Source organism: Poecile atricapillus, chromosome 7 (genome assembly GCF_030490865.1).
Source record: "Poecile atricapillus isolate bPoeAtr1 chromosome 7, bPoeAtr1.hap1, whole genome shotgun sequence".
NCBI lineage: Eukaryota > Metazoa > Chordata > Aves > Passeriformes > Paridae > Poecile > Poecile atricapillus.
This window is the reverse complement of record NC_081255.1, coordinates 10,665,541-10,953,898: the sequence shown is the minus strand read 5'-3', so window position 1 is coordinate 10,953,898 and position 288,358 is coordinate 10,665,541. Positions and strand designations below refer to the sequence as shown.

Below are 288,358 nucleotides of genomic sequence, written 5' to 3'. Positions count from 1 at the left end.
ATTAAATCTTGATACAATTTTTTACAGATAATAAACATTTAGCCATTTAAGAGCCCTAATATTCCCTATCACTGGAAAAGAATCTCTTTGTCAAAGATCTGGGTGTATTCTAGCTGTCTATAATCTTCTCCTTTGTTACACAACTTCTTTTCTGTTTGCTTTACTCCTTCCTTTTGTACATTATAATAAAAAATTGAAATGAATCATGGACTTGGAAAAGCCATCAACAACTTCAAAAATTTCCCGGGAACTGCCTTACTTTACAGGAATCTTATTTATAAGAGTCTTATTTACAAGAGTCAGCACATTTTCATTTCAAGAGAATGAAACAGGCTAAAGTACATATTTCTAAGCAAAGTATAGCATCCTTTATTCCAAATTAAACCCCCAATGACGCAACTTAAACAGCAGTGATCTCTCATTTATCTATCACATGATTTTATTCCCATAACCTGAATACTTCCAATAGGTGTCTGTACTTCAGACACCTTTCTGTTCTAATTGTCTTCCTCAGTTAATTTCTATCAACCAGCCTCACAGACCAGTGAGCCCCGCAACTGCTACAGTGCAGTGTGCTGGTAAAACTGGATAAATACGTGCTGCTCATTGTGATCATCCCTCAGCACCTGTGGGAGACTTTGATACACCAAAAACAACGTGTATTTGTCTAGAGAGCAAACAACATTATTCCAAGTCATCTGAGAGATTTATGGAAAAAAAGACCTCTCCTCATCTTTTGTCACCTCTCAGCAGTTTACTCAGAGATGATGATCTGTTTGGATTCTGATCTGCTACCAGTTTATATAATAGAGTAAAAATCTGTGAATGCTCAGCTGTTGGGTAAACAGTTCTAGCTCAGCCAGAACACACAGCCCTTGTGAACAAACAGATCTATAGATACAGGAAGATGTTTTAGTTTTGTCTGGACTCTAAAGGGATGGCAGACAAACAGAATAGTCTTTTTAAACAGATCAGAGTCTTTTATCTCAAGGGGGGCTGAAGGTATGCACCATGTAAAAAGTTAGCAAGTTTTAGCTAAAAATTAAGTCCTCAGGCAGGGATTAAACTAATGGTAGATAGAGAAATATTGTCTTACAGCTACTACACATCAGAGAACATCACCATGGCCCCAGGATGGACTTTTGCCCAAAATCTCACTGATTGCTGTGCCCAAATTCACAGTCCACACCTTCAACACAAAATTAATTTTGGAATGATGGTCCTTGAAAGAATGGATAAATGAAAGGAAGACTGTGGGAAATGGAAAAACGGACAATTCCACAGATGCTGAAGGGTTCAATCTGCAGCCTTGGAAGGAGCTTGGGTTAGTGTAATGATAAAGGTACACAAACATTAAATAGAAAAATTATAAACTTATGTTCCTATAGTTATAAGTAAGAATATGTCTAGAGTAAGTAAGAAATTATGTTGGGTAAAATAGTGTGAGGTCTGAGCTGTAATAATGTGACTTATAGAGTAAGCTAAAGATCTAAAAATTAAAATAGATGTGTGTGTATGAGTACGTGACTTGTCAGCTTATTGGCTAAGAGACAGACTCAGTGAGGCAAAATTAAGCAAAGGTGTTAAGTTATTAAGTAGAAACAAGTTTTGTGCCACCTGTCTATTGGACCAAAATGTTATATATTGCTGTGTAGAGAAGAAACCTGTGACTACGTTGAGCTATGGCTGACTTGTTGCTCCTCTCTAAATCTCACACCTTTGAGACTGATATCCTATCTGGCTTACTTGAGCAATAAATCATCTTAAATAGCACGGTGGTCCCATCCCTCATTTTTCATCTCAATAGAAGACAACTATGAGTTGTTCATTACATTCTTTCATACTTTTGTTTTGCATGGAAGAAGCTGTAATCACAGTCAAAGAATGAATAACGTGTAATTATTTTCTGTTCCTGAAACCCAACTCAGGTAGGCTAAACTTGTAGGTGTCAATAGCATGTAGTATCATAATTCATAAAACTTTTAAAATAAATGTATTTATCCAAATTCTGACAGCCTGAAAAGTGAAAAAAAAATTAAAATAATTAGTTTGTTTGCTAAAATGTAAAATCATGTGAGATATTAAGTCCTGCATATAAGTCACAAATCAGATGAAAGTTCATGTTTATATATTCAATTGATATAAACTTCAAAATTTTAGGTACCATTATTCCTTGGTTTATTCAAGACAACTGAGCTCCAATTTTTTCTCTAATGCAAAATCAATTCACATGGTACATGTGAAATATTTCAAATCCCTTTATTCTTGCTAATATACAGAACAATTCCACTGATGAAATCACCATGGCAATGTAGCTGTTAAATTGTAAAAATTAGCCTGGTAATATTAATGAAACTTCAGGAAAGTCTCAGAAGATATCTCCCGAAGATATTTCCCCATTAAAAAATGGGACTACTAAAAAAATTTTCCAGACAAAAATATTTTTTATATACATGTTATATAATGTTATCAAGGTGAAGGTGTGCAGTTCTAGATTTCAGAGAATCAGAAAATTGTTTGGGTTGGAAGGGACCTTAAAACTTGCCTATCTCCAAACCCCTTGCCATGGACAGGGGCACATGTCGTGGTGTCCCTTTCAGAGCGGTCACTCCACCCACCCTGGCTAGCCAGCCACCGCTGGCATGCAGGAGGACACTCCTCTGGATCCCCAGAACTGGGGGAGCAGCTAGGGATTTCTCCCTGGTTGGAAGAGACTGCAGTGACACTGGCAGAGGAAGGAATACAGGCTCTTAAGGAGGGCAGAAATCCAAGGTTTTATTCCGTCCCCACCAGGACTCCAAACCTCAAAGGTACTGCTCCAAAACAGCCCCCGAGGCAGGGGGTGCCATCAGTTTAAATAGTGGGGAGGAAGAAAGGGTGGGGACAGACTGTCAACCAGTAGGGAACAAGGGGGGAAATGTAACAGGGCTTGAGGGACATCTGGGACTTCCCTCTGTCCCTGCCCTATCACTTGAGGACCCTTCTCCGAGCTTTCTAGAAGCTGAGAGGAGTAGCTGGGTGATGGAGAAGGCCCAGAGAAGGGGGCTAGGAGGGACACAGCAGGATTGACAACTGGGACAACACATTGTAACAAAAACAAAGGGGAGAGGGAAGCAAACCATTAAACATCATACAGTGGGGAGCAAAACCAACAACACAATACAACAGGCACCTTCCACTGTTCCAGATTGCTCAGAGCCCCATCCAGTCTGGCCTCGAACACTTCCAGGGATGGGCCAGACAGTTTCTCTGGGCAACCTGTGCCAGGGCCTCATCACCCTCATAAGGAAGAATTTATTTGCAATATCTGCTCTAAACCTCACTTTTGTCAATGGAAAACCATTCCCTTTGTCCTTCCACTCCAAGCTCTTTTCAAAAATCGCTTTTCAGCTCTTACGTAGTTTGTTTCAGTACTGGAAGGTGTTTCAGTCCCCATCTTTTTTTCTCCAGGCTGAAAAACCCCAACTCCATCAGCATGTCTTTTCTGGGGGGAGGTTTCCATACAGAACAAATTTTTTGCACGACATTTTTATACAAAGCCTCATGGAGCAGAAATGATAGATTTCCTTGCTCTTGTTACAGGGTAGAAGTGCAATTGGGCTAAACATCAGAGTTCGGACAGTTGAAAGAAGCAGTCATAAATGCTCTCCTATGTTTACCACAGGGTAGCTGTGAAAGGTGCAAATTTCTGAAGCTTATCACTGTGTGTGAATGTGGATTGTGTTGGATTTGTTTAACAAAACTTAACAGCAAAGCTTTTGTGAAATGCTTATCATATCAAGCATTGCCTGATCTGAAACTTTCATACTATTTTTTCTAAAGGAATCCTTTACATTTCAATTTCTACTTGAATGAGATTCATCCAACCTTGAAAAAGCAAATCAGTTTTTACCAGGTGACAAAAACATCAACAAGTTTAAAAATTAAGAGTGAAAACTTTCATTGCCTACCTTTCTCTCTTTGGAGAAATGAGAATAATGCTGAGGAGTAGCACATGAAAGGGAAGCAAATTAAAAATATGCTAATATATTGTATTTCTTTTATGATATGGCAGGAAGTGTTCAACTTGGATAAATCAAACTATACAATATAATTAAAACCCAAATGTAACATTCAAATGATGACTAATAGAAAATGATATAAAATTCATAAATAGTATGTGTTAAACACAGTAGTTAGTACATCAGAAACTGCAAGTGAGCTGAGTATCTTAAAAGTAAATGCCTGTGCCCCTTCTTCAGTGAGAAAACACTTAAACTAATCAACATAAGCTTACATATGTTGAAAAATAGTTTGTGTTCTTTTAATTGCTAATTGTGGGAAATGGAAAAATAGAAACTTTCACAGATGCTGAAGGGTTCAATCTGCAGCCTTGGAAGGAGCTTGGATTAATGTAATGATAAAGGTACACAAACATTAAATAGAAAAATTATAAACTTATGTTCCTATAGTTATAAGTAAGAATATGTCTAGAGTAGGTAAGAAATTATATTCAGTAAAGTAGTGTGAGGTTTGAGCTGTAATAATGTGACTTATAGAGTAAGCTAAAGATCTAAAAATTAAAATAGATGTGTGTGTATGAGTACGTGACCTGTCAGCTTATTGGCTAAGAGACAGACTCAGTGTGGCAAAATTAAGCAAAGGTGATAAGTTATTAAGTAGAAACAAATTTTGTGCCAACTGTCTATTGGACCAAAATGTTATATATTGCTGTGTAGAGAAGAAACCTGTGACTACGTTGAGCTATGGCTGACTTGTTGCTCCTCTCTAAATCTCACGCCTTTGAGACTAATATCTTATCTGGCTTACTTGAGCAATAAGTCATCTCAAAGCATGGTGGTCCCATCCCTTGTTATCCATCTTGACAGCTAATTAAATAGTTAAACTTAAAAGCTTGAGCAAATTATTAATAATCTATTGTAACCAAACTAACAATTTTTTTCTTGGTTGGTAAGCTGCTGTCAGGAGCTACATTTAAGGTATATCTTTAGATTACTTCTGTATCCAGCCACTCATACATCTTGAGCTTCATTCAGCCATGGTGGTTTCAGGAGAATCTCCACAAAGTCACAAAGCAGTTTGGGTTTATCTGGTTTATTTTCATAAAGGGCTTCAAATGAGTTCAGAGGTGAGGTTCTGGTTAAGGTTTTATTAGCAACAAAACACTTCAGGGTAAAGGGAAGTATTCTTAGAGAAGATGAGAACTTTGGTTAATATTCTCAGAATACTGACAAATTCTTATTATATATATGTTGCTATTTTAAAGTGCAGAAACAAATTATTATCAAATTTATTAATTTAAGTATTTATTCTACAACTATTTTGTAGAACTTGCAGAACATCAAAATGGAAGTGAAAGCAAGAATCTGTGAATCTTTAAATCATTAAAGCACTTTGATATACATTAGAAGCCAAAACAAACAAATTTTTCTGAAGGACAAAAAAGAACCTGAAATAATAATTAGAAACCACAAAATCTGAGCATATATGAAACATCGCAGAAAGAAGCTGAACTGAAACTATCTAAAGATATCCCAAAACTATCTAACGAGAAGCATAGTTTTCATCAATTGAAACAAAAATCAGCTGAAGTTCTAAAACCTCTGATACTTCTATACTGTTCTAAATGCAGCCTTCCCCCATCTCATAAATTGTACTTACGCATAGTGCATACATACACAGAGTTGTTATGGAATTGTTTCTGGAAAGTCAATAGCTCTGCATTTAGGGCTGGAATTGTTTCTGGAAAGCCTGCAGCTCTGTATTTCAGGCTGCAGTCCCATCAGGGGTGATATCCAACACTCAGATTTGTGAATCCAAGTGAACTCTTCTCACCTGTGCCCCAACAGCATTTTCTTACCACAGTCAAGATATTCAAAAACCATGCGCTGAGAAATCACCATACAGAAATATATGGTACAGGGGACAGGAGGAATCAACAGAGTACATATGACATATTAGGAGGAATCCCAAATTAATCCTGATCAAGTCTACTTAAAATGGACAATGTGAGGCCTTTAATATGATCGTGTTCCTAGTTTATATAGTCAGTGTTGCTTTTTCTGGGATAACTCTTGCAATTATTTGAAGATGGGCATACAGAGACAAATGTCTTGTTGAACAATGACTCTGTAGTAGAGCACAAGTATCAGTATGCTAAGTACTCTTGCTGGTTTAAATCTTTCTGACAATTATTTGGGAAGCAAGATAAACACTTGCCCAAATTCATTTAACTCTGCTAAAAACATTTTTCTTTATTCTCCTGTGAGGTGTCTGTAAATACATGGGCTTTTAACTACTGGGGTTTTTTTCATGGATATATCAGGTTTATCTAAAAAGCAGGAGAGATCATGAAAATCCTGACAAAGTACACAACTAAATTGGATTAATGTCATGGACTAGTGCAGTAAGAAATTATGTAATCATAAAACAAATGTCTCCTTGATACTGCATCGACACTCTTTCAAGACAAAGGGCTCTTGCATTTAAAGTACAATTTTAAAAGCAGTCAAGGACACTGAGCTATAAAATAGTTACTGAAAAGGAACTGTACAACTATGTTCATCATTAAAACTAAAATCTTGACCTTTCTGAAGAATATCTGAGAAGGTACTCATTCTCCTGATGACTGATGTGCTGACAGTTATCAACAGAAATTGCTTGTTCACAAAAAAGTCCACTGCTCTACCTGCCTCACAGAAATAAATACAAAGGTAAAACAGCTTTACAAAGGGAACACTTGATCGCTTTGGTCACAACAGCAGGACTTGATTGGTCTTTAAATGTTTCCATTAAAACTGATTCCCTTTTTTACTCAGCAGCTTGCTTGGGCAGCTTGCTTGCTCAAACCCTAGAAGACAAAGTTCTGTTTCCTACCCTCACCCTGTACAGAGCAGGTACTGCCTGTACTGTGCAGCCATAAGACACAGGAGCCTCAACTGGTACCAATTAATTGCTGCATGTGTTCAAGTTAATACAAAACATTTGGCTACTGGTACTGAAATTAAATTCCCCTTGAAATTCCACCTGCAAACAAAAGGTAAACCTTCTCAACTCTCCAGAGCCTCATTACTGTATATCAAAATATTCTGCGTTTGGAAGAATTCAATGCATAAATGAAAAGGCATTACTAAACAAAGTTCCTTTCAATAAAAAAAACCAAACAATTACTTTCTAATGTAGTAACATGAAAATCATTCCTGGTTTTTTGATTGCGATAAACCAGTAAAAACCAGGAATGTGAGAGCTGGCCTTCATATTAGCTGCCTGCCAGTTCTTTGGTTTGAATTGCTCTATGAACACGTCTGACCACAAAGAAATGCTTCAGTCCTACAAACAGCCAAAGTCATCTTCTTTAGATGCCTGAAAACAAGAGCAAACATCCTGGAATGCTAAATATCCAGTGTAATCTTACTATTAATGTCTGAGTCTGCATCCAGAACATGCACGCAATTATAGTTTCCAGTCTGGGAAAAATAATAAGGGTCATCCCTGCTGAATCTGAGGGCATCTCATCTTCAGCAATGTGAAGCAAGGTAAACCCCCCATGAGCAACACATGGCAGGCAGGAAATTAAACTGACTTTCACACAGGTTACACCTTAGGCATTGAACCAAAATCACTATGAAGAAAATTATGAATGAAAATTAACAGCATTAAAACTCTTTTTGTAATTATCACTGAGAGAAGGAAAGGTGAGGGAACAAATACTTCAGCCCACAAAATGTTTTACTAAACACTAATTTGTTGAGGATCACTTTAAAATAACACTGAGTACTCTGGATGTGTGTCCCTCATGGAGATTTCACAGAATCCTGCATGATGCCTATTTCTGTTCTTTAAAGATAATATAATTACATCAGGTATTGACTGCCTGCCCTCCATGGTTGATTCATTTCTAATTAACACTGCTGCAACAATGAAGGACACACTGAGGGGAAAAACAAACAAACCAAAACAAACAAACAAAAAACCCCAAAGAAACCAAAAACACCAGGCAACAAGTTTGCTTAAAAGAACAAGGTCAGGGCCTTAACACTTTCACTTAACACTGAGGCTTCCTCCCACTTCTTAATTTTAGAAAGTTACTTCTGTGAAAGTTTATATTACTATAGCAGTCCCTGTTAATCTACTGCTTATGGACATTTACACAATTAGCCAAGGAACATAATTTACAGATATGTAAATATCTGTCAGATTTGAAATGGTGCTATTTCTATTAAAAACCCAAAGAAAACCCCGAACATGAATTTTGTCAGTTGAAATAACTTGCTTCTGCAGTTTCCATGTGCAATTTCTTGTTTAGGTTCCTGAGAATCGGAAGCACATTGAAAATTTTGTCTAAATATTGCTTTCAGTGTTGGTTTTTTTAGAGCATGGTGCTGGCAACACCAAGGTTGTCGTGGCCTAGACAGTGGTCTGGGTGCCGCGGCCTTCCCAGAGAAGCGTCCTTAGAAGGACATTCTCGGGTGCACAGGCACTTCCTGAGTGATCACTGCCTGAGTGATCTCAGCTCTGAGCCCTGAAAAGGGCATTTGAGTGATTGCAGCTCTTCGGGTGATGTCCAGGTGACACAGAAGGAGGAACATGGGCCTCGTGTGGTGTTCCACCAGAAGCCTTTATTCTCAGTCCAGGGACAAGATGAACTCCAGATACTGCAAAGGGGTCAGGGATAAAAGACTCTGGATAGTCAGAGTGAAACAGGGGTTTATACAGGAGCATCAGGTCTAGTCAGCTGAAGGTTCAGGTGCTGAGCAAAGGGGAAGGACTAATGGTGTTGCTAGGGGACACAAAGTATTTTGAGGGTTCCGAGATACTCATACACACAGCTGCTTTCCATGAGGTGAAAAAAGCCTTTATTGCAGGGTTTTGTCAACCCATATATAAGCAGTTTTGATCAGGTCATCCTGGTTGGTAGAAGGAACAACACCTCCCTCATCCCACTGGTGGGACAAGAGAGACAATACTCTCCGAACATCTGTGTCTTGTTTTGGGAAAGTAATTTCTTATTTACACAAATAATCCTTGAGCGAGAGAAGGTTCCCAAGACTTACCCTTGGGAACAGCCAGTCCCTGAGAGCTTGAAATTCTCTCAGGTTCAGAAATCATGTCCACACAACAGGGTACATACAATTTGCGTGGGGTACATACAATTTGCATGGGCTGCAAGACATGCTGGGTACATCTCCTTTTGTTGCCCCAACAAAGAAGGAACTTGTCTAGGAGCTTTCCCTCCAAGGGAGAATTGTGGATTTGTTGCCCTGAAAACTCAGCTTCTGAGCTTGCTAACATAGTTTTCTAAAGACTTTCCCAGGACAGCAACTGTAAACATAGATATGTGTACATTCTTTCTGTTACACATCTTGTGATGGACATCTCTCATGGCCAGTGCAGTGAGAAATGTTATCCTGGCCATCCAATCCCTGGCTGTGGTCAGGAGCCTATAAATCCTGGGGGGAAAAATAAACTTTCTCTTCTCTTCACCACACCTCGACCTGTGTCCGTGTGATCTATCCATCTTCAGCAGTAACAGTGGATTCTTCGTTAATCAGCCCACCAGCCTCCACAGTAATAGTGCTCTGTTTTTCCACCGATACAATGAGTGCAAGTATTAAAATACATTTGATGGGGAGATACTGTAATTTTAAAGAAGAATCTAATATATTGATTACAATTGTTCTATAAGATTGTTGTGGATTATTATCCTAAGTGGTGCAGATAAGATCCCTGCAACCAGGCGAGGTTGGACCAAAACCTCAGTTTGGTGAAATACTGGAGACACATAATAATTGAAACAAAAGATGGGGTGATCAATATATGCAGCATGAGTGAGGTGGAAAGAGTTCAGACCATTCCAAATAGACCTCATTAAAATATTTCTTTGTGTTTGTTGTGTGCTGTTACTTAAAAAGAATCAAGCAGTGGACATCCTGTTATGAAGATCTAATGATACAGCATGAGGAGAAGAATGTAATTGGCTGCTTTGGTTAGTTGTTACAAGCACAATTGGTTTAGTTGATAATTTTTTGCCATAAGCCTTCTGTTGTAATATTTCTTCTGAGAAATGAAATATCTTTCCTGTAGACATCTGTATGAACTTATCATCAGGGCATGTTGCAGGGACCATCAGCGTAAGGCTATTTCTGTTCCTATATTTATGTGAATGCAATTATGGCATTCGCCCAATACCACACTTGAGCAACTCCAGCTTACAGTTTACAGCAGAGTGTAATAGGTATTTTGAAATTCCTCAATTTCTTTTTAATGAAGATTAAGACTGTATCAGATACTTGGAAGTGCAAGTGAAAGACAGAAATAGAGAAGGAACTTGGTGTTTGTAAAAGATGAGTGGATAAAATTTAATCTGGTAAACTCGTTGCAAACCAGATGCGATTTTATTTTTCACCACTTGTATTCCCAGTGAAGAACTGTAATAATTACAATGTAATAATTAAAGCTTAGCACTTACCCTGGTTTCCTTTTTTAAAAACTCAATTTAGGTTTCATGACCACATGTGTTCTTTTTTTTTCAGAAAGTAGGGCTAGCTTTCTCTGGTATAGGCTTTATTGAGCTGAAAAAAAGACTAATTCTGGGAAGTAAGAAAGTGAAGTGATCCTTTCTGGTTTTGTGGCTTAAAGACGAAGATTTCATTGCAGTTACAAACGTGAGGGGGAGATTATCTTGTATGGATATCCATACTGCATGACTTTGGATAGCAGCAGCTAAATTAAACTATTTTATAATAAATAACTATTTATTTAAATAAATATTTAAATAAATTTAAATTTATTTAAATTAATTAATTTTAATTAAATTAATTAAAATTAAATTAATCTGGTTATCATGTACTAAGTGCACAGTTGGAGTGTTTGTGAGAGGAGTTCTTTGGGAAATCTCTTAAAATCAGGGCTGTATATGCCAATGCCACTGAAAATTACAATTATCTCTATTAAGATGGTGTTGACCCTTGCTGCTCTTTCTAACTTAGGCGACATCAGATGTGCTCTGCTGAGATTCCCTGCAGCACCCAGGGTCTGTCTGCTCATAGCAGCTGCATTGATGACATGAGCAGTAGAAGCTGATCTTCCTCTGAGCATGTTTAATCTAAAATCTCCATCTGTCTTCATTAGCAACATTCACTTGATCCTGTAATTATGGTTACAGTATTGTATTAAATGTAGGAACTAATTTGCTTCAGAAAAACATTCACACTAGTTTATATCATGTTGGAAGGCCCAGTGCATGATAAATTATCCTATATTAAAAACTTCTCCCCTTTTCAAAAAAAGAAAAACTCAGTACAAGCTGTATGGAGGAGTGGTCCCAAATAAATGATTTCAAGGGGAATGTTATTCAAGATAAATTAAAATGTGTGAGTGCTGTGCCTTCGATATGAATAGAAATCGCTTTATAGAGAAAAGACTCAGATTTCCAAGGAAATAATCTCCATGTGTGTCCAGGTTTTAGCTTTGTGGACTAGCTGCCTACAGAGACCTTGTGAGACAGAGGAACACAAGGCCAACAGATGGACTGGAAAAGGGTAAGTTGTGTCTTCTGACTATTGCATTAATCAGTCATCTTCACAGATCTTTTATTGTTTGTTTGAAAGGCACTTCAAGAAGTAATTAATAACTTCAGAGTATTCTTATGTCATAGAAGATAGTAAGAATTTGACACAGTTTCTCTAGTACCCTATTTTTTAAAAGTACATCATCTCCCAATGTCATGACAGAATTATTTACTTAGTAAACATGAATAATTAGCTGAGACCTTCAAACTTTTGAAATATGAAATCTTGATTTCATTACCTTCTATTTTGTATAGGTCAAATGGACTTTTGCATAGAACAAGAGAATAAGTTTAAAGGCATAGGAAATTAAAATTTTATGAATGTCTTCTTACCAGCGTTGATGAATCAGATTGACTTCAAAGAGAAAAGAGATTTTCAAGTCATCTGCTGTTTTGAGTTTTTCTAATGTTTAAAGGGGAGAGGGCGCTTTCATGTATCTCTTTCTCATATGCCACATCTGATCCAGAGCCGATCAAAGTCTTTGAGTTAATTTCAGTAGGTCTTCAGTAGATGTTAAAATCACTTTTACTAATTGCCAGAAGGGAAAATGGGACCTGAAAAGTTTAATTTCCATCAAGGTTTTATGGAAATCAACACTGAGCTATGCAGTTGTACCTCAGTTCCACCAATAGCTAGCAGAGTGAATGACTTGTGAAAGGAGATAGCTGCAGAATGAGTCAATGAGTTACATGCTCGTGTTGCCTGTGTTGTTTAAGGCCACTTTCTATCAGAATCTGTATCTGTCTTCAGTGTGTCTTTTTGGCAAAAAAGACAAATTTTTTGGCAAAAAAGACAAAAGACAAAAAAAATAATCTAATTTTACATCCTTCAACAATGTTTTAAACACTTTTTCCTGTACTAAGTATGCCATTTGGTTTCTTTGCTGAGTCCACATACATGATTTTTAGGTTAGCTCATGACAAATTACTCTATGAACTATAGAAAGTAGAGAAGGCAAGGTATAGAGCTCAGGTTTATAAAAGCTTGTCATTGTGGTAGGAATGAAGTCTTGCAGTTGAAAAGCCAGTTGCAACTCCCTTCAGCACAAATGACCCCTCCAGCCTGTCTCTGCTTGTTTAAGATTAGTCTTTATTTTGCCCAGGGGCGAGACATGATGTGTGTCTTCTAATGCTGCTCCTGTGAATAACACAAGGCATTAAGAAGAAAGGATTTTCTTTGTAGTGATGGATTAAAAAGTTGACCTAGAAAAAGTTCAGTTATTAAAAAAATATTTTGATGGACATTGGTATTAAAGGAAGAAGAATACATCCATATTCTATGTTTTCAGCCACTTGGTAAGGCACCTGGCTGTTACTTTCTGCTACAACTAAATTTACAGCATAACTCATTACTGTCATTTAAATTTTAACCTTTAAATAACTTTAATCTTTAAATAATTAACTTTATTCAGGACCTCTGCAGCCTCTATCCAAAGGGATAATAAATGTACCATCTGTGAGAGTAATTTTTATGATGTATACATATTTGTCCAGAGAACTAGAGCCATAATAATAAGCATGGCTTTTGCATAGGTTCAAGAATATACTTTTGATGGCAGGGTGATTCTCTGCTGATGTCAAATTGAAATTAAGTCAAGTCTGATGTCTGGATGACTTTCTGAGCTGTTAACCTTGAGGTACTGGAACCTGCTCTGGTTTGGAATTTGGAGCAGTTCACAGATGGCTCCACTAGTTTCATGTTAATAATTTTTAGACCCAGGTCTGAATATGGAGATTCAGATAGATTAGATATTGTTGTGATTTGAAACAGGTGGATGGAAGTGCTCCTGAATGACACCGACAGAGTATTTTTCATGGTTTTGAATTACTTGTGTCTGTTTCATTGGATACTAAATTTGTTCTCTCTTAAAAGATGAGTGTAGTGAGTTCCTTCCACTCAAAAATATCACACTGTGGCATCTTTAAAAAAATATGTGTAAACATGCAGTATATCAGAATGTTTCAGAGAACAGGTGAAATATCAAAGTAGAATACAAAAGGAAGTGTGCAGTAGGGATATAGAAATGGAAAATAATATATTTAGGGAAATTATTTTTGATGTTTGGGGTTTGGCTTTTTTATTTGGTTGTTTTTAGAGAAAGGGCTATTACTACTAGTCGCACCGTCAATGTGAAAGTCTGTAGGGTAATAAGCCCAAGTAACCTGAGGATTTTTTTTGCTTTTAGAACAATAAGATTTGTTGTGTATATGAAAAAACGAATCAGAAATTACCAAAGCAATACTGATGCCAACACAGTGTTCATAAAGTCAGGTTATTTCATAAGTGTTCACCTTAGAACGAGACTGGAGATGGAGAAATTTGGACATTTTTAAGTTTGAAATATGTGGCTTGGATTCTCTTGCTTGATTGCAAGTTCTGTGATTCAAACACATTATCTCCACTAGAAATATGATTCCTTCAAGTAACTACAGACCAGTTTTGCTTTTTTTTATAAAACTACATTAACCAACTATATTAATTACTTTTTTGTGGGTGCGGAGGAGCCTGCCGAGCCCGAGATCCTGACAAGATACTTCTCTGTAAGAGAGACACAATGTGTCGCTCCCAGGTATCTTTGAGTTAGATATGTTAAACTGTTGTGCTTCATTGGTGTTCCCCCTTGCTGTCCCACCCCGATACAGGTATCTCGGGCTTCCCCCGCCCCTCTCCTCTCCTATAAATATCCCAGGTTTTCCCCTGTTCAGGAGATTAGCTGTTGCTGGCACCCTTTGCCAAAGCTCTGCCTGAATAAAGGATCGTGCTTAGCGGAATGCTGGACCAGCTTTCTTGTCCCTGCTTCCCATGTCGCCTGCCCGCTGCTGCTGAGCTGAGCTGAAATCACTCGACTTTCCAAAGCTGCTCTCATGCGCTTCAGCCCAGCCCTTCTCAGGGCTGTTTCTACAGAGAAGTCGCGGCGCTCCGGGCTTTCCATCACCGCGGCACTTTTTCACTTCCTGCCAAGTCAAGTAGACTTACACTACATCCAGGTGTATGGAAAACAGGCGGCATTACAAATAGACCTTCATGCCACACTGTTTTAGCCTTAACCATAACAATGTGTCCAAAACCTGGCCGAAATAAAGGCAGGAAGGAATTGATGTACCTCTCTATAAGATCCTGTGCTCTCTGCAGGATCACCACAAAAAGAATTTTTCTCCTCTTTAGATTCTTATCTTTTCCAAAATAAGACACACCCACAAAATTTATGATGAGCAGGCAGAGGACATGTACAGGCTGCTAAAATGATCATGGTCTCTTTCTGTGAACAGTTCTAAAAATAGATTATTTTCTATTAAGTTCACAAATAATCATTTTCCCTCTTTCTGTGGCTGGGATGGAATATTAATCATGCACATGAGCTCAGATTCATGTCTGTTCTCTCTCTGCACAGAGCAGACAGGTGGTACCTCTTCTCTAAGGCATAGGTCTTAATCTCCCCCTGAAGCAGAGATGTTCCCACCATTGTGTGCAGCTTCGCCAGCCTCTCACCTTTTCAGACAGTCAGAGCTTTGTATTTGATCAACCTGGCAATTTCTACACTGATAACTTCCGCATCTGAATTTGTACACAGTAAGTATGTCCGTAGTACAGCTCCCCATTCTCATCCTCTCTGAGGATACAACTACTACTGAGTTATATTCTAACCAGATTAAATTTTGTAGTATCAGTTGAGCACAGTAATCTTATATTCAGTTGGTAAACAAAATCCTTTTAAAATCTTGTTTGAATTTCTGATTTTATGTTAGTGAGAAAAGTGGCATCTAATATGAAAAAAGAAAAGGTAATTGAAGACAACTTCCTCTGCAAAGAAACTGGGGCACTCTAATATGCATGCACTAGTTTTCCTACATGAGAAATGTATAAAGGATTTCCCACTTTCTAAACTGTCAGATCCACACTGGAACATTTTGGCAGCCGCTTCCTGTGCAGTTCATCATATATCTTCTTGATGATTTCTCACTCCGTGGAGGAGGGGGTTGAGTGAGGAGGAGCTAACAAATGATAATCTAAAAAAAAAATTCTCAGTGTATATAATTTAGAAATGTCACATGCACTTTGCAAAGAGTATGAGATCTTTTAAGTAAAGAATCTACAAGGCTGTGTGGGTGGCAGTGGAGATTCTGCCACTGCTATATAAGTGTACTTGCAAGGCAGACTATGGATTGATTGTAATCATTCTCAGGAAAAAAAAAAAAAAAGAAAATAAGGCTGAATATGATTAACAGGAATGCCAGTCTGTTGATGCTTCTGAGTGATACCCCCGAAGGATAAAATAAACAGTGGAAAGGTGCCAGGAGAGGACATCACTGAAGTGGCTTCAGTTGGCAAAGCTTTTCTTCCCCTATGAAACCCTGACAGGGACACCAGAATTTGCAGACTGGTTCCTGTCAGTGTTACTGTGTACTCCTAGTAATTTTAGTTAGTGATGCAGTTTCTGAAAAACCACCTAGGATTGACTGTTTTGTAGAGAAAACTAGAGTTCCCTAGAGGATCTCACCTTTATTTCCATTTCTTACAGACCGTCAAGTGATGGTCACAGAATGGGTCATACCCACTTAAAACTTGCAGCTTCTGCTTTGTGTTAATAGACACAAATCTAATACATTTGTTAGGCTTTTTTTTAATATACATATTACTGCAGAGAATTTGCAATGAGTATGAAGCTGACACAGCAAAGAACTAGCTCAAGATTAATCAATTTTTTTCATTTTTGATAAGTGTATATGCTGAAGAAAACAAATGCAGTAGCACAACTGAAAGGCTTCTCTCTGCAAAAAGTCTTCAAACATCATATAAATATATTTTCAAAATGAAGAATGTATAGATTTCATAGTAATGCTTCCAATCTGCTAATTTTAAGCTGCTTTCCACAAATACCTAAAATGAGGGTGCTTTTTCCCTCCTAAGGGATATCAGAACTTCAGCTCTCAAATTAACTGGACAGACGGAGATAGGAGTAGAAGCAGAAACTTCTGATCTCCAGTCTTACACTTTCTCCAGACCTGTTATGCAATTAAGTAAAAAGAGGGCTGCAATTTCTGCACTGCCTGAGCTCGTGCTGTTTTACAGTCAAAAGTCTGTGTAACTACTTCTAAGGGGCTTTGTCCAGCCTCCCTATATCTGTTCTTATATTGCAGCAATATTCAGCCTCACTGAGCTCTAAAGAGGTTGTGCAACAGAGGAAATCACCACATTTTTAATTAAATCAAATTATTTTTGTAAAATAGCATTGACTTACCAGTCTACCAAGAAATGTGTTTTTAACTTCAGTTTTACTGAAACAATATTTCATTTTCCTACCAATTCCTATATTATACAGTGGCCTTGGAGCCACTTTTTGGAAATGTTATTACATTATTGAACACAATTATATTGTACTTTGACTGAAATGTTGGAAGACAGAGACCTATAAGGTGCAAAACCCAATATGAAAGTTTTAGAACAAAGCAAGGAAAGGGCAGTCCTTTGTTTTTGTCCTGCTTTTGTATAACTGGTGGTTAGTCAAAAGTAGAAATCTGAGCTGAAGCTTTATAATATCACCGGCTTAACAAATATCTCCGTTTGTCACACATCCTGTAAATATAATAAGGATTTAAGCTCCAAGAATGCTCGCTCTGTGTATGAGAAAAAAATGTAACAGAACTACAATTTCCATTCTTTCAAGACATTCTGTCCTCAGTTCTGTATGGATCTTTAGGGATCTTTAGGGATTATATTATTTCAAGTGTAGTTTTATTCAGCACCTCTGAGACCTACTGCTGTGAAATCAAGTACCTGTATGAAGAAATCTGCCTCCTAATAATTTTTCTTGCCTCTGTTAACTTTACAGTTCCTTCATTGAAGAAGGACCTTCATCTGCTGTGAAGCCATCTGCTGTTATGCAGCTCACACAGCCCTCCCCTGCCTATTGAGTTGTGTTATTTTAGCAATGTCATGGTATCTCCAAAGGCCCATTAAAATGTATTGCCTGTTAGGCTGCATTCTCCAGGAAGGCCCAGAATAGGAAGGTGAGAGAGAGGCCTTGGAAATCCCTACCACATTCTGAAGTAATTGCAATACTTTATGATGAAGGTTTGTGCAGCCAAAAGTGAAGGATGGCAGAACGCTTATATCAAACTTCTTCATGTATCTGAAATGTAAACACAATGTGATTCAGATATTTGTTCTCCAGCAGCAGATTATTTGTGTGAAAACAAGGAAACCAACCCAAGATAACAGTCAGTTGTAAAAAAGAACATATAATCTCCAAGAAATGTGTAGTGTGATCTGAAGGGAAGACTTTTATCTTATCATTTGGCATTTTTGCTGCTCTTACTGGAATTCTGATGGTGTTATTAGCAAATTGATAATGATCTGGCATTATCATTTTGGGAGGTTTTTGTTATAATACCAGATACCAATGGTCACAAGAATGGAAAGGAGAATTATTCTTTAAATAGATACTTTGATTTGAAAGTACTTGTAATTTTGTTAAAAGAAGTCTTTTCTTCTACCATCAATTAAAAGTAACTTTGTTCACATTTTACAAATTGGGCCAATTTCACTTTTTAGTCAGGTATGAATCTGAAGATCTTTTCCACTGGATTTTAGGGGATTCCACATTTCCTGATTTTCAGCGGAATGCCTCAAAACTAATTAATTCTTCAGTATTTTTTTTTTCTCTTAAATGGACATTGTGGACTTGCCCCCATTTTGACACGAATTTTGGACTAAACATGTTGATAATGAAAACTTCTTTCTGACTTAATTTCCTCTTGAATTTTCACAATTGCTCAAATGATTTTCCACAAAAATAGGTTTTGTGATTTGTAACCTACCATCTTAATTGTGCATTTTATCTTTGTTTTCTCAGTGTTACCATTCAGGTGAATATATCTTTCACTAGTAGGGAGAACAAATTAAAATAGTGCTTTATAAGAAAATCAAATATCCTAATCTTATGTTTTCTCAGGTGAGAATTGAGATATTTTGAAGCTTATAAATTGAGGGCTTCCATCCCATGTCTAAAATTCATGGGATTATTTTTATTCTTTTTTATTATTTTTAATTCAAGAAGAATTGAAATTTATAATTCTGGTAAACTCAAATGACGATTTTTTTGTACGATTGTTTTAATATTAGACATTTTCAGAGAATCACAGAATATTCTGGGCTGGAAGGGACCCACAAGGACCATCAAGTCCAGTTCTTAAGTGAATGGCCCATTGGAGATCAAATCCATGACCTTATGTGGATGCCAGTGGGCTGATTAACAAAGAACCCACAACTCTCCCCTGGAGGGACTGCTTCTAGACAAGTTCCTTCTTTGTTGGGGCAACAAAAGGAGTCACACCCAGCATGCCTTCCAAGCCCATGCAAATTCTATGTACCCCGTTGGTCCTTCCCCTTTACTCAGCACCTGAACCCTCAGTTGACTAGTCCTGATGCTCCTGTATAAACCCCTGTTTCACTCTGACTGTCCGGAGTCTTTCATCCTTGACTCCTTTGTGGTAGCCAGAGTTTTTCTTGTTCCTGGACTGAGAATAAAGGCTTCTGGTGGAACACCCCATGAGGCTCCTGTCCCTCCAGATGTCACCTGAAGAGCTGCAATCACTCAACAGCTCTTTTCAGGGCCTAGAGCTGAGATCAGCAGGGCAAGGAGTGCCTGTGTGCCCAAGGGTGTCCTTCTAAGGACGCTTCTCTGGGAACATTGCAGCACCCAGACCACTGCCCAGGCCACAACATATTATGAAAAAAATAAAGATCTCACCAGCTTTTCTTTTACTGTAGTGCTTCAGTTTGAAGATTGTAAACTCTGTCTCACACTTTCTTCATTGATTATATAGATGAAATATTTTAATTCAATTTTGCTCTATTATTTGTATGTATTAGGAAAAGTAATTAAAACAGAAAATATATGGCAATAAATGACAGAAAAGGCCCATAATTTTCAGTGTGAACACAGATACTGACCAAAGATGTAATTTCATCAAAGCAATATCTCTGAAAATTAAAACTTTAATGAAAGCAATAACTGAAGCATAAGCAAAACAACATGGAAACTGCCCTATAATTTTTCATTATATTAAAGGTTTAAAATTGTTTTCCTTTCTCAATTCTGCAGTGCACTCAAAGGAACTTATTAGTTTTTAATATTATTATTCAGTTGTACATACTCAGACAAAAATCTACACATATAATGTCACTGGGGAGTAATGCAAGCAACAAACTGTAAAAAATAAAAAATGATCAGTACAGAATGTGCAAGGGTATTTTAATAACTGCAGTGAGGCTTTTTGTTCTTAATGACATGCAACAAAAGCAATGCTGATGATTCCTAGAATTAGAGATTTAAGATTCATTTCAGAACTGTGAGGAAGTCTCTTCTCAATTTTTCAAATTAAAAACTCTTCATTTTTTTTAATGAACAGTAGGACTTTTCAATTATTGCAGTTTTTCAATCTAATATAAAGATGTTCAAGATTCACTTCTGACATACATGTACACCATAATAAATTGGTTATAAAAGAAGAAACAGGAATATACATTACAACTAACATTTTTATTTCCCTTCAATAAAATCCATCATTTAAATTTGTAAAAACATTAGGCTGAATCCCAAAACATAATGATTTAGAGCATTTTGCAAGGTAAATAGAGGTTTTCTTTAATTTGTAGCAAACCTACTGTTCTGAGATTCTTTGTCAAGACAGAATGGTTATTGTGGTAGTTTGACATTTAGGGGAAGAAGTAAGAACCACCCACAGAAGTAATTTCTTTAAAAGCAGCTGCTGGGAGCTTCTTCTGTGCCCGAGATAGGCCAATGGCTGGCCAGTTCTGAGAACTGACATTTTGCACCACTGAAAATTAGATCCACCTCTGTGAATACCACCTTTTAAAAATCACAAGCCCGGGAACTCTCTCTCTTTCTTTACAGCCTTGACAAGTGGCAGAGCCCTAATGAGAACAGCCCTGCTCTCCCATGGCCTGTGTGGCCTTGGGGGGACTGGGCCAGACCCCAGTGGCTCCTGGGAAAGGGATGGAGGTCGAGGAGGAGGCCCCGGCCCCAGCTGGATGGAGCCATGGCCGCTGACATCTCACTGACACCCAAAAACCCCCTCCTGGATGGCTCCAGGCCGAGAACCGTCCACCCCTCCCAGTGGCTGCCACCCTAAGGGAGGCACCAGTGTGGCCTGAAATCCAGTGCCATGACTGCCATGGCCTGGACAAGATTTAACCCTTTCACTACACAGATGAGACCTGCTGACCTAGTTTTGCACCCAGGGAGAGAAAAGAGTGATCAACACAACACATAAAACGACAATGCGAAAACATCAAAGTCAGGAACTAAGTCAAGCCTCAGACAGAAGATGAGGAAATGCCAAATGGGGCTGAAATATTGTTTTGGTAGGGCTATAGAAATAGGCAATGATATACTGAAAATATCTCCTTAATTCATGAAAGAGTATTAAGAGGATGAAGTATTCATTGCTGTAGATATGAACAAAGTTATCCATTGATGAAGCCAAGCAGATATTAAAGTAGCTGTGATCCCATGAGATGCTGGAACAAAAGGAAAAAATACCAGAGTTGATGAAGACCCTTTACCTCCAGGCAGAGAAGAAGAAAACCACTGTTCCCAGAGATGATCACAGAAACAAATGGAGAGAACCTTTGCCTTTGAACAACTCATCCTTAAAATAATACCCCATGAGTTCATGGCCCATGGACATACCTGCAGGGGGGCTGTGAAAATGGGAGGAAATGTTATGATGGCAGAATTTTTGCCCGGGCAGCTGCTATTCATGGAAATGAAAAGCCATGAGAAAACTGTTTCTTGTGGAGAAGTCTCCATGGCATGACAAGAGAAAACTCCTCTCCCTACAAGAACTGATGAAAGACTATTGTACAGTTGGTACTGCTTTAACATCCCAGGTTTTGTCTCTACATTGTCAGTTGGGAAAGGAAAAAGTTAGGCAGGGGGAAGAAAGGTTTCTGGAGGTTTTATTCTGGTTTCTTATTCTTGTAGTCTAGTTAATAAAGTTTCTTTATTCCTTTTAAGTTTTAAGCCTCTTTTGCCTTTCTTCTAGTCCATATCTCACAGCGAGAAATGAGTAAGTGCCCTGGTGATTTTAGCTAGCGCTAAAACCCACCACAGTTATTCTGAGATTTTCCAATCCCCCTTAAAGAAATACCCAAACATGTTTTTTATTTGTATCAAATCAGCAGTAAATTAACAGGTTTGATATGTCAATTTACTTCCAAATAAAATTCTCATTTAATTTTTGTGCCTTATAAAAACAAAATGTACTTGACTTCTGCATATGAGGGAATTTTAATTTTCTGCAGAATATTCTAAAAAACCTATTTTTTTTTTTAATTTAAGCATTTGGGGAAATTAAAATGCATGTTTAGAAAAGTAGAAAAAAAAAGTTCCATCATTTTAACAATTTGCAGGTTGTAAAGAAAATAAGGCTAAACCAAATACCATAAACTCCTGTGAATTACAAATTATCAAGATGTACCTTGTGTCCACAAATTAGCAGTAGAATGTGGCAGTCAGCAGAGAATAGAGGATAATTTAGTGGGAATTATAGTTTACTGATAGTGAGACAAAAATGCTATCAATAACAAATGTAAAAAACTTTAGAAGAATTATTATAAACCAAAAATATTAAATGAGTGCTCAGCAAGAAGAAGAACAATGAAAAACAAGCCCTTGAATTTCTTGTGGGGCTGAAATCTCTCTTCCTTTTCTCTTTCCCACTCATCCCACTGATTTATGTGGCTTAAAGTATCAGTTCATATGGATCAATGAGGGATGCATGCCTCTTACCAGTCAATTTATTTTGATTCCCTCACACAAACTGCACATAACATTTTATACATGTGTACCCTGTGACACTAAGATATTCTGCTTTGGAAAATGACTTTTCCCTCTTTGTAGATGCTGCTCAGACAGGGCTGCTCCAACCTTGCTAAGGCCAGCATTGATCTGACAGGGTTTATATAATTGCTGGTTATATTTGGTTTCTGAGGAAGTTGTGAAAGGATTAATAGCATAGTTTAACAGCATAAGGTGGTTTTTATGAGACAAGTATAACAGACTTAGATTATTTGGTGAGCTTTTTTCTATAGAGTACTCTGCTATCACAATAGTTAAGACATACTCTCAAAATCACAGTTAACTCTGTAATCTTTACATAAACACCCTGAATCTCAAGTATTTGCTTCCCTCAGCAATATTTTATTATTAAAAAACTTCCATCAAGTGCTGAGGATCTCCTATTGTTGAAAGTTAACACTTGGACACCTCTTGCGTCTCTCCACAAGCCTTTGTAAGTCTATAAAAACTAGCAGGACATTTGTTCAGCCATATGAGTTTGATTTTTTGATTGTAAAGGGATATAAAGTGAAACCATTAAGAACTAATGGAAAATTATGCATAATACTTTCTAATCACCATTACAAAGAACTGATGGTAGGCCATTCAGAATATATCATACTACTAATGAAATTGTTAAATGCAATCCATCTGAGAGTTTTTGTTGATAATATTCTCTATCATGCAAGAAGTGCTGCTACCTAGTAAATTTAATGCAAAAAGCCTCAAATTCCATTCTCAAAATCACTCATTATATAATCTCACTTACTGAATATGTCTTAAAGGATTTTATTGTGTTTTAAGGGCAACTATAGTATCTTATATTTCCTCATCAATAATCCAGTTTTCTAGCTGTGCTAAATGATAAAAACAAAGTAGAAATAATTATTCATTTAAGAATAAGATTATCATGAAGGAAAAAGAGAAAATTACATTCTCAAGTAAATTCAGTAGATAAGGTTTTACTTAATGAATTGGATGGTTTCTGCTATCCCTATTTTGGATCAAAGGAATGCACAACATTCTCAAACTATTCAAAAGGAAATCCTGACTTCTTTTTCAAAAGGTGGTGGTAATATAGAGAGATGATAATTTAAACAATAGTATTATATTAAGGCAAGAGCAACGTTTTTACCTTGAAGTAGGTTTAAGAGAGGAGTGGTTTATCATGTTTTCAAGCAGAATTCATTTTATTTTCATCTAGGATATGTAATCAGATTTGGTGATTTTGCAGCCCTAATTTTGCTGGAGGTGCTAATTTAACTTGGAGGGTGTTATCTCAATGCTAAGCCAGGTTCCATGTCTGGACATTTGGATCTATAAATTAACTGCACTCACTTAGCAAAGGCCTGTGCAGGTCCACAATACAGGTCTGCTTAAAGGAGGACATTGAGGTTCAGGAAGTATTTCCAAAAAATTTGATGAGTTTATATTGAAATGGTAATATAATTTTATTGCCTTCCTAAAAGTTTTCCACTTCAAATACAACTATATTTTCATGTCTTTGAAGCAAACAGCCTCAATTTTTGTAATAATATTCCAAATTTACTGTCTCCATCAGTACTATACAAAACGGTGTCTCATAACATTTCAAAACCCATTGGTCATTTCAAGCCTCTAACCCCAAGTTTTGTGGGCTTTGGGCTGCTTTTTAAGCTCTTTCAGTAGCTTTTCTGCCCTAAGTTAATATTCTAGGCTGCATTCAGCTTTAATTGAAAGCAGTCATCTCTGCACATTATTTGATTTTAACTTTACTAGTTTTTCTATTTTTTAAAATAATATATTTTTCTTGGCTACAACCAAAGAAACCATCTCCATGCACGATTTCCTAATGTTTTTATATCTGCTTTGAGAACTAAGTATCAGCTTAACTCTTGGTCTTGAGTCTCAATCAAATTTTCAGTAATTGCAAGTAATTCAGGCATTCTTATGTATCTCTGCAGACCCTGAAAACACTAAGCTGTACCACTGCTAGGAAATTCAGTGAGATGAAGAAATAGCAAATAAATGACAGCATTCTTCTGTTCTTACATGCACTGCATGTGCTCTAACTAGATGGGAAAGTACACAAAAAGCAACCCTAATTTTATGTTCCTTGAACAAAAATCTAAACATTAACAGTCATATTTAATTGTTACTTCCAAACAATTATCCTTAATGTTTAAGTTCTGGAGTTTTGCAGAACAGAATCTGCATACAGGAAGATAATCAGAATAAAAGAGAAGGACACAGCCTGCTGGTCTGAAAATAGCTTCAGTAAAGCTGCATGGATTTGTGCTGATGTTGTGTTCTCTGGCAAAGTCTTTCACGTTTGCTTGGTCAAGTCATATTTCTTCCTTCCCACTTGATTCTTATATTATTGGGGACTGTAAACCCTGAGTTACAGGAATTTAAATGCTATCTAATAGGAACTTTAAAAGCTGTTGAGTGCCATTTAAGTTTTAATCAACATCAACAAAAGAGAAAGGCGGGTTAAAAGGTTTGAATGGATCTGAAGGGATCCTGGGCTGCCATCACTGGGAGCTTCAAAAATCCATCAGAAAATTGTGTGTGGTACTCTGCAACCTCATTTGGATAATGCAAAGTGATATCATTTCCTAGTTTAAATGGTCCTGCAAATTCAAATTGCAACTCCAGCTTCTCAACAGCACAGTCTCACTGCTCTTCCACTGCAAGATGTTTATGCTGTTAATTTGTACAGTAGATTATTGCCTTTGCTCTACAGATCTGGTGAAAAAACTTTGAAGCTAAAACTCAAGTAGGAAATTCATGTCCTTTTCCTTTAAATAAAAAGCTACAACATTTGTATTCTCAAAAAACATGGATCAGAGAAAGCAGTGACTATTGAATTTGTGAGAACTCACTTTGTTACTTTCTGTAAAATCTAGACAGTATTACATTGTAAAATGCCTTGAAAATGTAGTGGGAGTAAATTACATAACTCAAAATATAATAATCCCATATGAAGGCTTTATGCTCACTACATTTAGCATGACATGAACTAACTGTGAAGAAAAAAACTCAAGTGAAAGTAACAGTTCCAAAACTCTGAGATATCACTGGACAAAGCATTCACAGAACAGATGTTTTACACTAAATACCTATATTTTACACTAAATTCTATATTCTGCTGCTTCCAAATCTTTCATTGTGATGTAAAGTTCATGAAAAATAAACCAAACCGTTCTACTGTATCACAACATCACTAACTTCTCTAATGCCAGAGGGACTACTGAGAAAAAGAAAGGGCCCCTGGCTGAAGAAGCAGGTAATTGGACTGAGATTCAGCCTTCACCTACCTTGAGGGGATAATTGAAAAGAACCTGTTTGTAATTTCAGCCTTTCAAAAAAGGTATCATAGCAATCAGTTCCCACCAAGAGGATAAATCCACTCTTCACCCAGCACATTCACTTCACACGCCCTTCCACACTACCTGCATTTCCCTAGAAGGGAGCAGAATTGGGAGGACAAATCCGATCTCTGCGCATCCACATTGTCCAGCCTTCAGTTATCTTCATGCAGAGAGGCAATTTTCCTCTTTCTGGTCCTGCTAGCTCTTTACACACTGGCTGAAGAATCACACACAGTTTATTAACGCTTTCATCTTCAGTACCTTTGAAAACCATCATTTAAATGCATCTTTCAAGGTGGCAAGCAGATAATGCTCATGTATATATGGAACACCCTCCTGGTGCAGGAAATGCCTCCTAGTGTTAGAAAAGCACCTTCCAATGCTGATGTTGCTTAACACTAACCAGTAATGAACATTTTTCACCTTGTACACTCCCAAGGAAATATGTATCTGTCTCAGCTTTGGAAGACAGGTGTCTGCTAGGGAGGGCAGGAGCCTCCCTTGGAATGAAAATATAGATCCCCTCCCTCTGAATTATTATAATTCTAAAATCAAGAGGCTCTCAGGCAGAGATCTGGGGATAGGAATAACAGCTCTTTACTAGTATGTATAACGAGGCACACAACCAACAATAACTACAGCATTAACAACAAAACAGAACCAGGGACCCCGTGACAGCCTTCTCGGCCGAGACAGGAAGGGATGGAGGAGAGGCTTTGCTTCACAAACCCCCTCGGGCAGTCAGTCCCGGTGCTCCTGCAGGGCTCTGAGGAACACTCGGCTGGAACAGCAGGGATGAGCTGAGATCCCGGGATGGTGGAACAGCAGGAATGAGCAGAGATCCCGGGATGGTGGATGAGGTGGATCAGCAGGGATGAGCAGAGATCCTGGGCTGGTGGCTGAGGTGGATCAGAAGCTCAGCGGCAGTGGCTGCCACACGTCCCAGCAGGACAGGGGGTGCGAGGCCACCAACAAAGAGGGAAGAAGGAGAAGAAGAAGCAGCAGCTCCGTCTGGGTGATAGCAAATTCCTTTCTCTCTGCAGCAACAGCTCCCAGCAAAAGTGTGCTTCTCCGAAGCTGAAGAAGCCAGCAAAACTGTCCCCGCCCTCCCTTTTTCCTGGCCCCCTTCCACCCTGGGCCCAGCCAAACTCTTTGTGTTTCTGTAGCACTCAACGAGTACCAGCAGTCAGGTTTTCCCTGCAACTAATGGGTAAAAATTCCACAGGTGAGCCAGAACTGAAACAAAGGCACCTAACCCCCAACAACATTTCATGGAAAAACATAGGTAATTAGGCAGATTGCACTTAATTAAGGTGCAAACCCAGTAACTATATTAGTTCCATGTCTCATAACTGTTTTGGTTTTGTGTTTAATATTACTGCTGATTCAATGCATTTGAGCATGGTAGACGTTTCTGCAACAATCTTCATCTTTGTTTTCTTTCTGACACATTCTACAATTGCTTTCTGTGGAAATACAACACATTTAATGATTAGGAAGAGAAATTACTTCAACAGACAAGTCTTGCAGGAGAAAATATGTCACAGAAAATCAGAGTATGTAAATAGATTGAAAACTCAGAGGTTGTACTGTTTGACTATCCGAAGATACAATATACATAATTAAAATCATGATGGTATCTTTAAAAATAATCTGTCAGTCCTACCACTAAATGTTTATACAGGAAGAAAATTACAGTTTTTCAAGATATAGCAATGATTTTGAAATTGCTCAGGATGATATGGAAGGTAGAAGAGCTTGCTAGGAACAGTATAGCTGTTGCCATTGATGTAATTCTGTTTCTCCACAACTCTCTCTATTCTGAGATCAGCTGCCAATATACCAGGAGTCCTAGGCCAGCCAGCTCTGGTCCACACTACTGACAAAACTGCTAAATTTTGGAACGCACCTATAACAACCATCCATCATTGCTGTAGCTCTGTCTTAAACTGAGAGAATTTTGTTTGATGTTTGGTTCATAAGCTGTATGCGCACACCTTACTACAGATAAGAAACTGATTCCTGACTTGTGGGAATGGTGCAAACACCACCAGCATATGAGAGCATTGTAGCCACTATAAAAAAACAACAAAAATAACCAAAATAAAAATAAAACAAAAAAAAAAACAAAAAAAAAATACCAAAAAAAAAAAAAGAGAGAGAAAAAACTATGGATTCACTTTTGTGTAAAGTAAATACTAAAACCAGCACTCAAAGAAAGTGGTCAGGAGACAAGACTCCTGTTTGATGCCTTCATTCGGATCCAGCTCTCGGGGTGGGGGGCCCAAGGAGTTGCTTGCACCACGGCTGTTCCCACACTGGCAGCTCCAAGCCAGAGGCACAATTCAGCTTTGCAGCACACACTGCAGAGCTGGGGCTTCTGTCCTCCTGAGAATAGCCAGCAGGCATCTTGTTCTGGTTCATTGTCGGGGGGTGGTGGGGGGGTGGAGTCAGTCTTTTCCAGTCCTCTTGCGGTCATGGTGATGCAGGAAGATGGTTACTAAGCAGGCTTAGGTGATGCAGGGAGATGATCTTTCATCATAGCGTGCTAGAATATGTTTCCTTGTCCTTTTATTCCTCTGTTAGCTTGTTTTTTTGGTGTCCTGCATGCCTTAGTTTGCATATTACTCAGTTGCACAGCTTCATGGGACTTTCTTTGTTCTACTGTAGCCCAGCCCCCATGGGAGCAGCTTTGTTACATAGCAGCAGGGAAGTAAGGGAGAGGGATAAAGGAGTGTCTCATAAGAACTTTTAAAACACTTCAGAAACTGGTAAGTAATCAACATTACTAATAACCATCAGAGTAAACCAGGGGTACAAGGCTTACAAATGGGATAAGAACATTAACTGTACATAACTAAACACAGTATTTTAACTGGGGTGGATTTCTTGAGAGATTTTACTCATGACAAGCACCAGCCAGGAGAAACCGAATCAGTGGAAAAGTGCATACAAGTGGGATACTGAGGCTGAAGATTTGCAGTGCAATTGTATAAACATATCCATACAATGAAGAAAAATCATTAAAGAGCAAAATGCTGTAAAAGTAATAGAATGACAGATCCTATTCACTCTCAAAATAAAACAGTGAGTTTTGTGTCCTAAATGAAAGTACTTGCTCCAAAGGAATGTCCCATCCCCTAGCCTGAACAGCATTTACATTTGAGGCTGTGGTGAAAACAGAATTATTTCTCAAATGAGTGTCACAGCTTCTTTATTTCATGTTTTGCAGAATTACAATTTTTGTATTAACCATCCTCATGCCTTCTTCAGCTTTGATTCAGTAACAGAACATTCTGTCTCATAAGTGTATTTGACTCATCACTTGAAGCTCAATATGTTTATTTAAGGATAGTTGTGCTTTAGAGCAAGCTGTTTAACACAGGATGATGGCACCTAACCAGAAAAGACACCAAGAGACCTTCAAGTAGGAACGTAGGAGTTTGAAATAATTATCTATATGAAACCTCACTTTTTAAAAATCTTTATGCAGCTTTAAAACAACTATGAAATATTTCCATCATGATTTCAACAGTTTAATCTAGAAAGTGCATATTGGCTACTGGTGATAAAAAGAGAGATGGAAGATTTAATTTTATTTTCAAATTTGACATGCTCCTCTCCAGACTAGTGGCTTCACTCACTTGAAATTCCAGAGATTTTTTTTTTTTTTTTTTTTTTTCCCCAAAATCCTGGTTAGGATCATCTACTTTTTTTCTATCATCATTTTTTGTCAACCAATGTAATGCAAAGAGGTTTCACTTTTTCTTAAATACATTATACTGCTTTACCAATAAACAAGCCGAGTTACACACAAGTGGGATATGCTAGTGGTTTGAGCAACAGCACAACTTGGTTTTATTTCACTTACAGAAGAGTTCTTTCATCACAAAAACTTCATCAAGATGTCTCCAGAGATGCCAGTAGATAAAGTATTTCTTAATAAGCAGCATTTACTGTTACTGCTTGGCTGGTTTTCATTTACCCCCACCCTACCTCCTGCTTTCCTTGTTATAGATAATAATGGAATTACTAAGGCAAACAAATAACAATTCTAATTACTCTGGAGAATGGATGACAGAAATTTTTGGAATAAGAAGAATCACTTGGCATTTTGAACATAAGGAAAATTTTAACAGTCAATCCCATTACAGAAATTTTTATCTCAAACTCCACCCAGCATTGAACAATGAGCTTAATCCCCCATTCACAGTGGCTGTCACTGCAGTCAATCACTCAGATCAGCAGGGTCTGTATTTTATATTTTTCTCTATTATTCTTCGCATAAGTCCCTGCTGTTTACAACAGTCACCTACATAGTGGTTCCCCAGTCTCAGCCTGCAAGCCTGGCTACAGTGATCTCTACCTCCGTCTCTCATTCATACCCGTGGGAAGTTACATAATTTTTAATTTATTTATACTCTGATCCCAACTCTTAGATATTGCTGTAGAAGGCTCCTATGTCTGCCCTCATCTGCCAAACTGTCCTAACTCCAAATTGTCGGACACCTTCAGTGACTGGCCCTCTCACACACAGCAGAGAAGTTGGTAAGGATAACCACACTGTGCAGAAATGCAACTTCCTCAACAGATGTATGCATTTCTTCTTAGCCCTTATTTCAAAATAGCACTTTGAAAAGACACAGAGAGATATATCAAGTGTTCATTCTGTCATAGGCCATGCATACAATCCTGCTGAAAATTATAGTAGTTGTAAATTATGAAAGACTGCAGTATAGGATCTCATAACTGGATGGCTTAGGTATTAATACAAATATACATACTAATGATGATGAAGCAGTTGTCTGTGGAAAAGCTGATTTGGAGAATATTTAGTTTTATCCTTCTGACAGCTCACATGGGAACACATACAGTATTCATTTATTTTCATTTCACTAAAGTCAAATTAGAATATTGTTTAAAGATAAGAGGCAGTATCACCTCACTTGTGTGACCTACTTATTTTATTTAATGCTTTTCAATCTTTGGCAAGAATTGTTTAGAGACAGGGTAAAATTAAACTCACAGCAATATAGAATTTCAGTAATTCCCTTTGTACAAACAAGATTTATTCCAGTTTTACACCAAAATAACTGAGATCAGATTGTGACCTATAGCAAATGTGTTTCTAGATTTCTCCCTTATCCAAACATGAGAAGAATACGAAGAACAAAGCACTGAATTTACTGCCCGAGTAGCATTCTAGCTGAATAACATTTGTATACTGGGTTATATTAAAGAATTAATACTAATTTATAGCAATATAACTTTACTGCAATATGGATCTGATTTTTCTGAGAGAGTTCCAGCCTGTCAGTGGCTGATCTGTTCTCAAGGGAAAGTCTCTTGAGAACATCTCCCGCTCAAGGACTATTTTTGTAAATAATTTCATTTTCTCAAAACAGTTCTCTACAGATGTGGTTAGTGTGTTTTTCTCTTGTCCCACCAATGGGACGGAGAAGTGGTGTTCCCTTTACCAATCATGTTAAACCTGTATTGCAGTACCCTATAAAAAGCTGAAAAGTTTGGATAGTAAAGTTTTCCTGAGCATCTTGTTCTGACTGCTGTGATTGAATCCACACTTCTACTTTGTGTCCAACAGCAACATTTGGTCCCCCATGTTGGGTGCCAGATGTCGCTAGTGGACACAAAGTAGAGAGCGAGGGTTCTTAGCACACACAGCAGGTGAGGTTTATTTCAGGAGGCAAAAGCCTTTATTTTGGGGTTTTCAACCCTTTTTATAAAGTGTTCCTATACAAGTTAACCTGATTGGTACAAGGAACAACACCTCCCTTATCCCATTGATGGGACAAGAGAAAAACACTCTCAGAACATCTGTCTCATTATTTTGAGAAACCAAAACCTTATTTACACAACAGTCCTTGAGAGAAAAAGTTTCCCAAAAGACTTTCCCTTGGGAACACAAATCAGCCCCTGAGAGCCTGAAACTCTCTTACGTTCAGCAAATCATGTCAACACTGCAATTTGATCATTCATGCCCAAGACAATTTTGGGAACAGAACCCAGACTTCCAACACACAATCCTCACAAAAGCATTATCATGACATACCGTGTTTTTACCTTGAAATGTTTCAGACCACAATATCTTGTGCCCCCCACAACAGCCACCCAAATATTTCTTACTGTTCTGTAGCAGAGATTTAGTCTTTAAAATGTATCAGAAATAACAGTTTTAATTAATTTTGCATAAGCAACTTATTCTTGAGCAGAAGTTTAAGACATTAAAAATCAGAAGCATTTAAGCCCTCACATCGCATCGTCTTCTTGAATTTCTTCTTCATCACCACTGACATACTTGGGCTGATTTCTTATGAGAATAGGTCAAAAAACATTACTGCACCATATGGCACTGAAAACTCAGGAAGAATTTTCTTAAAAGCAGATCTTAAGGCTCAAGAAAGCCTAAGAAGAGTTGAAATAAAGTTTTGTCACTTGAAATATGGAGTGTACGCTTGTAGCTTTTCTGCAACAGACATATACGGATTCAGACTATCGCAAAGTGCTATTTGTGAGAGCAGAAATAACTGCTTAGATAACTGTACTGAACTAGACTTTCTATTGGTGTGCATCTTAACAGCCTAAGGCTCACTCCTCTTAATGACACCAAGATAATAAAGCTGAGACAAAAGAACCTGTGCTCTTATTTAGATCACACTACATCTGGTAGAACCAGACCAACTTCCAGGATGAGATGTTAAAGATATTAATTTATTTTTAGAGTTTGTCACTTGCCCCATCATCATCTCAAGCCATAAACACTATGCATGGATGTAGAAGATTAGATACTTGAAATACAAAATGGTGAGACATCCTCCAGCTCCTCAGAAAACTGATTCACAGCTTGACCAACATGCCACAAATGAATGCTAAGAATATGTCTCAGTCCATTTGCCATCCCTTTGATACAGAGCTTGAACTTCAGTCAGCAACAAGAAATTGATTGCATTTTAAATACCAGAAGGAAGCTTTTTATAAGCAAACTTGCTGATATGTAAAAGCCTTTTATTTTCACTTGGATTTGCATAAATTCATTAAAACTGCTGAGAAATAAATTAAACCTTCTCCAGATTACCTTTTAAAGACCTTGGTTCAATCATGGACTAAAAATATTTCAGTGAGAATACAGCTAGAGTAATACAAGTTAAGAAAATATATATATCAGAAACAGGATACAGAATCACTGGTCTCATTAAAAGTATTTGCTTCTAAAAATTCTAACAAATCCAAGTGCTTGAGGAACAGCTACTGCGGAGACTGACACCTTCCTCTGAGATCAGAATATTACCTGGAAGTTATTTGCCCAACTAATGAAGAAAGGCAAAGCACAGCAGAATGAATAAGTGCAAAAGTATTGTGTGTGTTTATAATAAATGGCTCACCAAATAAAAACCTAGTTGCATAGCCCACAGGTGAAAGTAATGGAGAGAGAATTCCCCATCACCCCCAAGTTTATCATATACTATCCTGTACAGTGTATTTAAAGCAGCATCATTTTATGAAGGAGATGGTAAAAAGATTGAATCAAGGAATCTTTTTTAATATTCCCTTACTAACACCAAAACATCATTAAGTATATTTGTTGATATGTTTCACTTTCAGTAACTGAGGACTGAGTTACCTGAGATTTGGGAACAATTTATCAAAAAAATTACCAACTCAGAGAACTGTTAACAAGTCAGCCTGATTTCTGTCCCTGAAACTACATCTCTGGGCCCACAGCCAGTGTGATGACTAGGAACTGGAATGGACCTCTGAAGGGTAAGTCATGCCTGATCAATCTGGTTTCCTTTTATGATGAAATTACTGATTTTTTGTAGCTACAGAGAGCAGTGAACATAATTTATCCCAAATTTAGCGAGGCTTTCATTTCAGTGACATTGCCCCAGTACCCCAGCCTTTAAGTTAGGCTGCCGTGGTCCACCTGGCTGGGCAGCCAAACAGGTAAAAAGCTGTCAGAAAGATTTGGTTTAGAGGGGAGGGAGATTCAGCGGCTCCTGCTCCACCTGGATGGTGGCACCAAGAGCAAGACCACAGGGCTCAGGCTTTTCCCATGTTTTATCTTTATCTCTTCCACTGTAAGCTGGAAAAAGGCATGGCTACAAGACGGCACCTCCCTGAAGCTTGCAGATGACACCTATGGAACAAAACAAGCAAGAGAAGCTGCTTAAATATATTCTGCAAATCTGAGAAGCTCTGTTTGCCCTCTCATTCCTCTGTACCCTGCCACAAATAAAACTAAAGCTGATGGAAGAATCAAAATTCCAGTATGTGTCCTTTGATATGTTTCTTGGAAAGTGTTTTCCTAAAATCAATCTTTTTTGTTGCTCCTGCTCTTCCCTGGTATACATTTCATTTTCCGGATTCCAGCTAGGAAAGTAGGCAGTATTTCAATTAAGATTCTTTACAGAAAAGACTCCAACTGGTGAATAAATTACTGAAAAAGACCAAAATAATTAAACTCCCTACTGAGTTTAAAATTCAGTTATTATGACCTCTTTTCATGGGTTTAAAAAATAAATTTGCTTAATTAATTAATTAAGCTTGAGTCAAAACAATTATGACCAATTTATATGTTGGTCATAATCAACCAAAAATTACAAAGCAGAATTAAAATCAGAGAATACCAGCACTAATTGTCTGTATGTTTTAAAAAACAGAAGAAAATTGCACTGAACAAGCCTATTGCTCTAATCAGAGGTAGGAGCCAAAAACACGGGAATAAATCAACAACAGATTTTTATCCAGAGCTGTTTTTCACATTAAAAATGTGAGTCTCTAGAAAGACTTGTCATAAAACTTCTATAGGAGAAAATGCCATCTCCTCATACGAATTGAAAAATCCTCATAGGGGTAAATGTATGAGAAAAGTCTCATAACTGCGAACATACAGTGAAAATGGAAATTACATTCAACACACTCAGTTGAAGAAAAGCCTTTACTTGGATAGATTGAAGTGATTAATCCAAGTGATTAAAAAAATGACAACCACAACATCAGGTTCCTCTGAATCCTATACATGCCATACATTATCTGCTCACAGCTATATGGTGCCAACTCAATATATAAAAAAAACAGATGAGATTTTACATCCTCCTACTTTGGTTGCACACAAAGATAATAGTTCACAAAGCTACACACTGTTTTAACAGGTGGATTCTTGCCTGATGAGCCAGAACCTCTCAGCCTCTTTGGCCATACCATAACACACTCCCAGGGGTGTCTGAGGTCTGCATCTTGCCAGCAATCACAGCCACAGAAGGCAATGAGCCGATTGTAGCAAAGTTATGGTTTTCATGCCTGGACCTCATAATTCTGCCAATTTCACAGGCAAAGTGTTGCTTTGACAGACACAGTAATTCTCAAAACAGTGGGCTTTCCTACATACAGCTGCTTGCTGAAATCATTTGGTGGCACTGAAAACTGGGATCCAGATTTCTTCTTCAAAGACCAGAGATTCTGAGAGGTCATATATAGGTGAGAAAAATGATATTGATAGAGGATGTTCAGTAATACCAATGTGATCATTTCTTTCCCAGTGCCTTTTCCTTAAAGCTAGTTAAGTTTCTATGGAAATTATCCTTTATGAAAAAAATTATAAAATGTATGTGTATGCACATAGGGAAGTCCCCCTCATTCTCCCCTTTTATCAAGCGCTATTCAGAATCATCATATTCAGAAAAATACCCCCCAGGAGGAGGTCCACAGTATTGATGCTGCCAGAGAAATGTATCCAAAGTAAGAAACTTATGTTGGATTTTAGGATTATCCAGTTATATTGTATAGTATATATTATTATGGTTATATTGGATACAAACCTCTTAAAATGTAAGATGAGCAGAAGAACCAAATTCATACATATAGAATTTGATCTTCCTCCTTTGTATAATGTTGAAGATAACAGTGGCAACACAAATATAACTTTAAATAACTGATGCCGACTTGGATTTTTCTTAACTCCCAGTTAAATAAATTATGTTAAAGCCCTTCAGTGGATTGAGCCAAGTTTCCCATTTCAGTTTTTAAACAAGTCTGATTTAAACCATTGTCTTGGTTCTAGAAGACAGGTGTCTGCTAGGGAGAGCAGGAGCCTCCCTTGGAATGAAAGAATGTAGACCCCCTCCCTCTGAATTATTATAATTTTGAAATCAAGGGGGCTTTCAGGCAGAGATCTGGGGATAGGAATAACAGTTCTTTACTAGTATAACCAGGTAAACAAACAAACAATAACTACAGCAATAACAAGAACACAGAACCAGGGACCCCGGGACAGCTTTCTCGGCTGAGACGGGATGGAGGAGAGGCTTTGTTTTCACAAACCCCTCGGGCTGTCAGTCCCGGTGCTCCTGCAGGGCTCTGAGGAACAGTCGGCTGGGACAGCAGGGACGAGCTGAGATCCTGGGCTGGTGGATGAGGTGGATCAGCAGGGATGAGCTGAGATCCTGGGCTGGTGGATGAGGTGGATCAGCAGCTCCGCGGCGATGCCTGGCAGGACAGGGGGTGCGAGGACACCAACAAAGAGGGGAGAAGGAGAAGAAGCAGCTCCGCGACCCAGCACACGAACGTCCTTCCCCGAAGCCGAGGAAAAGCCAGCTAAAAACTGTCCCCACCCTCCTTTTCTGCCCCCTTCCCCCCCCACCCTGGGCCCGGCCACTCTTTGTCCTTTGTGAGCACCCCTAAGTACCGGTAGTTAGGTTGTCCCAGCACATAATGGGTAAAAATTCCCTGGGCAGGCCAGAACACAAGATAAAACAAAAAAAAGGACATCTAACCCTCAACAATGATGTGAGGAGAAAATGCCAGAAATGTCTTCCACTTGGAGTATTAGAAAGAAAACCTTGCCTGCTTTAAGATGGAATTGTTTACGTTTCTGAAAAGGAATGTATAATAAGGGGCCTGCAATAGTGTAAGATTTGATACTGTTTGATAGCTGTGTGTTTCAAGGGAAAGAATTTGATGATCCAAAACTGATCTCTATTGTATAGGACTCAGAAGAAAGGCTAAGAGCTGAAAGTCAAATAAAATAAGTTCTACAAGCTCTATTTCATAGGTTCAACAAGTTTAGGCTGTCACTTGGTCCATTTAATTCACTTCACCATTCACATTTTCATGGTCAAATCCATGCCTTTACAGCATAATGATGGTAACTCTGAACATCCCAGGGGAGCTGGAGCTAATAAAAATCTCGTATTTCCCTTTTTCTGGTTCAACACACACTTTATTACAAGATTTGTTGAGTCCTAGAAAGAAAGGGGAGGAACTTTAAAAGAGACAACTGCTGAAGATGTGTTACTGTGTCAATCTCTAGTTCCTAAATCAGCCCAAATGTTGATTGATGACTGGGCACTTTCCTGCATGATGAGGCTGGAAAAAAGCACAGTAGCCAGCCCTTGCAGCCCAAATTGCAGTGCAGTTTCAGTACTGCAGCTCCAGAAAACTCAGCAGCTTGCCAAGTCAGTCTGGTAGAAATAATTTAGGTTGGAAAAGACCTTTAAGATCTTCAAGTCCAATTATTAATCCAGCGCTGACAAGTTCACCACTAACCAATGGCCCCAAGTGCCACATCTCCATATATTTTAAGTATTTCCAGGGCTGGTGACTCAGCCATTTCCCTGGGCAGGTTGTTCTGTTAGAAAACAGATTCCAATGCTTTCCAATGGATGTTTGAATGGCAGTGCAATTCAGTCAGGACTACAGAAAACAGAAAAAATGTTGCCATTTCAGTTAATTTTTTTTTTTTTTTAAGAAACACTGGTCATTCTTGAGTATCTGTATCTTAGTTCAGCTGAACACTAAATTCCTCTAAGAACAGTTTTAAATTCCACAGTAAATGTGACACAAATACTAAGCACAAAAAGACATTTAGAGAATTACCAAGAGGTGTCTGGAATAGAGACTAGTATATATAGCCTCATCTCTAACCCCACTGATGCATCACCCACAATCCCTACAGTCATAGAATCCCTGGTTGGATATTTTTCTGTCCTGTAACCTATACAGGTTTGCTGAGCAATCTTAAGTGAAACTATTACTAATTAAAATAATTGAATTTAATGTGAAATTTGGTACTTCTCTTTAAGTATATTTGGGTTTACTTGGAATAAATTAGTAAAATATTTAAAATTAATAAATTCAGAATAATGTATATATATATGTATAATTGATTATAAGTACAATTACTGCTTCAATTAAAGTACAGGAATGTTATGTGCCAGTAATGGGTTGGGAGACAGAATCCACAACTTGCCTTGGTTTTCTTGGTCATCAGACAAAACAGCCTCATTTTATTGTTCAGAATTTACATAGTCAATTCTAAACTCCCAGGCTTACATATCTCATTGGGATCTCTCTCTGCCCAGATCTCTGGCCAGTGGTGTGCTTGCAGCTAAGCTTGAATGGGAATGGCTGAGGGTCCCCTGTAACTTATCCGGGGACTTGTTATGGCATGAACTAGGGTAGCCAAATTGGATTTATATTATGGCCAGATTTATTTTGTCCAGTCCAGACCAGCTGTACTTTGACAATATTGTGACACAGGAATTTAGTCTAATAAAATTTTTATAAATGCAGATCTTTAACCTCTTCTGATTCTTCTGTCCAAAATGATCATAACTTTCTTTTTGACTTAACCAGAGGTGTGTTTGTTTTTTGTCAATGACCAATATAATATCTCTAATGTAACATGACAAAAGCAAACACATTTCTGAAGATGTAAGGATTTTAAACAACTCTGGCATCTTACTACAATTTAAAGCCCAAATTCTGAAAGAATGCTTAAAGGGAATTCTTCAGTGATTTGCTAAATGAGATTGGAAAAGATACTTGGAACTCTCTTTTGGGATAAAAAGCTTATGGCACAGAGTTATGCTCACACAGAGACACTTCCTGACATCTGGTCCATTCAGGACCAAAGAGTTCTTCCTAACAGTGCCAGCTGTTGCCTGCCAGTCATCCCAGATTTTCAACCAATGTTTCTTAAATCCATAGACATGCTTATTTTCAAAAAAAATCAACAAATAATTTCTCTCAATCTTGAATGTAATGGAACATATGGTAGGATAGTAATATAAGCAATTTTATGGTAAAATTAATTATATACGCAATTAATTGCTGAGGTAGAATAATTCCTTCATTTTCAAAACAGCAGAGAAGTGCTGAGTCAAGTCAGGTACATCCCTGTCAGAATTTTTCTAAGGTTCTGACTGGTGGGAAAATGTTTGATATCTGTTTGATACCTCAGAGGAGAGAATGAGTACAAGATAAGGGACATGGGATGGAAGTATAAGGAGCCACGATAAGGAGGTATAAGGATACCCTGAGACACACAGAATAAGATGGATATACTAGGAAGTATGCCAGCTCAGGACTCTGCAGTGAAGTCATTCATGGCAACTGTGTGTTCGATTTGGGTCAAAACCAACACACCACTCACTTTCCATGGGCTCTTGAAAGCATCTGACCAAGCATCCACAACTGACGCTTGGGCCTCACTCCAGACTTGCACTGAAGGTTGCCTCCAGACAACCACAGGAGCACAACATTAAACAAGGAAAAGACAAAGTCAGAAAGTCTCAATCAAAATCTAGATGAAAATGTCAGAAGACAAGAGAATTCCAGGCAAAAGGTGATGGATATAATAAAGTGAAAATAGGCAGCCTTGGCTGTTGGAGTTCTCTGTTGGGGCCAGAGATGAAAGATATATACTTTTATCTGAGCTCGTATTCTCCATTCCTCCCCCATTTCCTGCTTCTGCCATGTTTGTAGGAGATACCGTTTTTTGTGTGGCTTTTACTGCCGTAATTTCACCCTTTGAAAGGATTTCCAACACTTTGGGTGTTGTCTTCTGAGCCAAAGATGTATCAATCCCCATGGAATTACAGAGAGCAGGGGAAGACCCAGCCTTTTCCAGCATATTCATCAGGGTCTCCCTTCCTGTGTCTGGATCCATAGTGTCCCCTGCCTGGGTTTCAGAGTCCCATTTAGTGAAGATGACTTCATAAATCACTCTGGAAGCCAGCAAAAGTTTAGCCACTGCCTGGTCTTTAAGAGTTGCCTTTTCATATATTCTTATGTTTATCTTACCCCACAGGCTTGGGGTAAAAATTTTCTATGGATTCATGTTAAAGAATTCTGCCTGTATCCAGGATAGAAGGCTTTTAAGCTCATCCACGGAAACAGAGATTGGATGCTCCTTGACCATAGTTTCCAAGATAGCCAAAACATCCCTCTCAGGCTTGGACACAATGTCTCCCATATTTCTGCACTCTTTTGATGGCTTACCTGACCATAGGGTCAGCTTATCTCTCAGCTCCTCTATCTGTGGTCCATCTCGCAGCTCACAGACATCTGGCTCTGGCTTCTCCCGCTCTCACCAGCACACAGGGATGACCAAGGTCTTCTTTCTCCCCTTTCTGAGGAGTTTTCCAGCTTTTTGCTGCCTTTTTTCAAAAGGGGCCTTCAGTCCAAGGTGTCCCAGGTTGGGTGCCACTTTGTCCTGATGACACACTTGTGGTTGGGGTTTTTTTCCCCCTTGGACTGAAGATTGATGAGAGAGAGGCAGTTTTCTCTTGTTCAGACTTGGTTGTTTATTCTTCTTTTATCTACATTACACGTATGCAGGGTACAAGGAGCTACATGCACTAAGATAGAGAGGTGCAAAAAAACAAAGAACTTATTCAAGGTTTTATATATGTTTATTTAACCAATTAACAAATGCCAAGTAAATTATTTTTCTTAGTGACCCAATGACCCAACACTTGTGTGCTGCACTGCAGAATTCTCTATCCAATCACTTACTACTACCCAAAAACCTCTAGAAGAAGATGAAGAAGAAAGAAGAAGGAAAAGAGACAACTCTCTGATTCCTCTATCTTGCCTCTTATTTTCTAAATTAGCTTAAACTTTAAACTTTCTCACCCAGTGACTTAAGAAAACTCTCTAATTTATACACTCACATTTTTAGTTTATCTACTTAACTTTAAAAGTTGTCTCCATAGTGTTACGTGAAATTCAGTGCTTTCTTGGGTGTCAGAGTTAGGCATCACAGATAAAGGTATATATCTTGCATCTCTGACCCCAACAGTTCTCCATACATTAATGTTTTCCCAGTCTTCATGCTATAATTTCTAACGTCCCCTGCCTCTCTGTCAACACTGTCCACCCAGCAGCAGCCAGGGAGACGGGGAGATAGTTTAGCTTATCGAAGAAAAACCTAAAAATGAGGCTCTTTTCCTTTGCTGAGATGGCAGTTAGAGCTTTATTTCTTGGGATCCTACGGAGTGAGGTAGCAGGAAAGAAAGAGGAAGAGGTATCGATAAGCACCCCTTTTTGAAGGCAGGGGAACGGGGTGGGGGTAATTCACACAACCAATAAGGGGAACTGGGGAGAAAAAGATAATGTAAATAAACTTACAATTCTACACTTTCAGGAGTACATTCTTTGGGTTATACCATTTTTCCTAACTGCATTACAACATCTCCATACTTGCTCCCACCAGATACCTATTAAAAGCAAAACAAGAATTTACCCTGGGAGAAAATTCAATGTTCAACTTTTACAGCAGAGGGTTTTCCTCTATCACACTCCTGAGGTATTTTGATTGTAGAGGAGCCAGATTGCCAAAATCCCTTAGCTCTCAGCCCCAGAAACTCTTCCGGCTACCTCCAATCCACCGGGGGTGGGAGGGGTACAGCAAGGACAAAGGTAAAAGACAGGGGAGGCTCTTTTCTCCCGGGACATTGCCCCCAGCTTACTCCAAAATGACTCCAGGGAAAAAAGAGGGTGAGAACAGGGATGGCAGGGATTTTTAAACTGAGGGAAAAGGGGGAGGGGAAGGCAGGTTACAGCCAATGGGGTGAAACCGAAGGGGATGGGTGAGGGGGAAGGAACCAATACACCATGGACCTAGAGGGGGAGCAACAGGGTGAAACCACTTATCGTAACATAGTGCAACACGATACCAGATCAATAACATCAACAGTTTTATTCAAATCAACAGTTTTATTCACTACAAGGCAGCAGGATAAAGCTCAGAGGACAGGGTAGAATTTATGTTACAATGTTAGTAAAGCAGGGAAGTTCTCTACAAACATTTAGCCCAGGAGTAAAAATCAGGATTTGGACTTTCAGTTTTCCTTTTTTTCACACTTGAAAAGAGTAAAAGAATCACTTTTGTATCTGCTAAGTGCTAGCAATGTTTGTCAACAGCAATTCTAAAGCTTGTGGAAAGCTCCTTACTAATGTGCTGCTTCCTAATATTTTTACCCCTCAATTCCCCCTTAGAATTGAGTTAGAACAGTGCAGCCTATGAGCAAATGCAGAGTGGAAAATGTCCTCATTCATTAAGTCACATGAAAAATCACCCATTAGGTAAGTAACCACCACCTTAGCCACAATTTTTAAGGGATGTTAGGATTACCATGTCCAGGGCAAATGTGCTGAATGGAATAGAAGCCAAACTGGTGTTTTTACTGCTCTCTCAGCATTTAATGTCATTCCTACAGATAGTATTAACTATCTTTTTCAAAGGTGAGTTCTTGGGAATAAATAAGATCATTTGGGATTCTATAATATAATTTATATAAGATATATATTTCTTAGAAATGACCGATAATTAGTCAAGAGAAAAGACTCCCATCAGCCTCTCGCAGCTTCAACTTCCTTAGCTCTCAAAGCTATCTTAAAGTCACCCTATGACAGGAGGACAACTTCTTGTCATAGCTGGTGAGCAAGACTACCAGGAGAGGGACTATGCTAGACCTCCTGTTTACAAACAGAGATGGGCTGGTGGGAGATGTGGTGGTCAGAGGCCATCTGTGACACGGTGGTTATGAAATCATAGAGTTTTCAGTATTTGGTGAAACAATGAGAGGCATTAATAGAACTTCTATACTGGACTTTCAGAGGGCAGACTTTGGCCTATTCATGAGATTTATATGGAGAGTTCCTTGGGAAACAGCCCTTGAAAACAATGGAGTCCAGGAAGCATCAGTGTGCTTCAAAACAGAAATCTTGAAGGCACAGGAAAAGGTTGTCCTTATGTACCAAAAGACGAGTGGATGAGGAAAACAACTGGCCTGGATGGGCAAGGAGCTTTTGAAGGAACTGAGGAAAAAAAATAGAGGGTGTATCACCTTTGAAAGGAGGGTCAGGTATCACAGAAAATGTTTAAGGGAGTTGTTAGGTCATGTAGGAAGAAATTAGTGGGGCAAAAGCCCAGTTAGAACTCAACCTGGCCACTTCTGTGAAGGACAATAAAAAATTCTTTTTATAATTACATTAATGGCAAGAACTACCTCCATTCTTTATTAGATGAAGGAAGGAATTTAGTAACTAAAGATGAGGAAGAGGCAGAGGTGCTTAACATCTTTGCCTCAGTTTTCAACAGAAAGATAGGTTTTCCTCAGGACAACAGTACTCCTGGGCTGGTAGATGCTGTCAAACAGCAGTATTAGCCCCCCTATTATGCAGGAGAAAACAGTCAGGGAGCTACTGAGCCACTTAGATGCTCACAAATCTATGGGACCAGATGGGATCCATCTCAGGGTGATGAGGGAACTGGCAGATGAGCTTGTGAAGCAGCTCTCCATCATTTACCAACAGTCCTGGCTCACCAGGGAGGTCCCAGATGACTGGAAGCTGGTCAATGTGATGCCTGTTCACAAAAAGGGTGGGAAGGAGGATCCAGTAAACTACAGGTAAATCATCCTGACCTCAGTGCCAAGCAAGATTATGGAACAGATCCTCTTCAGTGCCATTACACAGCAACTACAGGATGATCAATGTATCACACCTAGCCAGGATGGGTTTAGGAGGGGAAGGTCATGCTTGACCAACCTGATCTCCTTTTATGACCAAGTGACCTGCCTGGTGGATGCAGGAAAGGCTGCGGATGTTGTCTATTTGGACATCAGCAAGGTCTTTGACACTGTCTCCCACAGCATAATCCTAGAAAAGCTGGCAGCCGACGGCTTGGACAGGAGCACTCTGCTGAGTTAAAAACTGGCTGGATGGCTGAGCCCAGAGTGGTGGTGAACAGTGCTGCATCCACTTAGTGGTCTAGTCACTAATGGTGTCCCTCCCCACACAGGGGGGGTCTTTTTAATGAAATCTTTTTCCTTGGGCTTGAACTTTTCAACTGTGTCCTGTTGGTGGTTGTCCTAGTTCTCTTGGACACAGTTCAGATCCCTGATCCTCAGGGATCAGTGCTGTGGCCTGTCCTGTTTAATATCTTCATTAATGACCTTTAATGACCATTAATGATCATTAATTTATCTTTAATATCTTCATTAATTACCTGGACAAGGGGATTGAGTCCACCATCAGTAAATTCGCAGATGACACCAAGCTGGGAGCATGTGTCAATCTGTTGGAGGTTAGGAGGGCTCTGCAAAGGGACTTGGACAGGCTAGATAGATAGGCTGAGTCCAATAACATGAAGTTTAACAAGTCCAAATGCTGAGTCCTGCACTTTGGCCACAACAAGCCCCAGCAGCGTTACAGGCTGGGGACAAAGTGGCTGGACAGTGCATAGGCAGAAAGGGACCTGGGGGTGCTGTTTGACAGCTGACTGAACATGAGGCAGCAGTGTGCCCTGGTGGCCAAGAAGACCAAAGGCATCCTGGCCTGGATTGTTGGGGTACAACATTGCTGGCTTGGTTCTTTTCCCCAGCTCCAAGACTGATGAGAGACCTGTTTTCTTGTATTTGGGCTCAGCCGTTTATTCTTTCTTATCTGTATTACATATTTACAGGGTACAAGGAGCTATATACACTAGGGTAGCAAGGTGTAAAATGGAGGAGGAAGAATCTCTCAAAGGCCTTTTATGTGTCCATTTACTCAATAATCAAATGCCAAGTAACTTATTTTCTTTAGTGACCCAATGACCCAACACCTGTGTGCTGCAATGTGGATTCTTTCATCCAATCACTCATTTTTACCAAAAACCCTTAGAAGAAGAAGATGAAGAAGGAAGAAGAACAAGGAGAAAGAGACAACACCCAAATCCTCCATCTTGTATCTCACATATTAATATAACTAAAACTCCAAACTCTAAGTTTTTCACCCAGTGATTGAATACAATTCTAACTCACACACTCACATTGCTAGTTTCTTTACTTAGCATTAGAAGCTGTCTAAAACTCTACTGAGTTTTAGGCTAAACTTAGTGTTTTCTTGGGTGTCAGAGCCTGCCAGCACAGATAAAGGAATATTTTCTGTGCTTCTGTCTTAAGTGCTGTGTCCAGTTCTGGGCCCTTCAGTTTAGGAAGGATGTTGAGACGCTTGAATGTGTCCAGAGGAGGGCAACAAGGCTGGTGAAGGGCTTGGAACACAAGCCCTATGAAGAATGGCTGAGGGAGCTGGGGTTGTTTAGTCTGGAGAAAAGGAGGCTCTGGGGAGACCTTACCACTCTCTACAACTTCCTGAAAGGTGGTTGTATTCAGGTGAAGGTTAGTCTCTTCTCCCAGATAACCACTGACAAAACGAGAGGACATAGACTTAAGCTGTGCCAAGGGAAGTTTAGTTTAGACATCAGAAAAAAATCCTTCATTAAAGGAGTGGGCAATGGAATTGTCTGCCCAGGGAGATGGAGGAGTCACAGTCCCTCGACATGTTAGAAGAAGACTGGACATGGTACTCATTGATGTGGTTTAGTTGAGGAGGAGGTGTTAGGTTAGGTCATAGGCTGAACTTGTTAAGCTCCTTTTCCAACCTAGTTCATTCTGTGATTCAATCCAAAGCAAGAACAAGGGACTGAATGGGTCATAAATAATTTTATCTGCTCCATATTCCATGAAGTTAAATCTGAGTAGCTCAGAAAGAGCTGGCTTCAGATAACTCCTATCAAACTTCAATATATTCAGTAATTTAGGTGAATAAATTTGGCGATTTTGGATTGAATCCAAACACAGGGATATATATCATTTGTCTTTAATATTTTTTGGGGGGTTAGGTGTCCTTCCTTTTGTTCCTTCTCACCTATAGGATTTTCCCCATTAGTTGCAGGGAAACCTGACTGCTGGTACTTATTGGGTGCTTGAGAAACAAAGAGCTTGGCTGGGACCAGGGGGAAAGGGGGCAGGAAAATGAGAGGGCAGGGGCAGCTGCTCTCAAGCTCACATCTTCGGCTTCAGAGCAGAACACACTCAGAGCTGTTGTGGCTTGGGGAAAGGAATTCACCATAAGCCAGATGGAGCTGCTGCTTCTTCTTCTTCTTCTGTGGGCCTATACAGGTTCCTGTGGTACCCCCTGTCATGCCAGAACGTGCAGCAGTGTCAGCCACCGCTGCGGAGCTTCTGATATACCTCGTCCACTGGTCCAGGATTTCTGCACATTCCTGCTGCTCCAGCTAGGTGTTCCTCAGAGTCCTGCAGGGGTACTGGGATCAACTGGTGGGTTTGTGAAGCAGGGGGTTTGTGAAGCAAAGCTTCTCCTCCATCCTTTCCCATCTTGGCTGAGAAGGCTGTCATGGAGTCCTTGGTTCTGCTTTGTTATTAATGCCATAGTAATGGTTGTTTGTTTGCCTTGTTATACATACTGGTAAAGACCTGTTGTTCCAACCCTCATATCTTTGCCTGAGAGTCCCTTAATTTCAAATCTTAATAATTTCGAGGGAGGGGGTCTACATTTTCCATTACAAGGGAGGCTCCTGCCCTCCCTACCAGACACCTGTCTTCCAAACCAAGACAATATTCCATATTGCTTCTATGCTTCTATATTATTGCACTGAAAGAATTTTGAGCCTGTCTGTATAATACCTGTGAAAGACCTTGAGAAAACCACAATAAGAGGAAATTTTATGACTCAAATTTAAATCAGTGTATAGAAGAGAGAGACATTTTCCAGTATTAAGAAGTGGGCACAGAAGCATGACTTAAGCAGGAACCAAATGAACAGGATGAAAGTTATAATGGTGCTCCATAATCAATACAGCTGTGCAATAATTTGATTTTCATTATAATGGCACTTATTGAGACATGCCCTGCATATTGAAGATTGAGCACAGTACATAATTATTGATTAGTTATAACCCACTTGTATTTTATGTTTATTTCATCTGACAATAATTATTGTACATTTGTACTAATTAATTCATTATCTTTTATTACTGGAGCTGCAAGGTAACTAACAGAAAAAGCAGAAAGGGACCTAAGAAAAGCAGAATGCCCTCTGAAGCAGTAATATTATTTGCAACGTTATACTAGAGTGATGTGGTTTGCTTTTTTATTTTTGTAACACAAATAGGGGCAAATTATTTTCTAGCTAAAATTTACTTGGAATTACTAGTAAATTGCTCTCTAAAGCATGCTGAAGTGAAATTCAGCAAATATACTGATGAGATGAATACTGACCTATCATTAAGTGTTAACATTAAGAGTCTGCAAAATCTCTGGCCTAATAATTTTGGAACATGATTTAGAAACTTTACAGAAGATTGTCTGTCTTTGGAAGTGAGTTAAGAAAATTAGAAAATTAAACTAAAATTTAACTAAAATAGGAGTAGCTTATGAGAAAATTCAAAGTAAAAGAGATGAAAAAAATTAAGACAGAATTAAGACAGAATTTAAGCTAGAAACAATGTAGGACTAAGCATGTTTAGTTAAAGGCAAGCCTATACAGGTCCTGCTTGCAAAGGGAATACAATGTAGCCAACAATTGCCAAGATCCAAGAATGGTCCAAGGATATATATATATATAATTTCTCTTGTCAAGGTTGTGTTTGTAGAAGGAGACATGAAGAATGGACTATTCTGGAAAAGAAAGGAACCGTATCTATACCTGCAGGCAAGGGATCTGAACTGTGTCCAAGAGAACCAGGAGAACTGCAAACAGGACACACTTGAAAAGTTCAAGCCCAAGGAAAAAGATTTCATTAAAAAGACCCCAGACACATTTCAAAAGAGGAACTGAGCATGCCCAGAAGGGCCCAGAGCGCATTGCCATACAAGGCAAGAGTGGGTGGAGTCAGACAATAAATATGTATTAGGTGTGTTGTGTAATCCTATGCATATGTAATACTTTAGGGAATAAATAGAGAATGAGGGGCATGTCTTTGGGAGAGGACTCCAGCGTGCTGCCCAGCCATAACAAAAAAAAAAATACCCTCCCTAACTTTAAATAGTTAGAGTCTTTTGTCTGTGATTTTATTGCTTCAGAAGTACAAGTTCTTACACTAAAGATCTTGTACAACAGTGTGTTGAAAACTGTACGAAATGCAGATGTATAACGTTTTATGAACAGTAGTTTTTTTCCCTATGCAGAAATAAAGAAAGCTTGTGTTTTTCCTGATGGATAGCTTCATCAGCCAATAACACAATTACTGTGCAATACGGATAGGGAAGGCCTGTATATGGTGCAGGCAGCTCTAAGACAGAGTCAGATGAGGCAGAGGCCAGGGAAGCAGACACATGGAACTGCTACTGAGCCTCTGCAAGAGATGTAATGCACTGAACAGAAATACTCATCGCTGCTGTCTGCAAAATCTCAGCTTGTAACTACATGGCACTGCTGTTTTGAGTAACAGTACCCACTGGCCTACAGCTGTGCTGGCTCCATTGTACTGTGGGAATACACCTAAAAGTGATCAAGTAAGGCAGTAATAAAAACATTGGAAGGTGTATATAAGTATTTTAATACATGCATGACATGCTCATTCCTTAGGAGGCATCCCCAGATGACAGTGAATTAGACACTGCTCTCTCTGTTGAGCTCTGAAGGTGTAGGCAAGCAAGGGGAGGCAATAGCAAGGCAAGGAAAGCCAAGTGTGATGCTGGAGGCAAGGTCAGTGTGCTCTGGTGCATCCAGAGCTCCTGCATGGGGTACTGATGGAGATAGAGGTAGCAGAACCTTACCATTATTAATCCCAAGGCCAATGCATATTTAGTCCACATCTTGCTTCTGTGGGTGTGATCAGATTGTTTTCAAAATATGAAACATTCTAAAAACATTCAAAGTTTCAAAGTTCCTGTACATTGCATTCATGTTCCTGGCTGATAACTGAAACAAACTGCAAAATTGTGTTTATTTTGCCAAATACATATTTTGTATATTTTATTAATTAATGTTATATCTTTTAAGAGACTACAGTAAATTGTACCTGTCTTGTTATATAAGAGAGATTCATACTCAGTTGGAAGACTGTGGCTGTTTCAGTTCGTAACCGGGTGGAAACACCAATTTAGTGTAATAGTTTAGGTTCGCTGATTTGAGTTTCCCGGCCAATGCACCAAATAATGTGGTGGGCTTAGTGCTGGCTAAAATCACCAGTGCACATACTCATTTCTTGCTGTGAGATATGGATTAGGAGAAGAGCAAAACAGGCTCAAAACTTAGAAGGTATGAAGAAAACTTTATTAACAGGACTAAAATAATAAGAAGCATGAGAATAAAACCTTCAGAACCCTCTTCTTCTCCCTGCCTGACTTATTTTCTTTCCCAAATGACAATGCAGAGACAAAACCTGGGATTTAAAATCAGTTACCAACACTACAATAGTCTTTCATATGGGGAGAGGAACTTTGTCTTGCCATGTCATGGAGACTTCTCCACAAGAAACAGTTCTCTTGTGGCTTTTCATTTCCATGAATAGCAGTTGTCAAGCAAAAGATTTCCAGTCTTGAAGTTCCTCCCATTTTCACAGCCTTCCCACAGCTGGATAAATGGGCCATGTGTAGCAATGTATCTGAACAGACTGGGCCATGATGTACTCTAGCCAAACCATATTTAGAGTTCATTACCAAACCCTCTGGAATTTCTCAAGGTTGCTGAGACATAAGCTATTCTAAAAATAAGAAGAGGCTGAAAAACCCAAAAACAAGACCACGAGAGCCAGATAACAGAGGGCAGTTGAACACCTGGACTGTAACCAGTCCTGTGCCCCTAGGGGTGCTTGCACAGTGCATGGACAGGATAGGGGCACCAATGAAAAGATGTGTGGTCACATGAGCAATAGTTTGAATGTATAAATAAGTATGTAATGTAAACAATAGATGGCTTCTGCGAAATCATATTGGTTCACGGGTCAGAGGTCCTGAGCTCCTGCAGCCATGTCAACTTATGGGGTATTATTTTGAGTTGTTCAAACACGAAGGTTCTTTTCATCTATCTCTGAGATCATCTTTATCTCTGGGAACAGAGGTTGTCTTCTTCTCTCCTTGCGGACAAAATCTTCATCACTCTCTTTCTCTCTGTTGAAGCTTCTCATGGGATCACAGTCTCTTCAGCATCTATTTTGCTTCATCATGGATACCTCTGCTCACATCCACAGTTTGAACTCTCCATCTGCCCATACTTTATCATGAATTAAAGGGGATATTTTAGTGTATCATAGTCCATGTCCATGGACTTACCAAAAGAACTTTCAGCCTCAATATTTGGGCATCTCCTCATTCTCCTTCCATCTGAGACTTGACTCCTTCTTCACTGACCTTGGTGTCTTCATGTTGTCTTTCTGTGTGTCATCACTCTGTCCTTTTCTCTCCCTTGAGAGAGGATCATGGTCTGCAGGTCTCATCTGTGCAGTGAAAGGGTTAACATCTTGTCCAGGTCTGCAGATGGTCATAGGATCTCTGCCAGGCTGTGCCAAAACTGCTTACAATGAAAGTTCTTCGGGGCTAGTCTGGGGGGGAAGCTAGTATCTCCCGGCAGTTTCTGGTGAAACTCAGCTGTGGCAGGACTTTCAGCTGACCCGCAGGTCGGCCTGGCTGCGCTGGGCTGGGAGAGCCAGCCCGCAGCCGCTCCCGGGGCCCAGTGGAGCCTGGATCAGCTCGGGGCAGGGCTTAGTGCCAGCAGGATGTGAGCGGCCACTGCCCAGCCCAGCTTCGGCCGGGGCCCCGCGGCCTCCTCCCCAACCCGGCCACCGCTGGGCCTGGCCAGGCCCCGCCAGGCTGCACCGGCAACGGTGGAGCAGGGCTGGCCGACCCCACTAGGGAGCTCATTTACCTTTCCAGGCCGGTAGCAAGAGAGAGCTTTTACCAGGCTTGACTGCTTTTAAAATGTGGAATTCACAGAGGCGGACCCAGTTTCTAAATGGTTTAATAGGATGCCAATTCTCAGTGCTAGTCAGCTATTGGTTTTTTCCAGGGACAGAGGAAGCTCTTAGCAGCTTCTCTCAGGAAAATAATTTCCATAGGTGTTTTTTTCCTCTTTACTAAATATTAATTAATGCAAAACCAGCACAAAGATCCTCCTATACTGAAGTGAAAGGGAATTTCAAAGCATTAATCAGGTGGCTTATGAGTGATCAGTAAGAACTTAGGGCAGTAAAAAAAGTGGACAAATAAGTTTCATTTTATCAATCTCCCATAGCCCTAGCAAATATTTTCCTACTTTTATATCAGTTTCATTCTCAGCACATCTGTTAGGCAGATTGTGGTGTACTTAAGCAGAGGAAAGCAAATAAATTACATGAATTTTGTATAAAATCTTAACCCTCCAGAAACAGCAAGCAATTCTTTTCATGCTTAAATTTGATCTTTAGGGAGAAATAGGATAAACTCTCACATAATAGCCTGATAACAACAAACAGAACCCTTGAATAAATGGAATTTTGAAGATAAGACTCATAGAAATCATACAACCAAATGCTACTGAATAAATATCAAAACACTTGATATAGCCTCAGAGCAATATAAATCACAAAAATACACACTTTTCCCCCCCATATTTATTTTGGCAGCTTCAGCTGATATAAACATGTCCCTAAGATTAAGTCCCCAAGTTTGCTTCAACAATTTTGTATTTAGGATATTCAAAAACACAGTTATGGTAACTCATTTATTGTAGCTGATGATATACTGGAATTTATTTAAGCACACAAACAAGGCAGTGATAAAATACATCACTGTATACATCACTGTATACATCAAAACAAGAAATGTGACTTAATAATTTGTTTCAGCTCTTGAGTTATGAATGATGTTACATATCTTTTGCATATATTCACCTCCCTTTTTGCCATTTTTCTCCCTATCAAATGAAGCCTGACAAAAAGCTCCATCACCTGACACTCATTTTCTTGTGCTGATTTCTCACTCTTCTCCCTTGGCAGCTCCCTTTTCACTTTCAGCTCCCCACTAATGATTTCTCCTGTAAATCTGTTGCTGTCCTTGGATTATATCTGGGTATCAGGATATGGGCCACCACTGAAGAAAGCAGCTGTCCTGCACCAATTTCCCAGGTAAGCAAGGAAGGGATACCAAGGCCAGGATGCATTAAATGCTTTTTATTCAGAGTGATTTAGGAGTTTATTGGTATCAAAGACAGTAGCTGGCTTATCACCTGGACCTTATTTGTCACAGTCTTTATCTTCATGTGCAGTACAAGGTTTAGACAATGAGTTAATAACCCTGTGACTGAGGAATAGTCCCAAAATGGAATGCAGATTCTTCCAATAGACTTAGAAACTCTAGTTTAGGAAAATAATTGCTTTTGAAGTCTGCTAAGGACATTGAAGAAATAAAGGTGTTTCCAGTGACTGTTTCTTTTCAATGGAATATAGCTACATTCATGCTTTCAGCCATTCGTTTTTGATTTTCACACAGGGAACTACTGTGGAAACATGAGAAATGCCATTTGCCGCGGGGACGAAGGGGGCCGGAGCACCGAGACTTCCCTGAAGAAACAGCCCTGAGAAGGGCTGGGCCGAAGCGCGTGTGTGCGACTGCAGGCAGGTGAGTGATTCCAGCTCAGCTCTTCCAGCTCGGCTCAGCGGCGGCGGGCAGGCGACACAGAAGAAGGGACAAGAGAGCTGGTCTGGCGTTTCGCTAAGCACAAGCCTTTATTCAGGCAGAGCTTTTAGCGAAGGGAGCCGGCGACAGCTGCTCTCCCGAACAGGGGAAAACCCGGGATATTTATAGGGGAGGAGAAGGGCGGGGGGAGCCCGGGATACCTGAATCGGGGTGGGACGGCAGGGGGGAACACCGATGGAGTGTAACAGTTTAACATATCTAACTCAAAGATCCCTGGGAGTGATACTTTGTCTCTCTCTGACTGAAGGTGCCTTGTCTCCAGGGGAGACCCAGGATCGCTGAGCCAGCAGGTTCCCCGGCCCCCACAGTCATTCACTAAAAGTGAAACTATGGGTACCTTGTGGGTGCGGAGGAGACCACCGAGCCCGAGATCCTGGCTCTCCCCTGGAGACAAGATACTTCTCTGTAAGAGAGAGACAATGTATCGCTCCCAGGAATCTTTGAGTTAGATATGTTAAACTGTTGTGCTTCATTGGTGTTCCCCCTGCTGTCCCACCCCGATACAGGTATCTCGGGCTTCCCCCGCCCCTCTCCTCTCCTATAAATATCCCGGGTTTTCCCCTGTTCGGTAGATGAGCTGTTGCTGGCTCCCTTCGCCAAAGCTCTGCCTGAATAAAGGATCGTGCTTAGCGGAACGCTGGACCAGCTTTCTCATCCCTGCTTCCCGTGTCGCCTGCCCGCTGCTGCTGAGCCGAGCTCGAATCACTCAACTGCCCGAAGCTGCTCTCATGCGCTTCAGCCCAGCCCTTTTCAGGGCTGTTTCTACAGAGAATTTGCGACACTCCGGCTTTTCCATTGCCACGGCAGTACCTAAGCTATTTAAGTATGTAGATTTCTTTGTTAATGATTTTTATATCCCATGGCAAAGACTTGCTCCACCCCATCACAACAACATAAACAGAACATGTAATGCCGAATAACCATGTTAACATCATAATATTTCCTGTGTTTGCTGATAGTCCAATTTTATAGGCAGACTAGATACACAGTATAATATTAAATGCTTTCTTATAGTGTATCTTTGTACTAGAAAATACCAACGCAATTCAGCCAAATGTCTAATAAAAAGCATTTGCATATTCTTCAGAACTGTCATCAGTCCCCTGGAAGCGACATTTTCTGCCTATCATTCTTTCCACCATGCTAGAAAGAGCCAGTGGGTCGCATTCCCCACTATGCAAATACGAGCACCCTGCTGTAGAGGGTTAATGACAATTAACATGCACATTTTAGCATGATTGATAAAAAAAATCTTCCTTCATGTGATTATAGTCAAGAATTTGATCATCAACAGCAAATCGGCCTCTGGAGAATGCTTACCTGGTATTAGCTGGGCAAGGTTAAAATATAGACAACTATTAATGATTATTTTTCATCAGATAGTATGACAGTAGCTAAAAGATAATTAGACCTAAAGGTAATTTTTTTCTGTTTCAGAATGTTGCCCACATGAAATAGAACCATGTTGAGCTAAATGGACATGCAAACTCACACTAGAAAACAACCAGAGGTTTACAACACGACAAAGTAGCACAGTGAGGGAAACCCATCGTATCATCACCTTCATTTTTACTTCTGAACACAAAAGTAAAGAGATTAATTGATTCATGCCTAACCAAACCAGGAGTTTCTGGAAGTCCTGCCCTAAAAGGGAGCTCTCATTGAGCTGTAATTACAAGGCATTTCAGACACAATTGAGAAGTAACATTCATCATTCTCTAAATTAACACTTGTGGCCTAGCACACTATATTAGGAGCAGAAGTTCCTAATTAGAGGCAGTACAACACAGACTCCCTTAGCTTCATTGTCCAAGAGAGCAAAGTTTATTACTCTTAATCTTCTTTTATACATGTTCAAGAAGGTCTGAGAGGTAAAACTCCCATTAGTCATTAAAGCAACACATCACCAGCATTGGTTAAGTGGAACACCACCCCTTGACTGTTTTCCTAAACACCACCTGCAAAGATTGTTGTCCTTTACCAAGGACTGTTTAGATTCTTTCTTATGCTTTCTCAGGCCAGAATGAGAAGCCTGTGTGACTTAGTTTCACACAGGCTCTGTTCCCTGCTTACTTTTTGCATTTAGCATTCACAGTGGCCCTGTCCTGCTCTCTGACAAAACCAAACTGGACTTAGCTGCCTGGACTGGGTATTTCATGTCTTCTGTTGACTGACTCCCTGGCAACTTTGATTTCCCTCAGTAGGCTCTCTGACACAAGAGTTGTGGTGAAAGTGCCATATAGACAAATTTAATAAGTGAAATTTTTAAAACTGGTGATTTGCTTGTTTTATAGTTTACTTATGGAAAATCAAAGGGGAGGCTTTCAACACATTGTAAAATGGGCCACAATTTCCAAAGTCATTACCAAATAATCAACATTAATTAATAAGTTGTTTGATGGTGAAATGTCAAGACGAAAATGCCAATGAGTTTCATATATCATTAATCTATATATACTGGTATAATAGAGTGGTATTAACTACATGAGCAAATATTTTTACTGTTGAAAACTGTAACTACCAAGTAAATAAAACAATAATCTGCTTTTGAAAGAAAAAAATACCACTGGTACCAGTTGACCTGTCTGAGGCAGGAAGTCAATAAATATGTCCAAATTAAACTTAAATTTAAAAACAAAAAAACAAAACAAAAAACAAAACAAAACAAAAAAATCATGATACAATACAGGTAAAAGTTGCTGTGCTACAGTAGAAAATTTCTCTCATATATTTTTTTAAATTAAAAAAACAAAACCCCCAGCAAAATAAACACAAATTTAAATTATCTTTTCATCTTCCTTCCCTTGTTTTATACAATAAATCATTGTTTCTAAACAGTATAACTAACCTCGTACAGACTAACCCATTCCACAGAAAATCTGACAGTAGTTCTTCTTCCACAAGGAATACATTTACCACCAGTACAATTTAGAACAATATTTAAACATTCCAGAATCCTATGAACCCTGGGCTTTGCCATAACTTCTCTGAGTTTCCACACAAAACAAAATATGCTCATTAAGGTGCACTACAAGAGAATAAAGGCACTCCTGACACTGTTTCTTCTGCCATGTGCCAAAAATTGCAAAATCAGTAATTAAAAATGCATAAAGCTAAGGTCATTCAATTTACTGAAACAAATGACCAGATCACAGGAAATATTGACAACAGTTTATCAAACCTTGTTAAGCTTCCAAGTCAGTGCCTAATTCCAGTTCCAACCTCTTTCCACATATACAGCTGATGGGAAACATGGCAGTGCAGCACGCACTGCATAAAGATGAGGCTGGCTCTAGTGTTGCCTTTCATCTGCTTTCCTCACAGCAGTCAACCTCTTTTTTTCCTCTTTTCCCCAAGTAACTAATACCTCAAGGAGCTGGAACAGAGGCTAGACAGTTAAGAGGAATAAAGGATATTTATTGAGGCCTTCAAAGGCCACACCCTGGCAGTACCAGTGCTACAATTGGGGCTCTGCCTGGATGGCTCCAAGATGGAAGCAAAATGAGAGCCTAGTCACAAGATCTCACATTTTTATATGTTTTGGTCCATTTGCATACAGGAGTCCCACTTGCCTGCCCTCCTTTTTCACACTGTTTATACTTTGAGCCTGAAGTTTGGAAAAATTGTCCTTGAGTCCCCAACTGGAGTTGGATTGTTGTGTCTTCAACACCCCGTGGAAAGATCCTAGTAACCCTGAATAAAAAACCGCACACCAAAGAACAGAAAACTTAAAGCATCATAACTCCTGCAAGGATCCTTCGCATGTGTGTTCTCAGAACTTGCCTGTATATCGCATCTCACCAGAGCTTATCTGGCTCTATCACTTCGGCCTGTGACAGGAGTGGGTCACACCCCAGGAGCAGGATGACCCAAGGTGCCACTGGAGCACTTGCTCTACGGCGTTTTGGCTGTCAGTCTGGGCTCTGAGGAGACAAGGATGAGAGGGAGGTCTTTTGCATGGGATAATAGAGGATTTATTGCTCTGGGGAATCTTGGGGGCTAAAGACAGAAAATGCGAGCAACAGGTGAAATAGGGAGGCAGTTCAAAGGGAGTGTACAAAGCATCAGCTAATCAGATATATCCTGGGGAGGGTAAAAAGCAGGGTTCACAAAATCATCCTCCAGTGAGGGAGGTAGGGGGGGAAAGTTGGGTCACATGGACTAATCAAGCGTCAAAGTTTAGGGGATTTCTGAAGTGGAATTCTAAGCATGCGGTGGGCTTAAGACAGATTGACAGGAGACTCAGGGTAGATTGACAACATGGGGTGGGAGGGTCTCATTTAGACCAAACCATCAACTTAGGTAATAACCGAACATACCATTAACAAGAAACACACTGCAACACCTGTACATGGAGGTAATTCAGAGCGATATTGGGGAAAACCATGCGTTCACCATCTCCTCACCCAGGGTCACACAGTAGTTTCTCTCTCTGAGGATTAAACACAAAAGTGTTTCAGAGCAAACTGGTCCCACATTTGTCCTGAGGCACAGAGAAGTGCTGTCCAGCAACATCTCAGGCTACCCTTTTGCTTTCACTGAGACAACTATGGGTTTATTTTACTGCAGCTGCAACCAGTCAGGCCCCCAGGTCTATTAGCAGTTAAGAAACAATTATGTACCCAGCACAAAATTCTTTAAAAATTTGTAATGAGAATACTGGGTTTTTTACTAGAGTTGCAAAGTCAAACCTACTCTAAATACCTCTATCAAAAAAATTTTTATGGGAAAAATACTATGATCCAAGAGGAATTGAATACCAGTTAGCCTGCTTGTAAACCTGAATTTTTAAAATGTAATTAAATGAATCCTCAAAACATTATACAAAATGAGGCTTTATGGAATACAATTTGACTTAAGTGATATTAAGTCAGCAGACTCATGGTGATTGCCTCCATTTGTCATGCCATGTTCTCATCTGACAGTCTGCTGGACTAAATGTAGTCTAAATCATCCAATCTCCAAAGCTATCTTGCTATTACAGAATTAAATAGAATATTCACATTTAATTACACATAAATTTCATCATTCTACACTCCATGACTGACCGTGGATAATCTTCTGTGGCCTTGGGGAGAAAAAAAGAAAATCCACAAAATTTGCAATTTGCCTTTGCCACACATGAGGAATATTCTAACAAGTGTGGAACACTCTCAGACACACAGTACCTGCAGGATGTACACAGAGGGTTGCAGAATCTGGTTTCATAGACAAAAACAGTTGCCACCAGCTTTTCAACTGCCATTTCTGGTCCAGATCTGTGGGGAAAGATCCACAGATTTATTTTAGGGGAAAATACAACTTCAGATTAAGGGGTTTGTGTGTAAATTGTACATAATCAATAATGAATATGAGAACCTGCGCTAACTTGATTAAAAATACTTAATTTTTTAAACAGTTAATTAAAAAGTAGTTGTCCAGTTTTCTAACTTCAGCAAAATGCTCTGGAAAATATTAAAGAAATGCCCAGATTAGCATACTCTAGGAATTAGAAACAGGAGGTTTTAGCTTCCTTAGAGATACCTGGGTTTAGCCATTTTAAATATATGGTTACAAAAAATTGAATTTTTTTACTCTCATACAAAGGTTCTTTTGTTCTTTGACAAGATCATTTTATGAAAATACAAATGGTATTGTAATATCATCTGATCCTGTTTCAACTTAATACTTCAGTGAATTTACTTTATCTAGACATAAATAAAAAAGTGAGTCTTAAATATTTCTATTGTGGCAGAATAAGAGGAGGTTGTTATCCTTTAGAAAAGTATTATTCCAATAACAATTAAATATCTGTTTAAGTAAAGACTTAACCAAATTGAAGTTAAAAACAACTTTCTCATTTAATACTACTTTTGTTGTCACTAGTAGGTTTTACTCTGAGATTTAGCTGGTCATGTACAATAAATGGGTAGAAGATCACTTTTGCAATTCTTACTCACTGAATTTATCCTTAATTCACATAATGCATTGCATACTATGTGAAACTGCAGTATTGACTGTGCCATTGCAAGTTTGTCTTGTTATGCTGTAATTTCTCCTGGGTCATTGCTATTTTAAAATTAATAAAATTTGTAATTTACTGTAGGCAATTCAAAGAACACACTTGGATCTCCAGGATTATGGGAATATGTTTATCAACAAAGTGGACTTGAAAGTATAGAATTATGCAATCTGATAGTCTGGGAGCAAAAATATTTTTGTGCAATAAGACAGCAGAGAAAGTGAATGGGTTTTTCTCATAGGTAGCTCCTAGATTAGATAAAATCAAGAGTGCAAAAAGACATCTTGAGGGCAAGATTTTTTTAAAGATGTTACCAAAGAAAAAGAAAAATGCTAAAAATTAATAAAACTCCATTTTACCATCAGTTTCCTGCTGCCTTTGTCACAGCCCCATTTGGACCCAGTACTGTGAGAGCTGACACTAGAGAAGGAAAGGTTCTCTTTCCACAGTAATAGAACCTCGGCCAATTTGTCAGAATAGACAAAAAAGCAGCACTAATCCCAAGAATGTTGGAGAAGCTTAGTGGTCCTCTTTATGTCTTTACATACAGATTAAACTTGCTAGTCTCATCTCAGTTGCAGGACTACTCCAAATTACTTAGTGAAATATCTCCAGCAAAAATTTATCTAGTCAGATACAGTACACAAATACATCATGAAAAATAAGCATCATCAGAAAAAAATTTATCTCCCTTACAAATACGCCAGTTACTCAAGCAATTGTGTTGTTTTCAGCCTAATTTCTGGTCACACAAGCAGGATATCATACTAAAATTGTCTAAATAAGGAAAAAACCTTGGCAAATTCAACTGAAGTATGCTTGCAAATAGTAAAACATAAAGGCAGACAGGCAGGCAAATGTTTTTTCCAGCAAAAATTCAGCTGCAGTCAAATGCCATTTACAGTTCAGAGAGCTAACTTAAGTGAAAAGTACATACTGTCAGGATGTTACCTTCCTCTCACTAATTTAGGTTCCCATCTTTTTTCCACCCACAGCTCAGACCCAGCAGAACATTTTATTCCACAGATAAGCAGTACAGACTTTCTTCCCTCTTTCCCTAGCTCCTCAAGTGTCCAGGCTCAAGCATCTAGGAAGCTGAAGACTTTCCATCAGCTACCATCTAGATAACCTCATTTTAGGATGCAATACAGATTTGAGACAATGGAATCACTGAAATTAATTCATATTCAGCAGTCTGAATAAGTTTTTCAGAATCTGGACTAAATATTAGGAGATTCACTTAAAAAAAAAGTTCCCTTCAAAACTGACACATTTGTGATGTTTATTGTTGCTTTAAATATTTTTTTTTTTTAAAGTGTGGCTTCTATGGGTGTTTTTACAACAATACAATGATTTTATATCTTCATTTGCCTCTCTAGAGCCAGGCTAAATGAGAGTTCAAAAACAGTAACACAGCTCCCTTTTGCATATTCCTAGCACCAAGAATTAAATTAGCTATAACATTGCTGACATTCGTTAAGTCTATTGCAGGAGGAACAGTTTAAATAACATTGCACAAAAGAGGTTTTTGTTCAGAGTCTTTAACTGCTCCACTTATAGACAGAGGGGCTGGCCCCAGTAAATTAAATGAGTATGTACAGAGATGTAATAAGTGCAAGTGTAGCGTAACACCCCAGCGCACTGCAGGACATCCTTGGAGTTTGTCCTTCCATTGCAGAAGCACATTCCTGACAGATTGCTTCTGGGAAACTCTGGCAATGGGGTCAACCAAGCCTGCTTACTATTCCAAAACAAGTCCTTATATAAATATTTATATATTTATATATAAATATATAAAGTCCTTATCCCAATACACTTACACTGGCAGGTTCAGCCTGGATGATTCCCATGTTTGAATCAAAATAAATCATTTCAGACGTAAGAAGCCATTGTCAGGAGTGTGTCTCCTTTTCGCTCAGTTTAGCCCTATGTTACAGCAGACAGCCAGGTAGCAAGTATTTAATTAAGGAATGCTTATCAGACTGCAGGTTTGTGCTGTTTCCAGGGAAAATATAAAAACAGAAACATACTCTAGCTGTCAATCCAGGTATTTATTTTAATGCTGCTGCTCTCAGTTTAAAGAAGATAGGAGCAGCTGAGATTAAATATCTGCGCTCTGTGCACATTCACTATACTTTGGGACCTTATGAACTCTTTGCATTACACCAAGTTCTTTCTCTTTCTTTCTTTTTTCCGAAGTTTCTAAGCTTCTATACTGTGCAATTTAGCTACATTATACATTGTATTGGCAAAAAACTACAGTGAATTCAGTCATCTTGTCCTTGTAATACTTCACTCTTCTGCTTATTCTTAACAGAGAAAGTTTCAAGTGTTTTGATTTTCCATTTTTGAGAGCATTTCTTAGCAGTAAATGAACCAGAATAGGAATGTCACAGGTCTTACGTAGTAGATCAAGGAATAGGAGCTCTACACTTTGCTTTTTGGCTTTTCATTGCCAGAATTAACAAGCATGAGTTAATAGATTGGACTGAGGGGAAAAAGTAGGAGAAACTCTGGCACAGACAGCCAGGAGACAAGAGGACACAATCCTATTGATATGGAGTAGCTTACTTCCTTTTTTCTGCTTCCCCCATAGAAAGAAACAGGAAAACAGTCCTGACTGAGTCAAAACTTGCTCTGTGGTTTGCACCTGAGTAAATGTAATTACCTGCTGTCACACCTCCCCATCAGGCAGATTGCAAGGTTGCATCTTAAACCCCATGGTGAGATGATCTACATTTCAGTGCATACAGACTCATTGTACCTGAATATTCCTTGTGGCCAATGGTGTGGAAGAACAACCACTGAATCACAGAATTTTGAAAAGGAAGCATAAAGAGATAGAATTTTTTTTTTTTTTTTTTTGAGATAACTAGGCAGGGTGAATTTACACTGTATGCTTAATACAAAGTGACATTTACCATGTGCCAAAACTAATCTCCAAGGACAATAGTGAAGGTCAGCTACTTTTCATTTTTTTTAAAAAAAGAATAAATGAATTCACTTAGTAAATTAAGTTTTGATGATATTTTTACTGAAAATTCTTTCTTGGATCCGGAACAGAATTTCTGGTCAAATAAGAAATGCCAAATAAAAAAGAGGAATTAGATAGATTTTAAAGGGAACCTTAACAGATGGAGAAGGTTTAACATCAGGGCCATGTTCAATGCTGTTTCATCTCAAGATCTGAACTCCAGTTTCTGATAGCAAAGGACTGGAGACAATTAGAGAGAGAAATACTCTGTGCCACAATATCCAGCCAGCTATGAAAGGGCTCTGGCAGGGTAAATGTTACCAGCCTCCCAGAATGAGCAACCTCCTGTCCCCATCTTGGGGTGGGCAGGAGTTTATTGAAAATTTGAAACATAGTCAGGTTCACCCTCATACAGATCAGCAAAATATTTTAAATCTCAAATATGTGCAAATAACAGGAAAATCATTCATCTCTCTCCCTAGCAAAAATATGTGTTTTATCACAACTTATTATAAAAAGCAAATAAAAATATAAATTCCAGTTTTAACACAGGCAAAAGCTGTAACTGGGACCTAAAGTCTTATTTACAGTTCTTTTTGTTTGGGATAAATATATTTTAAATTATAATCTGAAATAGGGATTAGAGGTCAACCAAATATTCCAATAAAAAAAATCTTTGAATTGATCAAAAGTAGCCTAAATAAGCTGTAAAATATTCTAGAGAAAATTATGTAGAACTAGAACCAAAAAAAATTCACGTTTGGTAAATTTCTTGTTTACTCTGATTGACATATTTAAAAGTGCCTCAAGACATGACTTCCAAAACATCCATATATTCATCATATATCAGTGCCAAGAAGATAACAGAAGTACTGTAGGAGCAGTATAATAAACACCTATTTTAATACTTTATTTATCTGCACTTCAATACATCAAACAAATGGTCAAGAGCCTAATAAAAGACAGAGAAGTCACAACACCAGCCAGCATGAAGAGGGTGCAGACAAGTTTCATTCCAGAAAACCAAAAAGAAACAACAGAAGGATACATCTTAATATTTATGCTAAATAAGTGCATGTACTTGAGTTAAATCCACAAGTACTGAATTACTGCACAGTTCAAAACAAAGGATAAAATAGTTTGAAATGATTTGTTGCTCTACTGAAGTTAATAAAGTAGTCTGTCATTCAACATTTCATCATGAAAAATGAAATATGAGCTAAAGTCATCAAAGAGTAAAAATTCATAAACCCTACCTCCTTTTTAAAATGAGAATTGCTGGTGACCAAAGAATTGAGGTTACAAGCAAGTCCTAAAATAAGTCCTTTCTTCTTCATCAGTTAAAGTATATTAGAGTGCAGGCTAAAATGATCTGCAGATCTGAAAGTTCACCAGTTACTTTCTCTTCTGTTGCTGGAAAATCTACTCCTCTAATGGAAAACCGCTCAGACTATTCACTAAGTCCTCATGGAGGTATAGCAAATATCATTTATTTCTATCTTTAGCACACTTTTATAGGGTCCTACAGGGTTCGCAGACTTAGCAAGCTACTATTGGTTAATACATATTGTTTTACATTCTTTTCCAAGTACACAGTGCCATTGTTTTTCTTTATTCTCACTGTTCCAGGAGAGTTTCAAGGACACTGCCCTTAGAATTCTTGCCTGGATTGAGAGCTGGGTTGTGCAGACAGGCTTTTACTAAAATATCATGCTTTTGCTCTGTTAAAATGTTTTCCTACACTCCTCTGTTCTTTCCATTCTGCTCCTTGCTTGTAGAGACATCACTACATCCCATATTCTCATAGCCGTTAATTTCTAATCAGGTGTTCAGCATGTTCAGGTAGGGGCTGAAAAATTATCTGTCAGTTCACTGTGTTCCAGCTAACTGACTAAAAAAGAAAGAACCAAACTTTCTTCAGCAGCAAAATTTCTGAATCTTGGTTTCCCATTATTTTCCTCTTTGAAGATTCTGTGTCTAATCATGTTCTTGAGCTCTTGCTTCTACCTTTCCTTCATGGGAAAAGAGGGGTTAAAAACCCAAAGCTCCCTGATGACAGAAATACAGATTGGCAAATGACCTTGTGATCACCCAGTGAGATACCTGCAGCTGGTACCCACCTCTCAGGTAAACATGGGACACATTGACTTTGCCTGGATCTTGCACTGAAGTAAATTTTCTAGACAAAGACAGTATCTCCATTTATAGCACAACCATTTTATTTTAGCTATAATACTCTAATTTCTCAGCCAGAGAAAATAACTAAATTATATTCCAGCCCTCAGCTGTCCTAACAATCACTACAGAGATACAGCCTGGAAGAAATTGAGCAAGGTATGTGTAAGGAAAGGTAGTAAGAAGGATCCAGCAATAACAGAAAAAGGAAAGAAAACCCAGACCCTCAATATATCAGGGAGTATCAGTCTGTATAATTGCAATGGAATTAAATAATCCACTCTCTCCTTTAAGAAGGATTTCTTCCCCATGTTCCTATTCGTAAATCACAGTCACTCCAGGTCTGCATTTAAAAATCATCAGCTATACAGAAGTTTTTTCTTAGAATAATAAACTCTTGCTTAATCAGACACCCCAAAAGCTTTTTTGTTTTCCCTTACATTAAAAAGTCATTGTGTTTACCAAAAACCTTAAAGTATGTCTAGTAGGGTACGAGGATCAATATATTTCTTAAACATTGTTTTCTCATAAAAGCTTTTTCATTTGCTGCCCTTTCTTTCCAGTACAGATAAGTTGTTTCTAAGCCACAGCAGCTGAGTAGGGATTTACACTTTTCACTCTATAATTTGAACCATACAGGGTTGACTACACGCTGCTCAGAGTCAACATACACTAAATAGGATTATTATAAAATATATGTGTACAGGATAATTGCTAGAGTTTACACAAGGCAACCTTTTCATTATTGAAATTGTAAGCAGGGTAAATGGTGCTGTACTTTCCAATGGCAGGATTTCAGTCCATTTCCAGTTAACCACTATATGTGCTAAAGATTTTTGCCTAGAAATGTATCACAGCTACATTACCTCCATTGGTGTGTCCATCACAGGGGTTCAATAACTAAGCCACTGGCTGTGGAATTTGATTCTAGGCCAAGCCAGCTTCTATCTAAAACTTATGCAAAGTTTCTTGTTGTTACAGCTGTGGGCTAAAAACTTGAATCTATAGCTCAGATGGCAACCCAATAAAAGAGCAGATTAAAGGATAATACTTCTGGTTTCTTTAATTTCATGATGCTTGATTGGCCATGATGCACCCAGGAGGTTTAAGGTTCAAGAATGATGAAAGATCAGTGCAGAAATAACAGGACCTAAATTCAAAATATGTCTGGATCAACAAAAAGAGATACACTGGCAAGGAAACATGAAAAATTAAAAAATAAGCAGAAAAATAAAGTACCAAAAACATGAGAGGCAATTTTATACTGTAAAAATAGAGCACACAATAAGAAACATAAAAGTACTATTTTTCTCTGCATTTTTCCAGTGTGAACAAATGAACTCTGAACTTAATTATATTCTGCATATCTTGCCAGTGCAAAGGAATTGGTAAATCACAGAAGCCAGAGAAAAGCAGCACAATTTATAGATATGCAAGTCAGACTTAATTATAAAGAATAATTAAAAGAAGCAATATGCACACAGGTACAACATGCCAACACACTTACAAGGAGACATGGGAAGTGGGAGGGGAGGTATATTGTTTACTCAGGCTTTCAAGCACCTGGAAAAAAGAGTAATGAGAAGTTATGAGGAATAAAGGAGAATACAGTTGTGGTGAATATAATTAAATATTTGAACATTAATTTTTTTCAGCTTTGAAAAGTTCCCCACTAGACTTCATTGATCATTTTAACAGAAGATACCCTGGATAAATGCTATGAAAATGTACAGTGGAAAACAACCTGTGCTAGTAAGTCGTGCAGGACTACTTCACCTCTACCTCCTGTAAGGACTGGAGCTCCTATGGGTAGAGATTGGCTTGCAAGAAGGGAATGATGATGATGATGATGATGAGGAGGAGGAGGAGGAGGAGGAGGAGGAGGAGGAGGAGGATGAGGATGATGATGATGACGACGATGATGTGTGTGGTGAGGATAACAGGAACAGAGTCATACACACAATGGGGAGAAGAAAAAGGTAATCACCCTTCATACAACCCCTCTTAGGGGAAAGAGATGATCTATTCCAAACGCCAATGAATGAAAAGCATCCTAAAGAAGCAAAAAAAAAAGTATCCCAGCTTCTAGATATACCTGTGCTAAAGGGGATTTCTTGTATTAATCATAGTTTTCCTCCTCTGAGCAAGAATAGCAGCAATTAAGTATCCCATATCAAAATACTACAAAGATAGTAATGATCAGCTTATAAAGAAAACCTCTGTTAATTTCTGCAGAATCCAAATCAGCTGAGAAATAGAATCCAGTTTAATGGTTTGGTGTTTTTCTCCTTTTTTCTTACTGTTATTGTGAGGTGAATTTGTCATAGTTTCTAGAGGAAAGGGAAAAACTACAGGTTTTGGAAAGGGAAAAGAAAAAAGGCACTTTAGCTAAAACTACAAGTAGTTAACTAGCAGATGTACTTTATTTCAGGGTAAATCTGATACTACTTAGTACACAAACTGACTTCAAGCAGGCTTAAGAGTTAAAATAACCAGCTATGAAAATACTGAGGACAGCTACTTTCCTCATCTCTGAGTAATCAGTAAAGTTCAAAAGATGCTAACATTTTTACTTTTAATTAGTTGCCATTTTGATGTCAGCCTATAGATAGAATAAAAAGAGAACAGGGCATTGATGACTTGGTACGACAGAATCCAAGACATCACCTTTCCTTCCAGATTTTCTAATCATCTTTGTTAGTTTCAGAACTCACTCAGTCTGAGACATTTTCCCTCTTTCCAGCTGCAGTGAGGTTGTTAACTAAACAGTGATTCTGGCTCTAAGGAATAAGTACCACACTAAGGCTGCTTGGAAGGGAACACAAACTCCCTAAGGCATGCCCAGAGGCTCAGAGAAGAAACACAAGAATGTAAGCTGCCAGTGTTAAAATTTGAGATTCTGTTGGGGATTTTTTCCCAGGAAATAAGGTAAGCCAAGGAGAAATAACATCTGTCTGAAGAACACACACACATTTAAGTGCTTTTTGAGGGTGGAGAATGAAAGAAAGGGGTTCTTCCCTTTGACTTATATAAGCTCTCTGTGGGTTTGTTTAGTGTTCAGGCTTTTAAAAGAGAGACTGAGAAAAACAGCAATCAATAGTGTCATCTGAAGGTGACAAACAGGGTACAAGGGAGATGCTGGAGGGACACACTGTGAAGACAGTGCCTGGGCAATGATCAATTGCTTTAGGAGATGAATAAAGACAGAAGGAGCAAAAAGAGGAATCGATCCAGTCTACTACATCTGCAGATACAGGCACCTGGAGCAGGAAGCATGTGCCAGACAAAGCTTTAGCCTGTCAATAATTCATACTGCTTCACTGTATAACTTTCAGCGAGAGTCTTCTTGAAAGCAGCAGTATTGACATATGTTATATGGCAGAATTTTACTAAAAGCTGGCATCTCCAGTCAGGAACGATTCAAAACACACTGCTCAGGATCCAGTCACTTTAGTCCTTTCTGCTGAATGACTGCTAGGCCAAAGTAAAAAGATATGTGAAATACTGCTTTTGACAGAAAAAATAATGAAGAAGCACTTTCAAAACTAGACGGGGGGGAAATCAAAGACAATCCTTCTCTTTTACATGCCTCACACAATCCAGCCCTACACTGTTGAAAATGCTATCATTGTATTTGGCCAGCAAGCCTGACACAGTCAGGCATGATAGTCTGATGAATTCAGCCAATTAGAAATGTCTGGAATCTGAGTGGGAATAATGATCTAACACATCTGAAAGCAGAGGCTGCAATTGCAAGATGCTTCCAGGGCCAAGGGAAAGGAAGGATGCTATTCACAGCCTGGGTTGTAAGCAGCAGCTCAGAGAAGCATCCTCTATTACTGAAATGTCAGCAATGGGCTACTCCTTCATGGAGAGGGCTCAGGCTAGTTTAAATTTTCCAATTTCTATACACTCGACTATACCAAGTGTAAAAGTAATATACAAAAAATAGGATTTTAATACTCATCCTCAAAAGACAGAAATAAATCACTTCTCCAAAAGTCTTCCATAGGTGAGTAATAATCAACAGAAGAAAAGGTTGATTCCATTTGTAAAGAGGCAATTCAGCTAATTCTTTAAATAACTGTATTCATGCATTTATTTAAATTTCTGGGTTTATTTGCTAACTTCAGTATTGCCATTCTCAAGAGAAAGGATTGGTCCTTAAAGCAAAATGTTACAATTTTCAACTAATATTCCATTAATTTATATCAAATTCTCTCAGAAACATTTAATTGGTACTTTATTTATTGTGATAGTTAACATTATGCAAGATTAAGCCTTTGATTAATTGCACCTTCACTGATTGAGATAAAAATTGGTGGTGGCTAGTATAAAAAATCCACATAGTTAACTGTAGTGTCTTTAATGTATTACAGAAAAGTAAATGTAGCATTTGCCAAAACTTGGCTCTTCTTAAATCACTTAGAAAGATGCCAAGAGATCCCTTTACATAAATACTCACATATTTAAAGACAACAAGGTGTTTCAAGAGGCACACATATTTTAGCTCTGGTGACACACATTCCTGACTGTATTTTAAGGAATGTCAGTCATTTCTGCAAGAAGCTCTCATTGCTGTGTAAATTGTCTTTCAGGCCATGTAACTAGTTTTGTTCCTGGCTGATGACAAAAGCTCTGGTAAATGTTGTGACCCTAAGCTGAGAAAACTACATGAGGTGCATCTAAATTTGGCTTTTCTATGAAACTATTTTTAACTGTTTTATCAAAGAGTGTTTATATCATTCACCCTCTGTTTTTTTCTCCTCCATAAGTGTGGAACTGCTACACAGTTGTTAATTTAGAACACAGTTCTTAATTTAGGACATGTTTTGTTTCCTGCATTTGTTTTGTCCATATTACACAGCTTCTCCCAGATGAGCATGCTGTGCACAAGACATTAATTTGGTACAGAAGAGTTCATCCTTTGCTGAGGCACAGGTCCCTCCTGTCACAAACCCGGCCACTTGGCTGCTCCAGTGCAGTCTCTAGCAATCTTTCACAGGAAAAGCAGAAATGATTCAGCACTCAGCAGAGCCCTAAATGTTTCAGAAATCTGTTTTCCAAGATTGTTGGTACCCTGACAGCTATATTTAGCCTTTGTATGATGCCTACAGATAGCTACATTTCCAACCTCATTACAGTGCTATCAACAGAAGCCAAGCATTTAAGTGTTTTATGCATTGGCTGAACCATATTTTAGTTTAGGAAGAGCAGGTAAGATTTGTTTCATCCCAAATAGGCCAGACATTAAAGTAAACAAATCAAAATCATTATTCTATGCTGTAAGATCAAAGCAAATATCAATTGCAACATTCCACTGCTGCCTACCAATACTTAGTGAAATTAACTTAGGTTGATTTTCTCACTTTAATTTTTACTGATTATCCAGCATTTTATTAGTTCCAAATGTAAAAACTTGTTTAATCCATTATGTCTGTCAGAACAAGAGATGGGAATAATAAATCCCTACCCTCAGATGAGCACAGCAGGTTTTCAGCTCCTCAAAAATGGAGACAGCTGCAATTAATACTTGTGGTTGTTCGTGTAGTATGGCACATAAATTTAAAAATGTTCCATGTCAAAGAAAATCCAGAATTAATTATGCTGCTTCGTTAAATTCTGATGCACAGTTCCTCTGATAATTTTTTGTGTTCATCTGCAGTTTCCCTAAGGTCAACATAATTTGCTAATTATTTCCCTTCTCCAAGTAAGACCCACCTAAATCATCAGCTTTTCACCTCTGTTAGTTTAGCACAGTCTGGTTTTTGGTAGTGCCAGGGCCACAGGGGTAGCTCGTGTGAGAAGTAGCTATAAGCTTCCACCATGTCCAACAGAGAGCCAATGTCTGATGGCTCTGGAGATGGGCGCACTGCTGGCCCAATCAGAGAGGTTGTTAATGCCTCTGTGATGACATATTTCGTAAGAAACTCAAAAGAGTGCATGCGTAGTTTTTTCTCTGGGGTGAAGTGCAGCTGCCGAGGGCTATCCCCAGTGCAACATGCAGCAATTTTAGTGCAGCCTGCAGCGAGCCTTGCCTGCCTGGCCACCCCTAGCCAAATGCACCAGAGGCAGAAGGGCAGGGGGGATGGCTTCCCCTTCCCAGCTTAATTTACATCTCATTATTCTCCTCTGACTCTATTAATAATACATTTACTTTACGCCATTAAATTTTGAACCTGTTTTGCCCTTAGAATGTTTTTTTCCCAATCCTTATCTCAACTCATGAGCCCTTCATTAATCATTTTTCCCTCTCTTCTGCCCAACTATAACAAGAAAGGATAAGTGAATGACATTCGTGAGTGTCTGGCATTTGGCCAGTGTCAAATCACGACATGACCATTGAGAAACTGAGTCTCTTTTCCAAAATTACTAGTCTTAGGAAGAAAAAGGAAAGAGAGGGAAGGAGAGACAATCAGTACAGAGTCTTTTCAGAGGACCAGATTAGTGGGAACTCCATGATTTAAGCAAAGTCTATTTTAAAAAACCTAAACTGCATAAATTTCTAAAGTGCTCATAAATGAAGAAGCATTAATTATTAAATACTTATAAACTGTAGTATTGTCTCCACTAATATGTTTCTGCACACCTTTTTTTTTCTTTTGGACAGATTTTTTTAAAGAAAATGGCCCTTGCAAAAATCTTCTTTGAACAGAACAAGGTTCCTCCTTAAATAATTTGATGTCTGTGTATGCAAAAATTGAAAAATTGAAGAGGAATCTTGCAAGTTTAAATAAACACCTCTGAACACAAAAATTGTCCTGTCATGTACAGAATTAAATTGTTTAAAATGCATTTTTGCAAGTTGCACTCTGATAAGGGAGACAGGCTTTTAAGGGATGGAATTTGTTCTAATAATCCATCTGGAAAGTATTTTTTAATTCAAAATTAGAACTTTTATAGAGAAGTAATGGAGTATTTCTTTTTGATAAGCCACTTCACAGAACAGGGATCAGAATGCAAATTACAGTTATTTGCTCTAAGTGGTTTCCATTAGAATGGCATTAATATGAAACTTTTTCCATCTCATCAAGACATTTCACAGTATTTCTTCTACCTTTAAAACATGGTGTAGTAATTTAACAAAATTATATATAATTTTGGGTGTATTATGTATGCTTCATTTACCTTTTGCAACATCATTATCTTATTTTTAATGTTTGAACCTGTCAATTGATAACACAGCTACATCTCCTTAGAGAAGATCATATTTCAGATCAGAGAAGCAAGTCTAATTACAAGAGTAAATTGTGAAAAATTGAGGATTTTATTAAATAGAAGGATGACACAAGACCTTTTGTTTAATAGTCTAAATCCTGTAGGTGAAAGCTTTCTTTCTCTCCCTGCTCTTGTGTATTTTAAGCAGTAATGCAATTAACTGATAAATACTTGGGGATTTTTACTCCACTATAAATGAAAGGGGCTGGCACAAAGGTACTGTAGTATGAGTGACCTGTAGCACCAAGAACACAGGTAGAGACTATTCAGTATGTAAAAAAAAGCAACTTTTATCTGTGGCTTTTTCACAACAGCTGTTCAAAACCACTTGACTCTGGGTTCTGGACAATGGACCACCACTCCACCAAAGGAGCCCAAAGGGGCAGGTGCAATTATCAGAATACATACTGTGTCATCCTTTAGTCCTGTCTAAAAATTGCAACTTTACCAGCTTTTGTTTCAGCTGCAGTACCTGTAAATTGTAAACATTATTTCAATCCTCACCCCACAAATCATATTCTTCCTTTCTTCTTACTTGAACAAAACTTTGTGTGGTTGTGCAATGAATACAGATATAGAGCAGATCTGGGATAATATTTTTCTCTGGCTTGTTTAATATCAACCCCAAATTTTTCCCATATCTATGCGTAGACAACTGTACTAGCACAGCTCAGAAGGTCAAACCATGCATGCAGATATAAATTCAGCTTAAGCTGGCACTCCTCTAAAAACATAGGCTCACAAAATGACATGGCCTGGAGAAATGATTGCCATTTAAGACCCATTTATAGGCTTGGTGTTCCAGGCCACCAGAAAGGCCACTGCATAACTTGTCTTGCAAAAGCAGAGTCACTTGCTTCACACCACAGCCTCAAGAAAGCACAAGTGGTCCCCTTACTCCTCTAATCTCTAAAAGCTTCCAAGGATGTGAACCATGAGCACCCTAATACAAAGAAAACCTCAAGAAATTAATTAAAACAATCAGGACGACCTCCAATACCCACTTGGTTCCACCACAGAGGAGGCACAAGTTTTTGTCTTCTACAGTCATCATGCACATGGCTTCCTACATAGGCATCAAAAGCTGGGGGATAGTCACAAACACAAAATACTGAATCAATTCTCTGTTTTGCTATTTATGAAGATATAAAAAGTGAGGAATTTTTTTGTCCTACTTCACCCTGCCATGTGCAATCACTTCCACAGTAATGTGCAGTAGTCTGCACTTGTAAACCTAGCACTGAACTCTTCTGGATTAAAATAGTAAAAAGAACCTTTCCATTTTGTTATCATTTTTATTCCCTTGTCTCAATGTTCTGGCTTTGCAGAGAAGACCAAAAGCAGCCCAGTGGAAATTTTCAACACACAAGCTTTGAATTGCAGTCCTGGAGGTCTGTCATAGGACACAGTAAAATCCACAAATAAAGTATTTTATAATGCAGAACTCTTTGAAACCCATAATGCTGAAAAAAGGAGTTATCCATGACATCTGTGGTAATTACCTGCCAGAAAAAGTAGCAACAACTATCAGTGAATACAAGGAAAAGTCAGCAATAGAAATTGGTCTGCTGGAAGAGACGGACAAGAAAGAGCATCATTATATGGATATAATGACAAACAAAGAGACTAAGAAAACTTGTGCTTTCTATTAAAAATGCAGAAAATGAAAGTGGCAAGTGAGATGAAGGGAAAGCAGGAAGGAAAATATAGCCAGGATTATGAGCAAAGAGCATGCTATTAATAATTAAAGTGGAAATCCCTCCATTAGTGGCCACTATGGACAATTCACTACTAGTTTATTATTTATTTTAATTACCTGACCAGAAGGCAGACCACATTTTAAAAAAAACATTATATATGGTATCATGAGGTTTAAAGAAGAGTAGCTCTTTTATAACCTGTGTTAACTAGTTTACAACAGCCATAATGTGTTTTTAACTATGTTGGTTCTCTGGCTCCTGAAAAATGACTGTCTCTTCACCAGCTGACTACTGATTTCCTATCAATCCAAAGGCTGTACTGTTGCACTATTTCTCTTACATGTCTTCCATTATGTTTTAAGATAACCTGACACATCCAGTATGCAAAAATGGCCTTTGTTTTTTTCATGTGTTCTGTTTTGTTGGGTTTTTTTTTTTCAAATGTAGTGATTAATATTTGAAAGGAAATGTCCCAAATCATTCAGCCCCTGTTCCAGCAAATTTCTTGGCGTTCCATCCTCCAACTCCCTCATGTTTCTCAGGTATCTCATACCACTGTGATCTATATGTCAAACCATTACCAAATCAGCAAATGAAACAGATATTGCCCAGCAAAAAAACCCAGTGTGAGATTGTAGGTTCTGAGCTGAAACACTTTAGATCATATTTGTCTATATCTATGTGTTTTAGTGAATGAAGCAGTAATGCTTTTCATAGCAGTATAATACTCGTAAATATTAAAACATAAACAAATTAGTAAAATACAAACAGTTCAGTCTCTAGCGCAGATAGCAGAACAGGGATCAGTACAAACTGCTGTTGAGGGGACAAGACTGAAAGACCCCATCTCTCCACACTCCCTTTGCATTCACTGCTATCCTGACCTCAGCATTTCATCAAGGCTTCAATGTCTTGATAAACTGTCTACAGTAATGGGCCGGAGGGACCATTACACCATCACCATCTAAATAGGTAGACTGAAAGGACCTCAAATTAGACTCAGGAGACCATTTTTATTTCAACAGCTTATTCCTCCTCTAATAATTTAGTCTAATATCCTCTGTTATTCTAAACCTTCAATGGTGTGCTTCTGTGGTCACCCTTGGACAACATTGAAAAGTATGGTATAAATGAAAGGAAAAATCCATTTTCTTATTCAACATCTGAGAAGAATTTAAAAAAGCTAAGTCAGCAAGCAGTCTCATATAAACAAGTGATGTTCTAGATGAGATCATAAATTATTCTCAAGGTGTTTTGGAAAAAAAGACAAAAATGCAGATGCAAAAGTGCATTTGGAAATGATATGTTGAAAAGAAGGAGTATGACAGAAAGACATACTTTTGCATTAAGACAGAATGATGTGAAACTTCAGAAAGGTAGAATGTTGTGGATTTTGAGAGAAGGAATGAGAAATTGATGCCATTTTATGTACCAGTCTTATTTCACAGGCATTCAGAACCTTTTTATAGGCCAAAATCATTCAAGTACCTCAGAAAAAAAGTATTTTCCTGCACTAAACTGGCCCTGCTACTGGGAGGAAAAGGAAGAATACATCTGAAACACACACAGTTGTTTCTTTTATTGGAACAGAGCCAAGATAATTTAAAAATAGAATAAAAATTAAGCCTATCAATCAGCTTCTCTTATCAAACCTTTTTCAGAGTACTAATTGTTTATTTATATACAATAGGGTCATGCTGAGAGGAGATACTGCATGAAAGTGATTGGCAGATTTTTTTAAGGTATTTCACATTGGGTCCAGTGATTTGCTGATGCAAATACACTGTCCCAATCCTTCCAGGCCTGAATTGCCTCCTTTTCCTTTCCAGCATTTCTGGACTCACCTGGCTTCTCAGTGATCCATTTCAGCTAATTTTTTTTTCATGCCTTTTTCTTCTAGTTTAGGAAGACCAGCATACTCTCCAAGGAATCAGCTGTGCACCAGATCTTACATAACAGATTAGGTTCACAGAAGCAGGACAGAAAAGAAGTCCAGCTCTATCCTCAGCCATGGACTATCAAGCACCTCTTGAAAGTTCACCTTGACTCTAGTGCCTTGAGGAAAAGGCAGTCAGAAATTAACATTGAAGTCTCTATTCTAAATGAGCTAGAATCAGATCCTACTACAGATCCCTTTCACAGGGAATTAGTCTGCCTTTGTGTTATCATTCCTTCCTTCCTGAATTTAAGAAATGTCTCCAGTAAAATATTTATTGAAATAATGCATTTATGCAGAAATCTTACTATATCAGAAAGTTTCACCTCTCAAACGTAGTTCCAAAAGTCATGGTTGGTTGTCTATTAAGACTTTTTATTTCATACTGTGGAATAATTTATAGGGAACAGAGGACAGAAATTAGCTGGAGAACGTCATGCATTACAACCAAAACAGTATTTCTATAGAAAGACACTAAATTTGACACTACTGTTAAATTCTGAAGGCCTACTTGTAGCTGGCAATTGCTCTTTACAGAGAATGTCTGACCACAGTGGGTGAAATTTCCCTATCTTCTACACATAAACTTCCCATCACCACTACACTCTTTTGCTAACTTTGAAATAATTATGGCACATAGGAATGTTGTTTTAGTGCACCATCCTTTTTCTATTTGTCAGTACTTCTCACTAGGCTGCCTCTGGTAGCAACAACTGTATCATATACTCCTGTAAGTCTGCACTTGTCCAAGCAAATTCTCTCTTGCAATTATAGATAAGCAAAGAGGCTCCAATTATCCCTATTGTAACAGCCTTGGGAAGATGCCCTTTTAAGTTGGGAAGCAGCCTAAATTCAGGACAGTGTCATTGTCTGGACTGATCAGCTTGCAGAAGAGGAACATACGGATTTTAGTGGAGCTGAAAATGACAAAAACTAAGTGTTTTGTTGAAGGTTTCTGGAGAGTGACTACAGTCCCATCTAGGCATTAAAAATACATCTATTTCTATGTCTTGTGACAGTATTCCCTATGATAAAGGGGGAATTAAGGCTTAAGCTGGCTGAGGATTTTTTCTTTCCTTGGGTTTAAAAAGAAAAAAAGAGGAACATTTCTTTCTCAGTGTTTAAAATTATTTGATTTATAAGCTTCCTGTAAGGTTCCCAGAAGAAATTACTCCATTTCAGAGTAAGACAATTATCAACACTAACATATAATATATATAAATACACACAACGAATTAGTCTCTTGGTTTTGGAAGATAGGTGCCTGCTAGGGAGGGCGGGGGCCGCCCTTGGAATGAAAATGTAGACCCCGTCCTTCCAAATTATTATAATTCTGAAGTCAAGGGGCTCTTGGGCAGACATCTGGGGATAGGGATAACAGTTCTTTACTAGTATGTATAACAAGGCACACAAACAACAATAATGACAGCATTAACAGCAAAACAGAACCAGGGACCCCATGACAGCCTTCTCGGCTGAGACGGGAAGGGATGGAGGAGAGGTTTTGATTCACAAACCCCTCGGGCAGTCAGTCCTGGTGCTCCTGCAGGGCTCTGAGGAACACTCAGCTGGAACAGCAGGGATGAGCTGAGATCCTGGGCTGGTGGCTGAGGTGGATCAGCAGGGATGAGCTGAGATCCTGGGCCGGTGGCTGAGGTGGATCAGCAGCTCTGCAGTGATGCTTGGCACTGTTGCACATCCCAGCAGGACGTGGGGTGCGAGGCCACCAACGAAGAGGGAAGAAGGAAAAGAAGCAGCAGCTCCGTCTGGGTGATGGCAAATTCCTTTCTCTCTGCAGCAACAACTCCCAGCGAGAGTTCTGCTCTGAAGCTGAGAAAAGCCAGCCAGCACCCAGATGCTCCCACTCTCCATTTTTTCTGCCTCCCTTCCCTCCTGGGCCCAGTCAAACTTTTTGTGTTTTTCAAGCACTTACTAAGTACTAGCAATCAGATTTTCCCTGTCACTGATGAGTAAAAATTCCATGGGTGAGCCAGAACTAAAGGAAGGACACCTAGCCCCCAATATATCTTAAAGCACAATACAATTTATTTTTTTTTTTTTAACATAGCCTTATTATAATTTTTATTTTTCATCCTATTTTTATCCTATGTTTCTTTCATCTGAAAGCCCTGTAGTAGCAGTTCACCTAATATTAGCTATTTATATTAATAAAATTCTATATCATGTATTACAGCACACCATAAAATCATATTGGAATAGGCTTCATGATTACAGGGGTTTGTATTGTGTTTGGGTTGTTCTTAACTTGCCATTGGGCAAATTTACTTACCTTTGCGAGCAACATTTTATATATATTCTTTCTGAAAAACAAGGTATTTTTAAACAGTAATTTACAGTAGCCAGAATTTTTTTCCCCAGTGTCAGCTCATTTGAATCCTTTTCCAAGAGATAGCAAACTTGGAAGGGAACAGAACTGACTATACCAGAAAGAATGTCAACTTTGATTCTTTCCTGATATTTTTAGGCAATAAATAATTTTTTTTTAAAAAAAGTTCATTTCCAAGCTTGGTTTTTTTCTTTCTTTTTTCTTTTCAGTTTTCACAAAAATAGATTTTATCTAAATTATTAATATAACAGTACTGATAATTCTGAAAAGGTTCTATGGAACTTTTTCTAACATCAAAAGTTGTAGTTGGCAAACTTTATGACAGTTTTTGCTATTTTGCTGGCTGATTTTCTTGCAGAATATCAATCATATTCCTACATTTGTAGACTAAAACATGAATAAAATATGAAATTTTGTCATTAATAAATATTAATTTAGAAGTCTTTCTTGAGTTTTAGAACTCAAGTGAGTTCTAAGTACAATGTTAGTAGGCTGACTTCACAAAGCTCCATTGACCTCTACTGATCATGATGGAATTTGCTTTTCATAACATTCCTTCCTGGGCTGTCCACAGCACTTCTGTTGAATAAGGTTACATTTACCATGTGAACCACCTCTATAAGAGCTACATAAAACTGGTATATAAATAAACTTTGTAGGAAAAAAAAATATATGTAGGGCTTTATGGGACCTGAACTGGCTGGAATGGATAGCAGCTTATCAGGTCCTAGCCCTGCCAGACAAACTGGCCACCAAGGACTACAACAGCAAGGTCCTGGTTTGAATACTGCAAATATGGACATTTCAGAAGAGACTGTCCCAGACAAGTGAGGCCCAAGGTTTCAGGTTTTGCAAGGGTTGTTCTCATACCAATCAGTGTCACCCAAAACAGGGGGGTTATGGCAAGCTGACCTTGGGAAACTTCCAGTGCAGAAGTGGGGACAGCCCCATGCTATGACACAAATACCTTAACAACATACGCCCATGACCACTGGAGGCCAGGTAACACAGAACTTCAACACCTCATCTCTGGGCTACCAGTAGCCTTGCCTCCAGGTGCCAGGTTGGAGCTGGCAAATGTCAAGCCATACCATATTTACAGGCCAACTTGGGCCCAAAGATCGGCCCTGTGAACTGTTAGTTTTGGGGAATTGTAGATCAAGAACTGAGGGATTTTTCTGTGTTATTTGTAACATCCCAACAGGAAATTGCTGTATTGACTATGTGTCCTGACCCACCTTGCTTTATCCCTCCGGGACTGGTAATTGCTCAGGCAATTTTACTCCCTGAATAGGACACTAACACATCAAAGTCCTTGATAATGTGGACTACGGTAATAAGTCACAGCCGGCCTCAACTAACCTGCACACTAGAATTTAACTCCAAAAGGATTGTTCTCTCAGGACTCCTTGACACAGGTGCAGAGGTAATGGTCATCTTACATTCCAAGTGGCCTCCCGAATGGACTCTTACACCTGCTCCAGGGACGGTATCGGGAATTGGAGGTAACAGCATCAGCCTGAGGAGTGTGCAGCTCATAAAGTTTGTGAGACCCAATGACCATATCGCCAACACCAGACCATTTCTGAGACAGCACCCCTACTTTGTTTTGCAAATCTGTTCCCACACCTCACTGCTTGGACCTCCGACAGTAGGCAAAGGACCTCGGTGAATATCAGCAAAAAAAATCAAGCCATACCTGCAGCCTCTACAGGAACACCAAGAAGCTCAACAGAAAGAACCCTGGGAAGAACCTGGCGAAAAGACACCTTGAGGCTTGGGGATAGCCCTCTCTTGCCTCCTACCCACTGCTGATAAATACCATCAGTTTCTTAACTTTCTATGCATTATTAAGTCCTATCTGCAGGTTATTCCACCAGACATAATTCCTAAAGAACTCCTGCTCTCTGTACCCATCCTGATCCATGCTATACTCCTTGCTAAAACCTGGAAAGTCCCGCAGCTGAAAAAAAATGTCTGGGCTACCCTAGCTAACATCACCAAGCAGGAAACCCTGTGACTGTCAGTAGCCACCCCTGACAATCCCTCTTCCACTTGTATAGTTGGGTTACCAAAGAATGTGTGGCCACTCACCAAGGATGCCATCCATGTAATGGGTCTCTGCAATAAATGGATTCACAATCCCATTGATAAATTGGATTACTGGGCCAGGAATTTACAACATGCACCACTAGAACCCCAAGAAGTGGAAATTCTGTGCTCTGTAAAAAAGGATTTTTGTGCTCAATTTCATTATATTGAAAAGATTCCCAAATTAATGCAAAGTATCATTGATGTTCAAGCTATAAGGTAGAAACAAAATACATGGTGCGATGTTCCCCCACATAATTTGGTCTATAAAAACAGAAGCATGTGGTGTAACAATTTGCACCCATCTACTCCTGGTCCAGTGATCCCCCATTACAGTTACCATCTGGGACATTTCTCATTTGCGGAGACAGAGCATGGCCCGGCATTTCATCTCACATTAAGGGCGGACCATGTAGCCTGGGGAGGCTTACTGTGCTAGCACCTGAGATTGCCATAATTCATGACTGAAAAACTGTTGCATTTAAGTTGTTCCTTTGTTTTATGGGCTGTCTGTTAAGAGTTTTTCGGAAATCTTTACAGAGGATTTTTATGGTTCAGCAGGAAGGTGCAAATATGGGAACTGAACCGACTGGGATGGGTAGTGGCTTAGGCCAGGTGGCTTCTGCAGAAGGCATAAACCTGAAACCATGGGAGGTGGGATACTGGAAGGATGGAAATTAGGATGCTAATGGGATCATTCCATAATAGGCCATGTTTCTGGTTCTGGTTCTCAGTTGGTTTAGGACCTGTCACATATAAAGTCATGTCCCTGGTCCACATTCGCAATTGGACCCCTGCCCTCAGGTACCCGTCGCTGTCGGACACGAAATGATTCACACAGACACAGCTTGAAGTGTGAAGAAAGAAGAAGAGAAGTTTATTTTGTTCTTTCAGTATTTATAGGTTTTCGACAATGACCAGGGTTTGGATAGTAAGGTTATCACCTTCCCAACCACACTGGCTGTGAGAGACATCCATCAAAAGGCAAATCTTTAATGGAATGTATAAACACCTATGTTTATAGTTACTTTCCTGGGAAAGTAGCTAGAAATTATGAAAACAGCATCGAAAAGCCTGATTCTCAGGGCGACATACCCCCATATATTGTTAAGTTCGCCACGCCCCTTGGTCTTTGGAGCTTGCCCCCAGAACGCGCAGCTTCTACGGTTTGATATTTTACCATCATTAAAGTTATTCAGGCAATTCCATCATTCCTGTCCCTCTATTTTGCCATACTTGCCTGGCCAGACTGGGCTCAGGGTTGTAGTGAACCTAATCTAATACGGGCATCCAATCTAAATCCCTCTCAGTGGTCCTATTTCCTCCCAGGGGAGAGTCTGAAATTTCCTACCAGAACAGGACATGGAGTTTAGAGTAAACAAAGAGCAAAATTTAGCAGGAAAGCAAGGTATGAACAAAGAAAAAGTTCCATTTTACCTCTTTTTCTAATGTTTCTGCACAGAATTTCTAACAACTCTCTCTACATCCTGTTGCATCTTTGTCTCATTTACATTCAGACACAATGTCAATTAGAAATACATTTAATTACATAAACATATATAATCTTGGTTTTTTGCTCCTATACTTTGGACATATTTCAGTAATAAGGGGACCTCCAAATTTGTCTTTTAGATACAAAAACCTCAGAATTTCCTGGAGAAAAAAGAAAACCATTTTTTCCTCAGATCTCTAGATGTATATAGCAAATAGTTTTATCCTAAAATGTCCAGCTGCTTTTACAGATTTTGCCAGTGCACATCTCATTGACTGAGGTAACACAATAAAACTGATGTAACCCAGCAGGAATGATCACAAAACACACCAGTTAGAAAGCCAGTCAAGGAACACTTGCTGTCATGGGTAATAAATACATAAAATGTGTTATGGGATATAGCAGGGATGCAGCCAGTAGTGAGATGATACAAAGAAGGTTCTTTCAGCAAAGAATCACCTTCATCATTTCCTTTCAGACAAGTTTCACTGGAGATTTCACAATGAAAGTAATTTTACTCCAGCATCCAGTATTTTCTGGTGACTTTAAACCTACACAATATTTTCTAATTCTTAATGAATGTATTATTCCTACATCTAAGACATGGTAAAAGTAAATTCAGTCATATCCAACTTAATAGCATCACACACATGTCCCCTCTAAAAGGACAATCTATATGTCTGCTTTACAGAAAATTCAGACACATGAAAGCTTTTCACTAACACTTGTCAATCATGATGTCATATTGATTTACACTATTAGTATAAACAGATTGCTGGAAATTCTTGAATTTGAGTCACCTGAGCAAAAGATCACATCATTATGTAAGAAGTTTGTCAATACCTGATTGCAATGTCTGAAAAGCCCACTCTTAGGTGAACTAATATGATACATAATGAAATTCCACCAAAAGAAAAACAACATAGCAAGGAGTGCAGACCAACAAAAATGTCTCCACCAAAAAAGCTTTGACCATGATCCAGGTTGAGATGCTCATTTTTTTCCCTTTAGTTTGTTACTCATGCAGAAAAGCCTCACTTTAACTTGAAAACAGCAAGGGAAAGAAAACCCAAAGCAAACACAAAAAAAACCCAAACCAAACTTACAAAACCTAAACAGAGTTACAACAACAAATCAACCCACAAAAACAAAACCAGATATAGCTCTTGGAGGGTAGTCCTATATTTTGAAATCTCAAAATGTCTGTGTAGTTCTGTTACAACCAAAAACCTTAGATAATCAATTATAGAGATAGGTGAATAGGAATTAGCCTCCTCCATGTGCTTTAAATCCTGCCCTGGATTAATATATGGAACAAGGCAGTATCACAAAATACAGCATCTATAAACAACCTACAGCTGAGTCACATAAATGCAGACTGCAGAAGCAATCCTCAGTAGCAACCAGCAATCTGATCTAATGGGCAACAAAGCAATCTTAAATGAAACAAAATAAAAGAGCAGTTAATTTTTTTTTTTTTTTTTTTTTTTTTTTTTTTTTTTGCAAAGCCTTAAGACACTGAAAATATTTACAGCCCACATACAGAAACACTGATGGACAAAAATTAATCTGCCAAAATAACTTTCCCCAAAATTGTGGTGGACTTGCCGAAGTGAAGCTTTTATTATTATATGATTAATAATTCTATTGAAAAGTACAGGGTCAAACACTTGCCCAGTGGTAAAGGTGTGGGTAAAATTACCTCTTCAGAGTAAGGAAGCAGATCACTCATTTTTACACAAATGTGAAATCTATACATCATTGCATGTTGCTTTTCAGATTGATTCTTTTTTCTGAAGCAGTGGACACATGAAATACATAAATTATTTTGAATTAAAGACTCTATATGGTACAAATGTCATTGAGCTTACTTAAACTGCAACAGATCCTGTGTTAATTTCCACAGTAGGATGAAGAGAAACTGATTATATCCCGTTACTGTTTTTAATGAACAGTTTTTAATGCTTCAAAGGTCACTTACTTCCAGCTACTAAAATTAATTTTCAAGTATAGTGATTCTTCCCTCCTCATCAACACATTTACAGTTGTCATGCCATAATAGATATTTCAAACTTTCAGAAGAAAGTATAAATTCCTTTTGTCATTTGTTCCTGTTATGTGACCAAGAGTCAATCTTGCATCCATGTACAATTATGTTTATGAAAAGGTTGTCCTAGCAGGTTCCACTTAATGAGGAAGCTTGCTGCAAGCTGTTTATGTGGGCTGTATATGAACAGCTTCCTCTTTTCACATATCATATTCCCTTTACTTACTCTCCTCTATAACTCTCCAGCAACCTGTTTTAGAAACTCTTTCTCAAGTGAGGCTACACTTACAAAAACACAAGGCAAAGTCCTCACCACATGGACTTCAGTCCATTCTCTTCAGAAATCTGTAATTAGCAGAGACAACCTTTTAAGCTGTATGACATTCAAAGTTTGAATTCCTGGGGAAAAATAAAATGCTACAGCATTATGGATGGTAAATATGAGCAAAAGCAGGAACCACAGTGCCTGTGGAAAAGCAGGCTGCATAACTTTCTCAGTCTTGCCTGACAAAGTGGCATGGGAAATCATAAGGAGGAATTGAAACAATCCTCAGAGATAGAAGACAGTCCTGCAGGTGTTTTTTGTCAGTTTCTTGTTTTCTTGCAAGAGAAGGTCGAGGGGTGGTGTACCCCACTGACAAATGATGGTGACGTGTTAGTTCACTGACCAGTAAGAGTTTTACCTTTCTGTACTTTCACGTATCGGTCTATAAAAGAAGATCTGAAGTATTAAACCTCGGTCTCCTGTTCAACTCACAAGAGAGTCCATGTTGAGCTTCTCGCCATTCCAAATAGTGCAACATCTGGTGGCCTCTGACGTTCACTGCAGCCGACTGAAGACATGCCACCTGCTTCCTCCTGAGAGAGGTATGGGAGTATCTCCCGTGCTTTCCTGGAGGGAGCTGATCTTTCGGACCATAGGATAGCGGGACCTGCCCATGAGCGGGCCTGGAACAGCTTATCTTGATGAAGCTAGAGCTTAAAGTCCTGGGTTGAGCCGCTGCGTTTGCGTAATTGCATTCGCGGGACATCAAGATACACAGTTCTCACGATGGCGAACTGAAGTTCAGCTGATGATCAACTTGTCTTCTCTGTGTGGCAGGACACTTTGCCATGCATGGGACTCGATATTTCCAAAGATGCTACGCGTGCTATGTTCCAGTGGGCGAAAGCGCAGGGCTTTTGTGTGACTGTCAATAATGCCTTTGATCTCGACGTTTGGCTGTCGGTGGGAGACCGCATATGGTCTGAGTTAACTGAAGGAGATACCAGTGTGTATAGCCTGGAGACCCCCTGGGCTCTTTAAAGCGTTGGACCGGTGCCAATCTGGGGACGGTGATGCCAGGACAGAAGACTTGGATGCCGGGGGTGCCTCTTTCGCATACGATGAGAGACTGGGGGATGGGACCGACGACGAGCAGCATAGCTCTTCCTCGGCTCTGCCTGGGCCTTTGGGAGACTTTGGCCGTGGGCAGAAACAGTCTGTGCCCCCAAAGTCTCTGTCTCCCCGAGAGTTCAAGTATCCATCACCCACAGAGTTGAGCGCGCAAGCTCCACCAACAGAGAGGCGGTGGGGGAACAGTGACCACCCGCATCCGCCTGCACCCTCCGCGGTGCCTTCACTGGCACTGTGTGCGCTGCCACGAGTGGGCACGGGAGGGCCTTCGCTGTCAATGGTGTCCTTCAGATCCCCCGCACCCCCTGCGCCCGCTCTCCTGCGCCGCAAGGGACAGTACAGCAGTCCCCGCAGCGGATTGCTGGCACAGCGGGGGGAGATGGGTTTCAGCCCCCCCGCATCCATCCGCAGGGCGGGCAGGTGTGCTAGTCTTGCCGGGGCACCTGCTGCTGCAGCCCGCCTCTATGTCACCGCCTCCAGGCCAGCCCTCATCAGAGGTGTTCCCTCCAGCCTCTGCACCACCCGCTGACGGCAGCGGAACCACCCACAACATCAAAGGCAGGCGTGGTCTCTTCCCTCCGTGCCCAGCCCAGTGCAGCGGGGTAGATGGTCAACAAGCAGAGCCGCTGCCCATTCGGGCTGCTGCCACGCTGTTGCCACGGCAACCACCCTGGGAACAGCAACAGCAGCTGAGCAGGAGTTTCAGTAAACAGCAGCAACTGCAACTTTACAACAGAGCCAGCTTTGCTCAAAACCTGAAAACTTCAAACCACTCAGCAACACAGCTGCAGAACCCTAGGAACAACAGCAGCCTGAGGAAGCAACCATCCCTACACCGCAGATAGCTTCACTGACTACAGAGTCAAAAAGCTTTTGACCACAGCCATGCGGACTCTAGAAGTCCCTCAGAAACAATTTTCACAGCAATAGAAATAATAATACACATAATATTTGAAGTGAAAATGCAATGGTCAACAAAAAAAAAAAAAAAAAGATTTTAATTAGGCAATGAAAAAATTAAAAGCATTGTAAGTTCCATTGTTAGCTAATCTGTAAATTGTTGCAGTCACAATTAAGCTTCAGAGAGAAGCCTCTATTAAATTAAGTGCCTTCAAAAATAAATGAAAAAGTTTGTAGATATTGCATAATAGAGTTAAGTAAAGTTTCACTAGGTAAGTCTGAGTGTTCTTAAGTTTGTTATTTCCTTATTTCAAAATTAATCTCTACCAAGTTTGAAATTTGAATTCTCTCACGTTTTGTTAAAAAACACTTGTTCCTACTGCAAAATATACATATAAATATTGCATCTTTGATATCTGCTGGATTTGTTTTATAAATAACATGAAAAATTATGATAGTCATTCATCTCTAAAAAGTTTTTGCTTTGCTTTAGTATTCTCAATGCATAAATATTTTGAAAGTATTAGCAGCTTGGAAAATGAATTATCAAATCTACATTTTGACTAACAACAGTGAAGTTTAATTAATTTATTAATTTAAAAGAAAGTATACTTGTGTTTTATTGTCAGCAGGTCCAAGCAGTCACATTAGACTCCATCACCTTCAAGGAGTGATTCAAAAGACATCTGGTGATGCTGAAGAACGTCTTTAGCTGATGGACTTTTCCCTGAGTTCCATTCAATTGGACTCTAAGCCAAAAATTATTAATTTTCAAAAAATATGTAATTGTAAGCCATTGTTGAACGTGCTCATGGTACTCTAAAGAGTGTTCTGGAGGAATGACTGGAGAAACTTCACACAGTCAGTTGGAGAAAACTCTATATACAATCAATCATCTCACAGTGCAAAAAGATTCTGACAATCCTGTCATTTTGAATAATTTTCTTTTGTTGCAGTCCTCAGGTGAGACACATCTGCCTCGAGCTAAAGTTTGGGTGAGAGACCTAACCACTAACAAGTGGCAAGGCCCGTGCGAGCTCATCACTTGGGGTCATGGGTATGCATGCGTTTCCACAGATGCTGGGGTACAGTGGATACCTGCAAGGTCCACCCTGATCTGTGACACCAAGGGCAGAAAGCAGCCAACAGGCGACCCTCGGGTGATGATCAAGATACCAATCATCATTCAGATGGTCCTTCTACAAGCACAGAGTGAGCATTCTTCCCTGTCAACAAGTTAGACTGTCAGTTTTGAGCAGACTAACCATGTTTTGTTTGCTGTGTGTGTTAACTAGTTGTTAGAGTCAACCATCAGCTCCTTGCAAGGAAAACAATCCTTAGACATCAAGGATTCAGTAACATATGCCAGAAAATCTCCCTGATAATTCTAAATCAGTGTCCTTTCGAGGTTTCATTGATAACTGAAAGGAGACCTCTTGTGCTGTGTTCTCTTTTCTGCAAGGGCCCAGCAGGAGATTACTGTTTTTTATTTTTAAAACAAAAAGGGGGAATTATGGATGCTAAATGTGAGCAAAAGCAGGGACCACAGTGCCTGTGGAAAAGCAGGCTGCATAACTTTCTCAGTCTTGCCTGAGAAAGTGGCCTGGGAAATCATAAGTAGGAATTAAAACAATCCTCGGAGATAGAAGACAGCCTTGCAGGTATTGTCAGTTTCTTGTTTTCTTGCAAGAGAAGGTAAAGGCGTGGTGTACCCCACTGACCAATGATGGTGATGTGTTAGTTCACTGACCAATAAGAGTTTTACCTTTCTGTATTCTCACATATCAGTCTATAAAAGAAGATCTGAAGTATTAAACCACACTCTCCTGTTCAGCTCACAAGAGAGTCCGTATCATGCTTCTCACTGTTCCTAACAATGCGACACAGCATTTTTATTGCCCATCTTAAAGGATGCAGGAATTATTTTTTTTCTGAGTATATTAATGTACTTTGTGGATGCTGTTATTGTTATGGTGATAAAGGATGGCTTTAAAGTGAAAATGAAGCATGACTAGAAACTTCAGAGGAAGATTTCTCTACCAGAGTCAGAGACAGCAAGTGAAATATAGAATTAAATAGCGAGTGTTGTTATAGCCCAGAGATCTCATTTTCTTTCCCCTTCCCTCCTTCATTTTCTTATAAAAATAATAATGCCTTGATGTGGAAACACGTCAGCCTCCCAAGGTTTTCCCTTGGAGCAATGTGCCTTGAGGGAACTGTGCTAAGTGTTGGAGTCTGAGACACAGAGTGTGTGCCCTTGTTTCTGATACTTAGTTTTAAGACCCAGAAAAACACTGAATTTCATATAACATGAAATTCATGAGCATGTTTTCATGGTGATACATGAGAACAAATGTTGAAGTTAGATAGAAAAAGCTAAAAGTGTAACTATCTCTGTAGATTAGAGAGTTTTCTTAAATCACTGAGTGAAAAAGTTAGTTTAGAGAACAGGACACAAGATAGAAGATTTAGGGTGTTGTCACTTGTCCCTTCTTCTTTCTTCTTCATGTTCTTCTCCTAGAAGTTTTTGGGCAATAGTAAGCGATTGGACAGAAAATGCCACAGTGCAGCACATAGGTGAAGGGTCATTGGGTCATTAAGAAAAATAATATACGTGTCTATTGTTAATTGTTATAGGTATAAAGATAAAAGAATTGTGTAGAGCTCACGGTCATTTTGTGCATCAAACAAAGTGCGCCACAAGGCCTTGTTGTACCATCAGAAGAAACAAATGTACCAGATTACAAAGAATTAACCTTGTGCAACCAGCCTAGAAAAACCTGACAAGTTTTGTGATGACCTTTCAATAAACACAAGTGACGCAGAACTGGATTTTTCCCCAGCCAGCTCCCGGCACCGAGCCAAGAGTGGGCTGCTCCTGGAAAGCAGGGCAGCTTAGGGCTTATGCTCTACAGCAGTGGCTGTCCAGCATCGAGGGCAGGAGCAAGGACGAGGGAGAGGTCTTCCATGTGGCTTCCAAGAGGGATTTATTCTCTTGAAGGTTCCAGGGATGAAAGACAAAAGATACAGGGGTACAGCAACTTATGTGTAGGGGAGGAGCAAGGGGAGTATGCAAATAATAACCCAATAAGGAAGACTTAGGGGAGGAGCACAAGGTGGGGTTACATAATACATAAACCAATGGGGAACTCCAGGGGAGGAGAGTGGGGCACATGGTCCAATGGGGCTCCGAGGAATAGGGGAATTCCAAAGGGGGCGGTCCAGGCGGGGGTTGACACAGGGGAGGATTGACAACTTAATGGGTGGGGGAACAGGGAACATTCGGGAACAAGGGGCAGGTATCAGGGTGGATTGGCAACTGGCGTAGGAGGGCACAATTGGGACCAAAGTATTAACATGGGGGGTACAACTTAACAATAAAGAATGTAATTGAATCAAATATAATGAACAACAATGCACCACAACACATGAGAAACAAGATTCTAACAAGCTCAGGAGTTTTCTTCAAATCATAAGAACTGAAATAAGCAGGGCTCCCCACGAGGGAGGATCCCAAAAGAATTCAGTCCAAAGGAGGCTGAGAAATCCAGGGAAAATAAAAGAAAAATAAAGAAGAAATGCAACAGAATCAGAGAAACAAAAAAATGATTTTTTAGTGAAAAATTAAAATAAGCTGACCTCAACCCTCTCCTGGGGAGATGCTCCTTAGATGGGACAATTGTCTCTTGTCCTGGTGAGCTATCCCACCATACTTTGGTGACTATGCTGATCCTTTGTAACCCATTGGTTTCCCCCCTGGTACCACCTTGGCTTTCCCCCATGAAAACCCCAGCTTCTGCCCAGTTCAGGAGGGGGCCCCTGTCGCTGGCTACCCTTCACAGAGCTGCTGAACAATAAAAGCTATCTCTGTGGAATTGCCACACGACACTCCTCTCTATATCTCCGAGTCGTCCCAGGATAATCTCGCAAGCAGAGCTGAAATAACTGAGCTGAAATCACTTGCAGCCACAGGCTGCCCCTTGCTGAGGTTATATGGTGTCCAGGGATCGCCAGAGACCCCCGCTCTGAAGGCTGTCTCTTGCGGGACTGCTCTTTCTGGGGAAGTCGTGGCATCCCGGATCAGACCAACAGACCTGGCCTGGCCACCACACCACACTTGAAATAAAGTGCCAGAGTTCAAATAAAAGTCTAGTGCCAACTTCAACTGTTCAGCAATTTAGGATGCCAAAGTAACCTTGAAATACTTGCTACTACTTTGTTTCTCATTCTCTACTTGTTTTCTTACTTTAGAAAGTGATTTGAGGGAGAAAAAATGGGAGAGGAAGGAAGATTTTATGTCAAATTTTGATGAAGTGACTACCTTTGCAGTGCAAGTGAAGCAACAATATTAAGAAACAGAGGAAGGAACAAACTCATTATGATCTTAATGCTAAATAATGTGCTCAGTGTCTTTACTAAATTTGAATTTCAGGAGGAAAAAAATTACACATTTAAACCACGTACTTCAGTCCTTTTCTGGGTCAGGGAATCTATTTGTAAATTAGACCTTGTCTGTAAGAAGATCTACTACAACAGTTTCTAACACTTATTTTTCCACAGTCTGAAAATAAGCTTTAGAATGCTCAGTCTTGATCTGTGGGCTGTGCAGACACAATGTCGTGTGATTTTATAAGCAACAAGTTGTGCCCAGGTTGGGAAGCACCATCAATAGAGTATCACAGATCTATATCCACTTCTAGTCATATCCTCTTCCTGGTATTTAAAAATTTTTGTCTTTTGCATAGTTTTTCTTATTTAACAGAACTACACTTAGCCCAATCCACAAAGGCTTATACTTTCAGGTAACTCAGAACGTGAAGTCTATAATCCAGTCAGACTCAAAGTTCAAACACATCTTACTACTATTTTGATAATAACCCATACACACCAGTGTGTGTAGATATATACATCAGTATATCAATGATTATCAGTAAATATAAAACAGTAATATAAAACAGATTGTTATCATAAATGTATCTGATTCTCTCTCATGCTTTTTCTTACTTTTCCTGCTATATTCATTTAACAATACCTGCATTTTCTCATTCACACTCTTGATTTATACTTGGCACAAAAAGTTTACCCTGAGATCAAAATTGGTTTCTTTTTAACCATGCAGATTACCATCCTTCTCCACACCTCTACTTTACAAAAAGAAAAAAAAAAAAGAAAATTGTCAGAAAAATTATCTTCCAGGCTTTCTGAATGTTGCTAGTATCATTGTATAATCACTCTGTCTCACATTCTTGTACAAAGCAAGATCCCAATGGACAATCAAACATCAAGTGGAAATGCCTTGTGTTGATTGTGCTTAAAAAATTACTTGACTTAGGCTCTGTCAGAAAAATTTGCCTCTCTCGATGATTTCCTGACTTTTAGAGCTATGAAGATTTACACACATTTTTACTGGGGGGGGCCAGTCTCTTCATTACTCCTGGAGATTCTGACTTTGGAGTTCCTGGGCAGAGATTCTGCACAATAAATAGAGGTTTCTCATGATGAATTTAGGGGAGACTGAACTGATACCAGTAAAAAACTATTTCTAGTTTCTTTCCTACACTCTTTAAGATAATAGACACTGTCACGTGAAAATAAAACAAAGCTACTCCAAAATGTGACAGGCAACTCTGCAATGCTCTGAGTTGTTGTAACTACAGAGAGTAGTCCCAGCAAAGAAGCCTTATAACCCCGAGGTAAAAAATGAGGCTGCAAACAGAATTAATTCCCCCAGAACACAAATAAGACATATAAATACAAATATAAAAACATGTCTTGGTTTAAATAACTGGTGACAAACATGTTTTTCATACATTCTAGAAGTTCCCTGAGCTGTCTTTCCCCTTGTATGTTTAAAACCCATTTTTAGAGTTCTACCCCAATTTCAGGCATTCAGTGGTATGTCATGAAGTCACAGTATTACAGATTACAGCACATTTCAGCAGTAGATTTTACATCATACAGTAATAAATAAAGGTAGTTAATTATTAAAAACCCACTTTTCATAATACTCAGACAATTATAGTCAGAGCAGTCCAACAACCTGAGCAAACAAGGTGCTGCCAGAGACAAGACCAGAATAATATAAGCAGCCTGTTCACAGATGTTTGATCCAAGCCATAAACAGCAGGAACAGGAGTTGATTCTGCCTCCTGCAAAAAGTACAGTGCTTGAATAACCTCCGCTGATGACTTAAAATTGTCTGGCTGAAAGGCTCAGCTCTGTGGTCACACTGACCTAATCCTTTTTTATTTAAACAAAGACTTCTCTTTTTAAATGAAGGATTTTTGGAGGGGTGTTGCTTTTTCAAAACACACACACAAAAAAATAAAATAAGGCTCTAAAGAAGAATTTAGGAAGAACTAGATTAAGAGGATTGCACTGTCTCAAACTCCTCCATGATCCTGGGTGTTCAGTTCCTAAGGGCTGGTATAAGCTGAGTATTTTATCACTTTTCTGCCTCACAGTGGGAGCAGAATATTACAGCACCTATCCCAGAGCCTGAATCCTGACTGGGACCAGAGCAGAAGCAGATGCTTAAGGAACATCTTTCAATGCTGTATTTTGCCAGTTTTCATCAGTCTCCTGCATTTGTTTCATCTTCCTTAGATCTTTTACAGTGAGAAATAGTAAATAATTATTCTCTATTCACTCTCTCTGGGCAGCTCATAACATTGCATTATTTGCCCTCTGGTACATTTTTTTCCCAAGCTAGAAATCCTGCAAATGTTTAATCTCTTTTAGCAGTGGATCAATTCCACATGTTCTTCTGATTTATAGTTCTTTCTGCACTTTACAGCTCTATACTACATGTCAATTTTCTCAGCATTTTGAGCTGGTAATCATGACAAGTATTTTCTGTTTTCCTCTTCATTACTTCCAAGTAATTGTTAACACCCTATTACTTTTGTTGTCTGTATTAGCAAGCAACATCAAAAAAAGATTGATTTTTATTAAATATATCCTCCAATTTTCTATCAAATGTCACTGCTGGCAGAATATATTACTATTCTTGTATTGCATTGTGAATATCCCAGTATGCTGAGAGATTTGAATGATTACATTCAAAAAAGAAGCCTATATGTCTCTGTAAATTAGTTACACTGATATCCTTGGGTTAATTACAGTATTAAAAGTTAGAAATTAAATAAAAAAAGCGAGGGACTGGTTTGAGAGTTAGCAGCACTCTGCAATGCCAAGTGCCAGTTCAGGTCCAGAAATTAAAAATGCTGTGGTCAGCTGAAACAGATAAAGTGGCATAAACAAATGAAGTGTGCTCATAAGTGACTCCTCTGAGGTGCAGTCAGGTGCTATTGACCAATTTCATCTCATCAAAGCCCCATAATTGGAAAAGATTTATGAAAATGTTATCTTTGGGAACATAGATTTCTGACATGAGAGATGTTATGATTCCTGTTTTGTTTTAATCACCCCAAAAAGAAAAACATTGTCTGCTTTCTTTCCATCATAGCCTGGACTTTCCTGCCTATACTTTTCATGCTTGCTACCCCTGCCATTTCTGAGGTCTGGAGAGATCACAGCCTAGAGTAAGACGACAACTCTGGCAGTATCACCAAAGCTTTGCACAGCTCTGGGTTACTGATGTTCTTAATGTGTAGCTACTTACCCACATGGGCAGATGAACATATAGTTATTGCAGAAAATATTCATTAGAAAAAAACAAAATATAGGACAAATATTGAAGAATTTTTACTCCTTGGCATATCCCAAATTGGAAACCAAAGAATATAAACCCACTTCTTCACTCATTCAGAAGACATTCCCCAGAAGACAGTGCGCTACGGAGGCAACATGTTGTGGGTAAAGAGCCATGCTCTGACCCACTATTCCTTCCCAGCACCATGTGCTACAACTGTCATGAGGATAGGAACTATCTCCTGCCATGAACTTCACCTACAAATCAATAAGAAACCGGCATGATTCCTGGAAATGCAAGCCTAAGTGGTATTTTCTGAAGGGAATACACTGGGCACGGAGCTGCTTCAATGTCCAGGCACTGCAGTTTCTAAATAGCTCTCTGGGGCAGCCACTGACAGTGTGAGCAGAGATCCAGAGTGGAGCGGACACAGGGTGAGGGCTAAGCCACGAGCAGCTGATATCCTGCTGGAAACAGGAAAAGTGGAAAGAAAATTGGCAGAAGTTACAAGTAAACACATGGACCAAATAGATATGTGGAGTTATGACACTTTATCATATAAAATTCTGAGGAAAAGAAATCAAACAGCTCCAAATATTTTTTGTAAAAACCTATTAAATGAAAATTATTTCTTCTCTTTTTAATAACAATTTCTTTATCTCTGTGTTAGCTGCTCAAAAAGCAGCTTGAAAAGTGCAACAGTAGTCTGCACATAGCAATAGCCTCTCTGAACTAAAACAGAAGTTCATAAATAGGGGAGGGAGCATCTTGAATACATTAAGATCATATAGACTACAATCAGAAGGAACCACAACTGGTAGTACACTCAAGTCCAGACTATTCATTAAACTCCCTTTGCAGAAAGAGAAGACAACAGCAGCATAAACATGCAATTCAGCAGCATAAACATGCAATTCAGTCCAGATTTTACTACTGAGGACATGATTGCTGGAAGATACCTCTGTGACCCTTCTAAGCAAGGATGGCAATAAATGCTTGATAGAAACTTTGGCAGTACTTTGAATGTCCATGCATGACTACACATGTAACATATAAATTAGTTCTTTTCTGTTTCTTCTTTGTCTTGCAGTTTACTCAAAGAGATACACTAGCACACTTTATGCAGAAAATGAAAAATTAAAATATTATGGACACGTATCTTCTTTTTATAATCAAAAAAAAGTATGTATTAAAAGTATGAATTGCCTGGAATTATCTCCTTTCTGAAATTTAGTTACCACCTGCTACTCTATGCAGAGCTTTTTCTCTGAGACAGCAGATGAAAACACACACTTTGTTTGTAGAAGTTATAAATTGGAGGTAATTAAACAAGCTACATAGTCATTGTGGAATAATAATGCCTTCCTGTATTAACACAGAAAAAAAAATAATAAAGATGATTTCAGCAGTCCTTGGAGTAGTTATCTCTTTTAAGAACTTCGTAATGGTGTAAGACTTTTTTTGCTTTGCAGAAGTCTTGTGCACAAATGAAGAATCAACTTAGTCTAAAATAAGTATGCTTATAACCTAAATTTAGTTTGAAATACTTAACTAAATAATGTTTGAGCAAAGTCTTGAACAAGAAAAGCAAATTATGCCTTCCAGTTTAATTTTGAATATTCATTTCCAATATCAAGTACATCAGTTTTAGAACTTAATTCAGGACCTGAATTAAGATCAAGATCTTACTTGTCAATCACAAGCACACAGGGGCATTTAAAAGCAACAGTCTATTGTGCAATAATAATAATTTTTCATTCGCATTGTAATGATCTTTGTTTTAGCTTAAGGATATTTAACAGTCACCGAAGCTGCTCTGGCACATTTAAAAGGTCCCATCATTGATTTCTTTGAATCAAATTGAGATAGAATATTATGAAAGATTAATTTCCTTTGCAAGCTACTAGTGTACTTTTGAAATAAAAATATATAGCAATAAATGTTAGTGTCCATATCTGAGTACAAAGGAAGCAGATTCCCCAGAAGAGTGAAAGAAAGCTCAAAGTGGCAATTACAGGGTGAGAGAGTTACAAAAGTCTGTTCATAATTTCGCCTAAATAAAGAAAAGGTTATATTACATACTTCTTTTTTTTTTTTACATTTAGGATTGAAAACAAATCTTTCTAAATACTATTAATATAATTATATTTTAGAGTACAGAGTTGTCAGTTCCCCCCTGAAGTCATCATGCAGCTTATTATCACACACTGAAGAGATGCCATTTTGAATGTTTCATGGCATTATGAATGTTTCATGTATTTCACAAAGTTAATTTTAGTAGGATAAACTTTCTAACTCTGAATTTCAGTATTAAAATTACAGTAAACCTTAATAAGCTCTGTCTCTAGAAGTTAAAGAAGAAAAAGTTTTTTAAAAAAGAGATTATTAAATATTAATTTTTTTAAAAAATCTGTTCTTGCTCTATATTTTACCTCAAAATAGGATTTTGCAATGAGGACGAAAAAAGAAAAGTTTATGCAACATCAGCACCTTCTCATTATTTCACCTTTCACTAAAAGGCTCTTCTTTACTTAAAGCATAAGTCTCTGTCTAAAGACAATTTTTGAATGGTTTTACAAATTCAAATGAAAACACTGATTCAAGTGAACTATACCTAATTTATTCTCATTTCTGACTTTAGTAGGAGTGAATGAAAAAGAGGAGGGAATCTTTGTAAGACCTGATAAAAGTTTTTATATATTGTTTTTTATTTATATATTTTTATATATATATTTATATATAAACTCAGAAAACACTGAGTTTTCCTACTGAAAAGGTTTATTTAATCTAACAGACAATATTCAGCATCATTGCAACAATCAGCATGCTCTGATATGGAGTGTTAAAAAGAACTGCAATATGATATTAGCTTTAGCATTTATATATTAGCTTCTGCATTGATCACAAGTATTTAGATATAGTACCATATATACCTTTATTTAGCTGCTTATTAGTATAACGTAATCTACCAGTTTAAGTATGTACTGCTTAGCTTATAGAAATAATAGTGTGGTGAATATATGATATTATAAGCCTTAACTAAATAATGAGTTTAGTTAAGTCAAATGAGTGTTAAAATACCCCTATGTAACCAAAACAGATGGTATAAAGCAATCACGTTACCTCCCCTTCTCCACTGACTGAATTCTCCAATTGATAAGGTAACTGTGTCACAAAGCACAGCAGCAGAACACAATTAGAAAATACCAGTTTAATTTAAAGAAGACATACTAAATCCTTACCAGAGGACGTAAAACAGGATGGAGACACAGGGAGGAGCAAAATATATTAACTTGACACACAGGATGTCATGCAGATAAACCAGAGTATGAGGAAACCAAACAAGAATTCCCGTAACATCAAACAGTTCACAAGAATGTTTGAATAATGTATGAACTTTTATAAATATGCATGTGTAGCCATGATTTCTAAGCCTGAGAGAGTTTCAGCCTGTCAGCAGTTCATCTGTTTCCCAGGGGAAGAGTTCCTGGGAACAGTTTTCTCTCAAATATTGTTTTATTGTAAATAGATTACATTTCACAAAACAATACTGAACAGATGTTCTTAGTGTGTTCTCTCTTTCTCCCACAAATGGGATGAGAGAGGTATTGTTCTTTCTACCAATCGGGGTGACCTGGTTGGAGAAAGAGATAGAAGTTGAGAAAACCCCGCAATGAGGCGGTGCCGGATTTTTCCCCAGCCAGCTCCCAGCACCGGGCCAGGAGTGGGCTGCCCCTGGCAAGCAGGGCAGCTTAGGGCTTATGCTCTACGGCACTTATGCTCTATAACCCAGCATCAAGGGCAGGAGCAAGGACGAGGGAGAGGTCTTCCATGTGGCTTCCAAAAGAGATTTATTCTCTTGAAGGTTCCAGGGATGAAGGACAAAAGATACAGGGGTACAGCAACTTATATACAGAGAAGGAGCAAGGGGAATGTACAAATAATAGATCAATAGGGAAGAATTAGGGGAGGAGCACAAGGCGGAGTTACATAACACATAAACCAATGGGGAATACAAGGGGAGGAGAGTGGGGCACATGGTCCAATGGGGCTCCATGGAATAGGGGAATTCCAAAGGGGGCGGTCCAGGCAGGGGGTTGGCACAAGGGACGATTGACAACTTAATGGGAAGGGGGACAGGGAACATTCAACAGGGCAGGTATCAGGGTGGATTGGCAGCCAGGGTAGGAGGGCACAACCAGAACTAAACTATTTAAAAAAGGGGGGCGGGGACGGGTACAATTTAACAATACAGAAGGTAATTGAATCAAATATAATGAACAAAAATGCACCACAACACTGCAATAAAAGCTTTTGCCTCACAAAGCAGCTAGTGTGTGTGCCCGATTATCTGGAGAACCCTCAATACATCCTGTCCTTCAGTGACATGAATGTACCTCAGTAATGTAACAGTATAAACATGACACTATCGGGGACTACTGGCATGTTCTTTAGCTGTTTGCCAGGAACACCCAAGTGCTAGACTTCCGTCTCTTCTTTTATTCCCTATCAAAATTCTTTAAAAATTCTGAAACATTATTCCATTTTTCACAGGAGCATCAGCAAAATTAATGAAAAGAAGATCATTAAAACTTTATCCCTGAGAAAACAACAGCTGCTGAAACACCTTAGCAAGGTGTGCACGGGCAACTCCATTATTCAGACTTGATAAATCAAGTCTGGGTTTCTTTCTGAAAAATATGTTCCAGTTTATCCCCCAGGTTGGTTGAAGTCTATTACTTATGTTGCCTCATGGATTAGCCTAGATAGCAATGACAGTCTTTATAGGCCTTTAACACCGAAACCAAAATATCTTATTGTTATTAATGATAATAATGTGATCAAACTTCAAGGACAGGGAAGAAAATGTCCTACTTTTCAGCTGAGCTGGAGCCACATTAGTATTTATGAAGTCAGTAAAACATAGGTGGATACACTCTACTGATAGGTACTGATATTTTTATATCAACACCATGTGTACAAATCAATGAAAAAAAATACAGGTCCACAGGTAGCAGTTTTTCTGCACAAGATGCAATAAGACTGGAGTGCTGATCTTTGTTAGATCTTGAAAGATTTTAAATTATACTTTTAGTTATTCAAAGCATATTGTGATCCTGACATGTTAGGGAATACTTAGAAACATGGGTGAGAATTAGAACTGACAAGCCATGCAAAGAATCTAAGTGGACTGTCATTTTTATTTATAATGCCATTCTTATGTTACCAACATCATGATTAGGAAGACTGCATGTCACCACATCTTTTGTGCATTAAACAAGTTGTACTATATCACTGAATGAGCTAAAGTAATGGTTTCATACCTTTTAGGAAGGATGGAGTAATCCTAGCAAAGGTAACAAGGCACTCTTTTGAGTACTAATCAAATAAATTAACATATTATAACATATAACATATTATAAAACTATCAAATATCTCTGTTAATGACTTAGATACATGTATTACTTTAGTAGCAAACTAATGCTACTACAAAAAGCCCATCTTATTAGATATATGGTAATAATGCCTTTATGGTTCATATTCACCCAAAACCCCAAATAAAACTAGCAAATATTAACTTTGCTTCGCATCATCTTCTAGTTCAGTCAAAAGGTTTGTCTTGGTTTGAAAAGACAGGTATCTGCTAAGGAAGGCAGAAACCTCCTTTGAAATGGAAAAATGTAAACAACCCCCACCACCCCAAATTATTATAATCTTGAAATTAAGGGGCTCTTAAACAAAGATATGGGAATAGGAAAAACAGTTTGTTACTAGGAAAAGTAAAATTTAAAAAATTTAGTAGTACAGAAAAGGATACCTACCAAAGAAACCCAGCTTACTGACAGAGTCAGAATACAACCTGACACCCTTTTAGCCAGGGTGTCGCCAGCAGTCCAATTAAATGGCGACTGCAGTTTTCCTGGAGTCACAGGTGTGGTTCTGTTGAAGTAATGGTCCCCTAGAAGGGCGTCGTTTTCCTCTGAAGGTCCAGTGGTGATGTAGATGGGCTCAGTCTCTCTCCTCTGGGAATTCAGTGGAGAAAGGCTGCTGTGGTGTTCCGAGTCTTCAAAGATATACGGGTTTAGATGCTTGGCTCCTCCCCCTGGATGGAACATCCCCAAATGGGATGATTCAATTTTATCAGTCATATAATGAGACTCAATGGCCCATTAACAGAAGACATTCCCCTGAAGGGAGGATGGGTTGTGGAAGAGATAAATAATACTGCCCCACCTGGTTTTAACAGCTAGCCCATTAAAAGAATATATCCCCCACTTATGAGGGATGGGTCATGAAAGAGATAAAGAAAACTGCCCCACCTGATTTCAATAGATAGTAATAGAATACATACTTTTGGTTACATCTTGCATTGCAACCCAAGACAAGGCTTTAGCTAGTAACACATCCATAGGTTTTAAGTCTCAAAATAAGTCAAGAGTAGGTCTTGAATCTGTTGAACCTCCACACTACACAAGAAGCCAAAGACTCTCATTCCTCCAATGAAGATGCTGGGGCACTTCAGAACCCCTCAGTTCTTCATGACATTTCAGAAACAGACAGATCATACAACATCTTCAGGTGAATTAAAGGAAATAAGGTGAGGAAATGCAATTAGTCCAGTAGTCTCAGATCTGAGGTTTAATGTACTTTGCATTTTGAAAAAGTTGCAGACTTTTAAGAAAAAAGCTTGTGAAAAGATCCTTACCATGCAGAAGATAAGTTGAGATTTTTGTTGCTCCAGGTACGTTGACTCACAAAAGAAAATCTTTGACATTGCCAAGATTTCACTACTCTGACTCACCTGCCTTCCAAATCTACATATGCTGTTTTTGCTGGGTTTGTGTGGCATCCTCTCCTAAACTCCTGCATTTTTCCAACCCCACTATCTGTCTTCTGTTGAGAAGAGGTCCTCTTTCTGCTATTGAGAGACCGTCAGCTTTTTCACGACCCTTCACAGAAGTAAATGTGAATGCCGTTTATTTCTATCTTTAGCACACCTTTTATAGGGTTTTACAGGGTCTGTGGGCTAAACGAGTTACTATTGGCTAATACACACAGGTTTACATTCCTTCTCTTAAACACAAGGATATTGTTTTGCTTTACTCTCTCTTCTGCAGGAAGTTGTCAAGGACTTTAGCCTTTAATATCACAACTTATTTCAAAGGCTGGTTTGTGCAGACAGGCCTTTATATATAAAATATACTAATATATAAAATATATCAACATTCTTCCTGTGAATTTCTCACCATAACACATACTTACCTGCCTCCTTAACTCACTTGTGGCAACTGCTAATTCATTCATGAGCTCCTATCACCTGTAGCACACCCAGATGGCTCTGTCAGAGTGTATTTGGGGACAGCACAGACTCGTACCCATACCACAGTGCTGAGAGAGGAGGTCCAGAGGCAATCTGGCTTTAGCAGGAATTCTTTCAAGCTCCTTCTGACTCGTGGTGCAAACAGCAACAGTAAGAGATGAGTCGGCCTGTGGCTGTGTGCCCTGAAGAGCTGAGCTGAGGCTAGTTTGTCACAACTGCAAGAATTTAAGTTCCTGGAAGGGAGGAAAGGAGGGGAGCTATTTCTGTAACATGCCATGGCAATCACTACTGATGCATACAGCAAACAGTCCACAGAGACAGGAAATTTACCTAAAATTAGGTTCTGAATTATGGATGGTTATTCACATTAAATCCTACCCTCTCTGCACACTGTTTGACATTTTCCCTAGTGCAAAGTTAAGGTGAAGCTGGAAGGCGTGGGGATGCAGGGGAGGTGCCCTCCCAGGCTCAGTGTGCTCCCACACAGGGCTGCTCCCAACCCAGTCAGATACAAGGGGGGTCCTGCAGTCCCTTTGCGGGTCAGGCCTGTGTTAAGGGCTTGACCACCAGGGGCACAGATCCATGGTCACAGGGTCAGTTGGGTGCCTACATGAGCCCATTCACACAGAAAACAGGAACAGAGTTTAAAGACTTGGCAACCCGTGGTGTCAACAGGCAGTGCTGACCAGCAGCCTGCTCACCCTTAACCAGCCCTTTTTATCTCCCTGCTCTCTCTTTTTCCATGCTCATTCTTCCCTCATTCATTTGCATCTGCTTTTCTTCCTCCCACCCCCCCCCCCCAAAAACCCACTCCTGCATACTGTTCCCATTTTGTCTATGCCCACATTTGTTGTTCCTGATCCCATTATCTAGGTTATCTAAGCTTTCTACTACATGACAAGGTTACCCATGTTCTGTTGGTATTTTAAGATTTCACTTCCCCAAAGGCTCCCTCCAATTATCTGTGAATTTCACTCTGTCTCCCCTAACTCCCCGTTAATCACCTGTGAAATCTAGCTAAACTCAGGGCACTGTCTGTATCCAAAGTTGGTATTTCTGATCCCATTAGCAAGGTCATCTCAATATTATATAGTATTATTGTTATGGCTATCTAGGTGCTGTTATGGCTATCTAGGCCTTGAGGGATTCCCTTTCCTGAAAGGTCCCCCTTGCAATTATTTGCCTTTCTCATGTAATTCCTCTTTAGCCATCTGTGCAATCTGACCACACCCCACTGCAGCATATACCTTTGCTCCATTCATTTCTGCTGTCATGTCTTCTCACACCTCTCCACACCTTTAGTTTTCCTTTCTGCAACATCTGTCTATCCTTCCAACTGTTTATCCCACTTGCCCTTCCGTTCTGCCTTCAAGTCTGAAGATGAATATTCAGAGAAAAGCTAGATGATTCGTGGAATGTAAGCAGGTCTGACTTTTCCTTGGATAGGGTTGGAACTACCAGGCTTTTCACATATATTTATCCTCCAGCAAAGGAAAAAGAAACATCATCATTTGTATTGTTAGTTTTTCCCCTTCAAGTCCAAAGAGAATAGTGTCTTAATACGGTCTCCCTCCTTTCTTTTCCCCATCAGATTTTTGCCTCTTTTAACAGGAAAACAGTCATCCTTAAGAACTCTCTCCAGCAGATCTCAGTTTCTACTTCTGATAATGAGAATTTTGCAATGAAAACAAGCAGAAAAAAGAGAAAAGGGGGTGATGAAGGAGGACACTTCAGCATCAGGAAGATGAAAAGTTTCTTTTCCCATTTACTGGTGTTGCAACAGCTGAGCTCCCATTAGTTTAACTTATGTACTCGGGATTCATGTCATTGCTCCATTAATCACTTCATTTCTCACTAGGAAAACAGAAAGGCACACAGGAGCTGCTTTTTGTGATCATGACAAGATTCTCCCATGGAATAAATTACATAGAAAAGGATGAATAAAGCATAATTTTAAACTGAAATTTGCATTAAAAGATCCATTAATATTGATACAAATAATTATGCTTTGATGTTTTGGGGTACTTGCATGTGGCTAATGCAGGTACACAGGGCAGAGTCAATTCCAAGACATGTCAGATAAACCCCCTGTGGCCTCTATTACCTATTGCTCTGATTTCCTCAGATCACATACCAGTTGAGTCAATCCTGTTTCCCAGCTCTCCAGTTTCCTGTAACACCAAAACACAATTGTGATACATTGACACTGCAGAACCACCTGTTAGAGACAGGATCCATTCAAACTTCCTCTCACACTAAGAAGAAATAAACAGCAGAGCTCCAGCAGGAACATCAGAGAAAATGAGCATTCTTGAAGGAATCTTTTGGCATGGTGCTACTGTGCCTGACCTTGTCCTGACCAGGAAGCAGCACTGTCTCCTTCTCAAATGATTTGTTGTGGTTCAGTGTTGCAGTGTGTTTCTTGTTAATGGTATGTTCTGTTATTGCCCAAGTTGATGGTTTGGTCCAAATTAGTTCCTCCCACCCCACACTGTTAATCTATCCTGAGTCTCCTGTCAATCCTACCTTAAGCCCACCACATGCTTGGAATTCACTTCAGAAATCCCCTAAATTTCAACATTTGATTAGTCCATGTGACCCAATTTCGCCCCCTACCTCCCTCATTGGATGATGATTTTGTGAACCCTGCCTTTTACCCCTCCCCAGGATATCTCCAATTAGCTGATGTTTTGTACCCTCCCTTTGAAGCACCTCCGTATTTCAGCTGTTGCGCGCTCGCATTTTCTGTCTTTTGCCCCCAAGATTCCCCAGAGCAATAAATCCTCTATTATCCCATGCAAAAGACCTCCCTCTCGTCCTTGTCTCCTCAGAGCCCAGACTGACAGCCAAAAAGCCGTAGAGCAAGTGCTCTAGTGGCACCTTGGGTCATCCTGCTCCTGGCGTGTGACCCACTCCTGGAATGGACTGAAGTAGATAAACTCCAGTCCATGAGTTAGTCCAAGACAGCCTAGCACCAAGAATGGACCACCCTGGTCACCAAGAATTGCTAGCATCCATGCACTGAGTACCTAAACAGACAAGTTACACAGAGCAAATTCCTTCAATTTGTTTGAAATATGTACAGTTCTGTAAGTAAAGAAACAAAAACTCAGTACCATTGGAAAAGGTGTAGCTCAGTGAAGCAAGAAAGAAACTTTGAATTCCTAAAGAGGGAACTGGGGAAAATGAGCAAATAAATTACACCCTACTAAGGAAGCCCTTGAGCCTACTAGGGGAATTTCTGGGCATATGCCCTGGAAGAGTCTGCCACAGGCTTCAAGAAAGCCTTGTGATGAGACAAAATGCTTCCCCCATGGTGCTATGCCACACTAAATAAATTTACCTCGTCCCCTCGTCAGTGACCTTTGCCTTGCCCCTGTGCCAATAGACTATTGGATCCTGAACCTATATTTAACCTGCGATACTGCAGGAAGTCTTAGGCTTTTGCCACTGGATCCCTTCGGTGAGGTTGCAATAAACCTCTCTGGTATACCATACAGGAGACCCATTCCATCTTTCCTTGCTGACCTATCCATGGCATGTGTGTGAGTTTTGGACACAGTGACTGTCTGTGCCAACTGGAGTGGCTTTCTCAAGAGATGCTTTGGACTGGTAGCAGCAACAATATCCATTTTTCACACTGCTACACCCTACTGTGATTGTTATATTTAAGTTAGCAGGAGTTGAAGGTGATTCAATTTTGTAGACCAGGACTTTGCAAAGAGAAATAATTTTCATAGCATTCAATTTTGGGCACATTAAGACCCCAAAAGCTGCTTTCCAAAGAACATTTAATAATCAAAGGTTTCTACTTCTAAATTAGATATCTGAAATTACTTTTTCAAAACCACAGCATTCATTATTAAGGAACAGACTATTCACTATGTCAACTCAAATTCTAAAGAATGTTCATTTATTCAAATTATTTCTTCAGAGTCAAAACTGACACTTAAGCACTCAGTATTTACATATCCTCTCAAGCAATTACTTTCTAATTATTTTTAAAATAACCATAGTAACCAAGTGTAATCATAAAACTCATATTTCAGGGCTGGCCCAGAGTGAGGACTCAGTATTGTAAACACTGTAAGAGATTAGCTCATTACAGCAAAGAGCATGGAGCCTGAGCAGACAAAACAGATAAAATATAGAGAAAAGAATATAAACACAAAGCAGACTGATCAAGGAGTTATTCTTCTTTCTTTGGAAATAATGGAAAAAAAGATCCAGTCAAGCCAGATATACAGATGCTCTTTACAGTAAGTGTTATAAATACTACATTTCTTTGAAATCAAAATTCTTTTGTCTAAGCCTCAAAAAAGCTGGTTTCTCAAAGTTACTGAAATTCCCTGCCTGATTTCTGATGGAAGCTCAGGCAAAACCAAAGCATTCCTAGGGAATGTTACAATTCTAAGGATGCAGTGTTTTCCAGCAGAAAGACATTTTTTCCAGAAATTGTAAGCATTTTAAATATCAATACCAGTGTTGATTCAATTACTTTATATTAACGTTTCATTCAACACTTTTGAATATTGTATAAATTAGTTTTCCTGCTATTCCCACAGCTTTGAGGATTTGAACTTAAAAATTAAATTCTGAATAAAAGTGTTTTAGAATTCCATTTAAAAACCTTGAAGTAGAAGGCAAACAAAGAAACTTCCCTGCTAAGTTTATTGCCTATTTAAAGTCTTGTGGATTGTTGTTTTTTATTCCTTAGTGATGGAAAACGGAAATGGCAATTCATTCGAAGGCCCAGCAGAGAAGCATTGGCTGTATATATATATATGCTGGTATATAGATGTAATAGTAAAGGTTTTATACAGAAACCCTAAAAATAACCAGAAAAATCTCTCCAGCTCCAGTAAGCTTTGTGCCTATGCCTGATTTTATTAAGATAACAGTTTTGTCTTTTTTCTTCTCAGGTTTGATTTTTTATTTTTAATGTACTGCCTTTTTCTTTATGTTTCTTTATGTTTTAGAGAATATTTCCATGTTTGCTATTTTCTGAATACTAGGAATTTTATTATGCCTTAAGGGAGTGTAAATAAAGCTTTATAAGAACATGTATATTTTTCTTCCTAAATCTCAAGGTGAAATTTATTTTCAAACTAGGTTTGCCCTTCATTCCTACTATTGTTTGAATATGCTAATTTTATGCAGATCAAAAGTTTAGCACTTTCTAGCACTTTGAGTTCATAATATAAGAAAAAATATATATTTATAGGTGACTGAAAAGTGATGCTCTCAGTTTTCACTCCATAGGAAAAGAGTATAGGAAAAGCCACAGCTCCAATATACTTGGCAAAAAGACAAGTGAAGGGATTGCAGAATAGAAACTGGATGAGAAAATAATCCTTTTTTTTCCTCCCCAGAGATTGCCGGAGAACTTCAGCTTATGAACATAAACCATATAAATAACCTATTTTCCACTGTTCTGAAACAGTCATGCTTCTCCAACAAGAAAAAAAATTGCTTAACTTCCACAAAGGTTTAGTGGCATTAAATATGGTGTAGCCAATAAAGGTGTTATATTATGTTGAATATAAATTGGCCTCAGTTTGCACAGATAGAGCAGCAGAAAGCACCTTTGGCTGGCCTGCAGGCTGTGATGTCCCAGCTGGACATACCCCACTGCAGAGTTTACTGAGCCAGGCTGAGGAAGGAAAGACATTCAGACAGTGCTGGACCTTACCTCTCCTTCCTGACTTTTGCCTGTCACTGCAAAGGGATTAAAAGCGCATTCTCTAAACATCAAATGGATTCTTTTAAATCTTAATGTCATCTGATAAGTGGATCAGTAGTGTGTTGGGCACACATCCCTGTGCTGCTGCTTGGTCACAACAGTCAGGATGAAAATGGTGTTCTGGATTGCCCTTGGGAATTGCTTTGTCAGACTCCTGATGCTGTCCCAGAAGCCCCACTTCTCCAAACCAATGTTTAGTCTTAGTTCAGTTTGTCTGATTAGAGACCTTGAAATCTTTAGAATTACCTCATTAGACTGGTCAACAAATATGGAAAGTAGTGTTCCCTCCTACCAGTAATTTAGTAAAAATTCCAGGCCCCTTGTGAAATGATTTCTGTATTTTCTCTTGCTTCTCTCTTTTTTTACTCCATAGATTTTTCTATGTCCCTTTTCCTTAATTCCTCATGTTTTGTTTGTGCTTTATCATTTCACTTCAAAATTTAATGGCCTTACAAGTCACCTGTTAATATTTTTGCATATTTTTTCAGACATAGAAAAGCAGAGATACAAGACCTGTTCAGAGTGATTTTTATTTGCCATCATATCTATGTGAAGTAGAAGCATTTGTTCTAATTGAAATAATCAAATTATAAGTGCCTGATAAAATGGGTCATTCTTCTGCTGCCTAAACAGAATTTTCCCATGAGCCTGCCTGTGAGCTGAATCCTTCAGAAGTCAGCTATCACCTCAACATGAATTCATTTATGTAAAAGAGTATGTATTAATGCAAGGCACACAATGTCTTCGTTGAGGAAAGACAGTGGTCAGATGAAGGTGACGACTTGATATTTAAAGGCTGTTGAAGCTAGAAATGAGGGAAACTGTCCTTACAGCACAGAAACAGCTCACAAGTATGGATAGAAACACTTCTGGGTATTTGCAAGTTCTGCAAAGACTTCTAAATTTAAGATGTAAATTGGGACACAGACTGAACCTCAAAGTCCTGAGTCTGGTGGTTTTGTGTGTCTAGGATTTTTTGTTTGTTTTTCAATGTAGTCAGACTGCAGGGACAGCAAAGCTTTGCCAGCCTTTAAATCCACAGAGAAATGCACATGAGATAAACAGCTGTTATTTTAAAAGCTGTTGTTGTATGTCCCTTTTTTCCCCCTTCCCCTGAGAATACAGTGCCAAAGGAAAAGCACTACAGTCCTGGACTGACAACCCAAGGGATCAGCAGTGAAGCTTTCCCAAGCAAGGAAAAACCTGTTCAGACGCAGCAGGACACAACCCCCTCTCCATGCCCCTTCTTCAATTTGAGACCAGCCTGAGATCTCAGTTGAGCTGTTTCCAGCTATCAGGATAGCAAAATATTTATAAAGTTAATTTTGGGCTCTCATGTTAGGATAGCATACAGAGTCTGACACCTCTTGAGAAAACTGAGTCACATTAAATCACTTGTCTCTGGCAGAAATTCTATTTGAAACATGTGCTGCTACCATAAAGTGCTGCTTTTATTTCAGGAAGTGATAAATCTGAATCTACGTTGCACAAAGAACTACCAATTTTGCCATATGCACAGTCTAAAGAAATGGTCTGAAAGCTGTTTTCAACTTGTGCAGGAAAAACTGCTTTTGATCTCCTAAAGTAGGTACAATAGCACCAACTGCTGCTAGCTCCACTGGTGCCTTCTGGATCTTAATTGCTCTAAAGCAGGAATGGCTCCCCAGCACAAAAGCTCATTTACCTCATGGATCAGCTGCAGCCCATCTTTGGCCTTAGCTGCCAAAGAAGCTTTTTCATGTCTGTTCAGCTGAAACCTCCCCTTATCTGACTAATAAGACAGAAACCACGCTAAGGAGGGGGAGACCCAGAGAAGAAAACATCTTCCTGGTTACAAAACAATCACACCTCTCCCCCAGAAAAGTCAGCATAGAAGTATTTCCTCCTTGCAATCAGACTGTATTAAAGAATTCCTGTGTCATTCTTGTACTTTGAAATGGTCTCTCCAGATGTTCTCTATCTCCATCACATATTTCTCTGTCTGTCCTACCCCCTTTGCTTTGCTCAGCAGTCACATGCCAAGCAGAGATGCATGGAAGAACCAAAAGCCAGCTCCAGGCTCTAACAAAAGGATTGTGGTAGCTGAGAGATTTTAGAAGCCACATTTGGTAAATGTTTGGAAGAACTTGACTTTAACTCCTTTTCTAAACTCTCTGTTCTAACAGAATATTTGGGAAAGGAAGAAACATTTTAAAGAGAACAAAGGATTACACTTCTATGCTCTATTCTTATCCGAAGAAACCTTTTTTCACACATGATGTTACAGCATCAATAAAATACAGCAGATTGTGTGGGCAGATCCTTTAATAACTCAAAGGAAAAAATAATGGAACAATTACAACATAACATATACATCTGTAAAGAACCCAAGTGCTCAAATCTTATGTCTAATAATAGTCAACATTGGTAAGAATTTAAGTGCTATTCATAATTTCTGGTTGCCTCTGAAGTGTAGCAGATATGAGGACCATATCACTTTACCTCCAGTTAGAGGGAATTGACCATTTTCTAAGCATGATTATCCTCTAATCTGTGCTACAATTTGATAGTTATTTTGATTATTATTTGATTATTAGCTTGGCTGTTTACCTGCATTCTGACACCTACAGAATTCCAGAGCCCCCAGTCTCTCTTGACTGCTGCTTTTGAACAATTAGAAATATGTAACAAAAGACTTGCACAGAGGTCAGGGAGGACATTTTAAAACATTATATACAAAGACATCAGACTGTTAGTAAATGTAAATATATCGATGACAGCTGTAAACACTGCTTGGAAAGACAACACACCTGCTTTTCATCTCTAACATGTCTATTTCAAAAACTAAGCAAATCATGGTAAGGTAGCAAACCTAACCCAAAATCTAATGCCCAGAATCAAACCCAGCATCCCAAGATAAAGAGTTCTTTAGCTCTGGAAAGCCAGATAAGGGCCCTTCCATTTGCAATGTGCCACCTTCCCACACAGGAATTTGTTTCATTTTAATCGACTGCATTTCCCTATAAAGACTGTCTTAAGTGAGCAAACTCTGGAGCTTCTTCAACATCTTTCAGGGGCAAGACATTTTCAGCAACTGCTATTTTTAACATGTGTGAACCTGCTCTACTAAATTTCCTTTTAGCATTGTCCAAATAAACCTGGTTGAGTATGTAAATGGTTCATATGTTCTGCTTTTTCCTTTTTTTAGCGACTTTGGATAGGAAATGACATTCTTGTGACAGTTACAGCAGATTGTATTTTCTGGTACAGCACAGCAAACTCTCAATTTTTTTTCTGTAGAGTAAAGCAAACCATTTCAAATATTACTGCATTTTAAGGCTAGAAAAGACCGAGATGCTCACCCAGCTTCCCACAGAATAAATCAGAGAATTTCATCCTATGATTCCTATATCTAACTCATCTCTAAAACTCATTATTCTGTTTACACCTTGAAGAACCTCAGTATTTAACAAGCAACATTCTTTTGACTTCAAGAAATAAATTACATATAAATTTATCCTGCGGATCATTGCAAGCAAGAATCCAACTCCCTCATAATTATCAGATAGACCACGTTACTGTAGTTCAGAAAAAACTAGAGTTCTACCAGCATTGAAACAGTCCTTGGTGCCTTAACAGTAGCAAAAAGCCTCATGAAAGTGTTGAGTTTACTTTGAATAGTTCCGTTCATGTTAGGAATGGGGATGATACCCATTGAATTCCCTCCCTAGACAGCCCTGGTAAAGGGCTTTACTGCTAACCTCAGGAACTGTGAAACAGGATGAAAAAACAGATGCTTCCTGAAATTGGTAAACTGATAGGTAAACTGATAAACAGAGCTCAACTACATTTTGCTTAGCATACAAGAGAAAAGTTGGAGCTTGCTAAACTTGATTAATCCAAAACATTCAATACCCAATTCCAGTAAAGAGAAATGCTGAAAACCTGGTTTCACTTGGTGAGGTAAATGCATCTTAGAGGTCTTTTTGCTGTTAGTGAAAAGAACCTTTATGGATGAGGAGCAATAACACTGAGAAGACTGATTCTGTGAGACGTACCCCAGTGAGACCAGATCAGTGAAATTTCAAAAACCTCTGGATTTGGAAGGAAAAAGTAAAATCACTGAAGGTTCCTAAGACATGGATAACATAATTTTACCTTGTATCTCACTGACCCTAACCATCAAAGACACTTTTGGTCCTGTCTCAGTCAATATCTTCAGCTGGAGGGGAAGAAGGAACATATCCTAAATTAAATTACGAAGATAACAGGCAGTGGCTTTTGACTACCAATCTTCATGATTCATAAAAAAAATCAGATCACCCTGTTAACCTGTCAGAGAGAAACAGAAGTCTCTCAGAATAACTTGAAACATAAAAAAAACCTTCTTAAATGGACATAATTAATTCACTGGTGGTCAGAGAATCAAGGAAGAAAACTAAGAAGCAAATTGGCTATTTGATAACAGCAGAGAAAAAAACCGTAGCTAACACTTGAAGAAAGACAGTGATATATTTTTCCACAAAATACCAAAACCAACCCAAAAACTCAAAAAAAACCCCACCAAACAAAGCAAACCACTGTTAAGGGGACAGGCTTGTGTTGAAGGTACATTACGAAAAGTTAACTTTCTCCATCTGGATCTGGAAAAGATAGCAAGCAACTCTTGCTCTTTGCTGCAGAAGCTGAGATAGGTGTGAATAAAGCCACACTGCTAATTGGAAGGGGAAACAATCAGCAAATAAACTTGATTGTTAATATTTACATAATAAAATCATCCTGGCTATTATTAGAAGATTACTCAGAACAATATTTAAATTCCACCACCTTCTGCTGATTACAAACTGACTGATTAAACTGAGGAGACAATTGAAACTAACTGCTTTCCTCTGCCTCCCAGTGCCTCCTGCTCTGTGTCACCTCACCCTCATAGCCACACGGAGAAAAATTACCTGGTTCTTGTTCAAAGATTGGGTGGGGAGCTGCAGGGCTGATGGGGTGTGAATGGGATGAGCCACAGCTCCTGGGGAGAGGCATCCTGAGGCACCTGAGGCAGGGATGGTTCCTAATCTACCTGAGGGTCCCAAGAAACTCAAGGAGCTTTCCTTGGAAAGCACCAGTCTGTTGACATGGAAGCCATTGACATGAATGAACATCAGCATGTGACTAACTTCACACACTTCTGTTTAAAGACAAATATAAGGTTAATTAGGTCCTAATATTGAATGGCACATTGTACATTTCTACCACATAAAGGAATGATCAGTGACCTTGAAACAACGTGAGATAGTAAGGAGATGATGCAGAGGATTTGTGGGCTTATGGAAGACTCCCATGGTCTTCAGAGATCAATGAGTCTAACCTCCTGTTAAAAGCAGGGCAACAGACCAGGTGAACCAGAGCCCATAGAGCCAAGTCTGGAGTACTTCCAGTGAGTGGAGTACTCCATAGTTTTGTGGAAGAGTTAATTGCTTTAATGAAGAATTTTTTTTTTCCCCTTTTCTTCATTCCAGACAGAGCTGTCTCTGAAGAAACTTGTCCTTGTTTACTCTTTTCCTGTCACTGTGCATCCTCGTGAAGAAAGAACCCGTTTTCTCCTCAGGTACCTTTTAAGTACTGGAAAACACAGTAGACCTCCCCTGACCCTTCAAAAATCCCACATTAATTCCTATCCCAGTGATAAAAGGAGTGCCAACACAGGAGAAACATACTATATAAACAAACCAACCCAAACAAATAGCATTTCTCTTAGATAAAACTAATAAAACATGTGTCTCTACCCTGAAAGTGAAAACAGAATAATCTGTTTACATTGAACCATCTAAACAAGCTCCATTTTAAAAATAGTTTTATACAATAGAGAAGTCCCATAAAAGAATTAGTTAACAGGGCTTACATTAGAGGCACAAAGTGGCCCTCCAAAACTCAAGGTGAAGTCTATTAGGTAAATACTAGTTTTAGGCTAAGACTGCAAGACATTGACTTACCCTGATGGCTTAGATCCTTCCACAGCAACTGAACTAGTAAGAGACTAAGTATAATGGATTTTTTTTCCCCAGATATGTATGATTCTTTTTCTTGACCATTTTACCCAGAATCTAGACTGAGCCTCAAAGGATGCACCTACATTAATGCTGCAGTCTGGGTGAAGAACATGTTCCCACAGAAAGCCAGGATGTTCTCTGCTTAATTTGCTTGCACTTTGTTACATGCTATGTAGACATTGCACATCTAATTTGAGAGAAACTTATTTTAATACTGGAAATACTTGATCTAGAATCAATAACTTTCTTTCTCCATGGTCTTTCACAAGCATGATAGTTAAATAGACATTTGCAGAAAATTATAGGAAAATCACACTAGCTCTGCACGACACAGATAATTATATTAGACTTTGCACTTTACTCTGCAAATTTGGTAAATCAGGTTTATCATTCTGTTGAAAGATACACATTTCACTACAAGTAATTAGAATGAAAAGGGGTGCACAGGAAGGTAGAAGTTAATACAACAGAATGTCTTTCCAAAGGGCACAAGGCATGCCATTTACAAGTGTAAGTAAACAGCAGTCATCCACATTCTCCAGCAATCAGGCAGAAATTCTGCCTTCCAGGCACATATGATACAACATTTGGACTTGCTACCTTCACAGGGAAATAAAGTTATCAAACACTAGTGTCATTGGGGAAAAGCACTGAATTTCTAGAAAATTTAAATATTCCAAGTCATCCACCTCAAAAAGAGAGTGCTTTAAAATATCATTTGTATCAGTCAGGCCATGGCATTGCTGAAGCAAAATTAATCTGGTCCCATGCAAGCAGCTGCTTTCTGACACTGCTGAGGACCTGCAGCTTTCTTCTAACATCAAAATACTTAGTTTTTTTAACATTGTGATCAATTTCCAATAATAGAAAAACTGCTGTTGTTAGCAGTTATTAGCTCCATACTCAGCTAATGTAAAAGCTGTGTCAATCTACCTCATGACCTAAATTGTTATGCAGGGTCAGCTAGCTTACCCAGGGAGAAGGATGCAATAGTTAGCTGAGTCAGACAACCATTTCATTAAGATTGTTTCAGCTGCACATTCTAACAAAGGCAATGGCATGATGAAAAAATTATATCATTTTTTTAGCTTGTAAATCTTAACCTTAAAGTTCACATATAGACTTTTTCTGACATATTACAGAGAATCTACTAATGACTTCATTTAACCTCCAGAGCATAAAACCACTGCAAAATCATGACTGCCACGGGCACTGTAGAAATATGACTCCTTTGATAGTCCTGAACCTCCTCACCTTATCATCATTTTATGACACAGCAGAACTCCCATTTCTCTATCTGGATTCTAAAAGCTTCAAGGTTATTGCTGGTTTTAAGGAGTCTTTTAGTCTGCAGACAATGCCATCCACTGCATTGCTAAGTGTGGTGTGAAACATTAAGAGCTGCATTAAAGAAAACCAGACATTTATCTCTCTATTACAGATATAAACTTTATGTCATCTTTTACTACTATAGAAAAATATTTGACATTGATATGAGATAGACCATGACTGTTCATTGTTGTGCTGTGTGCTTATTTTAATAATTTGTTAATTTACAGTTGTATGGTTAATGATTTGTTCTTATGTTTCCCCAGGGCTGGTTTGTCCCTAGGTTGTAGCCTCTCCTATGCTGCCCATCACCGTAACCCAACCCCTTAATTTCCCTATCTGTCATTGTAAACCCTGGCCCTTTTTCTGGATCCTTCCCTGTCAATCTCCTGTTAGCCCAGTCCCTTGCAGTACCCCCCCCCCCCCCCCCCCCCCCCTCGGAAATCCCCGGGGTCAAGGTCCCCATTGGCCCATGTGACCTGCCCTCTCTTCTCCTTTATCTCTATTAGATTCTGAATTCTATTCCCCTCCTCTCACTCCTTCCCCCTGGCTTCCCTATTGGTTAATTGTTTGTACCCACCCCCTGAAACCTTACTGTTTAAATTCCTGTGCACAGAGCTGCTCAGGGGTCTTCTATCTCTGAGCCCTTCAGCACGAGTAAACCCTTCCCTGCTGGAACTTTACATATAGAGAGCCTCCTCCTTTTGCGTTCACCTGATCCAAGATGCTGGTTTCCTTCACTGTAGAGCAAGCAGCTCGAAAGGTTCTGCCTCTGGTGAAACCAATACCAAAGTGGTTCCTCACACCTGGTGTGGTGTGGGTGTGTCCACTGAGCTAGCCTGGGCTCTGGTGAGCTGCATCAGTTTATAAGGCTAGCAATATAGGTTTGGCTAGCTGAGTTATTTTTAGAGAAAGGGGGCAGGTACTCCAATACAGTACAAAGATGGGAGAGGCTGAGAGAACAATGGTAAGTAAATGCTGTGAAATAGAACTGTACAAGAGTTAAGAAAACCTAGCTAATGGGTTGAGACAGTGTGGAAATAATGACTTCTCAAACATTTGGGTTGCTGTGCCCCCTAAATCAAGCAGTGACCACAATCTACTTATTTTCCTGTTTTTCAATTAAGCAACTCTTCCCAGACACACCTGCTCTGGACATAACTCCTGTTTCAAGAGATACTGACTATTTAAGGAGCTAAAAATTAGAAAATATTTACACCTGTCCCCTTCCCTGATGTGACTGGTAACAGACCTGAAGGTATTAATGCCAGAAAACAGTAAAAATCACAATGTTAGGGTACAAGATGAGAAGCATTAGAAAATACATTGTAGGAAGAATTGCTGGGCCAGTAATGATGAATTTATTACCATTCTGCACACTTGATGTGTGACAGATGAGAATGTGTTGAAGACACCTGCTTGGCCTTTCACATCTCATATCAAATGGGTATATCCCTGACATATTCCATGCATTTCAAAGACTTCTGGCAGTTTTTTATTATCCTGAAGTTCTCAAAGGCTATTTATTGCTCTTGGAAATGGCCTTCAGTCTGTATCAGTGTGAAAACACAGTCCTGAGAGGCAAATTACTAAATGCAGAGTTTTCCTTACCTCTGATTTCTTATATAGTTTAGTTAAGGTATTGATTATTGTCTCATGCTGTATGGCTAAGTGTCAACTGTGTTTTGAAAGGAATTAACATATGGAGAACACCACACTTTAATTTTGATACATTACAAAAATCATGATCTAAGAAATGACAATGTACATCATGATGGATTTCTCAGAACAGTAATGTACATAAACACAAATTATGAACATAAGCACAAAATTAATTGTTATTTTTTATTTACTTAATTCTGTACTAACAAGATCATCCAGCTGCCTTGATATTTGGGTGAAAGAAAAGGCAAGATGAACAGACCAGTAGCTACTGACAAAAGCCAGAAAAATCCAGTATTAAGTAAAAATTAAATTCAAGAGGAATTTTACACCAGTGAGTGAATTTGTAGATCAGTCAACTTGACAAAGGTAAAACAAGATTATTTGAAATACAGTTTAGGGCATTAATCCACACAGAATATATTTGTTGTATACAGACTTCACAATGCATTGTTCTGAATGTATTTCAGTTTAGTAATTTCTACGTTGTTTGGGTTTGGTTTGCTGGTGTTTTTGCTAATTTGACGTTGTTGTTGGGTGGGTTTCGCATGTTTTTTTCTTTTTTTGGTTGTTTTGGTTTTAATCTTTAATCCCATTGTTAGCTTCTTAGCAACTTTTCAGCAACCACACTAATTGCTTCCATTGTGCATAAAACACAGGCTCTTTCCTACAAGTTTTATTACAGAATAAAAAGATGTCCTGTCTCCTGTGGAACATGCAATCCAAATATGGACACTTCAGCTGAGGAGGGGTTCAGCCCAGATGTCCCACTACAGACACAGATGGTGAGGTGCCATTCAGCTACACCCTCTTTTTAAGGGCATGCTGCAAAATTTGCTAGCCCTGGCAAACTATGAAATCCACACTTTCTGCTCTTGGGATTAGTATTAGTTGCTGTGGTCATCTGACAATTATTATTCAATTGTAAATCGCTCTATTATAAGAGTTGAATAGCATCTGAAAAACAAGTATCAGAATTTTATTTTTTCGCTGCTCATAATTTTTTTTATTTGCTCTGTCTCACAGAATCAGTAACAAAATTAGTGTGGTGCTTCTCAAACCCTTTGCCAGCTGTGAACAAAGAGGATCAGGTAATTAAGTGTTTAGATTTCACTCAGTCTCAGGGAGAACTCTGCAGTTAAAGGTCCTTGGAGAATAATTAGTGACATACCAGTAATTAAGGAAGTACTAACAACTAGTATGCCTTTGGAACTTTTATGTTCAAAACGTCAAAGCTTCATTGCTACAGGTGAAAACTAAACTAGAAAGAAGCAGGTTGAAATATTCAGTAGGTCATACATATATTTTTACTGGATTTGAGGTTTTTGTTTGTTTGGAGTTTTTTAGCTTGTAAACAGCTTTAAGACACAATAGGGAGAAGTTCATGCTTCCACTGCCCTTTCTGTGCCCTGATAGGGCAGAGGAATAATTCCTAGTGGTGTGCTTACATAAAAAGGCTGTGGGCTAGGGAACAGTCCCAGTTTGGCAGAAACAAGCAGGAAGAACAAGTAAGGGAAGCAGAGTGGTGGCTGGATAAGTCTCTGGAAAGGATTTCAAGAGGGAAGGAAAAAAGGAAACATTATAAGCTGTTTCTTTAAGGTATTTTTTTATATCCTATTTCACCAATACAAATACATTCAGTGTTGTGAAAGTACATATTTGATCTTAACTGATTTTCTTTTCTCCTACTAGTATGTACTCTAGATTTATATATTTTAGAGAAGATTTAAGCTTGTGATACAGATCTGTCAGATATTCTTTGACTTACACATTATTTGACTTTTTCTCATTTAAGAGAGCAATCCATCACAACAATATTTTGACATTAAGAGTGGTGACACCTGCATGTGATCTGGATATGTAGGTTTCACTTACAGTCGAAGTTCTGAGATAGCTCTCCCTGACCTGTTTTAGACATGTAAGCTATAAGGAAATGATAGCTGTCCTACAAGTGCTTATATCTCTCCACTATTTAAAGTACATCTAGAAAAGTCCTTCAATTATAGATGCATATACGACTGAAGTCTGTGTTTGGATGAATCCAGCCCTATATATAAAGTTGTAATACAGTTGCTTGGTATTGCAGTGCACTGAAATGACAAACATGCTTTGTTTCTTCTTTCAGTGCTAAGTTGACTGTGGCAATTAGAAAGACATCCCACTTTTTCCCACAAGATATTTGTCATGGGGTGGCTTTCCCTTTAAGATAGCTTTGGGAGCTAGGGAAGTTGAAACTGCTGGTGGCTGATGGGAGTTTTTCCTCCTGACCAATTATCAGTCATTTCTAAGAATTGACAGCAGTTTTAACCATTAAAAAGTGAAGTCAACTTGTAAACACCTCCTTAAGATGTAAAGTCATGGGACTTTTGTGCTCTTTGTTTTCCTGGCTGTGAAAGGTAACAGAGCTCCAGCTGGCCTCCCGTTCCCTGCCCAGCCCATGTGGCCCGAGCGGGGCTGGGCTGGGCCCAGCGGCTCCCGGCCGGGAGATGGGGCCTGCGGGGCTTGCCCCAGGCTCTGGCCAGGCCAGGCCGGTCCCTGGCTCGGCTGCAGTTTTTGCTGTGACGGAATTCACCAGAGACTGCCGAGTGAAGAAAGGAAAAAAGCTCTGGACCTGCGGCAGGCTGAGACAGCGACCGCACTCTCCAGAGCAGCCATGAAGAATCTTCTATCGCAGACAGCTCCAGCTGCTGCTCCGGCAGAGATCACAGAACCATCTACAAAAGCCTGGGCAAGATTTTAACCTTTTCATTACCCAGATGAGACTTGCAGATTAATCCTTTTATCCACAGAGAGAAAAAGAGAGTAATCAACATGTAAAGAGACTTTATAAAACTATCAGAGACAGTAAAGAAGCTTCAGAAACAGTAGAGAATAAGGAGATGCTTTATAAGCTGAAATATTTTTCTGTTAAAGCTATGGAGATGGACAATAAGGTCTTGAAAAAACTCCTTTAATTCATGATAGAGTATATAGGGAGGAATGGAGTGTTCAAAGTGTGGATTTTGAGTAAAAAGTAGAGTAATTGTGATACAGTGAAGTGCTGGAACAGAGTGAAGCGAAAATTTGAAGCTTTGGGGGGCAATGAGAAAACTGTTTTCCAGTAGAGCTCACAAAGACAGATGAAGAAGACTTTTGCCTTTGAATAACTCATCCTTAAAATGACATCCCTAGACTCATTGGCCCATACACACCTCAGAGTGATGTGAGATGGGAGGAGTGAGCTCTGATGACAGGATTTCTGGGCCACTGACATCAGGGAAATAGAAAACTGTAACAGAAATAGTTTTCTTGTGAGATACTCCATAAATTAACAGAAAGAGACTTCTGTTTCTCTACAAAGACTGATGAAAAGACTGTAGCAGGAATTGGGACTGTTTTAACCACCAAAGTTCCAAAGTTTTTGTCTCTGTTGTCATGTGAACAAGGGAATGGTGGGTAGTAGGGGATAAAAAGGGTTTTCTGGAAGTTTATTCTGGTGTTCTTATTCTTGTAGTTTGTTAATAAACTTTCTTTATTCCTTTTTAAGTTCTAAGCCTGTTTTGCTCTTGCTCTAATCCATATCTCACAGCAGGAAATAAGTAATTTTTTAGTTATTGGTTTAAAACCACGACAATATTTTTCCTAGGAATTTTCAGAAGTTGGACTTCAGCTAATGCTGAACTTTAACTCTAAAAAATGTCATTAATATAGTTCCGATCTTAAATAATGGGTCATGTGACAAGATATTTCCAAAAAATTTAAATTTAACAGTCTATTAAACACAAGTTTATGATAATTATATCATAGTTTAAAGGTTTAGTCTCATGGAAAGTTTGTTTTCTTTGTCATTCAATAGTAGCTGTTCCCATAGGGTTCTTTTGAGATTTCATTTCAATTTCAACCTTCAAAACCACTACTAAAATTTGGCCACTGACACAGGTCAGAACTTAAAACCCACACACTCATAAAATCTACAACTGCAGCTGAAGATTTACCTCTGACAGTTTCCATTGATACACGTAGGAACCTTGTAAAGCAAGTAAACATTTTCGCTGCATTTGAAGTACACCAAAAGAATCTGCACATGGAAATACAAAACAGACACTAAGTTATTTTTCTGTACCGCCCTGTATCTTTCATTTTTACATGTGAACTAGTATCTGCAATAAAGATTGAAATATTTGAGATTGTTCTTTGCATTTGCATTCTTATTTTGAAAATTATAAAATTATAATTTTATAAATTATATATAATAATATACATAATTATATAAGTATATATAATTATATAAATAATTATATATAATTATATAAATATGTAATATTATAAGATTATAAAAATTAATTGTTTAAAGAAAAATTAGCACAGTACAATGTGCTGAATTGGAAGGATCTATGAGGATGATATGTTCTCATATGTCCCATATGAATGGGACTGATGACAGTCCCCATTCAGACACCATCTTTAACCTTGCCAAGTGCCTTAGCTCCACTCCAGCAACTCCATCCTCAGTGATCTGTTTTCTGTCCCTGCCTCAGAACCCTTGTGTTGTGCAAACAATCTCAATGTAAATCCAAACCTAAGACAGGAAACTACACAACTGTGATTGAAGTATGCAATTGTTCAGCAAAGGAAGCAGAACTGCCACCTCTCAAAAAAATCCATTTGGTTACAAATAAACAACTCAGGGTATGACATTTGGAGATTCCAGTTCATGGTACATTTTTTCACACATTAGCTGAACTATAACCTACTTGGCCAGCAGTTTCTTCAGGCAGGGATTTTAATTTTTAATTAACACATAGCACTAATAAAGTACTTGGCTTTAGTTATGGCTTTTGAACTAAAATGCATTCATGACATTAAATTTTAAAACCACTAAGCCATTAATTTTGATCCCTTTTTTTTCCTGGTATAGTGTTTGCAAGAATTAGCAACTAAGTGCATAATTCACCAGCAAAAGAATAAAGGCTGTACTAATAAAACTTACTTTTGCCTGTCCCTGTAGAGAATGGCAATATTTTATACACCGACTGCACAGCAAATGAAAGTCAAAAACAAATTTGCTGTTCCAAATTTGCTGTCAAATATAACAGTTTAATTTATGATGAAAGGCAACTTTGCACACAATTTGCTATCTAAATTTTCTTCTGAATTCAGACATAAAAAGGTTTACAGCATTGCAGAATAGTTCCATAAATTGTCTAGCTCAAGCACTGACTTTAGTACCTATTTGTAAAACCATCTTCCTACAAAATTTTCTAGGTAATAGCTACATAACTGAGCCTACTCAGCTGAGGATGCTGATCTGCAATTTCTTCAGGATCCAAGTCCCTGCAGTTGCCCTACTTTACCTTACAAAAAAATTCCCCTTTTGTCTGCTTTGCTCAGATAGTATAAATCACAGGTATTTTAGTTCTTAATATAAAATAATGACTTCAGGTCCAACTACTGGCCCCACCAATCCTGTTACTAAAAGCAATAATCACCTGCTGACAGGATGTGAGCCCAATAACAGACTTCAAACCAGTTCTCAACTTACCATGCTTCATCTCACTCATCTGGTACTTATGAAACAGTGTAGTTATGATGCTGAAGGTGTATAACAGGAACAGCCAATCTGATACCTGATTCTCATGCTCGTGTCATTCTATTGTTCAATAAACTGCAGTCAGGGGAGTAGCTCAACTATAGTTGTACATTTTAATTGAATACAATTTGCACACTTTATACACCTCAAAGTAGTGTGTAGAATTTGCTTAGCAATAAGAAAGCAGCTTAGTAAAACAGATGTCTGCTCCTCCAGCTTCCCCACTTCTTAGTATCAGTTTTCTTTATTATTCTACATTAACATGTAGATAAATTAAGCATAAGTGTCTAAAATTCCACCTGTGTTGCAAAATGCTGCTGTAAGGCTAAATTTTTAAGTCCAAGTAGTTTCATAATCTATATGCAGTTACTTATAAAGGCAGCAGTAATGCTATTCTAACAACCTAATTAAACTTCCAATAATGTCAGCAGGAATCTGATTGCAAAATGGCTCATTTTATAAACATCACTACTTTTATGACTGCCAGAAATATATACAATCAGGTGCCAGCTCCTTCACAAATACATATTGTATAACTTGGGTCACAAACTGCTTGCCAGGACAAAATTTTAAAATGTTAAAGGTTTGTCCTCAACCCATAAAAACCAACACAGGTCACACAGAGATTTCATAGATGCTGCTTTTCTGTGCATTCCACATCTGTGTAACTTCAGTAGTTTCAGAGGAGTTAACTGGCAATAAATACATAAATCTACATCTAAACCAAGCCATCTTCTTTATACAATACTGGATCTGGGATTACACCTAAAATTGTGTTGAAAACACAAGTAAAGTGCAGGACATGGAAAAGATAACTGACCCCTGCCTATTGCAAACCCACTCTGTGGTCTGTATATCACACTGCATGCCAAGTACACACTTCTCAAAAATTTGCTTTTCAGGTTGACTGCCTAGAAGTCTCTTTAAAACAGCATAGGCCATGATGTACTTATTGAGTCTGAAAAAATTGGAAATGTTGAAGTTTAAAAAAAGTATACATGATATCTCACTAAAAGCAGAAATGAACTGTGAATTGAACCACTTGCTCATGGTAGCAGCTGCTGTATTGGAAGAAGCCATTACAGCTTTGCTCCGTACAGTACAGGTTAAAACCAAGTACTCAGTGTTTCAGCCAGCTCTAGTATGACATGGACACATTTCTAATAAGCTTAAATACAGGGAAAACATGGTAACTACACAACTGCCCACACAAACAGAAGACATCCCAGTAGCTCTGTAGAGCCCACTCTGCCCAGTCACCATGCTGGATTCATTCCAAAATCCAGGGTCAGTTGCTTCTAATCTTTGGATTTATGGGGGGTTGTTTTGGTGGCTTGAGTTTTCACATTTCCATTAAGATAATTTGAAAATACAGTCTCAATATAGAAGGGATGGAAGCAAACAATTAAAAGTCAGGCCTCACAGCCCTCATAAACTTAAGACATAGTTTTAAAAACCTCTTAAGGATATGTGACGTTGGGTTTTATTAAAAATGAAGTAAACATCAAATAAAAACCAAAACAGAATAGGTAGAACACTTTATTTTTTCTCAAACCTTAAATGTAAAGTATATTAAAAAAACATGGTTTTGAATTTTAAGAACAGGAATATAAACATGTATTTCCTATCCAAGAAAAAAAATCATGCAGGTGTTACAGTATTTGATCATTCTCTACATTCACTGGTATGCAACATCAACTTAATGTTATTCCATAGATACAGAGATGCTGTAAATACAGCATTTGGTACAAATACCAGGATCCTCTGGCCTCACACTATAGATGAAGCAAATCTGTTCTTTGGTAATTGGAGAAGGCTGATTTTCCATTCCAATGCAGGACTCTTAGGAGGCCGTATTAGCCACTCTGCTCAGAAAATTACAACTCCTGGAGACACGTATGGGCCACTTTTGTCATGAGAAAATAGTATTAGAGGTATAAATGCAAAGAAGTTAAAATTATTCATTCCTTGTGGTGGCTGTTCCAGGAAAAAAAAATTCCAACTCTCTCCACCTCTATTCATCATTTAATCTAGGTAACATTTAGACTCATATGAAAAGGTATTTGCTAGATGGGAATGTACACATGCATGCTTTCAGTTTAAAGAAAGAGATTTGTGGTGAATGGCAATTTAAAGTTAACATAACTTGAAGGTACGCCTATAATAAAGTTTAAAGATTTAGTAAACTGGGACATTACAAATAAAAAAGAGTGATAATAGATTTTTTGATCTTCCCTTTTTCAACAAAGACTGTCAGAATACACATATACAGGCTGACATTTTGATTTATGGAAAACAACTTTCATTTTCCTCAGTTTGCAAGTCCTATTGACTAAAATGTAGTATCATTCACAACAAAATATTTTCAGTAAGTCAAACATTAAGCAAAGAAACCCCAAACTAAGCTGAGAAGCTAAGTGGTTTAGAAAGCCTGGAAACATCTATGTATCTGTCAGTGTGTCTATAACTTTTTTGTACACTATATCTATAGACACACCCACACATTTATTTACACGCATCCATGCACACACGCACACACACGGGGAACCTGCCGTGGAGATCCAGCTATCATCTATTCAGGAACAAAACACATTATTTAAAAATGTGGCTGATTTAACAAAACAGAGAAGAAACTGCTGCTATCAAAATATACAATTTGGATTGCAGACTAGAAGGCTAACAACATTAAAAAAATAGTTTTAAGCAAAACCCCTTTGCTTCTGATTAACAACAGGTATCAACCTGCCACAGCATGAATCATCCAAATAAGATTTTATAAAAAAGTTTAAACTGTGACCCTTCCTCATTTGTAAAGTTCTTGACATATACAGTGCGAGCTCTGGTCTCCAAAGTGGAGCCCCTTCCATTTTTTTCAATCTGTACTTCAGGAAATGAATGGCAGCTGAAGGATTCAGAATCTCAAGTGAGATTTGTGCTTTACCATATACCTGAAAAAAAATTAACAGAAGACAGCATTACTACCCTTGTGGCATTTATATGAATTTTACTCACAGGAGGAAAATGCACAGGCATTGTTAAAAGAATTCTTAGGGAATTAGAAAGTTGACAAAGAGATACAATGTGTTATGCACAGGATCTGTCCCACGAAGTAACAGCTGGCTACAGCCTTGCCTCAAAAAAACCACGTTTTCCAAGGCATTGCATGACCTCTAACATTGAAAGACTGTTGTAAAGACAGCTAGTTCATTCTGGGAGTTCAGATAGGGTCTGAACCTGGGAGATTGTTCCTCTGAGACTTTTAAATAGAAAGCCATGGAAGTTTGGTGATTGGAATTATTTTGACAATTCCTACAGCATTGTTCTTTTTCATTCAATCATTTAAGCAGTTTGCTGTGAATCAACATGAAAAAATTAAACATTCATGAAATGCATGGGCTTCTCCCCTCCCTCAATATTTCTTGAATTGCTTCATGATAATAGTTTCTTTTTTACAACGTGAACAAGGTATTGCAGTGAACTTACCCTTCAGGAGGGTTGTGTCCCAGAGAATCTGAGTCAGAAGGTGGGGAATCATGAGACTAATAAATGATTAATGGTAACTACACTTCCTTTAAACCCACAGTTTGGAGATTATTACTTACAGTCTGTAAACATATACCACTACATTTTATTAACTGTATCATCAGAGAAAATCAAAACAAGCAGTATTTCCAAGCTAAAACATTGTTCAAATGTCTAAGTTGTAAACAATTCCCTGGTTGATGTAACTTCTAATTCCCACCAAAACCACGCAAGCATGAACATCAAGGACTTTAAGCAGGAAACATACCTGTCCAAAGTTTCCCAGAAGCGTAGGAATACTGGCCTGTCCAAGTGTCTTTTGTGGTAGCTGAGTTCTAACACTGTTACATCCCATTTCTGTACATTGGGATCCAGGCGCACTTCATCATATTTGAGATGAAAAGCTTTAACTACAGCAAACAGGAAAGCATTTGGTACAAACATGAAGACTTCAGTGTTTCTTTATTGGTTATAAAAAATTCCCCCCCCCCCCGCCCCCCCCCCCCTTCCTTTTTCAGAATGAAGCCTGAGAGTAAAATTAACAAGCCCATAACCCAAAGAAGTCAACTGCTCACTAAAGGGCACAGTTAGATACAGAGGTCAATGGCTCTCAGGCTATTCCAGGGTGAAGGGAAAGGGCAGCCTCTACTTTTAGATGCACAGATTCCAAGGGAACAGCAGAAAAGCACTGCCAATTCAAGTACATTCTCTTTGAGAAACAAAGTTCTACCTGAAAATCTCTGAACTGTCAAAGAGCTAAAAATAATAATAAAAAAGGTATTTCTAAGACCTTTGAGTAGGAAGCCTGTCTAAAAGAATCTGAAGAGGATTGATAATAGAATGCCAGTGTAACCCCCAAATGCTACCTAAAGCATTCTGAGGAATCTAGTAACTGCCAATTTCCATTGATCTAATACTCAGGTAAAAATGGTAAAATATTAATGGTTATTTTTCTCTTGGGAACTATTGCCACATATGAATTAGGTAAAGCCTAAGCATTTACACAGTGAACATTAAAACCAACATATTTAAGCCTTGTACAATTCCTATCTCGTAACCCAATCTGATGATTTTAGTATTGGAAAAGTAAAAAAAGCCATCAGTCTTGTGGAAACTCGTTATTTTTCATTATATGAGTTGTATCTGCTTCAGATACCACACTCTTAATTTTGTCTTCCACAAAATCAGTTTTCTTTTCCAGATCCATCTGGGAACTTCCTAGAAGGCTAGTATGTGAAATTAGCATTGTTTTTGCTGACAAACTAAAGAAATTATCATCTGACTTGAATCTCTGCCCAATAAATTTCCAAGCTTTGTGATTAAGAATACATATACATTATCTCTGCTATACATTGCTGCATGTATTCATATAACTTCAGAAGAAACAAAGATATACCAGGGCCATGCATTTATAGAAAAGTCCATCAACACCTGACACTCTCTGCATTCAAGTTAAATGTTATTAAGCACAAGAGGATACACTTCTGAGCCTGAAACAAATCACTATTAAAGCTCACTGATGTGCTGTGGGAGGAACACCTTTAAAATGGTAGTCAAAATTAAGTATTTGTTCATGAAACTGACAGCATCCAAAACTTCATTACAAACATTCACTTGTAAATGTGAAATTAGGCTGGTTTGGTACATGAATATGAAACAGTCAGGAGGCCATGCATAAGGAAAACTAAGAAGCACACTTTTAGAGACTCAGCTAAGGAAATGTTCAATGACAAAGCAATTGATCAAATAACACCAGTTTGGCAGGCTCTGGCTCAGTACATATTTTATTGAGGAGTTCCTTCTGGTAAGCTATCTGCTTCTTTGCCAACAGGACAGTGACAAGCCTGGACTACTTGGTAACCACAACAGACCCAGAGACATAGACATTTCTTCTTTCTAAGAATTAATGCAAACTGCAGATGAAACAATAAACAGTTGCAAATCCCAGAAACCACATTTGTGAAGACTACTGAGCACTATAAATATGGCAAAACAATAGCTTCAGATACAGATACATAAAACTGGACTGATACTGTCTGTGCTCCCTTCATTTACATGTTTTCATTTGTGGGGAGAATAAAGTCATTAGGGAAAGTTCTAGAAATACACTTTATCAGGAAAATATTTTAAAAATGCCATGCTTTGAAGGAATGGAATGCATTTCTAAATTGAAGCTCCATTTCAGTGTATGAATTAAGACCAGATATCCCTCTTTCACTTGAAAAACTTACGCCTTCAGCCTGAACTGTGCAGGCTGTGATTGTGATCTTTTGGCATGTAGAGACCAAGAATGTCAAAGCAAGTCAGAACAATTCTTACGGCCCTCCATACATCTATATATAAAAATGATAAAATTAATAGGAAGCAGCATGTAACTGCTAGCTAGACTATCAATATTTAATTTCATTTTTCTTGGCTTTGCTTTTCACAACTGCCGTTTTCTCAGTATCTTTATCTTGAAGTTCTATTTCCTTCTTTCATAAGTCTCTTTTGTTCAACTCTCCTGTGGCATAGTTTTACTTTCACAATGACTTTCAGGCTCTTTCTCTCTTTCCCTGCTCATTCTCAATCCCCCCCTTTAAGTAATTCATTCTATTTTCTTGTTCACAGACCCATCCTTAGCTTTTCTGTCCCACCCTTGAGTTTCTTCCTTGAGTTCACCAAAGTAGCCTTTTCTTTCCAGATTCTATGTCATATACCAAACAGGGGGATACACAAAACCTGATCAAACCTGTTTCCTCATCACATTGAGTGCATGATGACAGAACTGAACTAAGGTGGGTTTGGGTCTGTTGCCTTTTTTTTTTTTGGGGGTGGGTGTGTGTGTTGGTTTGGTGTTTCTTAAAACAGTCTGAAACCATAGGAATCCATCAAAAGGCCTGTTTTCTAAGGTGACTCCAAACTGAAGCAACTGAGAAGCTGATGGATTCCTTAGGTATTATGATTCACCCCTCTGTCAGAGGGGTGAACTGTGCCAGAGAAGTGCCTCAAAGCACCACAGTTGTGGTGATTCAAAAAACCTATTCAGATATATACAATACTAACATCTAGCTCACTTGAAACTAAACTTTTTAAAACTCAAAAGTTTTTGTGAAAACATGTTTTCAACGCTTTCTTCGTGGCACACTAGGTGATTAATCCTCTCTTCAAAATACCACTGGAATGTGAAGACAGCCTGTGAACCTGCTATCTATGAATTGCTGGAATACGCATTGTCTGTTCACCCTTTTTTTAGAAGACTGGAAAGCAGATTTGTACACCAGCTATTTGTGACTCTTGCAGCTGACAGCTCTGAGAAGATTTCCATGAGCTTTCACAGATGAGAGCAGAACAACCACAAAGGGCATGGGAATATTTGCCATTGTGAGGAGACTAAAGCCCAAAGTCTTCTCAGCCACCCATGCCCAACAGCACTTTGGCAGCATTGTCATGAAGATAAGAAACCCCAAACGCAACAGTGAACCCCAAACCAAGGAACAAAATAAATGCCTTACTTTTAGCAAAGATGTCAACAGGAGATCCATCAGGCAGGAGCCAAGGCCAGCCCTTGAACTGCCAGGCAGGCCCTTGGACAAACACGGCCACCACACGGTCCCTGGAACACACAAGAGTGATGACATGGGCATGGCCTGGAACATTTCAATGACCTGCTGTCCTAAACAGGCAGTCTGCCTTATCCTAGCTGTTTCTTTTATAGAGCAGGATAGCACATTTAACAACCACACCTCCAGCACAATTGCTTTTCCTCTTGAAACAGAAAAAAAAACCATTCCTGTGATTCCTCTGGGCTTTCAGCCCTGTCCCTTTGCAGAAGGCAGCTCAGTTTCTCAGGTTACAATTTTATAAGTCAGGGTTTATTTGTGGTCATCATTACTTTGCTTTTGAAAAGTGCTCCAACATTTTCAGAGACAATCTTCTGCAAATGGCACTTGAAACTGAGATGTGCAGATTTAAAAGCCTTTATTCTCAACACTGCTGACTTCCAGGCTGAAAATTAATGAGAAGTAACAGCTACTAAATTTCTGCAAAGTGAAATTTCAGATATTTCAGCTATTTTAAGAGTACACAACCATTACCTGTGGTCTAAGAAAATAAATTTGTGATTAAAATTTGCATTTGTAAAATTCTAAAAATCCCACCTTTGAGAATAAATGACCTCCCCACATACAGTCTATATTTCTCTTAAACATTTACATCATCCAACCACAGTTCCTACCTACCACAACAAATAATTACCTCTCTAATCTAATCCCCAAATTTAATTTATCATTAAATCCACTAAATCCCAAATGAAAAAGAATAATTAAGGTGAAGTTCTGTGGCCTAGTTTTTGGGGTTTTTTTTCAGGTTTTATAATGGCTTCCTTGGGTAAAACCAAGATGGAAAAACACACACCACTTCATGTCTTCAGTCAGAAGTACTTTAGAAAGTAGTTTAGATGGTTCTTAAAGGTTTGATCATTCAACATTTTAAGTGGTATTTAATATTCAGAATTTAAATCCACTGATTTCTGATTAGTTCAAGTTCTAAATACAGAGAATAACTGATTTAGGAACAGAACCTTTTTAAAGTATTCCTCTCCATTAAAATCTAATTTGGAAATTACAAAATCACCAAATAACCAACTAACAAATATGTCATTGTCCATGTGCCAGATCTCACTTGTGAGGAAGAAGTAGAAATGCTGCATAATGCACATCATCAAATTTAAAAAAAATGTTGAACAGCAATAAAAATGCTTCTCCAAAGTTTTTCTGTTCAAAGAGAGCTATTTTTTATAGCCTTGAAGAACGGGCTACAGACCAAATAATCCACTTCCAGCTTTCTCATAAAAGTGAAAACTATCTATGATTCCCTTTCTGCAACTAGGGCTCTTCCTTCAGAAGTAAAATTCTAATAGTTCCAATACTGGAATCACAGTTCAGTCTTTACTGTCTGATGAGTCTTTACTGTCTGATGTGTTCTCTTTCTTTAACTATTAAAAAAAGTTGGAATGTCAGATGCTGATGGCCTGATAGAAGAACGTATCTTCCCAACAGACTGTCCCTCAGAAAGCAGACAGGAGAGGAGGGGTTTTCTTGCAGATCACAGTTCAGTGACTTGCATGTTACACTACCACAAACCAGATCAGTAATACAAACATTTCCATTGGAATTTCTGGAACATTTCTGGCAAACCAAGTATTAACTGTGCTGCTCACACTGTTAAAATATAAAGTGTTGCAAGCTTTAAAGATCTTCTAGATTAATTTAGTTTCATATTATTTTCAGCTGAAGACACCTATACAGTTAATAAAATCCATCCTTATAACTGTATTTTCACTTTTCAGTAGATTTCAGAGCATTTTGTTCCCTTCCAAATTCTGCATTGTCCTGGGTAAGAAATTGTGTAAAGGAGAAGAGTTCTTACCAGTCTTGTGGCATAAGTTTCAGAGGTTGGTCTACAACTCGGTAAGGGACAGTGACGCTGACTGTGGTTCCCCCTGGCTGCATCTGGTCCTTCCTCCTCTGTATTAGAGTCTCATTCTCTCGTTGACAACCCTGCTTCTTCTTCTCATCTGATGGTACAAACCTTAGGGAATAACAAACCCCTCAGTAGACAAGGGCAATTTACGTGATGGAATCAGCAGGAAAAGTAACAGCTTTACCAGAACTTGGCATTATTGATAGCAGTCACTGAAGCCACCTCATTCTCACAATGCCAAGTCTCCATCACTACTCATTCAGAACACCAACACTTACAAAAAAATATAAGAATAATATTCCAGAAGCCCTCTTGATAAAAACAGTCACACTAAAAGGTCTTCTGTGCCTCAAAAATACAGCCTGACCTCTTTTTAGACATTTGGGGCCTTACACAATACATTTGCAGATAAGGAGCCAGACCAAAACCTGCAAAGTGACCACAACTCTTCTTTTTAGTGACCAAGGGTAACCTGGGCATTAAAGCAATTGCTTTCTGAAGCAAATTTTAAGACCTCTTAGAGCCGTTAGAATTATGACTAATTAGAATTTTCTCAAGAATGCTGGGATTTTTGGTCAAAAATGGTTTTGATTAAGGTTTTATTGTTTTGGAGGATGGTGATTTTACATTATCAGTGATTCATGTGATTACTATGATGCATGACACTACAGTTTTTTTGTGTTTTTTCCTAAATAGATTCTGTGATGGAATAAGTACTTGTAAAATCCAGATAATGTGGTCCTCATGTCATATATAACCTCCATATGACAAAAATAAATGCTAAGGTGTGACACAGCTTTCCTCCCTTCAATTAATTACAGATCCTTAATCTTTCAGCCCCATCACCTTAAAAAACAAATGCAATTGCATTTCAAGGTTCTCTTCTTTATGGTGATAATAAAATACCCAGAACATGTCTCAAAATTGGAATCATAAATGTGAGAGTGGTGTGGGCCTTTTTACTGATAAATCTCAGTGGATTTTGAGATAGATAAAAGAAAGGTAACAGAGTCATGGCTTTCACAGAACTAGAAGTGGGTCATGGAAAGGGAAGTTGATATGACCAGCAGCACCTTCCAGGCCAGCACAAGAACAGAGTTCAGGCCTGTGTTCTCCTCATATTCTATTCAGAACCACCCAGCTGCACTACAACCCTATCTGCTGCTGACATTTCATTGCCAAAACTTCTGATAAATATAAAACTGTTCCCCTTAACTGCAGTAGTTAGCAGGAGGATTTGTGGTACATTTTAAAAGCACAGTACATAGTTGGTAACATTTCTCTCCATTACACTGCACATGGTGCTTTTGAGCAGTTTACTACATTTTTTTCGATTGCACCATTTCTATTTGTTCTCTTCAATTTATTTCTATTTGAATACTAAAAACCAAATTTGAATGTGCTTTAAGAGGCAGACTGCACTTCCTATTGTTGGATAAACAGGAAAAAAGATTGCAAGATTGAGTATGAAGAAAAGTTTATTATTCAGTCAACTTAAAAACACTAGTTTTCACTACATATCCAATGAGAAAATGGCATTTTTTGGGGGGAAAAAACCCAACAAAAAGCAAGCAAGCAGCAGGTGAAAATTGTCAATAAACCTCTGAAACTGTTTACTTTCCCAATGTCAATTAAGAGATGATCTCCCCTCAGACTCCTCATGATTTAACAGTGTTTCAGAAACAGAAAGTCACACACAATTTCTGAAATGTGTGTCCAAATGCATTCAATTGATAAAACTGCACTGGGAAATTTATGAAAGTCCAACACCTGCAAATAACTATGAATGGTCCATTTAAGCTGACTAGTACTGCAAACACAGAAAAAGCATCACAGTTGTTAAATGAGGAGCTATAAATTAAATTATGCTTGTCTGTCTAGTACATGTGAAACACCATCACATTCTAAAAGAAATACAGACAAAAAAGCTGTACAGGACACTGGGAGAAAAGTACACATTGGCCACCTTGAATATATTTTTTTCGAAGTTAAGATAATATTTTCCCTAAAAATTAAAGAAATTAGCAAACAGTTAATATTTAGATACATTTTATCTATCACAACAGACTGACACATACAATTGCATGCTACACAGAGGCATTCATCTGAGTTCTGCACTGGAAAAAGCCACCCAATGTGACACCAGAATTTAAGTATTTCTCATCAAATTGCTAATTTAATCCAAAGTGAGGCACACTTATCATGAGCACTCCTGTCCTGCCAAATTGTCAAAGGTTTTGCTTTGCCAATAATTACTGATAGAAAACTCTAACCTAAAATGAGGATTTGCTTGGTGGTCCTTCAGCTTTTAAGAAAACTACTAATGAGTCTCTCATCACCCATTGGAACTAAAGGAATCTGGGCTATAAAGAATGAAGATAAATTTTAAAAAAATAAAAATTAGATAAACAAGCCCTCAAACAGCTTTTATCCAACTGGCAGGGTTTATAGGAAAAGCCAGGGTCACCCAAAATGGTGGGCAGCTTGAGAAGAATTTTGTTATTCTTTGTTCCCTACACTAAACAAGAATAAACTCTTACGGAATATGTAAATAAAAACACATTACAGTGATAATCAAGTATCATCTGAACAGGGATCTAAAAGGTCACATTTTAAATTTAATTTGTAAATGTGAGGAAGCAAACACATTTTATATGGAAACAGGAAAGCAAAGCAGCCCTGCCAGATGAGAGTACAGGCAATATTGCTGTGCTACAGAGCAACAACTTCACTCTGAGACTTCTCACATTCTCTGCTTTAAATGTTTCTGTGTTTAAGAATTTATTTCAACACCAATTTTTGGCAGTTTCTGCCCATTTTGGCTAGAAACTGTGTTACAGCCATTGAGGCACCATTTACTTGTGCCTCAGTTATGTTCCTTCTAGACAATGGCCTCAGTTTATTTCCTGGAAAAAAAATCTGAGTTTCTGAGTGCAATTCTCTAGGACACAACACAAAGATACCTTGTTAAGGAAAAACTATCAATGACCAGATTCAAATGGCACAGCAGAGAAGACAAAGCAAGCATTGAAACAAGAACTTACATACACACAGATGCACTGGAATGTTACAGATAAACACACAGAGTACAGGAATAAAGGACAGCTTACAAAAAGTTTATGGAATGTATGCCTGCATTTATGGGAATCATTGACTCAGTAAGCACAGTAAAAGTCATATGCTCAAGAACTGAGAATCAATAGAAATTACTGTAGGATTATAAATATATATGGCCAGCGTCTTTATTACTCAGACATAAGACAGAAGCATAAGAAAACTGAGTATTAAACACCAAAAATCCCATCTCCTCTTGAAGATTATTTATAATATTACTGTATAATACTATAGCCAGTGGCTTAACTACACATTTGTACTTGACAGCCTTTTATACACCAGAAATGGGTTCTGAAACCTTAGTGTGCAGGACCTTACAGTTTCTTGCTGATTCTTGAGATCACTATTCCCTATTTTAAAACACAAAACAAACAAACAAAAACGAACAAAAATCACCAAAAAACCCATATCTACTTAGAACACGCTTTTATACCCCTAGTAGGGGTAAGAAATTATTAGCCCTCACTGTTAATTGCCAAAATCATTATCCACATGAAAAATGGTGTGTTCTTACTTTGCAAATGCAGCAGGTCCCTTCCTAAGGTAACAAGCAAGCAACTGAACACCAGATTGTGGAAGGTAACTGGTAAGACACCGTCCACTGAACTGCCTGAGCTACTCCTGCCTCAGCTCTAAACTCATATCCACTGGCAGCAGTGCCTTTAAAACCCTTTCACTGAGGTCAGATCAGCACTTTCTGGCCCCCAGCTCAGGCACACTGAAAAAGGCATGAAAGGAGAATAAGGCAACTTACCAGCAACTGAGATTGTCACAATACACATTTGATTGTGTTCAGAACTGGAGACTTATTTTTACCACCCTCTCAGTATTTCTGTTAAATTATAGTCCCAAAAGCTTTAGACACATTTTTCCAAGAGAAGAAAGAGTTTTAGGACTACATCATGCCTGAATCTATCCCAGATACTTTAGTCAGTATCAGAGCTGGATAAATCTCCAGTGAGTTGCCTGGCCACATATGGTTAAATGTATCACAAACAAGAGCATCTTCATAAAAAAAAATAAATCATCACCATTTAATCATTCTCATTCTGCCTGACAGAATTCCTCCTTTGCTTTGGCTCCATGTAAAGCAGAAGCCTTGCCTCTGAAAAGCCTGACTTCAGGTATTCTCAAATACCGAGTCACAATATCATATAGTAATTGTGATATCCAATGTTACATTCAGATAGTAAGAATAAAATGTATTCTATAAAATACTTTAAAGAAGCATCACAACATACCAGAACGTTCTGCAGTTCTGATTATAAATTACATTTTATGTTTTTACTGTTTTAGAAACTCTTCACTTTATGTTGTACTTGGCTCCTTAGAAAAGTAACTTTTCAAAAAAACTTAGCATGAATATTTGCATATTATTTAGCAGGTGAATTGTATATATCACAATCACATACAGAAATGGCTTCCTTCAAAATCTAAGTTGCAACAAATACATAGAAGAGAAAAATTAGATATCTTAAAAATAAAATCTGAAACCAGTGCCATGCTTTGGGTTTGTCGTATGTATTTCCTTCTACACATGATAGTTTTCCTGCTTTCCATACTCTCTACCTTTAAAAGAGAGCCTTACATAAGTGATAAAGTAAGATGCTAAGCATCTTAAAAATGTCAGCCAAGCTTGGTATGAAAACTAATATACTACAGAGCTATAAAAAGGCTTAATAAAAATATTGGTATAATTAATAGGTTTCTCTCAGTTCTTGGGAATTCAATTAAGTTCTACCACAGAACTGAATGAAAAATCTCCTGTTTATTTTACAACCACCAACCTAAAATATCTGTCAATGATACCACAAATAACTTTTCTCATATCCAAAGTGACAATGCATTTCAGTCCAGTTCCTTAAAAAAAAAAATTAAAAAAAAAATCCAGGATTGTAGACAAAAACTATCCTAAAAGCCAGATTCCCAGCTATGATCCTAAGTTTTCATCTCTGGTTTTGATCTCTATTTTTGATCTTTAATTTCAACTAAAATTTTTATTTTGTTTTAAGAAACATTTAAATGAACAGAATCACAAAAGTTGATTTATGAAACCCAAATTCTCATTCTTTATGATCACACACTTCACAGATTCAGGGATATCCATATCCCAACCACCACGGGGGCATCATCCTCTGAGGCTTTTCCTACATTTCTTCACAGTCTCTCCTACAATGGCTCTTAACCCTTACAGCTCAAAAAATGTCTCCTGCTGTATCACCAATCCCCTCTGATGGCAAATACAAGCAGGCTATCTCTAGAAATACAAAAAATGCAAATCTACCTCCATCTTGCAAGGGTAAGGGAAGGAAGATTAATTTAGGTGTGTCTTTTCTACCTGGACAAAATTTCTTTATCCCAAAACTTGTGGCAATGAAAGAAGGCTCCGAAATCTCTGCTCTTCTGTCAAATTTAGCTGCAAGTGGGGAGTGAGTTAAAGAAGGTGCTGACTTAGAGGCAGAAATTAGCTAAGTCTTCTTTCCTTGGAAAATCATCACATATCTATCAATCACACTTTACATCAAGGCTAGTCCTACACTCTGCATACCTTAATAGTAAAAACAAACCCTGAAGCCATTCCTAAACAAAGTACTGCCATAAATCTGAATGCAAATACAAGCCAGGTGGCATATTTTCAAGAAGAGTGCTAGACCTGTCATGGTTAAATTAATATTTCACTCTTCTGAATTCTGCTATTGCACTTCTGATTCATTAACATACCTTGCTTCTCCCCTTTCTTTTCCAAGTAGGCTAACCATAAAGTATCATCGTTTGAACCCTTAAGCTTCCTTTCAGTTTGTTCTGGATCATGTTCATTGCACTCTAAATAGGAGCATCCTCTTGGGACAGGCCTTGTCAAGTTGACTGTGACTCTGCCCCAGTGAAGCTGAGAACAGCTGAAAACTCTGACTCCTGACACAGATGCACTTAGACATGACAGACCGACTGTCCCGGATTTGCCTTAATGGAATTTTTGGTGAGGAGGAAAAAGGGTCAGCCACAGAATTTCCCCTATGACAAACTTACAGCTTCCTTTGTAGCTGACAGAACCAATAGCTATCTGGCTCTGAAAACTGATACACTGCTAAGCCAATTAGAGAAGCAGGACACCCCTCTATAAATCATATTTAAGAATGAAAAAACGGCGGAAAGCTCTGTCTTGCTTCCTGCTTTCTACAGAAAAGAAAGCCCCACCCCCGGCGCGGCTGCAGGGCTGGAGGAGGGGAAGCCACTGGGCCCAGCGCGGCTCTGGCGCGGCCCCCAGCGCGGCCGGTGAGATTTCTGCTCCCGGAAAACCATCCTGGCGCCGCAGGACACCATGCAGCGAGGAGCGGGAGCTGCCCTGCAGCACAGCCGGCAGGGTGCCGACGGACACCACATGATTAGCAGCGAGAAGCACAGTGAACTATTTCCCCGATGCAGGGCCCGCACGAGATTAACCCTTTCAGCGCTGCCACGAGTAATAATGCGACCAAGATCAACACTAAGAGTAGCTCCTCGTAACCAACAGCGAGAGGAAATTCCCTGATGCAGGGCCCGGGCGAGATTAACCTTTTCAGCGCTGAAAAATTCCATTTGAGAACAAATAAATCTCTGGACACCAGTCTTCTCCCAAGTCAGAGAAAAGGAAAGATGAAGGCAGGTGAAGAAAACAACAGCGTGACACCAAGGTCAGTGAAGGAGGGGCTGAAGCCCAGAAGAAAGAAGGAGAGGAGATGCTCAGGTTTCAGAGCTGAAAACCTTTTGCAAGCCAAGGTGAGAATATAATACACCAAACTATTTCCCTGCAATTCATAAAGTGCATGGGAGGATGCAGCGTTCATCCACAGCTCAGACGAGAACTGGGGAATATAGGATGTTGAACAAAGCTTTGATCTGACTTGAACAGAGAGAGCCTTTGCTTCCAGAGACAGAACCTTTGCTTCTATACTAGAACAGCTCATCCTTAAAAAATTGCACTCCATAAGCCAATGACCCATGGAGGCAGTTGTGAGAAGACTGCCAAAACGTGGGAGGGACTTCACGGTTTCAGATTTCTGGGCAGGCTGCTGTTCCTGAAAATTAAAACCACGAGAAAATGTTTCCTGTGGCATGGCAGGAGAGACTCCTCTCCCTAAGCAAACTGAAGAAACATTTATTTTCAGCAGTGCTAAACTGACTCAGAATCCCAGGTTTTGTCTCTTTACATTGTTGGTGAGAAATAGGAAGAATCTTCTAAAAAGAAGGGGGGATAAAAGGTGTTCTAAAGGTTTATTTTAGTTCTTATAATTTCCCTTTTAATTCTGTTAATAAAGTTATCTTTACACCCTTTAAAGTTTTGAGCCTGTTTTGCCCCTAAAGAAGTTTAACTTAATCCTTTTCTCAACCCCAGGAGCTTTAGTTTACCTGGCTATTTTCACCTCTGTTCCAATTATAGCAGAGGAAGATGAGTAGATGATTTTTTGTGAGCGTACTGGCGTTTGGCCAGCAACCCACTGCACAGATGCTTCATTCCTTTCTGGATACACCTGTGCCAGGAAGTCACAAATTACACAGCTGTAAAAGCCAGGGCTTGTTGTGAGGTTCTTTTCTAAATATAAAAACCCACATAAACAAACAACATCCTCTGTCAACCCAATCAGATCAGTGCTCTAATGGCTTGCATATTTAGTAATGTTAAAAACCTGCCTTCTCTCAAAGTATTTCAGAAGAGACACCAAGAGTCCAGTACACTCACTGCATCTTTGATGGCCTGTGGCAGTAAGATAGGAACTGGAACTAGCTGCAGATCAGAAGGCACCTGGTATCTCAGAGCACAGTTTTAAACAGTTCTAGGGCAACTCCGGCAGAAGCTATACCACCACAACAACCTGGTTTGGACAAAAAGCAGTGTAACAGTGTCACAAAAGATGAGTACTGGAGGTGATAAAAAGATGACCCCCTCCATTTTTTGGACATACCATTGTAGACAACCTACAACAGTGTATTTCTCTGTGAAAATGACTGTTTCAAAAAAATTACCTGATATTTACTGATATGCAAGTCTAAAAAGCATGATCTGTGGGACAAGCAGAAAGATTCATTCACCCATAATGAATTAAACCTTAGAATGAGATGTGTGATGTGATGAACAAATTTTAGCAACTCACTGAAATTTCCCCGGATGCATTTGCATCAATACTTAATGACAATATGTGAACTTAAGAAAAAATTCTTTATTTGCACAACCAGCTGAGATGCTTGGCTGATAGAGTGCAGTACAACCCATTTGGTCACCTTTTCCTTTATAGTAATTGTGGTCCTTTCCCAAAATCTTTTCTGAGCTCCATGAGCTCCCTTGGTCGGCTTATGTCAGCCTTCTTCCATGGGAAGGGTTCACTTGCACATGACTGCACAGATGTTACATCAAAGAAAAGCACTGCACAAATTCCAGCTGCTACTGCAAGAGTTTCCTAAATCTGCCCACATGTCACAATTGAGCCAAAACTGTGAATTAGGTTTTTGCTTTTTTCCTACTAGTCAAAAAGAATTAATTTTATATTCTGGTCTGTAAAACTAGCTTGTCACAAGATGGTAAATGAACCCACTTGCTTAATTACTAATTAGGTGGTAGTCTAACTTTATGTCTGAAAACAATTTGTTATACAGTATGTTTTAATCAGCTACTTACTTCAGATCTTGCAAAAGGTCCTTTGCATTAAGCATTGTTATTAAAGAGGTCGTGGCTGCTGGAATAATGATTATGGGAGTTCGAGATCCTGTAGAGATAATAAAGTTAGACTTGCCTGGAGGGGTTTTTTGGTTGTGTTCTGGTTGTTGTTTCCTCCCCTCCCCCCTTTTTACATTAAAGGAACTGTACATAACAAAATTCTTGCTTACAAGGTCCCAATCATGAAAAAATAGTCAAGGAAAATAGTAGTAAAGCTTTTTTAAAGTCAAGGTTTTCATTTACCAAAAAAGCAGATCTCTATGAGTCTCCCAACATGTGGAGGACCCATACTTAGCAAAATAGAATGCTGTTATGCTATACAGAATACATGCTATATATTCCACTGCTTGTTTATATTGTTGCTTGTAGTGTCAGAAAAAAATAAAAAAAGGAAAAGTGGGCACAAGTCACACAAAAATGATCATGTAACTAAACTTGACTCACCTTTTTTCTGGTTTGGAGGTGGTCTTGCTTGAGAAACTGAGAAAAAAAACCAAAAAAATAAAGCAGAATGACTAGGACATATATCCAAATGTCATTGCAAGGCATCAGTTTAACTGCAGGAGTGAATAGGGAAGAGTTACACTACAGTCATTAGATAATTTTTACAGATGCAAGATGAAGATGAAGAAGGATTTATAAGATGAAGAAGGGATTTATAATTCAGGTTTGAGTATTCAGAAAACAAACAGCTTTTGACCAGCTTGAAGCAGATGTTAGGAGAGCTGAGTCAATCTCTCCCAGTTTTACTGAAGCTACTTATCTCCCCTCCATCCTCCAAAAAAGGGCAGGACACAACATCATGGAAAAAAATTCCCAACAATCTTGAAAAAAGCTGCTTGTACATCTTCAGTAGTGCTGAACCAACAGGAAAACCTTCACAACAAACTGATCTCTACATCTCATCTTTTCATTAGTAGTTATTATTGCACCTGACATCCATGAGAATCAGCTATTCTGAACATATATAGAACTTTCAACAAAACCTGAATTTCAGGCTTACTCAAGTTAATTGTGGATTGGATTGCAGTTTGAGTTACATGAGGTCTTCAGGAGCCAGAAACAGTCAAGCTTGACACTCAAGGGGAAAACCACCCAAGCAGCCAAAAAACAAAACAAACAAACAAAAAAAAACCAACAAAAAAAATTTTCAATAAACCAACCCACACTCAACCACCAAAGAAACCTGCAAAACCAGTGCTGGACTGATAGCAACCAAAGAACTGCCCCCCACCTCTCCAGTAATGTTTCACCTTCAGTCTTCCAAGTTGAGACCACCTCAGTACGGGAGACACTGCATTCCAAGAGTGGAAAAGCACCTTTGTTTTCTTCACTTTGGTGCTTTTACTCACCTACCTGGCATCCCCAAATCAACATTTTATAATTCAGTTTTCAGGAGCCCTAACTTTAGGAGAGAAGTGTAGCATTTGATAATCATCATCATCCATGTTTATCCTAATTCAGAAAATGGTGAGCAGTAGACAGATTGATGCAGACTAACTCAAGTGTCAACTGCTACTGTGCAGGACAAATTTCATTAATTGACTACCAATTGCTTAGCACCAACTTGCTCTTGTTTATTTATGACCAACTGTTTCAGAAACTTCCTTGAAAAGTATAAATATTCACAGCATATACTTGCCAGTATTGAAATATTGAGACCATTTCCTTAATTATCTTTTCCTGACACTGTGAAATGCAGATATAATTGGCAATACTATATTGAACTACATGAATTTTACCTACCTATGTTTTTAATTTATTTTTTTTTTAATCTAGGTATGTCCTTGAAGTAAAAATATTCTTGACATTATGGGCAGAGCCAGCTGTCTTAAGGCAAAAAACAACAAAACAAAAAGGGGAGGGAGAATAAGCATCTGTAAGAAATTTAATAGCTGTACAAACACAGGTTAGGAGAAAAGTTGGCAATGCAAAATGGTGCCAAAAACAAAATTTAAGAGCACATCTCAATTATTTTCTTCAAATCACTACTGTACAACAGTTTAGCCTAATTTATCTAATGATTCCTATGTGCAAAGCAGCATCCTCCTGGAAACAGCAGGGTTTAGTTGCTTTCACTGCTAAGAATAGAACATCAGAATTCATAAAATATCCAAATATCAAAATAGAAAAATATCCTAGAACAAACAGAAAAAGAAATCTCTTCTGACTACATCTATCTTCTTTATTCTCTCTTCAATTTCCAATATAGAGGCAAGATAATGGAGGGCTGGCCTTAGAGCAGGGTAGTATCAGTATCACCTGTACAAATGCCACACTGCTGGCAGGAAATGCCCAGGAAGTCACAGCCAGTCGCAGGGACTGTGACAACTCAGTCACATTTCCATTCTTGCCACTTCTACCCTTTTCATACTGCTGTCTGTCAACTCCATTTGCATTAGGATGCTTAACAGGGCTAGTGAGATAAGTATGACAGGCAGCATGACCTTTCCAGTTCAAAAATAACCAGCAGAAGAATCTGTGCACAACAGCATTTAGGCATGCTGAGAACATTCAATATTAGAATGGATTCTGGGGGAAGAAGCAGCTTTACAATATTAAGTCTTAGCATTAAATCCTGCAAACAAATCTCAAGGAATTAGCAAGGCACACATTAAAAGCATTTAGAGTCTCAACAAGGATACACAGTATTCCAGCAGTACTTCTAGAAAAAGTGTATTCATTTTAACTGGTAGCTTTGCTTCCAAGCCCCCCAAAATGTCCCCATGACCTTCATAACATCATCTTGTCCTGAAATAGCACCTTTCACTTGAGACCTTCTTCCACCAAACCACTAAACTCTCAAAGGATGTAAACCAGAGACAAATCTGCACATCAGTTTGCAAACACTGTCCCTCTCATGTACTGGTATTACGTACTTCTAAAAATTGATCCTAAGGGTTTCTTATTTAAACAAAGTATATTTATCATACATCATTGATTCAAAACTCAAGATTCAATCTGACAAACAAATGGACTTGGTAGCCAAAATCTACTAAACAGGAATTAAAAGCCCAGTTGAGGATTTTGGCCCCATTACAAATACCTTATGTGCTAAGAAGTGTAAATAATGATATCACAGTCAGAGAACTACTTATTTCTGGTATATTAACCCTAGAAGTAATATGTCTCTTTTTGAGATTAGCTATTCTGTTTAAGTTGTTTATCCTTGGAGTATGAACCAGCTCTTGTTAGATATCTGAGTGGGAATTTTATGAAATTTTAATTGGTGACATACCAAGAAGTCTGTGACTTTAATTTCAGCCGTGCATCCTTTCCATAGGCTAATTGGGCAACACACTGAAGAGAATGTGCCCAAGTCCCATGATACAGCATTAAACAAAACGCTGGTTTTTTCCAATATATGCACAGTTAAAGGCCAAATATAAATGACCCATACTTCATTCTTGAGCTATCTACAGTTTTAAATAGAACTTGTTTGAAACTCATGCATATGTGGGACAGGAGCACATGTGACAGTGGGCCACCTTACCTGGTCGTGGCACAGGCTGTGCTGCTGGAGTTTGTGTTTTTCGAGCAGATGCACCTTCCTTGGAAAAGATAGAAGAAGCAACATTATCAGCTGACCTTTGTGTCAGGTACACGAGTTTTTCAAATGAACACAGAGGTACAGAAAATATCATGATAGGAACAGCAGTATGTTTCCACTAAAGAGATGGAAGAAAATACAGAAAATATTCTAAACTCTTTATAGATCCTGCTTTAGGTTTAGGGAAGACAGACAACCTCAAACTTTTAAAGTCTTACATTTTAACCAATCATACATTTTTTTTACATATACATTCAAAGAAACCTTTCCTATTTATAGTATTGTTTAATTTTACCTACAATCACTTTAGCTGAGGGTTAGTAATGTAAATGTAAACAATTTGCTGTAGAAATTTCCAAACAAGATCTGCTTATGCTTTAGATGGAAAACCAGAACCAAGAAATTGCAATGCATTCCTGACTTGACGAGTTTTAGTGCCCAGAAATAGCACTCTTAGGATAATTAGTTCTGCTCATGCCTTATCTAATTACCTTAATGTAACACAAAAAAGACCCGCACTACTGTTTATTCTTTTTAACTCCCCAGAGTCAACACAGCACCAAAGAAAACAGTGAGGTCACACATCTGCTTCCAAAGCAAAACAATTCCTGCAAGAACAAATCCTGCTCTCAATTACTGCTGTGAAACCTCACTGAACATAACACATAGCACCAACATGCTAAAAAGCTGCAGTATATTCCAGCCATTTTTATTTGCAGAGCTGACAGGAAAAAACCTTTTTAACATGAAACCATGGATTTTATCTGAAAATTACTTAAACACTATGTAAGGCATCCTAGAAGCATGAGACACTGAGAAAGGTCAGAGATCCCACTCAGAGAAAAACCTGTTGGAAAGGACTCCAATATGGCATTAACAGATTCCTATGTCCATGCATAAATAACAGTGTGTTTTGTAATGCAAAATAAATGAAAGCTAATGAGAAGGCTCACATTCCATGATTTAAATAACACTTAGAGGAACTGCTTTTACTTTTTCATTATGAAAGTTAGAACTCTTTATCTCATGATCTCTGAAGTACAAATAGAAGCTCCCACATAAGCCCATAGAAAACACAAATTTACTCAAAGCCACTCTTCCCTGATCATTAGTGAAGCCACCCATGATTAGTTACAATAAACTGGAGCTGTTATGTGGTGCAGTGAGCAGCTTTTGTAACTTTTACGAAGTTACAGTTAATGCAATGTAATGTAATGTAAGCAACCTCACATTCCTCTTTAGTACAAGGATTTAACCATGCACTGGGTCAACGTAATGGGTCTATCCCAAATTTTGCTGTACTCTTTTCTGGTTATTAAAACACCAAAATTTATGTAAGAGCAGTTGAGTCAGTACCTGTTATTTTAAGACTTATTTTTACAGCAGCAGAGAAAAGGTATTTTTGCCAATGTCCTTTCACAATTACTCAGAAAATTATAAAAATGAAAATACCATTACACTCTAGAGGAAGAACAGCAGGAAAGGCTGACTACCTTTGAGACAAGCCTTGCAACTGAGAAATAGCATCTTTCTTTTTATTTCCAGTTTCCAAGAAAGCAAAAATAAAACATTTTGCACCTCTTTCCATAGAAAGGTACCATGTTCTGTGTCAAAAGAATGATCCTGTGCTGCACTAGTTACTCATTTTGAAGAAATCAAGAATTCCCTCATAACGCTTCCTTAAATTCATAGTACTTGATAAAATGTGAAGAAAATTATCAAGCTAAAGAAACATCAACTCCTGCAATGCCAAGTTTCAAGTTTCCAAATCCAGTTCAGATGCATAACCATTACTGTGTGCTGTCCCACACCTTCATTCCTCCTTCCACCCCTACAGAATCAGCAGTACAGCATTTCTGCCTCCTCTGCCACTCATCCAGTGCTTCCCATGTCTCAAATATGTCCTACAGTGAAGGGAGGCAACCAGGAGCTGCTGCAGAGAAACTCGTGAAGAATTATAACCAAATAAGAACCAAAGCCAAACCAGTTGTCATTAATAAAATCTCTCAAGAAATCCACCCCGGTTAAAATACTGTGTTTAGTTGTGTACAGTTAATGTTCTTGTCCCATTTGTAAACCTTGTTTGTTGTACCCCTTGTTTACTTGTTTACTCCAATAGTTGTTAGTAATGTTAATTACTTACCAGTTGTTGAAGTGTTCTAAGAGTTCTTAAAAGACATACCTCTACTCCTTTCCCTTGCTTCCCTGTTACTATGTAACAAAGCTGCTCTCATGGGGCTGCACCACGATGTAACAAAGCTACTCCCAGGGAGCTGTGCGCTGGAGAAATATGCAAACTAAGGCATGCAAGACACCAAAACAACGAGCTAACAAAAGACTAAAAGGACAAAGAAACATATTCTTGCAAGCTATGATGAAAGATTGTCTTCCTGCATCACGTAAGCCTGCTTAAAAAAAAAAAACAAAAAAAAAACCAAAAAAAAAAACCAAAAAAAACAACCATCCTCCTAAATCACCATGACCTAAGAGGACTGGAAAGGACGAACCCCCACCCCCGATAATGATCCAGAAGATGAGGAAAAGAAGTACAGAGCTGTGATGGTTGATAAGACCTGCAAGTGGAGAGGAAAACCTGGTGTCAGTAAGGAAGTCATTATCAGGATAATTTTGTTAGTATTTTCCTTCATCCTGCTAAGTTGGGATTTAAAATGAATGCTTTTCAAAAGCATTCAGATAGAGATATAAGCTTTTCCTATGACAACACACTGATTTAAGACAAGCTCTATTCTTAAGGCAGGTATAACCACAGAGACCTCCATTCTAGGATTTCTCCCAGAGAAAAAGAGCATTTATCTGACAAAGTAACCTCTGTAGTTGCTTCATCCAGCTACACAAAGGAGATGCTGCTGGTGATTTGTGGCCTCTCAGCTACTCAGAGTCAACTCCTTGTTTGCACACTCACTTCCTGCAAAGGCCAGTTATTTCTCACTGAGAACAAAGGAAGATATTCCAAATCTTCTCATGAAATTTTTAATCTAAAAGTTACTCTTAAGTAACCAGCACACTGCAAATTTGAACTGCATCTAAGGGAGCTTTTGTTCATGCAGCTGTACCCTAAGCATCACAAGCAGCAGAAATCACTGTCTAGCTATTTAAAGAACATTCATTTCCTCAAAATTTCTGAATACTTAGACAGTTTTGCTCAAAAATGACATACCTAATTCATATGCATAAGCTGTTTGACACTGTTAAGGAGCATATTATGAATATTCATAAACTGAAACTAATCTAGTAACAAAACCATATAATTTGAAAAATACAAACCTTCTTTAAGACAACCACTTAACATTATTTTTTAATCAAAAACATATTACTTGGTTTACTTCTGCCAATTTACCATAAAAAGTTATATATATATATATATATATATATATATATATATGTATATGTATAGTTTACTTATGATTTACATTTTAACCATTCAGAAGCAATAACCTGACACAGAATGTGATTGGCTCCATACTTTCCTGAGCCTCACTGCCTCATTTCCCTATAGTGCTGGATCTGCATCTCTGTGGGACTCATTTTAGTGCTTATGTTCCCTATCATTTTAGACATTTAAAATATCTCTGCTCAACAATGTGTTTGTGTTTAGTGTATTCCTTTGTTGTAGTGCATCTAAAAATCATGGTATGTCCCAAGGGAAGAATTCACCCTCAGTTAATCCCTACCTGAAAACCCTTTCCCCTTTCCCTGTCCCATTGGCTGTAACACCCCTGTATCTTTGACCACCCCCCTCCCCCTAATATAAGAGATAAGGCCCAGAGCATTTTGGCATCTTTCTTGCCCCGGATGGACCACCTACAATAAACCTGGGAATACTCCAAGCAGGTCTGAGCCTCCTGTGTCTAAGATACTTCTAGTCCATGTTGTATCCACTCCAGGACCCCTTCCCCGACCGTGCTCTGTGAGGGCTGGCTCTTCTCCACGGGGGGGGGTAAGAACGGAGGGGGTCTCCCGCAGGGATTACAACATTCCTTCTGCTAATTAGCATTGTTGTACTGTCCTGAGGTGACTTTATGATGCTGAATTGTATCCCCATTCATCTGTTTAGCCTAGAAGTAAGTTCTGCACCTTTAAGTTTGGTTCTGAGAGCAAAGGCGGGGGGAGAAGAAGCGCACGTTTTTTCCTCTGCATTCCTCTCACAGACTGTGTTGTCTGCAGCATGGATGGACAGCAAGACAGAGTTCTCCTTTACTTTTAGTTAGTTCTTAGCTAGCTGAAGCAGAGAAGTTCCCTGGACTGTGTTTTTCCTTTTTTCTTTGAACTGTTCGAGTCTGCTCTGGACTGAAAAGCCAGAAATACACCAGGAGGTCACAACCTGGGGCCCACTGGGGCTCGGGATGCGGTATTTTCCAGCACAGGAGTGACTGATAAGAGACTGAGTGAGCTGAGCTACAATCCACAACAAAGACTTTCTAAATTTGCCATCTCTTCAGAACAGCAAGACATTCCATTGTTTAATATTATTCATTTTTCATGATTGAGAATACCTTGCTGGTTAAATAAACAGGTTTTTTCTACTTTTCTCCAAGGAAATCTTTTCCTGAACCAGTAGAGGGAGGGGCCACTTGAACCTGCTCTCTAGAGGGACCCCTTTTAGAGGTCTCCTCCCATAATCTGCCCTAAACTAGGACACGTACCTAAACACCTAAAAATACTGGGTTCACAAACCAATGCATGAGAAAAAAACCCAGATCTTTATATGTGGTTGGTACAGCTATGGTTGCGTTTAAGTTTCTTAAGAGTGAGTGTTGGGGGGTTTGTTTGGTTGGTTTTTTTACACACCTTTTAAAATCTTTCGGAGTGTTTTTTGACCTTTCTAGAAAAAAACAATTTTTTAAAACAGCAATTATGCATACTAATTAACAAAAATGACCCATTACCAATATTTTTACCTGACACATGCATCAGGACCCAACTATTATATTCCTGAATTTTAGAAAAATGTCTGTGTTTTAGATACTTAGTGTTTTTCTTAGGTCTAAATGAGAATTAACATCCAGTTAGATTACCTTCAGCTCCAAACTGGAATGAAAAACAGCCTGAACAGTAATTCCTGCTACATTTTAGAAAATAAACCCTCCTATTTAAAACCAAATTATTAATAGTATCTTATGGCAGCTTCACAGGTTAAAATAGTGGAAGGAAAAGCTATTTCATTGCATAATCCCTTTCTCATCTGGTTTCTAGGTAGAGATCGATAGAGCCTCTAGTATTTTGACTTTTAAAAAAACCCAAACCATTAAGAGCAAAGGACAGAGTTGATAATTTGATGCCATCTTGTGGCTTTAATTTGGTAAATTTAATTACTATCCTTTTCCTTAATAGTCCCACAATTTCACCCAAAAATCTGAAAAATTTTGGGTAGCTTGCATGCTCCTGCCCAGAATCAGTAGAAGCAAAAAGTAACATTTGATTCTGCAAGCAGTGTTAGCAACTGCTTGCATGTGTAACAGAGCAGCTTCTAGCTTCACCAGCCATTGTGAGAGATCAGGTTGTGATTCGTGTCAATCGAATAGCACCCACCTGTATATGTGTGTCTGCGGGCAATGTGGCCAGAGACCATGGGATTATCAGAAAGAAGAGTTTCAAGAATCATCTAAAGTAAGGCATGGAAGTAGGGTTTAACAAGGTAACTATAGAACAGGAAACTTTTAGCTAACAGTTTGTTTCAACAACAAAATAATAATTACTGGCAAGTAATTAATATAAGCTTTAAACTACCTTGTAGTATAAGTTTCAAACTATCCTTTGTATATGCTATAAATTGCGGGTTTTTTGAGTATGGAAGAATTTGTAATCACTTAAAAAGGGGAAGTAGGACTAACATGAGCTGAGAGGCTCTACAAAGACAGTTTGAAACATGCTGACTTTGAGTTTTGTAATAACTGAGGAAGAGGCCCTATGAAGACAGTTTTTAGACATGCTAGTTTTAGGTTGTGAAATGACTGAAAGAAGGCTTGCAAAATGTATGCTGACTAACAGAATATATATGCTTGCTTAGACAAACTGTATAAGCAAAAATAATGCCAGTGGAAAAAGATACTTTAAAAGAAGAATAGGAGGCTGGAGAGACATCAGAAGACCATCTCGGACCATCTCCCTAAGAGATTTTCAAAGACCACAACTGCTGATTATGAAGAAAATCAAGTAGAAAATAACTGAAAATCAGAGGAAGTGAAGTGCCTAGAATGGTATGAGAGACTACCATTCGAGACCTGAATTTGTGCGTTGATTGGGGTGGAGACCCCTGCGCACCCAGCACTGTCATTGCTCACCCTTTTATCGAACAAATTAATAAATTGGCTATATTGCTTGATGTATTGGCAAGTCTACCTTTTCATTTATAAAACCATGACAGAATTCACCCAAAGACAGCTCAGTTTGTGAAGAGGAACACAGTAAAACTTTGATTCAAAAGAGAAGGAAAATAAGCACATGTGGGTGGAAAACTTGTAAAATTTATCTTTAAGAAGAGACTTCAATGTATCTATTCAATTTAGAGTACAAGAGACTGTAGACTCACTTTAATTACCCACAACTCTATTATAATTTCCTGACTTAAAGTAGTGAACCTTTGAAAATTTTAGTAAAGCCAGCCTAAAGAACTATGAAAAAACCTGAAACAACTGCACAATTAAAAAGAATACAACTTTTCTATAAATTAAATATTGCATATACCAATGTATGAACAAACAGCCAAAACAAAGGGTTGACTTCAAAGAAGGTATCTAAAAACTGGTCCAAATGCCCTACTTGAAGTCTGATAGAAATACCTATTTCATATAAATTGGATTCTGAAAACATAGAGCTTTGTTCAAAAACTGTCCCTAGAAGCCTGGGAAAAAAATCCAAGCCTTTCAAAGAGTCATGCAAAATAATCTAACTCAGTGGCTCTGCCTCTGCAGCCTTCCCAATAATTCTCTGGCTTCTGTTTGCATCCAGAAAATTTTTGTGATAATTTAACTAGTGTTTCACATCATAATTTTATTTATAGATCAAACTGGTATAGTTTATTTTCATACCTCTATGTACACAGAAATCTACATGCAGTCCCGCAAGGCATACTTAAATAATGAATTGCAAGCTTTTAACTCCCTTCCTAATTTTAAACTATACAGTAAAAAAATAAAATTTGATAACAGCATCTAACTATTGTGCAAATACTTCTAATACTATACATTAATATATATTATATATTATATAATATTATAGTCACTTTCACTTCCATTGTTTGCACTATTAATGAAAAGGTAATTTCTACTGATTATATTGTTTCAACTTCCTTATTTCCTGGAAGGGAGAGTGGGAGTTTAAGCAGAAATAAAGATAGTTTTACAGAACAAATTTTAACTGAAGAAAAGAACTCCTATACCAACTACCTAAAGAAAATAACAGCATAGATTCACTTTTTTGTACTTGGGCAGCTAAAAAAAAATGATGTAACAAGACAAAGAAGAACTGACAAAAAATATATAGAACATGTTTATTTCAAAATGCAAAACTCATCATAGAAGGCTTCCAATCCTGAAATTCAGTTTCATGCCAGAAAATTCAATATCAATCTCACAAAGGTAATAGAAGCCTCATTATAGTTTCTAAATATTGAAGTACATAATAACAAATTTCACAGGTGTAAGGAAATCAGGATGAGCACAGCACTACAGGGATGGAGGAGAGGGGGAAAGGAGAACCAGGGGAGGGTAGCATAAATAAAACTCTGCTGGTGCCACCCAGGGACTACCCTGTGATGGCTACAGCTGGTCTGTAAGCTGCATGGATAAAATTGGCCATAACAGATCCATGCCAGACCAGCACAACCATGCCAGATAAGTACACGCCCTGTCAGCGGCTGATCCTCTGAACTGCGCCAGCTCACTGCAAAGCATGGAATAGGGTCTCCTGCAGTAGCTAGCTTGCTGTGATTTCTAACTGCAGAAGAAGTAACTCCTGATACTAAGCAGCTCTTTAAATTGATACATATCCCAGTCCAATATGTGGTATTTGAGTCCACCTGATGATGCAAAGCAGAGGAGCAAGAACTATGAAACTTAAGACTTTCGCAGCAAGATCCACATATTGGGGCAGGGGTTCCTCAGCTCCTAGGATTGCCACCACTGGGAGGCCCACAACTCCAAGCACTATTACATCCATTGCTGGCACAAGTAAAAGACTGGGGGATGCAGGCCCTGTTCAAAGTGGCAAACATGGCTAACCTGACCCAAAGATATTCAAAGATCAAACAAGGGGTCAAAGAACCATACCTGCAATTTATAGAAAGACTGCAGGATGCCACGGAAAAACAAACTGTAATTATTAAGGCTAGAAATCAATTAATATTACAATTGGCATGGGATAATGCTAATGAAGATCACAGAACTGTTGCCGAATGGAAATCCATCTTCAGATAAAATGATAAATGCCTGTGCTAAAGTTGGATCTGAATCCCATATCATGTCTTTGTTAGCAGATTTTATTGTAGCTGCTGTAAGACTGCCACCACATTGCTACAGGTGTGGACAACAAGGCCACATGAAAGCAAACTGTCCCCACAAACCCATTCTACTGGGAACATTTCAAGGACTGAGGAATGTAAATCTAATAGGGAACTGCAACTGATGTGGGAGACCCGGCCATGTGGCCAGACAATGCAAATCCAGAATTCATGCTAATGGGCAACTTCTTAAGGACCTGGGAAACTGGAGACTGAGTGCAAGAGAGGGATGTGAACTGACACAAGCATCTTTCCGCCTTCCTGTGCAAGCTTATGTGACCAACTCACAGGAAGAAAAAGAGGATCAGCTGGAATGGATGTTTCCACCTCAGTCCCAACTATAAGCACATTAAAGGTACATAAGGCTTCTCTCAAGGCCCAGGGACCCATAGGGAGAGGATTGAGAGCACTGCTGATTGGAAGATCCAGTGCCACTCTACAAGGTATTTTTGTACATCCAGGTATAACAGACTGATTATACAAGACAAATACATGCATTGGTATCAACCCCTACTTCATCCATGACTATCCCTGCTAAAACCCAAATTACTCCACTCATCCCTTTTAATTCTTCTGTCCCCAAAACAGATTCTAGGATGCAAGGTGACTGAAGCTTCGTGTCAGCAGAACCCCAGGTGTACTGGACTCAGGTCGCATGTGATCAAAGACCTAATATGGTTTGTACCATCATGATGCCTCGGGTGAGTCCCTCGCACATAAAGGTCAGTGGAGTAATCGACACTGGGGCAGACGTTACCATCATTTCTGCCAACATCTGGCCTCCACAGTGACCTACCATGGCTGTGGGATCTGCTGTTGCTGGCCTTGGAGGGACCACACAGAGCTGCTTGAGTAGCAGACCTATATTGGTCAATAATCCAGAGGGTCAGACAGCCATGATTAGGCAATACACCCCCATGGCAGCACTTAATCTGTGGGAGAGGGATGTTCTGTCAGCATGGGAAGTCCGGGTGGGGATGGATTTTTAATGGGGGCAAATGTATTGAAGGGCAGAAAACACCCCACAATTGGCACCCTTATTCAACATCCTTAAAGGTGATCCTGAGCTAATTTCTCCCAGAAAATTAACCCCACTGGCAAAAGCCACTCTCAGAATAGTAAAGCAGACCATAACAAATGGACAAGTTCACTGGATATGCCTAGAGGTGTGCATTACTGTATTTATTTTCATTGTTGATTTTCACCCTACCAGTATTATTGGACAGTCTCACCCACTGCACATTTTAGAGTGGATTCTTCTACCTCACCAGCCTAAAGAGACGGCACCTACCGTCTTTGAGTTGATTGCACAATTAATCATCAAATGCCATCAGAGATGTTTACAATTAAATGCAAGAGATACTTCCAAATTTATTATACCTGTGCCACAAGAACACTTTGAATGGTGCTTTGCCAACAGTACAGCTTTACAAAGGGCCTTGCAAAATTTCTCAGGACAAATTACTACCATCTACCAAGCCATAGATCACTGCAGTTGAGCGGGACCACTGCACTATCTCTAAAGCCACTGAATAGTCACACACCCCTAAAAGGCATTACAGTATTCACAATGGTTCTGGGAAAATGGGAAAAACCACTGTAACAAGGAAAGAGGAAAGTGGATGGCAAACTGGAAGGTTGTGAGAATGGATCACCTCAGCTGGTGGAGCTATGTGCTGTAGCTATGGCTTTCCAATGTTTTCCCCATATTCCTATTAACATTGTGACTGACTCTGACTACACTGTTGATATTACACAGAGATTAGACCGAGCATTATTAAGAGAAATTGACAATGCACCACTATTTGACTTACTAAAAACCTTGTGGCACACCATCCAGGCCATAACTTGCCCTTATTACATCTTACACATCACAAGTCATACAAATTTACCAGGTTTCATTGCAGAGGGCAACACTCAAGCAGATTAGCTAGCCAGCCCTGCTTGGACAGCACCACAGCCAGACATGCTTGTACAAACAAAGGTATCACACACCTTTTTCCAATAAGGTGTTTGAGCCCTACAACAACAGTTCCTGCTGTCAAACACAGAGGGTTGTAATATAGTTAATACCTGTGCTGACTGCCAAGGTCACACTGCACCACTGCAGATGGGAGTTAATCCTCGTGGTCTGCAGGCTTTACAGATCTGGCAAACTGAGGTCACACATATCCCTGAATTTGGCCATTTAAACTACGTGCATGTATCGATCAACATCTTTTCATCGGCTATATGGGCTTCAGTACAGACAGGGGAAAGGAGTTCAGATACCACTGCATATTGGTGATCAGCCTTTGCTGCTTTACGTATTCCCCATACCATTAAAACAGACAATGGCCCTGTATACATCTCACAAAATACAAGACAATTCCTACAGCTCTAGGTGTGTTACACCACACTGGTATTCCCCACTCACCAACAGGACAGGCCATCCTGGAACATGCCTATGGCACTTTAAAATGTATTCGTGATAAGCAGAAAAGGGGAATATCTGGTGAGACCCCACAGAGTAAAGTGGCTAAAGCTATCTATACCCTAAACCATTTGACAGTATTAGAAAATTTGCATATATCCCAGTCCAATATATGGTATTTGAGTCCACCTGGCGACACAATGTAGAGGAGCAAGAACTATGAAACTTAAGACTTTCACAAGATCCACATACTGGGGCAGGGAATCCAGTCATTTTAAATCACTTTTTATCATTACAATCATCCAGTGATGCCCAGTTGCCCAAACCCAAGGTACTGGTGCGAGACGTTATCACCAATAAATGGGAAGGTCCTTGGGATCTTATTATTGGGGATGTGGGTACGCTTGTATCTCCACAGCTACCGGAACGCAATGGGTACCTGCCAGGTGAATATGCTGTGCTCTACATCCTGCTCAGGACCACAAGCAACACCTTCCTGCTGGCCCCTCAGCAGTCGTCATAGAGCAGTGACTGAAAACACTTGAGCACCTACTGCATGGAAATCTGAGACTCTTGAGGTGGCAATTTGTTTAAGAATTTTATCTATTTAAATATGTGAAGATTTAAGGATTTTATCCATTTAAGGCCATGAATCACAAACCCGAACGAAGACAAATTGTTTCTTCTGTTCCTTGGTTTTTCTGATGGTTCTAAAGTTGAATTTTTTTCTTGTTTGTGAACAACAACAACAAAGTTGTACAATTGTAACTTCTAAGTAACTAGCCTGTGGCATGCCAGCCTGAAAGACTGTATTACTGGTGATCTCACTTGACAGCTCCTGGATGTGAGTGTTATAACTCTGATAATACATGGGATACATCACTGACTAGGGGGGCTAGCCAGTTGGGCAGAAAGCCTTATTCAAACTAGGCTCATCATTTGTGTCATCATGTCATCCTATTTACAAGGGGCCCTGCAGAAGATGACAAAGAACACTTTGCATTTTTAAAACAGAAAAAGGGGGAACTGTGACAGCTACAGGTGGTCTGTAAGCTGCACAGATAAAATTAGCCATAATGGACCCCAACTCGACCAGCCTAGTTCATTAAAGAGAAGTAAATGAGTCCCTGGGTAAGACAATGGTAGGTTGGATTAGAACTTAAACAGTGGACCCCAGCCAATCCCATTCAAGACTGAAGGCAGACATCTAATTAGCCAGTGAGCTAACCAATCAAATGTTTAAGTGTGGGAATTTTGAAGCCCCTATATAAGAGGGTGTCCATCAATAAACTTTGGCTGTTGTCGCATGAACTCAGTGTGTTCAGTCATGTGTCTGTCTCCAAAACTACGACACTACCCAAACTTTAACACTTGTACCACACCATGTAAATTAAACTTTCACTTAAAAATCTGGTCCTTTATTAATCCATTACAGAACTAAAACTGACCAGATTATTCAAATTTGGATCCCTGACACTGTTAAACATGCCATTAACATAAACAGAACTGATGGGTGTTTTCAGTAGCAGGTTAGACCTGGCAATAAATGTCATTGAATGAAAAATACTCACTGCAATTTCTTGTTCATTACTAGGTCAGAAGAAATTCACTTTAAACTTTACTGAATTAACTGGACTAGTTATTAATATCTTAGGAAATATTCTGGTTCTGCAAAGGAAACAAACCAAACCACAACTGAATCTTAAAAAAAAACAAACTGTAGTGATTAGTGAGGAACTAGGGACAAAAGCATATAAAAAAGCTGCAATATCAGTAACAGAAATCACTGAAGAGGCTTTTGAAAATAACTAATCAAAGACACAAATACTGAGATGCTTTAAAACCATTAGCCCCAAAGTTAAGCTATCCAACCCCTCTGAAGAGTCCTCTCAGAAGTGTGCTAGAGTTCTTCCCACCTTTATCATATATCTGAATATATATGCACCACAGAAAATCTGTAAAATTAAGAACTTTGTCTTGAACTTACATGTCACAGATTCAAACTGTTGCTATAGAAATAACAATGTTTGAGCAGAAGAGGGATGCTGGTGATGAAGATTAAATATGTGAGGACTTCCATTTTCCTGGGGATAAGCTGTTTTCATTGACAACAACTCTAAATCCTGAGAACTCCAGAGGACTTGTTTTTTTGTTTGAAAAATAAAAGCTTGTCTATACCTACCTATGTTTATTTTAATGACTCATTTCCTTGAACTGAGTGGAAAGACAAAGGTAGTTATCACTAAAACATTATTTTTGCTTAGAATTCTTTTTCGTTTGGGTTAGTTATCTAAGCCAGCCTCATACATATTACTTGGCAGCCAGGAAGCGTTTTGAGAAGCACAGTTTGAGTATCAGGGGATTGTTTCATCTTTCTCAAAAGCCAGGTGTGAAGTTTCTACACTACTGGTTTTCTGCATGCCACAGTCAGCCCAGGACACATCAGTTCAACAGAACTGGAATTAGTATCTAATTGTGAATTTACTGCAATTGGCTCAAGTTTGAGTCTCTAACTTAAAACTTCACATATTCTGGACTATCTAGTTCCAATACTGCCTCTAAGGACAGGGACTAGTCCCTCACAGGAAGTGTTTTTTATCAGAAATATCAGAATAAGGGGCTCAAGCAATCCATTTGCACAACAGCACAACTGTCCTGCAAATTCCAAACATATAGAGCAGCACTATTGCTTTTGTGTTCAGATTCAGCTTTGGATATGGGATTCCAGGGAACAGTCACATTTACATTACAGAAAATGCTGCTCAGTACAGAGCAGCAGGAAGACTCCACCTACACCTGCACTCAGTGAGCAATACATGAGCAGAGGTCTAAGTGACCTCAGAAAGGTTCCTTTGCAACTTCTGGAAAAACTCGTGAAATGCTTTGTGTGAGAAGAATATTTTTAAAAGCTCTGCAGGTGCCTACACAAATACAGATGGATCCTTGACTTCTGCATGAAAATTTCTCCCCAAAAAAAAGCCAAAATGAATCAAGACCCAAGTAACTGAATAGCTTTGTGGGATGTTGTCAAACATCTCAATGCAGCAGAAACTGCTGAGGCTCCTTTCAGTCTTCCCCTGCTTATATTGACTCCCATTGCAAGAATACAAGGGATGCTGGATTAGAAGTCTAGCACACAGGCAGCTATTAAAGACCTTGAGCTATTTCATGATTGCTTGTTCAGCAAATTTATCCACCACCAGTTGTTCCCAATTGTACTTCATCCTGATGTGATCTTCTCCTTTCTGTTCACTGAGAAGTAATTTTAATATCATTCTTCTGTACCTCACCAGCTTTAGCAATCTTAGCACTATGCTTATATATTACATTATGTTACAAGAAAACACAATTATCATGGGTGGTCATGGGAAAAGAGATGAAAGACATTTTCCAAGTAATCATCCAGCAAGACTTAAAATATCTGGGGAAAATCCTGAAACTGAATTCCTTGAGGAGCCAATGTGCAAAGCTGAACAGCAGAGCAATGAACTCCAAGTTGTTTGTGATGCCTAGAAAAAAACACTGCTGAGTTCAAACATATGTTTTTCAGGATCAAAAGCTTTAGCTGCTGCTATAAAAAATTCTAACAAACAAGCCAAGAGATGAGGGCTTGAGTGATGACAGCAATGGATGTGAGCATTCAAGGGACTGAAACCACTTAGATATGGAAAGGGCTATTTTGAAATGCCACAGGCCAGAAAAAGGACCAAAAAATGTTCAAAATGCAGAGTTCCTTGTACTCCAGGCTTCCTTGATGAACAACAGCTCATATGCTATGCAAATTCAGCTGAAAAAGCAATGCTACTTTTTCTTAAACCCCAGAAGGTGATGATTGTGAGATCTGTCATAACTCTAATAAACTGCTGGTAATACTAAATGACAGGTTTGCAGTCAGCTGAGCAACACAGGTCATGAAACCTATGCTATCTCAGATTTTCTTCTCAACTCTTCTTGTACTTTTTTACTTTATGACTTTTACACAAACACCCCAAGAGATTCTTGTGGGATGCCCACTGCTTCAACAGCTACAGCAAAGTTGAGTGACAGAACAGTACGTATAGGCAAAAAAGGAAAAAAATAAGTATATTTGTAGGAATTGTCTATGTCATTTGCAAACAGAGTAGTGCAACCCTAGCGTGACATTGGATAAAGCCCTTGGATGAACAAAGTGTCTTGTTCAGACAGAGCCGATTCACTGTCTTGGGTGCTGATGATAAAAACTATTGACAAGATACTGAGACACAAGAGAGACCTGTACAACATGTGACAAGCAAGTTAGAGCAGAAATTCTCTGCAGAAACTTCTGATTTTAAGTCCAGCACAAAAGTGTTAATATTTCTAGACTTGCACATGCTGCAGTTATCCATACTGTGTAATTCCGCCAGATGGGGGAAAACTGGATATTTTAATCTGCTTATAAGATAACCAGAATTCTGTCTCTGAATATTTGTCCTGTCCCAGCTGCCTCAGTTCACAAGTTCAGTCTGAGTTGTCATATGGGGAAAAAGAAGTTAAAATTAACCAAAGGAACACCACAATTCACAGACCCCCTCAGATCCTGTCCTGGTCCTATTCTACAGCTATTATTGCTTTAACTCATTTAAAAAAAACCACAAAATAGACTGAAAGGAAGAAAATATGTTGTCTAACATGAAAGTAAATCAAATCAGGATGTAAGCTGAGTTTTCTTGAGGATAGGGGTGAGAAGACAAGGGTTGAAAATACTTTTTTTGCTTTATAACACTGTAGCTAAGCACTCCTGATCATAGTGGCAGCAAAAGGTATCACTTCTCCTTGGTAAGAACACAATTTGGTCATTTTGCATTTACAGCTTGTACAACTGGAACAGCCTCTGTGAAATGTTTATCAATCACTGCACATACACACAGCATATGCAAGGTTAAAATGCAGGGGAACAGTGACAAAAGCTTCAAGCAAAGCTTTCTGCACCAAACCCACCTCCACCTGGGGACTGGACTTCTCCCATACTGCCAGACCAGACTGTGTTCCCCATCTCCTTCCCTCATGTACAGCCCCAGAACAGTCCTTGTTAACAGGCTGATAATGTGTTCAGAACAACTGAGCTAAGATCAGATTTTATCACAAGAACCTGGAAAATTTTACCCCAAACACAAAGTTACCTGTCATGTTATAAATGAACTTTTATTTCACTAAAAATACTAAACCAGAAAAACCAGCTGTTGTGAACACAATACTTTACATTTCCAATGTCCAGGCTTGCTAAAAGGTGCCCTATGAAAAAGCCTGATTTTGAAAACTATTATGGTCAGAGCTGACATTTGATTGCAATGTTCCTTTCTCCCCCATGACTTTACATTTTTGCATCAAGTAAAACAAAGTATCTCAACATAAAGAAAACACATGTACTGTTAGATTGAAATGTTTATATTCAGATTCCAACAATATAAACATATCTTTGGAAACATTTTCCCACATTTTCAGACGGGACATGGAGGCAATTTGGGATTCAAAAGAATATACACACAAACTTCAAACAAAAAAACCAAGTTCCTAAGCAATGTATGAATAGAACCTCAATCTTAATATTACACTTTAGGAGTTACTTACCTGCAGTGTCCCATAGGTAAGCATAGATATTTAACATAATAAAACATCATTGAAAAAAAACTTGTGCCTTCAGTGTCCTCAAATGACTACTCCCACCTAGAGTCAACATCATTAACCTGTTTTTCTCAGTACAATATTCTGAAGTCAGCATTTCCAAAATTTGCAGTAATAGCATTCCTCTTACACCAGCCACAGCAGCTCTGACAAAAATTGCCTTTTAGACTGCTTTTTTTTGGCTGCAGGATGTAGAAGTTTCATATGCAGCATCATAATCAGACACCCCAAATAAAAATGCAAAGGGTTTGGTGATGTTATGTGCCATTTCTCACCCTGTCCTCCAGTTCTCTCTGCCTCCAGCTTTCCCTGTGAGATCCATTCCAACACATACTTTTCACTGCAGAACTCTCACTCCAGAAGTCTGTTTTAATTAAAATATTATTTTATTTACAATTAGGAAGGAGCACTCAAATTAGACTAAAACATTTATTATTCCCCCTTCTTCAAGAAATTTCCACTGAGAGCAACTGTGTAACTATATAAGGCCTGAAGTTTCCCTCCCTGGGTACAGATTTAAACAGATGGAAATGTTAAAGTAGTTTGCAGGTATCACTACTACGGAGCACAAAATCATATTACTGTACATATCAGCAGAAAGCTACCTGAACCCAAAATTCTGTATTTCCTCAATTAAGCCTTTATACTTATCCTATAGATTCCAAAATTCAAGAAAACAAAACCCAACCTAATAAACCCCCAAACAAAACAACAAACTTAAACCTTCTGGTTTATACTCAGAGAACAAAGACACAATATACATTAAAGTTTCAGTTGTCTCCATTTCAGGAGAAGAAAGCCTGGTTCTTTGCCAAAAGTAATACAGCCTTTGGACATGAATGATTCCCTTCAAAAAGAAACCACATAGGAGGACCAAGCAACAGAATCACAATATTAATCATCACCTAACAAAGTCACCTGGGACAGAAAAGCATTCCAGTCACACATCACAGATTCATATATTGAGGACAAACAATAGAAGAATATATACTGTATTTGCATCACAGCATCAAAGCCTTCTACTTGTGTGCTTCTTGAGAAATAGAGATGTTTAAAGAAGTGTCTTCAAAGTTGTTAGAGACAGCATGGCTTCAACAGGATCTGTGTATTATTGCTAAAATACCATACACCAGAGAGATTGTGCAAATGGTTGTTAGTATTGGTATCCTGAAGAAACGTATCATTCATACTACCCTGCTGGAGCATGAAGATACACGCCCATATTAAAAACTAACTAGTAGCAATAAATTGTGCATTAAGTTAAAATACAGGAAGGCTTCTGGCTGTATCACACAAGAGGAATTTTTCCATTTGGCCTTCTGCCTCTACTTTCAGTTTCCTTTGGCATTATATCTAAATTCTCCATTATTCTTCTCTCTTTAGTACAGAAGATTAAATTAAGCCCTTCTCAAAGCACTAAGATGACAGCATTCAACTTTAATTTTTTTTCATTTTACACACAATCCATACACTAGATAGACTAATCTCCAAGCTTCTAGCATTGCACTAGGAGAACTGGTTTATCACACAACTGTTCTCAGCTATATTTTTGGTAGTGTAGAAATGCATCCTCTTAAATAAAGGTCAACTGACAAGGTCTCTAGTCTGGGGCCATCCTATTCAAGATGAGGACAGGATAAGGTCTCTACAAAACCAACAGATTTTAGGATCTTTCTATTATGCATCAGGCTTCATCCATCGCTGCAAAAACAGGCTTCATCCATCGCTGCAAAAAAATAACCTGACTAAATGAGCAGACTCAAAAATGCATTGCAAAAGGGATTCTGAAAGTTTTCAAATGGCTGCGCCCTCTTGCTCTGTAAACACACACATGCACAAATTCATCTTTAAGAACCTCCCACTGTGAATAACCACCAAAGATGACAGACTGCCACTCAGCACATTCACAGGTGAGGTTCATGACAACCACTATTTCTGCTCCTCACGTGTTAGCAACCATCAGTCATCCATGATGATCCTGGGGATTTCACAGTTTATCTGAAGGAAATCTGCCATAAACAGCAAGACCTCCTCAGCTCTCCTTCAGCCTTCACATCTGTTCTGGTTCTCCAAATAGCTGTTTCACCTTTGAAAAGTCTATGTCAGTGATAAAAATAAGTAAATTCTTTTTTTTTTTTTTTTCCTACAGTAATGTGTTGCGAAGTAAAATCCCCTCAGTTCAGAAAACTGAACACTTAAGTGGCAGGAAATAAAAATGAGTAAACCACTAAGAGCAGACAATGTTTTGGAAAAGAGTTAGGCTTTCAATACCAAGACTTCAATGAGAGAAAAAAAAAAACAACACAAAGTGTAACAAGATTCCTCTGTTATGACACCCTGGAACTTTCTGTACATGCTTAGGATGGCTTTACCAATCAAAAACAGACTCAATTTCATAGAGACTCATCCAGTAAATTCCTTATCTTAGTCAGGTCATGCTCTTTTATGAGAAAAACACCAGAACAAAATAGCAGCACCATGTTTTGAGCAAGGCCAGTGGACTAATTTTACCTGTAGCTCAATGGGCTGATAAGACGTACACAGACCAGAGACCTCACACACAGAGACCAGTGCTTCCAAAAAGACATTTTGAAAATGTAAGAAAAAACAACCAATCAAGAGTTAATGCCAGACTACATACTACTTCTTTATTTCACGGGTTCTACATTGGCATATTCCTGGGGAAATGAATATGTGCCTATTCTGAAGGAGTAGCAAAAATCCTTATCTCCTTCAACAGACATTTCTGTCACTGACTAGTGCCTAGTTTGAAGAAACACATCTGAAGGCAGTACCACTATGAAAGCTGTTTTAAGAAAAATCTTATTATTGCCCTCATATCTCAATCTGCTGGGATCGGATACTTCCAGGTAGCATATTTTCCATTCGAGATGATGGAGATGCCTCAGATTTCACGATTTCCTTAGCTCAGGGCAGCTTCTCAGAACCATTGCTCGCTTCCTTCCTGGGCCAGCAGGCCTTCAGCCACAGCACTGCTACCCAACATGGACCTGCTATTTATAAGTCCTACAGACATCTCATGGATGCCTCAGCATTGTTCCGAGAATGAGCAGGCAATTCTGCACAGAGTCATCACAGCTTAGGAGCTCCAACCCCATGGAACCTGAGGGCTGCACCAGCCTGCTCAGAACAGGCTGGTGCATCTATTCCCACATGGTCGTCATTCCACAAGGCTCAGGAGATTGTGTACATTATCCTGTGCATACACAGATCCAATTTTACTCTGGCACTGGTCCCAACCAACCTGCCAGGGAGAGGAGAACAGAGATTTCACAGAGCTGCTCTAACCTTTCCTGCTGCATCCAGCGTTTCCCACTTCACTGACGTATCTCCTTGCTCACTCCCTTCCTCCCATGCACCTCAGATAAGTGACATTTAATTACACGGAATAAAAAACCTCTTCTCCTCTTGTCATTGGGCAAACACAGCATAAGAGTACAGATACCGGCACATCATAAGGAAAAATAGAAGAAGAAAAAAACCAAAGAAAATGGCAAATGTAAATTTTTCACAGTAGGGAAACCTTCTTATGAGGTGACCTACATTCTCAAACAAAGGGATTCCCTTCCTGTACTGTATCCAGGCCTTATTAAACTAAGAAGGAATTTTTATTCTATTTATTACTTTGCTTGTTCACCTAGGAATGCAATACAAGGGCTTTTCATATTTGGCAAAATAAGGAACACCAAGGCAAAGACTTGCATGAAGATCCAAAGGTATGAGGGTAACAAAAAAAAAAGACGACAAAACAAAAAAAACAGAAAGATTTGACCTTATCAACGGTTCAATCTTATGATATGCAGTGCAAACCATAGTGCCTGCACATTGATAAAACAAGTATACATTAAGCAAAACTTACAGAAAAAGTATTTCTAGAAGTCTGAACATTTGATTACACAAATCCTCAAAAGGAAAAGACATCAATGAATCCACAATATGCAACCCATCACCCAAGTTCATGAGATTTTGTGGGGGTTTTAAGAGGATGACAGGTTTTTGTATGTTTAAGAAGGGGTGGGGTTTTTTTAGATGACAAATATTCTCTATAAACTTACTATAGCAATACAGATCAGCAATAGAACTCTTTGCAGATGCTGATTATGAATTGCAAGATTATATACCTATTCTGTATATATATATACACACACTTCTATATACCTATATTTCTGTTATTATAAAACAGAAAAATATCATCTTGAATTTTAGGCCGAATTTTATGAATTCAGCATTTTTATATTAAATACAACCAGTATTTTTTCTGTTATAGACACACCTCCCTACAGAATGCATTAATGATTATTAATATTATGTCTTGAGGTGGAAAGAGGCAAGAGAGCTGTCTCTGATTTCTTCTTCTGTTAGAAGCCTAACTAGATTACAGAAAAGAAACCACCTGGAATTTCAGTTTGAAATACAGATTAAGATAGCAGAAAATAATAAAAATTCTCTAGTTCTCAATTAATATTCTCTGTCAATTTACATCATACAGACCAGACACTGAGGATTTCTCTAAATCAAGTATTTGAGGTCTAGGAGTCCTGGTTACTGACTCTACATTAGTAATTTATGTGAAAAAAATCCTTAGGCTCATGAAATTAATGTAGAGTTTTACACAGATTACAGAAGGAATTATGAACACAGTTATTCAGACAAAATCCATGATTTCCATATCAGATTCCTTTTCCTTGGAAGCCACTCAAGGAACGGTATAATTTAATTTTAATGTAAATTTTAGAAGTGGAAAGTCTACAGCTTAATCTCCACTGACTGGAAACTACAGCATATTCAGGGAAACATGAAAGTGGCACAATATTTGGTAAAACCAGGGACATGTCCCCAGCTGGCCAGTCAGACTGGTTGATATGCACAGTGTTTGGAGGAATTTCAGTTCCTCCAACATTTCAAAAAAAGGGCAATAGGGAATTTCTCTTTAAAGGGATTTATTCTCCATTTTATGATCCAAGTTTTCTGTTGGCTATGAACAAATATTGCTGAAATTTATTACATGAATAAGACCTCTTGAGTCACTGAAGAAAGGAATTTTTTTCCACAGATTTTGATGGTTTTCCTAGTTTAAGCATCTGTGCTTGAAGAAGAGGATTCAGGCATTTAAGGCACTTGCTAAATCTTTGTTATTTCTGCTGTAAACCTTTCATGTCTCCCAGAATTAGCTGTAAATGAGGATACCTACAGGATGGAGCTGTAGGAATTAACATACTAAAGCTACTGAGGAAATGTGACAGATGGAAAGAGTCAGTACAGGTCTCAACCCCAAGTCACAGGAAATTCTGACAGCTTTGAAGGTCCAGTTCTTCAATTTCACATTATTTAACATTCACTGAAACAAATGCGCCACCAATTTCAGTACTAAAAATTTTTGAGGCTGACAAAATGCCTCCATATTCCAGTACAAACCATACCCATGGGGAAAAAAACGTAGTGAGAGAATGAACAGTTGGAGTTGCTAATCTCTTAATTGGTCCCACACAAAAATCTATGTAGCTCCTCCAGCACGGAATAGTGCTGGGCAGATGTCTGCATCCTTTGCTGAACCTGATGAGCCAACACTCTAAGTTATGGCAGAGAAGTGTGGGATGCCTCAAGAGCCTGAGGATAGCCTGAGGGAAAAGGGGCAGAATATGAGGGAATCAGGCAGAGAAAAGGCCTGGTTAGGTGGCAGCAGCTGTAACAAGACATTTTCCTTCCTCAGCATAAAAGCTGTTGCCTATTATCTCCAACAGGATCCCATCTTCCTTCATTCCATCTTCCATGCTTTGAAGTTGGATATTTATTACCAGTTCTTCCACGAAAATCTCACTTTCTTTAAGAACTGGAGTTTTTATTTGTAATTCTCATGCTGGGATTGTGAGGGTGGGTGTTAGAGGTACCTTGATCATATAGTGCAGACCAGTACATGAAACAAGCCATGAGGTAAGGGGGAAAACATCAACCCATTTCCCACTGTAAACCACCTGTGAATTTTTCCTACTTCAGCTGCTTGGCCTCCTCTCCCCTGCTGTGCTGAATCAAATCTTCAGAAAGTCCCTGCTCTTCTCAGAATGCAAAAGCAACACTTTTGACAGGCAGAAAATATTACTGCTGGCACTGTCTTGTCAGTTCATCAGGGGAGAACCATATAACCAAAAATCCTGCACAATACAAATGAAATTATGTTGTCCATCTGCTGGAAGAATAAAATCTGCACTTAGCACTTGAGATCAGCAGTAATTGTACGCAACGCCTGGGGAAGATATGAAAAATCAGAATACAGAAGAAAGATATGATAAAGCAAACAGCTCAGTATTGAAGAAAGAAACAGATCTTGAAAGTAGTCCAATATACATTTGCATGACACACAAAATCAAAGCAGACCAAAACTTTGTATTTTGTATTTTGGCTTTTTGAGTGAATTTTGAGGCACTCCAAACCAGTGTTCCTCTAAGGAAGCTGTGATAGGAGAACAGACTGAATTCTAGCTGGACACCTGGAACATCAGTTTACTGAATAAAAAAATACAAGCTTTAAAATTATGGAACATCTCCTTGAAATGCTTCCCAAGAAACACCTTTCTGACTTGAAAACATCACTTGGACTTTTCCCCTCTCACAACTTTGTGAAGTTGGGGATGTGCTTATATTCCTTACAGAATAAAACATAATTATCAACTATATAAAACTTGATGCATGTTTCATAATACTTGGGAACTTTTTCTAGTTCTCTAGATTGACCTATATTGCTGCATTCAAGTTCTAAAGTTATGACACTCGGTAATTAATGAAATCACCAAGTTTATGGCTTGGGTATTATTAGAACAGAGTGCAAAATCTTGACCATTTATAAAAAAAATGCACAAAGTGTAAAAGCTGGATTTCACTACCAGATAAGCAATGGTGAAAATCTACTAAGCAAAATAAGGCAGCCAATATTGACACTTGTGGTCATTTCTAGATTGCTATTTTTCATTCACTTACAAACATGTCTGGGATAGCTAAGAAACATGTTGGGATATCAGAGTAGCCAAGCAAATTCCAAGTATTTGCCAACCATCTCCACTCTAGATGAACTTACTGGAGGAGTATTATTTTTGAAGAAAAGAGCAGAACGGCCACTGGCCATATACATAATAATTCTCAACGTGGAAAATTAAAACTAAGCATTTATGAAGCTCTGTATTAACACATCTCCAGAAGGTAAAAATAAAGCTTAAAAGCAAGAATAACTAACCTTGAAAATGTTGCCATTAATCATTCTGAGCTGTCACTTGAAAGGTTTTCAACACATTACAGTTGATATAATACTCCATTTTACTATGATAAAATTAACTTTGCAAAGTATTCATGGAATATCCAGAAAGCATGGGTTTCCATAAGGGAAATAGTGATAGGTTACCTATGGCCTAAGTATTTAAACTCTCAAGGGGCTTGTGCCAGCAGGCAAAGTTACCAAGCAGTACATGCCTGACTACTGCAATTACTCCAAATTAGCTTGAGGAATTTCTGCCAATATTGTCAAGACAGAACTTTACTGAACGGCTTAACCTAAGAGTTTATTATAAAACCAGTCAGACAAAACTCTGCTGACACCCTCTAAAAACAACACGTAAAGAGTTTTTAAAGTTTTTTTAAGAAAGTATTCCTAACCCCCACAAATTTGTTTTGCATTGGTACATTTTGCTCAGTTCCAAGTGGTCATGTGCACAGGGTATTGTGAGCAGCCTTCTCCTCTCCCTCCTGATCTGTCTGCAGGACATGCTGAGCAATCTGGTTCCTGGTTACAGTAACTCCGTCTGTTTGTCACACAGGCTGTACATCTTCACTTACTCCTTGGACCCTTAATAGGTGGCAGCCTTTCAAACACTAACATTGCAGCTTCTAATTTTGGATGTAACCATAGTAACATTACAGAACACACTACTCCCTGCATTGAGAACAAGCAGTCAACTGACCCTTCGCACTGAGACTGGGCTGAAAAAAATGCTCATTCCAACCTCCAACTCAGCAAGATTACCAAAACCTGCAGCTCCTATTTCCAGTCCAAAGCAAGACCAGCCGTCCTGAAATACCCACAAATGCACAGAATCACAGGAAAGTAGCAAAGAACAAAGTGCTATAAAAGAAAAGGAAATTCTTCCCAAAACTTTGACTCTAAAGCCAAATCAGTCAGTCCCAGATGGAAAGCAGTACAAAAATAAATGTTTTTTCTTACTTTTCGATAAGATGAAAAAAGAACCGCTCATACTTTGAGGAAAAAAAAAAAAAAGAAAAAAGAATGAACAAAAGAAATTGGTCATTAATATTTAAGAATTCAATACTCAATTTGTTCACAAGGCAAGATGACAATTTTTACACATACCAACAGACAACAGGTCTGCCTGAATTTCACAGGCTACACACAAGGGATATGGCCATTTAATTAAAAGCCAAAGCTGATGTCTGTTCCCTTCTAAATTTTCTTTAAAAAGGATTCTCTTTAGAAAAACAGCCCTTGGGATTTTTGTACCTTTAATATTTACTAATGAGAATTTATAGAAAAATAAAAACAGCTCTTCCCGTATAATACATAAGCATCCTAACTACAGCTCCCAAGCTTTAGGAACCAGGTACAGTGAAAAAGTGGCAAATAAATTAAATTGAAACAGCATAGATTTTAATAACCATTCTGTTGAGATTTGAACTTGTTCCCAAAATACAAAGTTACATGTCTTGTCTGAAAATACGTAACTCAGAGGCAGATTTACATGTTTGTGTTTGCCAAAAGCATTATTTCCTTCTGCCTAAGTCCCCATGGATGCATTGACCACATGAATAACACACCTGGTTCCCTACTCATAGCTGAGAGTGAAGCAAACTGGGAGGACTCCTGGCCACACTCTTGCATGCTTCTGTGCTTCAGCAACAGACTACACAAAATTCTGGATATTATACAGGGCAGGCATAAAAAAGCTTTGTGTGTTTAGGTGGGAAATTGAGTTGTCTGGGCACATATGGGACATCTCAATGCACCGATTCTCAATTATTCATAATGGTGCCAGATCAATAAGTGATGCTGGACACAGGCCCTCTTCTCATGCTCCACCCCCACACTGACCACGCCCCTCCATTTTTTAAACAGTGATTTTTTTAGACTGGAGGAGATACAAAGTCTTTACTGATATGCACTTTATAACTACTATTTAGGAAATATGTTCATGGTCCTAAAATATCCTCAGATAGGATCAAAGGATTTGTGGAAATTGTTATTAGGTTAGGAAATACACACATTACAAACAAGACTAAATTAATAGAGAGAGTTAATATACGTAGATGATTTAGTTAGGAGAATCTAAATCTGATTACGTTTCTAGTAAATTATCATATTATGCATCTAGAATAATAAAACACACTGCTGACTGGGGAAGTCTTATTTCCCAGTAAGGGACATGCCTACACCCAACCCTACAAATCAGTAACACCAGATAAATCACAGTTTCTTTACTCTTTTGCTAAAAAAAAGTCTTAAGAGCCAGTCATTACCTTTTCAAAACAGAGTGGGCAAACAGTGACTAATAAATACCTGGGAAAGTATGCTACTAACTCTCTATTTTCTCAGGTATGATGGTATTTTATTTATACAGTAAATATAATAAGATGCTTCAGTACAGAAGGGTCAGTCATTGAAAGGAGAGAAATGAAAGGAACACAGGTTTCCTTAGGACCAAAAAGACAAGTTTTGTGACATAGGTATATCTATGACAGACAAAAGACATTCAAAAATTGAAATGAAGTGCCCCTGACTTTGCAATGCCAGACCATAGCAGTACCATAGCAGAAAGCTATTAACAGCACAGAGGCAGTTTAACAGCATGTGTTTATACATCACAGCTCAAATGAATAACCTCAGCTAACAAAAAGCAGCTTTTAAAAACTAAGCATGTGTAAAGGAAACATGAGCAAAGAAAGACATTTCTATCTTTTCTTTGGCATGAAGGCACAGACCATTTATACTCCAAGAGAGCCAAATGGGTTAAATCAAGCTTCAGCATTTAAATGCTTATAATTTCCTTGCACTGCAGAACAGCTTTTGGAATATGGGAATAGAACATCTAGCATTAAAAATCTCAAAGAGAATTGTAAGTTACAGTGTCAAGGAAAAGTAAAAACAATCTGTAAAAACCCTCCATTTTTCACTTAATGATCATACAATTTTTATACTAATTTCACCTACCACTGTGCATGAACTGAGTATGTATCATTTATCAAATAAGAGCATGAGCCTGTAAAGCTTCCTGTCTGCCTTTGGATTTAGTCAAAATGAATGCAAACAATCACGTGGGATTCAGCCAAGCAGTGACGTTAAATTCTGCTCTGTCAGAAGACAGCATCTGTCAAAGCCCACATTTAAACTGCTGCCTGCCTGTGCAGCAGCTGAAGAACTACAGAATGGATTTTATACACCACAATTCTGGGTTAAAATAACGCCAAACCATTTCTATTACTGCCTAGCAACAATGAAGGAAGGAACAGAGACAGATCCTATTACCGAAGACAACTGAGGCACTACGCACTAGCACTCCCTGCTAACATTTCCACCAGAAATATGGATCCTGAGGAGAGGAGAACACAGCCCTGTATTGTCCGAGCTGACAGACACCAGATGTGAGAGCCCCAATGCAGCAGCTGTGAGCGCCAGTCAACCCCGTGCCCCGCAGCAACAACTCCTGTCCTTTTGTCTGCAGCATGAACAAAAAGCCCCAAGACAAGGACACCACTTTGAAGCAAGGAAGGTAACACGGCATCGGCATCGGGCAGGCAGATGGACAGAATGGATCCCGAGCAGAGCGGTCGCAGGAAGCAGGGATGATGGGGGATGTGCACACGGTCGAGAGCATCTTTTTTGCTGAAGTGATGGCGTGCCCAAACTATTTTCTGTGGGTATAATCCTGCATCATAAATGGCCTGACCAAGGAAGGTATGTCAAACCCATGTGTGTGATATTCATACGCTTGTCTGTTACCTTTCAGCCATTACAGATAATGATCGTTCCTAATTTGCAGAGCCCGGAGATAACACTGTCTCTGAGCGGGGAGAAAGAATTCTCGTAGGTTTTTCTCTCCCTCAGCACAATGTCACTCCCTTACACAGACTAAATGCACGGCTCACAGTCTGCCAAGGCTGGTGTGGCTGGAGAGGAAGGATTAAAGGGATAATGGAGTTCTTGTAATGATTGCTTTTAACTGAAAAATTAAAAACTCAAACCCCTCCAATACGGAAAAAACAGAAATCCTCTTAAACTAGGTCAGAATTAATCCTTATCTGAAGTAATCTTAAGGCATGATAAAATGGCCATAATGTGACATACCGAGAGCATTGAACCATCAAAACAGACCACACAGTCAAAAGACATTATCTTAAAAGTCCCCTCAGCCCTTTTTACACTTGCTTTTCTGCCCCCCAAACGCAAGCAAAATGTCACCAGGGCACTACCAGCCAAGCATAAATTGGGAGCAGGCAAAAGACTGGGCATGATTTAAACCATCAGCAGTGCAATCAGGCACAACGATTTACAAGTAACATCAGGCTCCCTGACATCCCAAAAGGAAACCTTCAAACACTACACACTCAAAATGGTAAGCACGTAACTTATCTCTTGCCATCACTGCAATTTCTGTTTAATATGAAAACACGGACTGTTTAACTTGGATTGTAAAATGACATTCCATCTAATTGCCAATCATTTCTATTTTTTTGTTGACATTTAAATATTTCGTCACTAGTGACTAAAAAAAGGTGAATATTTGCAATACAAATTTAAGACCTAAATATACAGCAATTCAATACACCACTGAAAGAAAGTGCTTATGTGCAGAATATACCAATAAGCTATAATAAATCATTAAATGTCAATATAAATGTGTTTTCTTTGCCCAAGACAATGCCAACATGAAATAAAACAACTGCAGCTGGAAAGAGTTTACAAACCAAGGGATGCAGCATACATCAGACACTGGTTTCAAATCAGTTTCAGGCCATTTAGAATACAGTCACTTGACAGAACTTTTAAAACAACAACAACAAAAAATGTACCTTCAGGCAACACTCCTGGAGAAGTACATAATAATGTACTGGCTAATAATGTAAGACATTGGTATCAGGCATTTAAACACTTGCACAGCAAACCTTATCCCAAATATTGTTTTGTGCAAAAGATTAATAGAGTCCGTAACGGAAGTCAGCCACATTAAATGAGGCCTAATATGCAACTGCTGTTCATCAGAATACAGACTCAGGCTGCCTTTTGAACTCTTCCCTCTAATTTAAGAGTTTGCCCACACAGCTAATCAAAAAATGAAAATCCAAGACGTGTGAATAGGAAGTCAAATGCTTCAGTTTTCAAAGCTGTAATTATAGTGCAGAACTGCAAGTACCAGGAACCAAAACATCAGCAGAGCACAGACCATAAATAAAAATTCAAGAGGCATTCACAATTTATGTATTTGGCATTTGATAATGCATCAATGACTGCACTGCCAGGTGCCAAAAATGAAGAAGCATTATCACAAATAATATCTCCAAAATGCAGTTACATGCAACAACACACTCTCAGAGGACAAGGTTAGTGTTCTAGAGACCCTCTGCTATACTTAGGTTTTCTTATCTACTGTCAGTAGTTGGTGCTGTTCATAACCTTTCTGCAAAATGGAATTTAAAGTATTTGAGCAAAAAAGGTGATGCTCTAGCCCTAATTAAATTAGAGAAAATAATATTTTTATTATACCATTCGATGGTGGGTTTAATATCTATTAACAGTTTTTCACATTATTTTTAAACAATGCACCCTAACATGTAGTATTTTTTTTCAAAGGCGCAAATATTGCTGAATTTCCAATGCTTAATACCCACTGTATATTTCACATACATATTTTATACACAACTGCAAAGAAAATGAGCCCAAGATATTTGGTTTTTTTCAGTCAATAGCTCTATGAAGCTGAAATATAGATGTGGGTGCTTCCCCTATTCATAAAATGCCTTTTTAAAGGGCAAACAGAGACAGATTTTCTAAGACACTCCTACCTTGAAAAATCAAGGAAATGTGTAAAAAAACCAAGGAAATATGTAAAAAAAATCTAGGAAATATTACTCTCTTAAAATGTCTTCTGATTCTAGTTCTGTCCATCACTGTAAAACTTATTTTCATATGCATTATGTAAGCATGCAGCTTAATAAAAAAAGGCTTCAGCCATTTCAACTGCCTTTGCTGGGACACTTTATCAGTGCATCAGGGAAACACAGCACCTGCAAACCATTTCCAATTTAAACAAATATTTCTGTAACTTAAGATTCTCACTTTTGCCTATTGCCTTATCAAAGTAGGTGCTCATCAAAACACTACCTCAGTTAAAGATTAAAGAAAGATTAGCAGTGCAGTGCACTTTTGCTTAAGTATTTCCATCTAGTGACTGTAATTTTATAAGGGGAACAATTCGGTGTGACAAAATTAATCTGAGTTCTAGCTGCTACTCCACAATCCTGAAATTCTGGCTTTGATTTTCTTCCTAAACTGTGGACACATGCAATGGAACAATAATTAATCAAACGTTCCCACTGCTGCCCTCCAATCTGCTATCAAACAATTAACTTCCCTGAGATCTAGGCTATCCTTTGAACTGACATTTATGTTTGCTTATACAGAGATATTCCCTAACTTAGTCATTTAGTCACTAAGGTAGTCATTTACAACTCACTGCACACTGCAGACAAACTAAAAATTACAAGTTTTGAGGGGAAGTTTCTGTTTTTCCAGCAGAGAAAAGCAGGTGCAAATGGTCACATAAACACGAGTCTCGAAAATTTAGGGATTATCGTCTTTTACAGGAGGACAACACTCGAGTTAAAGCAGCACAAGCGTGGAGTCTCAGGTTGATTCCCGAAGTACACAGTTTTAGGCACAAGCATTTCTGAGTTTTACAGAGGCAACTGAGTCTCCGGGAAGTGGCATGAGCCCCGAATAGTTTAATAAGAAAATCAAAGATACTTTCAGCAAGCTTTAAAACCAAACGCATAAAAGCAGCTGAAGGGCACTGAGGCGTTCGGGTGCTCCCGGAAGGGGCTCGGGTGTTCCCGAATAATGGAGGTGTGCGCGCCCTTCTCGCGTCACAATCACCGCGCAGCGTCGCCCCCTGGCGGGGTCGCTGAGGCGGCGGGCCGGCCCTGAGGCACCTCCCGCTCGCTCCGGAGGGTGTTTATAAAGATACCGGCAGTAAGTAAAACAAAAATCGGTTATACCCCTCTCCCCATGCTTCCGAAATACGAATATTTCTTTCGTGAACAGGGCAGACTGAGTGTTGCATGACAAGCAGATAACTTAATATCCTATTATTCGATTGATATCTCATCTAAAATTACTCCCTTACAACGTTAAACCCTGTAGTTTCCCATGTAATGTATCACTTAGTTTTTAAATGCACAAATTAATCAAAATATTGGTTTTATAAGATAGCAAAGCAATTAATAAATTACATATTTCTATTAGAAACAGCATTTTCTATTGAGTCTTGTTCAACTGTCATCCCTTTACCTATACAAAACCCTAGGGCCCAGGAATAAATTAGAGTAAATTGAAAATCACAAACGAATTGCTATTGTACAGTGCAAGTTCATTTACAACATGATGTGATCAGCTTTTAATATGCAGCATCATGAAGCTGCCATATTGACTCTGCTCCTGAATATGAACAAAAATTTAAGAGAAAATGAAGCACAGACTGCTTTGGCACTTTTTTCTACAGCTATAGCTACTGGTCAGAATACCTTAAATTTCCAACTGCTATGTACAGTAGTTACATATACTTCTGTAGAGGAAAAAAAAACAAATCTAGTATCCTGATCATCAGATAGTTGTCCAGAAACTTAGTCCTGAGCAATTTGATTTCCAGTTAACATGATCAGTACCCAAGATCTGTCTACTAAAAATCAAGAGCTTAATTTCAATTCAGCTGCCTCTGAACCTGGCACCACAACCCAGTGCTCCATTCTATGTTTTCCTCCAATGCTGAGTAGAAGGTGAAAGGCACCTGAAAGGTGATCAGGAATGTTATCCTGCACTAGCATCTGAGGGCTATGCAGCGAGGTTACTGGACTCTGAAAATTAATTTTGACAGGTGCATCTTCTCATTGACTTTCCTTGCACAGTGGGGGTCAGTAGAGACATGCCAGGCAGTGTCCCGTGACTAACACAGCTCTGCCATTGCCAACCCTGCAATGTCTGTCCCACCACCAGGCATGGCCATTTGCAGAAAGGGCTTTAAAACTCTTTAAAACTCTGAGCCATCCTAGCCTCTGCATGTCAAGTCAATTTTTATTAATGCCAATAAACCTTCCATCTGCCAGCAAGTCCTTCTCAAACACTCTACAAGGATTTCACAGCCATGGATATAAAGCTATTTACATCTACTTCACACTTTTTCCTGCTAACATGATCCATTTTTTCCTCTTTATCTTTCATATCCAGGATGATTGTCAAAACTTTTATCAGGCAAAAAAGCATTTTTAAAAGCTATCAAATCAAATTAAATCATAAAACAAGGTTAGCTTTTAGCAAAAGTCAAATCTTGCTCCCATTTACTTGGGCTGTTCTTTGAAAAAGTAAATTTAACTCAATTTTATATCTAGTTTCTATTTAAAACTGTTTATATTACAAGTATGCAAAATGACATATTTCTGATTTATTTTTCTTTATTCTTTGCAGAGTGAGCCATTTGCAGACAATTATTCAACTGAAAGGAAAATGAATACCAAAGAATAGCTGTGGATTCTAAACCAATTGGAAAAGCCTTTTCCTTGAGCATTGTCTCATATCTCACTGGATCCTTACAACATGCTTCAGTGGAGAAGACGACACTGCTGCTTGGCAAAGATGACCTGGAATACTAAAAGGTCTCTCTTTCGCACCCATCTCATTGGCCTGGTCTCTCTGGTGTTTCTTTTTGCCATGTTTCTGTTCTTTAACCACCACAACTGGCTGCCAGGCAAGGCTGGATTCAGAGAAAACCCCATGTCTTACACCATACGAGGATTTAGATCTGCAAAAAGTGAGACCAACCACAGCTCTCTAAGGAACATGTGGAGAGATGCTGTGCCTCAGACATTTAGGCCTCAGACAGTCACCAACCCTAACAACACAGATCTGTCACCACAGGGAGTAACAGGTTTGGAAAATACCCTCAGCGCCAATGGAAGTATTTACAACGAGAAAGGAACGGGGTATCCAACTTCCTATCATTTCAAATATGTCATAAATGAGCCTGACAAGTGCCAGGAAAAGACCCCTTTTCTAACACTGCTCATAGCTGCAGAGCCAGGCCAGGTGGAGGCCAGACAAGCAATTCGACAGACCTGGGGCAACGAGAGCCTGACACCTGGCATCCAAATTGTGCGGATTTTTTTGTTGGGCTTAAGCACCAAGGTAAATGGATACCTCCAGCAAACCATCCTTGAGGAAAGCAGACAGTACCATGACATCATTCAACAAGAATACTTAGATACCTACTATAATTTAACTATAAAAACTCTGATGGGAATGAACTGGGTTGCAACCTACTGTCCACATGTTCCGTATGTTATGAAAACTGATAGTGATATGTTTGTCAATACTGAATATTTAATACACAAGCTTCTGAAACCAGAACTTCCTCCAAGGCACAAGTATTTTACAGGTTATTTAATGAGAGGTTATGCACCTAATAGGAACAAGGATAGCAAGTGGTATATGCCACCTGATTTGTATCCAAGTGAACGTTATCCTGTATTCTGCTCTGGAACTGGTTATGTTTTTTCTGGAGACTTAGCAGAAAAAATCTTTAAGGTCTCCTTAAGCATCAGACGTTTACATTTAGAGGATGTGTACGTGGGGATCTGTCTCGCCAAGCTGCGGATTGACCCCATGCCCCCACCAAACGAGTTTGTCTTCAATCACTGGCGAGTTTCTTACTCCAGCTGTAAATACAGCCACCTAATTACCTCCCATCAGTTCCAACCTAGTGAACTGATCAAATACTGGAACCACTTACAGCAGAACAAGCACAATGCCTGCACGAATGCGGCCAAAGACAAGGCCGGCAGGTACCGCCACCGCAGACTGCACTGAGGGCCAGTGCTGCTGCCCGACCCTGCGTGGCATGTGTAAATAAACAGTGCTGAATGCATGGACAGTGACCACAGAGATGCCCCAGGCAAAGCCCACACTGAGCTCAGCACATAGTGCAGGCAGAAAATTATTTTTTTAAGTTAAAAAAAAAAAGTACAGCTCTTGAATATGATGAAATTATAACCAAAAGCTTTTTCCAGTGAACTCGAGATTAAAAAAAATAATAAAAAAAAGAGATGGTATATAAGGATTTATGTGTTAACATGCAATAATAAGCATGCACACTTTGGCGGTACAATTGCTGATTCATGTGCCAGTAAAATATAATTGAGCATATTTTCCACACTAAAATTTTATTTTAAGGAGTTCATTCATAGCTCTAGTTCTGTTCCATGTAATAATTTCTTAATATCCAGAACTGCTATAAAATTAAAAATTAAGGCAATGCACAAAGGGCAGATGAGTTTTACCTTCAAATTCCACATGACAATTACTATACACTGCATTAATGTACAACACATTTAGCAATATCACAATTTAGTAAGACACTATCAATAAATCCTAAAGCACTAAGAATGTACTCCCTTGAAGTAGGTCCAGTTTTGAGAAGTTTGCTTATTTGGTTTGGAAGGAGAGATAAACAAAATCAAACTTGCAAAGACTTGCTCTGTACATTGCCTTCAGAAATGCAAGTGGTGTTCTGGATGCAACTTTCAGCCCACAAAGAGCTGACTGAAAGTTACTTCATTCTCTAGAAGTTAGGGCAAGCTCCTAAGATCTGGTGCCAAGTAATATTAATTCCACTTGGAACCTTTATGCAAATTCACAGGATCTGCTAATAATTTCCGTATGTAACTTCAAGGTAACTCCAAGGCTGATGACAAATGTAAAACATAAGTTCCAGTCTTGCACCATTCTCGACAAAATTTCATTTTGTGCAAAGCTAGAGAAAACTAATCAAATGTATTGTTTTGCTCTTTTCTGTCTGACAAAAAGCAAGGGTCAGCCAAGTGAAAACACATCTGCTGGAGAAAATGAAGCCCACACGAGTTTATAAGTGGGGAAGACTAAGTCACAAAAAGATTGAGAGTTCCAGCCATCAATATGGGCAGGAACAAAATCTAAGCAATTTAGTCACAATATGTACCACTGAAAAGAAATTGTGAGAAGTGGGCTAAATCTATTTACAGGTTTGCAATTTTTTAAAGCTTTTTTTCCCAACTGTTACAGCAGAGTTGTATCAGATTCAGGTTATTACTGTTTGTCACAGTGCCAGGGTAAGCAATACCCACCTCTGATCATTAGCAAATGATCAAACTGCAATTAGTTTTCTGTTTGACTGGGACTTATTAATTGGATAAAATACAAATATTTGATGTACTTTTATTATTTAATAAAATTGATTATATTTATGGTCTTAAGATTTCACATTTTCTGGGAAAGCTGCTCAGGAAGAAAGAAATTCCTAGCTTTAGCATTACTTGGTTTTTCTAGTGTTCCCACATCCTTAAAGCCTGTTTTTTGTGCACAATACAGAGATCAGAGCAGGGTTCTCTCCTTCGTAATGAGAAGACAAATCATATTACTGGCCATTCTCAGCAGCTCTCGGGCTGTCTGTCTGCAGGAACTCACATCTGAACAGATCGCAAGGCACTGGATGCACCTCTGAAGCAATTCCAGCAGGTTCTCTGGAAGGTGCAGATGGTAATTTTCTCAACACCATTTTTTTTGGTGATCCTCTACTAAAGTTTTTACTCTGCTGTATTTGGGGCGTGCTAATTGTACATTTCTGAATGTCCAGCACATCTCAAATCATATAAATTTCTGATTTTATCTTGTTGATATCTGAAAGCAAATATCTGTAAAAGTAGTAACTCTCTTCTGCAGAGATTTCTCCAAATTAATTGAAAGTTCACATACTCAGTTTTCATGATGCCTGTTGGCATTCATGTGAGAGAGCTGCCCTGGACAGATGTTTTGGGAGTGTGCTTTCAGCACCTACTGCAGTTTCCCTCACTTAATGTGTTGCTTGCTCCCAGCTAACACAGGCCACAGTTGATATCCAGCTGAAAGGCACCTGGCTGAAGATCACTGTAGGCAGGCTCTACACCACAGTGCTAGCTCTAGACCTCCAGAGCAAGCGTGGGAAGCCAACTACAATTGCAGGGGACTGAATTTTGGAAGATGTCCAATGCCGTAAGTGCAAGCAGTGCTGGCCAAGGATGCAATCCAGCCTCCTGGAGAGGACTTTAGCACTGCTCCCCAGCCCTTGGGGCTTTCCAGCGCCACTGTGAGGTACCCAATTTTACCAACTTTGGTTAGTCCTAAATGCTGTTTCTGGCTCCTGGGTGTAGTCCAAGAGGTTAATACTAAACCTTATATAGTTTGGCACTGGAATCATCAAGTCTGGCAGCCAAACCAAACTCCTCTTAGGGCTTCGGAGCTCCTGCACAATGCTGATCTGTCCAAGCTTGGCAGAACCACAGCACAGTGCCCATTAGTTTAGCATACCAAACCTCCTGCTACTTACAGGGCTACTGAGGAGCACCAGAATGCTAAATACAAAGCCATTCTTAATGCCATTTTAAGGGTCCAACGTGATTTTTAAAATTTGTATTAATGTTTGGGTGTAAGCTGAGACTACTCCATAAACATACTTGAATCCTTATCAGTATGGTCAAAGGCTACTAAAAACATTTGCATCCAAATATTGTTTCCTTGCAGAATTTGTTACAAAGCTTTCAGAAACAGAAGTGAAACCTTTTGTATGATGAAATATGCAATTACAGAATGAACACTCTACATTCTTTTCTCTGAATGTTTTTTTGTTTTCTAGCTTGTGCTTAAACTATCTCACTCTAGTAGAGTATAAAAACAGTTCATGTTAAAAATAGTGCAATAATTAATTATATCATTAAAAGCCTGGACAAGTTCTCTCACTTCCCCCATACAGCAAGAAAAAATGCATTTTTCATTAGCAATACCATACAAACTTGTAGCTAAAACTCTAACACATCTGCAATACAGTGAAAAAAAAAAGTATATATATAACTCATTGAATACAGAATACAACATACAGGATATAATTCATTGAATACAGAAGTACAAGAATTTGTATAATACTTGCTTTAAATGTTTTTACTTCTGTGTCTGCTTCAGGTTGAAAACAAATATAAAAAGTCATAATGGCTCAAAAATTATGATGGAAGAAGAAATTGTAACGTCATCAGCACCATTATTATGGCAAAGAAAAATCTTACAAAAGCTGGCCTGGTAACAAAGAACAGAAATTGGAATTCCATCATTTCCCCATACTTATTTAACTTTCAACTGAATAAAGATTTACACATTGACACTACAAGACCAAAATGAAGTCTCACCAAAAAAACGTTGTTATTGAACAACAGAACTGTTCCTTTCAAATCTCCAGTTAAATCAGCGGTGTGAGATACTTGCACATCCCATACCAAGAGAATTAAGAATACAAAATGTGCAACTACAGTGTTTGGTGTAATAGAACAGATCCCATCCCCAGTCACTGAGAGATCTTTCATGGGTAAAGTTCACTATCTAGTCTAAATTTAAAAAATTACAAGTCAAGGTAATTCCAAGTGTCAATGGTTGTTCTAAGAGAAAATTCAGTGCCCACTAAGATCTTCACTTAAATTTATCAACTTAAATTATGGGATAGCAGTGATCTAGAAGAGATGAGACAGACTACTTTTCAGGTTAACCTTACCAGAACAGCAATTTAGAATCTGCTTTTCTTTGCAGTGCAGTAAGATAAGATGTGTCAGTCCTTATTTACAAAATATTTTCAGAATATATCAACATGTTAAGACATGCATTAACTGTCTCCAAGCCCAGGCTAAATCAGGCACTGGAGGGGAGGGAAGCACCTAAAGGCCATTACTTTAGACTGCCTCCCTCTTCCCACTTATTTTCCTGATACATTAACTCAGTCCCTAATCACATGTCAATCCAAAATACCTACATAATCCCACAGGGCAAGGAAACCTTTTCTCTTGAATGAATGCTCACTGCAATGTGTGGAAACATCCTAAGAGGAAATGAAAGGGAGAGGGAATGTGCTAATATAGAAGCTACTACTTCTTCCATTTGTGCTTTTGGGAAGAACAGGCTTCTAACTGATTTGCAAAAACATCACTTGTTGCCATATTTTCCTAATTTCAGATGCTATTTCTCAATCCCTCTTTTGCTGTAAAATAGCACAAATAAGTAAATACTGGATAATCACTCAGTTACACTGTGAGAACTGCACCTCAAAATGAAGAGCATTATTGTCCTTTTCACTTCCGATTGTCCTTCCAAAGCAGGATGTGACTTGGGGCACAGTATTACCCCTCCCTTGCTGACATGGCACTGGCTGTTATTCCTACACAGATCCCATCTCCAGCCCATCTAGCACTGCCTTCCTTCCCCAGCCCTGCTTCCCAAGCCCAGCCACTCTGTGGGCAGCCCAGGGTAAGGAGGGAGGCAGGGCAGCTGCACTGCCAGCTCTGAAACGCTGCACTGTGCAAACGTAGGTCAGCAAGGACAGAACAGGGGCTCTGCTTTGTACCAAGAGTGAAGGCAAAGGCTTTCTGGGTCAGGAGGAGGGCTTTGGAAACAACTTCTTGCAGCAAATCAGTGAAAAAGGAGCTTGAAGAGTGAAACTAAAAATGCACAGCTGATCAACATCACACAGGCTGGAAATACAGGGCATGCTCAGTGGCAGGGGAAAGTGTTACAAAAGTGAGGTCAAAGGAGAAAGCAGGATCTGGAATTCTTGTCGTAAGTGTTCACACTTCTGCACTTAGAGAAAATAGGAACCTATGAGGTAAATCCATTCTTCTAACAAAATCTGTCATTTGGGACTGCAGTGCATGTCTTATTAAAGCCCAAACCAAATTCCAAGTCATGACACAATGGCATGAACAGCAGATCAGTAACTCCACAGAGAGTACTTTACACATATTATAAAAACAAACCAAGAGCAAAGCAAATTAGATCACTTGTGCCTAGGATTTGCATTTAATCTTCACACAAAGAGTTAATTTCAACCTTCATTTGTTCCAGCTCAAAAGAAACAGAGCCTGGTACAATATGGTACCTCTTCCTTTCACAGCTGAAAGACTGCAAAGGAATTTAGCTGAACATGGGATATGGATGAACACTACCACTTTGCTTTTCTGCTATTGCCATGGCAACAGTACAAGAGCTCTCTTAAGCATTTAAATATGACAGTTTTCCTGATAACACTAACTGAATCATAGTAATGATGCATTTTGGTTCATGAGCTAACTGCTCTATAACCACAGGGTACGAACCATTCCCTTCACTTTTCTCAAGACTGCTTTTGGTCAAATCGTTCTGACCAAGACAGTAACCTTGAATTATCACCAAAAAAAAAAAAAAAATAAAAAAAAAAATCCCTCCAGCTCAGGGAATATTCATGGCTTAAACCTTTATGTACTCTCGAAGGTTTCCATCTGAATGCTTAAGTTGTGCACCGTATCCTGGGTGGAGAAGACTGCTAAAAACTTTGAGGGATTTTTCTCAAAGGGCTTTCATTTGCCTGGGAAGGCTGGAGGAAAAAACCCACTTTCTGAAGGGTAGATTGAATTGTTGGTGACCTTCAAGATGTCATTTGTTCAAGAAAAGAGAAGGAGGAAGAAACTGGTGTTTTTATACAATCAGTTATATAGTTACAGTTTGTAACCAATATACATTTTTAACAAAACATTGCCGACTGTTCTACCTCAGTGGAGGCCAAGGTGCACTGAGGATTACACACTGTGCTCTGAGGACAAGGGCATCACAGCAATGCCTCCACCTCCTATTAGCCCATTTAGCTTCAGCTAATAATAAGTGGCATTTCAACTGTTTAATAGGAATATTCTGTGAACCACTCGCTTTGATCTCCCAGATGCTCAGTGTGGGCATTATGGAGAAGTCTCTTTTTCCTTACTGCATTAAAAAGTGAAGTGTGTGAAATAATGTTTGTCATCCTAGCATTTTAAGGATACCAGCTTTGATAATGCCTTGCAATATATTAAACTAAAAAAGATTAAGATACTGAAAATAATGTGAAATCTTAAAAAATTTCCCAAGATGACAAAAATTCAGATTTTAGAAGAAACAGTCATGCTTGCAAGGATCTAAGAGAGGAATCTTTTCAACACAAAAAAGTCTTCAGAAAGCAAATATTCCCAGTTCTTTTGCTGTTAACATTTTTAAAGTTTTATATTAAATTAAAAATTAAAAACATCCATGCGATCCTAAAACCACCAAACCCTACAACACAACCCTGCCACATCTTTTCTTCCACAAAGGCCAAGTGCTCCCACATCACAGTAAGGCTCAAAGTTTAAAATGAGACAAACCAACTGCCACAAGAAATCGTTTGTTAACAAAATACCAGACAAGACATCGAAGGAAACTAAAACCATCCTCACTGCCTTTCCTAAATATTTAACACACCCTGTATTTAAATAAGCTGAAGCCTGAGAACAGTTGTGAGAATAAGAATAACCTACAATCTTGCACGTTTCATTTAGGATTTGTATCACTGTCATCACTTTCAAAAGAAGCACCAATTTACATCACATTTTAAACCTGTTTTGCCCTATCAATGCATAGGTTGATACAAGATGATAAAACAAAAAAAAAAACAAAAATACTGGAGAGTACTATCTGCGACTCAGTCAAAAATTTAGTGCTGCTACTTAATGCAAATGCCAGTCCTTTTATAGGCACTCTTCCAAAGTCCATCTAGACATTGATTTTTGCTGCCATAAAAGTTCAACTCAATTATCCAGCCTTCTGAATGAAGAGAACCAATTTCCCATTGTATCATCTTTAACTAATTTAAAATATTGTATTTTATTGATTGGTTTTTAGTGCAGAAAAGGATAACATTTTTATGTCCCAAAAATGTAAGGAAATTAGACAATTCAGAGGTACTCTTAATGCTACTTGAGACTCTAAAATAAAGGTAAATAACTCATATATACCTGAGGGAACAACTAACACCTCTATTGCTCAGAAATCAAATGACAAAGTTTATGCTGTACCTATAGTGAGTCATGCCAAAGGCAAAAAGGAAAAATCAACCGAAAACCCAACAAATCCCCAGAAATCACATTATTCATATACAGATGTATCTCTATTTATGTCATGACAAAATTCTGTCTTCCAAATCTGAAATTATTTTAAAAACCTGAGGCATCAGTTTTCTTTTATTATTTGATCACATTTTACATGATTTAACTATTTTGGAAGTTATCCACATTAACTGAAAAATCTAATCTTTTCCCTGAATTCTCAAAATGGTAAAAAAAATAAAAAATAGGGGAACAATGATGGATAATTACAATTCTTTTACTTTACAAAAATTAAAATTTATTCAGGGTTAAAAGCTGTAGTCACTACTTCCTACTATACAGCTGTGAATTATCCCCTTTTTAAAAAGCAGGCAAATCTGTGTGCTACATCCATCAAAGGCATGAATTTTTTCTAACCAAAATTCAGTTGAGAAAGGCATGCTGCAAACAACTTCAGATATCCAGCTTTCATTAATGTTAATAAAGGAATGAGAGCCCCATAACAATAATTTGGAGGCCCTAAGCCTGAATGAAATATGATGTTGTCCTGGTCATTAAGAAGTGCACTGCCTGGACCCCTCAATCATTTTAATTTTTTTTTCCCCTTCCACCATCTCCATATTTTCTACTAGTAGAAGTTAAGCAGTTTGAATGAATTATTGTCCAAATTCCATGCTAGCAGAGTGGAATGGAAAAACTAGAATAAACTACACAATGACATTTCTTCCCTACCCCTCTTCCTATTCATTAAAAAAATTTATACCCATGAGCACATTTGTTAAGTAGCGTCTTCTGCACACATTCCATAAATTGAGTTTTATGAAACACTACTTTGGTTTTGCCTGTAAGACTCCTTATGACAACCAGTCAAGTATTAATGTTTTACCTTTTCCAATTCTGTAAGAAAAAAACACCTATGAATCTTGCATTATTTTTTTTTTCATTGTAAAATATTTCACATGGAATGGAGTGGTTTCTTCCCCCGTTTCTTATCACTATATTCTCCCGGACTTACAAGTATTAGCACCTGAAGCACTAATATAGTCCTTGAATTCATCAGACCCTGATTTACTCATAGAACAGATAAATCATAGGATCTTCATGACAAAACAAATGATCAGGAGCATTAAGTGTTGTTTCTTTTTTCTCACAACAGTGGAATTGCAGCAAGCAGTCCATGCTGACATAACCTGGCTAGGTCATAGCAAAGTTCTTCTGCTCCACTTCCAAGTGCAGCCATTTCAGCATATACAACTATGACCCAGTTTAAATTTAACTTAATTGCAGTTGGACAATGCTCACACTGAAAGGATGGACACTTACTGTCCTTTTATTTTCTTTTCTGAAAAGCTGCCTGTACTTGGAACCAAACACTGTGAATTATAATCCTTTCAAATACAAATGTGGGTATTAGATAATTTAATAATTTTAAAGAATGAGTACCATAACAGTAATCCATATGCAGGGAACATTTTATAGATGGAATTTTGCACAGAAAATATTTAAAACTATTATTTTATTACTCCTTTATATATAACTGAGATAATAGAATATAAAAGGTAATAAGTACTTAACATCCTCCAGGCTAAGACCCAGAATGGAATAAACTTAAACACTACGATAGTGTTACTAGTATACTAATATTTGTGAAAGTTCTCAGTTATGAATAAAAATCATACCTTCAAGGAAATAATGTAACTTTTTCTGATGCCTCTCCTAAGTGGAATGGAAGAGATTGATTAACCTGACATTTAATTTTTGGCATGCTTCAGGGAGTTTCTGCCATATGTTCAGTAAAGTAGTGGTTTTTTAGTGAAGACATCTTTAAACTATGGTAAAATGCATAGGAAAGGATTGATACTTAATAAATGCGGCATAACTAAAGAGTGTTCATAGCTTATGATTTTTCCCCCGCCTCCCCCCTCTTTTTCTTTTTTCTCCTTGAAACAAAAGACTGACTTTGGCTCAAATAGGCTTGGCCAGTTTCCTCTCCCACCACATTCCCCAAAAGGAAGCTAAATTAATTCTGTCCATAAGAAGATTAAAACCTGATGGGTGGGGCAGATGTTTTATTTTCTCAAGGGTGAAGGAAGTAGCATGAGCTTCTCTGATAAGTCTGAAGATAATGGTGGTGGGAAGGAATATAAGAGACATACTGAATCTGTGGTTTTGTTGTGCAGTACAACAACACAAATATGCAAGCTACCTGTATTAAGTATTTAGCTCACCTTAGATGAGCACACTGCCCGATTAGGCATTTTCATTATTCTGAATGGGAACTGCAACAAACCAGCAGAGTTTTCAGAATATTTCAGCTATGAACAAGGAAGTTGATTTACTTATTAAAGCTTCACCTTTGAAATCTGAGCCAGCTATAACCCTACTCTTCAAAATCAGATGTAACATTCAGGCAGTTCAGAGTCCCTTTAGATTTTAATTTCTAAGACAGCGTTAAAATCCATTTAGGATTTTAACATGTATTTTACAACTTTAATCTGAATATCACCTGTTGTTCATGTCCAGATATTTTTGGAAGCTTTTTCTTTACATTATTTTCCAGACATAATTATGTAAGTGAAAGCTACTATAAAAATTATTGTTTGCTACAGCACACAACATCACCCTAAAACAGAATGGCTTTTATAGACCCATATGAGGTAGCTGCATATGTTCTGTATAATATGCTCTATGTATTATTAGCTGCAAAATATTTGTCTTAAGGCATTATAAAGGCCTCTCTATCCACAAGTCTTTTGTTTTAGTTAACAATCATGATAAAACACAACTGATCAGGCAGGTTATCTGCTTTAATGATGACTGTATTCCATTTTTATTTTAGTTATATGTAAATCTGTTTGCCTGATTTACACCAACTGCTTCAAAGGTAACTGGGAAGTAGGGCTGATGGATAGTGCTGCATAATGCATCCTCGAGTCTCCTGTGCTAAAGCAAAAGCAGAGCTGTTTTTTTCCCCACCACAGGAAATACAGATCTTCTCAGTCTACTTTAGTAACATTCCCTTCCTTCTCCCACAGTATGGTTTGAAACTACTTCCCAATATCAATAAAACCTGGAGAAAAGTTATTGCCTTTGTCAACTTCTATGAAAATTGCTGGCCAGGGAAATTAAACCCTCGAATTACTGCTCCCAGGGAGCGAAAGGCAGGCAGTGCTTTCTCTGTGTCTCCTCAAAATGGCAGCACCAAGCCACCCAAAATCACACATCTGTAATTTAGTAGCTGCACTTCTCTCCAGGTGAAGGGAGGGCATAAAGAGGCACCCACCTCACTTGGAGGAAGAGAGGCAATTAATGAGACAAAACCCATTATTTATATGAAGAAAACTAGAATTTTTTTAACAATATTCTAAATTTAAAGTACTATGAATTTACAGCCAGTAGACTGACAGTTAACTACAAGCAAACTTATCACATCACTATGTCACTTTGCTTAGTCACACCAAGTTTTCCTTCACACTTGAACTGAATTTTAAAAGCATATATGTTGCTCATGCACAAAACCCACATATATATCTTTATGGAGAGACAGAAAGGAAGAGATTTAAATTCCAAAAATACATCCTAAACTTCTTAAAGCAGCAAATCAGCTGAATAGTTGGACTTCCTAAACCTTAATGTGCCAAATGCAATGGAACTGTAAGATGAAATAAAAACATGCTTTGTTAATGTTCATGTTGTAGAAACAACATGAGGTGTGAGAAACAAGCTAGTGGGAATTGCCTTTCACAAAGTATTATGTGAATTGATATTATAATATTAAGATTGTAATATATGTTATAAAGTGGCTAATGTTGTTATCATAGCCTAGTTGTGAAACTGGATTTCACAAGGATAATATGATATCATGTGTTGTAATGTGGGTTTATGAGTTTGTCTGGGATAGACTGTTGCTAGCCACATTTTTGAGACATGACCTCAAAAGGAGCAAAACTTCATCCACCAGTGATAACCCTGATGGCCACAGTGACAAAACTATGTTAGCACCGAAAAGAGTGACATGGGGCAAGACACTGTAAAACCAAAAATAAATATGCATAAAGGTGATGCAGTATCAGGGGTATAAAAGGTGAACCCACCATTTTGTGCATGAGCCTCTGGCATTTTGCCATGCTCGCAGAACTGTCCCTTTTGCTTTGCTGATTTTGTCTTGTTCTCAATAAAACTTCTATAACTCATTCCCACTTGGGGTCTGGGTTGTTTATAAAAATAGGCCAGCTAATTAAATGATGTATTTGTAAAAAAAACCAGTTATTCTCAAAGTTATTTACAAATTTCTTTCAATTTACCAACTACCTTAGATAAATTTGACATTTTAAGTACATTGGACAAACCTTCATTATTTGAAATAGTTAAATACTACCGATGCATAGATCCAAGATTAGTCTTTTACATTTTAAAAGAAAATCAAAATGTGTGTCTTTCAAAGAAATTTGCATTCAGGCTACACATTTATTGATTCACAAAGGTAAGGAACCAGATTTATTTTTACCAGATCACCTTCTTCAGCGTTAAAAGTTCCATTTGCATGAGGGTCATGTTACTTAGAAAAATCCCAAACCAAAAATCTCCAGAAAATCCCATAAGGCTTTTGGGAACAAAGAAAGTGATGAATGAGAATTAAACCAGCCAGTGCACCATTCAGTACCTGCCTACATGCATTTGCATAAACACTCATCTCCCCATCAACTCAGATGAGTGAGTTTGAGATGAATAAAGAGCCATGACCCACCCCTGCAGCAGCAGCGATGCAAGTGGTGTCTGCAATAGCATATTGCTCAGTGTAAACACAAATCCAGCTCCAGATGGTGGCTCAGCAACTTGCAGTCACAGGTATATTCCAGAAGGAATGATCAGTACTGCCCAAATTCCAGGAGAATGAGCTGTAACTAATGCAGAGTTCATTATATGGCCTTTATAATCATTTACTTAAGAAGAAAGCCTGCACTGAACAGACTGTTATCCAGAAACACCAGGACCAAACCTGAGTAAATTAGGACTTTGCCTACAGATATCTTAAAAGTGAGGATGCTGATTCAACAGCAACAGTGTGACTGCATAAGACACAGGCAGATTAACACCTGGATTTAGATGGAACACTAAAATCTCACATATTTTGAGACCTAAATATAGTCATTCTTAATCAATTACCTTCCTAAATGGTGCAAGAAAGAACTTCCAAAAAGGCTTAAAAATATGTCCTATTTTGCTACTGTAACTGGATCTTCTCATTAGTTATGTTGCACTACCTGGAAATAGTGCCCAATGACATCACATATAATCCATCCCTCAAAAGACTAAAAACCAGGGCTCTTGCCTCAGCATTTAATCAATTTCATCATCTGCCTCTAAAGCTTTACCTCAATTCTGAGCTCTGCAGGTTTAACGTGCTTTGAAAACACTACCTTTTATTGTACATATTGTGACTGAAGAGCTAAAGAACACCTGCCCATGCCACACTACTGTAATAACTGTGTACCTACAAACAAAATCTGCCACATTGAGATACCCTCTGGTATCACACACTTCCAGCCACATACTGAAAGAATTCAATAGAAGGGGAAAAAAACCTCTCAACTAAACAACAAAATAAATGCACAACTGCAAGAAAAAGGAAAGGAAGCGGACCTTTAAAAGAAGAACACAAGAACAAGGTCCACAACTTGAAACAACAGTCTTTATGTGGGTTCAAACAGGGCAACAAAAAGGACTAAGCACAGAATGTATAAAAAACGTTATAAACAAATCATAAAGGAGAGTGTGCTCTGGCTTAACTCAAGTAGTAATAAGTAGCATAAGATGTACATAAGTCTGGGCTCTGAGGCAGTTCCTATGGATATTACTAAGGTAACAAGCTATCCTACTTCCCAAGCTCAGAAGAAGATATGACTATGATACTAAGTCAGGTATAAGCAAGTACTCCAACCACAAAAAGCAGAAAATTTGTTTCCACAAATAATGAATTCTGCCTTACTCTATTACGAGCAAACAGCCAAGCAGTAAAGTGTCACAGGGCCTAATGACAATTGTGGAAATTATTTTCTGAGCCTGAGAGAGTTTTCAGCATGTCAGTGGCTGAATCTGTTTCCCAAGGAAAAGTCTTCTGGGAAACTTTTCTCTCTCAAGGACTGTTTTGTAAATAGGGTTTTGATTCCCAAAACAGTGATGCACAGATGTTCTTAATGTGTTTTTCTCTTATTCCACCAATGGGACAAGAGAGGTGCTGCTCCTTTTACCAATCATGCTAACCTGTATTGGAATACTTTATAAAAGGGGCTGAAAACAGTGAAATAAAGGCTTCTGCCTCCTTGGGATGAAAACCTCGGCTGTTGTGATTGAACCCATGCTTCTATTTTGCGTCCTCTAGTGACAGATAATGGTATAATCTCAAAAACTGACCAGAGAAGGAAATCTCGACTCAGTTCTCTCACATCAGCTACATGAATTACTCAGGTGATCATTAAATTCTTTAATTGTAATTTTGACTTAATTACTGTATCATGAAGTGCAAAGTGTGCTAGAAGCCTTCTAAATTTTGTTAAAACTCGAATTCTGAGACAAGACGATGGCTACCCATAACCTGCAGGGAGAAGAAGGTATGTTAAAGTGTATTATTTTTTGATCCTCCATCTGACACATGCTCATTTCTGCAAGAACTTTACACCACCTTCAGCAGCTGTGAATAAATTACAACCCTACATAACAGCAGAGTTGTTCTTTCCCCAGAAGTGTCAGGTGAAGATGCAGCTGTTAGACATTCATTAGATGTTTGGAGATAATTTGTAGAGGGAAAGGTGTTGACCCAGTTGCTTAAAATAAGCTTGTGCAGTGCATGATGTCTGATTGTTCAGAACTGTTAGGATGAAGTATAACAATCTGTAGCTCAGGTTAAGCTAGTATCACTGAGCAGCACCCTATAAAACTTTGAATACACACAAACCCAAAGATCTGTGAAACACAAATGAATCTAAGCAGAATCCTATATAGGACTCAAGTAAAGGTGGACATCTAACTCAAAGACCACAAAATGTCCTACACAGTTTTATTTGGGGCTATGTTTCCAAATAAGAGTGACTCCTGAAACGTTCATAAAGGATCCCAGTCCTAGTACACAGCAGATGAGTTTCTCAGGTGATACCCCTAGGGCTGGCAAATACACTCCTGTCATGCAGCTTTGGATCAAGACAGGTCTAGGAGGTCATCTCAGAACTCATACCAAGCATGTCTGAAGCTCTCAAGCATTTTTAAGCAAAGCTTCCTGGATCCCTAAAGCTCTGATTGAATGTATACTCAGAAATGCTTTGGTTCTCATGTTTGGCACTCCTCCATTCAAACCTCTCAGGGATCTGCCAGACGTGCCACAAACACACTCAGTACTGACACAGTTGAGTTTTACACATGGCAGTGGCTCCAGGCATGCTCATTCAGGGGCAAAGCTGCACAGCTCCAGGTCTTGCTCCCTCTTGTTCAGCAGCACACTGGTGCCACACAGCAATGCCTAACTCCCTGAGGCATGACTGATTATACAACATCCCTGTCTTTACTTGAATTTACAGTTCTTAGCCTCAACATAAAACCTATTACATGGAACAAAACAGGCAGTTCTATTGTGTAATGCAGTACAACAGTCAGATATCTTGGCACAAATGTACACGATTTACAATCCCAAAGAAAACGAGTGCACCTTTGTTCAACCTAACATTCTCTTGAAAGCAGCATTTGTATGTGATTTTTCTTGGTCTGTATCAGCTTCACTATTTACACTAAAACTCTTTAAGGAAAGCAGTTTAATATTTGAAATACAACTGAGGCAATGAAATGCCAACCACTGAAACTGTTGTGTGGGCCTAAAATATAAAATACAGTAATAGTTCTTAGGAAACTTGCATTTTATCCACTCTCATTAAAGTTATACAGATACACAAAGTCTTCTTCTCTGCTTCTCCAGAGGAGTGTAAGGTTGTTGGCAGACTATTCTGAAGAAATATCAATTTCTCCAGCTAAAGGATTTTTTGATTTCATGGTCATGTCCTGGCCCTTAACGCTAATGGACCAAGGACCTCATGAGTATGTCTGAATTAGTTATAGAGAAGTGTACTTACGGTGAAAAATAATTTGCAATCCCAGTAGAAACAATTATCTACCTCAAGTATCATCTATGGAAAAAACATCTGCCCTATGTGCAAATCTACGTAACTTTATGGTTCTATATTATTACAGTTTTCCTCACCTCCTCTTGCTGGTTAAAAACTGAACAGGATGCACAGAGAGAATTCACAGTATGCTGCTCAGCCTGCAGACGGGAGTGGGGGTTGCACTCACATTGGGAATAATGACCACCTTATGCACAGGCTGCACAAAAATTATAAGGCACTTCAGAGACTGTTTCAAACATTTCAAAGAGTCCGTTGTTTTGCTGACTCCTCCCTCAATCCCATTGTTCAACACTTTAATGAGATAAGGACATGACACAGAAAACTGCCGATGTGGATAAGTAGGTATCTCTCTTCCATCTCTCATACTAAAGATGTATTACGTTTTATTTCTTTTTTAAATTACTATTTATCTGACCACTGAGAGACAACGTCCAACTCCACAATATGCTTCAAAATAGTCATTTTGAATTTTGGCACTGAATCACAAATTCCTCACAATCAATTGTGATTGACTGACACATAGGATCCCGCAGATTTACCTACTCACACAGAAGCATATCAATTTTCTTAAGTCTTTCATATAAAATACATGCACACACCATGTTAATTTTTTCTGCCCCAAATGCTCCCTCTCCAATGGCTCAGTCTGTATAGTGCCATAATTTAGTAATCCCGTTTATTTTTACTACACACTATTCCTTTAAAAATACACCAGAGGTGGTTAAACAAACTCTCAGTTAAAAAAAAAAAAAAAAAAAAATTACAGAGATTCTACACAATTCAAAAGATTTTGAGGGCAATAACAGTAACATCCTTCGATTAATTAATTCCCCAAATCTGATACTGACCGAAAAATGGTGCTGACCTTAGGGGTGCTGAACCAGTCTCCAGTTCGTCTGAAATTAGACCTGGTTGTACTCTGGTTTATACAGGGACTCCTTTTTAATTACTTGGCTTCTGTTAGGATTATGAAATGTATTTGTTGTAACTGAAATGTAATGTATTTTCTTTAATTATTGATATATGTTTACTCAGGGCACTTTTACCCAGAGATTGCGGTAAAGCCTGGCAGTGTACAATGGTAAGAGAGATGTTACTTTTGTCAGTTTGGAGGAAAAATATCACTCAACTCAGAAGCACTGAAAATTTACACAGAATTTCTTACTTACAAAGTCTGAATACACCACAGAAATTTGCATTTAAATTTGTTATAAGTGAAGTGCCTTCAGTGAAGTCCACAATAACTACACCGATCATCCAGATATAGCTCCAGACACTCTGGGAAGGCCATCAGCTCAATCCTAGAAGAGTTCTTGCACCTACCTGTTTACTGAACATGAAGAGAAAGAAATGCCAACAGTAGTTCTGGCTGCTTAAGTGTGTAGATGATCCATAACACATTCCATTACTAGCAGCAAAAACCAAAGACAAAGGAAGAAGCTCCCAAGCTTCAGCAGCCCTGAATGCTAAAAGAAACCCCAAGTTGAAAACAGGAGAGCTTTCCAGCAATTAGGAAAGACAAAATAATAATTTCTACATGGGCCTACTGCAGTGCTATGCAGTTCTTGTTCACTTGAACACAAGTTTCCAGCACCCTGAATCATAGCTCCTGACTGGCCAAGGACGCTCAGAACTCGGGGGAAATGAACCTACAGAACTCCACAGCCTTTCATGCTGTTTCTTTCTTTTGTATTAAAGCCATGAGAACTCCAGGATAAAAGCACAAAGATGAATAAAACCAGCATCACCACTACTATTACTGCAATGGATAAACAAGTATTTGCAAGTACACACAGTCAATACAAAGCATGCCCTCAGCTTGGAAGTTGCCCACAGCCAGCTTTATCAGGTGCTCACAGAACAAGCAACTTCCTCCTATCCTGCCCTAGGAGCAGGTAACTGGTCTGTTCTGATCTTTACATCTTGAGCTACACTAACAGTTAAATGATTCACATATCCTAGTTACAGAAATGAACAGTCCAAAATTCAATTTCATTGTAAGTAAAAAGTAAGACCCACCTTCTAGGCTTCCACCAGATGACACTGGCCTCCAAGTTAACATTACATTTTAGAAAAGCAGGAGACTAAAGCCACAAACACATCAAATTTACACAACAAAAAATGTTGAGAGTATCAGCTTGAGATTCTCTCTCAGCATTACTTCACACCCTGTGTGGTACAGAAATACAAACATACTTCTCAACAAAGATTGATCCACCTCAAACACCAAACTTTCCTAGGTAAAAGAACAGAAGTTGTTCTGCTATACAGGGGATTATGCTTGGAAATGAAGCCTGCAGGAAGACCTGCAGGTTTTGAAAAGTCATGCTGAACAGTTTGCTACAGTTTGCTGCTGGGGAGCCAGACAGCAAGAGCTACCACGACTAGCTTACTTAATAATTTTCCAAAACACCATCAAGCCAGGCAAATAGAACGTACCACAGGTATTAAAAAAAGGAAAAAAAATTTAAAAATCTTTCTGGGGAAAATGCCTATAAACAATTCCAGGTCCAGAATAATGAGATCATGCCTTCACAATAAAAATTCAATAAATAAGTAAGTTTTTCCTAAGAGATAGGGTGGCAATCAAGCAAAAACCCTGTTACAGGGAAGAACTGCCAGCAGCACAAGTTATTTTAGCTGACATTACTTCAGAAAAAGCCCACCATTCACCATCTGTTCTGGCACAAATTCTGAATGCTAAGAAAGTTTCCAGCATCACTGATGAAAAGAAAGCAGTCAAGATGAAGTTTTTGTTTTGCTGTTAAAAAGAACAAGCATCTAGGACAGCTCACATTTCAGCAAGAACAAACACAAAACTGAAGCTGTGCACATTTCATAAAAATCATTACAGAAAATTACAATAAGGCAGAGTGCAAGTGTAAGGAATATAACACAAAACAAGAAACTTTTTACAAATTTTGTATGAGAAACAGTTGTGCAACTCCAAACAGTGGATCACTTTACACTGGAGGTAACAACTGTAAATTTTAAGGGAATCGGATCACACTCCAGAAATACTTTAATGGAAGCAAACACCACAGAAAAAAATGGAGTAGCCATCATGTCAAGGAGAACAATGGCATAAAAAGAGAAGCTTTCAAATGTGAGCATCCATCTGGAAATCAGAGGTCTGAAGTTTAAATAGAGTCTCTAACCAGGAGCTACCTAGCACTCTAATTCCTTTGAAATGTTTGATGAGTTTCTACAGGGATTAAACCAATACTATGAGGACAGCAGATGAGCTCATGCAGGCAGAATGAATTCCAATGATTTAGCCAATGAGTATAATGCACTTTCACATTAAACACCTAGGGGAAGCAATTACTTTCCCACTTCCTCCCTAATTTTGTGTAGCATAAAAAAGCCCTAATAAACCACAAGAAACAAGTAAAAACAAAATATGAAACTTGTCAAGTGGCAGAAGATTAACTATTCTCCACAAAAATACAATCTAATATTAAGGGTTAGAATTCTGTGGTTCATCACTATGACAAAGTTTAGACAAAAACAGATTAACATGATTAACAGATTATTTCTCCCCTATCTGAAACACAAAGCTAGGATGTCACTGCAATTTATGAATGAGCTAAATATTGAGGGCGCCTCTTTAATAGTGTGGAAATAATGCTCCAAAAATGCCTCATCAATTCTTTCTTAGACAAAAGCTAAGTGACAGATGGAATTTTAATATTTCTTATGACACCAGATGATGCTTTATGTGCAGTCATGCACTCTTAAAACTTATTTCAAAAAATTCTGGTTTATGTTAAAAAAAGGTTTACTTGTAACTTAATATATATTATATTTTCTTCCTAAATTGAAAAAAACAACAAGGACAGTTTAATAACCTCAAAACTGTTAAAAAAAACCCCAAACTTTTATGACCTTAAAAAAAACATATAATTTTTAGAGTTACTGTACATCCCTTCACTTTTACAGATTTTACACTGATTAAGCTTAAAACATTTCAGCATTTCTGCTTTAGTATAATCTTGCTTTTTTCTTTCTCCTTTCTATTTTCTCCCCACAGAGCAATTTAAACAGAACCTATTTATTTACCCATTTCTAATCACTACCTCTTGAAGCAGATACGCTATCTCATTGAAACCTCTGGGTTTGGTATAGCAACACTTTGGCTCCTCATAAAGCAGCCCAAAATGCAAAGTTTGAGAACACATCTTCAGACATAATAGGTTATCTTTTTTCTTCATCCAATCAATTTCTGAATTCATCTAGAAATTACACTACTTACTGCTAAATAGATTCTTTCCTTAAATATTCCCTTCCATTTTTGATTTTTTTTTACAGTATCCTAAGTCAAGAGGAGTGAAGAATGAAAGATTTGGGAAAGGACTTTTATTTAAAAAAAACAACATTTGAATGCTTTTCAGAAATTTCTACTCAAGATCCTATTTTATGTTCAAATGAGAAGTGCAAGCTAGTAGAAGTAGTGCACGGTTTTAGGAGAGTGTTTAGTGCTGTCTGTTCATCACATTTACATAGGTATGCATCTGGGAAAAACCTTAATGAGAGAACTACAGCAGTTTTGTAGCATCTGTTATACTTACCAGCAGATCAAAACAGCATTTATTTGAGAGCATTCAACTCACTTCCACAAAAGCAGACAAACATTGGCCAAAGCAAGAAAAGAGAATCTGTTTGAGGGTCTCTTTTCTCATCTGTGAATGGTTCAATTCCAGCTGACAGCATTGTACAGCCATACAACAGAAGTCCATCTCACCAGGCTAGAAAGCTTTAACAGTAATGCTGAGGTCAAACTCTTCCACCACCAAAAAATTTTATTTTATTAAATGCTGAATGGGAAACAGAGCAATACTCCAAAACTCGGGTTTACTACTTCAGTTTTCTGAGTATAGCTTTATCACTTATGATTATGATCACTTATGGCCTTTCCAGATACACCTAGTCAGTAAAAACCTGGGTATGTTAAGTATAACAGAAAAAAGCTGCATGGCAAGAAGCCTTCCCGGGACACCTTTTTACTGCAGACAAACAAATCCCTGGGGCAAAGACCTCTAGAACATGCAGATCAAAAAAACACATTTTCATAGACAAGAACGTTCACTGACTGTTACCTAGCCTATGTGACCTTCCAGAACCTAGGTCAGGAAAACAAGATATCTCTATTCTAAACATATATTGCATATATGTTTACAATCATGTCTATAAAACATATTTAAGCAAAACTTTCCACTCACCGTCACAGACTTCAGAGTCATCCCGTGATAAGTGCCCATGGTATCAATCTTGAAGCCTTCCGTTTCTGCAAAGAAAAAGAAGTCTTGTGTAAATCCTTGTGAACATAAGTGTCATGTCTAAATGGACAACACTGAAGATTTCTCTACAGTTATTTTGTAAAAGAACACATCTTGCTGCTGCTGCTGCTGGTAGGTTCTGTTCCCAGTACAAAACTTGGGCAGCCACCAGGAAATCTGCTTTCTTTAGACAGAGGTCAGTTTGATATTGCTGCTTTCTGTAACCAGAGCAAGCTTTTCCTGCTTATTATGGAAGCTTATTCCTTCTGAATAATTGAAAGCACTTCAGAGAAAGGCTATAAACCTAAATCTTTGTGAGATTATGTTAAAACTTGCATGCGGTCTCAGAAATTCTCACTACGAGACTGAGGAGCCCCATTCATATTCCCAGAATATGTTATAATGCAACATATTCAACTTGTATTAATGGGAAATAATACCTAAAAATAATAATTAATGGGAAAATATACCTAAAAAACCAATTTACATGACAACTATAAAAGTGTGGTCATTATGTGAGATGTTATACAGTGATTCGTGTCATGGAAACACACCATGGAATCAGTATAAACAGGAATACTGATCTTAAAGTAAAACGTGGACATGAGACAAAGGAAAATATAATGATTTCATTATTTTTGTTTAAATACCTTTGCTGTGAATTGGTAGCTTTTGCTGTTATGTATTTTTGCCATGTATGTAATTGCTTTAATTATGAATTGTACCCACTCTTCATGTATAAAGAGACAGCAGGCTCGTGTGAACATGTAAAAACTTGTTACTGCTGTTACCTGCTTGCTAAGAGTGTAACCTGTCCACATGTTGGAGCTTTGTCCAGACCTGGTGGGGGCTTCCAGCCACTGCTGCTTGGGAGATAGCCAACATGTTCGGGCTTGCCCGGACTTCTACCCCAGCACAGAATGCACCACACAGCCCAACAAGAAACTGCCTATGAAAGAGCCAATGACCAGGGGTAAAGTGGGCGTGTTGGTGGAGCAGAGACTCCCTGCATCCCCAGCACTGCTTGCTCGTCCTTTATTAACGAATTAATAAATTGCCTTATTGATTGACCAACTCGATTGTGATGAGCTATTTATAACAATTATACTTGATAAATTCACTTCTGGTGTGCTGAAGAGCAACATCATCATTGTCATACGATACAGTGGACAGAATCTGCATAAATACACAATACCATATTAAAAGTTATAAAAAAGGAAGTTCTTGGAGTAGGTTTTTTAATTAGTTTTAATTCGACTGAATTTATGCTAAGTGCTAGCAGCCTGCAACTGCCCAATGACTAAACCTGCAGTCAGTAGCCTATCTGCTTTTCAATACTCCTTCCCTGTCTCAGCTCTTTAAGATCAAAGTAATCTCCTGAATAGTGCCACCAGGACTCACCAGAAAACCTTTTTCAGTTTGTAAATTCCCTAGCCTCATGTATCTACCATCAACTGACCCCATCACCCAAGCATCCAAACAATTCCTACCTAAAATGGCATGATAATTACCACTCAAACCATGATAAACAGGCATTTGTCTACATCTAAGCAACTTCTGGGCTATTTCAGTTAGCCTTGGGTAAAGGTAACTGATACTGTGCAGAAAACTGCTACTTGGAACTGGTACGTTTTTGTCATTTCTTATACCCCCTTCATTTTGTGCACCAGCACAAAATCATGATAGACAAAGAAATAAGGCAGAACCAAAGCATGGCTCCTACCCAAACCTAAAAAAAGTCCAAGAAAAATATTTAATGTTCAAAACTGTTAGAGCTTCTTGTTCTCATCATAAGTAAATTAACTTAAACTGAAACGCAGATAACACTGAAAGCAATGCACATGCTTTGGGAAACATCTGTGGCTGCTCATCCTTTCTTTCTTAGATGAGGATCATCAGGCACTCAAAGGAAAGAAGGCTGAAAAGTTTCACAGACTTAAGAACTCTCCAGTGCCTAAAAAAGATACTCCAGTGTTGGAACTCATCATACTCATCTCATCACAGAGACAGCTACCTACTTACTGAGCAGTTTCACCTTTTCACCTTTTCCCCCTCACTCCCTCAATTATGCCACCAGACCTGCCACCCACTACCAAGTCATGATGCCCAGTGTCACTGACCATGTTTTGTTTTACAGTCAGCTCAGTTCCATATCTTCAGCTTCACTTCTCAAGGCCACCCCTCCCCTTCTGCCAGATTTAACATTTCTGAACTACAGATATAATTGTGAAAAAGTAAAACGCAGGTAGAGACAAATATGAATCCAGTCCTTCCTACTTTTAAAAAACCCCAAAAAACAACCAAAAAATGCAAAGAAAGCAGCCTAGCCTCCCTTTATAAATTGAAAGGCCTTCTCACCTTCCCCCTCAACCCCAAGCTATAAATATGCCTTGAGTCTTCGCTCAGAGGTCACTCCACTGAACTTGAGCTGAGGATGGTCAAGATGTGACTACACAAACACTTCCATGAAGAACAGTTTGCTCTGTGACTATATAGGTCCCTGCTGCAGGTCAGGGAGCATGTTAATATTTCAGGTGGTGCCTGAAGCCTATACTTGGCAGAACGCCCTAAATTGAAGGGATGCTTTTGATCACTTAGAGTGACATAAATCAGAGGCACCTAATCTAGGCTAATAGTTGTTTGTGAATTTCAGAACATCACCACCAGAAGAACCTTTATCCTTTACAAACTGACCTATTAGGGGATCCTCACGCCTGTGACATACAGCATTTCCAACTGTTTTGGTTAGATGTTCTTTCCAAAGAATACAGACACCCCACAGCAAGACCAGCACAGCACCATCCTCTGTTGTGCCTGGCCTGCTGTGGCTTCTTTCCTCTCAGCACAAATCCTGACTCTGTAATTAGTTCTCCACGTTTGTTCCATGTCTCCATCAGCATTGCAAAGGGAATAAAGGCCCACAGAGCCAGCAGCACAGCTAGAAAGTAAATCAAAGGAGAGAGGCACCTGGCAGGGAACAAATCTCTGCTCAACTGCCACTGGCTTCACCTTCTGCAAAAGTCTTCCCAAATCTCTCATAAAATCTGTCCTGGTTCATTTAATGAGCCACAAGAGCCACAAACCGCAGCTCTGGCGCTTATCAGCTTCCTGCTTCCAGCCTTGTCCTGACCCTTCTCTCTAGCAGAAGAGGTAAATAACTTGGATGACTTCTTGCCTCCAGCAAACTTGTTTTCTGCCTGATGAATGTTCCCAGCAGCTACACAGGGGTCCCAGTAGTATTTAGAAGCTACTCAGGTAGCAAATAAAACAGTTCTGATAATTAGCAAATAATGGCATAGTAGCTTTCTGTACTAATTCAAATGTAAGACATGTTAAATGGTCAGTGTAGGTACCCACATACATTCTTGCAAACAGTTGCTGCAGCCTCTACAAGAGCTACTGCAGGGCCCATGCTCTGCTGTCTGCAGTAGGGTGGGATCAGTAGAAGAAACCACCTCCCAAACTGCCCACCAGCTCTCCAATTTTCTGCCTTAAACTCTCAAGCAACTGGTGAATTAGAGATAAGCATCTTCAGCTTCCAGAGGTCCATAGCAAACCCCCCTGAAGCAGTAACAGCACTGATACATTTCTCAGAACACAGGTTTATTGATTTGATCCTCTCACATGCACCATGTGAAACTGTACCTGCCAGCCAATCACTTCTCTTAAAGAAATAAACAGAATCAAGACTCTTGCCCCTTGCATGTCTGTATCATTTTATAAGGCCCCAATAGTTTGTATACTTGGGCACATCCAGCAGCACCCTTAGCTCCAGTCACTGTGCACAACCTGGGCAAAGCAGGAAACAAATGTTTCCACATCAGGGACTCCACAATTCCAGTTTCATTCCCACTTCAGAAATTGCTGAGGGTGTCAGCCAGGTTGTTATAAAAGATATTCAAGGACCAGGCTAGAAACCAAAGGCACTTCTTCCAGATTATTCTTCAAGGCCAGGGTCTGACCCTGATACAGCTGCTCAAAAGTAGACCTGGATACAAGAGGAATCACAAGCCACAGTAAGAAGAGCAGAAGAGAGAGACCGGGAGCCCCTGGGCCACACCCTCAGCACAAATGCTGAGCCATACCCTCCAAGAACACAAAAGCAACACTTCTTCCCTCTTTCCCAAAGCAGCTTCAACCTGTGCTGCTGAGTCATGCACCAGCACTGAGATGAAAAGGTAATAGTTGGCCAAGAATCAGTATATACCTCCAGCTTCAAAATTCCAGCTTCACTGCTGGTAGCAGAAGCAGCTTAAGTGATAAACCGCCTATTAAGAAAAGGTTATTTAAGAAAAAAGAGCCTCATCAATAAAGGTACCATGATGGTAAGATTTCAGACCCTTGTTTTTAAGCTTAGAATTAGATGCAGAACAACTATTAAAAAACTTGAGGGGATTCAATATACGGTGAATTTTCAGTATAATTACTACAAAGTTATAACCCACATTTCCTTTAGGCAAAGGGCAGTCCATATTAAACGCTTACAATCACAGGTCTAACACTAAGGACTAAAGAATGCAAGCAAAGCCCAACAATAATTTTGTCATGAAAAACTGTACTGCAACCTTTTATTTGCCAAATATATAATCAGATTTTAGAAATAAATGTACTGTTAAAAACACCAACATCAAGAGATGCCTTAAAACTACATCCTGAGAGACTAAACATAATAACTAGAACTGAATAAACAACTTTAATGCTTCAAAAACATAACCTATCACCAGTTTTGTTTTTTTCTCCTTCAGTCACTGCATGTACTATGGTCACAGTTTCTCATTTCTGTGACCCAAAGACTGGTAAAAGAAGCATAAACATTTCCAGTGTGGTTCATCATTAGTTACCTTTCTCGCATCCCCATGTGTTGCACTGTGCTTCTTGTTAATGGTATGTTCTGTTATTGCCCAAGTTGATGGTTTGGTCCAAATTACCCTCCCACCCCACCTTGTCAATCTACCCTGAGTCCCCTCTCAGGGGGGGTACCTTAAGCCCACCACATGCTTGGAATTCCACTTCAGAAATCCCCTAAATTTCAACATTTGATTAGTCCATGTGACCCAATTTCCCTCCCCACTTCCCTCATTGGAGGATGATTTTATGAACCCTGCCTTTTACCCCTCCCCAGGATATCTCCAATTAGCTGATGCTTTGTACCCTCCCTTTGAAGCACCTCCATATTTCAGCTGTTGCACGCTTGCATTTTCTGTCTTTTGCCCCCAAGATTGCCCAGAGCAATAAATCCTCTATTATCCCATGCAAAAGACCTCCCTCTCGTCCTTGTCTCCTCAGAGCCCAGACTGACAGCCAAAATGCTATAAAGTAAGTGCTCTAGTCGAACCTTGGGTCATCCTGCTCCTGGGGTGTGACCCACTCCTGGCCAGGGCCAAAGTGATAGAGCCAGATAAACTCCAGCCCATACATTACCCATGCATCAATCTGAGTGCCTTTTCTTTACTTAAAATAATCAGACATGCAAATGAAAATATGCACCCTAATGCATCAGCTTTTTGGACTGATTATATTGTCCATCAGCATTTAGGTGCATGTTCCATTTCCTTGCACATAAGTATTAAGGCTCAGAATGCCTTCCATTTGCTTAAAGCCACTGCTACCATCCATCTAGGTCACTCTGCACTTTGATTCTGTACCTTTTGTAGCTCAAGTCATCCAATTGAACAAACTTGAGCTCTGATACATTACCAAAAGAATAAAAGCTTGAAAAAGACTCAAATCAACCTGAATTTCTGGAAGGAAGTCAAGGGAAATAAAGACAGAACAATGGAGCAAGTCTCAGACACCGAAGAGCTCAGATTAAAGACTTGGTTTGAACTGTGGATAAGTAAAACTGAATAACCACTTCTTTTTTCAGGTGTATACTCTTCAGGCCCCAGATAGCAACACTGCAGACTGCCTGCAAATGATTCAATACCCCACTTCACAGCCCCAGTAATTTAATCCCTGACACCAAATGTCACTCTGAATGAGAGTTTACTGAACACTCCTTTACAGTACTGTACCCTAACAAGTAAAAGTATCACACATAAGTTTCCAAGCTACACTAATTACTTTACAAATTCATATTTTACTTTACAGTTCATATATAACAGCTCTGTAATAATCTTACCAGTAATTAACACCAACAATTTAAATTTCTCACAATTAAAAACGATTTATGCTTGTTTTCCAGAACAGAAGTGAATGTACAGTGCTGAAAGTTTTTTAAGTGGTTGGTCACACCACGCCACAAAATACAGATAGACCGCATTATTTTTCCTAATGTGCATCTCTTCTGTTAGAGAAAAAAAGGAAGAATCACATACGTTTTAAAGTGAATGCAATAAATAAAAGTTTAACAGGTCAAACTAAGTCTGACCAGTAAAACTTCAGAACCTTCTATCTCCTGCTACAAATTCTATTCTCCCTGTGTAGAAGGATATCACACAATTTAAAACAACTTATAATGAGAAATGCTTTATAAAGAAACTTTCTTATAACAATGTATACGAGAGAGCATCAAAATGTTATGGTCCAGAATCACCTCAAATATAACTTCACAGTCCTCTGTTCCCTGGGCTTAGCACTTAGGACTAACTGAAAGCCAGACAAACTTCTGGAAAATGGCAGCTGTGTCTGAAAATCCAATAAAGTTATAAATAAAACATAAAATGACAATAGCAGGAAGTCAACAGTAAACTTTCCTGAAGGAAACACTTGAACACAGTCAAGAATATTCTTGTCACCATTACTGGCTGAAATCACACAGCAAGACTCTCTGATTTACATTAAATAGGACTGAATATTGGTGGAGGTTTCAGGGGTTTTTTGCTTTATTTTGTGGGGAGTAGTAACAATTGGCTTCCACTATGTTGAAACTTTGAGAAAAACAGGAACGCTCCTGGAATAAACCTTAAATACCTAACCTTGGAGCAGCACAGGGAAACTTGACTTTGCCATCGATACTTAAGAGATGCACTCAATGGGTCACAAAAATGTTACATCTTCAAGACTACCATCCCAACACTACTGTACACTTTGAAATTACAGAACAAAGAAGCATGTGAAAAAGATCTTCTGAGGTAAAGCCACCCAAGAAAATGGGGGGAAAACAAGGTATAGCATCCAAAACATATATATCAATAACGTGTATTTAAATATCAAACATTAAGGCACACAGGAGAGGACACAAAATAAGCTCCTAAAGCATCAAATGGCATTTGAGCACAGGATTTTTAAATGCTGAAAAAGATTTTAAAATTATGTTGCTCAAGAAGGTATGATAAACTGCAGTTTAAAAAAATATCCCCAATTGTAAAGATGCACATTGGTAAAGTATTAAAAAAAAACCACTCAAGCGAGTAATATGAAGGAAAGGACTAGGACTACCAAGGTAAAAGCAGAGGACATTTAGCACAGGATGGAGCTCTGTGTTGTTGAAGAGAAGGTACCATCACTAACAGCCTACATGAAAGAAACCAAAGCAACCTGAAGGAAACAGCACCAAGGGAAAGTGATTACAAGCAGTTCACCACCTCACCTCAAAAACAATTGAGCAGTTGGGCAGGATGGGTGCACTGCCAAGCAACATATTCTTCCCCTTTCCATATGGAAATAATCCAGGATGTGCAATTCCTACTGCAGACAACATTCTAATGCATCACAGAACTTGAAGAACATAAAAAAAAAGGGTTTCTCTGTTCTGCCTGACCAAAGGTCCAGGAACAAGACCCTCACTGGACAAAAGGTGACCAAGCCTTGCCCCCTGGGCTGCTGAGCAAATCCACTCATTGTTTGCTCTTCAAGAACAGCACAATTACCACCCCCCTCACACTGACTATTAAACCACTGTAGCAGCAAAGCCTGTCTCATCTGGCATGAAAATTTTAAGCTAGACTACCAGAAAGGCATCCTGATACACCACATCAGAAATAATGATCCATCACAAGAAGAAGAAGAGAAATTTGGCTGCAACTCAACAGTTTACTTAATACATGTTAAAATTCCTAAATTTACTCTCTTAGCACTACAAGCTTTGAACTTCTTATTCTAAGGACAAGGCAGCTAATGGAAAAACTCTATTAAAGCACACAATTATTCAAAAAAAACCCAAGTTCACCTCTTTTCTGCCCAAACTTTAAATACCGTAGTATCATACAAAACTAAATATAGGCAATATTCCACAACCCTGCTGCAACTAGAAGAGGACTACTGTGAATCCCTCCTAAGATTTCAATACCTATGAGGAAAGAGTAAACAGGTGAGACACAAAGAAAAAAGCATAGAGACATTGCCTTTTGGCTTTGTTTTAATCTTTAGCCAAACCCACCACTGCCTCTATTATAATAAGCATCACACCACCCTGCCTTCCACAATTTGTAGCCAACCACAGGCAGCCATAGAGGGCAAGATGTAGATACCCTTCAGAATGGCAGTAATCTGTAGGATTCAACTTTACTGTAGGTGTTATCCATCATTACTAAATAACTGTGGATACAGTGGCATAAAGACTGCAAGTTATTACTCTCTGAACTTAATTATCTTTCTTTTCCTTCAGAATTTATTCCCGAAAGTCACAATACTACAACCTTTCCATAAACATGTGTAATTCCAAGGTCTTACTAGACTTATTGTAAAAAAAGTTTAATGAAAAAAAATGCCTTATTTTATTTTTATTGAAGACTATTTCTGCTAGTAGTCTCACTTCTACACTGAATATTTGGGAGTCACATCTTCATTTTGACAGCAACTAAATTAAAAATCCCATAAGGAATGAGTTCACTTGTGACAGAACTGCAAATGATGTGCAGCATTCAGGTTTAAGCAAATGACATTATCAGTGCATTAATGACTAATTATGACAGGAAAACCACCTGTACTCAGAGTTCCAGTTAGATTACAATTTAAAAGTTTTACAATAGAATACCCTAGAAGTAAATGAGATATTTGCTATTTTCTGAAATTAATTTGAAGCCAAAGAAGATCTCAAATATCTCTAGGTCCTCTCCTAAGAAATCCAGATGTTAATTACTAGTTCTATGTAACTTCCATGTGATGTACCACTTCCTTTCACAAGTCAATCTCATATTTAAAATACTTTCTTTCCAACATCTCATTTTTATTTCCAATGCTACCCTACACTTAGTTAACTTGGTATTCTTAACCTATGTATTTCTTTAAATATACTTAGAAAGCTGAAATACAAAATTAACTTAGTGTGACTACACCAAATATAAGTAACCAGAAAGTTAAGGCAGATAAACACACCCTAGAATGGAATGTGACAGTGAGTTAGACAGGTAGAATATGACCACATCACAAAGGAATCTTTGAACTGGAACAATTGCTGCAGTCCAGTCAATCCCATTTCAGCACCAAGAGAAACTCCAACACCACATTCTCAAAATGACACAAGACTGAAATGGATTTTTCACCATTGTTAACTACAGACAAACTTTTTTTCCCTGTCAGTTACCTGATCTCATCTCTGCTTTTTGCTCAGAAGTTTCTACACTAAGCTCACACTCATGAGCTCCTCCACAAACTCTTCTGGGTTCCTCTTTCCTGCCATGCAAAACTTGTTATTACCTGTTCCCTCCTGAACCACACGCGGTAAAAGGCAAAAAATCCACCCACCTGTTAAGGACAGATATTGTCTGCAGGGCTCCTGACCTGTCATTTGGCAGCTAGGAAGACTCCAGACCTCCTAGTACCCTAGCACCATCCGTGTACCTGAGCTTCTTGTAAATGAGTCCACAATGAATTTTGGTATATTTTAACTGTTACACTTGACCATTAATTTCTTGCTCTGCCTTTTTAATTTCACACTGTCCAGTTTAGATATTTACTACTTTTAAATCTTAACAGGAAATGGTATTAAAAGGAAAACAACTTGGCAGATGGATGAGTTTTGAAGGTTTAAGATATTAACAGAAGGAAACTGAGCAAGGACTAGTAAAAATATTCATGGAAGGATTGGTTTAGCTTTGTATTTTTTGTTCCTTTCTTTCACAAATTTCCTTGGCTTTTCTTGTAACAATTCAATCTTCATGGAAACTACTTTAGATTATTTTTCAATGCTGAAAAAGCTACCAAGCATCCTGCTTTGGCTTTTTTCTCCATCCCACCATGCAACTGACAATGAGCAATAGTAAATAAGACCACTGCACTGAAATATAAGTATATTGAGGCCAACAGGGAATAGACTTCAAGAATATATAATACAATATCTGACCAAATCTCCCATAGGAAGTTTCATACACAAACAAACACCCCCATAAAGATAAAGAATGTATTCACATGTAAATGCATCTTTACAAAACTTTTTTTTTATTATTTATTTAAATAATTTCAGAGATGAGTTTGCTACAGTTTCCCTGGACAAAAAAATGGTAATTACTTGGACAAAGCCAAATATTCTAAAAAATACAAGCTGAATTGCTCACCTACAGTTTAAAATGGCATTTAGCAGGATATAAGTCCTTGCAGACAGAACAGAAAGCTATTAAAAACATTAAGCCCTTAAAAACATGGGAAGTTTCATTAAAGAGGAAAATTATTTTGTTTGAGAACTGGGAGGAAGAGGCAATTCAGAAGTGTAACAAAATTTGCATGACTTTCTGCAAGAAGCACAAAACCATCCAAGCACAAGAAACACAAGACTGCAAAATAAAACCACAGCAAGACATGAAAGTGAAGTAACTGAACTTGTGCTAAAAACAAGATAAAAAAAAAAGCAATGGGGACAGGAGAAAAATTACATTAGAAAGACAAATCATCATTCAAGTTCAATGTTCACCATGTTTTAAAACTGGTGGGAATTGTTCAATACTGTAATTGTTTCCATCTCCTCTCCAGAAGGACGCTTGTGTTTTACACTGCTGTTCCCAGTTTATTTTTTAATTTAAATAGATACAACTAGATAATATTTACTTGGAACTACTGGAGGCAACTTTTAGAGTAACTGTGATTGAGGATAGGGAACCTATTACATGTTATGCACCTGACAGTTGTCCTTGCACTTGTGTTTTTTATTAATTGCATAGGACCCTCCCCAAACAAATTACTTTTCCCCCAAGAAGTTCTGGCTTTAACCTTTCAGTTTGCTTCTTAAGAGGTAGAAATCATTTCTATGAAATAATACTTTTGGATTTTATTACTTGGAAAGCTATCTTTAGGCATAGTTATGGCTCTTTTTCTGTCTTTTCATAGGTTTATGAAATAATAGCAGAGAAAATCCCCTAGTATGAGCTTTATGACTTGTCAGTTTTGGTTCTCAATTTTTTTTTTCTTTTGAGAAAAGCATTGCAGTCAACTTACCCTCTTTGCCTTTAAACCTTTCCTGATCATATCTGTTGTAGGCAGCTGGAATAGGTTGCTTACTTCGTAAAGTAGGATCCTAAAACAGGTTAAATAACATTTGTAAAACATACTAAAAGGTATTTGATGGTTTTTGAATTTAATGAAAAGTTACTTAGAACTACTCAAGAGTATAAAACCAGTTCATTTTCATAGGAGTTTCAATGCATTTGAAAACTTCTGATGTTTCCATTCAAGAGCCACTTATAGTCTTACAGAAACAGAGTTTAGTACTGAATGCAAAGAGAACAACCTGAGGCAAAACTAAAATAACGAACAGTAACAAATTACTACTAAAATCTCTACTGAGTTGTTGTTATACCTAAAGAATTAGCGAGGAAAGAAGCATCAACTGACAATTTATGATTAAAGCTTCAGCCACACAAAATTTCCCTTGTCAGTCTGATTAAGATAAAATTTTGTGAAATAAAATAAATAAAAACCAATTTTTGAGGAGAAGATGCATTCTGGAAAAGGAGTTTTTTAAAAGCACCAATCTAGAGGCACACTCAATACCAATTCAGTCCTTTATATGTATGGCTTAGTTATGTATTCACACCTATTCTGAGTGGGACATTTGAATAATACCATGCATAATTTAAGAAATTCAACACAAATCAAATATTTACATGTTGTAAATAGCAGTCATCTTGCTATTTAAATTTAATTCTTTGTTAAATGCAGTAGCAGCAAAAACAAAACACAGTATGATTAAACAGCTTTTAGAGCAAACTATCACCATGTTCAAAGATTTATTAGGTTTAATAGAACACAATAGTAAACAACACAATTCTAAACAAATCCTGTCTAATACTTAGAAGTAAACAATGCAGCTCTAAGTCTGTCCTGGTTTATTACAGGCAAAAGAAAGCTGGTTCGAGCTGTTCCCACTCATGAGTCATGCTCCAGATTCTTAAACATTTGCTACCCTATCTGTCAGAAAAGCAGCAAAACATTTCATCTGAAATGGCAGTACTCTCATTGAATATATTTTTTGCAAATAGATGCAGCATGTGGCTAATGCTTGATAGATGCAGAAGCTGGCACTAGGAGTTTAATATCTCAGTAAAAAGAACATATTGAACTAATATAGTAAATTCTTTAAATATCAATAAATGCAACTTAAGTCAAAGAATTGCTGTGAAGTTATGCTTGAAAAATGTGCATTTTTCGGAAGTAAACCAAAACAAATTGTGTATGTAATACTGAGAAGACCCTGTACTCTCACTTTTGGTGTCCCAGCCCTCGTGTTCAGACAAACACTGCTCTTACCGTTGGTGCTGTGTTTGGTGCAGGTCTTTGCTCAGGTGCTCGGCCTTCTTCTCTGGCTTTAACTGATTGAAGAATTGCAAAAATATTCTTGGCAAAGTTCTGAAAAATACATCAGGTACCTGTGAACCTTTCTGACCATCTGCATTTCACGTAACAACCATCCAGGTAGAAGGCACCACTAGGTTAACTTACGTTTCACTGAAAACCAAAACTGGGGCACCAATTTTCTAAATAGTTGATTTCTGATCCCTTTTCTGTGACAGCATCCGAACATTAACGGGGCATTTAAGGCATCATTGCTATCCCCTACTCTTTAAGGCCCACACCTGCTAAATCTAACTGGCTTCATTACACCACAAGGTAAACCAAACTCCCCTCAAAGCACTTGTGAACTATAAACTATAGAGTTAAGTGTACACAATGTTTCTTACTAATGCAAATTTTCAGTAATGACTCATCAGTAAAAGAAACCTTTTATCAATTAGGGAAAACAACTTCTTTTTTTTTTTTCTCTCCTGGTTCAGAATAATATAAAGTATTCACAAAATGTTAATACTGTTCCAGAATATTGTAGATTAACACTTAAATGGTGTTAACACCACTGGCATCATGAAACAAACACAAGAATTACAAAAAGATTTCTGGGATGAATTTTGTAGAAATCACTTAAAGAGTTGTACTGCAAAGCTTCCCTAAGCCTCCTCACTTGACCTCAGTGAACATCTTGTCAAGCCACTGCAAGCCACCAAAGACAGGAATTGGAAGACCACCATAAACCACTTATAAAGGCAAAGCCATCGCCTGAGCAAACCCAGTTCTTTTGATGAAGTCTGAAAGAATTCACACAAAACTGTATTTAAAGTTCACTTCAGTCAAAAAATCCTGAGGGAACAGCCTTTCAAAAGCTGCAGGCCATGCATATATCAGTTATATGAGGATACTCAAAGTCTAAACTACAGGCATTTTTATTGAAAATTCAGATTTCTCCCAAAGTGTGGCCTGGGCATCATATCAATCAATTCTTGCAATTGCTGTGCTTTATCACACTGTCTCTAGGAAACAAGGCTCATTTTCTGAAACTCGCAAGGAGGAACTAATTAACAGGAGCAATATTCTAAGAGTGATTGTCCATGCAGAAGCCAAATCTCCCAGTCACAAGGAAGTTACAACCAACATTCACATCTGTATTTTACTCATAAAACCTACAGTTAACATAGTTTTAAAGGGAGTTTGAACTTCAAATGATGAATTTTTCAAAGGCCTTTAAACATATGGGATTTTAATAACCTTAAATTGCACATCCAGGACAAAACTCATAAAAAAACACAGAAGATTCCTTCTCCCATTTGCTGAAAACAAGCAACTAATAAGCATGGAATTAGAAGTGTTCTTGCTGATGTCTTTTTTCCACAGCATGAAAATGCAAGTCCTCTAGGACCAAAACTAATGGCTGTTTGGAAGGGGAGAAAACCAGCAGTGTTTTAACAAGCACTCAAACTAACATCATCTTCTTGCTGGTCACTGGCTTGGTCAGGACAGGATTATATTACTATGACAGAAAAATGATTGAGCAGGAAGTTCACTGCATGTACCAGCTGATTTGTAAAGCCCTGCAGAGCTGAAGACTGCTAAGTTGTCATTGTTCATCCTTCAGAGAGCAGAATATGAATATCCATTAGCTTCTACCCTAGATTTAGTTAAACTTGATTATTAAGTGCAACATTTTTACTACCAAAAACTTCTGATCTGGGGGACAGAGAAGAAAAGAAGAGGGAAAAAAACCCCTGAACATCAAAATATTTGTTTCTCTGCACAGATGCTCTACCCCTTGCCAACACAGTGACTAACACAGAACCAAATCAAATTATTATCACTGGTGGTAATTTCATGCCAGGATGTTTGTGGAGAAATCCCAGAGCCAGTCAGATCAGACTGCTCTAATGAGGAAGGCTTAATGAAGCCATATCACTAACTGAATTTCTTTTGTAATATTTCCATTGCAATATATCACAGTTTATTCTAAAAAATTGCAGTCTTTAATTCCTGTAGCTCACCGTAACCCTAGTTCTCATTAACGAAAACTTCTAGTCTCTTCAGCAGCTTTATCATGCTAGCAAAAGTAAATAAATAAATATTTTTTCTAATAGTTATCATCAATCATAAACATTGGTTTCAGCTTCATTGAAAATAATTCTAGATGGAAGATAATTTGAAGAAAAGTATACTTCATCTCAATCATCTGACAAAAATAAAACCTTAAATCTAACATGTAAAACTAGAAGTATATACCCAATATGGCTTACAGTGCCTCAAAACTTTCCTAAACCTAAGTTGTAACCAATTTTTAATCAGATTTACATGCTGGTGTTTCACTGCAGTGAAAGAGGAACCTAAGAAAAAACCTCTTATTTGAACTGACAGTAAGGATTTCTTGGACATGCGCTGCAGGAAGATCAAGAGCTGAAGAATGCTGTAAACATTGACCAGACTTAAGTAGGGCTGGAGAAGGAATAATTGAGCCCCCACTACATTTCTTTACTACTCTGAGACATACTGCTAAATCCTTTACAGCCACTGGCAGACTGAAAGGCATGATGCTGTACCAAAAAGGCAATATTCCCATCACACATTTTCAGTAATTCCTATATATAAGAAAAATGAAAACAGCATTAAGATGGCCTCATAGAAGTACAGCAGAAATTAAAACACTGCTCATAAAGAACATGAAGTGATAAACTGTATATTTAAAATAAAATATCTTGTACATCTAAAATCAAAGCACATATTTAAATCTGGAATCCAAATCAAAAAGTAAAAAAAATATTTACAGCATCACTCTCCTGTGCCTCAGAATATGTATCTTTAATTTGAAAATTGTTCACCAACTTTGAAGTTGATTTTCTCTCCTCCCTGCTCTTGTCATTCCCACCTACAGGGACTCACAGTACCCCTCAAACTGTTCTCTGCACACTTCTGAGCTAGACAGGCCATTCTGGGGCACACAACAAGCACACTAACACCCACGAGATTGTAGATTAACCACCTGAATAAATAGGTGCTTGTAATCCTGCTTTCAGGGCGATGGTAGTTTTAACCAATTCACATTACACTACTGAAATTAATATTGCTAAATAACTGAAAGCAGAGCCCATGATGACTTTATCGAGCTTTAGATTAGGGAGCCTATAAAAAAATGTTGATAAAATTGAACTTGTTACTAACTGTCACAGGGGAAAAAAATAAAAATCAGACACTCCTTTCACAAAAAATTAATCTGGGGATTTCTTTGTGTTCCACTCAAAAAGTTAACTGTGTATTACTAAAGCTGAACTGAAAACAGAGCTGTGAGTATATCTGCTCCCTGTATAGTTGTACAGCTCCCTGTATATTTGTAGACTATGTTTTCAATAAAAAGGTGCAATTTTCACTTGTTCTGTGCTATCTTCACTGAATTTTTATAGCCAGAATATTATATGAAAGACAATTGAAACATTTAACTTGAAATGCTAATTCAGAAGTGTGAAAGAGCAGCAATACTGTAACAGCCTGAAGATACAGTATAGCATAAAATCTCAAAAATTCCAATCCCCTTGATACATTATCCTAGTTTATTTTTCCTATGAATGCAGCATATGGAAATACATATTTTTTAATAGTTATGTTAGAGTAGTGTTTAAGGAATTACTTTATAGCTGACCTAAATATTCTTTCAGGAAACATAATGCTTTATTCTACAGATTCCTTAGTTGAATTCAAGGCACATACAGACAAAACAAGATTTATTATTGCCCAGTATAAATACAGTTTTTAAAATCTGGCCCATCTTTCCTTTAAGTGCTACATTCAAAATGTTTTCCATAGTGCTTGGCAGCAATAAAAGAGTATGTCTAGTTTTACTAAGAAAGCCAGTCTTGCAGAAGTTTGAGCACTCAAACTGTACCATGATATTTGTGCACAACCACTCCAAACCCACCCTCCCGTGCCACCTGAAGGATTAATAAGGACACCAGATGCTTGGCACACCTTTCCTTTTTCCATTTGCTACTAAAGTTGCTGTGAATTTCATGGACGTGAGACAATTCTGCCATCTAGAGCCCACACATGAAGATGCTTTTACAATCAATTTATTTTAAAATATCCAAAATTTTACTCTCAGATCTCTTAGTTGTCTAAAGTGATTAAAATACTATTAGTCTTTCTTCAAAATAGTTTTCCCAGCTAAATTACTAAAACTTATAACTTTTATATAGCTGTGGTATTAACCTCCTGACAGGTGACTTCCCTACTAAGAATGGTCAAGAGTCATCAGAACAAAAATGAGAACTGAAAGTAACTGAAAACATGATTCAGATATGGTAGTTACTGTGAAAAGGATCAAGCCTATAAAGAAAATACATAATTTTAAAAATATAATATGCAAGTACTAACTGCAGTAGCAATATTTTGCAGGCAGTAACACAAAATGAAAAATCATGACACCACAAAGATCAGCTACACATGCAGAAAAAAAACAGTTCTGCTCTTTAATACTTATGTACAAGAATACAGAAGACCACAAAAAAACAACATTCTGGAATAGTTCAGATGCTGCATTTGATAAATTTGCAATTGTGGGTTACATCCAAGGTAAATGCCACATAGCAGGAAAATGCCAATCCCTCTAGCTAGGTAAACTATAAACTCCAATCATCCTATTCAGTTCTGGTCTTCTCTCACCATGCACACAAAAATACTGAGAAGCTGGGGGTAGCACAGTGGGGAAGTACAAATCAAGATTATGAAATTTAATACATAAAACTCACAGTCAAGAATTATGAAATTAAAGAGAAGGCAAATGGCATCCTGGCCTGTATCAGGAATAGTGTGGCCAGCAGAAGTAGGAAGGTCATTCTTCCCCTGTACTCAGCACTGGTGAGGTTGAACCTTGAGTGCTGTGTCCTCACAGAACCTTGAGTTCTGGGCCCCTCAGTTTAGGACGGACATTAAGACTCTTGAGCATGTCCAGAGGAGGGCAACAAGGCTGGTGAGGGGCTGGGAACACAAACCCTGTGAGGAACGACTGAGGGAGCTGGGGCTGTTTTGTCTGGAGAAAAGGCGACTCAGAGGTGACCTTATCACTCTCTACAACTTCCTCAAAGGTGGTTGTAGGCAGTTGAAGATTGGTCTCTTTCTCCAGGCAGCAGCTGACAGAATAAACAGAGAGAGTCTTAAGCTGCACCAAGGGAAATATAGGTTGGATATTAGGAAAACATTTTTTACAGAAAGGGTAAAAAGTATATAAAGTACTGGATTAGTCTGTCTGGGGAAGTGGTGTAGTTACCATCCTTGGATGTGTTTAAAAAAAGACTGGATGTGGCACTTGGTGCCATGGATTAGTTGAGGTACTAAGGCATGGGTTGGACTCAATGATCCTGGAGGTCTCTTCCAACCTAGTGATTCTGTAAATTGAAGCTTGAAGTCTATTCCCTTCAGTATTAACATCTTGTGTCATGGATAAGAATATACTGGACATCAAGTAACTTCTCCAAAGGAAAGTCCAGATAACTAGTACATTACAACAGGGCTGCAATAACTAAAGATATAAAAGCTGAAAAACTATGAAGGCTTAAAAAATAAAGTTATTTATTTAATCAAATTACTTGTTTTATATAAATAAAGTATAAGGTTTCCATGCTTTCAAAACGAAACTTAACAAAATGTGCTAGATAGCCCAGTCTAAGTCTTTCACATAAACCAGAGGATATATAAATATAAGGATTAAGGCAGGAAAATATTTTATTTGAATCAGGCTCAGTTCCTACCTTATTAGAAAGAAAAAAGAACAATTTCATACTAAAAAAGCTGTAATTTATAGTATTTTCTTATTTTTTTGTATATATTAAGCAGGGAAAGTATAACTACACTGCAAGAGAATCAAATTCACCTGTCTGCAGCAGTGAAGCAACCACAAGAAAAAAAACAAACCATTGCTTCAACATTTTAACCTTGACCTTGTAAGTAATATACATTTAAAGGTTACACTTACAAAAAGATACAATTTCATAATGTAAAGGTTATGAAACTACAGAGACTCAGCTCCACCCAACTCTGATCCCATACATATCTTAATAGTTTTTCCATCATAAACCTGCAGAAAGAGCCCTAGATTTTATACACACCTAACTCCATTAGAAATATGTATACCTCAAATGCTAATTTCTCCTGTCCAACTTACATGGTTCTACTTCAGTGCTTTTCTCCCTAGACTGTCTCCAGGCAGGCAGTAATGTTAAGGTGCCATATAGGTCACTCTAGACTCCCAGTGCCTGGCAACGTCTTCAAAAAGATTTACACAAGGCTCAGGGAGGAGGAAATACTTACAGATATGCTAAAAGCTGAGAAATGCACCAAAGCAGCAGTTCGGCCAGCTGCTCACAGATGTGCAAATGTGCCTGCCTGGACAATGCACCTACATCAGAAGTGTGTAGCTACTGTTCAGCTTCACAGCTGAGCAGATTTAGAAAGGTTATGTGCTATAACCTATAAGACTTCCCACATCTTTGACAGGTTGGATTATGTTATTTCATTGTACACAGGGTTAGCATTCACTTGAGAAAAATCTAATATACATAATACATATAATTATATACACAATATATAATTATTATATATTATGTATATATAGTATACATACATCATATATATAATTCCAATATACTTGTAACTGTGAGAAAAGATAACCGAAGAGTGCTGGCTGAAATTTAAAGTTTTAGCAATAATCAGTAGCATTTTCACATAAACTGGGTCTGGCTGAGGTAGAGTTAATTCCTAGCTGCCCTGGTAGTACAGCACTGTGTCTTGGTAGCCAGAAAGGTGTTGACAACAGCCCAGTGTTTTGACTGCTGCTGAGCAGTACTGGCCCTGCACCAAGGCTGTCTCCAGCACCTCCTCCTCACCAGTCAGCTGGGCAGGATCTTGAGAGGACAGCCAGCCAGGACAGCTGACTCCAGGGATATTCCCCATCACATGACATCTGCTCAGCAGTAGAAGCTAAGAGAGAGAAGGAGGAGAGGCATTTCTTGTTACAATATTTGTCTTCTAGAGCAACTGCTAAATGCACCCAAGCCCTGCTCCCCAGGAAGTGGCTAGAGACTTCCTGCTGATGGGAAGTGGAGAATACATCTTTTGTCCTCCTTTGCTTCCCCACACATCCTTTGTTTTTATTAAACTGCCTTTCTCTTAACCTACACATTTTTTCACATTTTTTTCCCAGCCATCTTGCTGAGGAGGGAAGCATCATGGTGGGCACCTGTTTATCACTCATCCAACCAACATCAACCCACCACACCCTACAAAGACAAGAATGATATTTTTTTAAAGAATATCTGAAATGCTCAGAGCTGCTCATATCAGAACACTGGTTCATTTCAAAAAGTTACAAATTCACAGGGCCAGTATTAGTGCATTTCCAAGATTCCAGCTTTAAGATTTCTCTACACACAAGTAGAGCATGTTCAACACAGCCCACCCAGTTACCTTGCTGCTTATCTAAGAAATAGTTCTGAGCAATCTGGGAGAGTAAAAATAAATAACAAAATATAAATCAAGTACACCAGCAGTCTCAGGCAAAAACACACTCTCCAATCACATCTGTGAATGTTGAAACTCCTTCTTAGTCTACTTTAACTCATATTCACAGGAAAAATTCAAATGCCAAATACATTTACAGAAGAGATGAAATGAGGAGGTTTCTCCTTCAGAAAAGATTGTTGTTGCCTGCTACAGAAGATTACAAAAACGAAAGGATTTTTAGGAAAGAAAGCTAAAGGAGGGATATGAAAGGAAAGAATCAATTTCAGTATAAACACAGGGTTTTTTCTATGTGTTCAATGGTTTGTTTTACAAAACAGCCTCACATTTATCTAAGAACATGCACACAGCTAAAACCTGTGCGGAGCACTGATGCAAAATTTAACATTTCAAACACTTATGATAGTAAATAGTCTATGTATGAATTCAAAACTCTTCCGGAAATGAAATTCCTTTAAACAATATAATCTGTCAAAGAGTTCTAAACTTAAGTTACTATAAAAAAAAAACCCCAAACACTTAAATGCAATTTGGCTCTGAAAAGTGATCACAAAAATGCCACATTATTCATAAAAATCTAGAAGACTACACTACAGACTTGGGGAAAGCCAACAAATATTTAAAACAGACAGAGTAGGATGACTTATCTACTAGGAATTAACTCAAACACTGACTTTCCAAAAGAGGTAGAATTGCATGATAATCATACAGAAAACTATGAAAAATAACAAAAAGTTTTAAGCAAAACATAACAATAAGCAAGCAGATAAATGCAAATGTAGAAATCTTAAAACCAAAAGAGGACAGGTAACTGAAATGTCTGATTCTACAAGCAATAAGAACCTCACAGAAATCAGTAAAAAGACATCCAGGGATCAATGCAACATGTGATTAAAAGAGGGTAACAGAGAGGCCATACAGACAAAGGACCTGTGTGACACATTACAGAAATCTTAAGGGCCAAATAAACTGGGAATGACACAGCTGCTGAAGCATTTTCTACAACAGGAGCATAAATGCACTCAAATTATGCATTCTCATAAACCAAAATAAAAAAACCACCACAGCCAGGAAAAAAAAAATCTATCATTGTAATTTCAGCAAGGGGAGATTTGTGACAATGAAGATGCTGGCAATAAAAGCAGCAGGTAAAATGACAGAATGCATGATAACTTTTTCAAATATTAAAAAAAGAACACTACATCACTGGAGACTTAAAAAAATCCTGGACCAGTTCTATAAAGCAAACTTAAGAATTGGGAAGTGTGTCCAAAAGGAGAAACTAAATGCTTCAGAAATACAGTTAATATTATTGCCATCTATGAAGAATTTGGAGGAGCATATTGCTGTAAGAATCAATATTTTCTTCAAACATTTGAAAACCAGAGGAAACCTGTCATTAAGCTGAAATGGTCAAGAGATTTTTTTTTTTTGTACTGTGGCCTGATCTTCCTAGTGTTTCCGTTTTGCATCTTAAGCTAGTTCTACATCTCAGTTTACTATAGAGAACAATGGGAAAACTTACACATACAGGAAGGGTTCTCTGTGGAAAAGAGCTTGAGAAGCAGCCTTGTACTGAAGCGATTTTTGCAAAGGAACAACAAACTTTAGATTTAGGAGTTCTCACTGTTTGTTACCATTTACCCAGGAGTTCCAAAGGAATTCAGATATTAAAAAAGTGTGCACTGCTAAAGTCAATTTTGGTTTTAAATACTCTAGAAGGATTCAAAAGACTGAAGATAAACTCATAACAAGCAGATAGCAAAAATTTACAATAAAAATAATTATCAGGCACATCAGCAATTCAAGTACCATACAGAAGAGTCAAAACAGCATTTGCAGAGCAGTATCATGCTTCCCTGATCAAAATTCTTAAAAGGAGCAGGAGACAAAGGAAGAAATTATTTGCCTGAGACAACATATCTTTTCTTCACAACTTTCAAGAAGGTCTTCACAAAGGTTCAAGAAAAAAAAAAAACCAAGAAAAAACAAAAACAAAAAAAAAAAAAAGAAAAAAGAAAAAAAAACCACCAAAAAAACCAAACACACACCAAAAAGCCCTCCCAACCAATATAAAACCTGAACTGCTATGGGATAAATCACAGCCCATTAACATATGATGTTTCCCCATCTACTTACTCTCACTGCTACTTGGAAAATATAAACATTAACACTCAGGTGATTTGTGTCCAAGCTATCAAGAATGTTCCTGCAATCCTGCATAAACCGAAATAGAAGATTTGCTGTTATGCCCATACACTCATCAGGCTGCTCACAGTAACTGCATGCTAGAGTCCAAGAACAAACTTCATCTCTTGTTTCTTGTCTTTCTCCCTGTGTCATATTTTGCTTAAAATCACTACCTCATCTCATTTACTACAGAGTTACTACAACAAAAACATTCATCTCTTCCCTACTATCTTTGCAATTTCACTTGGAAGAAAAGTAGATAGGAATGCGATGAATGATTCACAAAAGGAAGAAAAGCTATGCAGATTCCTTCAGCACAAACCTTTCCAATGACTAAAACATCAAAGCTTTTACCAATTTATCAGCTCCTCAGCAGTGAGGCTGCTACAAATCTCTCAGATTCAAAGAAGCAACATTCACTCTGTAGATAGCACACAGGGATGTGCCACATACCCAGTAATTACCCCATAATTCATTAATTAAATTATTCTACCACTAATGCCCTGGGACAATACTGGGAAGCTGAGAGCAATGTAAAATACTGTTAAAAATAAGACAAATGAAGACTGAGAGCTCATTTACTTCTAAATGTTGTTTTCCTGTGACAATACTTAAAAGAAATAGTGAAGGCAAAGGATGCAGTTTGACAATAACCTCAGGAAAACAGACCCTTGAAATCTTTTAGGAATTTACTTACTGCTTCCTTGAGAAATTTAGTGCCAAGTAGCTCTGCAATAAAGAAAGCCTTTCTGTCCAAAGAGAGCAAGCTGTCAGCTGTGCTTGCAACCATGTTCAGAATAGTACATAACCAAGCGCAGCCAAAAGTAGCATCATAAAGGGACAAAAACCTCTTCATAATAATGCTTTCTGGTTTTGTTCATTCCAGCATTTTTCCTCCTTACTTCTTTGGTGTTTTCCACAATGTAGAGGCCTTTGGGCTTTCAACGTACTCATTCTATTAGTTACTCCCCACTTTGGTCTGTTTCCAATCCACCAGTACTTTCATGGAGCCCTCCCCACTGCAGGGCTCAAGCCAGCTTTGGTTAACAGCAATTAAGTGATTACTTAGTATCTTTTAATGGCTGAAGCAAGTAATTGGAGATACAATTTAGATTTACTGCAATGTGATAATGACTAACTCTTCTGTCACTGCAGCAACTGCCCTCCAAGTCCACCTTCACATGGAACACAAAGTATAATACGCCTGTCATCTCTGATTAACAAATTAGATATAGAAAATAAAAATGCAGTTTGTCATAAGGATCATAAAATCCAGCTTCATACCCAGAGCATTACCTTGCCTGTGCTTTGTAAGATTGTAGTTCTTGTCCTCCATACTCTTTCCCTGCTGACAATATCTCTAGTTACATCCACTTCAGCATCAACAAAACTTCTTTGTTTAAGAGCGGTTATGTCATCATCCAGATCAGTTTTGATAGTGGATCTTTTCTTTGCCATGATTTTGGCTTTGATAGCAGCAATTTTTTCCACTGACATAGCTTCAGACAAGGACCTAAATGAGCAAAAGTAACAGTAGAGAATAATTGCACAAACAATTCTGAAAGAATTTCTGAATGAGTAACTTCAACCTGCCAAAGTTTAAGGCTATGCTATATACCACAAAATAGTCACCTTATATAGACACTGAAATATTATATGGGCTTGGCATGGCTGTTTTGGGCATGCAAATCCAGTTTGTGACAGGACTCACATTATTAACACAAATACCATCCAAAAATCCCAACTATACCAAATAAAAATAAAGAATCCAAATGTAAAGTGTCAGGACCAACACCTTTGTTTTATAACAACACTCAAATGTCAGTTCCCTGTTATTTGTAGTGGATTACAATTTTGTGTCCAGTCAACCAACCCCTGGCTGCTCTGAGGCTTTCAAAGCACTACTCTAAATCTTGGCTGAGGTGTAGTTATGTGGACTTGGTCCCTTGGAAGACGTGGTACCTTCTTAGACCATGCAGGCCAGCAAACAACAGATGGTGGTGACCTTGTCCACAATAATCTGGGTTTGAGAGAGCTCAGAGTCCAAGAGAGCAACACCTACATGTGTTTGCTTTTAATTGTAAACACAGAATTGGGCTGTCAGTGAGCCCTACTGTTTTGCAGGTGAGCTGAAGAAAAAAGATAAAGACTGAATTGCACAATTCTAACTGTCTATACCAAATTCACTATTACACGGGGTTGTTTTTTCTTTGAGAATACATGAAAAGATAATGCAAGTACTGGTTGTGAAGCATTCTCCTTTATAACTATGTTATTGGAAAGGGAACTTCCTTGTGTTGCTACTTGTTTCACAGCAGGGTCAAGCACGGCATTGAAACTCACCACCTGTATATATTTGTATTTTTTTAAAGGGGCAGTCTTTTACATTCAGCATTAAAAGAATTGGTAACTAGAGAACACAAACTAATTCAAACAACACCTAGTAATCCTCACTGCAGCACTGCAAAGTTGTGATACACTCAAGGTAGCATCCAAATTACTAGTTTGTACAAAATCACATGTATTTTCTGATTTTTTTATTCTTATGCTTTCTAATCATGCCACAATCAGATTTTTTTTCCCTACAGTTTCCTTTTAAGTACACCTATATAAGAGATAGGAAGAAGTTGTTCAAAATACCTATTTTTCATGTGGTTAGCTATAATTATGGATTTCATAAATGCCTGAAATCTGCACTGTCATAACTGTTTCAAGGTCTGGCTCCTTCAACATTATTGAAAGTATCAAAGAGCGGAAAATTTTCACTGAGAGCTGCTGGACAGAAGTAAAACTGGCTGCTTTGAACAGCACAAGAATGTTCTCCATACTGTAATTAAGCATTAGGCATAAGGAAAAGTAATCCCACCTGATCTGCTCTGTTTGCACGATGCCCTCTTTATGTCCTTCCAGCCGAGCTGCCAAGCGCTCCTTGTCAAGGCGCACACACTCCTCATCCTGGAAGGAACCGTCATGTTTAAATCCTTGTGTATTCTCTTTTCAAATATAAATACAACTAGAAGTAAAGCTCATCAGAAGTATTTTCTTCACATTTGGAAGGACAATTTTATTTCCAATGACTTTTTAATCTAGGCACTAGCATTAAGCACAGAGCTATTGGAAGTTTCCTCTCAAGAACCACAATTCTTCAAGTCAAATGTCTAACCCCTTCCAGTTCCCATTCACATGAACAGAAGCACTCTGTACACCAAAGGACAGCTAATCCAATGGAATTCCTACAAAAACATATAAACACCGTAATTTACCTCCACCCTCAATTTGTATTGATGACAGTCACTGTCATTACCTCTATTCTTGGTTTCTTTGCTTCTGCTAATATTTCATCTGCTGCTCTTTTAACTGCAAGAAAAAGAGGACATTAAAAATTCAAGACTGTAGTAGATTTTTATAAAATAAACCTCAAAGTTATTTTTTAGTTAAATCGTACCTTGAGTGGATCGTTGAAGACCAATTTCAAGTGGAGCACTTCTGTCTATGCTTGATGAGGTTGCTGCACGCAAACAGAACATTCAGTTTAAATAGAAAACATCTGCAATAATATTTGGGTATAAAAGAAAGAAGGGCAACAGATGAACTGCAACAATGGAAATTCTATATATTAGGTAGCAAAGGTGGTCAAACACTGGGAGTAGAGGAGTGAAGATATTCAGAACTCTACTGAATGTAAAGCTAAATCGTGTTGTTCAGGGTCATTTGGCCCTTCTTTGAAAACGGGATTGAACCAGGTGACCTCTTCTGGTCCATTCCAACATAAATTAATCAATGATTGTATGATCTCTATATACAGCTCATAAAAGACAACCAAGTCACAATGGGAATTAGAACCTAGAATCAAGATCTACTGGGTTTGTCTAGAATTTTTTTTAAAAACGACAACCTGTTGATCTGTTTAAAATATATATATATAAAGTGATTTTACTCATCATATTACAGAATAATCTCATACTCCAAGATACTTCAAATTTGAAGACCACCTATGAAACAGAGCATCTTACAAAGGCGATATATCTGTTTTTCTCAGAGAAAGCTCTTATCTAACTATTGTTAACAAAAAAATTAAGATGAAATGCTAGGCAAATCTGCCAGACTGACAGAGCAGTGATTTATTATATTTTATTAAACTGAAGATTTCATCCCACATATTTCTTGAATTCAAGATCAATGTACTACTGAAAGCTTCCCATAGTCTAGAGAAGGAAAAAACATACATGCTAAGCATTCTAACACATAATTGTTAACCAAAGTAGGTTAATAGTAACAATAATAATAATGTTCACTTTTAAACATGCATGTAGGAATGCAGCTCCTATCTAAGCAAAACAGTTAATTTAAGAATACAATTAAAAACGCAAGAAATAATAACTTTGTTTGAGAAGTTTCAGCACATTCAGTTAAGATGCAAACTGCCTATTCTCACCCAATCTACCCCTCACTTGTGCCAAAAATATGAAGCAGTAAAGAGTACTGTGTGTCCAAGTCAAAAGAACACATCACTCACATGTTTCCCCATTTAGGTATGCAAGCAAATCTTTCCTATCAGGTCTTCTTACCACAGGAATGTTTTCAGTCTGAAAAGACAGCAGATGTGACATTAAACCGTTCTTCACCCACAGAGACTCTTTTTTAAGATTTTTCACTTTTACTGAAAACTACTCATTCACACAAAAAAATGACCACATGTCCTGCCACCCAAAGAAGCTTAACTATCAAGCCTAAAGTGCAATCACATCATAGAGGATGTTCAGCTACACAAAATTAAACATACAGCCTGCTACAAAACTGAAAGAGAGGGCAGTCATTTTCCTCCTTCCCTTGAAACTTGCAAATAAGATTAAGAACTAGCTTTTATCACACACACACACACTTCTCTGCCAGGAGGACTGTGTTGCTATGTAGAACTCATGTATCTCAATTGTGTTGTCTCAACACAGCACTGCTGTCTCAGGTAACAACAAAGCACAAGGAAAGATAAAGAGTGGCCTCGTAGAAAGCAGTCAAATGAAAATCAAAAGGACTTTTAACGAATTTCTGTACCTTTACTGGTAGGGCTTAACCAGCAATTTTTTTAATTGTATTGCTTACTTCCAAGTCCACTCCAAAGCTGTTTGCTTTTCTCCATTCTGTAGATCCCTGCTATCTAAGGCACTAAAGGATCATCTAGATTGGGATCACTCCACACAACAGATGGACAAAAGCACTCCTGAAATAGTTTAGTGCTGGAAACTACTGTGTCCATAGAATATCAAGATAAATGCTGCCATTGCTATTAATAATTGGTTGACAAACTCTTGCTGTAAACTCAATTTGGTGGTTTGAAGGGATAATCTGTCAGGAAGTGAATTGTCAAGAAAAATACTCCACTGTGATAGGACCTATCGTGATCCTTCTGCAGAGGTGATTGTTTTTAAACAATTGCATATTGTTATAGACACATATTATATTATTGGCTTTTCACAAATATTACAATGAATGTAATATGTATAAGGTTAGAAAACTTTGTTGTATTAATATAGTCCCTTCTATTTCTGTTATTGATATAGTGGTATAGTACATGTATGTTAGACTGCAGCATGGTATTAAAGCAAAACCTACTTTTTTTTATATAACCCAGAGACTGAAAAAGATAGTCAGAACCCCCACTCCCCTCCCCCCCCGCCCCACCCTGCATTCTTAGATTATCTTATCCAGGTGAAGACAGCAGTGACCAGACCTCCAAGGGAAGAATTTATTGACCCTCTGTTATCAGGGAGTGTGAAACTCAGCGGAGCCAAGAAGACTGGGGAGGGGGCAAGTTAAAATTAAAAAAAAGAACATCTAAAACTTAAGAGGAATGTTTGAATCATGTATGAGAATTTATGAATATGTAATAGGGTTCTGTTTTCAAAGGACAATCCTTTGTTAGTAAAATGTGCTCTCTTAGCTGAATGCTGAGGCACCCGGCCATACTTGTATACTTCATTTCTATCTCCTAATTGTCTTTCTATTAAACTTTTTAAATTTTATATAAAAAATATATGAACCTCATTTTTCACAGTATCATCTTTGCTTTCTCCAGCCAAATTCATACACACAAGCGCTATTATCATTCACTGAAAATAACTACACACGTTCATTATCACAAGACAAAAATCACATTTTGTATGGTCTACTTACCGCAGCACGACGGACATACACAGGATGGGAAAGGTGCACATTATTGAGCAGGAACAAGATAGAATCCAAAGTGTAGTATTCCCTGGGCTGGCCCTCTTTTCCTGTCCTGTAACACAGGAAAACATTGTGACATTTTTTAACTTCTCCATCTCTGTCTCAAGCACACCCTCTTTTAAAAAAGGTCTCTTTTCTTTCCAGATGAAAGTTTAAAAAGCAAGCAGTTAATATTATTATCAGGCTATTGCCAAACTAATGAGCTCTCAATTGTGCTAAAAAACACAGGGGAGGGAGATGAGTTCTTGCAGCCTCTTTACTGAATGAATTATTAAAAAAACCTTCCCACAATACTCCAAAATAAGAGCTGGATACGTTGTTAAATAAAGAAACAAGAGTAGGGAAATTGCAAGTACACATTCCCCCTCATTCACACTATTCATTCTGATTATCAAAGAAACTGTCTATACTATGTGAGACAACCAGAGAGACAGAACTGAGCTGCAAAAATAAAGTATTGCATCATCTTCAGGTACAACAGGCCAGAATTGGCAGCACTAGAGAAAGCACAGTGAGAACTTAATACGTAAATTCCACAAAGTCTAGGGAGCAAAGGGTTCAAAATGGTGCCAAAAGATCAAAATAAGTAGTGACTACAAACTAATTGCACACAAAGCCAGCAAAACCCTGAAGGATACAAAATCACAGTGAACTCCCATACTGAAGTCAGACTACATCAGAGCAAGACAACAGCATCAAGTTCAATCTCAGCTTCCAAAGAGCTTGTTTCAAAGATACAGCTTTTAAGTGTAAAAGGGAACTTGTTCTGTGCAACTATTCACAAAAAAAAAAAACCCAAACAAGGCAAAATAAGTCCCTGCCTCAACTTGGCTCCATGTACATTGAACATAATTTCCCCCTCTCACACACTCACACATTATGCTATTACTACAAGACTTTGTAGGGGAAGCAATACCTGTCCTTCTTTCAATGAACCGAGCTCCCTAAACACTTCAGCTGCTCTGAGGAACAGACCTGGCAGTCAGGAAAGCAGCAAGAATAGCAATTCCACTACCCACCCCCACTTTGGGACCTGTCAAACCCCAGCTCCAGGCAGGACAGGGCTCCTCCACATAGCCCAGTCCATGTGCAAACCAGATGGCTCACCTTAAAGCCTGAGAAAGAGAAGCCACTACAAAACCAGCCCAAAGCTATAAATTTAAGACTGGTAGAGAATTGTCAACAAGATATTTCAGGAAGAAACCCTTTCATTAAAAGAGTTTTCCCTTTAAGTACAGTGGCCTCACTCATCAGCACCAAAACACACACCACAGAAGTGCCAACCTCACTGGGGGAAGGGAGAAGAAATAAAAAATACTCAGTCACAGCTTTATGGAGCCTGAAAGAGCTACACAAAAATCTACGAAACCAACAGAAACATGTCTATTTTCTCAGTACTGTAGATTTAATGCCACCTACAGCTTTGCTTGTCATTACTCTTCTGGAATTACCTAAGAGTGCCCAATAACCTGTTTAGAACTTATTATTAGCAGTAAAGTTCAAAACCTCACCTTCACAATGATGCCTGAGAAAACCAATATAAGAATAACATGCAAGGAATTCAGGATACCAGAACTGTAGAATAAGGGGAATAAAGGGTCTCTCCTACCATTGTCCCTTCTTTCCAAAAACTTGGTCTGCACGAGGTGGAGGCTGCCTGTACATTTTGTTGCTGCAGAGGAAAGGGAATAGACACAGGATCTTTCTTTCAACTGCTTAGAAGCCAAAACTTGGCTTCACAACTACAGGCAACCACCAGAACTGGATACCTCAGCAAGGAATTGCTTGAACAAGCAGCAAAGCAGTAACGATCTTTGATAAGGTGGTATCTAAATATACTGGAAGCACTAGCAGAAACAAAAGAAAACAAAAACTTCCTCCACACAGGCTTGGCTCCGAAGCAAAGCCATGATTTCATGTGATACCGTTGTCACTTCATTTTGAAACAAACGCTTTAGATTGTCTTAGTTCAGAATAACTCATTATTTCTTTGAAGTGTGTCATATGCACTGAGCATGATATAAAAGTTCAGCTGGTCATCTACTCAAGCTTTAACAATATTTGGCAATAAATGACAAAATATAAAAGCAAAAAAATACTGAACCATTATCTATTAATTGAAAAAATACAATATTACAAAGCCACAGGCATTGCCAAAACTCAGCAGGACACAGCTGGTACTTCATCACTTCAACCACACACACAAGAATTCCCTGTGCTCCTTATGGGTCTAAGATGATGTTTTATTAGGACAAGATATTGCACATTAATTGGAAATCATCAGATATCAAGCAGTTAGGAGGAAACCTAAGCTTAAACTGACATTTCAACATCAGTGTGTGTTCCTGCTAAATAAACAGAGAACTAAAACCAGGCAGATCTGAGGGTATCTTGCCTCATTCCATTTACAAACATCCAAGGTAGAAATAGAAATTAATTCTATTATTTCCCAAATTCAGTTATGGCATCAATTACTTAAAAAAATTAAAATCTGGGGAGGCAGACCTCAACAAACCCAGTGAAAATCATTAAAGTAAAAACAGAAGGAAGAGTTGCACCTCTTACAAAATAAACTTATACATATATGGAGAAAATGTTTATCTAATAGGAGAGAGCAAGTTTCGTCTGCTCATTTTTAACACCAGCAACTTCTTTCTCATTCATTCATCTTCCACCTCTGGGCATCGGGAATTTATTAATTTTTAACAGCTTTTTTTCCTCTTTCCTGTTTCAAAGCCTGAAGTTTTACAGAGGTACTAAGGACCTGTGTCTCATCCACAAAACAAAGCAGAAATCTTTAAACACACAAGAAAAAGCACAGAGTATCACACAACTGACAATACCCAGGGCCAGCTGCTCACTGTTTAAAAACTCAGGTGCATATCCAAGCCCCTTGACTAGGCAAACAAAGCAATACATTTCTCTGGTAGACTGAATCTTTCCTTTGGTTTTGAAACAGATTCATTAATCACTCTCCAGGGCCCATAGGTTAAAATACACAAACCACTTCATCTCAGACCACCTAGCTTTTTTCACATGCCAGCAGGAGCATTCCTATAATTATTACCTAGAAGCTAAACTGGATTAAAGTTGCTTTTTTCCCCCTTTTTTTTTTTTTGTCCAAGTTACCTTTAATTTGGCTTGATTCCTCAAACCAGTTCCCTCTTTGGGTGACACTTGTGCTAGCAGAGAGAGAAGGCAATGCAGCGCAGCACTGCTTACTTCTGCAGGTTAAGCTGCTCGAGGAGCCAGAGCTAAATGTCTCATGGGACTACTTCTAATTCTAGCAGGGACAAATGCCACTGGTGCTCTTCAGCCTAGCATTACTCTCCTCAGACTGGAGATGCAATTACAGCAACTGTGCTGTGGACACCCAAAACAAAACTCAAGGTTTGTTCTGTGCAAGACAGCCACCAACATCTGCTCAGTGCAAACATAATTTGGACCCTTTCAAGTGACCTGCATATAAAAGGATTTGAACTTTAATAAAAGTTTTTGAAAATGTCCCTCCTGAGTGTGGCAATTACCTAAATTAGCAGCTCCTAAAGTATAGTGCTCAAGCTACTGAGCATGGTTTGCAGAACTGGTCTCATTTTTACAGTGTCTTCAATTTAAAGCTGACATGCGAAATGTCACAGTGGTTGACAAGAAATGCTATGAACTTAGAGTAGTCTGATCCTATCAAAAGTTCAGGAGCCACTGGTCTAAACCAAGATTAACTAACTCACCCCAAACAAACCAAAAAACAAAACCCCTCAAATTTCACCACACATCTACCCCAGGAGGTAAGCACTCACAGCTCTGCCAAGAAGCTGCTGCTGTTGTGCTCAGAGAATCCTCTGTTCACCCACACATCTTTCTTGACCAGGAAGATAAAGCTGCCTGGCCGTACATTGCAAAGTTTGCCCTCCAGCTGATTTTAGGCTTTTGGTAACAATTTCTGGGTCTAATCCAAGCTCTCCTGAGCAACAGAATAGGGCTGGCATATCAGTTTCTTGTTCCCTGCAGAAGTGAAATGAAACTAGTTTGTCTACTTAACCACTACTTGTTACCACTTGGGGAAAGCAACTCGTAGTAAGGAAACCACCACAACTGTTTATACCTTGCCCAGCAAAAATACAGGCAAGACTTTCAACTACTTGTCCATATATTTTTCTTCCTCTTCAGAGTGCACACCAGTATCCCCCACTCAGCCAGGAAGCACAAATAACTCCAAAATCAGTTTCTGAAAACTTGAACCCGTTAATGAAAAAGCACATTTCTAGCAATACATAAGATATAAAGTAAAATCAGCTGCAAAAAGTCCACCTACAACTGAAGATAAGCAAGTATACTTTTTTCCTTTCTCTCTCTCCATCTAGTTAGTTATAGTTCGTAATAGTCATATCATAATTATGAGAACAAAAAATTGTTTCTGGTCAGACTCAACTACAAGTTTGGGTTTTTTTGAGAAATCTGCAGGTACTTCTACTTTTCCACAAAGGTTCAGAGGATAACATGTCCTCTTTGATCAGTGCCTGAGCTTTAACAAGAAGCATTTTTCCCTCTCAAGTTTGAAAAAGACTCATTGGAACCCTTCTAGTGAGGACATTAGGAAGCAAGCGGCTACTAAATTCTGGGGAAAGGCAAACGAAAAACTGCGTTGCAATGCAAGTTATATTAGAGAATTCAACAGGTAAAACCCCTCATTTTCTTGAAGTTTTCTAAAACCGAGCATTTTATCTAACACAATCATTTAACCCATTCTCTCTACCTGTTTTTCACGATAAGATCAACCAGGAAACAGCCTGCACTAGGTCCTGCACAGGAAAAGGCCTCAGGTGGGAGCAGAGCACCTGCACAGCTCATCAGACGGAGTGCCGGTCTGGATCTCGCTGGCATTGTCCTGGTGCATCAAAGCTCCAGGAGAAGAGAAGCAGCCGTGACAAGCCAAGACAGCAGAATCATGGACTATGCTGAGTGGGAAGGGATCCATCAGGATCACCAACTGCAACTCCTAACCCTGCGAGGAATAGTCCAAGAATCCCACCATGCGCCTGAGAGCGTTCTCCAAACAACAACATAATGGCTCTTTTTCACCAAACACCCGTAAGAATTTGGGAGAAGCTGCCTCCTGACACCTCATCACATAAATCTGCAGGAAGCGGCCCCTCTGGGCGGCACGGACAGGAGCGCCGAGAGAAAAGGAACGACCCGGGCCGGGCTCTCCTGGCCCAGGGCAGGACTTGGGAACGTTCCCGAAGAGAGCGGCGAGCGCTCCCTGCCCGGTCGTGCTGCCAGTAGACAGGAATCGCCCACAGGACACCCGCACAGGGTGCCGGGGCCCCGAGGCCCTGCAGGAGGCGGCACCAGCCTGTCCAACCCCGTCCGCCTCGCTACCTGCAGGGCACCGGGTGGGCCAAGGACGGCAGGACCCCGTCCCCGCTTCCCGGGCGTAACTTCGGGGCAACTTCTCCCCCAACCCGCCCATTCCCCGGCCGTGTCGCTCACCCCCAGATGACATAGTTGGTCTTGACGTTCTTGGGCCAGGAGAACTCTCCGAAGATCACCTCGTCGCCCTTCACCACGATCTCCTTCTTCTGCGTGTTGTACTGCCGCAGCACGCTCAGCACGTCCGCCATCTTCGCCCGGCCGCCAGCACTCCAGCCGCCGCCGCCCGCCGCAGGACCCCGCCGGCGCGCCCCGGGCTGCCCGCCGTGAATGCCTGAACCAACGCCGCCGCGCCGCCTACTAGGGGCGACGCCGGACGCGTTGCCATGGGAGCGACGTGCCTCCCCCCCCGCCCCCGGCAGGAGGCGGGGTGAGAGGCCACGCTCCCTTCGCCCTCACGGCGGCCCCGCCCCCGCTGCCGCCCTCCTGGTGGCCCGGGCGGGATGAGGTGTGTTGTAGCGGCTTTCTCCGTCCTGAGCACACAGAGCTTTCTTATGTTATATGTGAAATTAGAGCCTTTACACACAATCACTGCCTAAGTTTCTCGGCGCTGCTTCTCTTCTCTGGAGCTTTGATGCTCCTGGGTGTCCGCCCAGTCACGGCGCGGAGCTGCGCCGCGCTCCCCGGGCGCTTGGATGGTTTATGTGGGGGTAACGAGGTGGTGCTGAAGAGGTTTTAAAGAGTGCTGGAAGGGGGTTGGGGGTGCTAATGGGATTTTTGAGGGTGCTGGGATGGAATTGAAGGTGCTAACGGAGTTTTACAGAGTGTTGGGAGGGATTTGTGGATGCTAAGGCACAGCTAAACATGGTTTCGGGTGTGTTGAGGTTTGAAGGATAGTAAGTACACTGGGAGGAGTTCTGGTGGAGCTAAAGAGGTTTTACAGTGTACTCAAAGGGATTTGGGGTGCTAATGGGGCTTTAGGTCGTGTTGGGACGGGTCTGACAGAGCTAAAATGGATTTGGGGGTGCTTAGGAGGTTTGGGAGGAGTTGGGGATGGTAGGATTGTTTATGGTGTACTAGGAGAGGTTTTAGTGACACTAAAGAGGTTTTAAAGGGCCCTGAGAGGGGCTTGGGGGTTTTATGTCATTACTCCTAACCATGTGCCTGGCAGCACGGCGTTGGTATCGGCTGGGACAGCACGGGCACAGGAACACCTCAAGAAAACAGTGTAAAAGGACCACAGGGAGCAGCAGGGAGCAGTATTAGTGAAGTTTAAGCTGGACATTGGAAAAAGGTTCTTCACCCAGAGGGTGGTCAGGCTCCCCCAGGGCAGTAGTCGTGGTCCTGTTATAAATGCATATTATAATATTGGCTTTTTGCAAGTATTAAGATTAATGCTATATGTATAATGTTAAACTGTCTTTGCTGTAATAGTCAATATAGTATGTTTGAACTGTCTGTTTGAACTGTCCGACATTCAATGAACAGATGATGGGGGCGCTGCTGATTATCAACACTCACCATCTGTGGAAAGAAAAAGCCAAGGCCCAAATTAAAATATGATAAGAACAGAATTAAACTCACAAGCCAAGAAACATGCATGCTCTAAAAAGGTGGACCCAAGGAGTGGTATTTGGGATTTCAGCTCTGTTTGGGGATTTTGGTATTGTTTTCTATTGTTTGATATTGTTTTCTTAATTTCTAGCCACTTTCCCAGGAAAGTAACTATAAACATAGGTGTTTATACATTCCATTAAAGATATGCCTTTTGATGGACGTCTCTCACAGCCAGTGTGGTTGGGAAGGTGGTAACCTGACTATCCAATCCCTAGTCGTTGTCGAAAACCTATAAATATTGAAAGAACAAATAAATTTATCTTCTTTTTTCACCATAGTTTGAGCTGCATCCATGTGAATCATTTCATGCCCGACAGTGACAGAAGGGTTCAGGGATGAAAGACCACAGTCAGAGGGAAACGGGTTTGTATAGGAGCAGCAGACTAGTCAATTGAGGGTTCAGGGGCGGAGCAAAGGGGAAGGACCAATGGGTTACATAGAATTTGCATGGGGTACATAACATATAATAAAGAAGGAACTCATCTAGGAGCTTTCACTCCAAGAGAGTGGTGGATTCTTTGTTAATCAGCCCATAGACCTACACAGCCTCTCGTCTCAATTCTGCTCCATTCTGCTGCTCAGGGTGCAGGGAACAAGGAACAGAGCAGTGCACAGTCAGCTGCACACGCAGCAGGAAAGGGATTTATTTTCAGGTTTCCAGAAAACACTGTGATTCTGGTGTCCTTTCTCATTTAAGGCTGCCTTCACTGGGGAGAACACTGAAAAAGAAAGCTGAGCAAGGAGTGTGTACATTGGCAGTAGTTCATCAGGGACAACCTGCCTGCACCCTTAGGAGCAGGGTCCCTGTGGGAGCTCAGTGTGCTGCTCTGGGAGGAGGGAACAAAGCAGGGAGCAGTACAGAGCGAGTTGTTCTTGCCCTGCTGAAATCAGTGGAGATATGAAAAACAGGATGGAGCAGCACAAAGGTGCTGTGGTCATGCTCTGGCAGGAACAATGCAGGTAACAGGAACTAAGCCAAAGGAATGACCCAAACCATGACACAGCTCTGTGTCAACAACCCCCATATAAGCTCATGACTAAAATGAAACTCCACATAAACAGGAAATTCTGTCAGCCATAATTTCACCTTCTCCTGTCACTCACTGAAAATCATATAAATACAGCTTCCCTTTGGGAAGGGAGGTCAGAGGAGACTCTGTCTCTATATCCTGGCACTGTCAGAGGGCTCTACCTATCTCCTTCCCACAGGGACACTAGTGGGTAAGACTCCAGTGCTCAGCTGTACCAGGTGCTTGCCCAGGAAATTCAGAAAACCAGCCTGTTTGTGATCATACTCTTAGTACTACATTAGCATCTCTCAACTGAACGTGTTTGTGGCTGGCTGTATTGTTCATATTTCATATGTTCACACACTTCTGCAAAAAGGGTACTCACTGCTACCACAGAACCACAGAGTGGGCTGGGTTGGAACTCCAAATTCCAGTGCCACACCAGCTCTGTATGTCTGCTGCTGAATTTACCACAGCTCAGAATCTAAACCCAGCTGTCCCAGTCCCTCTGATGTCTGAGGAGCAGCTGGAATGCCAAAGGGTGATTTTCTGCCAAATTTAATACAATAGATATAGTGAGTTTACTCTTAATGTGACACTTTCATTATAAGTTTTAACTCGGAGTTTACAAAATAGTCCCTACAGTTTACTTTGGGGGTCATAGTGATATTATTAACCAGCATTTATATCACTGAATCAGGATTTGATTTGAAACTATTTTCATGTGGCATTAGATACCTGAGAGTTTATCAGTTTTATCACAGAAGATTAGGCTACAAAATCATTATCCAAAATGAGCAAGCAAGTCACCATTTAGTAAAATTAAAGTATATTACACGGGTACAATGTTTCAATTGCACATTTTCACTTCTTTTACAGGTTATACTGATGTTTTGTAGGAAAGCAAAATTAAGGTGCAAAACATTAGACAATTTTACATCATAGGTAAGTTCATTTAAGATTAATCAACATCCAGAAAGATAATACAAAGATACATCATACATGAACATACATTCCATTTTTTACAGATACATGTGTGCAAAACCAAACCAGTACAAGAGTGCATTTCCTTGCAGTATTTTTTAAAACATAAGGCTGAGCACTGATCAGGGACCCACAACACAATTTACCTTCTCAACTAAGAGGGAGTAGAAAAGTTTCTACTGAAATACTTGTGCAGAACTCAGAAGGGATGCTCAGAGGATATTCCACAGGAGTGCTCTGCCAAGGGCACGTATTTGATCAGGCTCCACAGCAAGGTATGTGAGGGTGAAATAACAGAGTATTGGTTTACAGCTTTTACTGGGCAGACTGAGGAAATTAAAAAACCCAACACCTTCACATAAAGTAAAATGTCCACTTTTATTTTTCTTTTCCCAGAGGCTACTAAAAACATTCTACACATTACACGATTAGCCAAGTCCACTAACACAACTTCCCAGGTACCAGGAGGAGTTCTTCATTCCCCACACGTTATTTACTCAGTTCCCAAAGCTCCTGTTTCACAGGTCAGTTTCTGACTGAAGAACTGCAAGGCAGGAAAGAAACGTGAGTAAGAACAGGCAACAGAAACGGGGACGGAGAATATTTAAAGTTTTACACTGGACAAAGCAAAGGCACCACCGAAACCGCCGCATCTGGAAGTCGGCCGGGCAGGAGGCCAAATCTCCCCATTTCCGCCGCATGCGGGGGCCTCCGGGAAATGCAGCCCCTCTCAACGCTTCTCCTGACCCCGTCCCGGGAAAGCTGCCCCATCCCCTGCAGCCGCTGTGCCGCCGCCGCTCCCGGCGCACCGGCACCGCCGGGGACAGCCCCGGGAGCTGGTCCGGGGGCCTGCGAGGACAGGGACCGGACCGCCGTGAGGACTGAGGGGAGCGCCGCCCCTTCCTGCTGGAGTTATGGCCCTGCAGGCGGCGCTGCGCCGGGTGACTGCGGCTTGTGGGGGGCGGTGAGTGCGGGCCGGGGCACTGGAGCGGTGCCACTGGAGCGGCGCCGGACCGGGACAGGGATCGGAACTGGGAATGGGACTGGGACAGATATAAGGATCGGGATCGGGATACGGATAGAGACAGAAATAGGGATCAGAACCGGGACAAGTACACAGTCTGGAACAGGTACTGGGATTGCCACAGGGGTAAGGATCGGTATCGGAAGAGAGATCGGGACCGGGACTGGGATTAGAGTCGGGACAATGGCTGGGACCAGGATCGGGACAGGACCGGGACAAGGAGAGGGTCCAGAACAGGGATCGGGACCGGGACCACGACTGGGATTAGGGTTGGGACCGGGACGGAGACAAGGACAGAGATCGGGATCGGGAGAGCAACAGGGTTCGGGATCAGGATAAGGATCGGGAGAGGGGCGGGATGCCGGGGCCTCCATCAGGGCAGGGAGCGCGGGGGCTGTTGCCGCAGCCGGGCGGTGTCGCGGGTGTCATGTGTGTGTGTGTGTGTGTGTATGTGTGTGTATGTGTGTGTGTGTGTGCGTGTGTATGTGTGTGTATGTGTGTGTGTGTGTATGTGTGTGTGTGTGCGTGTGTGTGTGTGTCTGTGTGTGTGTGTATGTGTGTGTGTCTGTATGTGTGTGTGTGCGTGGGTCTGTGTGTGTGTGTGTGCGTGTGTGTGTGTCTGTGTGCGTGTGTATGTATGTGTGTGTGTGTGTCTGTGTGTATGTGTGTGTCTGTGTGTGTGTATGTGTGTGTGTGTGCGTGTGTGCGTGTGTCTGTGTGTGTGTGTGTGTGTGTATGTGTGTGTATGTGTGTGTGTCTGTGTGTGTGTGTGTCTGTGTCTGTGTGTGTGTATGTGTGTGTGTGTGTGTCTGTGTGTGTGTGTGTCTGTGTATGTGTGTCTGTGTGTCTGTCACTGGCTACAGGGAGCGTTTCCCGTGTAACCGCACCGCCGGGCTGTTCGGCAGAGGCACCCATCACGCAGCTCCCCTTCCCTCCTTCTTGGAGGCACCCAAGAAGCTGGGTGGCTGCAGGTGTTGCAGCTCAAGTGAACTTGCATGGAGAATTCACTTAAATACCGAAACAAAACAGGGCAATGTGGCTTTCAAAGAAAAGCTCGAATATCTGAGTGTCATTTCTTTTTAGTTCTAGAATGGGGAACAGCCAGACCACTTTTGTAGGACTGTCCAATGATGCTGCTGTGAATCAAATACAGGTAGCATTATTTATATTGCTTTTACTGATTTTCGGCATTTTTAAAAGCCAGTTACTTCAAACCTTTTCTTATTTATACAAAGAAATACTGTAAATAGTTCTGCCTGTTGAATCTGTTCCTATGTTTATTATGGTTATCAAGTCATGCTGGCAGTTTTGTTTATCCACAGCCCTGGAGCCTGATCTTCCTAGGCTGCATTCATTTTATGGTTTTTTTTTTTTAGACCTCTACTCAAATTCAGTGCTGCTATCGACACTGGGGATACAACCTTGTAAAATTACTGATATCAAGTAAAGTATTTTAAGAGGTTGGGTTTTTTTAATAAATTTACTGATAACAAATCATAGCCTGAAATTCCCTTGAATTTACAGTAAAGTGATAAGGCTATATCTTCCACTCCCTTGCTTTTGATCGCTGTGCTTGCCACTGGTACACTCCAAGTGCCTTAAAAGACAGGGAAAACTGCCCTAAACAATTCAGGGGGATGCACGGAGTCGGGCAGACTGCAAAGCAGAGTTGTACCACATACTCCACCATCCTTGTGCTCAGTTTGGAGCGAGGTTCAGGTCAAACCTGCCTTCAAAGGTGCCAGCAGAGATTTTCCTGTGTTTGCTACTCTAACAACAGGTTTCTAACTTGTGTATTACTTTCATGGCTGTCTTGGTTTGAAAAAACAGGTGTCTGCTAAGGAAGGCAGGAACCTCCCTTGAAATGGAAAAATGCAAATTCCCCCCCCCCCCCCCCTCCCCAGTTATTGTAATCTTGATATCAAGGGGTTCTCAGGTAAAGATATGGAAATAGGAATAACAGTTCTGTACTAGGAAAATTAAAATAAAAATGCAGTAGTACCAAAAAAACCCCAACCCCACACCCCCCAAAAAAACAAACAACCAAAAAAGTCCCCAAAATACAACAAAAAACCCCCACAAAACAAACAAAAAAACCCCAAACACTGACAGAGTCAGAATACAGTCTGACACCCTGTTGGTCTGGGTGCTGGTAGCAGTCCAGTTAAATGCTGGCTGCAGTCCTCCTGGAGTGACAGATGTGGTTCTGTTGAAGCAATGATCCTGTGGAAGGGTGTAGTTTTCCTTAGTAGGTGCAGTAGTGGTGTAGATGGGTCCAGTCTTCCTCTGGGAACCCAGAGGAGAACAGCTGACTGCAGTTCCAATTCTCAAAGTATGTCCAGGTAGGAATCCTTGGCTCCTCCCACTGGGTGGAGCATCTCACAGTGGGATGATGTAATTTTATCAGTCATGTAATGATACTCAGTGGCCCGTTAACAGAAGATATCCCCCTGAAGTTATGAAGGATGGGTCTCGAAGAGATAAAAACTAGTGTCCCACCTGGTTTTAAGATAGTAATAGAATACTTAATTTTGTTACATCTTGCATTGCAACCCAAGATACTGTCCAATAGTGTTCAAAGTGCACTGGCTTGAAGCTCACTGACTTTTTCTTTTGAGCATGCAGGACATTATTTCACACAACTGTGTGGTGATTTTTTCTAAAACAACATGCCCATACTGCAAAATGGCAAAAAAACTGTTTGAGGGTTTGAATGTCAATTACACAGCTGTTGAACTGGACATAAATACAAACGGAAGGCAGTTCCAAGACGTTCTGGAACAGATGACTGGCGGCAGAACAGTGAGTATATTCTCTTATATGTAAGAACAGCTTGGGCTACACACATCACTCTTGGGTTATATCCATAGCAAGTCCTTAATTGTTTTGAGACAGTTAAATTTAGGATACAAGCTTCTAACTTAAATACTGCAGGAGGCTTCTATCTCTTGTTCTAGAACCTCTCTGGCTATTCCTCAAAATTATCTTTTACATAATGCCACTGAAATAATTAAAATAATAAAGCCATTTTTCATTTGTATATTTAAACAATTATGTTTAACACTTGTATTTTATTTTATATAGTCTCAATTTACTCAATTATTGGAATTTATTACAATCATCCACACAGTGACTTCATCCCACTTTTGAGTGGCACACAGTTTCCCTTTTCTGTAAATATTACAGAAAAGTATAGGTTGTACACTAACATTATACACACATCTAGAAGAATACAATAATTGTGTGTACTGGAGCCCATATGGGCTTGCTTTAATGTTTACCTTTTTTCCAGTAAGTAACTAATGCAACTTTTGTTTTCTTGATAGGTCCCAAGAGTGTTTATCAATGGGACTTGTGTTGGAGGTGCAACAGATACTCAAAAGCTTCACGAGGAAGGCAGACTGCTTCCTTTAATTAATCAGTGTCAAATGAAAGCAAATTACTGAGAACCATCTCTTAGCTTCGTCTTCCTTTGTATGAACAATTTCAGATGAGTTCAGAAGATCACAGACAAATGGCAGGAACTGCACTCAACACCCTCAAACCATGGCTTTCTGAATTACGGATCACTCTGACAGATTTTATGGACTTGGAAAATTACTTGGTGTCTTTTCCTCAGCTTTCCCACAACCCAGATGGTCATTAGCAAACATTATGTAACTCTTGGGGCTCTTAGTGAGCCAGTAATGTCATTTCATGATTACATCCTGCTCCTGGGAAGTCCAGGCTCTGCAAAAAGAATTCTGTGGGTTTTGCTGCACATTAGTTTATTTTCTATCTTTGTCTTAATAAACTGTCAGTTTCATTTAATGGTTTCTTTAAATATAATTCTTTGTCTAACTAAAGTGTATAGCAAACCCAGTTTGTAGTCATATTGCTGTGTGTATGTCTGCCTCGCATGTATTCCAGTGCCTGATAACCCAGCTCCCAAATCATGTGTCCAGTGGAACAGAAAAGGGAATAAAGATTCTGGCAGCTTTAGAGAGTGATAGCTTTCATATTTACTCTGCACTGTGAGGTATCAGTCTGTATTGTCATTCAGGATTGTCCTTCCAGGGGGAACAGGCACACTCAACTGCCACTGCAGACTACAGTACTACCAAGCCAACAACAGCATGAAACATAAGACCAAATGAAGTGGGTCTAATATGCATAGAGTTTATTTAGTACTTAAATTCTACAGTCAGAATGCAGTTTACTAGCCATTTTAACTTTCAGTTATATGTCTAAAAGAAATTACTAAAATTCCATATTTTCAGTACAATGTACATCCAAAGCCAGACCAGGTAATGCCAAGACTCTTGGTTATTTTAAAGAAGTTCATATGCAAGTAGAAAATTATATTCCATTCTTCAGTTAAAGGGACCATTACACTACTAAAGGTTCACATATTGGAATAAAAACATTAGTCAATTTTTTACTCACTTTTTGTGAATTAAGACTCCTGTTATTTCCATTGCTTTCAGTATTCCATGTACCTAAACTACTTTTTCCCCTCAAGGGAAAAAACCATCAATCTTTAATTCCAGCTAACTAGGACGACAAGAGTATAATTTAAACTCGACAGCTTTGTTTTTGTGATGCAGGTTTGAACTAAATGTAAACTGCATCATTTGTGGAAAGTCTAGTATACAGTTGTCTGCATGGTTCATCTTTAATATGTAATCAGCTAATTCAACACACTGACCTTGTTTCATTTTAAGTACTGCGGTTTAGTGTATGGTGCTAGGACACAGTCATCAAGGTAAACACACAAATGTGCATCTCTCTCTGAATTTACACTTAATAAAGCAATTTATTTTGCACATACAGTCATATAAGAATACCAAGTATCCTTTTTCTCTGTGTAGAATTCTTCAGCCAGTGATGTTTTTACCAGAAGCTTAACAATAATTTTGTCCCCAAAGCTGATAAACCCATCATGTAAAAATAACAATAGTATGCAAAGGAATTTTTCAAACACCTTTTCATTTTGTTCCCTGTTTAGAGGCTTGTTTATTTAGCCAGTAGTCTAAAATAACCCTTTGAGTTCCAAGTTCTGGAAATCCCAGGGCATTGTCACTTAAGGCAAATTCTCTTGCAGCTGTTGAAACAAGCTATGTGCCTGCAGATGCGAGTGCCCCATCAGTAAATAGTATCTAGCTTAAGGCACCCAAAGGGTTAATTATATTTCTTTTTAACCACATTAAGGCTCCCCATCCTAAGTTTTTTCATTGTGTACAATTTCACAGAAAGTAGCAGCAAGACAGTGCCTTTGTTACTGGATGGTACAAAGCCATGTTATGCTTAAGTTAATTAAACATGGTATGGCAGTTAAAGTGTGGTTCTACTCTAGGGGGGAAAAAAAAGCAACCAAAATGAAGAACCTCAAGAACAGTAATTAAAAATTTCCTTTTTTTTCCCCCCCCCAGCATTGTCTCCAGGACAAAGCTGTTTATCTTAAAATATGCTTGTCCTGGGATCTAAATATTAAAATATATCCACTAGAAAATCTGGATACCTGCTCATCCATCTTAAATCCCACGCTTCTAAGAAGCAGAAGCTGAAAACAAACACTGAGTTATTTAATGAAGCACACAGAGCAGTGAATGTGCCCATGTGTTGCTTTTTAAATACAGAATTATTTTTAAAAGTAGAACTACACTTTTACAGGAAAATGAAAAGACATTTTATTTGTAACTAGTTGTGCTTAAGTCTCAAGTTGGTAACATTAGGTAAACAACAATTCATATTCACTAGTTGTTAATGAAGCATTTGTGAAAGTTCTCAACATACCATATATATATACATATATATGTATGTGCATATATATATATATATTTAAACTTAAATTCAGAATATAGAAATACCTAAAGAAGCCATGATTTACAGTATCAAAATCATAAATCCAGATATGCAACCACACATATTTAAAGACACCATACCTTCTGCTGAAATTAGCTAATCTTTTATGATTTCCCTCAGAGCAGCATATCCATAAAACAGTGTCCTGGTCAGTGTTTTACCTTTTCCCCAGAACTCTAGCTCAGCCATTTGTACACTCCATTGTGTCACGGTAAAATGAAATCTCTACCATTCCAGCAAGAAAGTCATTAGAACAGCTGCTTACAGCATATCTGAGCACTCTGAACCACTGCAGACAGCAAAATAAACCTAGAAACTGGTGGGATTTCACCCAGAAACTGAAAGAAAATGATTAAAACCAGAAGACAAATGATTCTTTACTTAGGTTTACTTCTATAGCCTATTCTTTGAAAACTTTATCTTGTCAATACTGCAGAGAAGCTGCCTGTTTGTCCAGAATATTAATTTAAATGTTTTCCTAATTCGGCATGACAGCAGCTTGATACTGTTTAAAAGAATAAAAATTTTGAAATCACTGAACTAATTCTAGAAAAAAGCTTTACATTTGGAAAGCCAATTTTAAGAGGCTACTATTTTCGTATAAAGCCATTCACAGGCAGATGTTGGATTTTTTGTAACAAAGTATACTTTTGTCACTGATTTTTACACAGAGTTTTACCAAAAATCTGTCAGATACAGCAAATTAGATGTTTTGTAAGAGATTTATATAATTAAAGAACAGAAAAAAAAATATTCATTACTAAAAATGTTAAATACTATGCCATCAGTTCTGGTGCAGGGAACTACACTCAGTGACAGCAAGAGACGCAAGATAGCAAGAAGACAGAAGAACAGAGGCAAAAAATAAAAAAGGAATGGATGAGAGCTTGTGAAAAAAGATTCAAGTATAGGCCTGAGGTGACAAGATGGAAAAGGAGAAAAAAACCCCAACACTAATAGAGAAAAGAGTACAGCAAAAGAAGAAGAAACAAATGGAACCAAAACTAAAGCTTCTGTTATGGTGCCTGTGAGATTGGGACAGGGTTAAGCAGTATTTGAAATACAGACAAACATTTTCATAGTGTTTTTACAGACAGCAACATTATTAAAACACATTTCCCAAACTGCTGCTGTGTTTTTAAGCCAAGAACTGTTGAACAGCCTTTTAAAGCCATGCCCATTTATGGGCACCAGTTAACAACAGCAATGTAAAACAATGAACTCCCTTAAGACTGATGTTGAATGAACAGGTTTAAGAGTGGTGTTAAAGCAGGAAGGTATTTTAGTATCAGTTATTAGCAGCCCTCACACAGTGGGCATTTAGACTGGCCCTGCTGACCTCAGAACTACACCTACCTTTAGACTTCTTTTTTGAAACACAGAAGACTGCAATCTAACACTACAAACTCCTAAACTCTCCTACTCCTTGATCCAGGTCTAAAATTCCTGGCATGAAATTCTATTTCTTGGCAAAATTATTAATGTCATTATTGAATTTATTACACAATGATGATGTGCTCACTGCATTATTTTTAAAAACTCGAGTCTCCTGCCCTCTCCACATCGTTGACTGTGTCCCTTCCATGAAGAAACCTGACCTCTGATGTTCATTCATTACAAAAGAATGTTTCATTTCTGCTGTGCTTCCAGCCACAACATGCTTTTCTTCTTTAAAGACAAAGTGCCTGAACATTACAGTCTAATGCTCCAGAACTGTCAAGGGGTAAAGCTTAAGCTTAGCAATTTTGTCTTAGCTCACTTTTTAAATTATTTTTGACGCATTACAGTTATTATTGCCTCTTTACAAGTCTAGATGTGGTTTTGGAAATTACCAGTTTAGTAACTAAGGACTAGAAAGAGGACAAATGCATGTTATGGCAAATGAGTCATGCTGTCTCCTAAAATTCAGTGTATGGGCAGGTAAAAAAGATCCAGTCTATGGACAAGGAATTTGCAGCATCATTCTTCTATGCCCTTTACTAAAAGCGAATAACAAAACCAAAAACAGACCCCCAGAAACAAAGGTCCACATATTTTAACATTACAGCTGCCAGCATCGACTTCAGTTTCCCCTCTCTGTGTAAGAGGAGCAGATGGCATCGTGGTCTTGTAAGTGCTGGTTTTACATCACATAAACCACTGACAAGGTTTTTAGTCCAGAAATGCTATAAATGTTTAGGAGCATATTCTGTACCCCAGCAGGGATGACTAACTCTTAGCATTGGTCACAGCTATCCCAGTGCCAACAGATACAGGGATCTACAATTTCTATCAGTCCTACTAAAAAGTTCATCCTTCCACACTCAGTTTAAAGGAATTGCATTCTGGAGTGCTTCCAAAGATGCAACAGCACTATAACCATACACTCAATCTGTTAGTAACTATTCTTAATTTTTATATGCAATAAATTTACGTGAAAGTTACTTGAAACACTGGTTTGAAGTTTTCATTTTATATTTAGTCCAAAATATTTCCTATTACTTCACAAATACTACTCCAAATAAGAAAAAGTACTTGCAAAAGATACTCATCTATCAGTTATTTTTTGACAACTTTAGCTTAGAACACCTAATCAGATGTTTGACTACTGTGTCATTTAAAACGCATTACTACCAAACTCAACCCCAAAATATCAGTGCATTTACTTGAAGTAATTATTAACACGTATTGAGCAAATGAGTTTACTCCCCATATTCATGGTGTTTTGTTTAGATGCTAAAAATTATACACAATGTTTCACGAGAAATGGCTGATTTTCTTTTTACAAACCCAAAAGTGCTATGTCTTAGCTTTTGCAAGAACACTTGGTTTGTTCTAGAACTCACCTGAGGAGCTGGTAGCAGTCCTGTGTCCTCCAAGCATTCTGTCAGAGCTGTTTTGTGAGAGTAGTGATAATTCAGTAGTGACTTACATTCATGTTGGCTGAAAGGCAACACTCTACCCAGCAGTTCTTTAAGCCCTGTTTTATATCAGGAAAGGCTTCCTTCACTGGATTGATTATGCATTAAAGGAGAGCGTAAGTAAGTAGCAGAACACCCTCAGTAGCATGTAACATCCTATTTTAGCACCAAAAGAGATATCCTGGCTATAGAATGCAAGCTTTGAATTTATAATCAATAGGAATGAGGCATAATGAAAAGTGTTACACGTACCAAAAGTATAGTAGGAACTTCAATTTTACATTTAAAAGCTTGGATTTTATGCAGAAAAATATGGTCTTACATGTAATCTACCACTATGGGTAAACATGATAATCTTTTTATAAATCATAATTATTTTCAAATTACCATCAAATTCACTGTTTAAAACAGTCAGCATAAAAGAGGCTGAAATACATATGTTTTAGAGGAAGTCCTAAAAGCATCACTAAAAACCTTTTAAATCTTTTTAAGACTGATCTACTAAAGAGATCTTTTAACTTCCCCCCATACACACATATAGAAAACACACAATTAAATACATATACACACAAACTGCTATCAATTTCTGTTCCAAAGTGGTAGAATATACACTGTCTTCTTGTCACAATCTTACTATCAGACTAAAAATAAAAAATTAAAAATGAAGAATCCAGTTTCAATCACTTCCTAAACAATATTTTGTGAATATGAAGGAGGCAACTGTACAGTTCATTAAAGTTTTTAAGAATTGGTCACTATAAACTGGAGGTAGTTTTGAAATTTGTTAGATTGAATTAATTTATGAAATCAGAAGTAACACTAATCTACAAAAAGATTTAAAAAAATTAAATACTCTCCTGTTAGGAATATTTGTTTTGAGTCATTGTATACATACTTTTGGAAAAAAAAATGTAGCTTTTTGTTTCTGGTATTCCCACTCAGCTTTGGTGAGCAGGCCAAGACAAACATGCACTTGTTGATCTTGCTCACTGAAGGTATGCTAATGCTTCTTGAAGTCATGACAAGGACTGAATGTGACATCCTAGTCATTTCCAAGGTCCTTTTCTACTAAAAACAGTTTTTAGAATTTCCTGGAAAGTGTTTTAATTCTAAACTAGTGCTTCTGAAATGGTACTGTGCAGAAACTGCCCCTCAATTTATCTAGAGCTATTTCCTCCTGAAAACCCAGAGAGAAAAAGGTTAGCATAAAGTCTTGCACTTTCAGTTTTATCAGTATAAAATGTACTTGGGTGACTTTTACACTGTATCACAGTCACATGGTCTCAATACATACCAGAAAAAACTCCATTTGTAGATTTTAACTGTAATCATGGAAACCACTGAACATTAGTAACAATTAAAATACAAACACTTAAAAAAGCCCAAAGAAAAGTCCCTCTCAATGAAGTTGCTCTTAAATTTGCATTATTAAAAATTCTAAGCCCATTTGTTTCCAGCCCCATGCTAAAAGTAATTAATGATTTTATTCTTGCAAATAAGCATTCCACAGCAATGGGGGAAATTAAAAATCTCTCTGTATTTATAACATACTATAAATGAAATTAAGTTATATACTATGTAACCCTGTAACCACTTTTAGCAAACTTCTCACTGTTCTTTTAAATTGTGTGCAACAGAAAAAGTACAAGAGATTCCTCATCTGCTTTTCTTGTTTTCCTTTCACAAAAAGGTAATGAATCACAAAATCATGAGGGTTGGAAAAGAGCTCTTAAGATTGAGTTCAATCATCAACCCAACAATGCCAGGTCCACCAGTGAGCCATGTCCCACCAGATCCACATGGTTTTGGAGCACTTCCAGTGATGATTCCGCCACTTCCCTGGGCAGCCTGTTCCAATGCTTGGCTGCAAACAGGATTTGAGGGTGAGCCTCAGCAGTGCTAAGTACAGAGGAACAATCCCTTCCCTGGTCCTGTTGACACTCTTTCTGATCCAAGCCAGGATGCCCTTTGGCCTTCTTGCCCACCCGGGCATAGCTAGCTCTTATTCACCCACTCTGACCAGCATCCCCAGGTCCTTTTCCACTGGGCAGCTTTCCAGCCACTCTGCCCCAGCCTGAAGCATTACATGGGTTTGTTGTGACCCAAAGGCAGGACCCAGCACTTGGCTTTGCTGAACCCCACACAATTGGCCCCATGGATCCAGTCTGTCCAGATCCCTCTGCAGAGCCTTCTTGCCGTCCAGCAGATCAACTCTTTGGCTCAACCTGGTGTCATCTGCTAATTGACTGAGGGTGCCCTTGATCCTGTTGTCCAGATCAGCCATAAAGGTACTCAGCAGGACTGGCCCCAACAGTGAGCCCTGGAGAGCACCAGTGGTGATCAGCCAGCAGCAGGATGTTACTCAGTCACCACCACTCTCTGGAACCAGCCATCCAGACAGTTTTTCACCCAGCAAACAGTACACCTGTCCAAGCCATAGGCTCCTAGCTTCTCCAGGAGAATGCTGTGAGAAACAGTGTCCAAGGCCTTGCTGAAGTCCAGGCAGACCACATCCACAGCCTTTACCTCATCCACTAGGGAGGTCACCATTCATAGAAGATCAGGTTGATCAGGCAAAACCTGCCTTTCATAAAGCCATGCTGGCTGGGTCTGATCCCTCGCTGTCCTGCATATGCTTGTGTGATCAAGATGATCTGTTCCATAACCTTGCCTGGCATCAAGGTCAGGCTGACAGGCCTGTGGTTTTCTGGATCCTGATTCTGGCCCTTCTGCTCAATGGGTGCCACAGTGGCCAACCTCCAGTCGTCTTGAGACCTCCCTGGTTAGCCAGGATTGATGATAAATTGTGGAGTGGCTCGGGTGGATTCCATCCAACCTCATGGACTTTTGAACATTTAAGTGGAGCACTGTTCCCTCCTGAATTACATGGACTTCACTTTGTTCCTTTTCTCTGTCTTTCCAAGGACAACTGGTCTGACTATTAAAGACTGAGGCAAAGAATGCCTTCTTCGTACATCAGCATTTTTCTCATCCTTTGTGGCAATGCTTTCCCTCATGTGCTTTAAAGGATGGAGATTCTCCCCTTGGCCCTCCTTTCGTGGCTGATGTATTTGTAAAAACACTTTTTGTTATCTATTACAGCAGTGCCAAATTAATTTCTAGCTCGGGTTTCACTTTTCTAACCTTTCTGCATAATCTAACATACTTCTAGTCCTCAAGAGCACCCCGCCTTTTTTCCTAAAAGTCTTTTTTCCTGAGTTCTAGTGACAGCTCCCTGCTCAACCAGGCCAGTCTTCTTCCCCACTGACTCATCTTCCAGCACATGGGGACAGCCTGCTCCTGCATCTTTAAGATTCTTCAAGAATGTCCAGCCTTCCTGAACCCCTTTTCATTCAGGCTTGAATGAATCCTAAAAGGCCAAAGTCTGGCCTCTGTGGCTCCTCAGCTTGCCCTACACCCTCTTTGACTCCAAGGTGGTGCTCAGGACCCTGGAGGTGACCCACCTGCTTCCTGGCACTGCTTGTCACTGCTGCTGCTGAAGTCCTGGGGGACAAGGAGCTGGACATCCTGTAGTACAACCCCCTGCTCCTGTGGCTGATGAAGGCAGCATGTCCTCAGCAGGTGCTGGGCCTGCTGCTGCAGCAGGGGTACCTGTAGCACAAGAACTCCAAACTCTGTGAGGAGCTGGACAATAATGTGGTCCTCTTCACTTACCCTGCTGAGGAACTGGATGTGGCCAAGCTGGGGTCTGGGCTGACTCCAGCACTGGTGAAGAGCAAGAGCAGGGTCCAGCATGCTGACACAAAGTGTATTCTGTGATGGTGTCTTCCTTGGGCCCAGGAAAAGCCACCCTTCTCCTCAAGGCAGTGGGTGCTGTAGAGCTTGAGGACAACAGGGATGGGATAATTCATGTGTTCCTCGTCAGGAAGACTTCGGTGAAGCTCAGGGACCAAGAGTTTGTTAAGTACACTGTGGTCCTGCCATCATCCCATCATAACAGAGGGTCCTGTTTACCCCCTGGGACACATCCAGACTGGCTGTTGCTGGCCTGTAGACTCAGAGCACAATTACTGTGGATATCACACAAGAGATGACACTCTTTGGCATTCCAGCTCACATATAGCACAGGCTGGTCAGGGAATTAAGTCCAATTAGAGTTTTGAGTGTGTGTATAGAAAGAAACCAGCTGCCTTGGGAAAATGAGTGTGCTGGATACAAGGAAGGTGGCTGAGGAGTGGAGATGCCGTTCTGAAGGGGCATGGAGCAGGGCTGTGAGCTGTGCTGCAGGACTCTGAAGGGCGATGTGACTGCACTGCCAGCCATTACCATGAGTATCCAAATGTGCACTGTGTTGCTGTATGGCGCCAAGTCCCAGGATGACAGTGGTGACATGTGGCTGCCACCTCCAGTGGCAGGGGATCACTGGCTGCTACTGACAGTTTGAGACCAGACATGCAAGTGCTGAGTTTCTCTGAATCTATTAGATTTGCATGAGACTGAAGTTCTGTTCAACCTTACAAACACCTTAGTGAGAAGCTCTAGTCAGAGATACTTGAAGTGCCACCACCTCCTGTAACATTCTGATATGTATACAATATGCCGTAAGCTAATAAAGTATATCTGGCTGGGAGTTCCCAGAGTGAAGTCTGTTGCCAGCAATGGACCCACTGGGAAGAGCAGATGCCTGAAAAACTTAAATCAAATCCAAAGTGAAGTTTCGAATGACATCCAAAGCTCCTGTATCGAAGCCACAGATATCCAACATGCCTCTGTCATCCGTACCCGCAATCGTAAAACCACGGGAGGTCATTCCACAAACAACCAGCTTAGCAGGAATACCCATTTTCTAGGAGAGAAAAAATATCAGAAAACACATATAGAGTAAAACAGGTTCATATATGCAGTAACTTAAATATGCCAGAGGACCAAATCTCGCTTGTGTAAGCCACCGTCTTAAAAGCTGTGCTGACAGAAGCGAGGAATGCCAGAATGGGAACTGCAGGATGCCTGTCAACACTGGAATGGCAGCTAACCTCAACTAAGGAAACCAAATTAAAGATTTTTGGTACTCATTTCAAGTGGGTGGAAACTATGTAATGATAATAAAGTTCATACACTCATGCCTGACAAACTTATTTTTGGTAGTTAAAAAATAGTTTCTTTAAAGCATAAAGGATTGTTTGCTGAATAAATAAGGGTTTCCAATAGCAATGTGTTTGGAGAAGGTATTTTTCTTTGTTCTACTGTAAAATTATGAAGGTATACAACTTAGAGCAGTCCCTTTAAGACACAATGGGCTTTCTTCACAAGATACTGCCACCTCATCCTCTTGATACTTGTCTTCATTACTTCATTGAAACTTTTTGACATCTACTGCAGACATCGAAGTTGAATTTAGCTCAGAGAGTCAAACTCCATTCTGTAACAACTATAAAAACTTATTCAATCAATTATATACAGGATGTAGAAATTCATACAGTCCCTGACTAACAAAATTTCATGGACATTGCAGCACACGGTGCAGGGCAATTACAATTTCTTTTAGCAATTCTGTGGTTTTAAATATGTAGAATCAGTGCAAATATGTGCACTAATTCTGCCTACCTGCAGTATTTATAAGTTTTTAATAATATGTAAGGATTTAGTGAAGAAAGCCACAACCAGTCCAACCTCTAAAAGTGCTGGTACTTCGTAGGTATTTATTAACCATAAACAGTCAGAAGCATATTTACCTCTCTGTACTCTGTAAGGGCCATTGCAGGAGGAGTACTCCCAGCAAAAGTCTCATTATCAGTAAATACAATGAAGACATCAGCAGGTGTCTGAGTTTTTTGAGCCCATATCATCGGAAGGGAACAATCAGTGGTACCCACTGGAATCTTATAGAGAAAAAAATAAATATACAGGGAACACATTAATACAGAAATTAACAAACCATGGAAAAATTACTTTTGATGCAAGCTTCATGTTTTATCATGTGTTACTATGCAAAAAGGCTTTTTTGTTAAACTTGGTCATTTTATCTAAGTTTGTCAAGGGGTTTTTTGTTTGAATTTTTTTTAATATTCTTTTTGCGCCAACTCATTGTGACCTAGCACTACCATTCTAAATTGCAGTGTCTAATATCCAGCAAATAAAATAACAACATTTGCTGGGCATTCTCTAAATAAAATGCACCAAAAAAAATCCAATCTTGCACTAGAGAGATACAGATTAAACAAGGAAAAACAGTTGATTATAATGAAGATACAGTGTAACTGCTGAGACTTTTTTTTTTTTTTTACATACTTCATACATTTTCACTAAAACTTGAGGCAAGGTCATGTCAGCTGTCACTGGACAAGGGACAATTTCGTGTGAAAAGGCAACAATTTGGGAATCCTTCTCAGTCCGTGCTACAACCTGTGAAAGAGGGAGACAAAAATAATTCAGTTACACTACTCTGAAGTTTCATGTCTCAACTGAGCCATTCCCTACTAACACACAGCATGATATATGCTTTTGTACTTAAGTCACCATGGTTCCTCATAAACAGTAATGGTTCACTCTACATGTCAAATATTCTGTAATATTACTGCAAATAAACACCGCAAAAAAAGCTGAACAACTGCTCCAATTACTGTAACTAAAGATACTTCTGATTTTCTTCTCTCTCTTCTGACATAAAACCTTGACCATTTTTAAGGGCCAACAAAAGTTCAACTCCTCTGCAGTAAAAGAATACAGCACAAGAAGCTTTAAAATATTAAACTGAAGGGAAAGTGATTGCAAAAAAAGGCCACATTGATAACTAAATAGACATCTAAGAATTATCCCAATATTTCTTAATCTAATCTGTACTTTTCTATGAATGCCTCTGAAAAAATTAAAATGTGTAAGATAAAGCTATATTTTTTTTCTTATAGTAAGCCATTTTATTATGGATAAGTGAAAAAGCTGACCTGATGACCTTGATTTACAACAGAAACCAACTTCTGCAAACTGATGTTTCTGAATATGGTTGCTAGTAGCTTTCAGCAATGAGGCACAAGGTCACGCTTTCTGAACCCAAAAAATATTATATGTAAGATTCCTCTTGATTTCTAACCAGGCTTTAGAGCACCTCTGCATCAAAAAAGCAATGCAGGCTGAAAACAGTTATAAATAAAATACACTGAAAGCCTCACCATACACATTACTGCTGCAACTGTGCTGGCATTGAGCACACTGCCCAAGACCTTTTGTGTCATTGATGCACTGACATCAACTGCAATTACAAAGCGTTTTCCTGTTGGTTCCAATGTCTGAAAGAATAAAAGACAAAAATATAACAGGTACACATAATTTATATATTAAATTTCTTCTTCAGTTGCCAAAGTTTCAGAATTGCTACCTACCCCAGGACCAGCTCTTGATAAGATTTCACAAAACACAGAACTCTTAAAAAGCTTAACAAATTGGGGAACTATTACGTGGTAGTTTGACATTAATTGACATTTAGGGAAAGAAGTAAGAACCACCCACAGAAGTGATTTCTTTGAGAGAAGCTGCTGGGAGCTTCCTCTGTGCCTGAGACAAGCCAGTAGCTGGTTAGCTCTTAGAACTGACAACATTTTGCACCATTTAGAAATCAGATCCGCCTTTGTGATAATCCAAATTTTAAAAACCACAAGCCTGGGAGCTGGCCCACTTTGCTTCCAGACCCAGAAGGGAGTGGAGCTGCGCTGAGGCCAGCCCTGCTCCCCCACAGCCTGTGCAAGGGCCAGGCTGGACCCCAGCAGCTCCCAGGCAGGGGGACAGAGGCTGCAGGCCCCAGCCTGAGGCTGGGCAAAAGCTGCTGACATTTCACCGACACCAACCCCCCCAGCCACCGCTCCAGCCTCCACCAACGACTCCAGGCCAAGGCCCCCCCTTCTCCCCCCACCCTGCAGTGCAGCCTGAAATCCAACACCATGACTGCTGTGGCACTGGCGAGATTTAACCATTTCACTACACAGCTGAGACCTGCAAACCTCAATCCTCTCTCCAGGGAGAGGAAAGGGAGTAATAACACGTAGAAAGACAACATGAAACATCAAGGTCAGTAAAAGAAGGAGTCAAGCCTCAGATGGAAGAGGGATGAGGAGGTGCCGAATGGGGTTAAAATGTTCTTTTGGGAGGGCCATGGATATCGACAATGATATACTGAAATATCCCCTTTAATTCATGAGAGTATGGGGGGATGAAGTATCAAGCTACAGGTCTGAGCAGAGGCATCCACTGATGAAGCCAAGCAGATGTTGGAGTAGCTGTGGCCCTATGAGATGCTTGAACAGAGAGAGAGAGGTGAGAGCTGATGAAGACCCTTTGCCCCCAGGGAGAGAAGAAGAAAACCTCTGTTCCCAGAGATGATCACAGAGACAGATGAAGAGAACCTTTGCCTTTGAGTAACTCATCCTTAAAATATTACCCCATGAGTTCATGGCCCATGGACACACCTCTAGGAGGACTGTGAAAATGGGAGGAATGTCACGATGCAGAATTTTTGCCCGGGCGGCTGCTATTCATGGAAATGAAAAGCCACGAGAAAACTGTTTCTTGTGGAGAAGTCTCCATGGCATGACCAGAGAAAACTCCTCTCCCTACAAGAACTGATGAAAGACTATACTAAAGTATATACTAAAGTATAGTTGGTACTGCTTTACCATCCCAGGTTTTGTCTCTATGTCGTGAGTTGGGAAAGGAAAGAGTTGGTTTGGGGGAGGAAAGGTACTCTGGAGGTTTTATTCTGATATTTCTTATTTTTGTAGTCTAGTTAATAAAGTTTTATTATTTCTTTTAAGTTTTAAGCCTGTTTTTCCCTTCTCCTAATCCATATCTCACAGCAAGAAATGATTAAGTACCCTGGTGATTTTAGCCAGTGCTAAAACCCACCACATTATTTGGTGCATTGCCCAGAAAACTCAAATTGGCGAACCTAAACCACTACATATTATTACCTTGAAAGCTTTGTAAAATGAGGCATCTAAGGCTTCTAAAATGTCTTCATCAGGATGCCACCAAAGCTTCCCTCTGTGTCCATGTCCAGCTTTATAGGTTTCTAATGCAACCAAAATATGGAAGGGATGTATTCTACCCTACAGACAGAAATCAAAAATAAGGGTATGCAAATTTAATCTCCTTAAAAAAAAGTAACAAACGAAATGTGAAAATAAGTTCCTACTACAAAAAAATCTCAGGTTTTGTATATGGTTGCTTTAAATTTGTTAAATCTAAAGAGTTCATTAAGTTTTATAGAGGTGTTGGATGAACGGATACTTGCGGGTTACTGCTAATGGAGACCTCATTCCCTCTCAAGAATCCTCTAACACCATATGGGATGCCGTCACCAGAATACTGCTAAAATTTTGCAGCTCTATGATAGTCTACTGCAATTTTCCATCACAGGCTTACAGTAAGAGAAAGTCCCTGCCCAGCTGAAGAGAAAGGAGCTGAGCAAGGAAAAGAACCAACTTAAAACTAGCTTTATACAAGATACAGTAACAATGGACAAGAAATTATTTTTGGAACAGAGCATTCATTTTCCTCATGCTATAAAACACTTTAAACGATTTTTTTTTTCCTTTCCATATATAAACTTAATTTATATAACCTTATCAACATTTTGTTATCTTTATCTGAAAAAGGTGTTTCAGTCCTTAATCACTGCCAGCATCAAAACTCAGTAAATCTGAATGCCTGTCCATCGTCTATCTTTCATCAAGGTACTGCACCATGATCTTTGCTCTCCCTTCTCCAGTACCTGTGTATGATTAAGGAAGAAACCAGAGAAAAGCAATTGCAGTAGGACGGGGAAAAAAGGACTGTTGTTGTGCTCAATTCAGCTCTGGTGCTGAAGAATTTAAGTGTCCTGATTTTAATCTTCCCAGCTCACAAAGCTGCTGCTCAAGACACTTGTCCTGTCTACCTCTGACTAAATCCCTCAAAATTTTATTCTCTCTTTGGGGAACCCTCTTTTCCTTCTTACTTTCCTACCACTTTGATGGACAATAAAACAATCAAAAAAGAGGAAAGTGTCCTTGACCATCTTGTGTTTTCCCTCAGCTGCTATTTCTTAACTCCCTTAAAAATTAAAAGACTCAGAAGAAATTGATGAACTCAATTCACAAAGTTTGACACAGCCCTCGTTTAAGAAAAGATCCAATACCTGCCAATACACCTATTATATCAGAATGTTTCAGAATGCAGGTGGGGCATCAAATGTGAAGTTATAAGCACAAGTTTTAAAATAAAGTTGTAGGCATTAAACTGCAGTTTTAAAACAGAATAAACTAAACATAAAAAGTAAAATCTACCAATGCTGGTATTGATTATAAAGTTCTTACCTTTTTTAGCAGCTTCTCATTTCTCAGTTTTTCACATACTATTGCCACTTCTGAACCTCGTGGTTCAAGCACTGAATTTGCTGCCAGCTTTCCTAAATTTCTCAATAATACAGATACAGGCATCTCCTTGAGTAATGCCTTCCATACCTACGATGAAAGAGAAGGGAAACGCAGAAAGATGAGATTTTCAAAGTACAAGAACTGGCATCTGTACATTGAATAAGTGTACCTTAAAATAGATATACAAATTATATTGAGATCTTAATTATTGTAAATTAACTATTTGGGTAAACAATTTGAAAAACAGTGTAAGGGCTATTTTTTAAAGAAATCTAGACTTAAGACTCTGAACAGCATTACTCTATGGAGAACTCATACTTCTATGGAGAATTCAGCTAAGGAAGTTTACTTACCTCTTTAGATTTCAGATGGTTTGTTAGGAGATGCTCCCTAACTAGACCATATTCCTCTATCAAATGAATAATTTCCAATTCATCTTTTGTGTGTTTTACTTTCTCCACAGCCTCCAGATACTTCAAGAGTTTTTCAGTCTCAGCAGAAACTGCTTTCTGTTTATAAGCTTCTTCGACATCTTTCCACCCCTTGGTAATATACTTAGTGACTATTGCAATTCCTGATGAAAAAGAAAACAATTTCTTAAGCAGGATTACCATCTGTATACTGGCATTTATCATTCTAGCATGCAAATGAATTAGCAGGTTTTATTCTTAGATGTGCCAAACACCTATTGAAAAGGTCAGCCACACACAATTTAGAGCGGCACTTTTAATTACTGTATTAATCTCCTTAGAAGTAAGGAGCTTTATGTATTTGCTACATTGCCCAGAGATGCTGTGGATGCCCCATCCCTGGACATGTTCAAGGCCAGGCTGGATGGAGCTCTGAGCAGCCTGGGCTAGTGGAAGGTGTCCCTGCCCATGGCAGAGGGGTTTGAACTGGATCATCATGGTCCCTCCCAATCCAAATCATTCTGTTATTCTAAGATTTTAAATCAACAGATCTTCCCACATAACAAAAAAGTGTTATTTCATCATTTGTAAGCAAGCAGGAAGAAAATTAGGGAGTTCTGTTATTTTATCTTCTGTTGGCATATGGAAGAAGGAACAAACCCTGCTTACCTTGAAGATAAACATGTGTGGTTTTGATATGAACATCCACATTTTTAAGATGCAATTTACATTTTTAAGTGCAATCCTCACTAAGAATTCATCTACAGTGGCACTTGGGTTTCCAAAATACTTTCATATTAATCATAAAGGTGTTAATACACAGTATTTTCAGGTAAATAAAAATTTATTACCTTCACTGGCAGGTTTTAGGTGGGACAATCTCAGAAGATCTTTATGAGACCAACCACTTCTTTGCTTATTTTTTGTAACTGCTAAAGCAAGAGCCATGCCATTTTTTCCATTGTACCAATCTGCAACAGCTTTCCTCAAAGCACGGCCCCACATGCCACATTTCATGCCCTCCTTCAGATCTTTTTTAAACTGGATGAAAGTAAAGAGATGGGTTGGTATGCAACACACCTCAGGGACAGCTTTAAATGCTGCTTGTTTTGTTTTAGCATCAGAACACTGCGAGCAAACTGCAAGGGCAAAGAGCAGGGGCTCCTGTTTTGCTGCTCTGCCTTCTTGACTAAATGCTTTTATTTCTTCCACAACTTCGCAGCCTCTGCCCTCTTCAATCAGCCTTAGCAAAGCTTCTGCATTTTCAAAGCCCAGCTTCTGCTCCTTGACATGGTAAGTGCTGCCCTCGGACCCAAAGCACAGGAAGTGCTGCAGTCGGGTGGTGTCGGTGAGGTGCCAACTGGCACCGCTAGCACAGCTGGGCTCTGGCATCTCATTCAGGGACTGCGCTTGGCTCTCCTCTACCTCCATCCTTTAGACTTCCAGGGGTCTGCTGGAAGAATAACACATTTTATTAAGAATTACAGTTGACTACTCTTTTAGCAAAGTAAATACATATTCTCTATAAACTAGTAATCTTAAGTTTTCTTTCACAAATGTAATCATAGGGTACTCCAAGTGTGCGATAATACATCTCACTTGGGGGAAAAGACACAAAAAAATCTCTGACTTGTAATAGCAACTAACTTATTTCTTTAAAACCAACTCAGAAACTACTTAACCCCAATAAGTGGCAGACAAAAACCATCTGGTGTTATTGCCTTTTGCCACTAATGTATTACATCACTTTTAGTGTCTTGGGTTGCAATGCAAGATGTAACCAAAAGTATGCATTCTATTACTATCTATTGAAACCAGGTGGGGCAGTATTATTTATCTCTTCCACAACCCATCCTCCCTCCAGAGGGATATCTTCTGTTAATGGGCCATTCAGTCTCATTACATGACTGATAAAATTACATCATCCCACTGTGAGATGCTCCACTCAGGGGGAGGAGCCAAGCATCTACACATGTGTATCTCTGGAGACTCGGAACACCACAGCAGCCTTTCTCCACTGAATTACCAGAGGCAGGAGACTGGACCCATCTACATCACCACTGGACCTTCAGAGGAAAACTACGCCCTTCTAGGGGACCATTACTTCAACAAAACCACACCTGTCACTCCAGGAGGACTGCAGCCATCATTTAACTGGACTGCTACCAACATCCTGGCTAAAAGGGTGTCAGGTTGTATTCTGACTCTGTCAATAGGTTGTTTTTTTGTCGGTTTTCTTTTTTGTACTACTGCATTTTTATTTTAATTTTCCTAGTAAAGAACTACTTCCTACTAATAGGAAATATTCCTATTTCCATATCTTTGCCTGACAGCCTCTTGATTTCAAGAATGTAATAATTTGTGAGTGGGGGCGGGGGGGGGTAGTTCACATTATTTCCATTTCAAGGGACATTTCTACCTTCCTTAGCAGACGCCTGTCTTTTCAAACCAAGACACTTAGGTAGATTTTTATATTGCAGACTAAATGGCTCAAAATTCAGATATTGCACTCCTCTATTTTGCTTAAGGATTGCTAATACTGACCAACTGAAGAAAAAGGAGGATAAATGAAGAACTAAGATACAGAAAAACTGTTTAGTTGGAAGACTTTGTGAGAGTTTACATATAGTAGGTTTTAATGAGGCTTAGACAACAGCTTTTTAACAACTGAGTAGCTAAAGAACAAATTATCTTTGCTACAGGCTCAAATAATCTGCTGTTCCAAGTGAGATCCAAGAAAACAGAGACATAACAGATTCTGTACTGCTTTACATTTGAAGTTAAGCAAAATTGGGCAGAAAAATTCACAATCATTCATGTCTTTCTATTTATACAGTCCTGAGCTGCAAGAGAGCTGTAATATTTGTACGGCAACACCACTGCCCTTATTTGGAGAACATCCCGCATGGTAAAACTCAAGCCATGACATTTAAAATGAAGCAAATACAGGTGAAAATAAATTAGCGGGGTAACGGTATGAAAATTCCTCATCACCACTACCTCCAAAACATTAATATCACAACAATAAATTTAGTTTATTCAGTTCTCACCAAACAATAAATGAGACTAAATAGCACCAAGAGCTCCTACTGAAAACCAAAAAGGCAAAAACAATAATCTACTCCATCAAACTGCATATAAATCTTAAAATACAGAGACTAAAGTCTGAGAACACAAATGACATTTCCAAGAAATCCATTAAAAATTTTCAAGGATTGCAGGTATCTACTTTTGACTTTTTTTGCCTGTTCAGATAGTGAAGACAAATAAAAGCCATTTTGCTCCATTTAACAGGATATGCTAGCACAAACGTCACTAATGTGGACAGATATTTTTTCTCTTAGTTTCAGTAAGTAACACTCTAATTTACAAACAACTTCCCTACTCGTAGTAGTTTAGGTTTGCCAATTTGTGTTTCCCAGCCAATGCACCAAATAATGGGGTGGGTTTTAGCTCTAGCTAGAATCACCACGGTACCTATTTATCTTCTGCTGTGAGATATGGATTAGGAGAAGGGCAAAACAGGCTTAAAACTTAAAAGGAATAAAGAAAGTTTATTAGTAAAACTACAAGAATAAGAAAGAAGAATAAAACTTCCAGAAACTTTTCCTACCTCCACCTAACTTTTTTTCTTTTCCCAACTGACACTGCAGACACAAAACCTGGGATGTTAAAGCAGTACTAACTATACAATAGCCTTTTCATCAGTCTTTGTAGAGAGAGGAGTTTTCTCTTGTCATTCCATGGAGAGTTTTCTACAAGAAAAACAGTTTCCTTGTGGCTTTTCGTTTCCATGCTGTCCTGGGGTGACTTTACCTTTAAGATAGCTTTGGGAGCTAGGGAAGTTGAAGCTGCTGGAGGCTGATGGCAGTTTTTTCTTCTGACCAATTATTGGTCATTTTTGAGAATTCGCAGCGGTTTTAACCATTGAGAAGTGAGATCAACTTGTGAACACCACCTTAAGGTGTAAAGCCAGGGCTCTCTTGTTCTCTTTGGTTTCCAGCTTCTGACGAGGTAACAGAGCTCCGTCTCACCATCAAAGACAGTGAAGAAAAGAATTAAGTTTTAGATGGGGAAAAGAGAATAAGGAGATGCTTTAATAAGCTGAAATATTTTTTTGTTAAAGCTATGGAGATGGACAATAGTGTTCTGAAAAAAAACTCCTTTAATTCATGACAGAGTATATTGGAAGGAATGGAGTGTTCAAAGTGTGGATTTTGAGCAAAAAGTGGAGTAATTGTGATACAGTGAGATGCTGGAACAGAGGGGAAAAAGTAATAGTTGAAGATTGAGGGCCATTGTAGAGGCAAAGAGAAAACTTCTGTTTCCAGAGAGGCTCACAGAGACAAATGAAGACAACTTTTGCCTTTGAATAACTCATCCTTAAAAATGACATCCCTAGACTCATTTGACCCATAACACACCTCAGAGTGATGTGAAATGGGAGGAGAGAACTGATGGCAGATTTTTGGGCAGCTGGCATCAGAGAAATAGAAAGCTATGAAGAAAATTAGTTTTCTTGTGAGAAACTCCATAGATTAGCAGAAAAAGACTTCTGTTTCTCTACAAAGACTGATGAAAAGACTCTAAAAAGAACTGGGACTGTTTTAAACACCAAAGTTTTTTGTCTGTTGTCATGTGAACAAGAGAATGGTTGGGTAGCGGGGGAGAAAAGGGTTTTCTGGAAGTTTTATTCTGGTTTTCTTATTCTTATAGTTTTTGTTAATAAACTTTCTTTATTCCTTTTAAGTTTTAAGCCTGTTTTGCTCTTGTTCTAATCCATATCTCACAGCAAGAAATAACTAAGTTATCTAGTAATTTTTTAGTTACTGCTTTAAAACCATGACATTTATTTGGTGTGTTGGCTGGGAAACGAAATTGGCAAATCTAAACCACTACACATGCCTGGCAGCCACCTGGAAAAAATTCTGCCAACATGCTTTCTTCCCATTTTCACACCACTCTTGAGTTGTGCTCATGGGCCATGAACTCAAGAGGCATTCTTTTAAGGATGAGTTATTCAAAGGCAAAGGTTCTTTTCATTTTCTTCTATGATCATCTTTGGGAACAGAGGTTTTCTCCTTTTCTCCCTGGGGCAAAGGGTCTTCATCAACTCTCACTTCTCTCTGTGTTCAAGCATCTCATGGGATCACAGCTACTTCACCATCTGCTTAGCTTCATTCAAGGGATACTTTTGCTCTGATTTACAGTTTGAATAGTTCATTTCCCCTAATACGTTTTTATGAGTTAAATGAGTTTTTATGAACATTATTGTCCATCCCTATGGCTCTACTAAAATAATATTTCAGCTTATTAAAGCATCTCCTCATTCTCTTTCTATCTGAGGCTTGACTCTTTTCTTATTGACTTTGATGCTTGATGTTGTCTCTTTACATGTTGATCGCTCCTGCTTCCCTCTCTCTGGAGAGGGGATTAAATGTGCAGGTCTCATTAGGTAGTGAAAGGGTAAAAATCTGCCCTAAACCGAGGCCAGGGATTCATGGTGTTGGATTTCAGCTTGGCAGTGCTGGAAGGCAGTAGATTGTTTTCCTGCTGCTTTTTCAGTCTGGAGCCCTCTGTTCGAGCCATGGGGGCGAGATGTCAGCAGCTGTGGCCTGCCCCACCCCAGAGCTGGGGGCCATGGCAGAGCCCAGCCCAGGGCCAGGGAAATCCCTTCAGTCTCCATCCCCTGCCTAGGAGCTGTTGGAGTCTGGCCTGGCCTCCTCCCCCCACCCAGGCTGCAAAGGCTGGGCAGGCGGTGGAACAGGCCAGCCACACTACAGCTCTGATACTTTTCAAGGTTGGAAGCAAAAAAACAAGCAGTTCCCGGGTTTGTGTTTATAATGTGGTATTCACAAAGGTGATCTTACTTTTCAGTGGTCCAAAATGCTGTCAGTCTCAAAACTGGCTAGCTATTGGCCTGACCTCAAGCAGAGAAGAAACTCCCAGCAGCCTGTCTCAGAGGAGTCACTTCCATGGATATTTCTCACTTTTTTCTTAAATGCCAACCTACTACACTACTTCTTTGACAGAAGAATTTCCCTTTTCCTGCAAGCAACTAGAAATGCACCTTTCCCCTTTTTTTGCATATCTGCACTAAACTCTGCCCAGAATTAAACATCATCAGGGCTCTCATCACATTCTACAAACGGATAAAATCATAAAAAATAGAAGCCTTATGCTGACATCTGGTTTAAGAAAGCAGGTTTTATTGAAAATTAACTAAGAAATAACTTTCATTGGTATCTTTTAGAGTATCAGTGCTCAGCTAAAATTATATATTCTAACCATGTTTTCTGCCAAACCTATTTAAATACAGATCATGGTTGAACTGACTTTTTCCCTGACATCTGAAGCATGCAAATACACTGAAAATAACAAGAGTGGTATTCCCCATGCATGAATACCATATCAGGACTTTTTCATGTCTAAATACATTTTACTTAAATACGGTTCCATTAGCTCATTTTATTAAACTGTCAGTAAAGTCTCATATTAAACACAGAAAATCTAAACAAAAAATCCTGAAATAACAGTAAGCATCCATTTATTTGTCAGGAAAAAAAGAGTACATGAAAGATACTGAGAAACACCATTATCTTGGAGGGAAAATAAAAATGGGAAGCATAAAGGACCACCCATGGGCAACAAGTTCTCCATGTATATAAAATACCGAGAATTACTTCTTGCTGTAACTTTCATACCCCTACTATAATAAATATTACTACATTGGAATGAAACAAACGGGAAAACTTATGGATATTAACAACGGATAATTTTTATTTTACTTTTGTATAGACCAGGCTATTCATGGACTTGCAACACTGGAAGAAGGTACATGCCAGCATCCATACGCTTCTGACACGAATCCAAAATAGAAAAGATAGTTGCAAATAGTTTTTCTGACACTTAGCTCCTAAATTTGTTTCCTTAGAAATGTGCTATAAACTACAATCCCAGATTCTGTTACAATTTCCAACAACTGTCTAACGCAAATTGTAAATTCTTGAAAATAGATCTGTATTTTAAAAATTACCTTTAAAATACAGAATAGCTGATGCAACCCGCAAATCTTACTACCAAACAGTCACAGCAAAAGTATCAGATTTACACTTCACCAACAGCTATTGGAAAAGCACTTATTCACAGTTGAGCACTGTTTTAACCCTGTATTACATCTCAGCCTCACAAGTTCCTAAAGCTATTCACTCCCTTGGACCCGTCCCTCTCCTCTGCCTAGACCTCAAGTTTGTTTTTTCATTTAACACTTGTACAGAAACAACTTTCACCCTAATAGGTAGATAAACACAAAGGCTCATTTAACATATGCTCTACTATAAGTGTACTCTTCACCTGCTGAGCTGCAGCAGGGAACTTGAATTTAAAACACCTGTGGAGGATTTATCAACAATATTCTGGCTCCACAAGCATTTTCAATTTCTGAGCTACGGGAATGCAAACAGCAATTCCCAGACTTAAAAGTCCCAGACTAGGAGTTTTATAACAAAAAATTACTAAACTAAACCCCATAGCTGTTCATCATTATTAATGAAAGAGAAAACCCACTATATTTCAACTGTGATATAAATTCATACATAAAATAAGACTTTGGTTGCTCTGGAACAGTCTATACACCAGTTACACGTCTACTAGTAGTCAATATCTTTATGCTGCTGTACTATAGCATGATTCAGTTCCTTAAATTGACATCCATTAATTCTGATAACTATTCCAACTTGCCCTAGCTTTCCTAAGAAATAAAATGTCTGACAAGTTTCATGGATGGATTAAAAAAACAAATAAAGTACAAAGCTTTAACAGAACTAGATTCTAATTTAAGTTCTTAAGTTTAACTACTACATTAACAACTAATCAAACTTTGTTGTGAAATCCCATGGAATTAAACTTTGAAAAATTCAGATCTTTTATGACAAAAAAAGCATTAACGTTTTAAAGACAACATTTCAAGTTGCCTTCAAATACTTCAAAACCATATATACTTCAATCTACGAGGAACTGTATTTCCCTTCTCTGCTCTCTAAATTCTGTATAAGCATTAAACTGAAGACTATAAGGAATGCCTTCTAGTTAACTGAGCAGAGAAACCACAACCATCACATTGAGCTATGGCTGTAACAAAACAGGCTTATGCTACAGATTAGCTCTGACAAGACAGTTCTTATACTTCAGAAAATAAGCACCTCTATCTCAACTAGGATGCCAGGAGAGCACTTCCCAAATCAGCAATGGAGCGATACACGACAGCAACACAGCAGGCATCCAACTAAACGAATCACATACCAGCCCACACATTTTTGCTGCAGAATTTGCAAGAGCCTGTCTGCTTAAAAAAAATTTACTAACTGGGGGGCAAAGGCAGCTTAGCTGACATAGCACAGAATTAGGAGATAGAAGCGCCTAAAGCGGATACCAGAAGAGCTGCGATCGCAGCTGTCAGTCTGCATAAAGACGATAAACACGCGTGACGGGGAAGCCGCGTAACACCAGAGACACGCCCAGGAACACCCCGCGGGCCCCTCACGCCCAGGTGCTATCCGGAGCTGCCCCTCCGGCCTCTCCGCATTCCCCAAGCATCCCTGCGGCCCCCCGGGGGTGGTGCAGGAACCCCGCACCCCACTCCTGCAGCCCGGGAAGCGCCACTTGCCTGCGAGGCCGCGGCCCGGAAGGGGCTGCCAGGGGCCGCGGGGCGATGGGCAGGGGAGGCACCGGGGACACCGAGCGGCGGCCGGGCCGCTCCGGGCACGGGGGGCGGGCAGGGCCGTCCCACTCCGACCGCCAGAGATCCGCGTCTCCCGCTCCAGCCCCGCCCGCCGCGCCCCGACAGCATTGCCGGGACCCGGATGGGGCCGCGCCCCCTAAGCGGTGCCCGGATGGAACCGTGTTTGGAGCCCACCCCGCTCCTCGCCGCACCGCCCGAGGGCCCCGCAGCCGCCGTTCACCCCCAGACACCCCGGAGCTCATCCTCGAGGTGTGGCGCGGCCCTCCGGTGGCCGGAGCGGTACCGCCAGCACCCACAGCTGCCCCGGATCCAGTCCCACGGGCTGCTTCCTGCGGCCGCCCCGCCTCTCCATGGCGGTGCCTGCCGCGGGTCCTGCCGGGAAGGGAGCGGCGCGGCTCGGCCTCGCAGCCTGAGCGGCGGCGCCGCCATGTCCGGGAGCAGCAGCGCCGGCGAGTGGTGCCTCATGGAGAGCGACCCGGGTGTCTTTACCGAGCTCATCAAGGGCTTCGGTGAGGGTCGATTGGGGCCGGGCAGGTGATGGGGACTCCGTGGGGCTGTTCCCGCACCACTGCCTGCGAGTCCCGCTCTCTCTGCGCGGGGCGTTGGCCGGGCGGGGAGGGGATGCAGGGGGCGCCCCGCGGGACTCGGTTGCTGCAGGGCCGGGAGGGCGGTGGGACACGATTGCCGAGCGCAGCTTCCCTGACGTCCGCGGTGTTGGCCTGACTCTGCCTGACCGCCTGCGGTCAGCGGAGAGTCCCTGCCCGAGGGAGCCCGGCCCCAGTGAGGCCTGTGCGGCGCGGCCGAGCCCTCGCCCCGGCATCTGCTCTGCTGCGGAGCAGCTCGGCAGGGACGTGCCGGGTAGAGTCACAGCGTCCATTAGGCTGGAAGAGGCCTCTCAGATCGTCAAGTCCAACCCATGACCCAACACCAACTTGACAACCAGACCGTGGCACTGAGTGCCATATCTAGTTTTTCCTTAAACACCTCCAGAGGCGGTGACTTCATCACTTCCGTAGCCAGCCCATTCTAATGTCTAATCACACCTTTGAAAAAATTCCTCCGAATGTCTAACCTAAACTTCCCTGGCGCAGCTTAAGGCTGGGAAGGTGTTTGGGTTATAGAGCCCCAGGAATGAGGACGTTTAGGGAAAGGGCTGTGCCTAGGCTGAGCTGTAGGGTTTGGCAGTGGCTGGGTAGCTTGCAAGCAGCTGCCTGGCCTTCTGGGATGTTAAATTTTGTGTTAAATTGCGTTTAAAATTTATTTAAAACTATGAATATACGGTTATTACAACAGGCTTTCAGCCAAAGAATCAAAATTGTTTTACTCCATGTTTTATTGATTCATAGTTTCTATCATGTCTTTTTCTCAGAAATTAAATCCAGACCCACTTTTTTTTTTTTTTTTTTTTTTTTTTAGCTAATAAATTAAACTTCCACATACTAAATATCTGAACCTTTTGGGCTCTTTATTATGCAAATGTCTTACTTTGAGTGTACAGCATTTTTGGTGTACTACCAAGGGTCTTAGTCTGGTGATGCTTAAAATTCTGCTTTGGACTTGTTGATAATGCATTTATAAACAGTATTGTTTTCAATTAAACAAAGGACATGAGGTGAGCAGAGATATTTTAATCTCCTCTGCTTCTTTTTTAAAGGCAGCTATGTTATAAAGACAGCATCACCATACACAGGTTCAGAAGTTCTTGAAATAATTTCTCTCTGCCTGTCTTGTTTTTTTTTTTTAATCAGGGTCTATTAAAGCCCATAGATAGACTGTTCCATAGCCTGGACATATTAGTTGTAAATATTACATAATGTCTTTGTGTCTTCTTTCATAAGTCTGTCTTTATTGGCTGCATCCCTTTTTAAACAGGTTAGTTGAAGAAATCTGTACTTTTTCCTTATTTCAGGCTGTAGAGGAGCACAAGTTGAAGAAATATGGAGTTTGGAGCCAGAGAACTTTGAAAAATTGAAGTAAGGCACATGTTTTTTATTCAGATTTGTCTGAAATCCCTGAAGGAAGGTGTGCCAAACTCAGGTGTATTTTTGATGGACTTTTTTTTGTTTGGGGCATTTTGTGGTTGTGTTTTTTCCTTCAGTTTCTACAGAAGTTCAGTAGGATTTTGATTTAATGGCAGTTAAATTGCTTTTTATTAATGCTTTGGTAGTTAATCTAGCTTAATCAGGTTTTGAAAGAGATGCTGATAGTAGCTGGAATGTGGAAGTAGTTTTCTAATGATTCTGCCATTATCTTGTCTTATAGCTTTTAACAAATTCTTGGGCGAATTTCTGTTCCTTGCTTTATCTCCCTTCTTTCTCACATCCCATGAATGTTGCCTCTGTTGTCTCAAATTATTTTCAAGTACTTAGATTCCTTTGTAACTCGTTTTTCCTGCAAAACTACTTCATATGTATGTGAAGGCAAATAGGCTTTTTATAATTGATAATGACTGGTGGCATGTGGAACAATTTTGCCCTCATTAAGCAACATTAATTGTGTTAACATTTTGTCCTATGGTCTTATCCATGTTTACGTACAGGATTTTAAGAGGAAAATATAATTTGATCCAGACTGTACACTTGTATCTTGTGCAAATACCCCGTATTTGTAGGATTAATCTTTCAAAAGATGCAGGAATCAGTACAGAGGATGTACGTCTAGAATTTTTGATGGAAGATATTTGACAAGCAACACCTGAATGGCAGAAATGTTGCCAGTATATACCTAAGAGGCATATATATGCTGTCTGCACCATCAGAATATTTACGTATTCATTAAGTGACAGCTTTATGTGTCCTGGGAGGTGTGTGTCTTTCTAGTCCTGAAGGATGGTTGGCTTCCATCCTCCCTTCCCCTTTATGCCTGCAGTATTCAACACAGTGTATAAACACTGGGGGTGAAAGAACATAGGAACGTCTTGGTTTTTTAAACAGCAGGTCCACTGAGAGAATTTGAAAAAATGCATTTCAGACTTCTGGTCAGAGCTTAGGAAAAGTCCCTTATGCAGTACAGGTATATGTTTGTCTTTTGTAGAGAAACCTTTTGTGGTCTCTTTGTGATGACGACCTTAGATTTAAGTTGATGAATGAGTTTTTGTCTTACTGTATCTGTAGATTTTGTAAGACCTATTTCCTTCACTGATAAATTTTTGTGTTCTGGGATTACTAAATACAGTGCAACATGTAATAAAAGCTGTTTACTATTCAAGACATGCAATCTGAAAGGCAAGACACATTTTTTGCTAGAAGACAAAACTGGGTTTCTCTTACTTGTTGTTAGAGATAAAGCTCCTCTTTGAATATTTCATGTTGTGTCTAGGATGATTACCAAAACTAGTTCCTGCTTTTGTGTATGACTGACAAACGCTTTGACAGCTCTTTATCACTAACCAATTCAAATGAGAGTTCTGCAACTATAAAAGTTGCAGTGACCAGGAAAACTGGTCCTGATTTTAGAAAATTACTGGCTAAATGCTAATTCAGATTGGAATTGTTTAGCACTTACAGAAAGAAGCCTGAATTGTCTTCTGCCTAATTAAAAGAGCACATCTGAAAATTTCAGTGCAAGTTCCTGACATTTAGAGAGAATTAACAGAATTACTATACCAGCATACAGATAGGCTACAGTACAGATAATTTTAATATTTTTCGTCAGTACTGGTGACCTCTTCCCTAAAAATTTTGTTTTTCAGGCCAGTACATGGGCTGATTTTTCTCTTCAAGTGGCAGCCTGGAGAGGAGCCAGCAGGTTCTGTTGTCCAGGATTCCAGACTGGATACAATATTTTTTGCTAAGCAGGTATGAGAAATTCAGTAATTGTTTAAGATAGATCATGAAACATAGCTTTCAATACCAAAAAATAAACTATTTTTTGTTAATATGACCACAGAAATTAATATTTTGCAAGGTAGAAAGCTTCAACAAATTCTGAGAGTAGGAGCTGTGTGTTGACAAAGCAAATCAGTTTGATTTGTCAATGCAGACAAAAACAGCAGCTGTGGAAGAGTAAAGCTTTTATTTATTTGTCAGCCCTCACCCATAAAGTAACTCAGTCTTCTGTGTGGTATATAGCAACTTGGTAAATGTTCTCAGCACCATGACCAAAGTACTTATTTTGAAACCACTTTCAACAACTTGTTGGAAGAAATTTTTTTTGGTCCTGTTCTCATTTCTTGTTTTTCTCAAATGCTTTGAAGCTGGGAGTATGTGAAGGATAATGCTTTCCTTTAAGGGTTTGCAGACCAATTTGGTATTCAATTTGTAAGTGTTCAATTCCAAAAGGTTATTTAAATTAGAAATAACAGGAAAAAATTTGTTTCGCTGACATAATCCATTGTGTTTTATTAAATACAGAGTAGTACTGAAATTTTGTCTTAGAGTTAACAGACTGCTGTGTGTGTTGTTTACAAGCAAGAAAAGCAAGAGAAAGTGACCAGAATGAAAGTAGGAGTATTTAATACGGGTGTTAATCACAAAACATTGATATCAAAGGGCAAAGTATTAGGTTTTCTGTGACAACTGTTATATAGTCTATTTGTTGGGGTTTTTAGGGTGGAGGTTTTGGGGGACTCTTTTTTTTTTTGTAGTTGGATTTTTCTTGTTTTATTTTCCACCAAAAATGCAGAAGTGTTTTGAAAGTAAACTTCGGGGTATGAAAAAATCTTTACACACTTCCAGTTAAAAGTATAGAAATATAGAAGACAATGCAAATGGCCATCCTGGCCACTCTGTACCTGCACTTCTGTTTTGTTTCTTTTATAATTGCCTCCCTGTTTCATGCTGTCATGGCTCACCTTTTTTAATGCTGATTTTCTTCATTCTTCCCCTGCTGCAGTTCTTGAGTCCTGTCAAACAATTGATACAGTGATCAGCAGCAGTTTGCTAACTGTTTTTATAGTTTGATAACTCTCATAGACACTGGTTTAGATTGTGATTTCTACCTAACCAAACATCCTGTTAGTAGCCATGGGCTGTAGCTAAAGTACAGCCATGAGGCAAATAACTCAGAGAAAATCCTTGACGTAACTTTCAAAAGGTAATTGTATGGTGGGAGGATATTACTCTGATTGGGATCTAGAGAGGGATTTTTTTGGAGGATGTTGTCTTTTTATATTAAAGTGAAGGTAAATTTTCCCTTACTCAAGGGTTTTGTCTTGTTTCCTGTGAGTAGCTGAGGTTGTCCTAGAATTGCTGTTCTTGTGAAAAGTTCCAAAGCATTTGTCTGCTTGCTCCACTTCTTTTGTGTTTCCCCCCCGCCCCTTCCCTTTTCTGAAGCTTGACACTGTGTTTAAAGGCAATAGCTAAGAGAAGCTTTCTTGAGATTTAAGATGAGATTGCAGAATGTGCATCACAAAATTTGGATAATGTTAGATTTGATAACCATCCCCACAAAATTAAAGGCTAACAGTGAAAAGTCTTCTTTATAGTTTTCTTTGAAATACTCATATTTTAATGTGTTCTTGAACTGAAACCTCCTTTCTAATTGTCCCTTTCCTTCACCTGCTGCCTTTAAAGAGAGTGGGCTGGAGTGTCTCTTAATTTTAGCATGGATAGCAATTTCTAGAAATGTTGACTCTTACAATAGTACTGCCTGGTTATTCCACTTGATGGCATGGAATAGAGGTTTCAAAAGTCATTTGCAAAAAATTTAGAATTAGTATATTTTTAATTTTTTGACCTGTCAGTCCAGTGCAGTGGCTTTGCAAAATTAAAACATTCCTTGTAGACATATATATGCTTGTGTTTCATATCAGTTCTGTTTTGCCTGGATTCAGCTATTGTGACTGAACAACTAGAAATAGGTACAGAGAAATTATTATTAAAAGTCAACAAGAAGAAGCTGCTTTGGATATTTTGAAGGAATTTGTTTAATACCAGTTCATCTCTGGTGAGTTTCACACTGAAGAAGGTTAGCCTGAGTTAGACATCCAACTTGACGAGCAATGTTTTGAGGACTTACAGTATTTTCTTCAGCAAGTGTCTGATCTTATGATTTGCTTCTGATGAGAGCCAGGTGCAATGAACTTCTGTGAGCCAGTGAAGCTCATCCCCATGCAGTTTTCTGTGCCTATTATCTGGGCTGGTCTCTGCTGTACCATGAGATGTGTCTGTTCAGTGAGTCTGTACAGGACAAAACGGGTGACAGGTAAGTTAGAGAATGGGGTTCTTCATGGCAGTGCTGAAGTTACTGCATTTCTCAAAACCACTGTCTGAATCTGTCACCCTGAAAACTAAAACCTTCTGATAATGTTTTCATAGTTCTAGTTACTTTCCCATGAAAGTTCTATAAACATAGAATATAAACATAGAATATAAACAATATTCCTTCTAAGAAACGTCTTTTGATGGACGTTTTGCATGACCAGTGTGCTTGGGAAGGTGGTAACTGTTGTAACACTGAGAAGCGTTCATATGAATCATTTCATGTCCTTTAACAACATGTATCCTTCTGAGTCACCCAGGAGCACAAAGCAAGATGAGCATTAGTATTGAATATTTGTATTATGAAAGAGCAAGTCCTCCCAGCCATCGTGCAACTGGGTTCATGTTTATTTTTCATTTCCTCTGTATGTTTTAAGCCAAATTTTATGCTGGCTTTGAGGGTCTTTCCAGAAGACCTTTTTCTCCATTACTAAACTGATGGAATAAAATTACACTATGTTAATTTGTACGCTGGAATCCCAGAACAAACATTGGTTAGGGCAATTTTTATGACATATAAGATTATTGATCTGTTGATCTATATCTTCAAAACTCTCATGACACTGGAGCCTGAAAAATCTCAGCAAGTCTTTGCCTCTCTTTCTTTTCTCACACATTTTCTTCTTTTAAATGTTCCAATCTAAGGACATTTGGTAAAATTGGTTTTACTGTAGACATGTTTTCAAGTGTCTTCCTGAATCCTGTGTGAGCAAGACAAAGGTTACTGTTAATATATAACAAGAGTTGAGTAGATGAAATAAATTTTATTTCTGTTCAATTTTTTAATGTGTTCAGTCTTAAAAATTGTTTCATTGTGGGGAGCTTTAGTTAGAGGTAAAAGTCTACAGCACTGAAACTGTCCAGTAAAACATCTTTAAAATTGCATTAGGAAGCACCATTTTGGTAAGAAGCTTATGCATGCTTACATTTTCCTCATTTCCACTTCCATAGTGATGATGTAGTTGAATGCCAAATGGCAACTAGATCTTGTTCTAAGTTAAATCACAACTATGTTGGGGGGTTGAATTTTGAGTTCTGTCTGGTATGCATGCATATTAAAGGAGTTTTTTTAATGGTCACTTTTATGTGCAATCATGTTAAATTTGGCCTCCCTGTTATGCCTAGGTATGGTTTGGTCCTCTAGTTGAGGCCACAGAACTCTGGATGATCTTACATACCCTTTGAGCTAGGATACCTAGGCACAATGAGGTGAGTTAAGGATATAATTTCAGCCTTAACTCTGAATTTCCTGATTTCTGTGTTGCTTCAATGGGGCGTGCTGTTTTCACACACAGTGGATACATTATTACATCTGCTCAATGTATTCAGCTCCTTGCCACACTCTGGAGGAGCTGCATTCTCTGCCAAGCACTGCAGAGGTGTCTTTGGACAAAAAAGAATGACATGTTGCACACCTGAAACTACTTATTTTGAGTTAATACATTTTTCAGCTTTTAGTATGGAACTGTTGGTATCCTGCCTTTCTTAGGTGCCATGTATTTATTTTATTTTGCATTGTCATGACAGAACATTAACATCATTAATTGTGAATACCTTCAGAAGGAGTAGCTTATAAATTATACTATATTAATTACACTAATTGATAAGAAAACGGTTTCTGGTTACGTTCATGGCACTAATGGAAGCATATGTAATTTTTTTTACATTTATAGTACTTAATTGATTTCAACCTCAAAATTTTTGAGTCTTTGAGATTTGGTAGCATTAAGATAGACCAGATATCTGTGTTAAAGCTGAGTTTGGTGTAACAGATAACTTACAAGAAGTACAACTTCAAGACATAAAACAAATCAGAAAAAGATTTTCAGTAACTGAATATAGCTGTAGAAAGATTATATCTTTACGCCAACAAAATTAAAATGGAAAAAAAAGTGTATCGGTTTTCTAAACAAGAATAAATTGCAGAACTTTGTGCTAATTCTGAATTTTTCAGTTGAGCTCTGTAAAACCAACTATTCTGTACTGTTGGGGTGTTTAGTAAGTGGGGCCCAGGGATTTGCTGGTTTTACTACCAGTTGGAGCACAGGCTTTTCCATAGCTTTTTTTGAAAAGCAAAATGCATAATCCATCAGGTAGAAGATGTGAGTCAAGAATTTCAAGTGCTTCTGCCTAAAGGTGATCCAGAAGGTCAAATTGGATCCGTAGAGAAAGGTGTGTGCTTAGGAAGTAATGCATCTTACTTAGAGAGTAGCCTAATCAATTGGTTCCTTGGTTTGTTTTAAGCTGGGCTTCACTTGGGGATAGGTCGGTCTTCTCTTGATACATTTCTTTGTCTGTATGTATGTTACAATTTTCTTTAAAATATTGTTAAATACACCTTGGACTTTTGCCTACAAAATCTTTTAACTATGACTGCTTTAAGTTGGAGTCTCTTGTACTGATCATTATAATACCTCACCAAGACATCCTGGACAGAAATATCCAGGCAAATGTTGGTTACTTCTGGACAAATACAGAAAATCCTCTTAATCTTCAAGTCCAAATAAAAATATTTTGGGAACAACCTGTATTTATTATCACATTACCTAAATGGAAAAAATGTTTTCTGCTAATGCTGAGGCACCCTAAGTAAGAGATACACTGGAAATTAGAGATACATATCCTGAAGGATTCTCTAGGTTGTGTGTGGAGCAGTGCTGGATGGGCTGTGTGCAGTGATGGCATTGTGTCTGTGTGACAAATCTGGCACTTGCCCACATTTAGTCCTGCAGTCACATCTTCCCTCTGCACTCTTCGCCCTGCCTGTGAGCTACCACTAGCTAGATATTCCCTTGTTCCATCTTGGTAGTTCTCCTGTGTCATCTACGTCCAGGAGCACACTGGATTTTTATGCACATCACCTGCATTTCCTTCTAGTCCTCTGCTATAGGACTGCTGTTGCTGCCTTTTCCTTACCTCCTGCCTCTCACTTGACTGAAGTTGTAGAAGGTATTTCTGTAATGTATTTTCATTTCAACAGCTGGAGGCTGTTGCTTTCAGATGTGCATCTTTTGCATATTGGTTTCTAGCATTCAGACTTTCTTTACCTTGGCCCCTATATACTTATCAGACTTGTCTCATTCTGTAGTTGGAATACAAAATATGCTTGAAGGCCAATATTTGATGAGCCCATTAATTCTTTGGCAAGTCTAATTTTTTCCTCTGCTTTAATTTTCTGTTTCAAACTTCTGTATCCTGCTATTCAGTAGTTTCAGTGTTGATCTTGCCTCTAGGCACAAAATCTCAGTAAATTTCCCTTTCTTGTTTTCAAGCCATTATTGTCTGTAAAGAGAGCAACTCTTGATTGTTCCATCTTGATTTTTCAGCAAAATTAGTTAACATTTAGTCCTGTCCCTCCTATAATGCCCTTTATTAATTATCATTTACAAATACAATTTGCTGTAGTGACCCTGCTTTCATTTTAACAGCTCTGTTCTAACAGTGTGTCAGCACAGGTGTCTGTACCTTCTGCTTCTCTATCAGCTTAATTACACTGCATCAGCTTCACCCACTCTGATCCGCTTGAGATTTCCCTGCTTTTATCCTAGGACTACTTTACAGCTGTCTCTGATAACATTTTTTAGTTGTATCTTAGGGAGTCATTAGTTCTTAGTTTTTTTTTCTATATTGCAGTATAATTCAAAGTATGCTATTCTGCTAGTCTGGGGGTTTGAGTTTTTCTGCTTCTGGTTTGTTATTTCGCTGCCCTTGATGGATTTTCCTCGTATGTCCTTTATTTTACATCTGTGTGTATTCTAGCCCTTAGCTTGAATACCTGCTGTTGGTTTAATTTGAGTTTTGGCTGCTGTAATCTGTTCTGCATGTGTAGTTTGTAAAGAACTACATGGTTACCATTTAGATCAACTAGATTGCATTTTTCTTAAATTAAGAGGTGTTTTATCATTTATCATCTGCATACAGATATAATCTGAACTGAGAACAGCCTGAAGTATAGAAAATAAAATTATGATGTGGCTTTTAGTATTAACAAACTAGGTTTTCCTTTGTTAGGAGTAGCCTTGATTGTAAAACAGTTTGCTTGTGTTTTCTCTTTTTTTTTTTCTCCTTTCTTGATGGAAGTCGTTTCACATTCATGGCCCCGGACTGATTCTCATTTTTTTATACAAAATTCACATCCTCTCTGGAAATTTTAAGCAGCATTTTCAATTGCAAAATAGTCTCAAAGACTAATGATACATTACACTTTCCTAACCTATAGCTCTCTGAGGAAAAAAATGCTAATATAAAATCGTGCATTATGGCCTCATACTACTTGATGACAGTGCATTTAGATAAATCTCAAATTATGTTTAATAATCCTTGTAGCCTCTTTCTTTAAACACAGTGTTTTAGTTTGGTTATTAGTAAACAACATTAAAGACATGGATTTAATATGAAGGGGGTTGTTTATATTTTCTAAAAATGGAGTATTTAACACTGAAGTTTAACAAACTAGTCACTGTCAAACTAGTAAACATTAACTAGAAAAGGATAGGTATATTGGACAAGTGTATTATTCAGCTAACCATCATTTAAACTATCTCTACATCTTTGAACACTTCTAGTTTTATTAGCTTATCCCTAAACTACTTGAAAATTTTTGTCCAATAAAACATTTTAATAAAAATTGTAGGTTCCATAATCTGCTTTATTGCTTCAAATTAAATTTTTTTCACCTCCTACTCCTAGTAGGAGATCTGATTATTCGAAGGACTTTTCTGTGGAGTGTTGACTTTTTTTTAAGGGCATAAACAAAATAACACCATTTGGGCAGCTTGCTTTGAATATTATTGTGTGTTTTTCCACAGTGATCCGAGGATTTCCACTTTTCTTCTACGCCTTACATTAATCACTTTAGAGAGATGGTGAGGCAGTGGAATGACAGTTTCTGAGGACAGCTGTGAAATACGAGTTTCATCAGTGAATTGTATATGACAACCATGCAGAGCTGATTTTATGACAGCAAGGGCTTTTCTGTAGCTACCCAGGCAGCAAATCCAGTCTGTATTAGGTTGCAGCTCTTATGTGAATCAACATAGAAAGTGTGTTTGTAAAAACAAACAGTTTGGAGTGAACTTTTATCACCAGTGCTGACCAAATTCTCCATGATTTTCTCTAGGTCATAAATAATGCCTGTGCAACTCAAGCCATAGTAAGTGTGCTGTTAAACTGTGCTCATCAAGACATTCATCTAGGAGAGACCTTGTCAGAGTTTAAAGAATTTTCCCAAAGCTTTGATGCTGCAGTAAGTGACCAATGTTTTCTGCATTTTGAGTGTCGTGGTGTTATAGCTGTGGTGGTTTACAAGTGGTTTTTTACTTCCTTTCAGATGAAAGGTTTGGCACTGAGCAACTCAGAAGTGATTCGGCAAGTTCACAACAGTTTTGCCAGGTAACATATGTTTTAAATCTGGCCAAAATTTGAGCAAATTCTTTTTAATCTAGGGGGTTTTAAATTTTCTTTGCAGACAACAGATGTTTGAGTTTGATGCAAAGTCTTCAGCAAAGGAAGAAGATGCCTTTCACTTTGTAAGCTATGTTCCTGTTAATGGGAGGCTATATGAGCTAGATGGCTTAAGGGAAGGACCAATTGATTTAGGTAACATTTTACATTTTTGCTGAACATCCTTTATATTGACAATGGCTTTTTGCAACAAATTTATCATATGTTATAGACTCAAAGCAAATGATTTATTAAACTAAAGAATATCCTGAAAGTTTTCTGAATGTGCTGTAGGCTTGTACTTCCTTGCAGTCATTTGTATTGTTTTAGCTTTGTTGGTTTAAAAATACAATTTTCTCCCTGCTTCCTCCATGTCTCTGATGCTTCCTCTTTTCATTTAGTAATCAAATTATCAGGTCCTGCAATCCCTTCCAAAACCTTGATAGTTTTGGATAAAGGGAGAATGTATACAGCTTACTCCAAGTATTTTTTTGCCATTATGTGGCTTGTGTTTGCACAGTGTCCTTTTTCTTCTTAAGATAGCAAGTGTTTTCCTAATGGTTTAAAAGAAAATATCTTTATTCTCTGTAAGATGGGTTTCTGTTTTGTAGTCTTTCCTGACATGTGTGCCTGGTTGAGTCTTGAAAAAGCTCTGCACTGCCTATCATGTATCTGTACTTTAGAGTCTGATACATTGTCAACAGCGTTTTCCACACTCCATTCCCAGAGTGTTTTCCCAGATTTGTTGACAATTTTATTTACATTTAGGCTGAGCAACAACTTGCTGCTTAATCTTGTCTTTAGTCTGCCTAGATATACTGTACAGTCTGCCTTCCTAACAGTAACATCATTTGTATGGTCAGAAGATCATGAGTCTCTAAATTTACTTTAAGGTCTTGAAATTGCAAAAGAGGCATTTTCAACTTAGGAAGACACCTGTAGGTATTGTGTCATATATCTTGAAATCAAGTTCTCTATCATATATCCTTTTATGTTTTTTCTTTCTGCCTGACTTTTTAACATTATAGTTCATCTACATAGATAAAATCAAGAATTAATATTAAACAGCTGTTCCTGTCCATAGTGTACCTGTCCATTTTCCTTTGCTCTACTTCAGTGTTGTCATACCAACTAATTTCCCTCGTGTCATAAAAATCTTACATAACATACTTTGCCCCACCCTTTTATTTCATGTTACTGGCAAAACAAATGCTAGATGCTTATGCTCTTAAGATTTAGCTTTGTTCCATTGCTTTGGCCACTGTGTTATCTTTTAATCTATTTAATTCTGTTAATATTAATAAAATGTCTTCCACCTCCTGATAAACCACCTGAGTAGTTTCAGAATGCAGTAGCTAGGGGAAAACTGCTTATATACTCTGAAGTTGCTGTGTAAGCCTGAATTATACGAGTTGACTTTGCAATAAATTTTGAAATTATATTGAATATTTTCCTTTGTTAAATTTTGCAAAGATGATGAATTTTTTTCCTGTTTTTTCCCCAGGTGCATGCCGTCAGGATGACTGGATAAGTGCAGTGCGGCCCGTCATAGAGAAGCGCATACAAAAGTAAATGGCTGTGATGCCTTTAAAATATAGCACCTGACCTATGCTTAAAAATTCTGTAGTCTTAATTTCCTTCAGTTAAAGGATTTCTTCTGAATTTCTAAGCAATGACACTTATGCATTACTTTTTTATGCATATCACTATGTGACTTGAGAACCTGTTGCCCAGCATGAGGCAAATGTGATGATAGATAAATCTCAGATACACTGTGCTCCTGCATAATTAATCCAAGTAGGTGTCTGTGTAGTGAAGAGAGATCCTACGAGTGCTCTGGAAAAGAAGATTGTTATCTCTGTTACTCAGCTGTGGATCTTTGTGAGTGAAAGCTAAGAGTGTTATGACCATGAATAACGTTTGCCTATGTGCTTAAAAATACTAGCTAGTACATACAGCTGTTATTTAGAGATAAGTTTTTCTTAGGAATATGGCTTTTCTTAGTAATTGAAGCTAGGAAACCATACTATGGAACTTTCCTGCTTCTTAATTCTGATTCCAAACTGCAGGCCCAAATTTGTTAGAAATAATCTTGATTTTATGCCATTTTTAGAAAACAATTCTAAGTTTTTCCCTGAGGACTTTTTTTTTTGTAAGCAAAACAGGACTACCAAGTTGCTTTTGGAGACTCTAACCTCCAAAGGGCCTGCTAGTCTAAGTGTTGAATGTACTACTTACACTGTGTGGAGAAGTCTCCAATATTTTCTGACAAGTAATAGTAATGAGAAAGTAATAACTATTGTGTGAAGCATCTTCTGTAAGTGAAGCATCTTCTGTAAGTTCTGCTGTCATGTTTTCTTTTCTCTTTTGGACAGTTTCCCTATTTGTTTTGTGACCACAGACAGGAATAGTAAATTTTGGGGAGAGAAAATATTATATATTGGAGTTATATATGGGATAGAATTATTTTGTGGTCTGATTTTATTTTATAAAAAGATTGGATCTGTAGCACAACTTAATTTAATAGACCCATTTAAAATTTTGTTTCCATGAACTGCAGTCCTTAAAATGAAATCAAGGAGGGGGCTTTTCAGTTATCATGATGGTAACTAATTTTGAAAGTGGTTTGTCTTTGTTGCTTTTTTTTTTCTGTTCCTCATTTAGATACAGTGAAGGTGAAATAAGGTTTAACTTGATGGCTATTGTGTCTGACAGGAAGATGATATATGAGCAAAGGATTGCAGAGCTACAGCAGCAACTGGCAGAGGTAGGCCATGGAATTGAAATTGCTAAAGTAGTTCTCTGATAGTTCTGTGTGTTGACTTCAGTAGTCACTTCCCTTCCTTACTCCAAATGGTGTAGCATTAAAAAAGCAGGGAGTGATTGCTGGAGATCTGTCCACACAGTGTGGATGCACTCAGTGCTGCAGCTCTGAGCTGAGCACTCAGCACAGTGTTGACCATGTCATTTTGACTTTCTGCCTTGACTCATTTGCTGTGGTGCTGGAACTGTTCCTTTCCCAGTACCTGCTTGTAACTAACTGCAGAAATTCCTGGAATGTTCCTGTAATAGTAGATGAAACTGAATCTTTATGTGATAGAAATAGCCTTAAGACAAAACTTGCTTTAAAAAAAAATATTTAAAAATGGAGTAACATCATCTATTTAAATTTTTGTTTTGTGGAAGGAGGAGCCTATGGATACAGATCAAAGTAGTAATATGTTAAGTTCTTTACAATCAGAAGTTGCAAAATACCAGATGTTAATTGAAGAAGAGAATCAAAAATTAAAAAGATATAAGGTATGTAGCCTTTGCTTTTCTGATTAAATTATTGGAACAGTTGTAAGAAAAAGCTAGCTTTTATTTTTATATATATATATAATGTATATATATATATGTGTGTGTATATATATGGGAGCTTTGCAAGTAATCTGAAGGAACTGGATGGGGACTAGAAGATAGTTCAGCTATTTAATAATTCTGTTAATGCTTTTAACTTACTTTTAGATCGAAAATATTAGAAGAAAACATAACTACCTGCCTTTCATCATGGAATTATTAAAGACTCTAGCAGAGCACCAGCAGTTAATACCATTAGTAGAAAAAGTGAGTATTTCCTAGCTGATAGTATATTACTATAATTCTTCATACCTTCTCTTTTAAATAAACAAGCCCATGTCATTTATTCTTCCAAGATCTTTGGCCAGGGAAGGCTCCCCATGGTCCTGTGGTCACTGCAGCAGGTGGTGACTGCGTAGTGGCAGCCGTGGCACAGTGCTGGGAATTCGATCCCTCCTTTCTCATTGCTCTCATGCTCATTTACTGGCTTGGGTTTCCCCCTTTCTAAGGTATCTAGCCATTAATATTGATTTACTGCTAAGGTTTGTATTAAAACTTTAAGCATGTCTGCCACTTTGGCAAGGTTATTAAACTGGTCAAGTACTTGAATTGTACTCAGCTCTGTGCTGGTGTGCACTTAAGCTTGAATGCCAGAGGCAGGATCCCTGATTTTGTAGTCACTGAAAAAGGACGTCTGAACTAGTATAATGAAGGAAGAGTGCCGTGGCGGGGTCGATGGCAGGGGTGCCGTGACTACCCTGAAGAAGCCGTCCTGGAAAGGACTGCCCAGGGGCACGGGCACGTCCTCTGCCCCGCGAGTGATCTCAGCTCAGCTGCAGTGTGCAGGCAACGCGGAGAGAGAGACTAGAGAGCTGTATGGCATTCCACTGAGAAACAGCCTTTATTATAGCAGGGCCCTCAGTGAAGGGAGCCAGTGACAGCAGCTCCCCAAACAGGGGAAAAACCGGGATATTTTTAGGGAAGGAGAGGGGCGGGGGAAACTTGGATACATGTATCGGGGTGGATTGATAGGGAGGGAAACCAGTGGGGTGTAACAAATTAACGTGTTCAACTCAGAGGCCTCTGGGAGTGACACTTTTTCTCTGCATGAGGTAAAGTGTCTGGCCAAGGGAGAAGCTCTCCGGGGGAGAGCCAGAATCTCTGAATTGACCGGTTCCCCGGCCTCCACAGAAGAGCTGTATCTTATTTAATGAGTACATTCTTTAGTTGAATTTATTTAGGGAGGTAAATTTGCAGGCTCACAGTTTATAAGAAAAAAAGCAACCAAGCCGCTTTCACAATTAAATGACCAGTGAACTAGTGGTAACAAATCTTAATTCTAAATCACTGAATTTGATGGTATTCTGTTCAATAACATGTGATAACAAGCAGCAGCCTGATTCAGAACTAATGTTTTGACAGAAAGTTGTTTGCCTATATTGCTTGAGTTGTCCCCTCTTCTTACCCAATCTGTTTCTTAAGTAAATTCATAAGGAAGAAAGTGCCGGTTCCCTATCAATTTGAACTATTTATGATTGATACAAGTTATGAGAATCTGTCTGCAAATATTTTGGCAGGAACTTTTGTGGGGAGTTTTTCCACTTACTTGAAAGATCTAAACCACTAAGATCTTGGTTTGTTTTAGAGTTCAGTTTTGATAATCTATATATCTGAATGTGGTATTTTCTTGTGACATAAAATACTTCCATTAGGAAGAGTTTTTTCTATGTTAAATGAAATTGGTATGGAGATATGAAAAATGAAAGTTTAAATTATGTTTTTAAAATTGTGCTTTTCTCCTACTGAAGTTGTGTTATCTGAGCTTCTCTTGCATTATTTATTTAAACCTGTATTTATTCTCAAAAGGCTTTATATACTAACCTAATAATATTGTAGTAGGATGCTTCTGAAGGGTCCAAATTTACTTTTAAATTCTTCTTTTTCCAGCATATTTTTAATATTCAGAAATATAATGGGTAGTCATTGAAAGCTCCAGAATGATCTTCATCTTTCAAAGCTTGATGCTATCTTCCCTTGTTTCCTAGGCAAAAGAAAAACAGAATGCCAAGAAAGCTCAGGAGGCCAAATGAAGATGACTTTGCAAAACACATACTTGCTTCTCATACTATTTTCATGACAACAAATAAAACTTTTCATAAACTTCAATTTTTGTCCAGTGCACGTTTGCCAATTGTAATGGTTTGTCTTGTACTGTTTGCATGGGTCTGACTCTTCCTTTCCCTATCTTGTGCATATATTACTGCTGAGCAATGTTTATATTCTCCTGGTCACATTCAGTATTTAACAGTCTGTCTGATTGCTGAAAGCTTGGGAAGTGGACCCAGAAATGAGCAAGGAAAATGTCCCCATTTTGTCCCACTTGAACATGACAATGATCCAAATGCCAGAGGTTTAAGTATAAGCGTGAGCTTTCTTTGCTCATCCCTACTAACAATCCTTTCCAGTCGTTCAGTGACATAGCCTGTGTCTGTGTTTTTATGAAGTATGTGTCTAATTTTTTTACAAAATGGAAAAGTATGAATTTAGCTGTAGAAACATTTGCAAAGACCAATGTATAATCTCAAAAGAACTGCATTGCTTTAGTAGAAAAGATAATAAATATTCCCATTTTTATTTTGGCAAACTTTTTTCTGTGGTATTTTATTACAGGATAAGATGATTATGATATGGAGGTCAACAGCCTTGTGACTTGAGTATATGCATTCTAAATTTGAGGTAGAAAGAAGGCACACTATTGTTTTGGGGAGTTAATATTCTTGGATAAAAGGTATTCCTCTTTTGAGGTATGTTCAATTTAAGTCTGGAAAGCAGTGCTTTTTATTTGACTTTGAGAAGTAATATAAGGGAAAAGGTGTATCAAAGATTATTGTTGATGACTATTTTTGTAGAAGATGTTTGAGCTGTGTCCCATGGACCAAAGGAAATACCCAGGGAACAGAGTTCATTGGGTGTCCTGACACAGTAAATGCTGCCCGAATATGAGCCGTGAATAGGTTGTGTTGGTATAGATAGCTGTTGCAGCTGGCTCACGTCTCCTTCTCATCACCTAGGAATGGGTACCGGCACAAAGAAGCCGTGGATGAACTTCTTCAAGGCAACAGCTAACATCAATTGGGCAAGTGGGCTATCTGCATCTGCGTTCCTCTTGCAGTACTAAAGCTTTGCACACAAGCCGGCTGCTAGGCACCTTCAATCGCGTTTTGACAGAGCTCGCACGTTCCCACTCCAGGACACAAATCGGCGTCTTCTCACAGACGTGGTTTTTTGTGGTGGCTCCCAAGCTCTCCAAAACGCTGTTTCTGCTGAAAGAAGCGACTGTTACAGACCTCTGGAGCCCTGGCTTCTGTGTTGGGTCATCCAAATGGAAGCAGAAAGATGCTCCACTGCCTCGGGCAAGGAGATATTGTGCCAGGACAACACCTTTGTCAGGAACTTTCAACACAGCACCATAACCTAGGGGATGGCAAGGGAACAGGAAGCAAATGCTATTTCATGGTCAATTTTGCTCGGCTACCCTCAGTTCTTGGGGGAGAGGGAGTGGGCTGCAGATGGATAATGCAGCCAGGAGAGGACAGTGAGACACCCCAAATAGGGAAACCCATTCGTTTCTAGAGGAACATTTTTGGCTTTTGGTCTCTTAATTAGGAAATGAGCTAAAATATCCCATGTTATGGAGCATGGACTGAGCTGCCTCTGCTCTGTCCTCTGCTCATTTCTATTGGCCGAGAACACAGCCAAAATTATAAAAGAGAGCCCAGCTGAGAACGTTTTGTATTTCCAGTATGGCCCTACATTAAAAAAAACAGTATTTTCCTGGCACTCTGAAGATTTAGAGAATAAAATAAATGGAAAACGAATGAAATGGAAAATAAATGAAATAAATGCACACAGCGCTGTTTTCTTCCAGGTTAGATGAGGGGGGAAAGCCACACTCCACCTGTGCAGGGCAGAGCAGCAGCTCCACGCAACGCAGAGCTGTGCCTGAGAACTGAGAGAGATCTGGGATACCTGGAGAGCTCTGGATGGGCCTCTCACCTGGAAGTCAGCGGTGACAGAGCCCCCACAGACATCAATTAACTCGGTCATGTCATAATAAGCGTCGAAGGTCCAGATGCAGCTCTTGAGGCTGAGGTGCTGGTACAGCTGGATGCTCTTGGGCTCCCTCACCGCGGGCTCCAGCTGGTAGGGGCGGTCGTAGCCCGGGCCCAGCACGAAGCTGTCCTGGGTCACCTCGTCCAGGAACCCTGCCTCTGAGAGAGAGAAGTCAGGACACTGATCCCTCCCCATTTGAAACAGCCCCAGGCCAAGAATGGAGGCCTTGCTTCACTCTTGAATCAACGGGAGCTCCTCTCCCTTCATTATCCTGGAGGTCAAACTGGACATACTCAGGTCTTCACAGGGGAAAATCTTACAGGAATGGCATCCTAAAAAATCAAACCTAGGGACCTGCTGATTCAAGGCTGAAGTGAACCTTTAAGAAATGAGGAACAGGTTGAGTATGGAATTATCAGAGCGCAGCACAACTCACTGCCTGTTGGAGAGGGTAAAACAGGGAAACCTTATGAATGTGATGGTTTGGCAGAAGATTCTGAAAAAAGAAGGCTAGAATCGAAGTAGAAATGAAAGTCTGCTTTGAGTCATGAGATACAGAGTACTGGTTACTATATGACCAAAGAACAATAGCCTAGCCAGCTAAAGGAGAATCCCTGCTGATAAAACAATGTCCTTCTGCTGATAGAAAGCCTAAAGGTCAAGAAGCAAGGGAAGAACTTGTAAATCTTGTAGAGCCTCAAATGCAACACTGTATGTAAAATCTTTAGTGGGTGTATCTCATAGTGATTGGTTACTGGGAATTAGAATATTCACTATAGAAAAAGATATATTGGATTGTAACAAGAACTTCGCTCTCTTAGCTTTTCTCTCTTAAACCTCTCTCTCTTAACCTCTCTCTTAGCTTTTCTCTCTTACCTCTTAACCCCTCTCGTACCTCTTGGCTCTTCTCTCTTACCCCTTTACTCCTCTCTCAGCTCCCCTCTCCCCCTCTCTTACCTCTTCCACTCTTTCCCTCTCTTACTCTTACCCTCTTGGTTTTTCCCCTCTTACTCCTCTCTTGTCTCCCCCCTCTCCTGAGCCTCCCTGGTTTCCCCCGCTCTCCCTCTGTTGCTCTTACTCCCTCCTTCCCCTTTTCCATCCTCTCCTCTCCTGCTCTCCCCGTTCTCTCCCTCCTCCCCCGGACCATGTGGACACCGAGGCTGGTGGCGGACACAGGTCTCCCCTCTCTTTACCCATATAATAAATTGCACATACCTGAACAGCTTGACCCTGGAGGGGTCAAAATTTATATATAAAATATAAAAATATATATTTCTCTATACCTCTACATATTCATTCTTTAAATATTTTATTTATTTTCATTTTTCTTATTTATTTAAAAACCCTGCCTCTAACTAAATAAAAACCAAGCAGCCCCTTTATCTTCAATATTTTTTAATATCTATTTTGAGCATCTTTATACTTCCAGGTATATACTCGGTGGATAAACTCCCCCCGCCCCGCCCGCACCGCTCACCGTTCCGGCACACAGAGCATCCCCTCCTCGGGCCGCTCTGGACCCAGCGCCGGGGAGCGACCGCTCGGGCCCGAAGCCATCAGGGGTTCCTCCATTTCCCCGGGCCGGGGGGAGAGAGCGGAGCGAGAGGAGCGGCGGGAAGGTACGGGTCGCCGCGAGGGCCAAACCCAAAACCGCGGCCGCGCCAAGGACCCCGGCAGAGGGAGGCGTCTTCACCGCTGCCTGTCGGCGCCCGGCTGGCTCGCGTCCGGCCCCGGCGCCGCTGAGCGCACAGCCCGTGTCGGCACGGCCGGAAAAGCCGCGGAAAATTGCGCCGGAGCGGCGTCGGCGTCGGGGTGTTTGTCAGGCAGTCGAGTAGACACCCACTGCCCGGGGTCCTTGCATTTTCCCGCCTTTTTGGCTGCCATGCTCGGAAGGTCAAAGCCAGCCACGACTCGGCAGCCATCTTGTGAGTGGCGTGACGTCACTTCCGTCCTTCCTCGCCGCCATCTTTGTTGTGGCTGAAGCCACTTCCGGCCGAGCGGCCATCTTTGTTGTGGCACGATCGAGGCCCCCGCTGCTCTCAGCGCGTCTGTCTAGCTTACTTGCCTGAACGAAAAACCGGACGAAGCCGGCCGACTCCGAGCACTCCGCCCGATTTTCCGCCGCCTTTCCCGGGGCGAGGACGATGGCGGCGGGGCTCAGCGGCTCCAGAGCTGGGCGGCGGCCGCGCCTGCGGCGGCAGGCATTGGAGTCGACGCCTCTGCCGGGGTCCTACCGGCCGGCCGCAAACTTCAGTGTGGCAATCAGCCCGACCCGGCTCCTGCGGGGGGGGTCCCGGCTCGACACGGCACGCCTCGATTCGGCTCCGCTCGGCTCGGCTCGGCTCGGCTCGGCTCGGCTCCGCTCGGCTCGGCTCGGCTCCGCTCGGCCCCGCCCGCGCCGGGGCACAGCTGCAGTACCGCTCTGTGGCCACAAGATGGCAGCACTGCCGCAGAGCTCAGCCCGGGGCTGGGCGGGGGCCGCCCCCGCACCTGCAAAGAAGCCAGGCAAGAAACAAGGTGTGCAAACCCCTTCCAAAAACCCTTCTACAAGGAACGCCCCAAAAAACCCCCCATCGGAACTAAGCAAGCCCTGCCTCTAACCAAATAAAAACCAAAAAGGCCCTTCATTTAAATATTTTTAATATCTATTTCTGTCATATTGAACTTCTTTATTTATACAAATAGATATAATACATAACAGATATTAAATATATTATATTAGCATAATAGATATTAAATAGATATTAAAATTTATTATATAAACATCTATCCATATAGTTTTCATACTGAATATTAATCTACTTGTCTAGTTTAAATTACTTGTATTTATTTCTTTTTTATCTCTCTCTATATATATATAGATCACCCTATATACATTTCTTTATTATAGATGTGTATATTTTCATTTCTATATTATTCATTTAAATGCCATGCCTCTAACCAAAAAAAACCAAAAAGTCCCTCATTTAAATATTTTTAATATCTATTACTATAATATTGATCTTCTATATTTATACACACAGATGTAATGCATAACAGATTTTAAAATATATTACCATTTATCCATATAGTTTTCATAGTGATTATTAATCTACTTGTCCAGATTTGGATTACTTGTATTGATTTCTATTTTATGGCTATCTATCTATCTATCTATCTATCTATCTATCTATCTATCTATCTATCTATCTCCCTATCTATCTCCCTATATTTATTTCTTTAGTATAGATGTGTATATTTTCATTTCTATATTATTCATTTAAATGCCATGCCTCTAACCAAATAATAAACAAAAAGTCCCTTCCTTTAAATATTTTTAATATTTACTTCTATCATACTGATATTCTCTATTTATACACATGGATATGTTGTATAACAGATATTAAAATTTATTATATTAGCATCTATCCATATAGTTTTTATACAGATTATTAATCTACTTGTCTAGATATGGATTTCTTGTATTTATTTCTTTTTTATCTCTCTCTCTCTCTCTATATATATATATCTACCTAGCTCCCCTATATTTATTTTTACAGGTATATATTTCTCTTTCTAATGTTCTGCTTTTTGAAATTTGCATTTCTTTCTCTTTGAAACTCTACCCATTCATTCAGCTGACAGGTCAGAATGACAAAAATATAAAGCCCTGGTGAACCCCGAGTGCAGAACGCGCTCGTCACTATGGAACTTAGGCACAGAAATTTCTCTCGGTGCATTTTAGTACCTCATGGATGCACAGATGTGTTTTATACACTCACTTTTTACAGGGAAGTAAGAGGTGGAAAAACAAAAGCCACTTTCTTACTAAGCCATTCCTGACATAACAAAACCCTAAAGACGGCGTGCACAGAGAGGGGGTTTCTTTCCAAGGGAATTTAGAGAGATCCATTCCTGTTCCTTGCCAATGCCTACCGTAAAAACCAGAACAACTCCACAGGTTTTTGGATTCTGCATCCAGCCCTCCCAGGGAATTTCCTGGCAGCTCGGGGTCCCCTCTGGGCAAGGGTACCCGGCACGAGCCCTCCCCATTCCCCGCTCACCTTGCTCCTCCAGCGCAGCGCCTGCCTCCCTCTGCCGGGGACCTCGGCGTGCCCCAAGGGACATGGGAGCCCCCCAGTCCCCACCCCGTCCCCCTCAGCCTTTGCTCCTCACCCCCAAAGAAGGCACAGAACAACTCCAACTGCCCTGGACAGCAGCACCCTGCTTTATTGGAAGCCCTTCTAGGACTAGACCCCCTCCCAAAAAGGAGCTCTGCATCCCTTGACTTTCCGTGTAATTTTTGTGCAGTTTTTGTGCAAATTCCCTTCTTGGAAGAGCAGAAAGGCCAGGGAGACGTCCCACCTCCATTTCTTTTTGGAGGAAAAGGGACCAAACTGCACCTTCAGCCAGTGAGTTTAACCCCTGGCTCCCCAAAAAGTTTCTTTTTGCTGTGCCTGATCCCACTCTTGCGATCAGACAACGCCGCCGTGCCACTTCCTACGCAGCAAATCCTGCTCGGAAAAGCGTTTGCGACAGGATTTCATTCTCCCCAACTTACCTGTTATGAAGAAAAACCATTTTAAAGCAAGGTCTGTGTTACGATGTAACGTTGGTGTTGCAGTGTAATGTTGGTTACAAGGTGTACCACAAAGTTAAGAACGTTAAAACCTAAACCTCTGGACAGGTTTAGATTTCTCCCCTTTCCTGTCAGGTGACAATCTAAACCGGTCGAGAGACACAAAAACCCCCCCAAAATTCAGCCTCTCCAAACAGAAGACAATTTCTGTTTCTCCATTTTTTTTCGCTTCTTTCACAACGAAACCAACCTAATGCTGCTGAAACCTCAAATTCTGTTCAGCAGAAAATCATTATCTTGATTTTTAAAATTATTTTTAGTGCTTGGGGGCTGTTCAGAACTCATCCTGCAGGTCGTAAGGCACGGGTGTCATGTGGAATGGATGCCTGTGGTCCTGGATCAGCGAGGAGTTGATGTAGCTGGTGCCCACGGTGGGAAGGCACAGGGTTCTCGACACGGGAGAAGCTTGGTGGGGTAAATTTAAAATGCTGGGAAAGTGGGTGGGAAAAAAAAAGCTCGTTAAAAGAGGAATGGGAATGGGAAAAAACTCGTTAAAAAAATAAAATGCGTAAAATACGCAAAATGCGTAAAATACGCAAAATACGTGGATTTTACTTTATTTATTTATTGCAGTTATTTATTTTATTGCTGTCCCATCAGGGGATGCTTCTTTGTAAATGGAATTTCAGCCCCAAAGTCTCGAACTTCTTGGGGGCATCCCACACTCCCCGGGATTTCTCCTCACCATATTCCAGCAGGAAAGGCAGCCCCAGAGAGCCGGGATTTAGGGAAAACTCCCTTCCTAGGTAGGTTCAAGCCCAGATTAGCTCAGTTGATTGGAGCAGAATCCCAGGAATGGCTGGATTGTGAGTTCAATTCTCACACGGGCCGTTTACTCGAGAGTTGTATTTTAGGATCCCTCTCAAGCTCAGTAGCTCCTGTGATCTGGAAATACAGAGGAAAATACGGAGCTGAGTTTTATAAAAAGAGGTTTTGCCATTCCAGAGCGTGAGTTGCAGGGGGAGGGGGAGCATCTCACCTGGAAGGTGTTGCAGAAGCGGCCCGAGTGGAAGCGTGCCCGGCCCGGCCGAGGGGCTCCTCCCAGCCCCGCTGGATCCGCAGGAGCCCCGGAGCTGCGCAGGCGGGGGAAGGGGAAGCCCGGGGATGCTCTCTCCCCTGAGGGGTGCGGCGGCTCCAGGGGTGACAGAGCGGGGGTTTGCACAGCCGGGACTCGCTCCCGGGCTGGCGCCGCTCCAGGTGCGGGGGGACCGGGGGAGCCACGCGAGCCCCGGCAGCGGCGGCTCTCGGCACCCGGGGGCGGCCCCGCGCTCCCGGCCCCGGGAGAGCCCGGCCCGCCCAGCGGCACCGGGACCGGCCCGAAGGGGCCCCGCGGTGCCCGAGCCCCGCGCCCGGAGCGGGCGGAGCGGCCGGGACGGACAGAGCTCCGCGCCGCGGCTCCCGCCTGCCGGCCCGGCAGAGCTCGCCTCGCCTCCACACGGCTCTGTCGCTCCCTGGGGGCTGCCCAGCCGCCAAATTCCCGCTGCACGTCAGCAATTCCCCGGGGAATGCCAGGAGCGCTGCCCTGCAGGAGTGTAAGGGGGCAGAAGCGCTCTCAAAAGCAGCGGCACGGCTCCATGTGAACCCGCCTAATGCTGGAAAAGCCGGTGTTCCCGTCAATTGAACCCCGGAAACTGAGGCAACAGGGGGTGTTCACCTTAAACCAGTGCAATGGCAAATAAATGTGTCCTCCCCTAATTCAATTTAATCCCCTACAACAGCAGAAAGTGAGAGGTTTCCCTCAAATCTCTCGAATGATGGGGAAAGGAGGATTTTTATCTCGGTTCAAACCCTTACAATTCAGGGACAACAGGGTCATGAGGTATTTAAAACTTTAGTGTATGAAGAGTGCTTTTTTCGTAGAGTTCGACTTATTCTTAGTTCTGAAAGTCTGTGCATGTGAACAGTCCTGCTTAAGTCAGATTTCTTACATACACAGCTCCCGTAGACAGGTAGAAAGGTTCATGCCTTTATTGTTTATTGTTTATATGTTTTTGATTAGATCTTGTCTCTGAGGAACTGCTCACTGTATTTCTAA

The 288,358-nt window shown here is 39.1% G+C and overlaps 6 protein-coding genes, 1 long non-coding RNA gene and 1 pseudogene across 22 annotated transcripts; 4 read left to right on the top strand and 4 right to left on the bottom strand.

Moving 5' to 3' along the window:
- Positions 1-41,046: 41,046 nt before the first annotated feature.
- LOC131581003 (uncharacterized) lies at positions 41,047-53,472 on the top strand (annotated as a pseudogene).
- A 67,990-nt stretch (positions 53,473-121,462) lies between these two features.
- CDC73 (cell division cycle 73) lies at positions 121,463-230,046 on the bottom strand. Of its 2 annotated transcripts, XM_058842572.1 has the most exons (18): positions 229,839-230,046; positions 224,295-224,400; positions 222,640-222,709; positions 221,569-221,631; positions 221,428-221,480; positions 220,990-221,078; positions 219,420-219,636; positions 218,073-218,150; positions 208,365-208,463; positions 207,054-207,132; positions 195,687-195,751; positions 141,412-141,469; positions 138,363-138,398; positions 137,880-137,967; positions 129,062-129,223; positions 127,147-127,247; positions 123,921-124,062; positions 121,654-123,078 (listed from the first exon to the last, which is right to left on the bottom strand). In XM_058842572.1, the coding sequence occupies exons 1-18, from the start codon at positions 229,967-229,969 to the stop codon at positions 123,042-123,044; spliced, it is 1,674 nt and encodes a 557-aa protein (XP_058698555.1). In that variant the 5' UTR covers positions 229,970-230,046; the 3' UTR covers positions 121,654-123,041. The 2 variants fall into 2 exon arrangements, with proteins under 2 accessions (XP_058698556.1, XP_058698555.1); XM_058842573.1 differs by lacking the exon at positions 218,073-218,150 and having other exon boundaries at positions 121,463-123,078; positions 229,839-230,043.
- On the top strand, positions 168,438-176,608 carry B3GALT2 (beta-1,3-galactosyltransferase 2). The gene is made up of 2 exons (XM_058842581.1): positions 168,438-169,010; positions 173,790-176,608. Exon 2 carries the CDS (start codon positions 173,919-173,921, stop codon positions 175,185-175,187), a length of 1,269 nt encoding a protein of 422 aa, XP_058698564.1. The 5' UTR covers positions 168,438-169,010; positions 173,790-173,918; the 3' UTR covers positions 175,188-176,608.
- A 4,021-nt stretch (positions 230,047-234,067) lies between the features above and the next one.
- Positions 234,068-238,334, top strand: GLRX2 (glutaredoxin 2). Of its 3 annotated transcripts, none has more exons than XM_058842583.1 (4): positions 234,068-234,293; positions 235,437-235,506; positions 236,979-237,155; positions 237,680-238,334. In XM_058842583.1, the coding sequence occupies exons 1-4, from the start codon at positions 234,244-234,246 to the stop codon at positions 237,797-237,799; spliced, it is 417 nt and encodes a 138-aa protein (XP_058698566.1). In that variant the 5' UTR covers positions 234,068-234,243; the 3' UTR covers positions 237,800-238,334. The 3 variants fall into 3 exon arrangements, with proteins under 3 accessions (XP_058698566.1, XP_058698567.1, XP_058698568.1); XM_058842584.1 differs by lacking the exon at positions 234,068-234,293 and adding an exon at positions 234,300-234,459; XM_058842585.1 differs by lacking the exon at positions 234,068-234,293 and having other exon boundaries at positions 236,972-237,155.
- On the bottom strand, positions 235,514-255,326 carry RO60 (Ro60, Y RNA binding protein). 9 transcript variants are annotated; one of them, XR_009277978.1, is made up of 10 exons: positions 254,723-255,326; positions 253,815-254,035; positions 253,402-253,548; positions 252,016-252,153; positions 250,225-250,341; positions 249,347-249,460; positions 248,791-248,937; positions 246,562-247,904; positions 243,023-243,069; positions 235,514-236,824 (listed from the first exon to the last, which is right to left on the bottom strand). XR_009277978.1 is itself a non-coding variant. In XM_058842578.1 (10 exons), exons 1-10 carry the CDS (start codon positions 255,300-255,302, stop codon positions 244,665-244,667), a joined length of 1,782 nt encoding a protein of 593 aa, XP_058698561.1. In that variant the 5' UTR covers positions 255,303-255,326; the 3' UTR covers positions 238,496-244,664. The 9 variants fall into 9 exon arrangements, 4 of the variants coding, with proteins under 4 accessions (XP_058698561.1, XP_058698557.1, XP_058698560.1 ...); XM_058842578.1 differs by lacking the exon at positions 235,514-236,824 and having other exon boundaries at positions 238,496-244,791; positions 247,635-247,742; positions 247,822-247,904; XR_009277975.1 differs by having other exon boundaries at positions 243,023-247,904.
- Positions 255,327-262,480: 7,154 nt separating this feature from the next.
- On the top strand, positions 262,481-279,758 carry UCHL5 (ubiquitin C-terminal hydrolase L5). 2 transcript variants are annotated; one of them, XM_058842579.1, is made up of 11 exons: positions 262,481-263,120; positions 264,521-264,584; positions 266,303-266,408; positions 273,931-274,056; positions 274,141-274,202; positions 274,279-274,409; positions 275,758-275,821; positions 276,918-277,020; positions 277,440-277,553; positions 277,761-277,859; positions 279,638-279,758. In XM_058842579.1, exons 1-11 carry the CDS (start codon positions 262,733-262,735, stop codon positions 279,680-279,682), a joined length of 1,302 nt encoding a protein of 433 aa, XP_058698562.1. In that variant the 5' UTR covers positions 262,481-262,732; the 3' UTR covers positions 279,683-279,758. The 2 variants fall into 2 exon arrangements, with proteins under 2 accessions (XP_058698562.1, XP_058698563.1); XM_058842580.1 differs by lacking the exon at positions 266,303-266,408 and having other exon boundaries at positions 263,047-263,120.
- On the bottom strand, positions 277,868-282,213 carry LOC131580880 (extracellular matrix organizing protein FRAS1-like). Of its 4 annotated transcripts, none has more exons than XM_058842589.1 (2): positions 281,649-282,213; positions 277,868-279,633 (listed from the first exon to the last, which is right to left on the bottom strand). In XM_058842589.1, the coding sequence occupies exons 1-2, from the start codon at positions 281,898-281,900 to the stop codon at positions 279,604-279,606; spliced, it is 282 nt and encodes a 93-aa protein (XP_058698572.1). In that variant the 5' UTR covers positions 281,901-282,213; the 3' UTR covers positions 277,868-279,603. The 4 variants fall into 4 exon arrangements, with proteins under 4 accessions (XP_058698572.1, XP_058698569.1, XP_058698571.1 ...); XM_058842586.1 differs by lacking the exon at positions 277,868-279,633 and adding an exon at positions 280,169-280,915; XM_058842588.1 differs by lacking the exon at positions 277,868-279,633 and adding an exon at positions 280,169-280,912.
- A 3,643-nt stretch (positions 282,214-285,856) lies between these two features.
- LOC131580881 (uncharacterized) lies at positions 285,857-287,577 on the bottom strand. The gene is made up of 3 exons (XR_009277980.1): positions 287,303-287,577; positions 287,009-287,208; positions 285,857-286,751 (listed from the first exon to the last, which is right to left on the bottom strand). It is a non-coding gene; the product is annotated as an uncharacterized LOC131580881 (long non-coding RNA).
- Positions 287,578-288,358: the final 781 nt, after the last annotated feature.

Excerpts from the sequence above, each read along its gene's own strand:
- UCHL5 (XM_058842579.1), top strand. The coding sequence starts at position 262,733 with ATGGGGCCGCGCCCCCTAAGCGGTGCCCGGATGGAACCGTGTTTGGAG. Across the intron at positions 274,410-275,757 it reads GGAAGGACCAATTGATTTAG|GTGCATGCCGTCAGGATGAC; the intron begins GTAACATTTTAC and ends TTTTTTCCCCAG. Across the intron at positions 277,021-277,439 it reads TACAGCAGCAACTGGCAGAG|GAGGAGCCTATGGATACAGA; the intron begins GTAGGCCATGGA and ends GTTTTGTGGAAG.
- LOC131580880 (XM_058842586.1), bottom strand. The coding sequence starts at position 281,900 with ATGGGGAGGGATCAGTGTCCTGACTTCTCTCTCTCAGAGGCAGGGTTC. Across the intron at positions 280,916-281,648 it reads CTGTCACCGCTGACTTCCAG|CAGAAACAGCGTTTTGGAGA; the intron begins GTGAGAGGCCCA and ends CGCTTCTTTCAG.
- RO60 (XM_058842578.1), bottom strand. The coding sequence starts at position 255,302 with ATGGAGGTAGAGGAGAGCCAAGCGCAGTCCCTGAATGAGATGCCAGAG. Across the intron at positions 248,938-249,346 it reads TTTTAGTGAAAATGTATGAA|ATTCCAGTGGGTACCACTGA; the intron begins GTATGTAAAAAA and ends TTTCTCTATAAG. Across the intron at positions 244,792-247,634 it reads ATTGTATACATATCAGAATG|TTACCTTTTTGTGAAAGGAA; the intron begins TTACAGGAGGTG and ends TTTTGTGATTCA.
- CDC73 (XM_058842572.1), bottom strand. The coding sequence starts at position 229,969 with ATGGCGGACGTGCTGAGCGTGCTGCGGCAGTACAACACGCAGAAGAAG. Across the intron at positions 224,401-229,838 it reads ACCAACTATGTCATCTGGGG|GACAGGAAAAGAGGGCCAGC; the intron begins GTGAGCGACACG and ends CCTGTGTTACAG. Across the intron at positions 207,133-208,364 it reads CACCAAACACAGCACCAACG|GATCCTACTTTACGAAGTAA; the intron begins GTAAGAGCAGTG and ends AACCTGTTTTAG.
- GLRX2 (XM_058842583.1), top strand. The coding sequence starts at position 234,244 with ATGGCCCTGCAGGCGGCGCTGCGCCGGGTGACTGCGGCTTGTGGGGGG. Across the intron at positions 234,294-235,436 it reads ACTGCGGCTTGTGGGGGGCG|TTCTAGAATGGGGAACAGCC; the intron begins GTGAGTGCGGGC and ends ATTTCTTTTTAG. Across the intron at positions 237,156-237,679 it reads AGATGACTGGCGGCAGAACA|GTCCCAAGAGTGTTTATCAA; the intron begins GTGAGTATATTC and ends TTTTCTTGATAG.
- B3GALT2 (XM_058842581.1), top strand. The coding sequence starts at position 173,919 with ATGCTTCAGTGGAGAAGACGACACTGCTGCTTGGCAAAGATGACCTGG.